Source organism: Trichosurus vulpecula, chromosome 1 (assembly GCF_011100635.1).
Source record: "Trichosurus vulpecula isolate mTriVul1 chromosome 1, mTriVul1.pri, whole genome shotgun sequence".
In the NCBI taxonomy this organism is placed as follows: domain Eukaryota; kingdom Metazoa; phylum Chordata; class Mammalia; order Diprotodontia; family Phalangeridae; genus Trichosurus; species Trichosurus vulpecula.
The window spans coordinates 27720005-27963057 of record NC_050573.1 but is presented as its reverse complement, the minus strand read 5'-3'; the positions used below and the strand labels follow the sequence as shown (position 1 = coordinate 27963057).

Sequence of the window (243053 nt, the reverse complement as noted above, 5' to 3'; positions counted from 1 at the left end):
TTGCCTTCATTTCTGAATATATCCCTTTTCTTCCACTACGCAATTCAGCAAAAACCAACTAATACATGAAGCGTATACACTATTTCAGACACACACACATGCACGCACACACACACACACTCACGCTCTCTCTCTCTCTCTCTCTCTCTCTCTCTTTCCCTTTTGCTCTCCCTCTCCCTCTCTCCTTTGCAAAGAGGGGAAGGAAATGCATTTTCTCCACTCTTCTCCAGGGTCAAGCTTGATCATTATAATTACACACCATTCCATTTCAGAGTTTTTTGTTTTGTTTTGGGTGATTTTTTTTTGGCTTTTCTCACATTTCCCTTTGCATAGCGACCACAAAAGCCCCAGGAATCCTCTGCCTATCTCTCTGGTCTCTTATATGCCAACCATCTTGCTCTCAGCCTGGGCCTTAGCACCATTCTCTGATGCCAGAGCTCAGGAAGTGTGTAGGTTTTCAGAGAAGGTGGGGGAGGGAGAGCAGCCTGTCTGGTTATTAAGCTGATTATCCCACAGTCGTCAGGAGTGAGGCCTTCTTGCTGTCACCAAGCCCCCAGATGGGATTATCCGAGCGCTTCCATCCTAACAGCCATGGGCCATTTCTTGGGCCATGGAGCGAGCTGGGACCTTCTCCATCACTCAACAATTTTGGCGTTTTCCCGACTCCCAGTGAGAGATCACCTTCCAGGGCAGCATGGCGTCTTTCATGCTCTGTTACTATGGAAATAGCTATGATGTTCAAATCCCACTTGCTCAGATAAACAGGAAGGAAGGAGGGCACCTGAGGGAGATGCTGCTATATGTATGTATCTTCTTCTCTTCTCTTTCTATTAGCCTTAAGGAAGAAAACCAAAGGCAAGCAACAGGAGGGCCCGCAACTGGTTTATCATGAAAATTTCCCTGCATGCAGACACAGTGGAGGCATGATAAATTAGAGCCTGAGAAGGCTTATTAGCAGAGGCCGTGTGTGATCTAGCAGAGAAAGTTGTTTTTGGAGGTATCAGGAGACCCCAAATTGGGTTTCTAACTCCTCTCACCCAATCCATGATCTTGTAGAAGCCCTGAGGCAGTCTCTGTGCTGGATAACTGAAGCATATGGAAGGGAAGAGCCCAGGAGAGGATGCAGCCCTTCCTATATGGTCAGAGGGTGAATCGACATAGCCAGGGTTTGGGGAGAAATCTCCCGTGCCTCCAGGATTGGCTCTCTGAATTTTTCCCAGTGATTAGCCCAGTTCTCTGAATCCAATTACTGGATCAGAATGCTACAGTCCAGAGCATCTGATTCCCCAAAACACAGCCAGTGGAGAGTTCCCAGAAGGGCACTATTGGTCTCTACCTGGGAAGAGCTGGAGGGGGACCTCAGAAGCCATTCAGTCCAACCCCTCCATTTTGCAGAAAAGGAAGCTGAAGCCCAGACCTTAGGATCATGGAGCTAGAGATGAAGGGACTTCAGTGGCTTAGTCCAATCATCCCTGTTTAGTAGAAAAGGAAACAAACCCAGGGAGTTTCTTCAGAAACTCCAGAGGTGGGATTTGAACCCAGATTCTCTGGGTTCAAATCTATTGCCCTTTCTACTATAGCATGCTGGCTCCTTAAGTTTAAAATGAAGATTTTACAGATCTCTAGATAGATTTTGAATGGGAAGGGACATCAGAAGCCACCCAGTCCAATCCCCTCATTTTTCCAAAAAGGAAACTGAGGCATGAGAAGGAAAAAGTGATTTGTCTATGGTCATGAAGCTAGTTAAGGAGCATAGTTGAGATTTGAACCCTGCTCCCCCAGCTACAAATCCAGCATTCTTTCCAGTAGATAACTCTGTTAACCCGGTAAGAACTCTCATGAGCACAGTACTTTTTTTTTCTAAATGTGTAAGTTTGCAAAATGCAATCCTTCCTGCCTCTTTTTGGAGTTCATTGGACAAGTCTAATTATCTTCATTTTATACATGAGACTTGGGGCCTATGGAGGTGATGTGACTTTTCCAAGGCCACACAGTGTAGTAGAGGGGAATTCTAGGCTCTTAGATCTAGAACTGCATAGAACTTCCAAAGCCATTAAGTCTTCCCCCTCCCCCATTTTATAGATGAAGAAAATGAGACACAAAGATTAAGTCACTTGCCCAGGATTCTACAACTAAGTAGTACATTAGTAAATATTAAAGGCAGGACTTGAACCCAGGTCTTCTGTCCAACACCATGCTGCCCCTTTGAGACCTAGGGAATCCAGGTAGGTGCCGCATGAGGAGGTGCTTGGAGGATGGTAGAGAGGAGAACTAGGCTTTGCAGAATGTGGTAACCATTTCTCAGGTGGCACAGCATTGCTGAACTTCCCATAGCCAAGACTTGTCCAGTGGCAGGTCTGTGATTTGGCATATCCCGGGCATTTTCTACAATGCCCTTTCAGTGGGGGCATCTCTTTGACTCCACCAGGCCCTCTCCAAACATCTGGCAACAGCTGTTACTGCAGAACAGTGAATAAAGCCCTGAGTTAAAATCCCAAGTCTGCCACTGACTAGCTGTGTGACCTTGGACCAAACACAACCTCTCTGATGGAAGGGGCAGCCAATTGGCAAAGATAACCAATGATGGGAATATTTGGTGCTGGAGGGGCTGTCCAAAGATGGGCATGTTAGTGCCCTATGAATGGAGCTATGAATTGTTCTCCCTAGAAAGCAGCTTGGATGTATGGGAAGTAAATATGGACTAGGATGTCCATACCCTTTGATCCAGAGATCCTGCTGCTAGAATGTGCCTCAAGGTGGTCAGAGACTAAAATAATGGTCATATAGACACCAGAATACTCATGACAGCACTTTTTGTAGTGGCAGAGAACTGGAAACAAATTATTACTGCCCATCAATCAGGGAATGGCTTAAGAAAATTGCGGCCTGTGAATGTAATAGAACGTTACTGTGCTACGAGAAACAGTGAATATGATGGAAAGAGAAAGCATGGGGAGTCCCATGTACGCTGATACAGAGTTGTTAGTGGAACTAGGAAAATGAGATATACAATGACTACAACTCAGATGTAAATAACAAGAAAGCAGAGTACACTGAATAGTGTGGAATTATAATGACCTAGCTGGCCTTGAGATAGGAGAAGCCTCCTTCCCTTTGCAGAGGTGGGTAACTGTTGGCGTGCAACATCCCACCATACAAATGTCAGACTTTTTCGATAGACTGGTTAGTTTCTCCCCCCTTCCCCCACCTCTCCCTCCTTTAATTTTATTATAAGGGATGGCTTTCTGGTAGGAGAGAAAAGAGGGAAACTTTGAAAGATGTAGGTACTATTAAAGTCAATTAAAATTTATTTTTTAAAAAAAGAAACGACATGAAGAATCCAGGGAAACGTGAGAAGACTTATATGAACTGATACAAAGCAGAACCAGGGAAACTTGATAAGTATCGACTACAACAATGTAAATAGAAACAGTAACAAATTGGAGCTGAATGCTATCAAATGATGTCAAGCATGCATGGCCCCAAAGAAGAGTTATGAGAAGCCATCTCCTTCCCTTTTTGGAAGAGGTGGGAGACTGAGTGTGGAAAACTGCACATAATGTCAACATTTTTCAATGTGCTGCTTAGTTTTGCTGACCTGTTTTTCCACTCTTTTAAAATTCTTTATTACAAGAAATGACCTTCAGGAAGGGAGAAGGAAGGACACATTGGTAAATGCAGGTGATAATAATTTATTTTTTTAAAAAATGAGGGAGGAAGGAAGAAAACAAGCATTTTTAAAATGCCAGTTTTGTTTCAAGTGCTGTATAATTATCTCATTTAATCCTTTAAACAACCCTGGGAAGTTTTGTTGTTTGTTGTTTTTCATTCGTGTCCAACTCTTCGTCACCCCAATTTGGGGTTTTCTTTGCAAAGGTACTGGAGTGATTTGCCATTTCCTTCCCCAGCTCATTTTACAGACGAGGAAATTGAGGCAAACAGGGTTAGGTGACTTGCCCAGGGTCACACAACTAGTAAATGTCTGAAGTTGGATTTGAACTTAGATCTTCCTGACTCCAGGTGCAACGCTCCATCCATTGTACCACCTAGCTGCCCTCTAGGGGTCTTCCCAGCTCTCTGTCAATGATCTACTAATCCTGAGCCCCAAAAGGGACCATGGATTAGCCTGGAATCAGTGAGGAAGAAGGGACTGGAGCACCTCTTTCCCATCAAGCTAGGCTAGGGCACTGTGGGGGTGAAAATAGGATAGCAATCTGCTCGTATTTGCATACTCATTAATATGTTGATTGAATGAATCGCCCATGTTAGCTGGTAAGATCTCTGTGCATTTGAATCAGACTGCTTCCAATGAGGATCTGAGAGCAGCAGGCAGAAGATTCTTTCTCCTCCATCTAACGATAGGAAGGTTTACTTTAGTCTTTCACTAAAAAAATGAGATAATCATAATTGTACTGACCGTTTTGATAACATTTTAAGGGTCACAAAAAACTTTCCTCCCGATACCCCCTGGAAGGTAGAGAGTACAAATATCATTTCTATTTTATAGATGAGGAAACTGAAGAAAGTCTGGCCCAAAGTCAGACTTTCAGTGATTGAATGAATCTTCACTGTGGAACAGGAAGAGATCTCAAAGGCCAGCTAGTCTAACTCCACTTTATTTATGAATGAAAACACTCAGGCCCAGGGAAATGAGGTGACTTGCCCAGGGTCACACAGCTTCAGAGGTAGGATTTGAACCTTGGTCTCCTGACTCATGGCTCAGGAGCACTGGGGGGTCTGCGTTGACTCTTCCCATCCAGTCTCTTGTGTGGATCTAGTCCTGGTGGTCCTCAGGCCTCAAAACAGGGGAGAGAATCCTGAGGGAGCAGCCCCTTCCCGCTCTTCAGACCCCACCCACCTCTGCAGCCCTCAGATGAGAAAAACAAAAAGATCAGCCAAGGCTTTGGGCTTCAGAGCACATTGAATTTTTTTAATAAAGTCATTATAAATATGTACAAAGTGTTTCCAAGGTATGAAATCCTTCTTACAAAAGATAGCACAGCAAACTTGTCATATCAGAAACCAGAAGGGTGTGTTCTTAAGCCTGTTGCATCCCCATGGAGGCCAGGCAACACATGGGGACCTGCCAAGCCACACTGTAAAACCTGTAAAACCCAGTACAGAAACATTCTGTGCCCAACTCCAGGACTCCCCCATAACAAGAGTTCTTCACTTTATTCGAGTCCTGGAACCCCTGGGCAGTCTGGTGAAGCCTAGAGGCCCCTTCACAGAAACATATTTTTACATTAATAAAATACATAGTATTACAAAGGAAATCAGTTATATTGAAATAAAAATGTCATTTCTGCCCCCTGCCTTTCATGGGCCCTCTGAAATCTATCCCTGGACCCCTTGGGCAGTCTGTGGATCCCAAGTTAAGAAACCTCTCCCTTAAAGTAAATGCATTCCTCAAAAGCAAGGCTTTTAGTGAAATGAAAAGGCAGGGGAGAGGGGGACAAACAGAAGGAACGGGTTTGGGAGGGACTTTGGATATGGGAGCAGATGGGAGCCCGAAATATTTTCCTAGTGCCCAATGCCCTGGAATGATGGAAAGCTGGTGACAAATGTGATACTGCTCCTTGGATCATCAAGGAACCCTGGGAATCAACTAGACCAACTTCCTCATTTTACATGGGAGGAAACTGAGTCGGGAGAGGGCACATGACTTGCCCAAGCTGGTACATACTGGTAGCCTGTATTAGAACTGGAATTCAAACTGGGTCCTCTTGTCACCAAAGTCAATGTCCTTTCCATGCTGCTTCTGAGGACTGGGACCCAGAACAGGTAATAAATAAAATGAAAAGTGAGAATATCCTAAAGGCATGGGATGGGTTAAAAAAACCAAAGGATACTATCCCCAGCTTTGTCCATTTGGAACAATACATCCTTTTAAATGGAACCATGGATGGTTCTCTTAGGCCCTGGTCTAGTCGCATGGCCATACATCAAGATGGAACTTTCAGTGACTTTGAACCATGAAGTCATGGGATGGCAAACCACCTTGTTCTACTGGGAAGTACCCACACCTCACTGTTCTGACTAATCCCTGGGCTAGAAGGGTCCTCTAACATCACCTAGTCAATCCTCAGCCAAGGCTGTCCCCCAACCATGAACGATATACAGATCTGTTGTATAATTAAAATTCAATATGGAAGAAACCCTCTGGCTACCCCCTAAATAGTCCCTACACAGTGTCTCAATAGATTTCTAATCAGGAACGACTTCCTTTCATATGTGTCTAACCTAAGGCTAGAGTCAAGTGAGGCCACTTGTGTGACCATAAAGACTCCAAGTCTCCAGTGGACTGACAGTAACACGGGGAACAGAAAGGAGGAGCATACAATTTCCAAACCCTGCCTTTAAAGAAGGCAAAGGCCTGGTCGGTTTTGTCATGGGATAATAGGATCTAGGACCAGAAGGGACCTCATTGAACCCCCTTACTTTTTTCTTTAATAGATGAGGAAATTGGGGTCCAGAAACATGACACTCAACCAAAATCACACAGGGAGTAAGTAGCTAGGACAGGATTTGAACACAGGTCCTCTATCTCTAAATACTCTATCCATTACACTCTCACCTAGAAATCTTTTGTTATTTTCCTTTTAAACGATTCTTTTGTGTCAGCTCACTCCCTCTGCTTATGGCTAAGCTAGAGACCACAAAACTGTGTGGGGATCCAGGTACGAGCCTGCCCTCAGCTCTCAGTTCAGGCAGATCTCAATAAAGAGGCAATTTCTTGACAATATTCTGCAGCTGATAAAAGCCACTGGGCTCCTCCTGCATGTTCAGTAAATATTCAAGGATGTGAAAAGTTGTTCCAGCTGGTTACCTCCAACTTCAAAAGGGGGGGGGTATTATTTGCTTAGGAGGGAGGGGTTGCTAATACGGAATCTTGAAGTCCCAGGAGTGCCCCTGACCCCAAGGCCCCTACCTCCTGGGGATGTAACCCATTTTCTAGAGCATTGTTTTTGGGTTTTGGTGAGGATTTTTGTTTTGTTTTGTTTTTAGAAATGAGCCCAGGCCGTTCTTCCCTGGAAACCAGCACCTAGACGATGATCTCAGAACCCGCCCCCCTCTGCTGTACCAAGTCAGTCTGCTGAAATCCAAGATGAGGTCTTTCTTTATTTTAAGCCCTGCCTGACTGCCTGCCTCCCTCCTCCCTCCCTGTCTCCCTCCCTTCCTCCCTTCCTCCCTCTCTCCATCTCCTTTGAGGCTCTGCAGTAGAGCTCATCAAAATCAATGACTTCTTAGCGTCTGGAGAACAGGGGGAGAGTGGGAGAGTGAAAGAGAGAGAGGGAAGAACCTGAGAGATGGAACTCACGGTCAAAACACAGACAATAACCAAAGAGCCCAGCTTGCCATACCATGCAATCCCCGTAATGCAACGGGAAGACAGCAGAGACATATACGGGCATATATCATGCGTCACTTTCCTAATACAAATGTCAATCAAGAGTCAAGTCTCATATCAAAATGAGCATAAAAACAGGCCCTTGTCAAAAGCAGGGGTCACAAAGAAGTGGCACTCATATTAATGATGTGCCTCCTCCCCCTTCCAAAAAAAACCACAAGGTTTAGATACACATTTGCTAATAATACATGGAAGCTATATACAGTGAGTCCTAGCCATAAAACTTTTGGGGTATACCTGGTTCTCTCAGCAAACTAGCTTTCCTGAAATCAGTCTCCCCCAGATTACAATCCCCACACCTTTTGCTGGGAGAAATTCTGTTCCCCCAGCAGGAGTGATTTAAAAGCTAGCTGAAGAGGAAAAGGGGAGATCCAAGTCTAAGAAGGCTATTACTGACTGGGAGCATTTCCCTCTGTGCCCCAAGACTGGAGGCCCCCAGAAACTCCTACAAATACTAGAGGGGTCTGGAAAAGACAACCCTTAAATAAACACCATCTTGTGGTACCACCAAATGCCAGTCAGCACACCCCAGACAGAGTCAAAGACAATGGAGCAGAAACTATGTTAAGCCAGGTAAGAGTTTTGATAGAATCTTAACATCCCCTCGAAGGTAAAGGACTCAGGTAACCTATGAGTGATGCTCTCCTTTTCTCAGCCTCCCTTCCAGATGCCTAACTCCAGCATCCATCAATAGAGCTCACAGCCCCAAAATAAGGGCCTGTGGGACCATACAAAAAGATAGGTCCAAGGACCTGGAATGTAGAGTTAAATGTCTGCCCCACAAAGTCAAATCCAACTGAAGGGAACTGACCGTGTATGAAAAAACAGAGGATGCTTCTACTGTCTTCATATGTTGTCTTTTTTTTTAATTTAATGGAAGTATTATTTAGAAAAGGCTGGGGGGGGGGGTGGCAGCAGGAATTGGGATCCTGCCATGAAGCTCTTTCTGCCTTCTAAGGGATCCGCCTCTTTCAAATGCCAGGGGATCAGTCCCATTTCAGCCAGATGAGCCCAATGAGTTCCTGCTACTTGCACTGTGTTCTCACAGCTGGGACTCCCAGCCACCAAAGTGAGCAAAGCTGCTGCCCACAAAATGTGTCGTGTATCATTTGGAATCTACAGTCTGAGCCTTCGCTCTCTTGCCCATTGAGACAACAGGAGAAGGAATGCCCAGCACAGATGTATAATACCAGTTGTTATTTTGTTTTGGTTTTTTTTAATAAAACAAAAATAATTGCTCCCGTGGGAGACTCTACAGCCAAGTTGCACTCAGAGGTGCATTCTGATAACTGATCTATAAACTTCAGAAAATTGTAGCTTATCTCAAAAACCTCCGACGCCTTGCCAGTCTGGTGCCTACAGCTTCAATGCCTATCAGCTTCTCCCCTCCAGCCTCTGCTTAGAAATCCTACTCAGCATCTTGGCTCTTAAATCCCCAAAATCCAAGAGCAGAGATCCCTTGGAATTGCTGGATTCCCAGGGCAACCCTTGAGGAGGGAGAGAAATCCCTGCTCACTTATGGGGCTAGGTTTCTTCTTGTTGAGCCTTGCCACACCCTTACCAGTGCCCAAGGTGTGCCCAAAAGGACCCAAGGACAGGAAAGAGAATATGGCAAACAGAACTTGGCAATCATCCCTTTTAAAACAAAAACTCTGAACAAGTGAAATGAATTTCTCTCCAGTCCCCAGCCCCATAAGCAACTTCAATAAAATGGTAGCACCAGAAAGGCAGGTTAGCACCTGGCAAATATGAAAACAGAGCACCAAAGATACCAAACAGATAGAAAAATGAATCTGCCCCTGGTTGGGCAGAGTTTCTATATACACAAACTAGGCCTCATCAGAATGTTCCAAGGTGGAAACACCCTGGACCTTGTGCCCACCCCTTGTCAAGACTAGCAGGCCTCCATTCCCTCATCTGTATCCCCCCGTCTCTATCACCAGAGGTTTGACTCTGGCCATGGGAAATGTGCTAGCCTTGTCCCAGCAGGCCTTTGCTTCCTACACCTCAAATTTGGAGGGGACAAATGTTCATACTACGAGTCGCATAAAAGGAACGGGAACGCCCGTTCTTAACAAGGCATGCAGAGATGATAAATATTCCTATTCTCTCTCTTATATATATATATATAAATATGGATTTGTATATATATGGATAGGTTTCTGTTTCTATTTCTGCTGCTGGATGTCTGAAGATCGCCTCCAGTCCAATTCGGCATTCCCGTTGCCCGAGGTGTTTTGATGTCCTCCACTTTCCGCTTATGGTGCCACTCTTCTGGGCCAGTGGCTACTCACGTTCCGGATTCCCCCCAGGAAAATGGGATCCAGCTTGCTCCAAGGACACAGGATTTTCTCCAGCCTGGGGAAATAAAAGATTTGCATTCGCTCAGTATGAGAATACCAGTGACTTCCGCTAATTAATTAGCTAGGATTTATTAAGCATCTACTCTGTGCTGGGCACTCAATGTAGCAACAACAAAGAAGCAAATCTTTGTGAAGGAGTGTGGTACCAAGGAAAGAGCAGCAACTCTCAAGGAAGCAAAGAGCCTTGGCTGAAATCCTCCCTCTCATACTCATGCTGGGTGACCTTGGATTAGTCACCCAACATCTTCAGTTTCTTCATTGGCAATATGAAGGAACTGGACTCAATGGCCTCTGAATTCTCTTGTAGGTCAATTCCTTTCTCTGGGCTTCAGTTTCCTCATCTGTAACCTGAAGGGGCTGGATAAGACGGACTCCGAGATCTCATCGATCTATAAGGTCCTCTTAGGCAGGCAGAACCACAACTAGGGTGAGGTAACTGGGCTTTGTCCCAGGGAAGGGACATTCTTCCACCCCTGCCTACACTACCCCTTTACTGTCAATTTCTTCTTCCTTCTACAATGGAGAAACCAGGATGGGCTCTCTCTTTCCACCTACTGCCAGCAGTCATACCTCAGGTATGTGCACCCCCAATCACCCACTGCCACTTGTCCCAGGTAAAGCAATCCTTAATTATGTTTATGAAGCTAAGAATCAAGTCTTCTGTTTCTCTCCTAATCCTAAGTGGTTCCAAAGATCAACATTTGCCCAGTACCCACTGTACCCACAGTCTGTATTAGTTCTTTGGGTAGGGGCTCCCAAAAATGGCTTGTGTCCTACATGTGGATTCCCAGTCCTGGAGTTTTGATAGTACCCACTGTGCCCACAGCTTGTGCTAATTCTTTGGATAAGGATCCCCAAAACATAGTTTGTGTCCTACATGGCCATTCCCAGTCCTTGAGTTTTGATAGAATATACACCATCGAGTAGCAGGGCGTAGTCCACCTTCCAACCACTGAACCAAGAATCAGCATAAAGTGTGAGATTTTTCAGCCATGAATTTGGAATTAAAAGGCAACTGTCAGAGTGGAGAGAGGCCAGATTAGGAGTCAAGAAGAGCTGAGTTCAAGTCCTCACTCATACACAAATTGTATGATCATAGGCAAGTCATGTAATCTCTCAATTCCCCCCTCTCCACCCTTCTACTCTCATCTTCCAGCATTTCTCTAAAATTGGAAGTTACAGCAGAGTTTCTGATCTGCCTCAGTGGAGGGACTTTCCACACCAGGAGCTTCCCAATTCAATTTTCCCGTTCAGTTCCTAGGATCATAAATGAAAGCGACCACAGAGGCCATCTCATCAATTTTGTCATTTTACAGATAAGAACACCGAGTCCCAGAGAGGGACAGTGACTTGCAGGATCAAAGATTTAGAGCAAAGCCTTCTACTCCCACCCCCTCATTTTACAGATGAGAAAATTGACACTCAGGTGACTAGCCTGTGGTCACAAAGCCAGTAAGTATTAGAAACAGGATTTGAACCCACATCTTCAGAGTTCTAAACCAATGAAATCATAGATCTAAATTAACAAAAAACACAAAGGCAATTAAAAGTCTATTACATATCAGTAAAATCAATATTGATTCTGCCATCTTTTTCCCCAACCACTTGGGTTTGAAGCTCTTCATGATCCTGTCTCTTTCTAGTGGACTATTTTAAAATGATAAGCACAGGGCTTGGACATAATCATGACAAGTCACAGCTTTTGAAAGATGGTAGAATGGCTACGGTTTCACTAAGATTTTATTCCTTGTTTTGCATGCATATTTATTTTGTTGATGATTATTAAATTGCTAATTTGGGGGACACTGGTACAATACTTGGGTTGATCATAGATCTTGCTCTGGGTTGGCCCCTTCTTATTCTAGCCCTCCATGTTCATGATGAGGAGGGAGGAGGGGAAGAAACATTTATTAAACACCTGCTATTCTCTAAGCACTGTGCTAAGCAACTAGTGCATTAAGGTTTCTAAAGGGTTTTACCCAAAACAATCATATATAGGCAGGCACCTATTATTTTCTCCATTTAACAGAGGAGGAAACTGAGGGTCAGTGAGGTGAAGGATTTGCCCAAGTTTTGCTTGGACACCTCCAATGGAGGGGAAAAGCGCTACCTCCTATGGCAACCCATCCCCACTTTGAGATGGCTCCTTTGATTAAGAAGCTTTTCCCAACATCAAGGCTAGACTCACCTACCTATTGCCTCTATCCCATGACCTCGGTTCTTGGTTCTTCCCACTCTGGCCAAGCAGAACAAGTAGAATCGCTCTTGACCATGAGAGACATTCAAATCCTTGAACGAAGCTCTTGTGCCCCCCGCCCCCGAAGTCTTCTTTTCTCCAGGTTGAACATACCCAGTTCCTTCAATTGACTCTCACATGATAAGTTCCCAAGATCCTTCCCATCCTAGCTGCCTTCCTCTAGATGTTCTCCTGCTTACTGGGGTCCATTCCTAAAACGTGATCTCCCCAGAACTGAGCACAATACTCCAGATGGAGCTAAATACGGATACATACCATGGAGCTTCCTGGTCCCTAGACACTATTAGCTTTCTACTGGAACATGTTTCTTTTTTTGTCTGTTTGTTTCATTCAGGAGTGCTTGCAGGGGGCAAGAAAGTAGCTCCATTAGAAGGTGCCCTGACACCTTTTAGCAATCAGAGGGAGCTAGTTCTTATCTTCTTTCTTTTTTTTTTTTTTTACAACAAAATGAGCTAGAGTAAGGCACAGAGCTGGTACCAGTGTTAACAGCTTATAAAGCTGTATAGAAAGACCCTCTCCAGGGGAATAATCATGGAAGGGGAGAAGGGTTCCTCTGGTCCTAATTATCACTTAAATAATGATACATTTCTCTGGTGCTGGCTTATTAGGAAGCACAGAGCTGAAAGGAGGCTGTAATGGAAGTCAGAATGATGAAGGTTAGAGTTTGGAGATATGTATCAGGAGAGGGAAGTTTGGAGTCCCAGTTTCTCAGGAAATCATCATAGCTAATATTTCTATGGCACTTATTATGTGCCAAGCATTTTATAAATGTTATTTCATTTGATCTTGACAACAACCCTATGAGGTAGGTGCTATTACATCCCCATTTTACAGATAAGGAAACCAAGGCAGACAGGTGAAGTGACTTGCCCAGGGTCACATAGCTAATAGTTATCCGAGGTCACATTTGAACTCGGGTCTTCCTGACTTCAGACACTGTGCCACCTTGAGGTCTGGAGAGACTCATCACCTCACTGGCTGCAGGGCAATGGATTTTTTTGGTCACAGGAACTCTGGAGGAGCATCTGATGAGTTGTAGAGGGGATGTAGTTTGGAAGGAGCAACCCCATGGATGAAATTGTAGTCTTAAGATAGTATTATTACATTATATATTATATTATATATTAAGATATTGTTATTACTGCTACTAATAATTAACAAGCATTTATTAAGTACCTGTTACTAACTATTGTTTCCTTCCTTCCTAGGGCTACCAATCCTGGTCTATCACAGCCCACATTTCATGCCATAAAGAGGCATCAGAGTGGGAGATTAGTGGTGGATAATAATAATAATATCACATTTTTTCTGGTTCTTTAAGGTTTACTATATGCTAGAGACTGGGGATCCAAAAAAGATGAAATAGTCCCTGTTTTCAAGTGCCTTAAATTCTATAATAAAATCAGAGACTGAAATCATAATAAAATCAGAGACTGAAATCATAATAAAATCAGAGACTGAAACCACAATAAAATCAAGAACTGAAATCATAATAAAATCAGAGACTGAAACATAGTAAAATCAGAGATTGAAATCATAATAAAATCAGAGACTGAAATCATAATAAAATCAGAGACTGAAACCACAATAAAATCAAGGACTGAAATCATAATAAAATCAGAGACTGAAACATAGTAAAATCAGAGATTGAAACATAGTAAAATCAGAGATTGAAATCGTAATAAAATCAGAGGCTAAAATCATAATAAAATCAGAGGCTGAAATCATAATAAAATCAGAGGCTGAAATCATATTATATTCTACAATAAAATCACACACATAGATTGGGTACAACCCTCTCATTTTACAGGTGAGGAAACTGATGCCCTGGGAGATTAAGTAATTTGTCTACAGTCACACAGGGAGTAAGTCCTAGAGGTGAGATTTGAACCCAGGTCCTCTGATACTAGAGTTAGTATTTTTTTCCATTCTACCACATATACATATAAAGATACAAGTAAAATTGGATAGGGAACACCTAGGTGGTGCCATAGAGCACAGGGTTCCAGGCCTGGAGTCATCAGACCCATCTTCCTGAGTTCAAATCTGGCCTCAGATGATCTTAGAAGGGTGCCTAGAACAACAGTTCTCAAAGTGTGATCTGTGGACCCCTGGGAATCCCAGAGGCCCTCGCAGAGGGCCAACAGATCAAAATTGTTTTCATAATAATACTAATATAGCAAATATCCATAAATATAACTCATAAACAAAAGCTCTTGGGAGGGAGTCTCCAACAGTTGTTAAGAGTGCAAAGGGGTCCTAAAACCAAAAAGTCTGAGATCTGTTGGCCTGCAGGTTCCCCACCCCGGCTAGAGAATAAGAGATTAAGTGACTTGTCCTGGATCATGGAGTCCATATGTTTCAGAGGTGGAATTTAAGCCTAGGTTTTCCTGGTTTCAAGGCCAGCTCTCTATCCACTACCCCATATGGCCTCTCCTACACAGCATAAATGCAAAGTAAATATAGACAAGGTAGTTAACTAGAAGTGCTTTGAAAGGGAGGGTCCTGGCATGTGGGGGCATCAGGAAAGCCTTTGTAGAGTGGCTCTCTAATCGGCAAGGAATTTAATCTCTAAATTACTACCTGGGTGACTGTGAGCAAATTATTGACTTAGAAAACCACATACTAATGCTGTCTACATTCTAGTCACTTCACCCTGTTTGTCTCAGTTTCCTCATCTGTAAAATGAGCTGGAGAAGAAAACAGCCAGTACCTCTGCCAAGAAAACCCCAAATGGCATCATGGTGTCACAGAGATTCGGACATGACTGAACCCACAGAACAACAATTGTATTTTTATTTATTTTGTTAAATATTCCCCAATTATATTTGAATCTGGTTCAGGCCTCACGCAGGCAGCAGATGGCACATTTGACACCTCTGATGTTGAAGTTAGCACTTGAGTTGGGTCTTAAAGGAAATGAGGGATTGAGGTGAGAAGGAGGGGCCTTCCAGGCTCCTGCCCCAGCACCACAGACAAGGACAGGGAAGGTTCTGCCCGGGAGGTGCGGCCACAGAGATAGCTCTGAGCTGAGGCAAGACTGGGTCATTTGCCATAATTTCTGGTCAGGAGGAACGGTGTGCGGCTCCTCTGTCTCCTTTTTTTAGGACTGATTAGGCTCCTAGGATCTCAGATTTAGAGCAGAAGGAGCCTCTCTTTAGCTTCTCATTTTACAAAGGAGAATACTGTGACTTGGGGGTGGTGACCAGGATTTAGAGCCGGGGGGAATTTCAGAGGCCCATCGGGTCTAACCTCCTGATTTTACAGATGAGAAAATGGAGGCCTGGGGGAGTCATTCGGATTCTCTCTCTACTCCTTCTACACAGAGAAGCTAGGTTCATTATCACATGGGAGCAGCCCGGGTGAGTGGGGTTGGTGTTCAGGGGCAAAACCACCATGATTTCTTGGAAGGCAGGGGTTATGTCTCCCATAAGTCTCTGGAGGATCTTGGCTGACAAATATTCATAGATAATGATTACAGCAAAGGGATTGAGTCAAGGTAGTAGAAAAGGCATCAGACTGAGAATGAGAGGACCAGACATTAAATCCCAGCTCTGAAACCTGTGTGATCTTAGACAAGTCATTCAACCTTGGGGGAGGGGGGAAGGGGGCTGGACTTAATGGCCTTGGAGGTTCATTCCAGTTCTTAATCTATTATTCTCTAATTCACTAAATCACTCTTTGGATCTCAGTTTCCTCAACTGTAAAATATACACAGAGCATTTGATGACCTTTAAAGTCCCTTCCAGCTGTAAATCTAAGGACCTATGAGGTGGCACAGTAAATAGAGCTCTGGGCCTGGAGTCAGGAAGACCTGAGTTAAAATCCAGCCTCAGACACTTACTAGCTGTGTGACCCTGGGCAAGTCACTTGACTTTGCCTCAGTTTCCTCATCTGTAAAATGGGGATAATACCACCTGTCTCCCAGGGCTATCGTGAGGGTCAGATTATATTATATCTGTAAAGCACTTAGCACACAGTGAGTGCTTAGCAAATTCTTGTATCCCTTTTTTACTAGGACTATCGATCCTGGTCCATCACCAGCCCACCACTTCACTTCACCATAAAGAGATGCCAGAATAGGACTTTAGTAGTGAATAATAATGATAACAGCAACAGCTCACATTTTTCCAGCCCTCAGTAGCTATCCCTGGGCTTTAGTTTCACCCTCTGGGTAATAAGGGATCCCACTGGAGCTCAGCTCTAACTTGATAGTATCTCCCAGCCTGCTGTTTAAGCAACTCTTGGGGGATGGGGGTTAACTCAAAGTGGAGGGGATGGACAGGAGAGATCTTCATTAGATATTTTGCCAGCAGTGGAGGCGGATTTGCAAGCAGTCAGACGCGCACACACACACACACACACACACAATTCCATCCCATCCCACCCTATCTCACCAGCAACCAGACCTGGGAGCTGAGTCTGCTAATGGGGAAAAACTATTTGCTCTATAGACTGAACTGCCCTACAGGGGATCATATCCATAGATTTGGCCTCTCAGTGCCCTATGCAGCCCAGACACAGAACAGCTGGAACACAGACATCTCGGGAGCCAAGTCAATAAATAAGGTAGATACAATGGCGAGGCTAATGTAATCGAAAACAACACTAAAAGGCAGCCGAGCTCAGACTAATTGCAATGGCCAATCTGGACCCTACAGAACAGATGACAAAGCACACACTTCCCTCCTCTCAGGTGTGTGGGCTGAGGTCTACAGGGGTGGAATGGTGCATCCTCCACCCTGCATCTCCCAGCATTGCATAGGCTCTCCTCTGTACCTGGAATCCACTCCCTACTGCCTGCCTTTCTTTGATTTATATATACCTTGTCAATACTTATATGTACATATGTGGTCTCTTCCAATAGAATGGAAGCTTCTTGAGGGGAGGCAGTTTCATTTTTGTCGTTGCATGGCTAATACCTAACACACAGGAGAGATGCTTCGTAAAGGCTTATCTACATTTTGTCAGTGCAATGTTTAGACTTGTGGGCCTGAAGATAGGAAGACCTGAGTTCAAATCCAGCAGTGCGACCCTGGGCAAATCACTTAACCTCTCTGTGCCTCAGTTGCCTGAATCGCAAAAGTAGGATAATAACTGCACCTACCTTCCAGAGTTGTTATGAAAAACAAATGAGATATTGATAAAGCACTTGCACAGTGCCTGGCACATAGTAGGCAGAGGCTTGCTATTATTATTATCATTATCAACTGGTCTTGGTAAACCATTTTCCTTTATTATAAGGGAACTTTCAGTGGTGGGGGTGGAGTATAGTTTGAAAATGGCCCCTATCAAAAACAAAAGACATAATTCAATTCAGAAGCAATTATTAAGTACCTATTGTATGTGAGATTACATACAAAGCACTAGAGATAAAAAGACATTTCTAAAAATAATAACCAACCAGGCCTTGGCCTTAAGAGACTCTAAATCCTATAAGCTGTGCTTGCAGCTTTCTGGACTTGCCATCATGACTGCTGTCTTTTCGCCCTGGCCTTTTCCTCCACCATGCTGGCTCCCTTCTCCCACTGGAGAATTCTTTCCACGATCTCCACTTTGGGGTCAGGCCTAGGTTGCCCATGCTTCATTCCCCTCCCAGATGCACATCTGACTCGATGGACTTTTACCAGCATGTCCCCAGCAGGAACCTTTTCCCCTTTTCCCCCCTCCCCCACAATTTTCAACTCCCTTTTATGTGCTATTTTCTACCATTAGAACATAAGTTCCTCGAGGTCAGGGAATATGCCCTTTTATTTATTAATTTTTTGCTGGTATTTGTTTCCCCAGTGCATAATGTCAGGCACACAGTAAGTGCTTAATAAATGCTTATTGCCTTACATTCTGCTAGGGAGAATGACATGTACCCTAGACACATATGTACAAAGTAAATACCAAGTAATTGGAGGAAGCATTAACAACTAGAGGGATTAGGCATGAGTCTGACTTTTTAAAATGTTTCTTAATAAAGGAAGGGAGAAAGGAGGGAGAGAGGGAAGGAGCAAGGAAGAGAAGAAGGAAATGAAAGAAGGAAGGAAAGGAGAGAGGGAAGAAGGAAGGGAGGAAGGAAGGAAGGATGGGATGAAGGAAGGATGGAAGGAAGGAAGGAAGGATAGAAGGAAGGATGGATGGAAGGAAAGAAGGAAGGAAGGAAGGGAAGAAGGAAGGAAAGGAAGAAAGAAGGATGGATAGATGGAAGGAAGGACAGATGGAAGGAAGGAAGGGAGGAAGGAAGGAAAGAAGGAAGAAAAATTAAGTTCAGACCAGGTAAAATATTTTTTAAAATTCTAAATTATTTCTTTATATAATCTGCTCTTACATCACTTTCATTGATGCATATAACCCTCCCTGCTCCCCTGTACATTGAACCATCCTTATGACAAAGATAAAAAAAGAACAGGATAAAAAACCAAGTCAGAAAAAGTGCCTACACATTAGGTCAAGTCAAAAGCCATTTACAAGTGCCAGGTACTGCTAATAGCACGAGATACTCATGGTCCCACACCTCTATTGATGGAAGAAGATTCATTTTCTTATCTATTCTTCTTGGATAAGCTGGAATCAGTCAGCTTCAAGGACAACTCTAGGAGTCTGATTCTATGAAGTAAATTTGTAAATTATCTACTTTCGTTATTAATTTCATTTAAATTTTTTAAACTATCCATCCTATCCCCAGTACAGTAAGACAGGTAAGAAGTGGGAATTGGCAACAGCAAGGTTTATCCAAAAATCCCCATCAGGCTTTGTACATATGACATGTTCCTATAATTACACAGCATGCTATTGAAAGTATATTATCATGGAACTTTCCACCCTCTAATGCAAATAATAATAGTTTGTGTTTACAAAGCAAAGACAAGTGGACAGTCCATTTGTTCCAGTGGCCTCCATACAATGCTATTAAATCTAGAGGAAGGCACTTTTGGGCAAACCCCTTTTGGAGAAAGTCTCATGGGATGAGAAGTCCTAGAAGAGCTGTGATGGGCCAAGCTGATGGGATTAACCATAAGAAGCTACGTGGCACAGTGGATAGAATTCAAGGGTGGGGAACCTGCAGCCCTGAGGCCACATGTGGCCCTCTAGGTCCTCGGGTGCTGCCCTTTGACTGAATCCTGGATAGATCGATACCTTGGAGTCAGGGAAATCTAAATTCAAATTTTTCCTCAGACACTTATTAGCTGTGTGATTTCTGGTAGGTCTAATATCAACAACAGCCCAAGCATGAGAGGATAAAGAGCTGTGTGAGGGGAGAGAAGGGGCCATATATGAGAGATTCTGTGAAGACAGACATGACAAGATTTGGCACTGGACTGACTAGGTATGGTAAGTGGGGAGGTGCGAATGACTGGGAGGATGGTGGACCCTCCACAATAATTGGAAAGTATAAAGGAAGAAAGATAATGAGTTGTTTTTTGCACCTGTTGCATTTGAGATGTCTACAGAACATCTGATTTGGGATGTCCAAAAGGCAGGTGGGGGTATGGGACTGGAGATCAGCAGAGAAAGTAGGACTGTACATACAGATACCGGAATCATCTGCGTACAAATGATAATTGAACCCAGGAGAGCTGATGAGATCACCAAGTGAAACTGTATAGAGGGAGAAGAGAAAAGGGCCCAGGACAGAGCTTTAGGGGACACCCATGGTCAATGGGAACAGAATAGATGATGAATCCAGCAAAGGAAGACTGAGAAAGAGTGATCAGATGGACAGGAGGAAAAACAGGAGAGAAGAGTCATGAAAGCCTAGACAAGGGCAAGCATTGTATAACCTGGACCTAGGATTTGGAGTGAAGTAGGAAAACCAGGGCTGGATTTGGAGTTGGGGCGGGGGACAGATGGAAGGAAGGAAGGGAGGAAGGGGGCCTGGATTTGGCTCCTGGCTCTGCTCCTTGCTACCTGCCCAACCTTGGCTGAGATTTCTCTTCTATGGCCTCAGTTTCTTCATCCATAAAATGAAAACTGGATGACCTATGCAGTCCCTTTTGCCTCCAGATCCTAGAAAGGACCTCAAGGGTTCATGCTGTTAGAGTGTAAGCTCCTTGAGGGCAGGGACTGTCTTTTGCTTCTTTTTGTATCCCACTGCTTAGCACAGTGCCTAGCACATAGTAGGTGCTTAGTACATGTTTACTGAACTGAACTGAAATTCATTCTATTTAGTGAGGCTTCATACTTCACATCCTTTCCGCCCATCCACCTGGACACATAGTGTCTGCCCTACAGCTATACCCAACCCACACACAACCACCACTTCCCCTCCCATCCTTCTTCCTCTCCACCTGGCCACATCAAATCAATTCTACCACTGGTTCTGGAAAGACTCATTCAGTCAGGCTGACAGGCATTTATTAAGCACTTACTATGTATCAGGCGTTGTCCTCAAACACTGGGGTTATAAACACAAGCAGAAAGATAATGCCTAAAAGGCAGCCAGATAGCACAGTGGATAGAGTGGAGTCAGGCAGACTCATCTTTGTGAGTTCAAATCTGGCCTCAGACACTTACTAGCTGTGTGACCCTGGGCAAATCACTCACCTTGTTTGCCTCAGTTTCCTCATTTGTAAAATGAGCTGGAGAAGGAAATGGCAAACCAGTGTTTTTGCCAAGATAACCCCAAATGAAGTCATGAAGAGTTGAACATAACTGAACAAGTTATCAAGGAGCTTACATTCTAATGGAGAAAGATAACATAGAAGGAAGCTGAAAGGTGGAGAGAACATCAGGGGATAGCAGAAAAAGTCCAAAGAGTCAGGTGTGCAGGTCCTGCCCATAGACTGCCCTTTGCTTTCAGTCACCATCCATGTGACTCTTAGACTAAAAATCCCTTCCCTGGCTACCACTCCTCCATGAGAGCTCTAATAGAATGCAAACTCACTGAGGAAAGGCACTGTGTCCCATGTTTGTGTCCTTGATGCTAGCATGTAGAAGGCACTTAATAAATGCACTAAAGAATTTTTCATTCATTCATCTTAAGATTTAGACCTGGAAGGGACCTGAGATCATCTCAACTGCCTCATTTTACAGCTGAAGCTTTATGGCTGGCAGGGACCTCAGAAATCACCAAATTCAGTAGTGTCAAACTCAGGCCAGGCATATTGACTTCGATTGACGTTATCTATGCTGTACTGTATTTGTATTATTTTCATAAATGTTCCCCAGTTACAGTTTACTCTGGTTCAGCAGCATGTGGGAGTTTTGCTGCCCACTTGCCACCCACCAGAGTGGGGGGTTAACACTTCTGAACACCCTCACTTCACGGGTGAGAAAACAGATTCAAAGAGGGAAGTGACTTGGACTAAGGTGGAATTCCGACAGGTGTCCTCCCCAATGTAAATCCCAAACTCTATTTGCAGAACCATGCCGATCCTAGGCTTGTTAACCTTGAAAGAAGCAAAGTTGGGGAACAGAGAAAGAGAGAGAAACAGAGATAGAGAGAGACAGAGAGACAGAGAAACAGAGAGAAAGCAAAAGACACACACACACAGAGGCAGAGAGAGAGAGAGGCAGACAGACAGAGGAAGAGAGAGAGACACACACACAAAGACAGAGAGACAGACAGAGAAACAGAGGAAGAGAGAGAAGGCGAAAGACACACACACAGAGGCAGAGAGAGAGAGAGAGAGAGGGAGACAGAGAGATAGAGGAAGAGAAAGAGACACACACAGACAGAAACAGAGACAAAGAGACAGACAAACAGAGGAAGAGAGAGAAAGCGAAAGACAGAGAAAGAGAGAGTGTGAGAGAGAGACAGAGAGAGAGAGAGACAGAGAGACAGAGAGATAGAGGAAAAGAGAGAGACAGACAGACAGACAGAGAAACAGAGGAAGAGAGAGAAAGTGAAAGACAGAGAGAGAGAGAGACAGAGACAGAGACAGAGAGACAGAGAGATAGAGGAAGAGAGAGAGACAGACAGACAGACAGACAGAGAAACAGAGGAAGAGAGAGAAAGCGAAAGACAGAGAGAGACAGACAGACAGAGAAACAGAGGAAGAGAGAGAAAGAGAAAGACAGAGAGAGACAGACAGACAGGAAGACAGACAACAAGGACGTAGGGACGTGATGAGGCACTTTTGCCCCAGTCAGATCCATAAGGTGAGCTGCTGGTGGTGTATTTAATTATCCCCACGTACAGTTGTATTTACATCCACAGCCCAGTCACTTGTGACTTGGAATCTCACCAGGAGAGTTGGACGGCTTCACACCCTGAACATGTGGCAGTCAGGAGGAGGGCTGCCATTAGCTTGCCTGTTCCCTCACATCTGGATGCTTCCCTGAGGTTCCTTCAGATCACTAACCAAATGTCTTCCTGATGAGCCCACTCTCCTCTTCCCCCAAGTTAAAGGAGCTCTCCAAGTCTTTGTCAGAGTGAAGCACAAGGTGAGGCGGGCAAGGAAGCTCACTTGGCATTTAAAGTCATCATTACCCGCCTCCACTCTACCTTGCCTGCCTTTCTCACCTCTTCCTTCATGTGCCTTTCCTGATTCCTCCCCCACCCCCAACAACCTCCCCTGCCCCCATTGCTAATGTTCCCCCCCAGACTGCCCTTGTATTTTGTTCCTATTTTGTATACCCTTTCATGGGCATTTGTCATTGCCCCCAGTGGAATGTAAGCTGGCACAGTGCCCACGCTGCCAAAGCACTTGGAATTACTATCTCATCTTATTCTACCAACAACCCTGGAGATGGGTGCTATTATTATGTCCACTTTACGGCGGAGGAAATGGAAGCAGATAGAGATTCAGTGACTTGCCCAGGGTCACACAGCTAGTACGTGTCAGAGGCAGGATTTGAACTCAGGTCTTTCTTCCTCCAGCCCAGTGCTCTATCCACTTCATCACTTAAGCTGCCAAAGTCGGATTCAAACCCAGATCCTCTAACTTCAGTACTGCTGTCCGCCTACTGTACCGTGCTGTCCCCTAGGATCTGAACCATTGGAGATATAGGAGGGAGTCAGTTCTGGTCACTCTGAAGGGTTTGGGGACCAATGAGGCAGGATGAGATCAGGCAGTATTGACCCAGTCACTCAATTTTGAAAGGGGGCCCAATTAATCATTACTGGCACTTAAATAGGTTTTATGGTTTGCTCAGTTGGAACTCGCAGGGTTCACGACAACCTTGTTAAGCAGATACTACAAGCTGTGTTATCAGCCCCAATCTGTGGGAAGGGCAAGTGGACCTGTGATAATATTGATACAGGGAAGCTCTGGAGGGATAGCTCCATCTCCCAAGGCCAATTAGCCCCGGCCTGGCAACTTAAAGAGTCAGACAGCTGCCTAGGAGGAGTCAGAAATCAAATGACTTACCCAAGATCATCCAGTCAGTGGGCATCAAGAGAACGGTTGTTACTATTATTAGTGGCAGTGGTAGTAGTAGGACAAAGAGACATCACCGCATGATACCTAAAGAGTTGAGCTCAGAGTCAAAAAACCTGGGTTCAAGTCCTGCTTTCGACTCATATTGGCTGTGTGACCCATGGTAAGTCACTTAACCTCTCGATGCTCTAGGCCATTCTCTGAGACTAAGATGCAGAGAAGATGCTGACCTTCTTTGGTAAAGGGAGTTTCATCATCTTGTTTACAATATCAATGAAATCACAGATCTAGCCCTACCCCTAGCCTATTCTTTTTATCACCAGGAAAGGCCTCATCAGCCTCCACCCTATGGCCCTGGCATGGGCTCTCAGGATCTCAGTCCAACCAATCAATAACCCTGGTCTTCACTTGTGCCTTCCACTTGAGGGATGAGGTTTCCCCACCATACTTGAAGCACCCATGATTTCACACTCTTTTCACCAATACTGATTGCAGCTGCTCTGTATTTTAGGAGACACATTGATCTCTGGTTCAAACTAGGACAGACACACAGCTCATCACTAGGCCCTTGCTCGAACCCTTTCTGGTTTGGTAGAACCTGTCAAAGCTTTTGCCACAACAGATTTGTTTTTCTTCCTGGAACAGCAGCCAGGTTCATCTCCAGGCCATGATGAGAAAACGAGAAAGGAACTTTGGTGGACTCCAACATAAAATTAAAGAAGTTGTTATTGCTGTTTTAAGAAGGGCGTTGAAATGGTGGCAACTTCCTAAGGATCTCCAAGGAGATCATAGCAGCTAGGTGCATTAGGGTACTGCATTTGGAGCCAGGAAGACCTGAGTTCAAATCCTGCCTCAGACACTTATTAGCTGTGTTACCCAGGGCTAGTCACTTAACCTCTATCTGCCTTAGTTTTTTCTTCTGCAAATTGGGCGTGATGATAATAGCACCAACTTCATAGGGTTGTTGTGAGCATCAAATAATCAGATAATATATGCAAAGTGCTTTGCAAACTTTAAAGTGCTATTTAAATGCTAGCTACTATTAACATTATCGTCATCTTAGGTTGAGAGCTTGAAGGGTACAGATGGGAAACTGAGGCTTGAGAGATTGGTTACTTGCCCAGAGTCATTTGGGTAGTGATAGAGATGGGACGAGAAATCTGGCTCCAAATGTAATTCTTCCACTGTAGCACCCTGCCTCCGCCCTGAGGTGCTAAGTCTGCCTGGCATGACACTGGGCCACCTATGTCCCGGGCTGATCTCCACAGGGGTGAAATGGTCTGGATCCCTCCCGGGATCCGGGCCACTTCCTCCCATGCACATTCACCAGGTCAGAGCACTGGCTCCTGGATAGGGCGCCCACCCAGGACTGGGAATTGGTAACCCCGGCAACTCCCAGGCGAACCCTGGGAGAGACCTCTCAGCCGGCTTCCCCCGTACGTCCCCTAAGCAGCCCCCATCCGACCGCTCCCGGCAGGCGCCTTGGACACCGGCCCCTTCCGAAGCTTCCTCCGAGGCTAGGGGGAGCCTGGCACACGGGGACCACGAGCATCCCCAGCCCCGCCTCCCCCTTGCGCTGGCCGCCCCGCCCGCCCGCCTCCGGCGCCTCCTGGACGCCAGTCCCCCCAGTCACCCCGCTGGCTCCTGCCTGCTCAGGCAACTCCCCGAGGTCCGCGGGAATGCTAGCCCCGGCAGAAACCCGAGGAGGGCGAGGGTCGGCGCGCCCCGAACCCCAAGCCAAGAGAGTGGGAATAAGCGGTCCCCTGACGTCTAGCTCCTGTTTTCTTGAAGTCAGGTTTTTTCTCATCGTTTTTCTTAGATTCACAATAAATTCTCCTGTCTTTCTGCGCGGCACAGGAGAGGGTTCAAGGCGTGTTTCTCACGCGTTACTAAGTCATTTAACTTCCTCCGTTTCCTCATCTACAAAGTGAAGGGCTTGGACTAAATGTGGATCACCTCAAATACCCCTTCCAGTCCCAGAGTCGGGATCTTCTGGGATCCTCCCATTTTATTTCTTCTCCTCTTTTAAAATAAGGGGATTGAACTCGATGCTTTCGGGTCTACCACACCCTACAACCCCAGGCCCAATAGTCTATATTCTGACTGTCCTCCCCTCTCTCAGATTCTCTAAGAGCCCTCCCAGCTCTGACAGGCTAACGTTCTAAGATCTCTCTCTGACATTTTCTGTTCTAAGAGCCCTCCCAGCTCTGACAGGCTAACGTTCTAAGATCTCTCTCTGACATTTTCTGTTCTAAGAGCCCTCCCAGCTCTGACAGGCTAACGTTCTAAGATCTCTCTCGGATGTTTTCTGTTCTAAGAGCCCTCCCAGCTCTAACATTCTATGTTCTCGGGTCTCTACCAGCTCTGGCATCCTATGCTCCGTTCTAATGGGACCCTTTAACTATAACTATCTAGGATTCTTTCTTCCTCTTCCTCTTCTGTCTCTGTCTCTCCTTGGTCTTCAACCTCTTCCCACCACTCCATTTTGCTTCTCTCTCTAATTTTTTCACTTCCCTTCTCTCCAGAAAGTTGTTCCCAGCTTCACAAAGAAAACAGACTAAGCCACAGGGAGGGGGACTTCCCTGCGCCTAAAAGGGAAAGAGAGGCGATAAAGTGGCCCGTCTTGCTCCAGCTTTGGGCAGGAGTGGGATCCGAGGCTTTCCCGTGGACCACAGGTTAGAAGCCTGGCAGGGAAACTTTCCTAGAAGTCGTAGGCAAGGAGAAACGCACAGGTTCTCTTTTGCAAGGGTTCGGCTTCCGCGGACCTACAAAGCACCTGCCTCTATATCTCCCCACCCTATAAACATCACACTACTACAACCCCCTGGACTGAGGGGATCTGAGCCGGTCTCCTTCCACGCCCTGCCCAGCTCAGAGAGCAGGTGCCCAGTCTGGATTCCGAGGGTGCAAACGCACGTAGGCAGCGGTGCTTCTGCCTTTCCCTCTCAGCCTGTCAAGGTCAGCCTCCCTCTCTTCCTTGGTCCCCAGGACCCGTTTCCCTCACGGACACCTCCACCACCTCCTACAGCTGGTGCACCTCCCATCTCTGCCCGCTCTTTCAGCGTCCAACCGGACAGACCGGCTTATCTTTACATACCTTGCACTTAGCCGAGAACCCAGCACACACAGCAGGGTTCAGTACCTGTTAGGTGAATGACCGTCTGGGACAGTCCCTCTTCTCCGGCCCCTCCAAGGGGACTACTCCGTTACAAGCCCAAACCTCAAGGGCCCCTTCCAGGTATGCTGTTGACCCGGACCAAGCTCCTGAAGGGCAGTCTTTGGAGGTCCCATGTGGGACACTAGGTACAAGATAGAAGGAGGAGGCGAAAGTTGGCTAAGTCAAAAGAAGTCCCACCGCCTAGGGAAAGAGAGATAGAGGGAGGCAGGGCGAAAATGAAGGACAGAAAACCAGAGGGATGGGCAGAAACTCCAAGAAACACAGGAAGGTACAGAAGAAAGATAGATTAGTATGGAGAGCGCAGAAACGAGGAGGAGAAGAGAGGAGAGGAGAGGAGAGAAGAGGAGAGGAGAGGAGAGGGGAGGGGAGGAGAGGAGAGGAGAGTAAGAATGGGTAGAAAGAAGGGGAGAGAGAGGAAAAATAGGAGAGTAGATGAGAAACAGACGTACCGACAAGGAGAAAGAAAGTAAAGGGAGAAAGAAACAGGGAGAGGGTAGAGGCAGGGGGAAAGCGAAGAGTGGAGCGGAGAGACGGAGGGAGAAACTTGGTCCTCTCCAGTCCTAGCCCAGCGCAGCCCGCGTTTGCCAGCACCGACCTCTAAGTCCTGCCCAGCCCCAAGTAGCGGGTCCCCAGCCCGGCCCCAGGACAGTACCTGTTGCTTGGGCTCCGGCTCGGTCTCCGCTTCGGCCCCCGCCAAGAAGCCCCCGCGCTCCTACAGGTTCCTCCTCCGGAGCAGCCAGGCCGCCAGCGCCGCCACCTGAGCGGCCGCGCACAGCCAAACCCAGTAGGCGGGGAACCCGCCGCCGCTGCCCGCCGCCTCGGCTGCGGCCCGCCGGCTCCGCGCCCGGCGCCGCCACATGGTCCGCTCCTGCAGCTCGTCCCCGAGCGCCTTGAGGCGGGCGGCCGTGAGCTGTGCCGCGGCTGCCGCGCGCTGCTCGAGGCGGCCGGAGCTGCAGGCGCACACCGCCGGGGGGCCGCGACCGCGGTGCAGGGGGCAAGGGCACATGACGGAAGCCTCCCGCGCTCCTCCTCCTCCCGCTCCGCTCGCTAGGTCCGGTCCAGCCGCCTTGCTGCGGCTCCGCACCGGGTGCCCTTCTCCGCCCGCGGGCACCTTCCTTTCCTCGCACCGCTGCGCTTCCAGCCGCGTGCGCTCCGGCTGCGCCTTGATGCGCTCCGGCTCCGTCCCCGGCTCCGCACACCAAGTTTCTGTGTTTGTGTACGTGTGTGAGTGTGTGTGGTGTGTCGGGCGGGCGCTGGTGGGGCGGACGACGGCGCTATTATTAATTAAAGTGTCACATGGTAGAGGGGGGGAGGGCTAGAAGGGGGGTTACATCATCCGGCCCCGGGGGGGCTGGAGGCAGAAGAAACCGAGAGGTAACTTTTAACCCTGCCTGTGCCGGGAGCTAGGCTGGGCTGGGGCTCGGCAGGGGGGGCGGACTCCGCCCAGCCGAAGCTCTCGGCCCGGCCAGGATCGGGCCGCCTGGTGCGTTGCTGGAGACACCTGCGGAGACCAAGAAACGGAGCTCTGGGTGTGATTTCCTCGTCTATTTTGCTTTGGATCTTTCTCTTTTTCAGCCCTGGCGAGAGGCCGTGTCGCTGGTGGAGACCAAATTCGTATTATTATTCATGAGTGTATTTATTTTGGGAGGAGGAGTGGGGAAAGGCGGGTGAAGGGGAAGAACCTTTCCTGGGCCCAACTCGACCTAACTTGGCTGGTTTCCGGCCAGAACTTGTCACCAGATTCCCCTCGTCCCGAGGTGCTGGTGCTTCCCCACCCTGGTTTTAGCTGGAGGGGGCTGTGGACAGTGAAACCAACTTGAGCTCTCCTAGCACCTGTTAACAGCCTCGGAGCTCAGCTGGTCATTCCTGGTACCCCCGCCCTGTCCCCGAGCGCCCCCGGGGAGAAGCCACTCGCAATATTTTGGAAAGAAACGTCACTTTCCTCCCATTCAGCCTTTAAGGACAACTTTTGTCTTTTATTAAAGAGTTCTCTGCCTCGCCTCGAACCCCTTGGATTTACAATATATGCTAGCAACCTCAGTGTAGCCCAGATAGGTTTGACGAGCAGGAATTGGGGAAGGAAAAAAGACCACCCCAATCTCTACCGTAGAATTGAATATACTGAGGCCCTTAGCTTGAGCAGGTGTTCTTCAGACAGGCGAGATCTACCCCCTCACGAATCAAGGGGTTAAATCCCCAAATTTTGTGCAGGATGTAAATTGGGGAATGGGAAGGGCAAAGGTAGGTAAATAGAGATAGAACATTGGGCTCCAAGCTGGAACCTCAAGCCTCATCCTTTCTTTTACTGGAAGCTTCCCTCAACCCCTCTAAATTTCCGAGCCTTCCCTCTTGTAATTATTTCCTGTTTATCGCGTATGTAGCTTGCTTTGTAGATATTGTTTGTGTGTTGTCTTCCCCCTTAGATTTTAAGCTCCTTGAGGGCAGGGATTGTCTTTTGTCTCTTTTTGTATCCCCAAGGCTTAGCACAGCGTCTGGCCCATAGTAGGCATTTAATAAATGTTTATCGATTGATTGACGGATGTGCAGCACAATTTCCTACCTTACATGGATGAGGAAAAAGGTCAAGAGAAGTCAGCCTGGCTCTGGGGAAAGAACTCTGGCTCTGGCATAAAAGGACCTGGATTCGAATTCTGCTTCTGATGTTCCCTACTTGTGTGATCTGGGATAGTAAATAAGCACTGGGTACATAAATACAGAGTTCTAAAGGAAGTCTTACTCCAAATAGCTTACATTCACTTTCCCCCTCTCAACTTCTGTTTCCTTAACCCTCGAATGGGGGGTTTGGATTAGATGGCCTTCCAGGGCCCTTCAAGCTGTCAATGTATAAAGCTATCCTAGATAAATAGGCTGGGTTGGGACCTAGGTCCTGTTAATGCCAGATTCAGTTCAAAAAAACCAAAACTGGGGCAGCTAGGTGGCTCAGTGATTAGAACATCGGCCCTGGAATCAGAGGACCTGAGTTCAAATTCAGACCTCAGTCACTTGACAGTAGCTGTATGACCTTGGGCAAGTCACTTAACCCCAATTGCCTCATCTTCCCCCTCCACAAACAAAAAAGAAAGAGAGAGAAAGGAAGGAAAGGAGAAAGAGAAAATTCCTATCTTTCAGAGCTGGAGGGGTCACACATAGATCTCATCCAGGGTGAGGAAGATGAGGGTAGACATTCCCAGGTTTAGCCAGAGTCTCACAGCAGTTTGGTGACAAAGCTAAGACTAGAACCCAGTTTTTCCGACTCCTATTCATTTCCTTCCCCATTTACATTCCTACCACACTGTGTTACTAAACAGACATCTGTCCCTATACTCAAAGGACATAGATGTATATACAGCACTCACAGACCACTTGAGGGACCTTCCAACTGCTCCCCTTCTGCCCCGCCCCAAAAGATTCCAAGCAGTTCCACCATTATCAGAGTGCTCAGATGTCTGGGCAGGGGAAAAACTGAATAAGACACTATAACACGAGCCCAGAAGTTGGTAGGGTCTTTGGGCTTCAAAAGATTCTACTGCCTTAATAAATAGGGACCTATCAGGGAAGATCTGGTTCTCGTTGGCTTTGGTCAAGTGGATGAGAGGGTGGGCAAGCTCAGGTCCTTAGAATAATGGATTTAGGGCTAAAAGAGATCTTTAAAGTCATTTAATCCAACCCTCTCATTTTACAGATAAGAAGCTGAAGTCCAGAGAGGTTAGGTCAGGGGTCTCAAGGCCACATGTGGCCCTCTAGGTCCTCAAGTGCAGCCCTTTGACTGAACCCAAACTTCACAGAACAAATCCCCTTCATAAAAGGAATTGTTCTGTAAAACTTGGACTCAGTAAAAAGGCTGTACCCAAGGACCTAAAAGGCCACTTGCAGCCACGAGGCCACAGGTCCCTCCCCCACTTCCCCCTCCCTTAGGTGATTGTTCAATGTTACAGAGATAATAGGTGGCTGAAGCAATATTCTAACCCAGGCCACTGCTGGTGAAAATATTCTGAGAGCACGAACTTGATTCTGGCTAAGGATTAGCTTCTCCAACAAGGATCTGCCTTCCTCCCACCTAGAGCGCAGTTTATAGTTCCCCAGTTCTTGCAAACGGGGACCTGATAAATTGCAGGGGTGTCTCATTCCAAGAATTAAGACCCAGTGTCTATTTAAAAAGCCCTTTCGGTTTAAATTGAACAATTTCCCCTTTAATCTGCAGGCTTTTAATGGCTCTCTTCACGGACATTAATTTTAATGGGACGATTATTACCCTGTTTGGAAGACTGCCCTTTAGATCTCAGGCTCCAGCCCCGGGAAGAGTCTGACTCAGTGGGTGGTGCTTGGGAGCGTCCCAGCAGCCAGCACTGAAAAGTCCAGCCTCCTCTTTAGAAATGGCCTTTTTAACCAGAGGCTGTGGGAGGAGAGACAATAATCCCAGATTATAGACCAAGATTTGGACAGGTCCTCAGGATCCATCTAGTCCAATCCCTGGTTTTACGAATGAGGAAACTGAGGCCTGAAGTCAAAGCCAGTACCCAGAGCATCTCCCCTGATTCCAGGTGCTTGCCACTGTACTACATTCTTTCAATATCTTTGTATATAGCATTTTATGGTCTGCAAGGCTCTTTGCTTGCAATATGCCAGTGAGGGAAGCAATTCAAGTAATATAGCAGGAATGCTTGCCCCTGTTTGGGTTGGATTAGACAAACTCAAAGGTCGCTTCCCAATTGGAAAGACGGTGGTTTTGTAATCTTTATTTTAGGACAATTAGGTGTCAAAGTGGATAGGGTACCAGGTCTGAATTCAAATCCAGCCTCAGATACTTACTAGCTGTGTGACCCTGGGCAAGTCGCTTCACCCTTTTTGCCTCAGTTTCATCATCTGTAAAATGAGCTGGAGAAGGAAATGGCAAACCACTCCAGTATCTTTGCTAAGAAAACCCCCAAATAGGGTCACAGAGGGTTGGACATGACTAAACAACATCTCAGTTTTACACATGAGAAAACAAAGACTGAGAGATTAAATAGGATCATCTATCAGAGGCCTACTTTAACTTGATATTTTATAGATGGGGAAATTGAGACTCTGAGAGATTAGATGGCTCATGTCCAATGACTAAATGACTAAATGGCCTATCTGACATGGGTACTTATAGTTACAAAATTCTGAGGAACAAACACCCACCCACACTGCCAAGTCACATTCCTAAGAAATCAGCTGCTGCTTGTCCTGTCACAGTCTAAGAGTCGCCCCGACAGGCTGGGGGTGGGAGTGTGGAGGTTTTTTTTTCTAATGCTATAACTTATAAGCCCCCACCAGTGTGCTTCCCCTATAATTATCAGTTGATATCAGCCAGACAAACTTAAAGGTATTTTTTTAGAAATAGGTATTTATTGTGGTATTATAACTGGTACAAAATAAGCCTTCCCAGCTTGGCAACCCATTCTTCCACAAATACATACAGAGGCTAGGGGAGAGTGAGCTCTAGCTTAGGGCACATATAGCAAAGGAGTATCTCATAGCTCCTGGAAGTCCTTTTGCTGGAGTCTGTAAAATGTTCCCCCCAGCTATGACATAACTTACTTTGGATTCCTTATAGAATCTTGGATCTGCTTTTCCTTATCAAATCCAGTCCATCTTCAGCTGCTAATGAAGACAGAGTCAGCTGTTGTTGTCTTGGGGACACTGCTAGGACATCAATGGAAAGGTCCAAGTCCTCTGGTCTTCTGAAATTCACAAGGTTCCCTTTTGGTGGGGTAGAGGAAAGAGGGTAAGAGAAGCTTAGGTGCCCTGTCCTTCTGAATCAATCCCTTCCCAGAGGCTTGGCTATAATATTTCTATCTTAAGTGACCAGACCCTGGGATCTCTCATTCCAAATTAGCTTTCCAGTTTTATACAAGATCCTCAGGTGGTGACTTCAAACAAGTTCTTCAACCAATCTGAACAGACTTCCTGTAGCATCCAGCTGAAGTGAAGATGTCAGACCTTGTTCACACCCGTTTCACACCTCTAATTGGTTGATCAACCAAGCTGTGTTCTCATCTAATAGGAATATTAGGGTTAAGTGGGTTGGGGAGGGTGGTTGTGATCCCACTCTTACACATAGGTCATAACAAAGGTCATTGAAACCACAGATAAGATATTATTAATTAATCATAAATATTCATAGATTTAGAGGTCCTAGCAGCTACTGACCAGCCATGTGGCTCTGGGCAAGTCATTCAACCTGGCTGGGTCTTGGTTTAACTCAGCTGCACAATGGACATAATATGACCAGTACTGCCTGCCTCAATAAAATGGAAAGGGTTGGAATAGATGAACTCTAAGGTGCCTTCCGGCATTGGCATTCCAGGTTGTAAGGTTCCTTCCATATTACAGTTCTATAGCCCTTCTTCTCATTATGACATTCAATGTTTATCTCCATTTTATATTCTAACATCTTTCCTGAGGCAGCTGTGTAGATGGAGTTCAGGACTACCCGAGTTCAAATTCTGCCTCAGATACTTACTGGCTGTGTGACCCTAAGTAAGTCACTTAACTTCTATGTGCTTTATTTTTCTTATCTATCAGATGGGGTATTAATGGCACCTTCCTTCCAAGGTCACTGGGAGAATTTAATAAAATAATATTTGCAAAGCACTTTGCAATCCTTATAAACGCTAGCTATTTCTATATTCTAAGACACCCCTCCCAGATCTGATATTCTGTGCTCCAATTTCCCTCTCCAAACTGACATTTTCTGTTCTAAAGTTCCTTCCAATTCTAACATTCTATGATTCTATGTTCTTATTTTGGTTGGATTTAGGAGACCACGCAAAGAAAAATAGAGAGAATTAGCTGGTAGATTTAGGGAGAGAAAAGTTTATCCAGCAGTTTTAGTAGGTTTAAAGGTTAATAGGTTTTAATTAATCTAATTTAAAGGTTAATAGGTTAAAAAATTGTATTAAATTAAATAATTAAAAAGTCTCTCTCTCTCTCTCTCTCTCTCTCTCTCTCTCTCTCTCTCTGTCTTTCTCTCTCCCTCTCTCTCTTTTCCCTCCCTCCCTATTCCTCTTGCTCTCTATTTTCCTCTCCCTCTCCTCCTTCTTCCCCTGCCCCTTCTTTCCTTTCCTCTTTCCTTCCTTTCCTCTCTCCTTCCCTCTTTCCTACCTTCCTTTCTGCCTTTGTTTCAATTGCAAATCCATGGCTCCGGGATTAGAAGGGAATATGGGAACCCACTTTATCCCTAGAAATAGCTAGGGTTCACCTAACCTTACTCATTTGATATTACTGGCTTAAGGATGCTTTAATTATCATTATGTGACAGGCTAATATCTCTGGCAGGTAAGACAATTAGAAAATTGATCTTTCTTGTTTTGTTGGTGTACCAATTACACAGATCCAAATCAAAATCATTTGCTAGGTTAAAATGAATCCCAAACTTTGATCTATAGGTTTTGATGTATGAAAGGTGAAATTCTGGATCCCTGCAGCCAAGATGGAAAATGTAGAATTGGATACTAGTGGAAATTCAAACATATTATAATTTACTGGCAGAGAATTCTCCTTTTAATAAAAGTATAAGACATCGCTTCAAACAAATGAATTCCTATTGATTACTAATAAAACCTAAGATCTTTGAGAGCAAGGATCGTTGCATTTTTGTCTGTATTCACAATGCCCAGCACAGCCTGGGGTACAAAGTAGACAGTTAATGAATGATTGTTGATTGGTCAATCTTTAGAGTACTACCAAACCCTCATGGAGGCCTCAGAACTCTCTTGGTCTCCCTCAGGTCCCCAGAACTAGGAATGTGATTAAACAGAAATCCAAGGGTTACTTTAAGCCAAAATTCCCTTGTCTCCCTTGTCTCCCTCTCTTTCTCCTGGGTCTAGCTCAATAATACAGGGCCCCAAGGTTATACCTTCAATCTTCCTATAAAAATTCTTGCTACCATTTTTATTCATATCTGCCTATTATGTCATAGAGATCATAACATTTTCATCTGGGAGGAAAGAACATCATATTCAGGAAAAATCTTAAAATATGGATTATCAGGGCTTGGGAGGGACCTTATAACATAGAATGTTACAGCAGGGAGGGACCTTAGAACGTGGAATGTCGGAACTGAAAGGATCTAGAAACTCAGAAATGGAAGGAACATTAGAACACAGAATTTCAAAGCTGAGAGAGACCAAAGAATGAACATTGTTAAAACTGATAGATTCTTTAGAATATAGAATGTCAGAGTGGATCTAAATCACTATTTATTAGAGAAATGCAAATCAAAACAACTCTGAGGTACCACATCACACCTGTCAGATTGGCTAACACAACATAACAGGAAAATGATAAAGGTTGGAGAAGATTTAGGAAAATTGGAACATTAATGCATTGTTGGTGGAGTTGTAAACTGATCCAACCATTCTGGAGAGCAATTTGGAACTATGCCCAAAGGCCTATAAAACTGTGCATACCCTTTGACCCAGCAATACCACTTCTAGGTCTGTATCCCAAAGATATTATAAAAAGGGGAAAAGGACTCACATGTACAAAAATATTCAAAACAGCTCTTTTTGTGGTGGCCAAGAATTGGAAATTGAGGATATCTCCATCAATTGGGGAATGGCTGAACAAGTTGTGGTATATGAATGTAATGGAATTCTATTGTGCTATTAGAAATGATGAGCAGGTGAACTTCAGAAAAACCTGGAAAGACTTGTATGAACTGAGGCTGAGTGAAATTAGCAGAACCGGGAGAACACTGTACACAGTATCGGCCACATTGTATGATAACTGACATTGATAGATGTCAGTTAGCTCTTCTCAGCAATGCAAGGATCTAAGACATCTCCAAAAGACTCACAATGGAAAATGCCATACACATCCAGAGAAAGAACTTAGGAGTCTGAATGCAGATGGAAGCATACTATTTGCTCTCCTTTTCTTTTGTTGTTTTGTTTTGTTTCTTCTTTCTCGTGGTTCCTTCCGTTAGTTCTAATTCTTCTTTACATCACGACTAATGTGAACATATGCTTAATGTGAATGTGTAAGTAGAGCCTATGTCAGATTGCATGCTTGGGGAGGGGGGGGAAGAGAGGCAGGGGGAGAAAATTTAAAACTCAAAATCTTATGGAAGTGAATATTGAAACCTAAAAATATATAAATTAATTATGAAAAAAGAATGTCAGAGTTGAGAGGATCCTTAGAACACAGAATGTCAAAACTGTGTCTTTAAAGCAAAGAATGTCAGATCAGAGATTGTTAGAAAGGAAGAAGACCATGGAATATAAAAGATCTGAGCTATGGAACGTTGAACTCTTGCCTTGGGTCAGGGCACATAGGATCCAAATGCTTTCAATCAATATGGCAGCTGTGGAGAAGGGAACAACGTAGCCAAGTTCTCAAGAGACAGCAACCTCTCAGCGGAAGAAATGACAACAGCCAGAGTAGTGGGTGAGTGTCCATAGAACCTCATCCTAGATATATGATAGCAGAGTAATTCATTCTCTCAACCATGTGGCAGTCCTGGAGAGGAGAACCACGTGGTGCAAGTGGTGAGTTCCTGAACGTTAAATTCTGGAGTTACTGAGAGCTCTTCTCTTGAGGAAATTCAAGCTCAGGAGTTCCAGAATTGGCCAACTCTCAGTGAGGGATTTCCTCCCAATCCTAGAATCCAGCCTTCTCTCAAGAGAAGTTGAGTTTTCCTGGACTGAACTAGCATCTTGGAGAGAGAAGAGAATTGTCACTTTGTCCTAGAGAGGAAGAAGTGATTAGGGGCTAAGGTTACCATTTGCAAGGGTAAGGGACTTGGACTGCATATTCTGCTCTCTTCCTATGAATTATTCAGAGAGGCAGGGATCTAGTAGGAGAAAGGTTGCCTGTCTTGAAGGACCAAATGTCTTTCTTCCAGGGGTACTCATGGCCTCAGGGGCTCATCATAATCTGGATGCCTGTATGGGTCTCTTGGGGATGAAAAGGCATCTCAATGGAACCTCAGAAGGTTGCCTACCTAGCAACCTCAAATTAATTTCTTTTACTGGAGGAGTGCAAGCCACAGAGAAGTGTGATGAATTTGGAGAAATGTATTTATGTTTTTTGGGAAGACATACTCACTGGAAAGTAAGAGAGCTGCCCTGATATCAACCCCAAGTTCATTTCCCTTCCCAAGAGAGTCTAAACCACAACATGGTTCAATGGTTCTGGAAGACCTTAGGACCCTGTGGAAATAGGACTAACAGAAGAGGGAGAATTTTATGATTATTAATGGGCTACTGTAAGTCTTTTCTGTGTTTTGCCATAGTGTTCATGGGATATTATGAGTCCTTTATATTTGGCTGGGTTTTTTTTTTGCATAATCTGTATCAGAAAATGCATTGTTTCCTTGTGTGCAGTCTGGAACACCCTTTCCCCCACATCTGTGTGAACCTACACAAGTACTATAGTCAGAGATTTTTCCTACGGTAAATTCTGGGCAGAGGCATAATGAGCCAAAAAGTTATTAATTTGGGTGGTAGGTAGGGCAGCTTCTGAAACAGAACCTGGTCTGTGGAAGCCCAAAGCTTAGAGCTGCTGTTACATATATATGTCTTATTTCATGCTACATTTCAAGGTCCTTTAGGGCAGGAACTAATTCATTTCAATTTAATTCAACAAAAATGCAATTAAGTGTCTATTCTGTATAAATATGTACTTTGCTTAGCATGGAGACACAAAAAATACTGAGAATACAAGTCCTAATTTCAAAGAACTTATTATCTAATGCAGGGAAGGATGAGTAAAAACCACCAATGATACATAGGAGAGGAAGATGAGTACAAAAAAGACCCCCCCCCCATGACCCCCGCAAAGTTCTATGAGAAATTTGAGAGCAGAGGAATCACTGTCACTTGAGAATAGAAAGAATGGCCAAAGAAAGCTTCATAGAGGAGGTGGTATCTAGGAAGAATTTCAACAAAAGTTTAAGGGAGAAGCATGAAGAGTGTTGCAGTTATGAAGATAGGAGAAGAGAAGAGGAGCAAAGGGATGGAGAATAACATTATGTTACTGAAATATGGAGGGTACAAAGGGATCTAGAAATAGAAAAGGCCCCATAGAAATCAGGAACCTTGAATACCAGAGCTTTGTAAAACCAGAAATTATGAAAGTGCCTTGCTACCTCTCTAAGGCTCTGTTTCCTTATCTGTGATCTGTGTTCTCATCAATGTGGGAATTCCCAATCATGCAGATCTCAACTTATCCTGTGTGACTTATCTGTGGATGTCCTTAATTTCACCACGGGGTCATCTGCCCCACCTGGTGGAGGTATAGTGATTAGAAGACTAGATTTCAAGTCACTGGGTTCAAATCCCACCTTGGACATTTACTACCCGTGTGAACCTGAGCAAATCATGTAACCTCTCAGCCTGAGTTTCCTCAACTGTAAAATGGCAGTAATATAACACCAAGCTCATGGTGTTGATTTGGGGATCAAATGAGATGATGTATTGGAAGCATTTTGTCACGCTCGGAAAGACCTTGGCTCAAAACGGCCAAGGTCTCCACTCTTTCTGGGGTCATTGCCAGTCGTCCTGACCTGTGTCTTGCCACTGGACTCTGATGACTCTGGAGGAGAGAGTGAGGCTGATGACTTTGCACAGCTCTGCCTCACTTAAATCTAATTCATTTGCAAGCCAAGACATCACCTTCCTGATATCACTGGTCCTCCTCGAGAATGAAGAACGAACGACAACCCTTAAAGCGTAAAATGTAAATGTGAAATAAAACAGTGAAGTACATGTCATTATTATTATTATTTCTGATATTTCAGGGACACAAGTGGAGCCAGTGGTGTATTCATTGGTCTTCCCTCCTTTCTGCTATGTCCATTTTTTTCTTTGCATATTTTCCCTTCATGTTCTTTCTCTTGTGCAATTCCTCATTTGCAATGAGTTGCAGCCTGCTGACACCCATCTCTCCACTAACCTCTGGGAGATCTTCAATATCAATTCTTTAAGGGCTGTTGAGTTCTATTACTGGAGGACACAAAGCACCAACAGAAGTATATTGCTGTGAAAAAGATAGGCCTCATCAATCAGGGAATAGCTAAACCAATTTGGATGTATTAATGTAATGGAATATTAATATGCACAGAAGCGCAGAAAGACTTATATGAACTGATGCAAAGTGAAGTAGGCAGAACCAAGAAAATAACAAGCACAAAGGCCATAAAAATGAAAATGGAAAGAACAACCACAAACCACTGAAAATGAATGCTGCAAGATTAGAAAGTGTAAGATTGATGTCAAAAAAGAAATTTGAGAAGACATTTCCCTCAGCCCCTTTCCAGAAGTGTGTAGGGCAAGACACATAGTCATGGAACATTGAATTTAGTGTCTAACTTTTTCTACCTTTTATTCAATTTTCCTAAATTTTTTTCTCTTCTTTCTCTTTAAAAAACAAACAAAACAAAACTCTTGGTTATAACAGATGATTCTTTAGGAGTATAAGGGACGGAAGGGAATTTAGGCAGTGTAAAAGCAAGATATATTAATAAAATCTATTTATTAAAAAAAAAAGAAAAAGATGGGTCTTTGGTTCAGACAAAAGCCTAGGCAGCGCCCCCCTGGAAATCTACTTTCTTTAACCCTTTAACAGTTTCTTTTGAATTTTGTGTCCTTCCAAAAATATCATTTTTTTAAAAGATACATCTTAAATTTAATAATTTATTGTAAATTTGTGGATTTTTTTCCTGCATTGAAAATTTGATGATGTAATATTACATCACGTAACCATATAACATAGTATTGTAAACACACACATATTCCTGCCAAAATATACTAGACTTTCCTACAATGCATAACAGATTTGCCTGCCAACACTTGCTTGTTAAGACCCGTTGGTGAACTTGAATGCTGATTGGTTATAACTTGCATTTTGTGTGTTTATTTGGAAAATAACGTAATCACTACGACTTTAACTCTGTTACACAACAGATGAAACATGTACAAACAGTTTTTCAAAATTTTCTTCTCTTCTTTCCTTATGCTTCCACTGCCCCCTTATTTTTATTCAATCGCCTCTCCCACAATTGGACCCTAGGCTCCTACCACTCCCCTGGATCATTCCAGCACCCTCCAGAGAATAGTATCTCCCACTTTGGGAATCTCTGGCTAGACAATAGGAACTTTTCACTTGGCTTTTTTGGTGTGGATGGTTAGGATAAAGTCTTGGTTATTTTCATTATTCAGTCACAAATGAGTTTTTGAGTAACAACACTCATGAAAAGCAATTGTGGCATAGGGATGGCATTGAAGGCAGGAAGACCTGTGTTCAAATCCTGCTTTCTTCCACATCGTGACTGTGACCTGGTCAAGTCACTTAAACTTTCAGTGCCCCGGCACTTCTACCTACAGTAGAATTCCCTCATTCAGGGAATTTTCTATACTGATGAAATTGACATATGCAGTTCCTATACCTTCTGAATCTCTTCCAGAAGGTTCCATAATGTGCTGGGACTTAATGCATTCAGGACAATGTCATTATAAACAGGGACATGTGGCTTCTCATGAAGATGGTGCTTGTGAACTTTAAAGTAATGAGGACATTTTGTTATTGGGTTGTTTCAGGCAAACAGGGTTAAATGACTTGCCCAGGGGCACACAGCTAGTAAGTATCTGAAGTCTGATTTGAACTCAGGTCCCCCTGACTTAATGGCCAGTGCTCTATACTTTGCATCATCTAGCTACCCCAGTAAGGGAACAGGAGCTATTAAATAATAGTCACTTAATAAGGGTTTGTTGATGATTCTGATATTTACAGGGATGTTATGGGGTTGGTGGGACAGGGAGAGACAATGGACCTGACACTCCTCATCTACCTCAAAGCGATCTTGTAAGAAAAAAAAGGAACCTGCAGGTCCTCAGGATAGATACATTCCTTCTCTCCTAAAAGCTTGATCATCTTACAGACGTTATCTAATTCCCCTTCACAATAGCCTTATGATGTTCATCCTTCGATTGCCTCAAGTCCTTTAAAGAAAATTTTGTGATGGCCAAGGCACTCTGGTGTTGTTAAGTGCTGTTGTAACAATTTGGCTAGCAGCTGCTGTGGGGGTGAAAGACCAACACAAGCCCAACAACAAGAACGCTGCCAGCACAGGTTCTTTGATCTGCTTTACTAAGGAAAGCAATGTTAAGGGGTTAACAATCTTATTTCAATCCAACATACAAATATCATTCATTTATTTCAGGGGAAAAAGCCAGCACTCTGAACTTCAGAGCAAATACCAACAAATTACAAACATACATTATTAACAGACCAAACACAATTCATAGTTACCAAGAAACCATCAACATCTGAGTTCAGGAACCAGGGAGCTCATAACAATGGCTGGCCCAGAGTCATGCGCCACTCCTCCTGTGGCTCAGAGCCCCAAGAAAATACCTCTGTTCTCTCTTTTTATACACTCTTTAGCTGATATCAAATGTCATCTGAGCCACCAGAACTTAGGCTCCTACTTTTGGCTCTGGTCTTAGCAACTCCCCTTAGGACCCTGAGGGCTTCATGCCCACATAGGCTTAGCACCTAGTAGATAGGGGTTTGGGCCCCGGGGCTTTGCACCTAGTAAGGCTCAATCAATGACAATTAATTTATCATTCTAAAACAGTAAAAAACACAACTTAATTGATATTACAAGTGCCCACATAAATCCTAACTTATTGGTTTAAGTGTCTGATTTTCTATTTATATTTGCATTTGTAAGGCTCCTATTGTTAGTACATCTAAATACTCAGCCTGGTTTTTGAGAGGCAGTATGGCAGAGTGGATAGGAATCTGGACTTGGTGTTAGGAAGACCTGGGTTCAAATCTTGCCTTGGATACTTACTAGTTTTGTGATGTTGGCTATGTTGCTTTCTCTGAAGGCCCCTAAAGTACTTGGATCGCAATGATGTAAGTAGTGGGAAACTAAGATTAGCCTGAATTGACATGGTGAGACCTGGTACTCAGCAAAAACCCATCCATCAGGACCTGAGGACCAAAGAGGGGTACCTAAGATTCTAAATCTGTGATCCTATGATTCTATGATCCTCTCTTTCTCTTCTCTTCCCTTCCCTTCCCTTCCCTTCCCTTCTCTTCTCTCTCTCTTTCTGTCTCTCTCTCTCTTTCTGTCTCTCTCTCTCTCTCTCTCTCTCTCTCTCTCTTTCTCTCTCTCTCCCTCCCTTTACAATCTGGCTCTAGCCTACCTTCACAGACATCTTGTTTACTCACTTCTCCTTTTCATAACTCTTATTCTCTGGTCAAACTGGCCTTATCACCATTCCTTCAGCCCAATATCTCATGTCCTGTATTAATGCCTTCACAAAGGTCAAATGGCGTCTAGCATAAACACTTGAGTAAGCACTCTTGCCCACCATGCTCATTTCAAACCCAGACCAGCCCATGACTCCTTCGATGCCCTCTCCACCTCCACTCTAGCAGCCTTCTCGCACTGGCAAAACATCTTTCCCCCTAAGGCCTCCTCCTCCCCTGTTTTAGATGCTAACTAACTGTATGACTATGACTAAGTCACTTAACCTGTTTGGGCCTCATTTTCCTTGAGAGCATAATGCAGTAGACTGATGAATAAGGTCCAGTCTTAGGAACATGTGCAGATATTCTCTGTCTGGGTCCAGTCTTAATGACTGTGTGAAAGCCTGGAGATGAATCTGTTTCAGATCATGGTGACGAGGGATGGGTATTGTGTGATGATAAAATGTGTTTTCATTGACTGAGGAGCAGGGAGAACGGACGTGTCAGGAACTGAGGAGGAGGAACTAAGTGTGTGTACACAGGAGGGGACCCTCCCATCTCTCATTCTCTTTTCTCAGTGTCTGGGAAAGAAGGCCACACTATTTTAAGCTAGTTCAGAGAGTTGAGGAGGGGAGAGGTGGTAGCCCTGTCTCTTAGCCAGCTAAGCTGGGTATCGAAGTAAATAGAGTGCTGGGTCTGGAGTCAGGAAGGTTAAATTTGGCCTCAGACACTCATTAGCTGTGTGACTCCAAGAAAGTCAACTTCTGTCTGCCTCAGTTTCCTCAATTAGAAAATGGAAATAATGATAGTACCTACCACCCAGGGCTGGTGTGAGGATCCAATGAGATAATACTTGTAAAGCACTTAGCACAGAGCCTGGCATATAGTAGGTGCTTAATAAATGCTTGTTATCTTCCCTATCCCTAACTCACTCCAGAAGGCCATGAGCACAGGAGTGTTTCTGTATCTTTGTGTTTATTCTCGAGTGAATAAGTATTCTAAGATTGAAGTGCTGGAGTACCTTACCGAGTTCTAGAGATTCAGATTTCCCATTAGAGGTTCTGTTTGTGGTAGCAGTGGCCACTGGCCAGTAGAAGCCAAGGACAGATGAAGTGTTTACAGATGGATATGGAAGGAAAATTCAAGGATGGGTACAGTTTTAGGCACTGAGACCTTTCTTTGGCAGAGAGAAGTGATGGTTGTGGACTTAACAGAGGCATTGACCCTCAGGGAACTACTCTTAAGGGGCTCTTCATGAGGACTCTATGAAGAGAGAAAAGGACTCCCAGGATCAGGAGCAGAAGGTACACTTTTGCCACATGTGTTTTCTGCAAGTGTGTCTCACCATCATTGTACTTTAAGTTTGATTCCACTTTCCCTAGAGTACCTTGTATATGGAAAGAGACAGTGTACCCCCAATTTAGAGGAAATATTTCCTACCAATTGTTCTTGCAATAACTTCTCAGTAAATACCTTTTCTAAAAGCTAATTTAGTCTACTGAGTATCTCTTACTGAGAAGTACACTGGTGGGGGCTCATGAACAATACTTGGGACTTTGAGAGTGGTGGTAGTCAGTCACCCTCTAGAGATTTAGCATACCAGTGAACATGGGGGTTGGGGAAGTGGAATTGGGAGGATGCTACAAAGGAATAGGATTCTGTAACTTCCAATGAACCTGTGATCCAATGACCTCTCTTCAAGTCTTACTTCTACTTACCAGTTGCATCACCACAGGCAAACCATTTAACCTCCCTCCACCTTAATTCCCTCATCAAATGAAGAGAGTGGCCTATCTAGCCTCTGAAAGCCCTTCTATTATGATCCTATGGTAAATGTCAGCTATCAGACACCATATGAGGTGTTTCAAAAGTCTTGGTGCAATTTAAGCTGTTAAAACTTTTTTTTAACCTGAATTTGTATTTTTATTGGTGTAGGAAACTCCAGGTAAGGAAAATCCCTTCACAAATGCTGGTCTGCACCCGTTCTTTAACTTACACTCATCGAGAATTTGGACACTAAACATTTAAATGTTTTACCTAGATCAAAATGTCAGAAGTGTCAGAGGGATTTCCTCTCCTCTCACTAACTCCTCAGCCTTTTGCAGTCTGGCTTTTCACCTCATCATTAGACTGAAATCACTCTCTACAAAGTTACCAACAATCTCCTAATTGACAGATCTGTTAGTCTTTTTCCCAGTCTTTGCCCTCTTTGCTTCTACTGCATTTGACCCAGTTGATCACCCTTTCTCCTCCTGGATCTCACTCTGACTGCCCCTTCTCAGTCTCATTGTATCTCAACATCCTTTGAGACAAGGAGGGGAAAGATGACTTGCAATTACTATGGTAATTTATTTAAAAAATCATTTATCAAACATTCAAACCTAAATATGGTATACACCAAGGTTCTGTCTTGTCTCTTCTCTATCTGCTCTCTCTCTCTCTCTCTCTCTCTCTCTCTCTCTCTCTCTCTCTCTCTCCTCTCTCTGTTTCTCTCTCTATGGTATCTGTCTCTCTCTGTATGTCTCTGTCTCTGTCTCTCTCCCTCTCTCTCTCCCCTCTCTCTGTTTCTTTCTCTATGGTGTCTTTCTGTCTCTTTCTCTTTGTCTCCTCCTGTGTCTCTGTCTGTGTCTTTCCGTCTCTCTGTCTCCTCTCTCTTTCTCTCTCTCTCCATTTCTTTCTCTCTGTGTCTCTCCTTCTCTGTCTCTCTCCTCTATCTGTCTTTCTGTTTCTGTCTCTCTCCTCTGTGTTTGTCTCTCTCCTTTCTCTTTCTCTCTCCCTCTTCTCTCTCCTCTCTTTCATCTCTCTTGTGTCTCTCTCTCCCTCCCTCCCTCCCTCCCTCTCTCTCCCCTCTGTCTGTTTCTCTCTCTATGGTGTCTCTCTGTCTCTTTCTCTTTGTCTCTTCCTGTGTCTCTGTCTTTCTGTCTCTGTCTCTCTGTCTGTGTCTCTGTCTCTCTCTCATCCCCCCTCCCCAATTTAATTATCATGCCTATGCCAATGACTCCCATATGCAGATCTATATGTCCAAGTCTGTCTCTCCTGAGTTTCAACCCGGCATCACTAACTGCCTATTGGACACTTAGAATTGGTTGCCTCAGAAACACCTAAAACTCAACATTTCCAAAATAGAATGTTGCAGCCCAGAACTCCTGTTCTTAATGTGATTTTAAAAAATCATTTATCCAACATTCAAACCTAACTGTAGGAGTACCCCGAGGCTTTATCCTGAATCCTGTTTTCTATCTACTCTCTTTCTGTCTTGGTGAGCTTATGAACTCCCCTGGACTTAATTATCATATCTATGCAGATGTCTCCCAGCTGTATATGTCTAGGTCTGGTCTCTTTTCTGAGCTTCAGTCCTTCAGCACCTACATCAATGCCTATTAGACACTTCAAACTGGTTGCCCTGGAGACATCTCTAACCAACATTTCCAAAATATCTCATTTGTGCATAGCTGTTTGAATGTTGTCTCTCCACCATTAGACGATGATTTCCTTGAATGCAGGGACTGGTTTTTGCCTTTCTTTGTATCCCCAGTGCTTAGCATACTTCCTGGCACATAGGAAATGCCTCATAAATGTTGATTGGCTTACTTTGGCTTTTCCCCTATTCTGGACTGGGCCTGACTCAGGCCAGTCCCCTGGTAGTTTGTTTTACATTAGAACAAAATGCTGAGACACCTGTAGGTCATTCAACATTTAACAAAAATAGATTTATTTAGCCATAGCAAAAGATGGATATTCAAAAAGAATAAGCAATTAGGACAAGTTGATTCCAATAAGTGAAGCTCTCTTCTCAATTTTGCCCATCATTTTCCTTTTTTTTAACCTTTTTTAAAATTAATTTATTTTCAGTTTTCAACATTCACTTCCATAACTTTTAAATTTTCTCCCCCTCCCTCCCTAAGACAGCATGTAATCTGATATGGGCTCTACACATACATTCCTATTAAACATATTTTCACATTAGTCATGCTGCATAGAAGAATTATAACGAATGGGAGGAACCATTGGGGGAGAACAAAAGAAAAAATAGTCTGCTTTGATCTGCATTCAGACTCCATAGTTCTTTCTCTGGATGTGGATGCATTTTCCATCATGAGTCCTTTGGAAAAATTTTAAGTCTTTGAATTGCTGAGAAGGGCTAAGTCTGTCAAAATCAGTCCTCACATACTGTGGCTGTTACTATGTACAATGTTTTCCTGGTTCTGCTCATTTCACTCAGCATCAGTTCATATAAGTCTTTCCAGGTTTTTCTGAAGTCTGCCTGTTCATTTCTTATAATAGCACAGTAGTATTCCATTACATTCATATACCACATCTTGTTCAGCCATTCCCCAATTGTGTTGCCTATTATTTTTCATCAAGCATTAGAGTGCCTTTGGAACTCCCTCGTGACTGCTTTGTACTAAGGTGACCAGGCAGTGATGACAAGAACCCAAGTCTTAGATATACAATATATGTACATAGTGGATCCCCTGATAAAATAGATCCTCCTCCAGAAAGATAGCTTGATTTTTTCTGTAACTTTTTTGTAACAGTACCTATACATCGTAGATGATTAATAAACATAAGTGTATTAATTGACCCCCATACAAGTCTTTTTCTGTAGCTGGCTTGCTATACATTGTTATTTTTTTCTTTTTTTGAATTTATTTAATATATCTAGTTTTAAGCATTGATTTTCACAAGAGTTTGAATTACAGATTTTCTCCCCATTTCTACCCTCCTGCCCACTTCCAAGATGGCATATATTCTGGTTGCCCCGCTCCCCAGTCAGCCCTCCCTTCTGTCACCCCACTCCCCTCCCATCCCCTTTTCCCTTACTTTCTTGTAGGGCAAGATAAATTTCTATGCCCCATTTCCTGTGTATCTTATTTCCTAGTTGCATGCAAAAACTTTTTTTTGAACATCTGTTTTTAAAACTTTGAGTTCCAAACTCTCTCCCCTCTTCCCTCCCCATCCACCCTTCCTAAGAAGGCAAGCAATTCAACATAGGCCACACGTGTATCATTATGTAAAACCCTTCCACAATACTCATGTTGTGAAAGATTAACTATATTTTGCTCTTTCCTAACCTATCCCCCTTTATTGAATTTTCTCCCTTGACCCTGTCCCTTTTCAAAAGTGTTTTTTTTATTACCTCCTACCCCTATTTGCCCTCCCTTCTATCATCCCCCCTTTTTTATCTTCTTCCTCTATCTTTCTTGTGGGGTAAGATACCCAATTGAGTGTGTATGTTATTCCCTCCTATATTAGGAAGGCAGAATTTATGATTTCAAAGAGAATCTCATATGTGCCTAAAAGGTCCGGAACCACAGGATATAAGGAATTCTCTAGGCAGAAGGCAGGAGAACTAAAGCATGTATTTACACTCCACAGTAACAATCCCACAAACCAGCGTCCCCATTTTGATATTTTCATCAAAAGCTTCCAGGCCCAATAAGTCCGCCTCACAAGAGTAACTAGGAGGCCACAGAGAAGCGAGATGGTATAAGGCAAAATCGTATACATGCTTCCCCTCTACAGTAAGAAGATTACCCACTAGCCTCTAGTCAGCTCCGCTACCGGCAGCTCAGCTTCGGCTGTAGGCGTCTCTGGCTCCAACCGGAAAAGGAAAGGAGGATCTTCAAGCTGTCCTCTCCCCTCTTATAGAGTTTTTGACATCATCAAGCGCCGCCTGAACGACCAGGGCCGATTGGTTCTTGACTTGGCCCCTCCCCCAGCGTAGACCACGTTAACACACCTCCCTTCAGCCAGCGCCACGACTCATCACACAGGAAGCTCTGGTCCTGCTCCGGAAGAGCAAGCCCCAGCGTCCAGGGAAGCTCAATGAGGCAAGCTGAGTCATTCAAAGAAAACAAAGTCCATTCTGGCTACACCTCCTCATGTCAAATCTGATGAGAGCAAGATTCACTCATTCCCCCTCACCTGCCCCCTCTTCCCTTCCTACAGAACTGCTTTTTCTTGCCACTTTTATGCGAGATAATTTACCCCATTCTATCTCTCTCTTTCTCCCTCTCTCAATATAGTCCTCTCTCATCCCTTAATTTTATTTTTTTAGATATCATCCCTTCATTGTCAACTCACCCTGTCCCCTCTGTCCATATATATAATACACACACACACACACACACACACACACACACACATATATATATATATATATATATTATATATATATATGTATATACACATATATTCCCTTCAGCTACCCTAATACTGAGGTCTCATGAATCATACACATCATCTTTCCATGTAGGAATGTAAACAAAACAGTTCAACTTTAGTAGGTCCCTTGTGATTTCTTTCTTGTTTACCTTTTCATGCTTTTCTTGATTCTTGTGTTTGAAAGTCAAATTTTCTTTTCAGCTCTGGTCTTTTCACTGAGAAAGCTTGAAAGTCCATATTTTGCCTTGGAGCATGATACTCAGTTTTGCTGGGTAGGTGATTCTTGGTTTTAATCCTAGCTCCATTGACCTCCAGAATATCGTATTCCAAGCCCTTCAATCCCTTAATGTAGAAGTTGCTAGATCTTGTGTTATTCTGATTGTGTTTCCACAATACTCAAATTGTTTCTTTCTGGCTGCTTGCAGTATTTTCTTCTTGATCTGGGAGCTCTGGAATTTGGTGACAATATTCCTACGAGTTTTCTTTTTGGGATCCTTTTGAGGAGGCGGTTGGTGGATTCTTTCAATTTCTATTTTGCCCTGTGGCTCTAGAATATCAGGGCAGTTCTCCTTGATAATTTCTTGAAAGATGATATTTAGGCTCTTTTTTTGATCATGGCTTTAAGGTAGTCCAATAATTTTTAAATTATCTCTCCTGGATCTATTTTCCAGGTCAGTGGTTTTTCCAATGAGATATTTCACATTGTCTTCCACTTTTTTATTCCTTTGGTTCTGTTTTATAATATCTTGATTTCTCATAAAGTCACTAGCTTCCACTTGCTCCACTCTAATTTTTAAGGTAATATTTTCTTCAGTGCTCTTTTGGATTTCCTTTTCCATTTGGCTAATTCTGCCTTTTAAGGCATTCTTCTCCTCATTGGCTTTTTGGAGCTCTTTTGCCATTTGGGTTAGTCTATTTTTCAGGTGTTGTTTTCTTCAGTATTCTTTTGGGTCTCTTTTAGCAAGTCATTGACTTGTTTTTCATGGTTTTCTTGCATCATTCTCATTTCTGTTCCCAATTTTTCCTCTACTTCTCTAACTTGCTTTTCCAACTCCTTTTTGAGCTCTTCCATGGCCTGAGACCAGTTCATGTTTTTCTTGGAGGCTTTTGATGTAGGCTCTTTGACTTTGTTGACTTTTTCTGGCTGTATGTTTTGGTCTTCTTTGTCACCAAAGAAAGATTCCAAAATCTGAGTCTGAATCTGAGTCTGTTTTTGCTGCCTGACCTCGTTCCCAGCCAACTACTTGACCCTTGAGTTTTTCGTTGGGGTATGACTGCTCATAGAGTAGAGAGTACTTTGTTCCAAGCTTGAGGGGATGCACTGTTGTTTTCAGAGCTATTTCTATACAGCCAGCTCTGTCACACCAGTGTTCCTCTTCCCCCAAGAACCTCCAACCGGGACCACGACTCAGATCTTAAGCAGGCTCTGCACTCCTGCTCTGATCTGCCACTTAATTCCTCCCACCAGGTGGGCCTGGGGCCAAAAGCAACTGCAGCTGTAGTTCTGTAGTTGCACCACCCCTGCTGCTCCTTTCACTCTGCCCCCCACAGCTTTTCCCATTAACCTTCTCTGTTGTCTTTGGTGTTTGTGGGTTGAGAAGTCTAGTATCTGCCACAGCTCACTGCTTCAGGGCGCTGGGGCCTATTCTGCCTGACTCCCGGTCTGGTTGGTCCTGCCACCTCCCACGCTGGGCTCTGCTCCACTCTGCTCCCAGTTCCGTGCAATAGACCTTACCCAGCGACCAGCCAGGCTGTCCTGCGCTGGAGCCCTTCTTCCCTCTGCTATTTTGTGGGTTCTGCTGTTCTAGAATTTGTTCAGAGCCATTTTTATAGGTTTTTGGAGGGACCGGGGAGCTCATGCAAGTCCCTGCTTTCCAGCTGCCATCTTGGCTCCGCCCACTATACATTGTTATTGTTGGTCATTCTTGTTGTGTTCCTCTTTGTGATGCCATTTGGGGTTTTGTTGGCAGAGATCCTGGAGTAGTTTGCCATTTCCTTCTCCAGCTCATTTTCCAGATAAGGAAACTGAGGCAAACAGGGTTAAGTGACTAGCCCAGGGTCACAGAGCTAGGAAGTATCTGAGGCTGGATTTGAACTGGGGAAGATCAATCTTCCTGACTCCAGGCCCAGTGCTCTGTGCACTATGGCTCCCCCTAGCAGCCTCTGCTATACATTGCTCTACCCTATATTGCCTATCATCTTTTTTTAAAATCTAGATTTGCTAGGGGCACTGATTCTCTAGTCAGAGGACCTGAGTTGGAATTTTATCTCTCACACTTACTGTCTCAGTGACCTCAGGCAAGCATGTCACTTAACCTTTTTGGGGCTCAGACTCCTCATCTATAAAATAAAGGGTTGGGGAGGAGGTGTTGGACTAGAATTCATACGTGTCAAACCCCTCCTGAAGGCTGCCTGAACCAGATTAAAATGTAATTTGGAAATGTTTAATGAAGTTAATAAAAATACAACATAGATAATGTTAATTTGTGGTTTTCTAAGTCAGCATACTTCCTGAAGGGATCTATTTCTATTTGAGTTAGATGCCACTGGGCCTGGTGATTTCTGGGTTCCCTTCTAGTTCTTAATCTATGATCCTATCCATTGTCTCTGTAACATGAGAGGGCTTGATAAGAAGGTCTCTTAGGTCTCTTCTAGCTCCCATTTTAGCACGATTCTAGAGAGTACTCTGGAGAGGCGAGAGGTTCAGTGATTAATCCAGGGTCGCACATCCAATATATAGCAGAGAGGAAAGTTTTTCTGACTCTGAGGCTAGCTCTGCATTTCACCAGGCTGTCTCTGTTTGGTAGTATTGCAGTAGAATATAAACCCCTTGAGGGCAGGAGGGTTCCCTCTCTCTCTCTCTCTCTCTCTCCCCCCTTCCTTCCAACCATCTTTTTTTCTTTCTATCCATCTTTCTTTCTATTTATCTTTCTATCCATCTATCTTTCTGTTTGTCCATCTTTCTTTCTAGCTATCCATCTATCTATCCTTCTATCTACCCATCAATCTTTCTTTCGGTCTTTCTGTCTGTCCATCTCTCTATCCATCCATCCACCCATCCACCCACCAATCTATCCATCCATCCATCCATCCATCCATTCATTTAGGTCTTTCTTTCCCGTTGCCTTGAACACCATAAAGATAGATTCATACACTGAGAGGTGTAAGGACTTTAAAGACCATTGAATACATCCGTCCCTGCCCCCATTTTACTAACGAGGATACTAAAACCCTGAGAATCAGCGTCACAGTTTCCTAGATAGAGAGCTGGAAGAGGACTTTAGAGCTCAAGGAATAAAACCCCCTCATTTTTCAGATAACGAAACTGAGGTATACAGAGGGGACTTAGGATCCCATTGCGCAAATGTCTGGGGAGAGGATTTGAACCCAGGTCTTTCCGATTCCAAGTTTACTGTCTTATCCACTGCCCCATGAATAGCATTTGCTGGACCGATCTAGGATAATTCCTGGTATCATTTGGGGAAACTGGGAAGCAGTGAGGGGGTATCTGTCCAGTGCCTCTGTGCCTAGCTCAGTTCCTACACACTGTAGGAACTTGATAAATGCAGGCTGATGGACTGACGAGGCGACCCCCTCGCTCCTTCCCCCGCCCCCCAGGTCCCTGGCAGTGCGCGCACAAAGCCCCGCCCATTGAACGCCTCTGACGGACTTGAAAGTTTCAGGCCCAGCTGGGACCGACCGCAAGCCACCAGAGGCGGGAGCTCCCTGGGAAGCGGGAGGGGCCAGGACCGCGCGTGCGCCCGGGGACCGCCCGGAACCCCAGGGCTTAGGCACCACCCGGGCGCCCAGAATCTGCCCGGAACCCAAGGACCGAGGCTTCGGTTTCCGGCTCTGGTAGAGGACCCTTGTCCTTGAGGGACAGTTCCGGAGGAGACTGAGGAAGACGCCGGCGTTGCGGCCGAGGGGGCGCCGTCCCTGGGCAGGGAGAGAGGCTGTACAGCCTCCGGGGGCAGCAGGGACTTGCGGGGCTCCCTGTGAGAGCGAGCGGAGTTGGGGGCGAAGGAGAAAAGTAGTACCGGCCGGGCTCTGGGGGCGCGTTCCCTCTGGGATTTTGGGGGAGGGCCCCTTTTGGGGGTGCAGAGCTTTTAAATTGGGGGTAAATGGGGGTCCCCTTTTATCTTGGGTAGGACCCCTTCTCGGGGTGAGGGTTCATTTCCCTTTGATCTTGGGGCAAAGGGGTTCCCTTCCTTGGTTTCAAGGTGAGGGGTCCCCCTTGATCGCCGTGACCGCTTCCCTCTTGATTTTGGGGAGAAGAGTCCTTGATTCCAGAGGGATGGTTCCCCTCGTTTTGGGGGTGAGGAGTCCTGATCTTGTGGTGAGGGTTCACTCCCCTTAATTTGGGGGTGAGTCCCCCTTGATCTCAGCGAGGGGTCCTCTTGATTGCAGTATTAGTTCGCCTTTTGATCTCGAGGTGAGGGGGTCCCTCTTGATCTCACGAAGAACACCCTTCTTGATTTGGGGGTGATGGAGTCCTTTTTAATATCACTGTGTGTTCCCTTGATCTCGGGGTGAGCGTCCTCCTTTATCTGGGGCTATGACCACCCTTTATCTCGGGGTGAGGGTCCCCCTGATTTTGGGGTAAGGTTCCCCTTTATCTCTGGATGAGGGTCCTCCTTTATCTTGAGGTGAGGGTCCCCTAATCTTAGGGTGAGAGTCCCCCTTTATCTCGGGGCGAAGGTCTCTATCTGGAGGTGAAGGCCCCTCTGGTCTCGGGGTGAGGGCCACCCTGTCGCGGTGAGAGGGGGCTCTGCAGCCGCGCCCCCATGGCAGAGGCCGGCCTGGAAGAGTTTCGCCGCCGCTGGCGGGAGGAGCTGGCCCTCCGAGAGGGGCCGGCCAAGAGGCGGCGGCGGGGCGGGGAGGGGGCGTCCCGGGAGCCCGAGCCGGTGTCTCAATGGAGCAGCTGCGGTGCGGTGCGGTCCGCCCCCGGGGGTGCCCTTGCCCAGCCTGCGGGGGCTGCGCCGGGCTACTTCGAACTGGCCAAGAGTCTCCTGGAGGGCGGGGAGTGCCCGCTGGCCCCGCCCCCGCCCCGACCCACTGGGGAGCCCTCCTGCCCCAGCCCGGCTCCCGAAGCCCCCCAGCCTGAGCACCCCGAGAGCACTGGCGGCGACCGGCTGCTGGAGCAGCTCATCCGAGACCTGGTAGGTGTCTCAGCGCGTCCGGGACGAGGCCAGGGCCTGGGCCTTGGTCGGCTTTTCAAACTCCCTCCCCGGCCCAATTGGGGTCTGGAAACTAGCTCCTCCTCCCTCCTGGGCCCCGCCCCCCACCCCCACCCCCGCCCCCGCCCCCGCCCCCGGCAGTTAGAGGACGCGCGTTTAAATACTATGGACTGTCCGGCTCGTTATGAAAGTTTTACCAAACTCACTTTAAAAGAAAGCTTTATCCAAGCGCTTTGATTTTACGTCCCACGCGCGTGGGAGTGTGCCATTCTCCCTCCACCCTCATGGAATGTGCTTTCCACGGGCACGGAACTTGCCCTTGTAACGAGCGTTTAAAAAACCTCCTCATAGTCAGTTCAGCCAAAGCGACGCCCACAGCTGTGTCACAGAAGGTGACGGGCCACCTGTAGCACCCCGCCCCCCCATGAGGAAGGCGCATCTCCCCTCCCCCACAGTCAGGTTTGGTCGGTCACATACGGTTTACTGGCCTTTGCACTGTTGGAGTCATTGTGTCTACTGGTTTTCTACTTATAAGTCTGAATGTCCTAAGTTCCTGGCACCTAGTCGGAGCTTAATAAACGTTTAGTGAATTAGTTGATTATTGATGTGTTTCTCATATCTCTTCCTGTTCATTTTTTTGGGCACAATAATAATCCATTACATTTATTACCTCTTCCCTAGTCATTGGGTACCCCCTTTGTTTCCAGTTCTTTGCTACTAATGAAAATCACACTATGGATATGTTGCTTTATATGGAGCTTTTCTTTATGTTTTTGACGTCCTTCGAGTATGTGTCTATGGGTGGGATCTCTAGATCAAAGGGCATGGAAGATTTTAGACGCTTGAAAGTTAATATTTCTGCAGCTACTGTGTGGAACCCTCCATTAAAGACGTGGATTTTAAGTCCGAAATACCTGGCTTTTAACACTAGCTGTGTGTCATTTAACCTCTCAACTTCCTTTTCTTCATCTATAAGGTGGACATAATAATAGCTAACTGTCCAGTGAACATTTGTGCAAGGTACAGTTTTGGGTGTGGGGGTTATAAAATCAAGAACAGGAAAGAACTTAAATACTTTTATTGTACTTGTAGTTACTTATCCTGCAGGATGAAATGACATATGTATATTAAGTGCTTTTCAGACCTTAAAGTGCCATTTATTTTATCTTTTTTTTTTTTTTTTTCAAGGGAAAAGAGAAAGTTTATTAGGGTTTCACCATAATGGGCTGTCTTAAGAAATCCCCCCACCTTGTGACGCCTGTTTCCACAAGCGGGCCAGATTCAACGAATCTGAGCACCTTCATCGAGGCAAGACGGAGATTATATACACAAAGATTGTAGGAGGGATTGAGGGGTGGTCTGGGGTGACTAGAGGAGGGGTTTAGGAAGGGTCTTGAGGGGAAGTCCAAGGAGGGCAAGGTGAGGTAATGGGATTAAGGGTGGGAAGTAGCTGCACAACAAAGGGCAACAAAGGGCGAGGCTAGGTAGAGATTTGGGCCTAATGATAATGTGAGGCTTGTGGCCTTAGGGGAAGGCCAGATCTAATTGGAAGATTCAAGGACGGTTCAAGCGGGCTCCCAGAGACTGTATTCCAGATTCAAGGGGGTTCCCAGAGACTGGGCCCTCATCATTCCCCCCTCAAACAAATAGGACCCAAATTCTTTTGGGGTCAGGGACAAAGATCTCAGCTTCTGAAACTGCTTCCTGCTGGCAAGGGGTGTAGATCTGTTCCCGGCTTGATGGGTCCAGTTCAAGGGGTCTCGATGAGTCCAGTTCAAGGGGTACACAGTCATCTGGAAGTTGATGGCTTGGAGTCTTCCAGTCTCGGCTGGAGAAAAACTTGAGATTAGCAGTCGTTCCCAGCCAATGCACCATAAAAATGAAGAGGTTTTAGGTTGAGGGGTGATCGACACCCCGAAATATTGACGCGCCGGGTCCTGCCGAAAGAATTCGACTCAAGCCTTCTCAGCCAAGGGAAAAGAGAAAGTTTATTAGGGATTCACCATAATGGGCTGTCTTAAGAAATCCCCCCACCTTGTGACGCCTGTTTCCACAAGCGGGCCAGATTCAACCTACTGAATTAGATTGAATCTGAGCCTTATTTTATCTTTTAATTTAAAAGTTCTTATTGATGTCTTTTGTCTTTTATATCATCATAGTTTGCCAGTATGAGCAATCTCAATAATAAATATTATTTTACAGACAAAAAAGGAAAAGATAAAGGAGAGGAAAGAATAAACATGATAGATCAGCACTTTTGGGAAAAGTCCACAAACAACCCTGTGGTGTGCAACACGTGGGGACCTCCCACCTCTGTGAATCTTCTCCTGTTGTCTTGTTGTCTTCTTTTGAGCCCTGCTTGTTCTTTATAGTTTTACAACATTTGCTTTTGACTTTCTGGGTATGTGGTTGTTGCTGATGGCTGTGTATATTGTTTTCTTGGCCTTGCTGACTTCACGCTGCACCAGTTTAAATCTTTTCCTGCTTCTCTGTATTCATCACATTTATCATTTCTTACAACACAGTAATATTCATTACGTTCATATACTACAATTTGTTTAGCCATTCCTCAATTGAGGGACATCTTGTGGTCTCCAATTCTTTGCTATCACAAAAAGTGATTTTCTAAATATTTGGTGTATGCATATAGGGACTTTCTTCTCAGCAATGCCCTGCTTGAAGTCTAAGACCAGTAATGGAATCTCTATGTCAAAGTATATAGACATTTTAGACACCGTATTTATATAATTCCAAGTGGCTTTTAAAATGACACTTAAATGTCAGTGATGATGGTAATATGATGAAGATAATGGTGATGATGATGATGATGATGACTCAGAGTTCCTGAATGCTTTGCTTTTGGTTTACAAATCATGGGAAGTCCAACTAGGCCAAACAGATTTTCTGTTTAGTGATCACTGCCTTTGTCTGAGATCAGATCCTTAACCAGAAGGTTCACCATGAGGTTGATGGGATTTTAACCCTGACATCACAGGAGGGAGGCAGTTGGAGCAGTGAGAAAGCATGGGATTTGGAGTCAAGAGGGCCTGGCTTTCAGTCATGACTCTGCTACTTATGACCTAACCGTGTGAGCTTGGGCAAGTCACTTAACTTTTATGGGCTTCATTTTCTTTGTCCTTCAAACAAGGTCAGACCAGACGAGCTCCAAACCTGTGGTATGGGGCACAGTGGAAGGACACTGGGCCTGGAGTAAGGAAGACTGGAGCACGAATCCTGCCTCAGAAACTTTCTGGCTGTGGGACCCTGGGCAAGTCTCTTACCTTTGTTTGTTCCAGTCAGTTAACAAGCATTTATTAAGTACCTGCTGCGTGCTAGCACTTTAGCTAGGAATACAAAGGTAAAAGACAGCCCCTGCCCTCAAGGAGCTCACAATCCAATGGGGGAGACAACCTGTAAACAACTATGTTTAAACAAGATAGATACAAAATAAATTTTAAATAATTAACAGAGGGAAGGCACTAGCATTAAAGGGAATTGGGAAAGGCTCCTTGTAGAAGATGAAATTTTAGCTGAGACTTGAAGGAAGCCAGAGGAGTTAGGAGGCCAAGATGAGGAGAGAAAGAATCCCAGGCATGAGAGACAACAAATGCTAATGCCTCAGTCTCTTCACCTGTCAAATGGGGTTAGCACCTACTGCCTGAATTATGAGGATCAAGTGAGATATTTGTAAAGCTCTTTGCAAACCTTAAAATACTATATGAGTGTTGCCTGTAACAGAGGAAGGGTTGCTGTTTGCTTTAGTAGTAGAATTACCCACCTTGTTGAATTCTTACAATGTAAGCTCTTTGAGGCTGAGGACTATTTTGTTTTTGTATCACATGCACCTAACCCTGTTCCCAGCATCTAGAAGGTGCTTACTAAAATTCTTGTTGAAGCCTGTCCCCAAATAAGAAATAGGAGAAAATACATCCCTTCCCTCTTTTTGTGGAAGTGGTGGACCACAGGTGCACATAAATTTAGACTCTCATGGATATTGGTTGGTTTGCTGAAGTATTTTTTTCCTCTTCTTTTTCTTGTTTTAGGCAGTGGCTCTTTGGGAAGAGATGAGGAGAGGGATACAGTGGGCAGTATACCCAGGTGATAGAAAAGCAAAGCTATCAGTACAAAGTTATTTAAACAAATAAAATGCTTGTTGAATGAATGAATTTTTCTGTGCATCTGAGGTAAGGGGGACATAGTGATGAAGTAGGGTATTCCTTGTTCTGAACCTAATTATAGGGAAATGACTTGTGGACACATATGACAGTGATTCTGAGTAGACAGTGATGAGTCAGAGAGAGATAACATCTAGAAAAAAGTCCTCTGAGATTTAGAACTGAAATTCCCCTGAACCTGGCACGTTATCCAAAGGAGCTGTCCTTCAGTGGAGGAATTGATTCTGGGGCATGCCTAACTGTGGTCTATGTAGTAAGCACTACAGTTGGTAATATCCAATATTTATGACTTATTACTTCTATTTACCCAAGATTTAGTAATCTTCAATACTGCCTCTCTAAGTGGAAATGTAACTCTTATGTTAGAGGAATGTTATGGTTTAGAGATGACCTCATACCTATTTGATTTCTTGAACTTGGATAATGATGTTAAGAGGTCTTGCTTCTTTCTCCATGTTTCCTCTACCAGAGAATCCTTATCTGAACCATTTATGAAGTGGAATTTGTTTTATTCTTAAAACTGAAAGTACTTATTCCCTTTTGGGTCTATGAAGAAATATCAGTAATGCTGATTCTGGTGAAAAAATGAAAGGGAATTGGTCCCTATTAAAACTTAATTGTGCAAGTGTAAAGTCTTTTCTTTAAAGTGCTTTGTTTTTTTTTTTTTTTTTTTAGCAGTTCTTGAGTCATTTCAGTCATGTAAAACCCTCTGTGACCTCATTTGGGGTTTTCTTGGCAAAGATACTGGAGTAGTTTGCCATTTTCTTCTCCAGCTCATTTTCCAGAGGAGGACACTGAGGCAAACAGGGTGAAGTGACTTGCCCAGGATCACAAAGCTAGTAAGTGTCTTAGGCCTCATTTTCACTCAGGACCTCCTGACTCCAGGTCTTCTGCTCCATCCTCTGCACCACCTTGCTGCCGTTCTTTTAGTAGTGGAAGCACACTAATTTTGGCTGTGAATATTCTATTATTTTAAAATGTGTTCTCTTCCAGTCTAAAGTTTTCACTAGAGATGAAATTGCTAACACAGAAAAAATGATGAAACTGTCTTTTGACCTTTTATTTTGCCACCCTTGGAGAGCATATGCAGGCCTTTGTAACTTATGAGCTTCGTCTTCACAGAGTGTAGTGTTGACTGGGAAGAGCTGTGCATTTAAAGAGTGGCAGGGCCTTGATAGACAGCTACAATTCAGTGGAAATGAACATGCAGTGGCGACTTCCTCTGAGTGTTGTATCTGCCCATGAAGCTTTTAATAAGAGCAGTTGGAAATCATCTCATGTGAGGTGGTGAGTTAGGAATATACTAAGTGAGCAATTGATACTCTTCTTCATATTCAGTTACTCAGAGGCAGAAAAGGCAGTCATGCTCCTGGGCAGAATGCCACTGGTAGCAGGCGCCTTCTCTCTATCCTTGCCTAGTTGTGTTGGGGTATCCTCAGCAGAGCTCCAGCCCTTCCGCCTGCTTCCTCCCTGCCGGGATGAACTCTGCCTAGGCCTCCCCTCCTACTTTTTAGGCTAGTCAGTGTGGAAAGCAATGAATGAATAAAATTGTTTATCATCATCATCAAAATACCTGTATTGGGAGGGATCTTAGAGATCATTCAGTCAAGTTCTCATCATAGAGGTGAGGAAACAGAAGCCCTGAGAGGTTCTGTGGTTAGCTCAGAGGTTACGCACGTAGTTGTTGTTGTGTTTGTCCTTCGTTCTCAGAGAGGACCGTGACATCAGGGAGATGATGACATAACTTGCAGTTGACTTTGATTTGAGTGAGGGAGGACTGTGCAAGGTCACCAGCCTCACTGGTCCTCCAGAACCACCTAGGTCTGGTGCCCTGATATTTGCCAGGACGACTGGAGGTGGCCCAGGATGCATTGCACCTAGTAAGCCACAACACTCATACTTGTACTCTAACTCATCCAAAGTTCTTGTCATTAATAGCATCTTGAAATTGTATTTGAATATAAATTGTTGCTACACGTGGAGGTGTGCTATCAAAGGTCCTAAAACCCACCCGTAGGTCTATTCATGTCCTTAAAATGTATGACATTCAATAAAAACCTGCTTATACATGGGTACTGGTCTTTCCCAACCATCAGTATCATACAGAGATTTAGGATTAACATTTTAGAGTATAGAGTATTCTAATTAATAAACACTTCTCATTATCAGCCATTGATGGTATTTGGAAATGCCTGTAGTAGCAGAGCGTGTCATCAGCACGTTTATGATTGCCGACCAGAAAGTTAATTTAATTGTCTTCTTTCTGCATTCCTGAGAAAGAAAGAAATTATTTCCTTAACTTGCACGTTTTAGACATTTAGGTATCAATTACAGGTCTGGGCAGTGTGAAAGACAAAAGGAAACCAATATCAATGCTGAAATAAGAAATTAATGCTCCTGTGATAATTCCTGTCCTACCTGCAGATTTTGCCTAACTCAGATGTCACCCTCTCCAGAAAGCTTTTCCTTACATCTCTGGTCCACAAGGATTTTTCTTTCCTCTGCACTCAAAGTGTGTAATGTTTATACTGCTCATTTGACAGTCATGTACAGGTATCCCTGTACTTAGGACTTGACGCTTTGGTCCTTCCCAATACCATCCAGTTTTCCTCCAAAGCCCTAGCTACAGCTGCCTCTGCTACTAGTGCAAGGCATTGTCTTGGAAGCCATTGCCCTTTCTCTGTAGAACTCCTGCTTCTCCAGAAGTCATAGCTCACTCGAGTCCTCCTTATCTAACTCCTAGTGAGACCTTGTCCCACTCTCATCCATTTCAGTGGAAGCAGTTGTGAAACAAACCCCTGAATTTTCTCCCCCGCCCCCCCCCAGGACCCTTACTGGACTACAACTCCACCCTTTTCAGGTGCCACCCATTTACTATTTCCTCCCTTCGAAGCTCTCCTCTCACCCTAGTAGCATCTTGCTAGAGGAAGGTTGGTTGTTTGGGATGATAAAGTGTGTACGTCTTTATAGGCATGTGAGAGTTTTTGTGTCTTGGAAGGGATATTGTTGTGGTAAGGAAAGATATGTTTCTGGCACCTCCAGGTGGAAATGGGAAAACATTTTCTTCTAGAAAGGATGGAATAGTGGTGATCAGGTTCTGTAGTGCCACCAGTTGTCTTCATTGTGAGTTAAATAGGCTTCGGTGGGCTAGCCTTGAAACCTAACTCCGCCTTTTTATAACATTATTCCAATGGGATAGTGAGTTTCCATTTGCGAAGTTTGGTAAGGGAAATATATTCCTAATTGGGGATTGCCTGTGTCGCCCTAAATTCCTATTTAGCTTTTGATGTGTGTACATCTTGTTTACCGAAATTGTAAATTTTGGGAAATTAGGAACCAATCAATCAGTCAAGAAGTATTTGTTAGGAATCACGTCTTATTCTTTTTCTGTGTTGTTCATAGCATCTAGCTTGGTGCTGAGCACATAGTAAGTACTCTGTATGTACTTGTTGAATGAATGAATTCAATTTCAGTTAGGTGGTGCAGTGGATAGAGCCTTGGACTTGGAGGAATACCTGAATTTTAATCCCACCTCAGATACTTACTGGCTTTGTGACTCTGGGCAAGTCACTTTGCTTTCGCAGCCTCAGTTTCCTCATTTGTAAAGTATTTGTTAAGTGCCTACTATGTGTCAGGCACTATGCTGAATACTGGATACTGATAGTGCCCACCTTGAGGTGCTGTTGGGAGGATCTAGTGAGATATCATGTGGTGCCCTATAAGTGCTAGTTAGCTATTTCTGTATAGTAAATCTGTAGGTGGTGTGCTGGAAATATGTAGAAATTTAATTTTGACTGTTTTGGACTTTTGCACACCTATTGTTTTCCATCAGCACTCAGGAGCAGGGCTTTGGGGAGGCTGGCTTCATCCGTTACATCTGATTGTAATATCTTGGTGCTCACTTAGCTTTTGCCGCTAGTTAAAAGTAATCAAGATAAACTGCCTTGGAAAGGAAAGGCTTTTAGTCACACAGTATTTTATTGTAATTGCATGAACATTTTTTGATCATACATATAGTTACTTTTCTCTCTCTTAAAAAAAACACTTAGGGAAATTTTCTCTTTGTCCTTGTTTTCCCTGAAGGTTTACATTGGAGAAGAAATTAAGAAGAAAGTCAATTTCCTCACTTCTAACTGATTTGGCTCTTACTAATTATCCCTTTTTTAAAAAAAAAATGAGGGGGCAGATTAAATTTCTGACAGTAAGGCACAAAACTAATCCATTTACAGAATTAGTATTACATTAGCACATAGGAGTGCAACTCTCTCTCCCTGGGGATGGATCTATTTGCAATTTCTACCAAGCCTTTTGGAATAAGGCCAATAGACTTTGGGAAAATCAAGTACTGAGTGACTTTGAAGTAACAAAGTAACATTACCCTTTTGTGTTTTTGGCTTGACCTATCTACATAGTAGAGACTGAAGAGGCTTCTCAACCTTTAAATACAAATGTAAATGGATTTGATTTAGGAAAAGAATAAATATGTGAGCCACTGGACAAAAAAAATTCCTCTTTCCCGGTTAACAGTTAACATTTGGTGTCTGTGCCACTGAAAAAAGTATTTTCCTTAAATCTGATCTGTATGGTTTGATGTAACTTTGGTAATTCTTAATGTAATCGTATGATAATGATAGCTGATATTTCTATAAGTCTGCTCAGTGCTTTACATACTTTATCACAATTGGTCCTCACCATAGCCATGGGAAGGAGAGCCTATAGGTATTATTATCATCTCCATTTTCCAGATAAGGGAGCTGAGTCCCAGAGTGGTTAAGTGACTTTTGGAGGGAGGATTCACATCTAAGTCTCTCCTGACTCCAAGTCAAATGCTCTTTTTCATCATACCATATTTCCACATAGTCCTTAGAGAGATTAATTAGTATTACTCCTCAAAAAGATTGTGGTCACTAATATTTTATAGGGTGACCAAGTTTCACTAAATGGCTGTATCTGATAGCTATATGGTCCTCCCTTTTTGGAGTTTTTTGGCTTTAAAAAAGAAAATTGTTGACTTTTGTTTTTTAAGGCAATAATTATTGGTGTTATCATTGGATTGATGGTGTCTGTGCTGGACAGCAGTGCAGTTCTCTTGCTGGAGTGGAAATGTGATAGATAAACAAAGGAAATATTTTTTCTGAGCCAGTGTAGCAAGGAGACACCTATATTCCTGTTTGTTTAAATGTAGCTCTCAGAAGCCACTGAGATGTACAAGACTGCCACCGTTATAGCTTACTTCATAGTCTGGATCACAGCCTTGTTACAAGAGGGAGTTCTCATTATCTTTCTTCAGATTGCTCCGTCTGTAGTTGATAGAGGGCTCTGGCAGGGCAGAGAACCAGAAGACTTCAAAAAATGAGCTCATGCAGCACCTCTCTTCCCCGCCACCACAAGGCTTTATACACTGTAGGAACTATAATATTTTTAGATTATTATTATATCATCTTCTCCTTGTTTTCAATGGAATTCAGATAGAAACAGTCTTGGCACAAGTCACTAGCCCACTCTTACCCTTTTATACTTAATTTTCTATGGACTGTTTCACAAGTGGATAAAATAGTTGCTTTTGTAGTTGGATATTAGTATGAAGAAGTAAGCTCTTCTGGAGGCTCACTGAAAGCATCCTGAGGACAATTCCAGCAGCACACATTCGCCTTCTCACATGATTTTCTATTTCTGTATTTTGCAATCTATATATATCTGCCTCTCTTTATTTTGCAAGTTTTTCATTCTATGTACTTTTGAGATGGAGTACTTGGTGCAGTGAAATCCATGAACACATTCTTGAGTTGTTGTTCTTAAGATTAATATAACATTTGTGTAATGCTTTCAAGTTTGCACAGGGCTATATGCACATTATCTCATTTGAATTGAATTTTGAATTATTCAGAATCAATGACAGGAGCCCTCCTGTTTCCACTTCTAGTATCAGAACTCTGTATTGTTTCTGTTAGAATTAGAAGAGAGGAAAGAGAGGAGGATGAGGGAGACACTCGACTTTCGATAGAAGGGTTATCTGTTGTAATAATGGGCCTGGTTCTTTACACCTTGGCTCTGTCCCAGGCTCTGGTACCAGTCCATATCCTAAGCAGGGGGAATATAAGGACCCATGGATTTATAACGCAGTGGCTTGATGTCAAATAAGCCTGTTGCTGGTCTCATTTTGACCTTGTGTTCTAGCTCCAGTGCTGAGGTTCTTTTCTTATTTCTTCTGACCAAGTGTTTCTACCCCAGTTTTCAAAGTCCCTGTCTTACTGTTTCGCCCTTTCCCACAAGATTGAGGCTTTTTTGCATGGTACCCCAGTTTTTCATAACTGAGGTCCTACCTCATTCTCCTCAGTCTTTACAGGGTTTGGAGTTTTATCCTCGAACCCCATTACTGTAGCTCAGTCTGTGTTCACTGTTTGCTTCTATCTTCCACCTGATGCTTGCTACCATCCTCATCCAATGTTGTATACACTCCCACTTTCTGAGGAACCTACCTGCTACTTACCTCCAGCCTCCCTGAGGCAAGCAACTGCCATTCTGTACCTTTTTCTGCTGTGGAGTGCTCCTGATACTCCCCCTGCTTGTCCAGAATTCTCCCTTTTGCCCACTACTAGGATTTTCCTGGAATACCTCCACAATCCCCAAGAGGATAGCCTCTGAATCTGAGGCCTATTCACATCATCAATTACTGAATTTGATCTTTGGAAGGGGCCTCAGTAACAGCCTAATCTGACCCATACCCATATAAGATTCCTTACTAGAGCATATTCAACAAATGATTATTCAGCCTCCACTTGCAGACCACCAGTGAAGAATAACCCATCCCCTCTTGAGGCAGCCCACCCCACCTTGTGACAGCTGTCATCGTTGGGAAGATTTACTAACAACCCTCAATTTCCTTCATTGTCTGCTCTATCCCACTGCCAGCTAAGCTCCTGGGGCTGCCATTGGTTTATGGATATCATAGATCAGGGTTGGGGAATCTATGGCCTTAAGGCCACAATTTGTTCTGTAAAATTTGGATTCAGTCAAAAGGCTGCACTTAAGGACCTAGGAGGCCACATGTGGCCTTAAGGCCACAGGTTCCCCACCTCTGTATAGATCATAGACCTGAGCTAAGGAACTCAGTTAAGGAATCCTCTTGTTTAATCCATCATTTTATGTACTATGAGCCAGACACTGTAAGCATTGAAGAGAGAAAGAAAAAGCTGCGACAGTCTGTGTCCTCAAGGATTATTTTAATGAAGACAACGTGTACATTTATAGATACATAAAACATGTATAAAGTAAATACTGATATCTAATATTTATACAAGGCTTTAAGGTTTGTAAAGTACTTTACATATAAATCTATTGTTTCATTCAGTAATTCTTAGAGCAGGAAGTATTAGCATCTGGCAGACTGGGAAAGGTCATTGGTAGAAGGTGGTGCTTGAGCTGAGCCTTGAAGGAAGCCAGGAGTTCTAGGAGGTAGATGTCAGGAACAAGAGCATTTTCGGAGGAGCAGGTGGGCCAGCTGGCTGGATCATAGCATGAGGAGAAGGTAGGAAGATGAAGGTGAGAAGACTGGAAAGACTGGAAGGGGCCAAATAGAGCTGTTTATCCTAGAGGTGATAGGGAACCACTGTAGTTCATGGAGCAAAGGAGAGGGAGGTGAAGGGGGAGACGTGGTCAGACCAAGGCTGCAGGAAAATCACTTTGTCCACTGTGTGGAGGAGGGGTTGGAATGAGGAGAGCTTTGTGGCAGGGAGATCAGGTGGAAGGCCACTGCAATTGTCTAGGCAAGTAGAAGGGCCTGAACGGGAGTACTGGCCTGTAAGTGGAGAGATGACAGAACTGAGAGATGTTGTACAGTGGGCCACAGTAAAACTTGGTAACAGGATACATGGGATGAGGGAGAATGAGGATCTGAACCAGTGAGGATCTAAACAGGTTGCAGGGCTTTCCAAACAGAAAGTTCCAAAGGGTAATGGGTCAGGGAAAGGGGGAGAAGATGATTTCTGTCTTGAACATGTTAGGTCCAAAAACTGTGGGGTAGGCCACTTTGGAATAGGCAATAAACATTTGTTAAGGGCCTACTGTTTCAGGCACTGTGCTAAGCACCGGGGATACAAATGTGAAAAAAAGAAAGTCCCTGCTCTCAAGGAGCTTACAGTCCAATGAGGGGTAGACACAGGTATAGAGAGGGGAAGAAGAGGAGGAGAATGGAGCCAAAGTAGAGCAGCTAGGTGAGGCCTGAGATGGGCTGAGCTGAGCTCCCTCCTTCAGGGGAGGCTTTGGAGTTCATGGCCCCTCCCATTGATGCCAATCTGCCAATCAGCAGAAGGTGCTGATGAGATCTTACTGGATGATGTGGTTATCCCAATAATGAGCTTCCTGGGGCATGCTGGGAAGTCAGAGCAATCCCAGAGTAGTACATCCAGGTGAGGGATGAGGACTTTGGAAGTGCATTCTCTGGACACTGTGATGAAAGAAAGCACATGCAGGACCTGACATTCCTGAGAGGGAAGAGCAAGACCAGGCTAATTTAGGAAGAGGGTGATGGACTTCCTTCAGCACGTGCCCTGCTTGTGTAATGAGAAGAAATATTTTCCCACTCTTTAGTACTTCCTCAACCCTGAGTTAGAGTGGAGAACCTTGGTGGTGTGCTAGCCAAGCCCAACACTTAAGGAAAAACAGAAACGGGATTCCCTCCAGGTCCTTTGGTAGGAATAAACCACTGCTGTGTGCTTGCTGGTTTTTCCCAGAGGCCCATTTTAGTCTTAGAAGTAACTCACAGCATTTCTATTTATTTCCTTCAACATTTTCCTCTCTCACACATAGATTCCTTTGGAATTGTTTTCTGACTCCCCCAGAGGCTAATAAAACATAGTTGGAGAAACACTGCTTTTCATGAAGGACTTTCTATTATTTTTGGTCAAGGCCCTCATTTTGGTATGTGAACGTTTGCAGGTGCATTCTTATCTCTTCTTGTACACCTTTCTTATGTGGGCAAACCTTCTGGCCTTAATACTTGACCCCCGGTGCTTCACTGTAGCTGAATCTTATTCTTTCTAGCCTCCCTGGATATCATTTGCCCTCCTGCACTTGGTGATCCAGCCAAACTGGCCTGCTCTCACTTCCATGCACTCAGCTCTCCTCGTCTTGTCTCCATGTCTATGGTGGTCCCATGTGCTGTAGATTCCTACATGAACTGGGACGTTTCCAGAGATTCTCCAGACTTAAGTTTGAGGAAGTTTGAACCATATTTTCTTTTTTTTTAAGTTCAGTTTTTAAAAAATACGTATTTTTAATTATTTTGTTAAATATTTTCCAATTACGTGTAAGAAATTTTAACAGTCATTTTTTAAAATTTTGAGTTCCCAATTCTCTCCTTCCCTTCTGTTTCTACAAATTGCTCAAGAAGGCAAGCAATTTGATATCGATTATACATGTGAAGTAATGCAAAACATTTCCATATTAACCATGTTGCAAAGGAAAATGCAAATAAAACAATAAAATCTTATAAAGAGAGTAAAAAAGTTCTCTGTTTGGAGGTGATAGCATTTTTCATCACGAGTTCTTTGGAATTGTCTTGGATCATTGTCTTGATCAGAGTGGCCAAGTCTTTCACAGTTGACCGTCTTTACAATATCGCTGTGTACGGTGTTCTTCTGGTAGAACCATATTTTCTTTAAAAGCTGAGACTGTGAGTCTGTTTGAAGCCTAGGGCCACTCAGTGAATAAGGATGTTTTCTTTGGAATGGTGAATTAGCGATTGCCTGTCATGATGATAAACCACCGAAGTCAGCCAAAGCTGATTAAAATTGCATTTTATTAAGCATATACCTGCTGGCGGAATGAGGAGTGTGATTTTTGCCCAGTATAAAATGATATGAGGCAGGCGCATGTGGAGGAGAGTACAGGATCTATTTTTCTTTTTGTTTTGACACTTTCGTTTCTCTTTGTAGGCAGGCACTTCATGACAGCCTTTTCTCTCAAATAAAGCCTGTTAGCTCATCCCTAATTGCTTAACTAAAGACAAGCAGGCTCTAATTTCTCAGCATTAATAAATGACACAGTAGAAGAAATGCTTTGTTTGCATTGGCACACTCAGGTTAACCAGTGTAATCCCCTGAGTGCATTAGGAAACTCTCCTCTTCTAGCAGCAAAGGGAAGATGGTATTTACCTCAATTAAGAGTAGCATTTTATTTATTTACTTTTTATTCCTTTTCACAACCCTGCTCTTTTTTTCCTAATGAAAACACTTAGTGAATTAGATCAGCCTTTCTCAGTGTGTGGATCTCACCCTCCAAGTTGGGGGTAGCAGCAGTTGTCTTGGAAGCCAGAGCTGTTTCTCGCTAGTGGGTGCCTGGATTCTCAGGCCTCTTTTTTTTTTTTTTGCCACTGGCTGCTCCAGCCTCTTTAGAAACAGGAGGCACACCCCCTTGAAGTGGGTGAACCTTTGCAGATTCCTGCCGTGTTCCTTAGCTTGTAATGTGGGAACCTGTTCTTGCTTTTTTGAAACATTGTGGGAACTGGCCTCTAGGATTCTAGAAGTGCACAGTGGGGTTGGCCAGGGGCTGCCTGAGGGGTCAGGGATTTGAAAAAGATTGCTAAGCCCTGAATTAGTTGTATGCTTCTGATCTGTGGAATAGCAAGAATTTCTCTCTTCACTTAGAAAACAGTATGATCTCTATTATTTCTACCTAAGAATGGATGCCTAGTAATTACCTGGACACTAATTATGAGCTGTTTTCATACTGTGGAATATGAAGCTTATGTTTTAATGATTTTTCTTTTGTTCTTTTCAGAATGAAATCAACGAGATCCCGTTCTTTGACATCCAGCTGCCTTATGAACTGGCATTAAAGATATTTCAATATCTGGGCAGGACTGAACTGGGAAGGTGTGCTCAGGTAAGCCCTGCCTATCCGATGTCATTTTTTTCCAGTCACAGGGATTAGTAACGGGTACCTGAATAAATTCAGCTTTATGTCAGAGAACTCTTTTAATTATAAATAAGGTAGGCTTCATTCAATAACATTTATTCTGAACAGAATTAAAAATTTACGGAATTAATGAATCTTTGTGAATGCATTTGAAGAAATAACACCCTCCATACTTTGAAGAATTTGGGTGTTCTACACTACCCCTTTGTCAGTTTAATTCAATAAACACTTATTAAGTGTCTGCTGGGGCAGCTAGGTGGCAAAGTAGATAGAGTGCTGGGCTTGGAATCAGGAAAACCATCTTCCTGAATTCAAATCCAGCCGCAGACACGTGCTAGCTGTGTGACCTTGGCCAAGTCACTTCACCCTGCTTGCCTCGGTTTTCTCATCTGTAAAAATGGTAAACCACTCTAGCATCTTTGTCAAGAAAACCCTAAATGGGGTAACAAAGAGTCCGGCATGACCGAACAACAACAACCACCACAGTAACAACAAAGTGTGTACTCAGTTTTGCTATAATGAGCTGTTGCTCATTACCGTACTCCCTGTGTTACATACAGAAAATACATGACAATGATCACTATTCTGCAAGGTTCAGCCACTTGTGGAGAGATGCCAGCCAATAGTTAAATAAATGATGATATTGGGAGCAAAAATAGCACAGGGACAGGATTATTTCTTTTAAATCATGGTCAGGCAGTCTGTTGACTAACTACCCACAGACTCTAGAGAGAATCTCCATTGCCAAGCAGGGATTAGACATTTCTATAGTATGTGTTATTTTCCTTTCCTATTTCATGATACTGTAACTGTTCATGTGTTCCCAGAAAAAGATGTTCAAAAGCATGTAGTTTAAATAATAGGGAATTATGTGAAAAACCCAAAGGAATATGAAGTTAGAACTATGAAAAGGAGTTTGCGACTTTAGTGAAATTCCCGGAGCCTTAGTGATCGCTGCTCCTGCTCTGGTTGTACATTGGAAATAGTCTTGCAGTCTCAGGGATGGAAAAGTACTTCAGAGATCATACAGACTCAAACATGAATTCCTTCTGTAGCACCCCAGAAGTGCTTGAAGAGCTCTAGGGAAGGGGTACCCCAATCTCTCAGAAGAACAACCCATTCCTTTTTTGGATGGCTCAGGGAGAGTTTAGGGGCCAGGCTTTCTCCCCGTTGTGTGATCTTATCTTACCAGAGGCAGTGTGACATAGAGAACTGACCTTGGAGCCAGGAAGACTCTGGTTAAGACCCGTTCCTCTGACACACCCCAGCTGTGTGACCTTAAAGTTACATGTGTCAAACACACACCAGCTAGTGAAATGTTTAGCAAAATAACTAAAAATAAAATAGAACATTTTTTGTTTCGTCGTGTCTGACTCTTCGTGACCTCATTTGGGGTTTTCTTGGCTCTTTCTCCAACTCATTTTACAAATGAGGAGACTGAGGCAAACAGAGTCAAGTGACTTGTCCAGGGTCACAGAGCTAAGAAAGTATCCAAGGCCAGAACTGAACCCTGTTCTTCTTGACTCCAGGCCTGGTACTCTATCCACTGTGCCATCCAGCTACCTCGCAATAGAACATAATGTTACTATGTAGTGTTCTAAGCCCATATGCCACCGGCAGAGATCTTTACATATGGTTTAATGGCCCTGTTTCTATTTGAGTTTGACACTTTCGAAGAATATAAGATGCAGAGAAGCTGCTGACCTGCACTGGTAGATGGAATTTCCCATCCCAGTGAAATCACGGGTCCAGTTCCCATACCTATCCTGTTCCTTTATTTTAACACAGCATTATTTTTAACATTTTAATGGGAAGTTAGGATTTTTAAAATATGAATTTGAAAAGGCTTATTGTGTTCCAAAAGGTCTTTTATTTTTAACATCAGTTGGGTTTTTGAATTTGTATTGAGTCAATACAGATTTCCTCACAGCAAAAATAGATGGCCTCTGAAGACCCTTCTAGCTGTAGATCTGAGATCCCGTGAAGAAGACATCTTCAGTACATAATGAAGATGGATTAGAAAAGAAGATTCATTCAATAGAAATTTACTTTATGGAAATTCTGTTGAAACACCTCTTTTCCATTAATTCTGTTGAAACACCTCTTTTCCATTAATCAAAGGAAACCTGTATTGACTTTTATCCTTGTTGGGCATTTATTTGTTAGAGTCTAACTTTACATATTGGCTCTATTCCCCAAAGCTGAAAATAAGAGTGTAGCTAGATGGGTCCCATTGCTGGATTTCAGCCGGGTCCTGTTAGTTGTAATCTTGGGATAGGGTTTAATAGCTGCTTTATAAAAAGTCAGCTTTAGAAGATAAAATCTTTCTCTTGATAGGGAACTGCTGTTTAAGAAATCATTTCTTTGAACATTGCTTTCTGCTCTCCTGCTTTGTAGAGAGAGGGCCATGTGGCTTTCACATCTGCTGCTGCTTCTCCCGTCCAAAGAGTTTATCAGTTACAGATATCGTCTTGTAGAAAAAGGCATCCCCCTTTCTAGACAACAGGGCTGCATTTCAGGGTAGATTGGTTATGCTGGTGAGATTATTCTGCAGGTGTGAACAAGCTAATTTACAACACAGTAGTCCAATTGTCTACCAGAAATCTTCCCCCTTTGGCCAGTTGGATTTACTTTTTTTTTTCCAGTCTGGTTTGGAGAGAGTATGTATAAGAATTGGAAAATATTCTTGAATACAGCTCTTGGATAATGTGCAGTGCCCCAGGTGGCCAGGATTTTGTGAGGCTTTCAGAGTAAATGCTTACTGAAGGCTTGTAGTTGATAGAATTGGCTTACTTATTGAATGTTAAAATGAAAGGTGAAGTAATAAAAATAAATAGCATTTTCTTTTTTTTCTCATGGTGTTTTTGTTTTTGAAACAAGAAAAAATCCTTCTGTCAAATGGAATGTCCTGCTGCTTTATATTTTTATTGTAGAAGTCCTTTTTTTCTTTTTTTTAATCAAGGTCCCTTGGGATTTGAATGAAATTGAGCCAGTTTTGTCAAATTGGCATCGTAAACTATATGAGTGCCCTTGGAGAAAACCTGTTTGCTTAGCTCTTTACGCCAAATTGGTAACTGACTAACAGTAAAGCAGCCTGATTGTGTAGGCCTTTGGAAATCCAAGTGTGCCGAAAATTAAGTAGTTGGAAAAATCCTTTTCCTTTGACTTTTGTCTCCCCTGCTTCTACTTTATTGGGTTTTCTAGGCTCAGGTCTTACCATTTTGTACTAGTTCATGCTCTATGGGAGGCCTAGGTGCTTCACTCCCGAGGCCTTGGCTTTCTCTAATCGAGGGCTTAGTGGTCTCAAAGGGAGTTGTGCACTGTTGAAGGGAGGATTTGGTGCTGAAAAATCCACTCACGCAATCTCCCTGTTTGTAGGAGAATCTATGACTTTGCCAATCCTTTCAATCTCTTTGTTAGATTTGTTATCATTCATGGTACTCATTTCTTTAGTGCTTGCAGGATGTGATGCTTTGTTGACTATTTTAAAATAACAGAATAATAAAGTTTATTTATCAGACCTTTATGAAACACCTACTATGTGTCGATGTACTTTGTTAAGCTCTATGGGAGATACAAAAAGATAAATAAATAAAATAAAATAAAGACATCATGGCAACTACCTTTAGGGAGCTCAGGGTCTGGTGAGGGAAGAAAAGGCATGTCTGTTTAGTCGATCAGCAAGCATTTATTAAATGCCCACTTACATGCCAGGCATTGTGCTAGGAGGCTCATAGAAAAATGAACTATGATGTGATCTTGGAATTGTCATTTCTATTGTTTTCACTATGTATGAAAAATTCGAATGTTAGGTTAGCAGTTAGAATGTCAGGCAGTGCTGTGGATGGTGATTTTCAGGTGTGTGTTGCCATTATCCACTTACATAAATTGCAGGTGTCAGGAATTCTGCTGGTAACCACACCTGCATTAGCACCTTCGAGGCACTCTGCAACTCGAAGTCTGAAAATGATATGTTAAATGTCTGGGTTCACCTTTGTGTACGAGAGAATTTCATTCCTTTGGGCTTAGCAGAAAGGAACCAATCAAGAAAATTGATGGATGTTACCGAAATTACAAGATTCAGCAGTTGCTGATAGAATTGAAGAGCCGGAGATAAATGATACCAAGATAAATAAGCTGTTAGGTTTGCATTGTTGAGAGGTTGCTGTTTGTCTAGATGGAGCCTCTTTGGAGCAAGAAAAAGCATCAGAATCAGATTGAGGCTCTGTTGTGCACCTTGCCATAGGCAGGCAGGACATAGAGGGGATTAGGCACCTATCAGCACTTAACAGAAACCATGCATCTCCCTAGAGAATGGGGCAGGGGGAGGTGCAGGGACCTCTGGAACCAACCTTTAACTCCCCGAGCTCTGACTGCATCCATCTTTCTGGAGAAGCAAGTGGACCTACCTGAGAGCCTGGCATATGGTGGTGAGACACTAAGAACACCCTCCTCTTCTGGGGACAACCCAGGTGGGCAGGAGGGGATCGTATGTGACCTTTGCTGCCCTCGGTGGGTTTGAGCCAGAGTCCAACGGCTTTGCGGGCTTGTCCTCAGTGAGCCAACTTTGTATGTGAGCATGTGTAAACATGGACCTAGAACAATGGTTTTCTGCTTGCCGGGCCTCATCACCCCAACTCAGGCAGAGCTAATCAAGCTGATCTGGAGCCAAGGGCTGTTTTTTAACACAGCAGCTCACAGTGGGGTTGTAAAGTGAAATGCTGGAGACATTTTTATTAGAGACTTCTTGCAGCTGAGGCTCGCTCAGTGGGGCTTTTACAGGGGAGTGTCCTGCCAGTTCTGGTGCATTAAAGAAAGGTCAGGTTAGGCCCTTTGGAAAATTTAGGCTTGTAAACTGGCTGGATTTAATACAATTTGATTTTTAGAAATCACAAAATAAGATAGATTTCTTTTGGGGGGAAGTCTTTTAAGCATTTGTGAAGGCTTTAGAGTAATCTGCATTGTTTTTTTTTTCTTTTCCTTTTCCTTAATTGCTTTAAAAAAAACAACCTTAAAGATATATTTATTTTTTTAAAGGTTCTGCCCCCCCCAACTCCTGTCCAATTTATTAAAGAAGTGGGAAGCATTTTAATATTTACAAGATCAATCTTATCATTTTTCTGGTTGTTTAATACTCCTAAAATGCTGGAGATTCTCGGGGTCTCGCCTAACAAAAACAAGCCTTTCACCCAGCTTTTTCCAAACACAGTCATAAAGTCTGCTCCCTACTGAGCACACAAGCCTTCTGTCTTTCTCAGTACCTAACACAGTGGTAGGCACTCAATAAATGCTTCCTGGATGGCACTGCACTGGTATTGAATCCTAGGTGACATGCATCGATCTGGGCAAGAGAAGAACAAGGAGAGGAGGGAGGAGGGAGCTGATAATCCATTGTACTTTTCCCTGGGCAGGCCACAGCGGAAATGTTATGTTCACATTTGAAGTGATACCACATTTGAGAAGGACATTCGGGACGGTCGAGAGGACCAGAGACTATGCCAGATAAGCATCAGTTGGAGAAATTAGGAATGTGGGTGGGTGGGGTGGGGAGACTTTAAGTATTTGAAAATTATGTGGAAAAGGTCGTACCAAACCAATGGGTACAAGTCACTGGGGAGCAGATTTCAACTCAACACAAGGAAAAACTTCCCAATTAGACTCGTCTAAAAATGGAATGGCTTGCCTTGGGGGATAATGAGATCCCTATCGCTGGAGCTGGAAGTTCACTTATTGGAGACATTGTGGACAGAATTCATAATTAGAACATGGGTTAAATTAGACTGAACCTTGTTCTGACTCTAAGATTCTGTTTTCTCTGAGGGCCCTTCTAATTCCACGAGTTTCTTTAAAACAATTATTTGATTTTGGAGGCAGCTAAGTCTTAAATCTGTCTGCCAGGTTTGACAGTTTAGGTCAAGAAAGTGCTGTAAGTAGCCTGAGACCTCAGCCTGTACTACCTTATCCTCGTCTAACCTCTTGCATCTTTTGTGTTTGTGTATCTTCATGCAGCACACATATATGTGTGTGTGTCTATGGTCAGTCTGTCTTTAAAGCACAAAGCCTTCTTTTGCAGGCCCCGTGCAAAAACCTGTCTCATTGCTTTAGTTCTACTTTTTAGTTGTATCCATATTCAAACAGAAGACATTTTGGGGATCTTTCTTCATATGTCCTTTATTTTTATTTGTGAATTTATAATAGTCAGAATGAGTGAGTTTGCTCAAAGTCATTCTTAAAATGATATCGCTGTTACTGTATACAGTGTTCTCTTGCTTCTGCTCACTTCACCCTTCATCGTTTCATGCAAGTCTTCCCATGCCTTTCTGAGATCAATGAGCTCATCATTTCTTATAGCACAGCAGTATTGCATCACAACTATACACCACAACTTGTTCAGCTGTTCCCCAGTTGATGGGCATCCCTATAATTTCCAGTCCTTTGCCGCCACAAAGAGAGCTGCTATAAACACCCCATTCCTGTTCAAAATTATAATTACTATTTGTGGATTTCCCTCCATCTTATTTTTACTCTCTATTTTCTTTCTTAGTATCTTCTGTCACCCACCCACCCATCCAAGAGTCCCCTATCCCCTCCCCCCATGCCCTAATCTCAGTCCACACACCCCTCCAAAAGTCCCCCCTGCCTCACACACCCACAAAAATAGGAATTTGACAGACTGAAAGACTTTCAGGTATTTGTAACAAAAAGCCTAGAACTCATAAAGCATTTTTAAAAAAGTGACTCAAGCATCCTGGTCATTACAGAAGCCAGGGCATGGAATCTGAATCAGTTTGTGCTTGATTGACATTGCTTTGACATACCTTTGGATGCCTCAGACATTGTAATTCCTTTCATTCATTAGTTTAGCGAGTAGATCATCAGTCAAAATATTTGGAACTGAGAGAGAAATAGGAGTTTTTGCATTTCGACCTTCCAGTGCCTTGTTGGATTTCACCCTGTATCTGTTGTCACACTGTAGGCCATGGCTACAAGCAAAATATTTCCAAGTCCCAGTTAATGGTCTGCTTTTTTCGAATACTATTTGATGCAATAAAACTTGGGGATGACAAGGGAATTTTTAGGAGTTACTTGGGGTTCATCAGAACCAGGTCTGACTTCTGTGCCAAGTGGTATGGATTCTATCTCGCATCATCAGTTATTAATAATAACTAACATTTACACGGCACGTTAAGGTTTGAAAAGCTCTTTAGGAATCATCTCGTTTAATCCTCAACCGTCTCATAAGATAGGTACCATGAATATTTTATCCCATCCTACAGGTGGGGAAACAGGCTTCTCTTTGAGCCTAAATATGACAGAGCTGGTGAGGGACAAATTCAGATCTTTGTGAGGCCAAGTCCAGCCTTCTTCCTTCTAGACCACATTGGGGGCTGGACAGCGGGGAAAGCCCCATAGGCCACCAGGGGGCACCACAGTGCACAGTGTTGGGGAGGAGAGGGCGGTGCTGGAGATGGGGAAAGCTCAGTTTGAATACTGCTTCAGATACCAGCTGTGTGACCCTGGGCAAGTCCCGTCACCTGTGCCTCAGTCCCCTCACCTGTAAAATGGGGGTGATAGTAACGATAGCAACCTCTCGGGATTGCTGTGAGGATCAAATGAGACAATATTTGGGAAGTGCTTAGCTCAGTGCCTGGCACATAGTAGGCACTTAACAAAATCTTGTTTCCTCTTCCCACTCCCCTCCCTTTTTTTGGAGTCAGGAGACCTTGGTTCACATCCCACCTCAGGCACATTCTGGCCAGGTAACCCTGGGAAAGGCACAGAGCCTCTCAGTTTCCTCTTCTGTAAAATGGGCCTAATAATGGTGTGTCACTTCCCCCATGCAGCTGTTGGGAGGAAAGTGCTTTGTGGAACTTTCAGTGTTATAGAACATTCTTTCCCTATCAAATCTTGTGAGACTCGTGGTATGATTATTCTTGCCTTCTAGGTGAGGAAATTTAGACACAGAAATGCTAGAATATTGGAATTTTTAAGCTACAAAGGACATTAGAGATGATCTAATCCAAATCTCTTGTTTCTAGAGATACAGAAACAGAGGCCCACCTAGAAGGATTAAGGGATTTGCCCAATTTAGTTAAAGAAAGAGCTGGGACTAAAGACTTTGCCTTATCTAGTCATTTTCTCACTCTGCTGCCTTGTTTCCTGATAATGCAGTTGACTGTTGTATAGTAGTCAGTCAGCTAGCATTTATCAACCGCCTACTATGTGCCTGGCACTCCTGCTCTCAAGGAGCTCAGTCTGACGGAAGAGAGCACACAGACAGCTGTGTACAAACAAGATAGACACCAAACCAACTGGAGGTGATCTCTCAGGGAAAGAGCCCTGGGAAAGGCTTCTTGCAGAAGGTGGCATGGAGCAGAGACTTGAAGGCAGCCTGGAGGCAGAAGGAGAAGGATGTTCCAGGCCTGGGGGCAGCCGGTGAAAATGCCGGGAGGCGAAAGGCGGATGTACAGGGATCCCTCATTTCACTATACCAGCTTTATTGAACTTCACAGGTACTGCGTTTTTTATAAATTGAAGGTTTGTGGCAACCCTGCATGGAGCAAGCCTGCCAGTGCCATTTTCTAACAACTTGTGCTCACATCATCTGTCTGCATCACATCTCGACAATTCTTGAAATATTTCCAACTTTTTTATTATTATTATATCTGTTAGGATGGTCTGTGATCAGTGATCTTTGATGTTACTATATTATTTTGGGGTGCTATGAACTGTGCCCGTAAAAGATGCCAAACTTCATTGATAAAGTGTGCGTGTGTCTGTGTCTGTGTCTCTGTCTGTGTCTGTGTCTATTTCTGTGTCTGTGTGTGAGTGCTGCTCCTCAGGCCTCCCTATTCCCTGAGACACAACAGGATTGAAATTAGGCCAATTAATAACCCTACAATAGCCCCTAAATGTTCGAGAAGAATCCTTCGATGTGGCAAACATCGTTGTTGCCTTGTTTTAAGAAATTACCACCGCTGTCCCAACCATCAGCAATCACCACCCTGATCAGTCAGCAGCCGTCAAGATGGAGGCAAGACCCAAGATTATGACTCACTGAAGGCTCAGATGATGGTTAGCACTTTAATTAAGGCATATATAATTAAGCCATAATACTGCTGCACACTTGATAGATTACAGTATAGTGTAAACATAACTTTTATGTGCACTGGGAAGTAAAAAAATTCATGTGACTTGCTTTATTGCGGTGGTCTGGAACCAAACTCACAGTGTCTCTGAAGTGTGCCTGTACTAAACGCCTCCCCACCTCCCTCAATCTACTCTCCTCTCATTGGGAGGCTGCAGTGCAGAACGTTCACCTCCACCCAAAGCTTTCCTTTATAGAGGGCTAAAAGTGGTCTCTGCCCCTCCCTGCATTCCTATTGGCGGCTCTGCTAGGTCTAAACGCCGTGGAACAAGATGCTCCCCACTCTGGGTACCCCTGTTATTTCTCTCCCCATCTTTCCAGCTTCCTTTTCCGTGTTGTCTTCCCTCATTAGACTGTAAGCTCCTGGAGGGCAGGGACTGTCTTTTTCTTATTTATATCCCCAGCACTTAGCACAGTACCTGGCACATAGTAGGCATTTAATAAGTGTTTATTGAATTGGAGGAATAGTACATGGAGGTGAGTAAAAGCCCCTCAGGAGCCAGGTTAGGAAGGGCTTTGAATGGCAACCCCAAGATTTCAGATCTGACCCTGGGAGTGATAGAGAGCCTCCAGCATTTATTAAATGGGGAGGGAGGGGTGATGTGTCTCTGAAAAATCTGGCTATTAAATTGTATTTTTTTGTAAGGTAAGTAATATTTTATACACACCAAAGAAATTTTGCAGTGAACCCTTTTGGAAAATATGGAATCCTTAATGTGAATTTTCATTGCTTGACTTTTGGTTTGACAGTTTTGGAAACATACACATTAGCACTTCCATGTACACATTTAAACGGGGTGTGCTTTTGCTGAGATTCTTCTGACATTCGCAAGAACTCTGTCAGCCTCTGTTATGTTTTTCCTCAGCTCCCCCGCCACAACCTCTCCTGGCCTGGTATATTCGATGTTTAGAAATGTCCCTCAGGTAGTGTTACAGATCACAGGTTACTACTGTCCACTGTGGCTCACTGGACTCATTTTATTAGATGTGGGTTGCAACCTTCAACTTAAGAGCAAGCATTAACCTCTTGATCCTTTGTTACCATAGTACACCATAGACCCCTGATCACATTTATCTGTCTGGACCAGTCTCAGATTCTTACCGACAAAGTCCATCCTTTGCAGTGCAGCCAACTTCGTATGTCATTCTGTCCCATAGTAAATCTTCTTCCTCTAAGTAAAGGTTGAAAGAAAGCACCAGCCTCTAAAATGGCTCGTTTACCCTGGATGCCAGTGGGTTTTCAAAAGGACCATTTTAGACATCATCTTAATCTCTCTATATCAGTTCTGCTTAGCAGCGCTAATTTCCAAAAAAAAAAAAAAAAAAAGCCAACCCAAAACACGTGGGTTAACAACACTTTAGTCTCATTCTTGGTACAGCCCTACTTTCCTACTTGGAAAGTATTTTTAGACTATGAACATAATAGAATCCAAGTTTTCACAGTAGAGAGTATACATCCACATTAAAGAAGTGTAGTTTTCTAATAGATGAGAGTCACTAGTCATGTTTATTTTTCTTTACCATATCCCTGCATTTCTGGGCATTACTTTCCTTCTTTTTCACTCAATCTTCTAATTTCAAAATGAAGAGATACAATGCTTGTTGGCACTGAGAGTCTCTTATGAAAGATGTTATATAACTACAAAATATAGATCTTAACACATTTGAAACTACATAGATTTTGCATTTTTATTTGGAGTCTTAAAACCTCTCACATTTATATATGAAAATCTGATTAAATGTTCTAAGATAAGATTGTAGGTAGTAGTTCAACAGTTTTGAAGTCTTGGGAGCAAAAGCTGGATACATTTTGCTTATATTTTTTTCAGCACAAAGCATTTTGTTAACGAGGCATTTTACACTTCCATAAATCTAGGGTGGTAATAAAGGTGTTGATTGATTTTTGGATGGCAATGGGGCTTCTGTAATTGCATAATTTGACATTTTTGTCACTTGGGCTGTTTTAGGTGAGCAGGACGTGGAAGGTTCTTGCAGAAGATGAAGTGTTGTGGTACAGATTGTGCCAACAGGAAGGGTACCTTCCAGATACCAGCATCTCTGACTGCTCCTGCTGGAAACTTGTCTTCCAAGAATCCCGGGCCAAGGAACACACGTTAAGAACCAACTGGAAGGTAAACAGTGCCCAGTAGTGTTACCTGTAGGAGACTAACTCAGTAGAGGATTAGGAACCTTAAAGCCAGAACCATTGAATGGCAGCATGAGGTTAAATGCCAGAAGTGAAGGCAGCAGGGAGATTGATGAGCTTTTCCCTCAGCTGTTGGTGAATTGATGCCCATTTGGTTTGTGTTTAGAAAACCACCCCCCATTTTCCACAACAGCATTTAGGAATATCTTCTCTCTTCTAAATTGGGGATATTCAGTAATCTTTATTTATTAGTCCTTAATGCAAGGAGTTCCTATTCACCTTCACCGATTCTTAAATTACATGGAAAAAAATAAGCATCACCAGTTTGGAGGTGAGGGGTTGAAAATAATAATCTTAGTAAATGCAGGGAAGAGATTATTAAGGTCCTATTTTCTCTTCATCACTGGCTTGAGTCCATGTCATTTATCACTGTAGAGTCTGTTTGGAAGTATTAGATCATAGCTAGAAGTTTTCCTAAGAGCATTTTTTTTTCTTTTTGTAGGCAACAGCTGTAACGTACGCTGTTTTGGAATGATGTTCTCAGTGTAGTAAGACAACCTCTGAATGTCTGCAGAGACTAGAGTGTAAAGATCCTCCCCCGCCCTCCCCACCCCCCAAAAAGGTTAAGCCCATTTGGAACATAGGGCCTAGTAGACTTTTGGATTAACAAAGTTTGCCCATTACTAATGATGATGTGTGCCTGTTTTTATGGCTAGTGGAGGCTTCTACTTTCATGTTGCTCTTCAGTAAAGTCATAACTATTGAGTGGATACTGTTGGTTTGGACAACTGAAAACTAGCCCATATTTATGAAATGAGAAGTACTTGTCCCAGGGGAGGTAGCATATATTGTTGTTGTCTCTTAGGCACTCTAGCCTTGAACATTTACACATAGCTATACTGATTCCATAGGATCTGTGTGCATCCAGATTATAGACATCTATAATCTTTACCTGTAGAGTACATGCAGTGGCCTAAAGGACTTAGGCTGAATAATTTCTGGGGCAAGGGGTGCTTAGGAACTAGGAGATTCTTGGAACTACTAGTAGTGAGAAACTTCCTCTCCAGAGGTAAAGTATAGATTTTTTTTAATCTCTTGTTTTGCTGTAGGTAAGAAAACATTTTTCAGGTATAAAATGGACTTGAGAAATATTTATTTCAGGACTGACAGAAAAGTAGGCAGTGATGCCGTAGACATGGGTCTATGTCCCCAGCACTAAGCATAATGCCAGCAGATAGTAGGCACTTAACAAATGTTTATGGATTGGTATAATATCTTACAAAGGGAGGCAGCGATGTCAACTGAGTCAAGAGGCAGGGATGAGGAGTAAAAGGAGATTGATGAGAAAAACTGGAGCTCAGAAAGCAAGATGACTTAATTTTAGTTGTAGGATTTATAGTGTGGATATGACCTCAGAGTGAAGAGTAACTCAGGGTGGCTGATCAAGATCTTCGTGCCCAAGAACTGTTCGTGAATGAAACCAGAGGAAGGATTATTATCCATGTAGTTTTGCCTCAATTTCTGGGTAGAACCGATAGAAACCAAACAGCATGGACCTTGTTTTCTCAATGTCCAGGAAAGTGCAGCCTTTCACCTTCCCATCAGCATACCTCTAGCCACTGCACTCCCATTTATTTGGTGCTTAATCACCTGGTGATAGCTCCTGTATAGCTCCCATAGTTCTTTAAATTGGCTCATGTATATGCCTTATCTCCCCTTTTTGATAGGGATGCAATAGTCACTTAATAGCTATTTGGTTTTTTAAAGGTTCGATGGATGCCTTTTGGTTTTTTAATCTCGTCGTCACTTCCCAATTCTTACATGCTGCACTGCCCTCTAGAACCCCCCTTATAACAAAAAACTACAGATAAGTAAAAAAAACTCACACTTTGTCTGTCTTTGACAAGATAACCCTCATTCTGTACCCATAGTTTGCCATCTTTTTACTTAGGGAAGGCAGAATGTGTTCCATTATCTGCCCTCTGGAATCAAGGTTATTCTTACTAAATATTTCTCGAAAGACCAAATGAATTCAAACTAGAGATGGAAGCTTACCAGTGTTAGAACACTGGGGAAACTTTGGTGTTGAGTTTGCCTTGGATTCATTTCTCATCAGAAAGAAGGATTAAATAATAACATTGCAATTAGCATGAGGAATCATTTAAGTTTAGTGTTGCCCTATAGAATCTTATCTAAATTCTAGCATGATAAGTTTTTAAATGATGATATTTAGTTGTTATACTTGGTTTAGATTGGAGAAGACTCAGTTCAGTTGAACTCAGCAGACTTAGCAAACACTTAACTAGTGGTTATGTCCTGGGCTAACCCCTGTTCTGCTTTAAAGATCTCATAGAGCTGGCCTTGTGCTAGCAGGCCAATTCCATTTTATTCCTGTCACCTCTAAAGTTTGGCCTGGTATTTTCTGGATGCAATCTATGAGGTGCCCTAAGAGGATCTCAGAGTTTCTGGACTTTCCCATTTGGGATGAAACTGAAACTAGAGTTAAGTCTCTGGACATGCAATAGTACACGTAGTACATATTGTACAGCTATTCCAAGACCTGATGGGGCCCACACTGCAGTGCCACTGTGGAAAATTGTTGGACTTGGACTTCAGGGTCCTTGGACAAATTATTCTTTCCTGTTTAAGGTTCCTCATCTTTAAAATAAAGGGGTTGGTCTAGGTCAGTGGTGTTGAAAGGGATCCCTGCAAGTCCAAATTGACTTAGAAAACCACAAATTAACATTATCTATGTTGTATTGTATTTTCGGGGTGGCTTGGTGGCACAGTGGATAGAATGCTGGGCCTGAAGTCAGGAAGACTCATCTTCCTGAGTTCAAATCCAGCCTCAGACACTTCCTAGCTGTGTGACCTTAGGCAAATCACTTAACCCTTTTCGTCTCAGTTCCTTATCTGTAAAAATGAACTGGAGAAGGAAATGGCAAAGCACTTCAGTATCTTTGCCAAGAAAATCCTAAATGGGGTCATGAAGAGTCAGACACAGCTGAAACAGCTGAACAGCAAAAATTGTGTTTTTATTTATTTTGACAAATGTTTCCTGATTACATTTTAATTTGGTTCCTAAGGCACTGGGGAATTCTGCATCTGGTCTAGAAACATCTGAGGTTCTTTCCAGCTCTGCCTCCATGATCCTTTGTCCTTATGATTACCTAAGTCATGTTAAATGGGCTAGTTTTAAGAACTTACCTGTATAGATCTGGGTTCCAAGGGAGAGAATATGGAGATGTATCTCTCTGTATAGAGAGAGAACTCTCTCTGTGAATATACATATATGCTTACATATACGTATTTACGTGTATGCACACACACACACACACACACACACACACACACACACACATACACACATGTATATATAAACCCCTCTCTTTATTTTCCTGATGGTTAGAAAGATTTTAAAAATGGCAATATGATTTAGAAAATTTTAAAAATTGCTGTGAAACTTACCTAGATATTTTGTTATTAGATGATCTCAACAATAGCATAAAAATATTCGCAATTTCTTCAATACAGAATCGCAATGGTGCTGTGAGCCAGCTGCAATATGAGCTTGGTAAAGTTCTATGTGATGTCCATTCTTGTGACGGTGTTGTTATTGCGGGGTAAGCAAAAATATTTTTACTTTTTCCTCTTGATCTTGACGTCTCTTATGCTCCCTTGTCCTTTAGGATGGTGTCAGATGTAAATCTTCAACTGATAGCATCGTTTGCCGTTGGATCAAAATTCTTAGGATGGAAGGTTGCTTGTGATTCAATTCTCTGCTATTTCCAAAATGCCTTTCACTGCCAGTGTTCTGCAGCTAATAATGAGACTCAAACTATAGGATCAGCCTTCTCTTGAGTGGGATCCTTAAGCCATTTGTCTTAATAAGACTTCCTCAGCTTTTAAATTACTCTTGTGGCATGTTGTGTTGGGTTTTCATTAGGGTAAATAGTTCGTATTTTATGAAGACATAAAAAAGTCAGATGAGAAAAAGAAGAGTTGGTGCAAACCAGTGTCTACACTAATTCTTTATTTTTGAAGCCTTTATTATGATGAAGGGTTGTGACCACACATTATCTTCCTTCCCCACCACATAGGATATATTTACTGTTTAGGCTGCCTTGAAATAGGCTCTTTATGTGTCTTGATGCACTAGAAGTCTAATTTCACTCTCACATCTGTAAACTTCTCTGCATTCTGCACAGAAAACCACTTATGAATTCTTCATAAATTGCTAGAGATACCACGTTTTTCTGGAACACTGTACTAGGAAGACCATTTTTCTCTATGGATCATGAATGTTTCTATAGCATCGTGCCATGTATACATTGTTGTAAAGGGCAGATTAGAACACTTCAGAGTTTTATTTCAAATTTGAGGGAGTCACCTAAAAGAATAGCTTACCCAAGGGAGAAGCATCCTAGGCATATTCATATAATAGCAAATAGGTCTGTTTCTTTAGCGAATATAGGAAAAGCTTTCCTTAAGTAGCATTTTTAAATGGCACTCAGGTTTGGACTGAAATTCCAAATGGTAGGCAGGAGGATTTGAATGGGCAATTAATGTTTTGGAAAAAGCAGTATCAAGTAACTCTTATTGGCGGTATTTGGTGCTTTTAACACATAACATATGCCCAGGAGGAAAGCTGTCCTCCCACTTTGTCCTCTTACTTATGTTTACTCAGAATTCAAGATTAATGCTGATCTTACGAATCACAGAACTATTTTGAGTAAACACTTGTAAAATGTCCTGCAAGTCTGAGATGAGTGCCATAGAAATACGTTACACCTACTCATACTAAGTACCAAAAAGTGAGCAGGAAAACACCTTTGTTAAAACTGGCTGGGTGAACGTGGGCAGCTCAGTTAACTTCTTTGGGCCCCGTTTTTCTAATCATGAGAAGATCAAACAAGGTGATTTCTGATATCTTTTCCATTTGTGGCATTCTATGATCCTGGGACATATCTAGAAGGTATATTGCTTCAGTTAGAGGCATTTCTAAAACTCAAGGCTGAGATGTCATTTGGATTCTCCTACTCTAAGAAAGCCAAACCCAGACTTTTCATTCTAGAAATGGTCTCTATGAAGTGAAGACCGCCAGCTGCATGTCAGTCTTTCCTTCATTACCCCTTGTGCTGTCCAAGATTTGTTCTTCAGCTTAGGCCAGCATGAAAGGCAGGAGATGCCAGAGTTTCATGGATCAATAGAATGAAACTTGATCTGTGGGTCAGAGCAGGCTCCTAACATCTCTTCTTTCTAAAAGAGCCTTACGTTGATGGCCTAACATCAGATAATTCAATCTTGCCTGTATGTACAGCATCTTGTGTTTATCATTAAAATTTTATCCAGTGGTTACGATGCTTGTTTTCTGGGTCAGATTTTGAATCCCTTTTCATTTGAGACAGTGGTGTTTGTGGTTACCTCACTCCCAATCAATGTTGTATTCACCAGACTTTCTACAGTTATGTTTCTCTGAGGATTTTCTTAAAGAGCCAGTAACCATTTCACTCTTTCTTTGCTATGTATTTTTCTTTCATTCCTTCTTTTTAGTTTCGTTTTACACAAAGGGAACCTGATAAGAATGTTCAGGTTTAGTTTTTTAGACCTATAGTATATGTATCAAAAAGTTTCTCTTTTATGTACTAAAATATATTTTACTCTCTGGTCTATAGAGACCACCTTTGTAGTATCTCTTCCTTCTTTGTCATTCTCTCCACTAAAAGAACTTACAGATATGATTGGAACCACTGTCCATTATCCTCATGAAGGTATGGTGCATAGGAGAGGTGTCAGAAGACAAGAAAGGGCAAAATGGGAATGGGGAGGGAGGAGGCAAATGAAAAGCATTTAGTTAAGATGGATTCCCAAAACCGCAGGAATGTTAATTCCTTACAAAATTCTGGAAGAAGTTATTGAATACCTTGTGGACACTTGAAAAAAGAGGTTGTTGTTGATAAGCACAAATCGTATCAAACTACCATCATTTCCTTTTTTGATGGGCTTAGAAGAATGGGAAGTCAGGAGGACACCGTAACATTCTTGTACCTGGATTTCCAGAAGACACTTAACTGAGTCTTTCACAATTTCTTACTAGACAAAATGGGAGCAGAGCGAGCTGGATGAGAGTATAGTTAAGTGGTTCGAGTATAATGTAGCATTCTATGTTTAAGGCTGCTGGGGTTCAACATGAACCAGCAGTGTTCTCTCATTCCTAAAACATTAATGAAATTTCAATCTACACTAATAAGCATAGAGTGGACTTGATGTTTTCTGTCCTGACAAGATCACACTCTCATTGTCGCAAGGTCATCTTTTTACAGCTCTTTAATTAGCTCACTATCACAGTGGCTCTTCAAAACCTTCTCATCCCTCTTCGGATCTCCTGTGGCTCTCCTTGCCTCATTTTTCCCTGAAAATATTGAGGCCATTCACTTAGAGTTCTCTTTTTTCCTCTCACCTCACCCAGATGCCTCCTACAACTATCCCCTCCCTCCTCCCTGTCTCATGTTGCCAAGGCCAACTCCTCTATGCACACAAGCCATCTCATTCCATTCTGTCATCTCCAGCAAGTTGCTCCCTCTATCATTCCCCACTCCCACTTACCTTCGATCTCTTCTGTCTACTCAGTGCTTCTTTTTTTTTTTTTGCCTAGAAACATACCATGCCAACCCTATCCTGTCCTCCAAAAGCCCTCAGTCAATCTGTCCATCTTCGCTAGGTTTTGTCCCATATTTTCTCTTCCCTTTTGCGGCTAAACTCCTCAAGAGCGTCTTCTATGATCAGTGTCTTCTCTTCCTCTCCCTTCCCTCTTATTCTTGTCTTAACTCTCCACACTCTGGCTTCCAGTCTCATCATGCTACTGAAATTTTCTGTCCAAAGTTAAGAGCATCACTTAATTGCTTAACCTAGTCGCCTTTTCTCATTCCTTTTGACATCTTTGTAGCCATCGGCACTGTCAGTTGGCCTCTTCTCCTGGATCCTTTCTTTTCTCTCGGTTTCTGTCATGCTGCTTTATCGTGGTGCTCCTCCTACCTGCCTGAATGCTCCTTTTCAGTTTCTTTTCCTGGATCTTCATCCAGGTCACATCCACTAAAAGTGGGCATTCTGGAGGGCTCTGTCCTGGGCCTTCTTCTGCTTCTGTACTATTTCACTTGGTGATCTTATTAGCTTCCATGGATTCAGTTATCTCTGTACTTAGGATTTGCAGACCTGCTTATCTAGCCCTAACCTCTCAATTATTTGTGGCTTTAAACAAACACCCACATCCGGTAGGTCATGTATAGATGCACTGTATATAAAGCTGAATTTAAAAGGACTTCCCTACTGGGATTAGCTACTTCATTCTGGAGTGTCATGCCTATCCTGCTCATGAGATCACTGGTTCACTTGTCCCATATTCAAGTTGCTTACTGTACACTTCTTAATAAACTGTGAAGCTACACTTTAGCAGGGATGACTGCATTAGACAAGTCTTGTGAATAGTACATATTGTCATGGAAATGCTGTTGCTCAGAAGTCTTGAATGGCAGGTTCTCTGATCAGGCTCTCTCTTTTGATGTGTTTCTTAGTATACGAAGTTGCTGTGACTGAGGCAGTAAAGTATATTTGACTTTTAAATAAAAGTGTTTTACTTTCGATTTCTACCAAGACAGATGGATTTAAAAGATGATTTTAAAAATAAAATATTTTCCACTGTTGTTAAAAAAAAGTCCAGGCTAGACATGAGTCCAGACCCACATCACCAATTGCCTATTGGACATCTAGAACTAGATGTCCCATAAAACTCAACTCAGAATGTCCCAAATCGAACTCATTGCCTTTCCCCAGTACCCTCTCCACTTCCAAATGTCCCTAGTACTATTGAGGGAACCACAATCCTCCCAGTCCTGGAGGCTCACAAACTAGACATCTTCCTTGATTCTTCACTCTTTCTCATCCTTATTTTCATTTCAATTCAATAAACATTTATTAAGTGTCTACTATGTGCCAGGCACTCTGCTAAACCCTAGAGATACAGAAAGAGGCAAAAGAAAGTTCCTGCCTTCATGGAGCTTACAGTCCAATGGGGGAGACAACATGCAAACAAATATATACACACAAGGTATATACAGTGTAACTAGGAAATAATTAACAGAGGCAGGCACTGGAATTAGGAGGGGCTGGGAAAGGCTTCCTGTGGAAGGTGAGATTTTAGTTGGGACTTAAAGGAAACCAAGAAGGTCAGTAGTATGAGCAGAGGAAGGAGAGCATTCCTGGCATGGGAGATAGCCAGAGAGAATGCCCAGAGCTGAGAGATGGAGTGTCTTGTTTGTGGGACAGCCAGAAGGCCAGTGTCACTGGATCAGAGGGCAGGCTGGGGAATAAGGTGTAAAAAGACCAGAAAGGTGGGAGAGCGCAGATTATAAGGGGCTTTGAATACCAAACGGAGGATTTTGTATTTGCTCCTGGAGCCACTGGAGTTCCCCCCTGCCCTACTTCATTTATTTATTTATTTATTTTTAGCTTTCAGCATTCACTTTCATAAGATTTTGAGTTCTAAATTTTTCCCCCTCCCCAAGATGGCATCCAGTCTGATATAGGTTATATATGTACAATCATATTAAACATATTTGCACATTTGTCATGTTGTGAAAGAAGAGTCAGAACAAAAGGGAAACCAGAAGAAAGAAAAAAAGAAAGAGAAAATAGTAAGCTTCTATCTGCATTCAGACTCCATAGTTCTTTCTCTGGATGTGGATCGCATTTTCCATCATGAGTCTTTTGGAATTGTCTTGGATCGTTGTATGACTGAGAAGAGCCAAGTCTATCAAAGTTGATCATCTCACAGTGTTGCTGTTACTGTGTACAATGTTTTCCTGGTTCTGTTCATTTTATATCAGTTCACATGAGTCTTTTCAGGTTATTCTGAAATCTGCCTGCTCGTCATTTCTTATGGAACAATAGTATTCCATTACATTCATATGCCACAACTTGTTCAGCCATCTCCCTATTGATGGATATCCCTTCAATTTCCAATTCTTTGCCACCACAAAAAGAGCTACTATAAATACGTTTGTATACTTGGGTTCTTTTCCCTTTTTTATGGTGTCTTTGGGATACAAACCTAGAAGTGATATTGCTGGGTCAAAGAGTATGCACAGTTTTATAACCTTTTGGGTATAGTTCCAAATTGCTCTCCAGAGTGGTTGGATCAATTCACAACTCCACCAACAATGGCCCCATATCTCCAACATTTATCATTTTCCTATTTTGTCATATTAGCCAATCTGGTAGGTGTGAGGTGGCACCTCAGAGTTGTTTTAATTTGCATTTCTGCAATCAGTGCCACTGTGTCTCTGTGGGTCGGGGGTGGGGTGGGAGGGAGAAAGGGGTTACATGATCTGACTTGCACTTTAGGAAAATCACTTTAGTGGCTGAATGGAGAATGGGCTGGGGGGAGACACTAGAGGCAGGCCGACCTGCCAGCAGCTATTGCAGTAGTCTGGGGGTGAGGGATGAGGGCCTGCACGTGGGGATGGGGAGGGGGTTGGTGGCAGTGTCAGAGGAGAGAAGGGGGAGTATTAGAGAGACATTGCAGATGTGGAATCAGGCAAAGTGGGACTTTTTGTTGTCTTTTGTTTTGGAGTGCTTCTCAGCACTGAGGCAATCAAGAGCCTTTGAGTCTAGCCTTTGTTTGAATCAAGAGTCATTGATTGGAAACAATATATATGATGTGGTGCTAGTCATGATTAGAAGTCTTTCCCTTTTGCTAAGTAGATGCTAAGCCTCAGGCCTACACCCTTTTGCTAAACAAACGTTAAGCCCCAGGGCCCTAAGCAGGATATATATACTCTGAGGTTAGCATTTTGCTTTGGGGGCTTACTCACTGGAAGAGTGTTGTGTGATTTGACTAAAGGAGATTCTGGGTAGCTGCTAAGGAGCCCTCCAGCTTTGAAAATGCAGATGTTGGTGCTTTTCCCTCTGGTAACTATGTATGTATATATTGCTATGGACAGAGTGTTAGAACCCCTGTCTGCTGATTTGTGTTATTTGCTCTGTTTTTACAGGGTGTTCCTAAAGCTGGACACATAGGTAAAAATGCGTATTTTCAAGAAATGAAATTTTCAACAACATTTTATTTAATCGGAATATTAACATATAACATCTTCAAAATGATTTCCATCATTTGTGATGCAAAGGTTGATGCTCTTTGCAAGATTCATGTGAACTCGATGCAATAACTCCACATTGCTGTCAATTTTAGCACATTCACTCTTTATGCATTCAATCAAGTGTGTTGTATCTGTGATTTTCATTGAGTACACCTTCTCCTTTAGAATACCCCTGAAAAAGAAGTCGAGGGGGCTAAGGTCTGTTAATGTTCCAAATATTTCAAAATATACATTTTTGCCTATGTGTCCAGATTTTAGGGATGCCCTGTATAATTTCTGCTTGTAATTTCTGTTTGCGTTTTCTCTGAAGTTCAGGGTGCTGACTTTTCCCCCTGAACGAAGTGAATGATATATGTATGTTTAATTAAACTGAGATTGTGAACCCCTTAAAGTTGCTTTTATTAGGAAAGTAGATCAAAGATCCTATGCTAGCAGCCCTCCAGTGTGCTGGTGTTATTGGCCTTACACAACCACAGTAGCTGCAAGCAGCATTGTCGTTATAAGATCTGACCATATCACCTCTTGTTCAACAAGCTCCAGTCTCCACCCTAGCTCCCTTCTTCCTTCCCATTCTTCTTCTACCTTGCTCCCCTCCATGTACCATAAGACCCAGTAATACCAGCCTCTGTGCTATTCCTTAAATATGACGCTCCCGTCTTCTGTCCTTGGCCATTTTCACTGGCCATCCCCCATGCCTGGAATGATTTCCTTCCTGATCTCTGCCTCTTGGCTTCCAGCCGAGTCTCAGCTAAAACCTCACCTTCCTTGAGGAGCTTTTCCTAGCCCCCTTAATGCTAGTGCCTTTTCTCTTGATTATAGCCAGTTCATCCTGTGTGTATCCTATTCTACATAGTAGTTTGCATGTTGTTTCACCCATTAGATTGTGAGCTCCTTGAGGACAGGGACTGGCTTTTGCCCCTTTTTGTATCTCCTGTGCTTAGCATAGCGCCTGACACTTGGAAAATGCTTATTGATTGACTGACATCATATGAGAACAGTAGAGGGAATGTTGAAGGCTGTTTAGTCTGAGAAGAGGTAACATCTTTGAAAGGCTCCTCTCTGGAAGAGAGAACAGGCTGACTTTGGTGCTTCAGGATGCCATTCAGAAGTAGGACTGATGTCAGGAAGGTACAGGGTAGAGAGTTCAGCTCTGTATAAGGCAGAACTTTGTAACAACCAAAGCTGCTTGTCATGGGCCATGCTTCCTCAGAGACACCTGTCACTTGCAGCATTCTAGAAGAGTTTGGACGATTGTTTGTCCAGAATGCTTTAGGGGGGATGGCCCGCATTGACTGGAAGTTTAAATTAGATGACCAAAGTCCCTTCAAATGCCAGCGAGGCACAGCATTACTTTTAGTCATTTTATGCAGAGATTGTTAAGATTACAAGAATAGCATCCTTCTTTTAGTTAAGATAAGACAATCTTTTGTTCTACACTCTAGTAACATTTGGAGAGAAAGGTAATTGTCTTATTCCATAAGATTCTTTTTAAAAAATTCATGCTTTGCTCAGACATCAAAAATGAACTTTTTCATGAGCACAGCAGATCACAAAAAGAGGGTTCTTTACAAAGCTGTGAATCTCCATTTCATACTGTTTGGGTTTTTTTAACCTGAATTTTTTCTACACGTATTCTGCATGTTACTTTCAAAACTGTTCTTGTGCTGCTACTTATTAAAAAGAGCCAGCAAGTCTCAGTTCTCAATGTACCTTTGTTACTAACTAGCAGTATATATTTGGACAACTTCCTAACTAACTTCTTTGGGCCTCATTTTCCTAATCTGTAAAATGAGAAGATGAGAGGATTTCTAAAGGCTTTACCATTTCTAGCATTCTGTCTTGCTTCTCTCTTGCCTTCTGTGAATTTAAAAATGTCATCATGGCCTTGTTACTATAAGGTTTTGTAACTGTATCTGACAACCCCCTTCTATGAGAAAAAGAACTTTAACAGAAAATTCAAAGTCCTAGCTGCATTTTGAACTGTCCTTCTGGGAACAAAGATTTAGCACAGTTGGGGAAATTTCTGTTTACTTAATCAGTGGATTTTAGGTGCATCAGTGAGAAAACTGGCCTTGACCCTGCCTACAGAAATATCTGACTTGCTGTCTAGTTAGCACTTTGGTTGGTTAGAGGCCAGGCCTCATCTGTGAGCTTCTGAGCACCCAAATTGGGTAATGTTAAGGAGAGTTGGAGCAGATCTCCTTTGATTTGAGAAGAGTAGGTGCTTTCTGAGAGGTCATTATGGAGAGAGTGGAGGAGCAGGAAGATTTTTGGAGGTAGTTGCTCCTAGAATCAGGCAGGACTCTTTTCTATGTTCATAACCAGAGACAAGAAATAGAGTGAGACACACCGGGCCTGTCTCGCTTTGTGAGTCTCAAAAAGCAACCCCTCCCCCCATTTGCTGCCTCATAGTTTAAAGTGTGTTGAAAACAGATGACATCATGAGTTCAGAAAGGTCAAATTATAAAACCTGATCTGTAGGTCTAGTTACAAGTTGACATAAAGTGTATTCACTTGACTGCCACCTAGTGAAGGAAAGCATCTCAGGTGAAACCTGGAGCAGAAACTTGAGCCTTGTGCTCATCGGAGACCCCGTGCCAGCTCGGCCTCACCATTAAGCTATTAGCTTACCAAAAAGCTTTTATCAGATGCCCAAGAGTACGGTGGTATTTGGCAATAAATTCCCTCCTCACTGGTGCTTAAGATTCATAAGTCTGAAGCATTTCAGCTCCAGTAACAAAGCACTATTTTCTGTTTATATTTGAGGGCCTCCTTTTCTTTTGGTTTAAAAAAAAATTAGCAAAATAATTTTTTTTTAACAAAATGTTTTCTATGCATTACTCATAATTGTACTCTCTTCTCTATTTTCATCTCTATTTTCTTTTTAAAAATTTAAAAATTTAGATCTAACTTTTAGCCAACAATTTCCGCTCTTCCTGGAAAGCACACTTAATATATCCTTGCTTCCTTGCAGTACCTCTAGGTGGGAAAATTCCTTGCCTTCCCCCTTTCTTCTAATCATCTCATGCTTCAAAAGAATGATTATTTTTCTCTTTAAAATTTGTACTGCATTTTGTCTTACTGTTTATTTTTTTATACTGTACCTTTAATTTACATTCTTAAATCTCCCCAGTGAAGCTGTGATCCTCTAGCTACCACCAGGTAAACCCTTATGGGCCCAGCAGCCATAGTTGTATGAGTTCAGGTTGACTTCTTCATTGAATGGGCTGCGTGTGTCTCTCCAAATGCTGTGGACGCCAAAGTAGAGAGCATTTCTAGTGTTCTGTTCAGCATCAGACATCTAGCTTACGTGTACTTGAATTTAAATGTCTGCTTCTCTAATTGATTCTGTTTGCCCAGAACAAGGACTTTATCACTGTCTATAATTAGGGTTTGTTAGATGGAAGTTCTTTACTCAAACATAGACATGAGTCAAAGATAACTTCCTATGTTACCTCATTTCTAGCTATTTCATTCCCCATATTTCCTCTAGTAGATGGGGAAGTAGACTTATTTTATGATTGAACAATCTTTTATATTGACCGAATTCTTTGACATATTTTTTGCTTTATGTTTCAACATGAAGCATTTCTCCTTGGATTTCAAAATTTTCTACATATGAGAAATGAATTTTTGGTTGGTTTGGTTGGTATTTCCTTTTTTCTGGCTAAGTTAGATGTTATTTCTGAAATCTTCCACTAAGCTGTCCTCTGGTGTCTCAGCATGGCATAGAATTGGCCTGAGAATGTTGAAGGTTACGCCAACAGAGCCCAGCCTTTAGCAGGTGCTACCAAGATGCAAAATGATACCTGTTGTCTTAGGACTGGTCTAGCTAAGCTCAAAGAGGCTCTTACCAAGCTGGCCTCAGCCTGGCAAATGTGTTGGTCATAGCAGCTCTCAAAGACAATCAGATAAGTTGTAAAAGGGTTGCTAGAGTATGAGGACTGTTTGCCAAAGGAGGCAATTCACTGCCAAAATCACAGCTCCTTAGAGTATTGAACTGTTTAGGGCATACTTGGAGTCCCTAGAGAGTAAATCCAGATTAGTGATGATATGTTTCCTTATGCACATGCAGTGTTGTTCATGTTAATGCTGTGGACATCCTCTCAATTTTTTAGATTCCGTTTTCTTGAAAATCCGGCTTTATCCTTTGCTTTTGTGTGACTGTAGATCATATTAAAATTGCCCTTTTGTGACATGGAGGTAAACCTGTCTTCGAAGAAGCTGTGACAGTAGTGTAGGAGATCTGGCAGGAGGTACCAAGCCAGACATGCTTTGAGAATGGGCCTGGGAGGATCAGCCTGACTACATTGTGAGAGATTCATCACCAGTTGGGTGGCAAAGTGATGACTTTTTCAGTCAGAGCAACGTGCAGAAAGATCATCTAAGGTAGAGTGACAGCCGTCTCGGTCAGTCTTTGTGGGAGAGTCACAGTGGTAAGATCACAAATTGTTGGTCATGGAAGTGAGTCGTAGTTATTCCAATGACTTTAGCCACTGTCCTATGATGAATTTAAAATTATTCAATTCAGTTAGTCATTCAATTCAGTTTGGAAGGAAAGCTATGGAAGATCTGAACAGCGTGCTAAAAAGCAGAGATACAGCCTTGTTGACAAAGGTCCGTATAGTCAAAGCTGTAGTTTTTCCAGTAGCAATGTGTGGCTGTAAAGAGTTGGACTAGAAGGAAAGCCGAGTGCTGCAGAATCAACACTTTTGAATTGTGGTTCTGGAGAAGACTTTGAAGAGTCCCTTGGACAGCAAGGAGATCAAATCAGAACTTAATAGAATAGAATCAAATAGAACTTCCAGGCTGTTCACTGGAAGGTCAGATACTGAAGCTGAAGCTTAAATACTTTGGCCACATTAGAAAACAGGACTCATTGGAAACGACACTGATGTTGGGATAGATTGAAGACAAAATGAAAAAGGTTACAGCAGAGGATGAGGTGGTTAGGTGGTATCCTGGAAACAATGAATGTAAACTTGGACAGACTTTGAGAGATAGTGAAGGATGGAAGGGCCTGGTGTGCTATGGTCCACGGGTCACAGAGTTACACATGACTGGATCACTGAACACTGTGCTAGGTACTGTGGGAGATAGAAAAATTAATGACATGTCTTGCTTTCATGAAGCTTATGATCTAGTCAAGAGATAGGACACACAAATCACTGTAATTTAAATATAACATAAGTGTCTAAGAAAGGAGTAATCAATTACCACTATCCTCCTTTTAGCCTCTTTAAAATATTTCTGAATTTATTAATTTACCTCTGTTGTGAATTATCTTTCAACTTAGAAATATGACTGAGGTAAGATATTGATAATGTCATAGAAAGAGCATTAAGTTTATTATATCCATAATAAAAGATAGCCCAGCTATCTTTAATAAATACTTGTGAACTCATGCCTGCCTTTATCCATCTCCTGTTCTCCCAGGAGCAATGGAAGGAGCCACAGATTCAATAACTGTGTGTGTAATCATCACTGACTTGGACCGTATTGATCGTGATTAACCAAGATGTATAGAAAATAGTTTGAAGTGTTCTGTGCATGCAGTCTCTTTGAGGGGCCATTAAAAAGTTCATTATTTTCCAATTGATGCCTTGTGAGCTCTGCTTAATGGTGGTAGCAGTATTGTACTACAAAATCTTTATTTTGGAATGAAGTTAATTTTTGTTTATTGTATAATATCATTTTATTAAAACAATATTCCAATTTGTGTTGATTTGCTGTCTTCAATGTTGTACAAAGAAAGTACCTATTGAAGAGTGACAGTTCCTTTAAATTTCTACATGCTAGAGATAGGAAACTTCAAAACAAGAGGCCTGGTCTGCCTAGTGTCTGCATAACCCTTACTCTTTATACAACTCCTTGTATTGAGGCAGATAAACACCCTTCCTCTGTCTCTGCTCCCAACAAATACCACTGGTCTTATCTTTGCTGCTCTCATAGCCTGGAAATTCAGTGATTCCTAAAAGTATTTGGCTTCAGACTCACAACTCCCGATAATTTCTTGTTGCCCATTTTAAAGCATGGATGTAACAGTGCTGGCATGCCACAGTACACCCACTTGGGTGGATGCCATCCAGTAGGGACAAGCTTGCAGGGTTGGCTTCATTACCCCCCCCCTCAACCTCATGTACATTTCCTTGGTGACACCATTTATTTTCATTCTGTTTCAGAGTTCCTTGTTCCAGAGTTATTTGTAACGGGTTGTTGCCTGCTCGTGTACATACATCAGTTCCTTGAAGAGTAGTTTTCCATGACTCAAAAGTCATACAACAACACTGGTAGAATATCTGTATTAAGAAGAAGGGCCTTGGATTCTGGGAGAATTTCAGGATCACAAAGGCAGCATTGAAATTTCCTGAGGGCAATACAACCTGTACACACACACACACACACACGCGTGCACGCACGCACGCACACACACATGCACGCTCTCTCTCGCTCTCTCTCTTGCTCTCTCTTGCTCTCTCTGTCTCTCTCACTCTCACTCACTCACGCTGTTCTCCAAGCCTGGAATGCTCTCCTTCCTCCTGCCACCCGGCCTCTCTGGCTTCCTTTAAGTCCCAACTAAAATCCTGCCTTCTACAGGAAGCCTTTCTAGATTCCACTTAGTTTTGATGCCCACCTTTTGTTGTCTCCACTTTATCTTACCTGTATCTTGATTGTGTGTAGATATTTGCACCGTCATCTCCCTGTTAGACTGAGCTCCCCAAGGGCCTTTCTTTGTTACCCCAGAGCTTAGCATAGTGCCTGGCACACAGTAGGTGCTTGATAAATGTTTATTGACTGAATTTAGTTATTTTGCATATGTTTTATATTTCTTCATCTGTGTGTATATTGTTTGGCCTTAGAAGAATGTGAGCTCCTTTAGGCATAGACTTTTCATTTTTGTCTTTGTGTCCCTGGTGCCTCACACAGTGCCTGGCATACAGACATTTATAATAGTAGGTAATATTCACACAGCACTTTAAAGGTTACAGAGCACTTTGCATGTGTTGTCTTATTTGATCCTTGGAATAGTCTGTGAGGTAGGTGCCATTTTTATCCCCATTTTACAGATGAAAAAACTGAAACATTGAGAGTTTAAGGGATTTGCCCAGGGTCACACGGCTAGTTGAGTGGACAGGGGAGTTGAGGCAGGTCTTCCTTACTGTCCACTGTGCCTCCTCAATGCCCCAGTAGTAGAAATGCTTCTTGAATTGACTTAAGTTGTTTCATATCCTTGCACATTTTGCCGTCTTCTGTGGTAGAGATAGGTCTTACCCTCCATCGTGTCCTCTCTTTGTCACCAGAGAGGATGATGCTGATAGTGAAGGAACATGATTGACATTGGTGACCTGGAGTCAGATGTCCTTCCCCCCTGTCACCCCTCAGCCAGACCCTGACAGCTGGTTTTTGTACTTTCTTCCCTTTTAGTCCTTGCTTGATGCTTCAATCTCTGAGGGTGTTCACAGGCCATCTGAATGAGAATGCTTTCTGGAGGCATTGTTTATTGGAAGGCACAGCCTTTGGCCAAACCTCAGGCCTGGCCACTGACGTGTCCCCTTTGCCTTGGCGGAGGCAGTGACTATCATGCTTACTGTGTCTATTGGGCTTCAAGGTTAACCACAACATCTCCTCCAAACCTCTCACTGTGAGTGAGCTAAGTATTCTAGTTCATATTGTCCCTGTTTTCCAAGCAAATAAACCCCCAGAGGGGTCACAACTATGCCCGTGGGCACATAGCTAGGAAGCATCCACTGTGAGCCCAGGCCCTTTTGGGTCTGGGGCCTGAACTTCCCATTGCCCTCTACTTTTCTGATGCTTAGCAAGGAAAATATGCTTTTACCTAGAAATAGGCCAGGCACTATGTGGGCAGTGCTGCCCATGAGAAGGAAGATTAGCTTTTGCCTTACAACTCCATCTTTCTTTTTTGGTTTTTCTTCTGTTCTCATGTGAGATAAGTATCTCATTGTTTATTTGGAGACTCACTACTTAGTCATAGCTCCCAAAGGTTTGGGGTTGGCTCAGAGGTGATGTGCTGTAAGAGGTCCATACCTGCCCTCTCCCTGCCCTTTTAACTGAAAATCAGGCATACTCTTCCAAAACCTGCCTCTGTAGAGTTAAACAGCCTCAATGCACACTAAGAAAATTGTGAAGAGCAGTAAGATCCCTGATTTGTGCCATAGAATGGGACACTTAGCTATTGGTTTGGAAAAAGGCTTGCTCCCTAGTTTTGTCTTCCATGAATTCATGTCAGCTTATGTATTAGTTGCAGTTGTACTTTGCACCAACACCAATTAGCCAGCCATCAACACTGAGGTCCAAAGGCTTTCTGACAATGCCACTTCATAGTAGTGTCTTAATTGGTTGAGTGGAATTGTCATTAGGCAATGATAAAGACATCTGGAGCTCTGCAGAGAGCAGCCTTTGCTCCTCCCTCCATTCACCATTTAGACTGTCTTCTCCTGGCCAATATAGCTCAGTCTTTTTAGATTCCACTTAGGTTTTTGTTCTGCCCTCCTCCCCACCTCCCCGCCATGTTTTACATCTGTGAAACTGTCTGCTTTTTTTTTTTTTAACCACCAGTTCATTAGAGCTAAGCCAGTCTCCCACATGTGTCAGGTTGCTGTGCCAACTGAAATGGGGCATTTATTGCCCCACCCTGTTCCCATCAACATAAGAGACCTGGAGACTTTAGTACTCACCTCCTGAGTTATTCTGCAGCAAAACTGTTCTATCATTAGCTTCCACTTCAGCCACAGCAAGTGGAGATCATTTAAGCAGATGTTTACCAAAAAGGCTCATGCTTATCCCAACAAAATCATTGAACTTATTTGTTCCCAACTGATAGTATCCTTTATATAATGAAACATTCAAGTAACAAACGTTTTTCTAGATGGTTAGCTCTTGATTTCTTTTGGGGGCTGATCAATCAGCTTATGGGTTATTGTCTTCCATTGTCTTTCTCTGTTCTTTGCCTTTGGGATGTTGCACTGATCGTTAGCGTAGCTGCTATGGAGCTAAAAGATAATGAGCTCGGTTGTGGACATTTGAGTTTGAGATGTCTATGGGACACCTAGTTTCAGTTGGTGATTGTGGGACTGAACTTGAAGGGAGAAACTGGGGTTGGGTATATTGATTTGGGAGTTGTTGTCAACATAGACATGATAGGGTCACCAAGGGTCTGAGAGAAGAAAAGAGGATCCAGGGCAGAGACTTGTGGAACACCTGCAGTTAAGGATCTAATATGGATGGTGAGGCAGCAAAGGACGATGGGGACTGGTCAGATAGCAGGGAGGAGAACCAGGAGAGAAGAGAGTCTTGAAAATCCAGAGAGGAAAAGGTATTATTTAGGAGTTGGAGCATGCTCAGCACAGAGGTCAAGAAGGGTGAGGGCGGACAAAAAACCAAATTGGACAATTTAAACACTGCCACAGAAACACATACATGCAAATGTATAGGCCTGCCTGCATACATACATGCGCATGTGTGTATATGTATTATATATGCACATATGAAGTATGGTCACACCCTAAATTCAGTGTACCACTTCATGTCTGGTATTAGATGTATCAATCTGGCAGCGATTAGCACAGCTCCATGCATTATTATTTTTAATGACTATTAAGGGAGTTATAATAAAACAAAAAATATAATATAATAAAAGTTAGGGAGGATGATGTTGAGCTGCAACCTGGAAAGAATGGCGAGCCAAGGCTTGTGGTTTGGCTCCTTGATCCCTAGTTCTGCTTGTACCACCACATGCACATGAATGTTTCTGTGTCCTGTAGAATGAATGAACAACAGAAGTACATTAATCCTGTTTTAGAAGAAATCTGCCTCGCTCTCCTCTCGACTGTACACATTATCAATGCACGCCTGAAGTCACTCCTGCAGGTACGAGTGAGGAATTCTCTGATTGCTGTGAGCCTATGATAGTACATTCTCTGGCCCTCTTGGGGGACTTAGACTGTGTGTTTAGGATAATGAGATTCTAGAGTTGGAAGAAATCTTCTAGTTTAGCTTCCTGGTCTTACAGATGAGGAAACTGAAGCACAAGGTCTAAGGTCACTTCCTCTCAGCTGACTTCATTTTATAACATAAGAGGTTGCAAGTGTAAACCAGTCACATATTCAGCAACTATTTCCTTGGAAGCTGCTATGCAGCTTAGGCTTCTGGGGTCAGTGCTACCATAGAGTCTGGGGAAGTTAATGGACTTTCACATATAGTGGAGGATAGAGAGTCCCACAGTCTCACTTTTACTGACTCATGTTTAGGCCTGGGCTAATAGTTGGCACTTGTCCCATATCCAACATTTGCAGGTAGTTTTACTGGTTGGGCAGTTCTGTGGCACTAGTCTTCCTCCTAGTTCCCCTGAACCATTCTAAGGAGTTATAAAAGCTCAACATTTTAAACCAAACAGTAGCGGAACTGTGGAACCATAGAGCTTCCTTAAGAAAGATTTCCTTCTGAAAGTGCCATAATAATGCTACCTCCAACCAGTTCCAGTCTAGGCTGGTCAATAAACTTCTGGCTGAAAAACCTTGTAAGCAGATGACCCTGGAGGAGCTGGTGATATGCATGTAAGTGGTTGTGAGAGAAGTTTGAAACCACCAGTGTGACTTGAATGAAAGTCTTGCTCCTTGAGGTAATTGTAGCAGGATTATTCCCATCATTTGTGTTTGTTCTGTTCACAATTAACAGTACAACTTAAATTTTAAAAGAATTAAGGTAGTGGAAAACAATACAAATAAAATTGGAACAAACATTTAATGTTTTAAGGATTAAACACTTAATATTCAAGGATTATTACATTGCTACCTGTTACATATGCTTCAAGATAAACTCAAAATGTGAAATTCTGACGTTGTGTTTTCATCATTTTCTGTTTCAGTGCTTTTAGTGCATATTGTACTTTTACCACGTATTATTACTGCCTTTAGAATGTGCAACCAACCACATTCTAGATTCTTTCCAGAAAGAAAAATCAGTCAATAAAATTTATTACACACTTTCTATGTGCTAGGCATTGTGCTACACATTGGTACCTTCCCTCAACAAGTCCACAGGCTAATGGGGAGACAACGTTCAAACAACAGTATAAACAACAAGTTGTATATAGGATAAATTAGAAATAATCAATGAAGAGAAGGCTCTAGAGTCCAGAGGGATCAGAAAAAGCTTTCTGTAGAAGGTAGAACTTGGAAAGTTGGGAAAGCCGGGGGGGCAGAAAGATCAGTCACTGGTGGACAGCTAGAGAAAATGCCCAGAGTTAGGATGTGGTAAAGAAGCCAGTGTCACTGAATCTCAGAGTATGGGGCAGAGTGGAGCGGGGCGGGGTTCAGGCTGCTCTAAGTTTTGGATTCCTACAGGTAGGAACTACAGGTAGTACAGTAGCAACTTAGGCCTAGATGACAATCAGAAGCCCTGAGCTGTGCTGAAAAGTCCCCACCCCCATTCATCCCACTCAACTTACAGAAAGGCTGAGATCCAGATTCCATGAGAGGGCTTCACCATCCCACTCATAACCAACAAAAGTTTAGTATTTCATCATGGAGATGACAGGGGGTCACTGGAGTTTATTGAGTTGGAGGAGGGGGCAATAGTTAGACCCGCACTTTAGGAAAATTAATTTGATAGCTGAGTGAAGGATGGACCGGAGTGAGAAAAGACTTGTGGTGAGGAGACCAACCAGCAGCTATTCCAGGGGTCTAGGCATGAAGTGATGAGGGCCTGAACCAGATTGGTGGCATTGTCTGAGGAAAGAAGGAGGCATATTCAAGAGTAATAATGAAAAGTTGGCTGTGGGAGAGAGAGCTAAAAGGTGAGGTAATGATAATGTTTGTGTTCATGTTCAAGTATGCTTTAGGTAAAATGGAAAGGGAGAGTTTAAAACTGGAAAACAAGAAATAAGAGTGAGGGAAAGGAAAGGAAGAATAAATTTATGATGAGTAAGGACTTTGAGTAGGGACACTACAGGTTATTCTAATTTCTACCATTCTTTCATTTCATATCCCTGAGGGTCTTCCCCTCCCAGCTTGATTTTTTTTCTTGTTCTAATTAAAGGGCCATCCCTTGACTCACTTCTCAAAGAGGCCTATTCACCAAATGGGCATCACCTCACTCAGAGTGAGAACCTGAAAAGGCCTTAGCTTGAAAGGGCCAGGGATTGCATCCTGAGTTACCTCCAGTCATCCCTGATGAATATCTGGTCACTGGATCCAGATTGCTCTGGAGGAGAAAGTGAGGCTGGTGACCTTGCACAGCCCTCCCTCCCTCAAATCAAAGTCAACTGCAAGTCATGTCGTCATTTCCCTGATGCCATGGACCCCTTTGAGAATGAAGGACAAACAGAAGGATTTCTTTTAGGCTCCAGATATATGGAGATAAACTTATTTCCAAATTTCATGTAATATATAATCAAAATGCATATGTGTTGCTTTAAAAGTTAATAAAAGATTAATTACCAGGGTAATCACCAGATAATAATACTTACCACATAATAATAATTATCTTATTTGATAATACAATAAAAAATAATAAAATCCCCCTTTCTTCATTTGAGTTTGGTTTACTTAAAAACATCTCAACAACTCTTAAACATTTTATTGACATTTTTTGCTTTTATCTCCATCTCTCGCTACCCCCGTTGAAGCCTCCCTTCTAACAAAGAACTGTGAAAGTCAACAGACCTGGTGACCATGACTGACAGCAGATATGACTTCTTGCATCTGCTCTCCAACTCTCCATCACAAGAAGGGAGATGTAGCTCATCTTCTGTTTTACAGGACCAAGTTTGGGCCAGAGCAGTTGTTCAGAGTTCAACTTGCTTAAAGTGTTTGCCTTGTTGTAGTCCTGGCATTTAGTGGTGTCGTGGGCCTGTGTCACTCCACATTAGTTCATATAAGCCCTCCCATGTTGATTTGAGTTTCTTAAGTTGACACGTTTCCTCTGGGCTTTTTCCCTGTCTGTCCCCCAAGTCTGGAGCTCTCTCTCCTCCTCTCCAGCTACAGACATCTGTGGTGTCCTTTAGGTCCATCTAAAATCCCATCGTTTTTTGGAAGCCTTCTCTAACCTCTTTTAATTCTAGTGCCTTCCCTCTTTTAATTATTTCTTATTTATTCTGTTTGTAGCTTGCTTTGCATATATATTTTTTTGTACATTATCTCCCTCATTAGATTACAAGGTCCTTGAGGGCAGGCACAATCTTTTGCCTCCATTTGTATCCTCAGCGTTTAGCACAGAACCTAGCAAATATTAAGTACTTAATAGATGTTTATTGATTATGCAATATTTATTCCATTACATTCATATGGTGCAATTATTTTTAGCCATTCTCCAATCAGTGGGCATTTCCTTTATTTCTAGTCTTTGCTATCAAGAAAAGTGCTGCTGTGAATATTTTGTTATATACATAGGGACTCTGTCTTTGACCTCTTTGGGCCCTGTGGTGAGTAGTAGGACTGCTAGGTCAAGAGTATAAACAGTTTAGTGACTTTTCTTGTATAGTTTTAAATTATTTTCCAGAATAGTTGCACCAGTGACCAACAGTATGTTGATAGCCCTGTCTTCCCACAGCTTCTCCAACTTTGACAGTTTCTATCTTATCATCTTTGTCAATTTGATGGTATGGGATAACACCTAAGATTGTTTTAATTTGCGTATTTATCCTATCAGTGATTTAGAACACTTTTTCATATTGTGGTTGATAGTTTGTATTTCTTCTTTTGAAAACTGCTTATATATCTGTTGGGGAATGGCTCTTGTTTATATGTTTATGTCAGTTCCCCATATATTTTGGATATCAGATTTTTACCAGTTACTTGATGTAAATTTTTTTACCCACTGGACACTTTCCTCTATTCTGGCTTTATTGAATTTGTTCACAAAAAAAGCTTATTCATTTGGGGCAATTGAAATTGGCTAGTTTATCTTTTATGATTACCTCTATACTGTATTTTGTTAATTTTTACCCAAGTCATAGTTGTGAAAATTACTATTTTCTAATTTAAAAAAATTATCACTTTCTGGATGTAGGCTCATAAGTTAGAGTTGGAAGGCATCTTAGAGGTCATCTAGTCCAACCCCATTATTTTACAGATGAGTAAGTGGAATCCCAGCGAGGCCCAAGATACATAGTGGCAGATCCAGAATTTGCTGGTCATCTAGTCCAACACATCCCTGATGCAGGACTCTGCTGCCATTTCCTCAGCAAGAGGTCATACCACTTCTGCTTGGAGAAGAACCCCTCAAGTATGCAAGTTCTAGACCTCCTGACCTTGAGAACAGGCAGTGAACAAAATAGCATATTCTTTAGTTAGCTGGTCTTCCTTAGACACATACCAAGAATGAAGGGGAAGAACCTGGTGGGTTGAAATAAAACTAGCTGAGAAGCAAACATAACCATATGGAAGTTGGGTCAACAAATCAATTTCCTAAGCATTTAATGTACCCAGAACCAAGCTAATGATTGAGAATGCAAAGACAGGCAAAAAACCAGCTCCTGTCCTCAAGGAACTTACATTCTAATGGGGGAAACAACGTGTAAAAAACTGTGTGGATCCAAGGCGCATAGAGAATAGATGGAAGGCTGTCTGGTTAGAGAAGTCCTTGGCAGCTGGAGTGGGAGGAGGGGAGGAAAAGGCCTCGTGGGATGGGTGGGATTAGATCTGAGTCTTAGAAGAAGGCGAAACTGGACTGTGATGGCGGTGAGGACAAGTGCTGTGGTTTGTGTCGCTAAAGCCTCTTTGACTCCAAAACAAGCCATGTTCACCAGGGTAGTACACTTAAAGGAATAATTTGTACTATCTATAGACTAACTTGCCATTAAAACTTTGGATGAGCCTCTACTCTTAGGTCAGTTCAGTAATACGTATCTATACAAGAGGAGCCATAAAGACTTTTGACTATAAAAGATCACATTTATAGGTAGCGTAGTAGATAGAGCGCCAGGCCTAGAGTCAGGAAACCCAGAGTTCAAATCCAGCCTCAGACACTTAAAAGTTGTGTGACCCTGGGCAAGGCACTTAAGCTTTGTGTGCCTCAGTTTTTCATTTGTAAAAGGGGGTAATAATAGCACCTGTCTGCCTTGATTGTTGTGAGGACCAAATGAGATGATAATTTAAAACCTTAGCACAGTGCCTGGCACATAGTGAGCGCTATAGAAATGTTAGCTGTTATCATTTCATCATCTTCATTATTATTGATGATGAGGACGATTGTGCTGAGTCTGTACCCGAGTTCTGGCCTACCCAGCATTTAACACCATGCCTGGCACATAGTAGGTATGATAAGTGCTTGTTGAGACTTGACTTAAGACAGTCATGTGTTGAAATGGCAGCAGTAACATGAGTCCGAGAGTTCTCCTGCAGAAACTAAGTGAACAAAACTGGAGAGTGCCACACATTTCAGCAAGAGAGCTTTTCATGAGAAGGCAGCATCGTCTGGCTCCTAGAGGCAAGATTTAATTGTATCAGCAAATCAATTAGTCTTTAGGGACTTTAAGCAGTCAAATCTGATGCATGGATGAAGTATTAGAAAGCCTGTGCCTACAAAACCATTAGTTCTTAGTGTCTACACAGCATTTCTGTGTGTATGCATGTAAATACTGATGCTAAGAAAGATTTTCATTAATGTTTCTTTACTGTGAAGATATATAAAATATAGTTTGGTTATTTCAAACATTATAAAAGAAGAGGCCCTCCCCTTTGTTTGGATGACCATTTTTTGTGGATAATCTTGTCAGTTCTAGATGGTTCCTATTCTACTGTAGAATCATAGACTTAGTTTGTTCATTTGACGTTTTCTGCTTTGGGAATCACTCATTGAATTATCTTATTTGTGGGGAAGCAGTGAATTTGCCTTGACTATCTTATTCCTGTCGTGTTGTTTTAAGGTTCTTCTCTTTCCATTTTCTCTGCCATGGTGCCCTGTGAAACATTTTTGGAACAAAGAGTGCCCTTCTCTTCCAGATATACATCAGGGGATGTGCGGTTGTGGGACACCCGCACCTGGGACTACACAGCCCCCATCCTGGAACCAACGCATGGCGCTGCTGAGCCTGGATCTCAGCCACATGTCTCCTTTGTGAGGATAAACAACTCTCTGGCTGTAGCAGCTTATGAGGATGGTAAGTAACCACAACCCTCCTCCCTATTAAGAAAAAAAAAAGCTTTGCAAAAATTAAGCAGCTGTGGCTAGCTCCCCCCCCTTCCTGTAATCCTCTATATATACACACTTGCACACACACATGTTCACACACATACACATATATTTGCCTTTATGTGGAAAAGTTGGCCAATAACCCTAAATGCATTAGCAGGCATTGGAACATAGCACCCATTCAAACTGGTGTTTAATTCCTACTGGAACTGTTGCATTGGATTTGAGTGCCAGGCAAAAGTCTAGCCAATCCATCTTAAACGGAGAACTTGTTTGCTGTGAAATATTAAATATACTTTCGCCTACTTTACCCTAGGGAATCAGTTGGTCCAAAGGAAATGGTGTCTGGGTGATAGACACAAACTTTTTGAGATTATGGACACAGAAGGCTTTCCTCTGCTTAGCCTTTGCAGTGATGTGAAATCTTGTTTTCAGCCTTTCCAGGTTCTGATCTCCATTATATTCAGTGATTCTGCACAAGTCTGACTTCATTCACCTCATGGGGGACCATATACTATTTCACAATGTTGGTATTCAAGCTAGAACTCTGCCATGCTGCTGATTTCCAGGCAGTGCAGAGAACAATACTGTTAGCTGGCTCAGGGGATAAGACTGAAGACAGGCAACTAATGGGGAGCCTTGAACACACATGTTAGTTAAAAATAAAAATGAAAACCAGAGCTGAAATGATGAAAATATTTCCATTTCAAGGTTTTATCAGCATGAACTTTGTTCTTGTGGTTTGATGTTGGTACAAACCAATGATGGTCTGGCTTTTTTTTAAGCCTCATATAAGTAGCCCAGCTAAAGGGCTTCTGCTACTATCATTATTATTAATATTTCATAAATTCTTATTGAGACACTGCATAGAAGCTGTAGCTTTCAGTGGCAGCTTGTGTTCATATGCTATTTTCCAAATGATTCTTTTTCACATAATTTTATGCAAATGTTGTAGTGTTCAAAGTTTACTTTGGTGGTTCTAAAGCAGTTTGGGATGGCTCTTGTGTTCAGTAGTGTCCTCAGTGACACGTGACTGATTTATTTCAACTTTTCTCTCTGGTGATGCACAAGCCAGTGAAGTCTTCATTTTATATCTCTGGTTGAAATTGGCTTCATCAGCGTTTTGATTGCCCTTGCCACTGAAAGCATGGATACATTGCAGAATTATGAAGAGAATGTTTCCAAAGCTTGTGAAAAACTTTCCAGATTTATTTCTTTTTATCAAAATCGATTGAGTTTTCTCTTCTTTCTCTCTGCCTTTGCTCTTCACCTCTGAACTAGACTTAGAAGTTTGCTGAGCTAAACATCAGCTGCTCCATGCTCTTCCCCAGTGCTAATATGGAGTCATCCAGCTCAGATCATATTAACAAATTAACACGATGTTAATGTGACTAATGTATCAACAGGACAGCTAGACTTGGACAAAGGAAGTTTGAAGTAAGCACTTAAAATCAGATGTACATTTTATCTTGACTTTGTCTAAGACAGCTGAACGAAAATTCTTAAAAGAGGTAAAATGTGGCAGATAGGGAGATGACCTTGTAGGGGCTGCTCTTGAGATTTTGTCTCTGTGCCCTACAGGAAAGAAGAGTATCATGATAAAATGGATTATTGAACCTCAGCTAGATGCTTGTGCCAAAGGGAACCTTGCAATCATTGAGACCCAATTGAATATCTACATGCATTAACCACAGAGGAATCAGATTCAAAAGAGGAAGGGAGATGGAAATTGTACTGGGGAGAAAGTAAGTCACCCCCACCTCCTTTCCACTCTTGTTGCCCAGTAGGAACACTGTACACACACCTGGGGCGTTGAGATTTGGCAAGTCGATCCACAGTTGTGATTTTTGAATTCCAACCCACTGGCCTCATCTTTCTTCTGCCTTGTTTCCGATTGTCAGCACTGGCCATTCTCCAGTTTGATTTTACCACTAATTGTGTTGCACGTTACCGTACTGAAATGAATCAAATCAAAATGCTTTTCCTGGAGCATTAGATAAAGCAGGCGAAGGTTCTGAGTAATGAGCAGATGCTGCTAATGCAGGGACAGCAGAGACCTTGCCAGGACTCCATCTGCTCCACGCTCGCCTGACTTTGGCCTGGAGCCACCACTTTGGGGAATTGTAGTTTACTTGAAACCCCCTCCCTGTGCAAAGAGTTTGTCTTGAAAACTCATTCTTTGGTGGTGAGAGTGTGCATGTCTTAGGTGAAGAAAGGTCTCATTTTTTTATGGAGATGGAGGAGGGAACAATCCATCCCTTTTCATATTTACATGTTGATAGGGCAGACAATAGATCCTTTACCTGCTGCTATGGAGCAAATCCAAGTGACTTAGCACTTTCACAACTCTGCGGGTATTGTCTACTCTCTCTCAATCTCTCATTCTCTCTCAACTTTTCTCTATCTCTCTGTCTCTCTCTCACACACGCACACAAGCACAAACACATGCACGCATGAGCAGTTGTCAATAATGGTGCCTATTTGTGGCCTGAAATGTCAATTATTTCTGATTATCTGACGTTTTAACAATGGGTAGTGTCTTTGAGCTTCTCTTTGGTTGTGTCCAGCAGTACCATAAACATTTGGGATAAAATCTTAGCTTGAATGTTGTAGAGAATAGGTCCTCCAGAGACTTATTTTATAATCCTGTAGAAATGTCACAGTTTTGAAGAACGCTTTGGTCTTGCTAAAATGAGATCGTCATATAGGCTAACATTATAAGATATATGACTGGTAAAGTGAATATGTATTTTCAGAGTTCCTTGCAAAGGTACCTTTTCACTAAAGGGGGTTAGTCAGATTACATTTAATAGTGGAAATGGTTTTCCATAGAAACAAAGAACTTTAAAACTAAAAGAGACTTTACCGATCAATCATCTAATTTGTAATCCTCTCCTTTTATAGATATGTATATAGAGGCCCATAGAGGGGAATGACATGTCTCCAGTTGGACAGGGTCCATTTTTGCTCAACTTGCCAGTTTCATAGTTTGTAAGACCTAAAAAAATCCTTCAAAAGGCCAGCAATGGGCATGTTTAAAATGTCAGCCTTTTCTACAGAATGGAATCACTGGTGCTTTAGAAGAACATTTTAAGTATGCTGGGGCCTACCAATGTTGCCTTTGTCTCAGTATTTTAGAGGGGGCTATTGAGATTTAAATTTGTCTACTACCTAAACATCACAGGCTCAGACTCTAAGAGCTACAAGAGACCTTAGGAATCACTTAGGCCAAGATCTTTGTTTTTCAGATGAAGATGCTGAGGCACAGATTGTTTAAATGACCTCCCCAACCCAGGGCCTACCCAAGGTTGTGCAGCAAGTCAGTCATGGCTATGTGCCATATTATCTAGTCTGCTGGAACAGAACCTGCATTGGAGGTGACAGAGGCAGCTGCTGGCATAAACTATCTCCCATGTTTCTTAAGGAGAGAATGTTCAAATTAGAGTTACTTGTTACTTATGCTCCCATGTACCGTTTCCTACATGTAAATCTTTTGGTTAGCAGAAGAGTATAAATTTTTTTCCCCTAAGTTTTACTGCTAAATTTGTGAAGTAATCTTGTAGAAACAGAGGATATTGATCCATTCAAAATGACTTGGTGATGACTCCTTGGCTCATTGCAATGGTTTTGCTAAAACTGTTCTTTGGTAATGTTTGAAAGTAGAGTATTCTGTCATTTTAAGGAAGGAATAGCACAGATTGGCTTTCTGGAAGTAATCTAGAGGAATAAATTATCAGTCTTTATATTTATTTGTTTTTTTAAATTTTGTATTTTGTTTTTCTCCAATTACATGTAAAAACATTTTCAACATTCGTTTCTAAAATTAAGTTCCAAATTCTCTCCCCTTCCCCTACCCCCCGCCATTGAGGATGCAGGCAGTTTGATATAGGTTATACACGTGTAGTCATGCAAAACATATTTCCACATTAGTCATGTTGTAAAAGAAAACATAGGCCAAAATTCAAAAACCCAAGAAATGTAAAGTGAAAAAAAGTGTGCTTCGATCTGTATTCAGACTCCTTCAGTTCTATCACTGGAGATGGATAGCATTTTTCATAAGTCTTTCAGAGTTGTCTTGGTACGTTGTATTGCTGAAAACAGCTAAGTCATTCATAGTTGATCATCTTAAGATACTACTGTTACTGTGTACAACATTCTCCTGGTTCTATTCACTCATTTCACTTTGCATCAGTTCATGTAAGTCTTTCCAGGTTTTTCTGAAAGCATCTAGCTCATCCTTTCTTATAGCACAACAGTATTCCATCACAATCATATACCACAACTTGTTCAGTCGTTCCTCAGTTGATGGGCAATCCCTCAGTTTCCAATTCTTTGCCACTAAATCTTTGCTGCTAAATCTTGTGTTATCCTGACTGTGACTCCACAGTACTTGAATTGACTCTTACAGGCTGCTTGCAATATTTTCGTCTTGATCTGGGAGCTCTGGAATTTGGCTATAATATTTCTGGGAGTTTTCATATGGGACCTCTTTCAGTAGGTGATCAGTGGATTCTTTCAATTTCTATTTTACCCTCTGGTTCTAGAATATCAGGGCCGTTTTCCTTGATAATTTCTTTTATTTAATATTTTTAGTTTTCAACATTGATTTCCACAAGATTTCGAGTTACAAATTTTCTCCCCATTTCTACCCTCCCACCCACCCTAAAATGGCATAAATTCTGATTGTCCCTTTCCCCAGCCTGCCTTTCCTTCTATCACCCCAGCCTTCCGCTCCCCCCACCATCCCCTTTCCCCTTATTTTCTTGTAGGGCAAGATAGATTTCTATACCCCATTGCCTATATATCTTATTTCCCAGTTGTATGTAAAAACAACTTTTTTTTTTTAACATTTACTTTTAGAACTTTGAGTTCCAAATTCTCTCCCTTTTTCCCTCTCCACCCACCCTCTTGAGAAGGTAAGCAATTCAACACAGGCAATCATTATGCAAAACACTTCCATACCTCCCTCCATCCTATCCTGTCCCCATTTATTCACTTTTCTCCCTTGACCCTGTCCCTTGTCAAAAGCGTTTGCTTTTGACTACCTCCTTCCTCAATCTGCCCTCCTTGTATCATCCCCTCCCCCTTATCCCCTTCCCCCCTACTTTCCTGTAGAGTAAGATACCCAATTGAGTGTGTTTGTTATTCCCTCCTTAAGTCAAATCCGATGAGAGCAAGATTCACTCATTCCCTTTCACCTGCCCCCTCTTCCCTTCCATCCTTGATAATTTCTTGAAAGATGATGTCTAGATGCTTTTTTTGATTATGGCTTTCACTAAATCTAATAACTTGTAAATTTTCCCTCCTGGATCTATTTTCCAGGTCAGTTGTTTCTCCAATGAGGTATTTTACATTGTTTTCTATTTTTTCATTCTTTTGGTTTTGTTTTATTGTTTCTTGCTGTTTCATAGAGTCAGTAGCTTCCACTTGCTCAATTCTAATTTTTAAGGAATTATTTTCTTCAGTGAGGTTTTGTACCTCCTTTTCTATTTGGCCAATTCTATTTTTTAATGAGTTCTCTTCAGTGAATCTTTGTGTATCTTTTTCCATTTGGCCAATTCTGCTTTTTAAGGCATTCTTCTCCTCACTGGATTTTTGTACCTCTTTTACTGTTTGGCTTGTTCTGCTTTTTAAGGTATTATTTTCCTCAGTATTTTTTGTGCCTCCTTTACCAAGCTATTGACTCTTTTTTCATGATTTTCTTCCATCATTCTCATATCTCTTCCCAGTTTTTCTCTACCTCTCTTGATTTTCAGAATCCTTTTTGAGCTCTTCTCTGACCTGAGACCAATTCATATTTTTCTTGGAGGCTTTGGATGTAGAAGCTTTGACTTTGTTATCTTCTTCTGAATGTGTGTTTTGATCTTCCTTGTCATCCTAGTAACTTTCTATGGTCAGAATTTTTTTTCATTTGCTCATTTTTCCTGCCTATTTCTTGACTTTTAACTCTTTGTTAAAGTAGAGCTCTACACTGTCCCAAACCTCAGGAATTTTCTGCAGCTGTTTTCAGAGATACTTCTAGGGACCTGTAAGTTTTCAGTTCTTCCAAGATGGTATGATCTAAGGAGAGATGCATTTGCTACTCTCCTGTCATGTGCTGTGCTCTGTGAGGGACCACAAACACTCTATTCTGCCCTGGAACTGTGAGAAGGGTCCCCTCTCCACTGCTGCCGCAAGCTCTGCTCTGCTAGTGCTCCTCCTTGCCCCTGGACTGCTCCCCAGGACTGCAACCCAGATCCAAGTATGGGCAAAGCAACAGAGTTCAACACCATGTGGGCTGAGGGCTCTGGAAGCAGCCGCTGTTGCTGCTGATTCAGTCATAAGCAAGACCTGTTCCTGGTTTGTTGGGGCTGAGGCTGTGCCGGCCGTGGCCTGTGCTGGATTGTGCTTGTATGGGACGGAAAAATGAAATAATTGGAGAGACATCTTTAGGCAGAAGCAAAGTGAATTTATTTTACAAAACTCCTGAGATTTGGGCGTTGCCTCCACTAGGAAACTAGTGGAGGGAGGCAAAGTACAAAGGAAACTCTTAATGCAAAGATTCCCGCCCACCTCTATCCCTTCTCACCATTGGCAGGGAGGTGGGCTTACAATCTAGGCCAGAAAATACAGAGCCAATCCATACGTACTTTCCTTATTTGGCTACTAATGTGGCGATGATATGGCTAAGGTAAAAGAGAAAGAATGAGGAAGGAGAGGGGGCCCTTCCTGGAGCAGAGAACAAACAGCTTACAGGTAGTCCCTTATTTCCCTATTTGGTAAAATTCTTGTGCTAGCACTGAGAGAGGGGGGAAGGGAGGGCCACCTACAGCTTCAGGCCCTGACTTTGCAGAAGTTAGCTAAGTCACTACAAGGTTAAATTCCAAACGTCTCCTACTCCCTCAGACATTCCCTATTCCAGAAATATGAGAAGAAAGTAGCCCCTATATTTTTACCCTGTGAAGTCTTCACAAATTATATCCTTCTCACTCATACTCTACTCTCACCCAAGTGTGACATAGCTTTCCTGCTGACCTCCTAAGTTACCTTGGGCTGGAAAATTATTTCCCCCTGTCCTACCACTCCAGAATTTGTTAGGGCATTGTGTAAAGGTCTTTGGAGGGGTTTTGGGGAGAGCTCAAGTGAGTCTTTGCCCACCTTCCCCCTAGTCTTTATATTTAGCTGTGCATAGCTGTATAAATGGAATTTTAAGTGAGCAAATACGATTTCATTTTCCCAACAGTAACTCAGGTTTTGGTAATATAACCCTTCTCAGTCTAATCTCTTGAGCCTTAAATAAAGCAGAGATTTGTACATTTGGAGAATTGATGTGTTTTACTGTAAAAATATGTCTGTGTGAGTTGATTTTGTAGAATTGATGTTTCAGTTGGAAAATGATTCCTTTGCGGTCCAGAGGGCAAAGCAGGCTGATGCTAGCTAAGAGTCACATAGGGAAGAAAAACCGTTCCCTCTGCTTCCATTCTCTTTAATTTTTTGCATGAATTGATGACTTGTTTTCTGAGAAGAGTTAGGTGGTCATCCAGGTAGCCCCTTTGTAGCCCCGAGGTAATGAAGGGGAATTAAGCATCCAGGTTATTCATTGTACTTAAAGCTATTCTCCTTCCTTGGGAGGCAGGGTTCTATAATGAAAAGAGCCTTGGATTTGAAGAGAGAGGACTTGGCTTTGGATCCTAGATGTAGAGGAAGGGAGTTCTGAACTTATCTAGTCCAACAGCACCAGAAACACAGGATAGCCCAGATCAGGCTCAGTTGCTTAGGTGACTGGTTCTGGGGCTAGAGATTCCTGCCTAGAATCAGTTTCGAGTCCAGGGAGTGACTTATTCAAGAGGAGACAGCTAATAAAGGTCAGAAGTAGGATCTGAACCCAGGTGCTGTGGTGTTCCGTACACTATCCTAGCCTGTCTCCACTTGGACCAAGTGACCATGGACATGTACCCTTTTGGGGCTTTACTTTCATTATATGCAAAATAAGTGCTCTCTAAAGCCCTTTCTTCTTTACTTTTGTCTTTGTGACTCAGTGTTGTCTTATTTTTATTGCTCTAATTCAGATCCAGCCTCCTTTCTACTAATGGACCCACAGAATCTTAAATTAATTTGTCTGCTTGCCTCCAGCTTTTCTGTCCATCTTAGAAGCAATTTTCAGAATCTACTTTCTTTACTGTGTCACCCCCTTGGATCCCATCTTATATAAGAGTGAAGGAACAAAAGGCTCTTCTGAGCTTTGTTTCCAGCCTTTGTTCCTTCAAAGAAGCCTCGGTACACACCCCTCACCCAAACAAACCCTTCTCCAGAGTGACAGTCACTGATAACAATGGGGTGAGCATTGAGGAAGCCTCATGGCCCAGAGGATGGAGCAAGCACTAAGCTTGGAGTCAGGATGGTCTGGGCTTCAGTTTGGCCTCAGATGCTTCCCAGCTGTGTGACCATGGGCAGTGTCCTAGCCTCTCTGAGCTTCGGTTTTCTCATCCAGTAAAACATGGCGGTTTCCTCCCAGCATTGTTGTGAGCATCAGATTAGATAAATGTGAGCAGCCTCCATTGTGCTTACTACAAGATGACCAGAGAGTGACCTGGGTCACAATTTTATTTCTGAGGCATTTTCCCTCTTGCACTGGTGGGCCTGGGCTGATTTCCTGCTTTTGTCAACTCTCTGTAAAGAGCCAGCTAATTTTAGTCATTCTGACCACTAATTACTGACTTTAGGCACTTAATCAGGATAACCCAGATTAGGCTCAGTTGCTTATGTGGCTGGTTCTGGGGCTAGGGATTCCTGCCTAGAATCAGTTACTAGGCAAGCAAACTCCCTAACCCACAGCTGGAAAAATCTACAGTTGGAGAAGCTGCCAAGGCCGAACAGCCTAAATTGATAACTTGTTTTAAATGTATTTGTGGTTCATCGAAAAGATCAAAGGGGAGGGGTAGTGCCAATTGTATTTTTTAAAACCAGTTCAGCAGTTATTTACCTTTCAAGCAATTAACATAATTACCATTATGCTAAGAAGTAATTTTGGAAAGTTCTGCCCTGAATTCTTATGACTCCATCGGGACAGTTTTAGTGGGGACTTATCTTTTTGATGGAAGCCTAATTGCAATTTTGGCTTTGTGCACAAAAACAGAGGCAGCTAATTGTTTAGGCAAATAGCAGATTAATTTAAATATGCATCCCTAATAAAACAAAAATGGTATCCATTATGGTCCTTGTTCCCATGACGAGGAATATAAATATTCCATGGAAGTGCCATTAGGCAGAGGTCTTAAGGATTGTCTACATTATTTCACAGTGGTAGCACTTTCCAGATATCAAGTAATCTTTACAAAAGCTAACATAAATCAGTTTAAACTCATTTATATCCCATTTCCACTATGTGCAGTTTCATTACCACACTCTGGCTCGCCTCCTTTGGGAGATGGGAGGAGCATGTTGCAAGCTGGCATGGGTGCCCATCCACAGCTGCTTAACAGGGCTTTATGTCTCTTCAAAAACACTAGCCATCGTTACTCATTTCATCCTTAATGAGCATTCATAGCCTTCATTGGACTAAACACTCCTTTGGTGCTATAGGAGGGGCCTGTCAGGATGGAGGGTCACAGTTCCACTGGGTGCTGTCCTGGGTACTGTCCTCAGTCCCTGACAGAGCCCTCTCCTCCTTACTTTCATGTGTTTGCACCCCCACTCATTTTGGTTCTACTCATCTGAAAAGACCCAGCTTTTACTTTTGTGTGTCATTCTTTTTATGTCTTTCACTAAAGATTCTGATCATTAACAAATGAGATATTGTTAATTACCTCTTTGTTCTCATATCATCTCAGAGAATTAAACTTCTTTTACTCGGGCTAAGGAGGTGTTGTCAGGGAAAAGTCCAACTCTTGTTTTTACTTTATCGATTAACAACCCACATTCTCCGTTTGTGTTTAAACCATGCCAAGAAGTCTAGACAAAGGGCCTTCACCTACCTATTTGCCGGACCTCTGTGGAGGCTTTAGGGGAGGATGTCACTTAGGATGGTTAGGTGTGAAAGGGTTGTAGGAGCTACCCCTTTGGAGGTAGTGCCCATGAAAGTCCATTGAAACTTTAAAGATGTGAGACAATGGAGGGCTCTGAGTTTGCTCGCTGTGTATCATACCTAACCTAGAGTACTTTGTGACAGATATTTTAGTTGTATTCATTGCAGGCAGTGGCCTAATGCTATTGGTGAGCTACATTTGTGTTAGACAGAAAGGTCTCTTGTGAACTTTGGAGTTGACTTATATGTCAGGGTGTCTGATTTTGTCTGATTTTGGGAGTGACGGATGCTCTTTATCCATTTGTATTACTTGTTTTCCATTTGCTCCTGGGGGAGAAAAAAAAATAGTTAAGGGATTATTGTAGTGAAAGCATTAGGGATCCAAAGCCTTCCATGCCATCAAGAATTTCTGATTGGCTGGGAATGAGCATGGGATTGCATTCAGAAATGGATTGATCCTTATTCGGAGAGCCCAGGTGGGCAAGTACCACATTTGACATGGCCATATTTTCAGATGGGAATAGAAGCACCGCAGTTCCCATGGTAGAGATTACAAACCAACCTAGACTTAGAAAACTTTAGTTAAGGTTTAGGTTGGAAAACATAGTTAATACGTAATCTGAGACTAAGTTGATTGCGTATGTATGTGTGTATGCATGTATATGCATATACTTCTAATTATTTTATTATACTGTAGTATTTCTAAAATTGGCATATTCTCTTTCACCTTATTAAAAAAATCCCTAGAACATGTATTTCTGTGGTCTGAATCTGAAAATGAATTTCTGAAAATTTTTAAATTTTCACTGAAATAACTGAGACCGTTCACCGAGAGTGCCCTTTTCTCCCCTCCTCCTCATCTCACATCACTGATGTTTTCTCCTACCACCTCCTCCTTCACTTGTCTCACATGAACCTTTGGCTCTTTTCCTGTCCAAGCCAAACCCGTCTCATCACGTCTTTATTAGATTGCCTCCTCTATCATCCCCACTCTCTCACTAATGTTCAATCTCTCCTTCCCTACTGGCTGCTTTCCTGCTGCCTACAAACATGACCTTTTCCCCATTTTTCCCCCAATCTCCCCCACTAGCTATGGCCCTATAGCCTTCATTCCTTTTGTGGCTAAACTCCTTCAGAAAGCTGCCCGTGATTGGTGTGTCCACTTTTTCTCCTCATCCTCTTCTAAACCCCCTGCAGTCTGGTTTCCAAACTCATTTATTCCACTGAACCTGCTCTCTCCAAAGTTACCAAGGATCTCTTAATTGCCATCTACTGGCCTTTTTTCAGTCTTCATCCTTCATCTCCTTGTAGCCTTTTACATTGTAAATCACTCTGTTCTCCCTGACAGACTCCCCTGTCTAGGTTTTTGTGACACAATTCTTTCCCAATTCACCTACCCGTCTGACCACTCCTTCTCAGTCTCCTTTTCTGGATCTTCTTCCAGGGCACACAACTGACCGTAAGGGTCCTCCAAGGCTCTGCCCCAGGCCCTCTTCTCTCTCTCTGGTTTCACTTGGTGATCTCAGCAGCTCCCATGGGGTCAGTTACTATCTGTCTCTAAGCTGATGATTCTTAGATCTATTTAACCTCTCTCCTCACTTCCAGCTGCCTTTTTGACATCTCACACTCAACATGTCTAAAAGAGAACTCACTCTCTCTCCCCCTCTCCCCCAAACTCCCTATGTCCAGTTTTCCTCTCACCATCCTCCAGGCTCCAGGGCTGGTAACTTCAATGTCATTCTCAGCTCCTCATTCCCACTCTCCCCACAGATTCAGGCTGTTGTTTTGTTGTTTCTACCTTCACAACCTGTGTTTTATATGCTCCCTTCTCTCAATTCACACCACTCCCTCCTCAATCCTGTGCACCTCTGGACTGGCCCAGTGGCCCCATTGCTCAGTCTCCCTGCTTAGAGCCTCTCCCCATTCTAATACATCCTCCACTCAGCTGGCAAAGGGGTCTTCCTGAAGCATAGGCCTGACAATGGCACCCACTGCCCAACTCAGTAAACTCCACTGGTTCCCCATTACCTCCAGGATCCTCTCTGGTTTTTGAAGCCCTTTACTCACCTTCCTGTCCTTATGCTTTACTTCCCTCCACAAGCTATGATCCAGTAACACTGAGCTTCTTGGTGTTCTTCTCACAGGATACCTTCATCTCCAGACTCTGGGCCTTTTCACTGGCCATCCCCAGTACCTGAAATGCTCTCCCTCCTCACTTCTACCTCCTGACTTCTTTTAAAAGTCAGCTCCGGTCCCACCTTCTCAAGAGGCCTTTCATTGTCTACTCCCATTTCCACTTATAGAGATTACCTCCTCTCAGCTTGACAGCTTCATTAAGGTTTAGCCTGGGATTTTTTTTAAGTGAGTGGATGATGTTACAGCATCAGCTAGGTGGAGCAGTGGAGAGAATGCTGGCCTGGTGTCAGGGAGATTCATTTTCCCAAGTTGAAATCTAGCCTCAAATTTGCCTGGGCAAGTTCTCTTAATCCTACTTGCCTCAGTTTCCTCATCTATAAAATGAGCTGGAGAAGGAAACAGCAAACCATTCCATGTCTTTGCTAAAAAAGGCCCAGATAGGGTCACCAAAGTTGAAAATGACTGAAAAATGGCTTATGTTATTAGATTCCTTGATAGATATTACAGAAAACATTTGTCGTGGGATTTTTGAAGCTAGAAGAGACCTCAGAAGTCATCTAGTCCAAATCCATCATTGGAAGCCTAGGCCCGCAGGGATGAAGTCATTTGCCTACAGTTACACAGCTGATCCCTCGCAGAACTTGGCTTCCAACCCAGCTCCTCTAACTTCAGATCCATCAGTCCCTGAACTGCATGTTTTGCCAGTGTGCATATGAAATCAATTCAATTTAACAAGCATTTATTAGGCTCCTACTATGGTCTTGGTACTGTGCTGGATGCTGGGGTTAGTGGAAAAAAAAACACACCAAAATAATCTTTAAGTAGCTGACATTCTACTGGGGTAGAAATAATAAATAGTAAATAATCTGCAGTTTAAAAATTGAATAATTTTGGTAATGGGCATCAATCAAATATTTATGGAATTATAATTGTTTGCTAGGATATACTTCCAGCTTTATGTAAGTAGTAGACACTGGACTGGAAGTCATTTTGATTTCTGCCTGTTTAATTGGTTGTTGTAGCCAAAATATGATAAAAGGGGCAGTGGGAGGCATGAGATATATTCTCAGCAGTAGCATCTAGGTGAGAGAGACCGGTCAACAAACATTTATCAAGTATCCAGTGTAAGTTGACTTAGGTTGGGGCAGGGAACCTGCAGCCTTGAGGCCACATGTGACCTTCTAGGTCCTTGGGGGTAGCCTTTAGACTGAGTCCAGGTTTTATAGAAGAAATCTTTTTATTAAGGGGATTTGTTCTGTGAAGTTTGGATTCAGTTAGAGGGCCACACTTGAGGATCTAGAGGACCACATGTGTCCTCAAGGCCCCAGGTTCCCCACCCCTGACCTAGATATGGTCCTCAAGTAGCTTAGTCTTTAGTAGGATAGACAAGCCTGAGTTCTGCATTGATACTTCGGAAGAGTAAAAAATCCACGAAGAAGGTCTCCAGCATCTTGGGTGGAAACTACTATGGAGGACTGAATTGGACAGTTGGAAAAGCGTGGCAGGCATGTCCCCGTTATTTGAAGGGGTACCCAGACGGATGAAGTCATGGTCCAGGAAAGTCCCTTCTACTGCCTGCTGGGCTGCCTCAAAATAAAGACAGGAAGAAGCATTTGGAAACAAAGCATTAACCAGATATGGGTAAGTCCCACCCTCAAGCTCAGGTAGAGCTGGATTGTACATAGTTCCTGTGAAGGTCCCATTTGGAGCCAGTGGCATCTTGGACTCAGGCAGCTCATTTTGCAGCAGGATTTCAAAAGGTCTGTGATGCTTATTCTTCACCTCACTTTGTTCTTTTATATGAAAAAAAGGAAAATAAAAGATGCATAGAACAGAATCAAAGAAGTGTGATTTGTTGGCAAATGTAGGTAGTGTCCTATGTTCAACATGGTATGAAGACAACACACTGCACTGGAGAGTTGGGCAACTCCTGCCTCCAAGGAGAGGGATTGATTTGATTCTGATTACATCCTGATTCTGCTGACAGATGGAAATGCTCGTGAACCAGCCTGAGAATTTATTCTTCTATTGTTTCTGGACTATATGTTATTTCATGGTAAAAGCCCCTGTCCAGAGTACTTGTAGTTGAGAAAAACAGAGTATATCAAACAGAGAACTGAAGACTGAGAACGGACTGCCAAGGGAAGAAAGATGTAAAGCCACATGTCTGTTCTAGGGATAAGAAGTAGCAGGAAAATTGACATAAATTTATGAATGAAGAAAGAGGCAGGAAAAATTAGAAATATTGACTGATTTATTGAGTATTCATATTATAGAACTTACAGAAAACAAATCCTACTCAGATTCACAAAATTCAGGGCCATGTAATTTTCTCTTAATGGAATTTGGGGGACAAATTGAACTGGAACTAGAAGTGAGGGTGTCTGTACAGGGTCCAGTTTTTTATACTAGCCATGTCTGTTGAATCAGGATATATTTTTGGCAGTAGAATTTTAAATGAATAGAAAGACATGACTTGGTATATAGGAACTAAACAAATTGAGCATGTTTACTGATTGTCTGCCATTTACAAGCGCTGTGCTGGTTCTGGAGAGACAGAGATGGAAAACTGTGGAGGTCTTTCCCAGCAGAAGTTTCCAATCAGTAGAATGTAAGGCCTTTACTATGCCCAAAGGCCTATAAAACTGTGCGTACCGTTTGATCTAGCAATACCACTTCTAGGGCTGTATCCTAAAGAGATCATAAAAATGGGGAAAGGACCCACATGTACAAAAATATTTATAGCAGCTCTTTTTGTGGTGGCCAAGTACTGAATATTGAGGGGATGCCCATCAGTTGGGGAATGACTGAACAAGTTGTAGTATATGAATGTAATGGAATACTGTTGTGCTATAAGAAATGATGAGCAGGTGGATTTCAGGAAAACCTGGAAAGACTTACATGAATTGACACTGAGTGAAGTGAGCAGAACCAGGAGAACATTGTACACAGTAAAAGCCACATTGTGTGATGACCACCTTTGATAGACTTAGCTCTTCTCAGCAATGCAATGATCTAAGATAATTCCAAAAGACTCATGATGGAAAATGCCATCCACATCAGAGAAAGAACTATGGAGTCTGAATGCAGAGTGAAGCAGACTGTTTCCTTTTTGGTTGTTGTTTTTTCTTTTTCATGTTTTTCCCCTTTAGTTCTGATTCTTCTTTCCCAATGTAACTAATGTAGAAATATGTTTAATATGATTGTAAATATATAGCCTGTATCAGATTGCTTGCTGTCTCAGAGAGGGGAGGGAGGGAGGGAGAAAAAAATTTAGAACTCAAAATGTTGAACACTATCTTTACATGTAATTGGAAAAAAATAAAATACTGGTAAGTGGGGGAGGCAGGGGGAAGAATATGAAGGTCCTTGAGAGCAGGACCTGTTTCTTTCTCCCTACCCCCACGCCCCCAACCTCTAGCAAGGACCTGGCCCATAGCAGGTAATTAATAACAGTCAGTAGGCTTTTATTTAATGCTTACTCAGTACTTGGCACTTTGGTAGGTATCAGAGGTACCAAGACAAAATGGAAAAGTTCTTTCAGAGAGCTTACATTGAAGGAGGTGATCTGTACAGGGGAGGCGACCCATACATACAGAAATATCTACAAAGTAAATACAGAGTGGGGGGGGGGCACTAGCAACTGGTTATCAGGGAAGGCCTTCTGGGAATAGCTTTTGAAAGCTTGTTGAACTGAATTTCAGTCTTATGGGAGTGGAGTGTATAAAATATACTTGTGTAATATGAACTAGTGGGGTTGAGATCAAAGAGGAGATCACTTTCAGCTGAGGGAATCAGGGCAGGCTTCAGGGAGAAGGTGGTACCAGGTTAGGCTTAAGAAAGAGGGTTCTTCATTCTTCATTTCCTTAAATGCTTCTAGAACAGAGGTTCTTAACTTGGGGTTCATGAATTTGTTTTAAAAAATATCTTTAAAACTATATTTCACTAGAATTTCTTTCCTTTTTAATCCTATCCATTTTATTTTCTGCATTTACACATGCATATTATGCATGATTCATCAGTTTGCCAAAGTAGATCTGAGAGGTGGAAGAGGAATAAAGTCTGAAACTTCAGAGATGTCTGAACTTCAGATTAAAAAGCATGAGAGCTAGTGCAAAATTTGAAAGAGCCGGTACCCTGGTAAGAGTTTATAAAGGATATGCTCCTGGGCAGCAGCAGCTCTCAGGAGAAAAGAAAGAGGAACCTGCACTAAGAAGGGATGCCCACAAGATGAATGGCCACATTGAAGGCCTAGAGCACTGTACCCAATAGTACTCATTCATCACTTTTGTTGTCCTCCGGGTCCACACTCCATTCTCTGTGCTGAGCTCCAGGGCAGTAAGGCCTCTCTGGGACTGCAGGTTACCTCAGCATTAGGGCCTCTAGAAGTCAGTCTTCAGCAGTGATTTAGTCACACATCCCAGCCTCTCATACACCTTGTCCCAGGGCTCTGCAGAGAGCTGTCGCCAAGGAGGGTAAGGGGCTGTGCGCTGCAGAGCCTAGAAGAGAGGCCAAAGACAAGGGAAAAATAGTGCATGCACCCTGCTCTCACTTTGTACAGATAAAAAGCTATGGAATAAACTGTGGAAAGGGTAGCAAGTATAAGAGGTGAAAGAAAGATAACATGGATTGAAGGGTGATGGCCAAGCCTAAGCAACGGGATCAATAAAGGAATAATTCATTTATACACTAATTTTAAAAAAATGTTTAAGTGCTTGTGAGGTACAAGGCCCTGTCGTGGATTCTTGAGAAAGAAAAATAAAACAAGTGGCATAAATAACAAACAATGAAGAGGGGAAATCCAGGAGCTTTTTATAAAGAGGACATTACAATTGTTACAGCAGAGACACCGAAAAAGAAAAGAAGGTCAGCAGATTAGAAGAGGAACCAGACGGGGAGGAAGTTCTTTACAGACAAGGATTCCTCAAAGGAAAAGCAAAGTGCACCCGAGGAAAGGAAAACAGAAAAATTTCAAGAACCGCCAGGGTGGGCGAGGAGTACAATAAAGAGTCAAAAGGAAAGATAACAGAAAAAGGGAGGAATTTGGGACAGAAATTAGTGTTCTTGTAAAAGAAATCAGGAAGACAAACAAGACTATGAAATTTAGAACATGATGGAGAAAACTCCCTAAAACAGTAGATTCTTTGAAAAAGAGAATGTGTTATAGTATGCTTTTGGAGCACAAAAATACAGAGACAGAAGAAAAAGTTGGAAAAGTTTGTTTTAAAAAAAGGAGAGAGGGGATGGAGCCAAGATGGTGGCAGGAAAATGGGGACTCACTTAAGCTCTCCCCCAAATCCCTCTAAACACCTGTAAAAAATGGCTCTGAACAAATTCTAGAGCTACAGAACCAACGAAATAACAGAGGGAATCAGGTCTCCAGCCCAAGATGGCCTGGATGGTCACTGGGAAGGATCTGTCACACTGTGCTGGGAGTGGAGCGCAGCCCAGTGTGGGCTGCACCAGGACAGATCAGGTGCTGAAGAGATGGGGTGGAGCAAGCCATAGGGCCATTAATCACTGAGCTGTGGCAGCTACCAGACTTCTCAACCCACAAATACTAAAGACAACTTAAGTCAGTGGGAAAACTGCTGGATCCGGGTGAGAGGAGTGCGTGGTTGGCCCCAGCCCTGGGGGCAGTGGAGGCGGTGCAGGGTGGCACCAGCAGCAGCAGGAAGCACCTGTGGCTGCTTGCAGAGCTCCAGCTGTGGTTGCTTCCAGCCCTAGGCTCACATGGTGGGAGGAGTCAAGCAGCAGATCAGAGTGGGAATGCAGGGAGCCCTTTGCTGGCGCAGAGGCAGGGTTCTCTTGCTTTGCCCTGCTTGGATCTGGGTCATGGTCCTGGTTGGAGGTTCTTGGGAGAGGAGGAGGACTGGTGTGGCACAGCTTGCTGTGTAGAAATAACTCTGAAAACAACAATGCAATCCCCCTGAAGCTTGGGACAAAGCACTCATCATTCTGAAAGCAGTCATACCCTGTCAAAAACCTCAAGGGTCAAGTAGTTGGCTGGGAGCATGAGAAAGCAGCGAAAGACTCAGACTATTGCATCTTTTTTTGGTGACAAAGAAGATCAAAACATACAGCCAGAAGAAGTCAACAAAGTAAAAGAACCCACATCAAAAGCCTCCAAGAAAAATATGAACTGGTCTCAGGCCATGGAAGAGCTCAAAAAGGATTTGGAAAGGCAAGTAAGAGAAGCAAAGGAAAAATTGGGAAGAGAAATGAGAGTGATGCAAGAAAATCATGAAAAACAAGTCAATGACTGGCTAAAGGAGACCCCCCAAAAATACTGAAGAAAATAACACTTTAAAAAATAGACTAACCCAAATGGCAAAAGAGCTCCAAAAAAGCCAATGAGGAGAAGAATGCCTTAAAAGGCAGAATTAGCCAAATGGAAAAGGAGGTCCAAAAGACCACTGAAGAAAACACCACCTTAAAAATTAGATTAGAGCAAGTGGAAGCAAGTGGCTTTATGAGAAGTCAAGATATTATAAAACAGAACCAAAGGAATGAAAAATGGAAGACAATGTGAAATATCTCATTGGAAAAACCACTGACCTGGAGAATACATCCAGGAGAGATAATTTAAAAATTATTGGACTACCTGAAAGCCATGATCCAAAAAAGAGCCTAGACATCATCTTTTAAGAAATTATCAAGGAAAACTGTCCTGATATTCTAGAACCAGAAGGTAAAATAGAAATGGAAAGAATCCACTGATTGCCTCCTGAAAAAGATCCCCAAAAAATCTCCTAGGAATATTGTTGCCAAATTCCGGAGTTCCCAGGTCAAGGAGAAAATATTGCCAGCAGCAAGAAACAATTTGAGTATTGTGGAAACACAATCAGAATAACACAAGATCTATCAGCTTCTATATTAAGGGATCGAAGTGCTGGGAATATGATATTCCAGAGGTCAAAGGAGCTAGGATTAAAACCAAGAATCATCTACCCAGCAAAACTGAGTATCACGCTCCAAGGCAAAATATGGATTTTCAATAAAATAGAGAACTTTCAAGCTTTGTCAGTGAAAAGACCAGAGGAGCTGAATAGAAAATTTGACTTTCAAGCACAAGAATCAAGAGAAGCATGAAAAGGTAAACAAGAAAGAGAAATCACAAGGGACTTAATAAAGTGAAGTTGTTATGTTTAAATTCCTACATGGAAAGATGATGTGTGTAATTCATGAGACCTTTCTCAGTATTAGTCGAAGGGAATATATATATATATATATATATATATATATATATGTGTGTGTGTGTGTGTGTGTGTGTATATATATATATATATATATATATATATATATATATATATATATATAGACAGAGGGCACAGGGTGAGTTTAATATGAAGGGATGATATCTAAAAAAATAAAATCAAATTAAGGGATGAGAGGGAATATATTGAGAGAGGGAGAAAAGGAGAGATAGAATGGGGTAAATTATCTCACATAAAAGTGGCAAGAAAAAGCAGTTTGTTGGAAGAGAAGAGGGGGCAGGTGAGGGGGAATAGGTGTATCTTGCTCTCATCGGATTTGACTTGAGGGAATAACATACACACTCAATTGGGTATCTTACCCCACAGGAAAGTAGGGGGAAGGGAATAAAAGGGGGAGGATAGAAGGGAGGGCAGTTGGGGGAAAGTTGTTTTTTTACACGCAACTGGGAAATAAGATATACAAGCAATGGGGTATAGAAATCTATCTTTCCCTACAAGAAAGTAAGGGGAAAGGGGGTAGGGGTGGGGAGACAGAAGGGAGGGCAGACTGGGGAAAGGCACAATCAGGGAGGGTAGAAATGGGGAGAAAATTTGTAACTCAAAATCTTATGGAAATCAGTGTTGAAAACTAAAAATATTAAATAACTAGAAGTAAGAAAAATTAAAAAAAATGTAAATTCCAACAAAAAAACCGATAGGAATAGTCATTATTGACTATTGACTAAGAATAGCAAAGCTCTCTAGAAAACACAGTGGTTTGAACATGGGTATCGTGCACCAGTAACTAAAGGATCATTTCAATTTTCTGTAGATTCTTTGGGAAGCTTTAGAATTCCCTATATTTCAGTTACACAGAAATCAACCCAATTTGTAGGTTTCTATTTTTCATGTCTCTGCCACTCTTAATTTTTTTTATTGGTATCCTTTGTTTCGGTTATTTCCAAATATATCCCCTTCTCCTACTCAGAGAACCATATCTTGCAGCCAAGAAGAGGAGAAAAACAGTTCAGCAAAATCAATCAAGTCTGGTGGCATATTCATTGTTCCATGCCTTTACCCCTGTAACCTCTGCAAGGAAAAGTTAGGTATATTTTGTCATCTGTACTTTCTCATTATAATTACACAGAATCATTTTTCATTTGTTTGATATTCATGTTGTTCTTTCCATTTACATTGTGGGAGTCATGTGTATTGTTTTCTTGGTGTAATTTGTTTCACTTTGTATCAGTTCACATAGGTCTTCTCATGAATCTCTGAATTGTTTATAATCATTTTTTACAGTATAGAAATATCCCCTTTCATTCATGCACTTATGTAATAGTAATTAAGGTGAGACTTTTTGCTGTTCTTCTCATAAGTGCCTTTAAGGATTCTGGCCTTTGTTTGAATGGGACAGATAAAGTGGGATTTTGCCTTGGAGTGTTTCTCAGCATTAAGAAGATCTGAGAGTCATTGAATTGTATATGATGTGATACTAGGGATGGGGAACTTTCACACACCCAGCCTGGGTGAAGTCAGAGCCCTCAGGGCTCTGAACAGGATGTAATTGAGGGGAGGTTGACATTTGACTTTTGGGGCACACTCACAGAAGAAGTATTGAGACCCTGGGCAAGCCATGACTGCCCCCCAGCTTTGTAACCCAGATAGATGTCGGTGATTCTCTGGTAACTATGAATTGTGGTTTGAATCAGACAAGGTCTGTCTGTTGATGTTTGTAATTTCAGTTTGTATTTGCCTTGAAGTTCAGGGGGCTGATCTTTTCCCCCTGAACTAAGAGATTGATATATGTATGTTTAATTAAACTGAGATTGTTAACCCCTTAAAGTTGCTTTCTTTAGTAAAGCAGATCAAAGAACCTATACTGGCAGCTCTTGGGTCTTGTTGGGGCTTATACCCCAACAGCTGCTGCTAGCCGAATTGTTGTTACAACTTGGGATAGTGCCTGACACATAGTAGGTGCTTAATACATGTTTATTGATCAGTTGATTGATACACCACAGCTTGTTTAGCTATTTCCCTGTCAATGGGAATCTACTTTATTTTTCAGTTCTTTGTTACTACAAAAAGCTTGATGTTTTGAATAATTTAATGCTCTTAATTGCATTGCTTGTATTGTTTCTTTCTGCTCAGGGACTGTTAATGTTTGGAGTCTGATGATTGGTCGTGATCCTGTCCATTGCTATCAGCACAACCTAAGAATACAGGCATTGGCACTCAGCCTAGAGGGTGCCACAATTGCTACAGCATCTGGCTTTGAGGTCAGAGTGGAATGCCCCAATGAGAAGGGATATTGGGAAACAGCAGCTCATTTTGAAGTTCAGAAGTTGGTGAGTTTCTAGTTCATTTACTTTCTCTCCCCCCTATATAATTGGTAGGTAGAATTGGCCCTAGAAGAGACTTTCTAGACAGGAGGAAAATGTTGAGCAGACTGGGAGTAATCATAACCATTGAAGGCCTTGATGCTATCTGTGCTTTGACGGACTAGTCCCTCACCCCTAGAAATCTGAGATCAGTTTCTGGCCCCAAACTCAAGTGAAAATGAGTGTTATAGTGTCATTCAAGTCCATATGGTGAGGGAGATTTCCCTCCCAGTCTTTAATTAAAATTTTTTGGTCAAAATTAGACTGAAAATTGGCTTTCTTCATCCCAAGATTTTCTCACGTGGAATTAGGAGTAACTCTTGAGTGAACACAGATTTAAGTCAGTGTTAATTGGTTAATTGGTTGCTACAGGATGCCACATCTGAAGCTATATTTTCTTTAGATCATGGCTTATTTCAGACTGGTTCAGAATCTAGTTTTTCTTCTTCTTTTTAAAATAACCTTTACATTATTATAGCTGAAGAGTATTTGGAGGCATGGAGAAAGAGTTGGACATGGTTTGAAACCCTTTATGATGAATGTGGATCTAATAGAAACAATCTAATTTTGGCATTAGAGTGAGCAGAAAAAAATCAACATTGAGTTCACAATTCATTGGCCAGGATCGTAATAAGCCCTGATTCCCATCTCCTTCCCTCCTGGCAGAGATCTTGCTAGGGCTGTGTATCCTTTAAGTCCCTCATGAGTGGATCAAACCTGGAGCGCATAATGACTGCTGTTGTTCTCAAAAGTTTTAGAGATCTACCGTGGTTGGTTTCAGGATGAAAATGGAGGTCTGGTTGTTTGTAGCTACCGAAAGGTGTATGCTTGGTCTTTTGTGAAAAAACACTGAGACTCATCATGGAAATATGTGGGCACTACAGGCTACTAAGCCATGAAACTCTTTAATGCATATATATTCTTGTGCTATCTGAAAGAGTTGTGAATGCAGAAAATAAAATGGATAGGACTACAAAGGAAACATTCTAGTGAAATACAGTTATCAAAAATTTTCTTTTAAATAATCTACCCATAAATGTCACAACCAGCTCACTGGTGATTTGGACATACTTTAAGATTTCAACAAAATTTAAATTACCAACAGAGAGCCAAGCAGTTACCTGTCTTGATTCTGTCATGGAAGCTGGAGTTTAGCAGAAGGAAGAAGGAAAGATTCTAAGTAGGAAAAAAAAAACAAGCAACTGTATTATAAGATAGCTTTTAAAATATATTTTATTTCTAATCCAGCATGAGAAGGAGGGGGAAGTTGTCAAAATACTGTACTTCCTGCATGCCTCCACCATCATGATGTGCCATTTTGTTTTTTCCAGATAGGTTTGGCAACATTTCATTGTAATGCTAGCCCAGAAAGCACATCCTTTGTGCTAACACCATAACTTGGGGTGTTAGGGTTCCATTCCCACTGTGGGGATTGAGGATCAACAAGGTCACCAGTGTTTGCTATCTTACAAGCTCTCTTGGATGGCCTTCAGAATTCAGGCTTTTGACCTCTTGGCCTATTGTCAGGGTAAGGCCATTTATACTGTTTATTCTTGTTAGAATGATTTATATCCAGAATTTTTTTTTTTACTACAGCCATTCTGTATAGTGATAACTTCACATTAGGAAAAAAATGTAGAAGTAATTATTTGCTAGTTATGCAGGATCGAAATTAGAAGCATGCAAGTAACTCCTACCTATAAAAGAAGAAAACAGCCTCTTCACCTTTACTACTCGTGTATTCATATCATTTTAGGGTTTGGGATTGTGAAAGTCTCCATCCATTGCCTTATCTGTCAGTGAAGTGCTGCTTTGGGATGCTGGGCATGTCACTCAATTTAGACTTCTAATTATTCATCTATGAATGTGACATGAACACAGTGGTGATGTGAAGATGTAGGTTATTTATTTTCTGTCATCTGAAGATAAAATCTTTGAAGAATCAAACATATGTAAGAACCACATATGAAGAGCCAAAGAGATGGTTTGGAAGCTTTTTACTACTAAGTTTAGGGTTTGCTTTATGTTAAAATCCTGTTTTTGTAAATGTGGACCTGGCTGAACTTTTAAATTCTGATATTAAGAGCCATTGCAGCTAAGCCATTAAAGATTTTCAAAACTTTTCTTTTAATAGGTCAGCTTCCTTCATCTGATTCCAGATGCTGGAAGACATTCTGTCGCAGTTGCAGCTGCTGAAGATGTGGTATACCTTCTGAAAGCAGAGCACCCAAGCCGAGTTCTTCATTCTGTGTATGGCCAGCCTGTCACGTGTCTAGATGTCTCTTCTAAGGAGGCAGCCTTTGGCGTAAAAAGATTAGGATGGATGAATGAAGGAAACAAGGTACAGAGAATAGTCAGCCATCAGTTCAGAAGGACAGAACTTGACATTCTTGGAAAAGCTAATGAAAAAATGGAATTATTCTGATAGCACTTAGACCAAGGGGGAAATTCAGAGAATCTTAGACTCAAAAGACAACTCAGAAACTTTTACTTCAACTTTCTGCGCCATATGACAATTCCCTATATAGTATTGGTCAGCCAAGCTGCCACTGGGATAAATAGCTTGGGATGTTAATCAAGTCTTTTCCCTCCTCAATATTTTGCTATCCTTGCCATAGAAAGAAAATACTGAATAGTAGGAGTGGGGTGCAGTGGGACATGTGCCAGATTTTGAATGAAACACCCAGTGTTTGAATTCCAGTTCTTTTACTTATTCCTCTGTAATGTTGAGTGAGTCATTTGCCCTTTCTGATCCTCAGTTTCTTCCTCTGTAAAATGAGGGGGTTGCACCAGATCAGGGCTTCCCTACCTTTTCCAGTCCTTGTATTCCGTGGCTTTTAGGAGATGAAGCTGACAGGGAAAGTCAAAGGTAACCAGAAGGTTTTCTTTCTCTGAGTTATACTTGGGAAAAGAGAGGGATCAGAGAAATGCTGGAACTGCCACTCAGGGTATGTGGGGCAATGAATGGAATTTCTTGATTTTTCTTTTGCCTTAAAGAATGGTGTTTGGACTGGACAGGAGAGAATCAACGTGGCTACTAGGGAATTGTAAGAAATGTAAAGAGACAGTTAAGAGAGCAGCTTGCTTCCTTTGGTGTATTCAGATCACCAGGCCCAAGTGGATTGTCTCCCAGGGTGCAGAGAGACCTGACTTAAATGAAGACCAAGATGGTGCCCCTGATATTGGAACAATCATAGAGAGGGGGGACGATGCTTCAGGACTAGAAAAGGTCAAATATCCCTAATTTCAAAAAAGGAAAAAGAATAGATCCTGCCAACTAGAGGCCTGACAGAATTCAAGGGGATGTTGAGAAAAGGTCTTGTTAGAGTAACCACATTCCCTTTTTTGAAAGAATTACTGTTGTAATAGATTAGGGGAATGCTATAGTTATAGCTTACCTAGATTTTAGTGAAGGATTTGATGTCTCTTCTGTTATTTTTATGGAGAAGATGTAGAGCTGTGGGCCAAATAGTAGTAGAATGGAGTAAATGGTTAAATGGTCAGACTCAGATTAAATGTCCCTGAGTCACTGTCACCTTAGCAGAGCAACCCAGGAGATTGCGCTGTTTAACCTTTTCTTGTCGTTGGCTTGGCTGTTGGTGTGAATGTCACACTTATTTGGTAGTCTGCAGATACCACAAAGCTGGGAGAGACAGCCAGTATGTCAGATGACTGGGGCGGGGGCAGGGTCAGCAGCGGGGCAGTGGGGCACTAAAAAGATCTCAACCAGCTATAGCATTAGTCCAAATCGAATTCATTAGAATTTAGTGGTGGTAAATCTCAAGTCTTACAGTCACAGATTAAATGTTTTTGAGGCCACATATAGGTTTGGAGAGATGCCAGCCTCTTCCAGTAGAAAGGACAGTGAATTGGGAATCAGAGCACCTGTTCCATCACTTAATGCCTGTGTGACCTTGGGCACATCACTTCTCTCTGGGCGCCACTCTCCTTCTCCGTTTAATGACAGCGTCGAACAACAAGTCTGTGAGGTCCCTTCCAGCACTGTATCTCTGATCATATGACCTATGGAATTCTTCTTCCTGAAATATTTTTTTGTATAACTTCTTTCCCTTAGTGGGGAGGAGGCACACACACACACACACACACAGAGTAATCCCTGCGCTCTAGGTCTTGTTGATAGTAAGTAGAAGAGCCAGGAAAGATGTGGTATGATTCTTGGGAAGGTAATGATCTCTGCTTATTCTAAAACAAGTCTCTCAACTGTAGAATTCAGAATGCCAAGGGTTCCCTTTCCTGCATCTTCCTGTGGAAGGAAGTATTTTTCCAACTATTCACAAGCTCCTCTCATTGCTAGGCCACCATAATTACTAAAAAGAGCTGCTCTTATCACCAACTTCAGTACAACTTGTATTTTCTCCTGAAAAGAATTATCTTTCCCTGTTCCTTCGCTCTGGCCAGTGGATTTTTGCGAGTTAATGAAATGAAATGGCAATGCTGATGATACTGATTTTTTTTTTCAACCTTTTGTAGAGCAACGAAATAGATTGGTTTTTTCTTAGTGTGCAGTATATTTTTAAAAATCTTAGTTTTGATTTTTGCATCAAAAAACAGAATTACCTCAAATGGAAGAGTGCAACCAAATAATGGAAAGCTACTTTGAAGTAGCTTTTTTATGTCTCCAGTCTCTTGTAGATTACATTAGTATCTAACCTTGAAGAACAACAGATCTTCTTGGTCTCTGATTATTATGATTTCTCTTTTTAAAATTTTTTTCTCAATTACATGGAAAATTTTTTTAACATCTGTTTTTTAAAATTTTGAGTTCCATATTCTCTCCTTCCCCCACACCTTGAAAAGGCAAGCAATTTGACATAGATTATACATGTGAAGTCATGCAAAACATTCTCATGTTGCAAAAGAAAACACATCAAAAAAAACCCACAACAAGAAAAATAAAATAAAAAAAGTATTCTTCAGTCTTCATTCATACTCCATCAGTTCTTTCTCTGGAGATGGATAGCATTTTTCATAAGTCTTTTGGAATTGTCTTGGATCACTGTATTGCTGAGAATAACTAAGTCATTCACGGTTGATCATTATACAACATTACTGCTACTGCGTACAATGTTCTGGTTCTGTTCACTTCACTCTATATCTGTTTCCACAATCTGGCTAGCAGCTTCTGTGAGGGTGTAAGATCCACCCACAGCCAGCACCCAGAAAGCTGCCGGCAGGCTGGGAAAGCACAGGTTCTTTTGATCTGCCTTAATAAGGAAAGCAAGGTTGAAGGGGTTGACAAGCTTACTTTAATTCAGCATACAGACAGCATTCACTTAGTTCAGGGGAGAAATCCAGCACCCTGAACTTCAGAACAAAATACAAACAAATTACAAACATCAACAGACAGACCCAATATAATTCATAGTTACCAACATCTAGGTTCAGCCTGGGAGCTCAGAACAAGGGCTGGCCCAGAGTCACCTGCCACCACTGCTGCACCAAAGAGCTCCAAGGAACAGACAGCCAACCCCTGGTTTTTATATCTTTTTCAGCTTCAGGGGTGAGTCACACATGCGACTCACCCACGTGACCTAGAATCGTCACAAAGAGGTGACTTAAACCCACGTGGTCTAAAAGCCTCTGCTCTCCCAGACATGTAAACTAGGCCCTCCCTGGAGTTAGCCCCACCTTGGGCCCCACCTTAGTTGCCAATTCACACCCACTAAGGTTTTACACCTAATAGGGGTTTGGGCCTGGGGCTTAGCACCTAGTAAGACTCAATCAAAGACACTGAATTAATCAAAGGAAACAAAGGCCAAACTCTTCAAGGGCACTTGTTGAACTAAGTGCTAAGGAGCCCATTTTGATTACCAACACAGTATCTGTTCATGTAAGTCTTCCCATGTTTTCCTGAAACAATCCTCATTGTCATTTCTTATAGCACAATAGTATTCCATTACAGTCGTGTATCACAACTTGTTCAACCATTTCCCAACGAGTGGCATCTTTGCAATTCTTTGCCATCACAAAAAGAGCTGCTATAAATACTTTTGTATGGTAGGTTTTTTTTTTTCCTTTTTTAAAAAAAAATCTCTCTGGGATGCAAACGTAGGAGTGTTAATGCTGGTTAAAAGGATATGAGCAGTTTGATAGCCCATTGGGCATAGTTCCAAATTGCTCTCCAGAATGGTTGGATCAGTTCATAACTCTACCAGCAGTGCATTAGTGTCCCAGTTTTTCCACATCTTCTCCATTTTCCTTTTCTGTCGTATTAGCCGATCTAATGGTTGTGAGCTGGTAACTCAGAGTTGGTTTTATTTGTATTTCTCTTGATTATTATGATTCTTGACACGTGATCAGTAGACCATTGAACTTGAAGCCCAGCTCTGACACTTTCTAGCTGTGTGACCTGGGACAAACCATTTAATCTTTCAGAGATTCAGTTTCCTCAAATGCAAATGAGGATGTTGTGGTAAGAAGCCTGGACTTGAGTTTGAATACAGATTAGTATGCCTCCCAGTGCCTCAGTTTGTTATCTTTAAAATGAGGGAGGGGGGCTAGATGATCTCCCATGTCCTTTCTCCTAAAATGAGGTGTGCTGGCTTCCACTGCCAGGTTTCCTTTGGAGAGCTGACACGATTTGGTACAGAGGGATGGACTTAGAGACCAGATGCCTGTGCCGTGGCTACTGGCCCTTAGACCCTGCGCAAAATTGAGGAGCGTCTCTGGCCTTTGACCTCCAGGGGCTAGAGTATTTAAGTGACCTGGAAAACACGGTTCCTATTTCCTGGCCAATTTTCCACTCTCTGTGAGGATGTGGTCTTTGGAACATGGTTGTTCTTTTTTCTTGAATCAGGGCTTGACTGAGAAGTCCCCAAGGGCCTAAGTTTTGTCTTGTGCACTTGCTAATACAGGAGGTAGCTTCTCATCCCCTGGAAGGTGCAGTAGGCTTGTCTTTGGTCTGCTAGCCTAGGGAGAGGTGGGTGGGATATTTCCCTTTGCATTCTTTCATCCTTTGTACTTTCAGATTTTTTTTCATCAGTTTAAAATTTTCATTTATCCACTTGGGGCTCTATTTCCCTTTGACTTATTTAAATGGATTTATTCTTCTAGTAATGTAACTGTGGAAGACAAATGGTGTGTTTAAATGAGAAAGCAGTTAGAGAAGAGAATTCCCTACAAAGCTACTGTGAGAGAGTGTTTCTTAAATATGGCGGTGGCTGTAGATTCACCAGCTAGCTCTTGAAAATGTCTACCCCAATGAAGAGTCTTATTTCACCTCTAAGTGTCCCCTTTCAAGCCCAGCAAAAGATTAGTACATTAACTTTATGAATCTTTCTTTTCTAAGGTTGTTTTCTATCAGAATCTCTGTTTCCTTCCCCAGCTGCTGATTTTTTTTTTAATTAAGAATTGTAGCATAGTGGAAGTACCTATACTGCAAGAATGTGTTGGACAGTCTGATGAAAATGGACAAATGTATTCATTTATCTGAATGCTTTTTGTATTCAGCACCAAACAGCTGACTTCTGAAAACATGTTAATGACTCTTAAAAAAATAAAAAGCAAAACACAAAACATTTTATTGGGATGTTTGCCCTACATCAGGAGTTCTTACCCTGGGTTCCACAAACCCAAAGGGTCCATGATAGATTTCAGAGCATCTGTGATAACTTTCTTTTCACCAACTGCAATGTAACTTTTCCTTCAGTTGTGAATGTGGGCAGCTTGCACAATTCTGAGAAGGATCTGTAGACTTCATCAGACTCTGCCAAAGCTGGGGTGGGACTTGCAAAAAGCTGAAGAATTCTTCTTCCAATTGGAGTGGCAGTCTTAGGGAATTTTGAATGTTGGGCAGAATTACCCTTATTCTGGTGAATGTTTTGGCTATTTTGGTTTCTGTAACTGAGTGTACATGCAAAACCCCTTTTTTTTAAAATTAGAGTTTGGTTGTATTTATTACATTTTGTATGAAACCAAATATTAGATCTTAGCTTCTGTGCCTTTGGCTTCCTTTTTAAGGATTCAGCCAGCAGAAGGCTCAGGAGAGAGAACCTGGAGTCCAAAGCCTGACTATCTACAGTTCACTCCTGATTATTCGTGACAAAAGTACCAAAATACAGACGTGAAAACCTAATTTTGGCCTGTCTTTTACACTTCCAAATCCTTAATGGTTTTTTTTTTTCATAAAATGTTAACAAGCCTCACATAGTAGGGGTGTCTTTTGCTACACCTAGAAGCGTATTGTAGTTGGTAACCTAATACAACTATCCAGCCAGGTAATACCAGTGCTGCTGAAATGGTAGGGAAGAGTCACTTAAAGATCTGAAGTATTCATGTAAGTAGATACTTGCCAGCTAGCCCATGCCTGTTATCACTTGAGTTTTCCAAGGTAAAGGAATAAGTAAAAGGGATTTTCCCTTATGTACTACTTTGAAAATAACTTCTTTTATGTTGAAATCAGTCACGCGCACAAATCAGAGATCATTTACTTCTCTAGCTCAGGTGGTAAGGATAAGAAAGAAAGCTGGCACAGTTCTCTGCCCATCCCTTTCGTCTTTTGCAAGGAATCCGGGAGCAAAGGTATAGAAGGGATGAGGGGGACATGGGATGGCAGGGCTTGCCTTTGGCCGTCCCTTTGCTTTCCATTTAGTTCACCAAACACTAGGCAGCTGCCATGATCAGGGCTCTTCCCTTTGTCCTCCTCCTGCTGATGCTCCTATCTTCTAAACCAGGGCATTTGGGATAGCAGCTGAACACAGCTGCCCCCAAAGGCTCAGTCTGGAGGAAGTCCCCTTTATTCAGCTGGAGAGCAGTGGATGATATGGAGAGCCAGCCTTGCATTCAGGTAAGCTTGGGGCTTATGTCCTGTCCCTGATAGCACTCGAATGGCTTTCCAGGACCCCCAGGTGACTCTCAGAGGGCATTGGTGGAAGCAGTCTGGGATAATAGGTCGAAGTCTGGACTTGGTGGAAGCCAGTACTCAGGTTCCAGTCCTTCCTCTGGCATTTTAAATTGATGTGACTCAGCAAGTCATTTCACTCTTCTGAGGCTGTCTCCGTAAATATAGAATAAGGATAAAGACACCTACCGTAAAGGGATGTGGTGAGGATGTGGGTACAACCACCTTGCAAATCCTGGAGTACTGTATCAAGGTCAGTTGTGGATAGTGTTTCCAAGCCAGAAGTCCTGACACCAGCAAAATCATAGATGTGCCCAAAGGTCTGATTAGGGTTAGCCACAAACCTGGCCACCCACAGACCTGGGAAGGTTCTGTGAAGAGATCATATAATAAATAAAGGTAGAGGGCATGTCAAGAATTGGTCTGGTTTAGTCCTCTGCCCTTGGGTAGATAGATGATTGAAGCAGTCGATTCATATAGCTTCACCTAGAGATGAATGAAAAAGCCTGAATTAGGTACCCATTCTGTGCCTGGGGCTAAAATACTAGGGGTCCACATACAAAAAGCAAGCTAGTCTCTGCCTTCAAGGAGCTTACCTTCTATGGTGTTGGTCTGGGAAGTCATAGGGATGGTGAATGAGCCCTAGTGCAGTTCATTGATGTGCCTGCCCTTTCCAGGAGTGGCCATCTTTATTTGATTACTGTGGCCACAGCCAAAAGTGGCAGGAGAGATGGGTGTGCATGAGAGCAATGTGTCAGGGAGACAGCGGGTCTAGGCCTGGAATGCATGTGAGGGACTCTCACCAGCCAGGAGTTTAGGACTTAAGGGTAAGAGTGAGATTTCCAGGCCAGAAGTGGAGAGTGAAGCACAGCAGCCCTGACAAGTGAGAGACATCAATAACAGAGGAGACCATAGAAATGGCAGCCAAGGCAAATTGTTGCTGCCTTCATGTATTTATTCAGAAAGCATTTATTAAGCACCACCTGTGGGCAAGGCACTGCCTCAGGCCTTGGGATACAAATGTTTTAAAAAAAAAAGCTAGGCCTTGTTCTCCTTGAGCTCACCTTCTGCTGGAGGTGATACAGCATTTCACAGCTAAGTATGATACCAGGTGGGGTATGATTGGGGCAAAGCAGAGATCCAGACAAAGGAATCTAGGAAAATTTGAGATGTGTGTGGGGGGTGGGGATCAGAGAAGGCCTCATGGAGGAGGTGGTACCTAAGGTGAGCCTAGAAGGAAGAGAAGGAGGGAAGGAAGAGAAGAATCCAAGAGGTAGAGGGGGATATGGGTGTGCATTTCAGGTGTCAGGGACAAGCTGCACAGATGCACATCTGGAATAATAACCATACAGATTGCTGCCTAGTCCCACAGGCAATACCTATTTACATGGTTAGTTACTGTTTTTAAGGAAGCCTTCTTTTCACTTAAATAGTTTTTCTATTATTTGCTGAGATTGTGTTGGCTGGCCCAGTGGGGAATTTTGTATAGCAAAGGACTTCCATAATAAGTGAGTAATTCTTTCTTCTAAAGCTTCCCCTCCAATTAGATCTCTCTGCAATTAAAGCTTTTGTTTTTGTTTTTTGTTTTCTCCGAAAGAAATCTTCTAATATTTTCCATCAGGCCTCAAGTCCTTCTGGGAGACATGCTGTGTTGGGAGAAGTCCTGTTAAAATGGCTTTTTATCTAGATGGAACCTGATTCATGTTCTTTGGGGTTGCCCTCTTGGGTTTTCAGGCCCCAGCGACCCAGAGGTCTGCTCTTAAAGAAATAGCTCTTAACCTGTCACTGGATTTCAGAGCACACATATAGGCAAGAACAGTTGCTTTTAATCTGAAAACTTCATTGCAATGTGGATTTAAAACAAGTGGAAAATCCATTCATTTGCCCCAAATGTCTCCTTCAAATTTATTTTTACACCTTAGAGACCCCAAATCCCCCATAAATACTTCCAGTAGTGAGCTGTACTTGTGATGCCATATTGTCTTTATTAATTCTTTTGTTACTCTAATCTAATTTTGTCCTCAGAGGTGGGAGGCTAGAAGATAGAATTGCCTCAGTCAAGAGCTTTATCTTGGTGATGGTTCTCCTGCTCATAAAGGAAGAGAGAAATCTACTTAGAGCTCTTAGCATCATTTCTTTGGATTCGGACATATTTCCTCATTTAGTTCTGAAGGATTGGGCATTTGCTGGCAGATTGTATTAGGCAGCACATCCACGCGCATCCTAATCAGGAAGATGTGAGTGAAGTAATCCAGACGGCTGGAATGTGTTTGACAAGGACGCTCGCTTGGCACTGCTACCCTAGCTGACATCACACTGGAAATTAATTACTAATGTCTATTATGATAATTATTCCCCACACATGTACGTGAAGAGACTTTGGATTGGTTGCTTACCCTGGTCACGAGTCGAAATATCTGTCCGGGAGTACCTTTGAAATCAGAAATTTATTACTCTTGAATTTGATTGTGTTTTTTGTATACATACCAGAATCTACAGGCAGCCCTCTCTTTTTTCATCATTCTGTCCTCGGGGAGAGTCAGAATGGGTAGTTTACAGTCTGGCTAAGTTGTAAGACATTGGCAGTTTAGTAATTCTGCTAATTCTTCTCCCTTCCATGTTGGTTGAAATTAAAAAGAAAATTATTTTCTCCATGGTGAAATATCTGGCATATATACCAGTATTTTCTGGCATTGTGGTGCTCTCCATAGGAACTAATATGGCACAGGAGGGCCGCTAGAACTCTTGGGATTGTGCTGTGATGTTATAGAAAGTGCATATAGGGAAAGGTTGTTTTTCAAAAACTCATTTCTCTAGTGATGGAAGAGAGAGACTGACATCAGGTTGATGTTGGGCTTTCTTTGGGCAGGGGCCTTGGGCCTTGCTGTGACATTTTCCAAGACGAATTCTCTGTTACCATCTTAGCAGACAGATTATTTGTAAGTTAGTCTTTGATTTTGGCCTTATATGCTTAAAATATCTCTGGGTTTTTTCTCTCATTTTCTAAGCATACTTGGGCAGTTGGAAAGACAATACGAAAGAAAAAAGCAGTTAGATTACTGGATTTTGGTGTATCTGATATTGGTGTTCTATGTTTGGTGGTAGCTTACTTCAGGACTTCCAGAAATCTTCTTTAGAATATGTTCAGGGCAATAAAGATAGATCTACTGAGAATTAAGAGGGGAACTAATACATTGTTGGATTTCCGTACAGACCCTTAGAAAGGCAGTGCCTTGCCCGTAGCAGATTTTCAATAAATATTTGTTGAATTAGACATTCAGCAGTACAAAGCCAGATGAAGATGTGGGGACTTCCATCCTTAAATTTTGCTGCCAGCCCTCTCTCTCTTATGGCTTTCCAGAGTTAGGAATGACCTCATCACCTAGCCCCATGCTCGACATTGATCTCCCTCAAGATTGGCTTTTGACTGGCATGTACTAATAACAATGGCCATTTTTATCTTTTATGTCATTGACACTGATATTTGTCAGGCCCTAACCAGGTTTATAAGGCCATTACATTGATTTATAAAACGCATCAGCCTTCTTAATCCATTTTGGCTCTTGGGTTGAGCCTTAGAACTTTATTTAGGATCTAATTTCTCTAATGGTTTCCCTAATCATTTATGTGAAATTTGCATCTCCTTCATTTTGCTTGTCCATGACAAGCAGGTGCTCATGGGAGAGTCCGTCAGAACTTGTAAGAATTCTCATTTGTGTCATGGGGTTCTTCATCTTGCTTGAAGCTGCTTTTGCAGCAAAATGATGGTTGATCATGTGAATGAATACTGCCCAGGCAGCCCCTCTTTCATCTGTGGGGGGTTAAGAAAGGGAATTGGCTCCTTCAAATCTGTTTGTTTTGTTATTAATAAAAAGCAAAGGCAGTTGGATCTTTCTTGAAAAACATCGGTTAAAAACACCAGCTTTGAAGTCAGAAGGCTCTTGTCTTTATGGAATAGCTCTGTGACAGTAGACAAGGCAGCTAACCCTCTGGACCTCAGTTTCCTAATCTCAAAAATGGGGATATGGGACAACATGGCATAGTGGAACCAGGAAGACCTAAGTGTAAATCCTTCCTCAGAAACATATTGGCTTTGTGACTCTGAGCAAGTCACTCCTTCACTTTTAAATGCTCTAGGCCAGAGATGTCCAACATGGTGGCAGGAATGCTTGGGTTTGGTTTAGAGGCTCCCATCTTGTACCACTTCTCTAGGCCAGTGGATAAGGTGGGGGCAGGGAGAGGGGCTGCTGACTTAGAAAACCAAAAATTCACATTTTCTATGTTGTATTTTATTTTGTTAAACATTTCCCAATATGTTTTAATCTGGTTGGGGTCAGCACTTGTGCCTTCTGGTGGGGGTGGAGTTGGACACTTCTGCTTTAGACGCTCCAAGAAACTCAAATTTCAGAGAAGGTGTCAACCCGCATTCACAGCAGAAGTTTCCCTTATCTGAGAGCTCCCTACATCGATAAAGTCATAGGGCCCATCCCCATTGCTCAAATATGGCTAATAGAGGATTGTGGTGAGGCCCAAACAATCTAATATTTGTGAAAAGGACGATTTAAATCATAATTGTCCCATTAATTTAATTGTTGGTATCTTAAATGTGAGATAATTGTCCAGTTGCCATTAATATGAAAGAATTGAACCACATTGATACTGATATTATCTCTATGGATGAGACCAAAAGACATGAACAAAATGCAGCTACAGGGCAGGATTTCCTATAAGCCTCTGGAAGAGGAGAGACAAAGGAGTTGGAGAGATCAGTGTGGTCCTGAGCACGAGGAAGCCTTTCACCTTGATTGCTCGTGATGGCATCCACAAGAAGAGCACCATGAAAGTAACTGAAGCTCCTGGACAGACTCTTCTTGCCCCTCAGTCAACAAGCATTTATGTAGTGCCTGCTGTGTGCCAGACGCGGTGCTAAATGCTGAGGATACGAGGAAAGGCGAACACGGCCCCTTCTGTCAGGGAGCTCACTTTCTAACAACAACAGCATTTATGTAGCACTGGGAACGCACGGGGCGCTGTGCTGAGGCTTTGCAAACGTTAGCTCATTGGATCCTCACAACGGTCTTAGGAAGCAGTTGCTATTAAGGTCCACATTTTACAGATGAAGAAACAGAGGCAGGCAGCAGTGAAGTGCCTGAAGTGTCTGAGGCCAGATTTGAACTCAGATCTTCCCGACAACAGGCCCATGCTGTCTTGCAGTGACACCTACGTAAATAGATGAAAGGTAAACTCACAGGGAAGGAATTAGCCGGGCAGAGCAATGAAGTAGAGAATTCCTCTTTCTCTGAGGAACCTCACAAGATCCTCTCAGTCAACATGTATCTCATGCCTTAATGTCTTTAATGTGAGAGCATTACAGGGGAAAGGGGGGAGATAGGCTGGATAATAGGGTTTAGAAATCAGCAATGAACGAATGTCGAAGATGCGTAAGTTACTGAGGAGTCCCAACTGAGGCCAGCTCGCTTTTTGGTGAGCACCGAGCAAAGTCACAGAAAACGTAATGAGCTTAACAAGAAACAAGTGGTTACTGCTGTGGGGAGTCACTGTTCATTAATGGAGGTCAAAGTCCTCTCACTCTTGATGGGGTCTGTATTTTCCCATAAATTTTTTATAGAGTGTTTACCCATGGCACTGAAAGGCTTTCCTTTGTTCTTACTCTTTGAGCCGTCCATCTGGTGTCTCTCCTTTTTGTCTTGTGGGGTCATAGACGTTCTCAGTAATGTCTTTGCACCACCTATGAACTTCATCCAGATATCGTTGGATTTGTTAATAGTGCTTGTTGTTTATTTTGTATTTTTAATTTCTTACCGTTTGTGTTCTAGCTGTACAATGAGGGTCTTTCCCTCCCAGTTTGATTTTTTTTCTTCTGATTAAAGGGGCATCCCTTGCCTGGCTTCTTAAAGAGGCCTATTTACTGAATGGGCCTTACCTCACTCATACTGAGAACCTGAAAAGACCTTAGCCTGAAAGGGCCAGGGTCTCCCAGTGCATCCTGGGCCGTCTCCAGTCATCCTGGTGAATATCAGGCCACTGGACCCAGATGACTCTGGAGGAGGAAGTGAGGCTGGTGACCTTGCACAGCCCTCCGTCACTCAAATCAAAGTCAACTGTAAGTCATGTTATCATTTTTCCTGATGTCATGGTCCTCTTCGAAAATGAAGGACAAACGCAACAATATACTACAAAGTCATTTAAATAACTTAGTAAATAATTCCTATGTCATGTTTTTTTGCACAAAAGAAAATCTTGTTTTCATAAATACATATATATATGCACATATATACATATACACACATAATATAAATAACATACAAAATCGGTATGTATATGCATGTATTCACAGATACACACATTTTTTTTTCACCTATGGAGCTTTCTCAGGTCAGAGGTTTTAGAATAGTTATGATCTGTGCCTCAGTTTCCTTACTTATAAATTGAGTATAATGGAATGGAAAACTGTTTATTAAATTCTTACTGTGCATCAAGCACTGTGCTAAGGATTTAGGATACAGAGACAAATTAAAAATTGAGACAGACCCTGCCGTCCAGGAACTCACTTTCTGATTGGATGAAACAATAAAGAAGTGTTTGTGTTCAGTTCATGGCTGATGAAAAGACCAGAAAGTACCTGCACAGTAGGGGGTGCCATAGTGCACAGAGCACCAGGCTGGAGTCAGGAAGACCTGAGTTCAAAGCCAGCCTCAGGCACTTACTAGCGGTGTAAACCTGGGCAAGTCACTTCACCTGTCTGTGCCTCAGTTTCCTCATCTGTAAAATGAGGATAATAACACCACCTTCCTCCCAGGGTTGTTGTGAGGATTAAATGAGGTGATCATTGTAAAGCGCTTACCACAGGGCCATCCTGTTACTATTATTGCTTAGGTTCTGGCACAGAAGGTAGCAGGGCAGATGGCCTGGCCCAGAGGACTCTGGGAGTCAGGCCCGGGCTGATGCTCTCTGACCAAGAGGAGGATGATGTGTTTAGGGTCAGATGAAGGGAGGCGAGGGAGGTGCTGCAAAGGGGAGGTTTGGTGGGGAAGAGGTGGGTCTGTGGCTCCCCCTGGTGGTGGCAGGTGGCTCTGGTCTGGTGCTGGCCAGCTCAGGCAGCCAGCCCAGGCTCCCTGCCTTGGGACAGGTGGGAACAGCCCATCCCAGGTGTGTTATTTATTACTGTGATCCCATACTAGAGAGTGCAGAATGAAGACCCAGAGGAGGTTATGCATGTGTGTGTGTGTGTGTGTGTGTGTGTGTGTGTGTGAGATATACTAGTCTTTTCATTTGTCCAAGTCCATATTGACATTGGATATTCTCTACTCACTTCTCCACAACCATTTTGTGACAATGTCAGAATCACTTAACCTCCCGGAGCCTCAGTTTCCCCATCGAGAAGTTGAGGATGATCCTGGGAACACAGTCTGAGAGCTGGAAGGGCCCAAGGGTTCATGTAGGGCAGCCCTTCCTTCTGTTCTCTCCACTGTTGGCTGCCTTCTCCTGGGAGCACTTAGCTCACAGTGCTGTTGTGATGAGTGAGATAAGAGAGGGACCACTTGACAGCCCCTACAGCACTGTGTGAGTGTCAGATCCTCCTCCTCCTCCTCCTCTTCTTCCTCCGCTGCTGCCATCATCTTTCACCCCTTTTTCAGTACTGGTAAGTTACCACTATCATCGTAATCATCATGACCATTTGCCACCTCGCGTTTAGTAATAGCAGTGACAATAAGGTGGTGTTTCTGTAGTACCGCATAATGGTTTACACTTTTCCTGACAACAACCCTATGAGGGAGATAGTTTAGATATTATTCCTGTTTGTTTAGATGGGGAAACTGAGTCTCTGAGAGTCTGTGACTTGTCCAAGGTCACACAGGTAGTAGGTATTAAAGCTCAGATTCACTGATCTCTCAGGAATCTTTAGTCTTTCTCTCTTCATTGACTCCTTCCCATCAGCCTACAAACAGGCCTCACCTCTTTTCTTTTTCAATTTAAATTTTTTGTTATTCTGAACCTTATTAAAAAACAACAAATTTGAACATTTCCAAGTACGGTGAACAGAAAGGAGGATTGTATATGAAATTACAAATCTTGACTACTTAAATCTTGGGTTTTTTTTTTAAGTATAGAATAAAATCAATATATTAGTTTCTTGTCTATCTCCTTCTGAACTTTTCTCCTTTTGGGGCATTATTTATTCTACCCCTCCTCCACAGACCTCCCTCCACCACACATATATGCCATTAAAAAAAAAACCCTCCCTTGTAACAAAAAAGCATAGTCAAGCAAAACAGAGCCACTGCCCAACTGTGTCTCCTTCTGCACCTTCATCCATCGCCGCTTTCACGGGGCAGGCAGCCTGCTTCATCGTGGGGCCATGTGGTTGGCTGTTGTGTGGGTCAGAATTCTTAAGGCTTTTGAAGCTATTTTTATTTACAGTGTTGTAATCACTGTACAATATAAGTTGTTCTCCTGGTTCTGCTCACTTCACTCAGTTCACATGAGTATTCCCAGATTTCACCATACCTATCCCTTTTGTTAGTAGGACACAATAATATTCCGTTATATTTGTATACTACCCTCAAATTGGAGGGGAGCCATTTTATTATCCCATATACCCCAACCAGCTACTATTATATTCCTCTTCTCTGCTGCCAGTAGTCTGGGGGCATGGAGAGGAAGGGGGCTCCATTAAATATCTACTTCTCCACTACCCACTTTATCCCTAGCCACAACTTCTGCCCTCCTCCTAAGACATGCCTTCTCAGAGATCACTAATGATTTTCTGATTGCTGAATCCAATAGTCTTTTTCCTTCGCTCGTAGTCCTTAACTTCTCTGTAGCATATGACCCTGTTGACAATGGCCTCATTCGGAGCTCCCCTCCCCCCTTAGCTTCAGAGAAACCATCATGCCTGGTTCTTCTTGTCATGACCATGCCTGCCTCCACTGGTACGGAGCATGGAAGTTTTCAGAAAAGGGCAGTGACCAGAGGCAGCCTGTTCCTAGGGAGTCCTAGGGGTCCCTCTTTCTTGGCTGTAAGTATATTTGGTTGTTGCTGCTGCTGCTGTTTGTACCATCATAGCAATACCCATTCATCAGCAAAATTGTTGAATTCAATCAAATCCATATCATCTTACTCTTAAGCCAAGTACTCTTCTCTTTACATTCCACTTAAGATGCCCACTTGATGCATATACATCCCACTTAAGATGCCCGCTTGATGCATAGGAGCTTTAATGGAGGTTAAACCCTTAAATTTCAGTTTTTAAAAAATCACTTCACATGATTGTGTGGAGAAGAAAAACTAGAAGTTGGAATCGGTTTTCCCCCAGCTTACCTCTTGTTCCTTAGAGTTAGATCAAGTTAGCTCCCAAGTCGTCGCTTTGGTCTCAGTCTAGCCCTTTGTAGACATCTGTCCATATCACAAAGCCCCCAAGCCTGGCACAGTCCTAAGAGGTTGGCAGCGCCCACCCAGGAAGGGGCCAGGACGGGAACAGCAGGGGTTGCAGGTGCATTGGCAAGTGATGGGGGAAGCTTACCCAGTTCTTGCCTACACCATGCCTGGCTACGTTGAAGGATACTGTACCATCGCTGAAATAGCTCAGCTTCATGGGGACTTTCATTCTGATCAGAGCTTGACATCAGAAACCTAGGAAAGGTCCAGGGCTCCTGTTCTGTGGGTCATTCAGGTGACATGTGGTGAATGTAAGTTACCTGAGCAGCATCACCTAGGAATTGTTAGGAGGCTCCTATTTAAGGGAGCTGAGCGGATGTGGCCATTGCCTTACTAAGGAAGAACTTCAAACCTTGCTAGTTAGCGCTGCTATGTGCACCTGAGGTGGAAGCTTTGGTTTGCCAATAGAAAGTCACCTTCGAGATGGCCCGAAAGTCAATTTTCCACATGTTCACAGACATAGCTGTGTTACTAGCCCTTATACTATGACTTATCTCTGGCAAGGACTTGCAAAATAGTTTCTCTGGCTGACTGTCAAAAATTACATCATATCGGAGTAAACTGCTTTTAAATCAAACATCCATTATTCATGTATATTAACTGCTTTTTTATTTTTTTATTGGCTGTTTTGTGTATGATTTACTCTTTTCTCTCTGTCTCCTCCTCCCTCCCCAATTGTCTGGCTCTCTCATCTACTCCTTTTAAATCTTAGCTCATCTGTGAATTTATAGAGCCCGTATACTTAGCTTTGTGTATGAACACCGATATGCTGACCCTGCATTTGTTCATAGTTAAATTTCTTATTTTCGTATGCCATATTTATGGTGGGTCCGAATAGTAACTAGGGACATTTACACTAGCAAATTGCACCCTAAAGACCTGTAACCCTTATTCTTTTGTGTCCTTCATTGAAAGAAAGGGAGTTAGAAAGAAAGAATGATACATGTGGCCATAGTAATTCTGTGCATCATGATGCCTGCTAAAAAATATTAGGGCAACTGTGCTTATGAATTGGCTAAATGTGGTAGTTAGTGGAAAACAGATTGGCTGAATTCATTGATTTGTATACATGAAAATACACTTACGGTAAAGCTCCCATATCACTGACTAAGACAGAATCAGTGAATGTGGCCAAAGCAGATTTCTGCAGAAGCATCTGTCCACTTAGAAAAGGAAAGCTGGAATGCACCCCATGCAGCTCCATCTAGCACTTCTGACACAGTGCACTTTTCAGCTATGTAGTCTAGTCTCCTAGATACAGATTCAGAGACTAGATAGATGAGCGCGTCACACCCACACATGCATGCATGCACACAGACTCACAGAGGCATGCATATAGATATAGATATAGATATAGATATGCACAGAAGCATGTGTGTATGGAAATATACAGATGATACGTTGTCTCTACATGTACATACATATGTGTATGTGTACACACACACACACACACACACACACACACACACTCAGACTCTGAATCGTCTAGAGAGACGTCTGGGGTCTCTTTCCTTCCTTGGGAGGAAATGAAAAGATGAGAGGTGGTGACATTTTATTATTTATTTTTTTAAAATTTGTTTATTTTATGATTTTATATTTATTTTTATATTTGTTTATTTTTATAATGTTATATTTTTATTTTTTAATTTTTATATGTATATTTGTTTATATTTATTATTTTATTTATTTATTTATTACGTTGACTCATTGGGGATTCTTCAGCGTGTCTACTTAAAGGCCTCCCTCAGATGCTATCTTCTTGGTGTATCTTTCCCTTGCCACTTCACCTTCTTCCACTGAAATCATCTGTCCTCCATTTTCCCATAAGTTTAGAACAAAAAAGGGACTACAGAGGTCATCTAGTCTATCCCCTTTATTTTTCAGATGAGAAATTGAGTCTAGAGAGGAGAACGGACTTGCCCAGGGTCACACAAGTAGATAGTATTAGAGCTGGGACTTAAACCCAGGACCCCTGACTCCAAGTCCAGTCTCCTTTCCATCATGCTGTGCTAGTTCTAGTCTATGCACTTTAGGATGGTTTTTTATTAATAATTATTTGCACCTTTCTATTGTAACCCATACTAAATTAATCCACTAGAGAAGGAAATGGCAAACTCCTCCAGTATCTTTGCCAAGAAAACCCCAAATAGGGTCACAGAGAGTCAAACGTGACTAATCGACTGAATGATACCAACGATATGTATTAGGTTGTAAGTTCCCTGAGGGTCTAGGTTGTGTTCTACTCGTCTTCGTATCCTTTGCACCTAGCACGGCACCGTATACATAGAGTAAGGTCTAAATAAATGTTGGTTAAATTAAGTGGAACCTCTACATTCCCAAAGTGTTGTGGGTAGTGATGAGAATTTCTTGTGTAAACTGACTTGAGAAGCCAAGTAGTCCAGGGGAGTCAGAGGTCTGGGAAGGTCTAGACCAAATAACTGAGGCTGCACTGTATTGTCAGTCAGCAAACATTTGTTGAATGTTGCACACGCATGCATGTGTGTGTGTGTGCGTGCGCACGCACGCGCACGTGTGTGTGTAAGGCACTTTGCTGGGGTCTGAGGACTGAAGCAGCATGAGACATAAAGGAGTTTATAATCTAATTTAGGAGCTAGACTATGTTCATCAGAAGATGATATGGCAGAGACAATAAAGGCTGCAGGAATTCAGATGGGGGAGAGATTATTCCAGAACGTGGGTGCTGAAGGAGGCTTTGGGGAAGCTAGTTAAGCTGGACTTGAAAAGAAGAATTTAATTTTGAGCAGTGAAGGGGCACAGACAACATTTCAGGGAGAGGCAGTGGCATGAGTAAAAAGCCCAGAGGCTAGATAGTGTATGTTATATTTGTGGGATAATGATTAGACTGGGGAGAGGGGAGGGGAGAGGAAAGGGGAGGGAGGAGAAAGGAAAAGAGGAGAGGAGAGGAGAGCTTGCGAAGGAGAAAAGGTTGAATGATAGAAAGCTCTGAATGCCTAGCTGAAGGATCTGGACTTTAGTCTCTTAGAAGTTGGGAATCACAGAAGGATTTGAGTAGGGCAATGGCAGTGAAAGGCATAGAATGCACCCCAGGCAGAGAGTGGATTGGTGCAGGGTGCAAACTGTGTCTAAGAAAAGTGTTAGGTGCCTGCTGTTCAGGTGTTCTGTGAGAGGGGGCTGAACTAGGAGAGATCAGGCAAAGATGTCGGGGTGGGGGAAAGGAAAGAGATGGGTTAAAGGCTGAAAAAGTACATGACTGTCTGGAGGAGACCTGCGCTGAAAGGGAATGATTTGAATGTGCCATCTAGGTTGCTTAAGATCTTCAAAAACTAAAATGAGTAGGTTCGAATCTGGAAATCAGTGTCCCTATTGTAATCAGGGCTATGTGTCCCTTGTAAAAAGATAACCCTACACACACACACACACACACACACACACACACACACACACACACTCTGCGTATTTATACAGCCAGCTTTTCATCTATGAAAAGTTAGTTGTTAAATGAATTCTGCACATTGAACCCTCTTATCGCATTGATTCATTTTGACAAAATCAAAAATTGTTCTAGAACAAAAACAGAGGTAGCCCAGTGATTTTTTTTTTAAATAGGGGTAATGATAGTCACTGGTTTAGGGAACTTCTGATGTGGCAACTTCCCTCCCAGTGCAGTTTGGCATTTCCTTTGTAACTTTCAGTCTTAGAAAGTTGCCTGGGCCCAGACTTTGCCTCAGAGTTAGGATTTGAATCCAGGTCTTTCTTGTCTCTGAAGCCAGTTCTCTATCTCCTACTCCACAGTAGGCCTCTCTGGTAAAATAATAATATTAGGCAGTCCACAAGTATTTCTTCAGTGCCTTCTGTTGCCAGACACCGGGCTAGAAGTTGGGGATACAGAACCAAAAGTGTTCTGCCCTCAGGGAGCTTCCATTTGATCAGGGGATACATGTGCACAAATGAGTATATACAAAAAGGCAAAGTAGTTGGGGGGACGGGAAGGGGAGCATCTGGAGAAAGGGGCAGGCAGCATCTTTGTGCCGGTTTTTAGCCCTTTCCAAGTTTTTCACACCCTTTTACCTAGATATGCTACTTTAGTACAAAGCATCTTTTTAAATAGAAAGAAAAAAGAATGTTTCACTCTTCACCATACATTAGTACCTGTATTGTGTTTATGTTCTGTTTTTGCCTTTTTTGCCTTCTGGGCTGAATCCCCAGATTTGGGTAAACCTGACCCATTATTCCTGCCTGCTTAGAGGGAGCTTCTGAACATTTGTCCATTCCTGTTGAAGGTGATTTCTCCAGTGCACCCTCTGAGTGACTAAAAGAAGTCATCCATTTGTCTGATGCTGGATACTTGGGGTTTAGTTGGAATGAGATCTCGCCTTCTTCGAGAAGCCTCTCCTGGTCTCCCTCTCTGCTAGCCCCCTCTGAGGCCGCCTCCTTTTTATACTGTGTATATCTTATAGAATGTAAGCACCTTAAAGGCAGGAGCTGTTCCCTTTTGGTGCTTGTTGCCCCTTGTCCTAACAAAGTCCTTGGAACATAGGAGACTTAACAAATGGTTGCCGATTGACTTCGGTGGAATCTTTTGCAACAGCTTCTCCTGTGTAATCACTTGCTTGGAGCGCGCTGCACCCGGCTCGCCCCCACTGTCTCACTTCCCATTTCTCTTTGGTAATTTGTAGTTATCCTGTTCACTAGAGATTGTAACGTTCAAGACTCTCAGCCATACGATATCCCTGGGAAAATACTGGTATTAAAAAGATGGGCATTTGTTTCAGGGAGGAGTTTGGAATAGTGAAAGAACTTGGCAGTTTCCCAGAGGCACCCCGGGCCCCTCTCCTCCTCCTGTTCAATTCTTCAACCAATTCATTGTCCACCTGAGTCGTCCACATACTGAAGGACAGGCTTGTGGATGTTCGTTCCGGCGGCCCATCATGTTCTGGGCAAGAGCATTCTGAGCCCACTTGGGCTTTCCTGTGTGATTGTTTAATCAGGCTCAGTCTTTTTGAGTGATCAGGGGTCTCATTTAGGAGATTACACACAGTCACAGGGCTCGATGCAGTCACTCAGTATCATGCCCAAACAGAAGCGCATGGTGAAATTGGCCATTCTAGAGTAAGGAGTCCTTCAATTCCAGGCTTGAGCTCTGCTGTGACCATGGTGAATGTTATTGATAAGCATATATATGTCTGTGTCCCTGTCGTATGCTGTCCTTGTGGTTAATGATCATGAGTTGGCTGAACAAAGTCACCTCTTCCTTTTATCTTTAAAGGACTCATATAATCCTGGCAATATGCCTAGAAGGCACATTTTTGGAGGAGAGCCTTTAAGATGGCATTTTGCTTTACCAAATTAAAATTTTAAATATATTAAACTAATAGTAAGCACAGTAGGATTGTCCATTCCCTACACCTTTCAGTTAATTACATAATGGGAAAAAGATGGTCTGTTTTGGAATATCACCTGCAAAGCCTTACCTGTTACATTTTAATACCTTCATCAAGGATGGCATTGGTACACGTAGATACTGTTTTCATGCGTACTTTATATAGATGGGAAAGTAGATATGTGGATTGGTAGTTGTCCATGGTTTTTTGGCTGCCTTTTTTTTTTTTTTTTTTTAAGAAAGTGTGTGCTAGAAGTGACGTGATTTTTAAGGCACTAAGCAGCTGGTTCTCTGCCTGGAGAACCAGTCTCTTAGTACCTTAAAAATTATGTCATTTCCAACACACACTTTCTCTGTGTATACTTGGTCTAGTCTAACTGCTTTTCCCATCCTTATTTTCTCCATATTTCCTCTGGAATCACACCTGGGACTGTGATGTTCATGTCCTTGAGAGTGAAAATGTGTCGTTCTATAAGTCTTCACAGATCTCTTCCATTTTTCACTGGTGGTATATTATAGGGCCCAAACCCTCATCATTTCAAGGAAGTCCCACTTACAGATTTGTCAAGTTTACGTTGTAGACTGCAGTTCTGAAGGGACGGAGGAAGCAGTTCACTGACCTAGATCTCACGTTGTATCTACAGCTACTCTATGTAGTGTTGTACCAGAAGTGAGCAAGACACACCACAGAGTATAAGGTTTAAGTGGAGAATTTATTAGCCGGCGGCCATCGGGGTACGGCACCACAAATCAATGGCAAATGTGTTAGGGTGATGGCTTGGCTTATATAGGATATGGGGGTACAGAGTGGGGGGGAAACAGCAACAAAGGTCCTGGCTGATCAAAAGATTCAGTCAGGTTACTAGTGGGATAATCTCATTTACATTCCTTGGTGGAGTCACGGAGCCCCAGGGATATCTGCTAGAAAGGGTCTGCCAGGTTATCCTTCAGTGGGATGGTCCTATCTATTGAGATTCCTTGGTGGAGTCATGGAGTCCCAGGGGGTTTGCTAAATGCCAAAGATATCTGAGTCCATTCTTTCTGGGGGTGCTTGTCAGTAGCTAGGGGTTACTCAGGGGTTCCTAATTTTCCTTGTATTACAGTAGAGCCGTCACTGTTTCCTCCTCGGTGGCCATGGAGAGAAACCAGTGCTGGGGCACACTGGGTAGTTCAGACTATTCTCAGAAGGTCTTGGGCTTGCCTCTGCCGAGGAACTTTAGTTTTTTCCCTCCCTCTGATTGGGGCTTTGGCAATGCTGTCTCCTCCCAGGTTCTGAATCCCTTCTTCTTGCAGCTTAATGTACCAGCAGCTGTGGCACGGCCATTGGAGTGAGACTCCCAGGAGAAGCAGGTCATATGTGTAGGCAGTAACCCAGAAGAGTGACGGCAGGTGGCATTGGCCAAGTCTACAAGGAGAGAGGTGGCTTTTAGTTGTTGGCAGCTGCTGAAGCTGTGCCCACCACCTCTGGGGCCTCCAGGGGCATGTGCAGGCAGAGAGGTGATGAGAACCACAAGAGGAGTGGCAGCAGTGAGAAGAGACCATAGTCAATTCTTTTCTATCTGTGTAAAAACCCCAATCCAATTTCTGAATTAGGGGGCCGTGCTGGCATTGTCTCATTAAAATATGTAGCAATTGAAATATGGTTGTATTGTACATTGGGATCATTCCACTTCCAAAATTGTGTCTGTAGCAGGGATGTGAAAAACTAGAGGAAGGATGGAGGAGGATCTACAACTGCCCCAGCTGTAAGTTAAGAGACTAAGACAGGAATGTTACTAACTAATACTTGGAAATGTTGGAAACCTTTTTGTAAGGTCTCCTTCAACAACACTGCCCTCCATTTCTGTCTCAATGTAGAATTTTAAGACTCTGAAAGGGAAAAGAAATATTGTCTGTTTTCTACAGTTTGCTTTCCTATACTCGGCAACAGTTTAAAGACTATGAGTCTTAGTGAAACTTCATAATTTCTGAAGAAATGTGCCTTGTGTCCACTTTTTTCATATTCCTTATAAGACACAATTTGTACTTTTAAAAAATTCTCTGACATCTATTGATTTGGTGGTCACATTAGTGCAGAACATTTTCCCCAAGACTTTAGCTCTGGGTGGGTTTTTCCTCCTTTCTGACATATCTACCCACCTCTTTCTCAGTACATCTGTCTAAGGAGAGTGGCCACAAGTTTTCGACTCACCCAACTAGTGCAATAAAGAGAAAAATTAGTCTAATGCATGGTCTTAACAAAAGGGAGAGTGTGAGCATGAATAATTAATTTCACTAGTCTGTGGCAATCAGATAAAATGAAGTCCCATTTGCTCAGCCTTATTAAAAGAGAGAGAGAGAGAAAGGGAGGGAGGGAGGGAGGGAGAAATAGTAAAGGTCGTTAAGGGACTTGTAACATGGAACGAATCGCCTCTGAGATGGATAATGTGTTTTCTAATCTCTGTGGTCTTTAACTAAACGTAATGGTAAAGGTACTCTGGATATTTCTAATTCATTGAATTATTAAACATTCTAGAGAACACTTGACTCCTAACTACTAACTTAGAAGTCTTGACAATGAAAATAGAGAAAGTCTTTTTGGGAAAGAGTTTAGGTCACACTTTCTCAGTTAAGAATACAGTCTCCCTCTTAAAAGAATGGGGAGAAAAGAGGAGAGGGCTTGTCTAATCAACATATCGGATATCAATTCAAGATCCACCACGGCCTTTTTATGCCTTGGGCACTCACTCATTCAATGTGCTTAGTTCTCTTTTATAAATGAATACTTTATTCGTTGTAAAAATACTTTGAAGGTGTATACAATAAATTTAGGTGACTCAAAGTTGAAATAAGTACAGAATTACTTCTTATGGGCATAGTAACCAAAACCAGTACTATTTTTCCCTCCAGAGCCTTTGAATGAATTCCCTAATTATATCCTCTTGGGTTATTAATTGTCAATGATAGTTGTTTCATTATTAGATTATCTGCTTATCGATCTGAGAGAAAAATTCCTGGAATTAGAAGTCCATCTCACTGAGGCACATAAATGTTTCATTTTCAGCTCTTTCCTAGATCTTTTTCTTTAATCTTGAATCATAATAAACTTGCCTGTTACTTTCGGAAATTCCCAGCAGTAGTAGCTCTAGTATTATGTCAAGATTTGAGGTATTAATTGTTTCTGTAGATATTTGTGAGAAAAATAGGCTTGACATGTAACAGCTGGTCCTCAAAGCAGGACAGGCTTTCTCAGTGTGCTTGTTTCTGTAACAGGCTGTCTAAGGTATGCAGTACCCCCAAAGCCTGTGGTAAATAAATCCAGGAATTGAAATCCAGTACTTTGATTCAAAGTCCTACTCCAAGTCAGGCCCTCTAACTTGATTTTCTAGCTCTTTTAAGAGAGAAAGGTAAATTATTCCGTTCTGTTCAGATCTGTTGTCCATTGATATAAGAGAAGTGCCGGTCCACTGGAAATCAGAATTCACAAGCTAATTAATGTTCAGAACTGTTTAGCATCATTTCTTGTTTCTGGCTTTAGGATGATTATGGGTCATAAAACTAGAGCTGGAAGGGCTTAAGAGACCATCTTGTGCACCCCTTGTTTTGCAAATGAGGAAACAAAGGCTTAGGGAGGAACAGCTAGGTTCACAGTGGGTAGAGTGCCAGCCTTGAAGTCAGGAAGACCTGAGTTCAAATGTGGCCCCAGGCACTTACTAGCTGTGTGACCCTGGCCAAGTCACTTCACCTTGTTTGCCTGTTTCTTCATCTGTAAAGTGAGCTGGAGAAGGAGAAGGTGAACCATTCCAGTATCTTTGCCAAGAAAACCCCAAATGGGGTCATGAAGATTCAGACACAACACAATGGAACAATATATGAAAGGAAGCTGAAGGGGAGGGGGGGTGCGCTGCCAGAGGTTACCTGGAGGCATGATGGTGCCATAGTCCTCCTTAAGAACAAAGGACAAACACAACAGCAATAAATGTCTAGGCCTCAGTTTCCTCACATGTAAAATTAGAGCAGTGGACCTGGTCATAGGCTCACAGATTTTAGAGCAGAGACCATCAAGGCCTGCCCCTTCATTTTGTGGATAAGGAGATTGAAGCCCAGAGAGTTTAACTCTGAATTACAGATTTTGTAACCCCAGGAGGGCTCTGATCTCATTCTTCTTGTCCTAAGGGTATCTACAGTACTGCTGCTTCACCCGCTTTTATTCTGAGCATCCTTCTTTTTGGTGTTTCTGGGTGACACCCATCTCCCACCACCCATAATCCTTTGTGCATTTCTCCTCTTGGGTCCGTCTCAGGGAAAGCTGGTGACTTTTGCAGTTACAAGTTTCTGCACAACCTTTCCTAGACTCAGGGAGCAAGCACAGTGACTAATTTCTCCTCCTTTTGAAGTGTCCCTTAGCCAGCAGGGGTATGTGTCCTCCGACTTGCAGAATCCCCATAACATCATTATCCCGGGAAAGATTGGGAAATTGACCCGTAAACCATCTTTAATCCAATCCGAGAGTGTATGATATTGCCCTGGTGAAGCAAAAGGCACTCGGTACAGGCCCGGTCCCTGGTATCTTGGGTCCGTGTATGCAGGTGCTGTTCTTTTTCCTGACAGATACTGCTGTACAGCCTGCAGACGAGTCAGTGCCTGGCCACACTGGGCAGCTCCCTGGGTGACTTCACATGTGTCAGCCTCCGGAACAGTCCCCCACACCTGCTGGTCACAGGCAACAAGGACAGGAGGTATGTGGACCAACAGCAGCGCTCTCTGGAAACAGATGGCTCCCACCTCCAGGATTCTTCTTCATCTCCTCCTCCCCCTCCTCCTCCTCTTTCCCTTCTCCTCCTCCTTCCCCTCCTCCCCCTCCCCCTACCTCCTCCTTCCCTTCCTCCTCCTCCTTCTTCCCCTCCTCCTCCTCCTTCCCCTCCTCCTCCTTTTCCTTCTCTCCCCTTTTTCCTCCTCCTCTTTCCCCTTTTCCTCCTCTTCCTCCTCCTCCCCTTCTTCTTCCTCCTCCTCCTCTTTCCCTCCTCCTCCTCCTTCCCCTCCTCCTCCTCCTTCCCTTCTCCTCCTCCTTCCCCTCCTCCTCCTTTTCCTTCTCCCCCCTTTTTCCTCCTCCTCCTCCTTTTCCTTCTCCCCCCTTTTTCCTCCTCCTCTTTCCCCTTTTCCTCCTCTTCCTCCTCCTCCCCTTCTTCTTCCTCCTCCTCCTCCTTCCCTTCTCCTCCCCTTTCTCCTCCTCCCCCTTTCCTCCTCCTTCCCCTCCTCCTCCTCCTTCCCTTCTCCTCCTCCCCTTCTTTCTCCTCCCCCTTTTCCTCCTCCTCCTCCCCTTCCTCCTCCTTTTCCTTCTCCCCCCTTTTTCCTCCTCCTCTTTCCCCTTTTCCTCCTCTTCCTCTTCCTCCCCTTCTTCTTCCTCCTCCTCCTCCTTCCCTTCTCCTCCCCTTTCTCCTCCCTTCCTTCTCCTCCCTTTCCTCTCCTCCTCCTCCTCCCCCTTCTTCCCCCTTCTCCCCCCCTTTTCCTCCTTTTCCTTCTCCTTCCTCCTCCTCTTCTTTTTCCTCCTCCTCCTCCTCCTCCCCATCTTTCTCCTCCCCCCCCTCCTGTAAAAACACTGCCTCCATGAGCTTGGAGAGCCTGGTATTAGGTAATTATTGGATATCTCTGCCTCTCTGCTTTCTTTCTGAGAGCATCATGGGAAGATTTTCTTTTAAGCCATTTGGTGGACGCAGTTGGTGAAGGGTCCAGAGAGACCACTTGGAATATTTTTTCCCCCTGCTGCAAAATTTGTCTGGCATTTAAAAGCTCACTTTCTGATATTAAAAACAATAACCTAAGGGATGAATCATGTTCAGTGAAATGAGTTTGTTTGCCAAATGATGTCAGGAGTGTATTTCAGAACACTATGGTGTCCCTCCAGTGACCAAAAAAGAGAGAGAGAGAGAGAAAGATGGACTTTATATGATCAAGTTCCAGGCTCTATTTAGCTGATTAGCGGCCTTCCCTTTAACTCGTTGGCTTAGGGAGTCGGGTTTTCCCTGTACAATGTCCGTTGCCAGCGATGGGCGCACCGGGAACTGTCAGCATGGAAGGATTAAAGGGTTTGAAAAGACCCTGTGAATCCAATTTTTAGGTTTTCTTTTTTTCCCCCTTTTTGTTTTTTTGGCTAGTTATCTGCAGTGTCTGATCCAGTGCCCCAAAGAGATGTGGAATGGCGAGGGGCCAGTGTCTAATGGCCCCCCTCCTTCTCCCAGTGCTCGGCACCAGGCTGCAGGTGGTGGTCTGGTTCGGCGGTGGGTATCAGATTGTGAGGCGGATACTTTCTCTTGCCAAATCCCAGACCTCTGGCCCACCAGTGCAGCAGCTTGCAAAAATAATTATTTTATCAAACAGTGTTTTCAGCACCCCCCTCCCCATTTTTCAGGGCAAAGATAATGCAAGCACCCCCGCATACTTTGTTGATAAAGAAAATGCTTGATCAGTTTTCTTCTCCGTCTGAAGACAGCCGATGTTTGGAGAGGCGTAACGTGATCATGTAGCAAACAGGCTGGGCTATTTTTCTGTTACAAAGCCGGGTTTGATGAGTGGCCTCCCCATGTGGCCGAGCAAAACCAAACAAATCAATTTATAGTTTTAATCTCGTGTATTAGTGTTACCAAAGCGAGCTATGTGTTGATTTGTGCAGGGGCTACAAAGAACACAAGCTTATCTGATACCTTCTTCCCACTGGGACTTGGCAGCTCCTTGTTTTCTGGGAGAGCGAATGCAGAAGGCTACTTGCGATGTCCAAATGAAAAGCTTTGGGATTATAGATTTATTCGTGCAGAGTTTGTTTACAACATGAGCATTTGGGTGTTCAGTCACAGCTAGATTCACAGGGAACCAAAACAGTGGAGCAGAGAAGAGACCCCTGCTCTCTGCATACACAGGCCCAATTAGGGACCAGAGGAAGAGTTCTGAGCCAAGTTGTAATACCATTAGCAGCTGCACATTGGATTGTCAGCTGGGAGGCCTATAGATACTCATAGGGCACACTTCTTCCCCTAGAGCAGGGATCCCTAATTAGGGGCTCCTTCCCCTAAGCAGGAGCCAAATGTAGTGTGTAAAAGGGCACTCTTGTCACTCCCGAGTCCAAAATCTGACCTAATTATCTGTCACGTTAAGCACATTTTAATAGGAGATGATACGCCTGACATACACGTTTTTAAATCTCTCTCCATGGGTGACAATAGCAAAGTTGTGATTGTGTTTGTGGGGCCCAAAAGAAAGCAGCATCTGATCCCAAAGGGGGTTCCCAGAGCAGTGATGGTGGGGTGTCACTGATGACATGCGGACCAGGAACAGACTTGCTGGGATCAAAGTAGCGACTTTTATTAAAGTTTATTGGAAACATTGGCCTGGGATGGGAGTGGGGAGGGAACAGCTTTTCAACAGTCACAGTAATATGTGTAGGAAAGGGAGGGAATTGGTAAGGACTGAGTCATCTTGACGTCTGAGGGCCAGGAAAGAAATTGTGAATGTATTCTGGACAAAAGCAGCTCGGTAAAGGGAATGGAGCAGTAGTGAGCATCATGACAGTAATGACGTTGATATGATATTTACTATGGGCTGGACGCCGTGTTAAGCGCTTTACCAGTACCATCTCATTTGAGCCTCACAACAACCCTGGGAGGTAGGTGCAGCTGTGATCCCCATTTTGAAGTTGAGGAAACTGAGGCAAGCAGGTTGAAGTGACTTGCCTAGGGTCTCATAGCTAGGAAGTGTCTGAGGCTGGATTTGAACTCGGGTCTTCCTGATTCCAAGCCCAGAGCTCTATCCACTGCACCACCCAGCTGTCTCATTATGGCTAACATATACATATATCCCCACCCACCCACACATAGGCATGTAGGTCTATGCACACACATTTGTAGCACTTGAAGGTTTGCAAAGTGCTCTCTCAATATTATCCCCTGATCCCAGTGCAGTTCACTTCCACCCCTACCTGTCAGGCTTCTTTGTTCCAGATGCTGGGGATATGCAGATGACACAAAAAAATCCAGCCCTGCTCTCATCGAGTTTGATGTTTCATTTTAAAAAGAGGGGAACGTTCAGGGCCCTGATAGGAATAGGAAGGACTTCCGGGGTGTCATTTTAAAAATCTGAAATTACCTTTCTAATGTGAAAAGACAAGCCCCATGGGGCCATAATTGTGCTTCAGCAATAGCAAAAATCCAGAAAACTATCCAGATATTTTAACATCCAGATTAAGGCCAAGTGTAGAAAAAATTTTTTCTTTTAAAAAATAATTTGGGTAATCCGCACCATTAATTAAAATAAAAGAGGACCATTTGGGGGAATGTTAAGCTTGATAATTGAACTAAAACAAAACAAAAACCCTCCAGGTTTCCGAAGCACTTTCCCTCCCAACCACGTGGTGAGAATCTTCCTCTCCCTTTCTCAGACGAGGAGACTGAGGTTCACTTGCTCATCACGTGCCAGTGAGGGTCTGAGGTGTGGGATCCAGACTCTGTCCCGGCCACCTCTTACATCTTAGGTTTCGTCAAGAGCTCACGTTTCCCATGATGATCTACAGTTTGTCTGTTCTGTGAGGTGGCAGTGTGAGGAGTCTTCTCCCCATTTTATAGATAAGGAAGCTGAGGCTCTGCGGTTAAATGACTTGCCAGTTAGCAGCAAAGCCCAGTTTAGCTCCCCAAGTCCTAATCCAGTATCCTTTTCTCACCACATCATGTTGCTTTTTGAAACTCCTGATTAATGATTAAATTAATTTTAGAAAAGCAGGGGGCAGCCCCATGTGTAGATGAGGTCAGATGGCAGAGGAGTCAGCAGGGACAACCTCGGGTGGAGCTGGGCCGAGCGACCCGACGGGGATTCTGCGTGGCTCTGTTAAATCAGATGCAACCTGGGCTCTTTTGTGCCTTTCCCCACCGAGATTAGGATGTCAGCTGTGACAAAAGTGAGTTGAGTAAGGCTTTAGATTAGGAAGGACCTCTGAATTGCACCATTTCTGGGGCACTGAGAAGGTGAAGGAAGCAAGCCCCTTTTACGTGTGACTGGAGAACAGAGATGGGCCTCATGAGGCTCCCCGGCCCTTTCTTTATTTCTACAACCGTCTCCATGTTGGTAACCTCTCAGATGAAGTCAGCGCTCCAGTGAGGGCCCACAGCAAAAGCAGCAGGCAGTGACTGGGGCCCACCTCGGATGGCAGCAGGTTGCTGGGCAACATTCTCTCCGTGACAATCATTTCTCCTTTAAGTTATCTTCTTGTTTCCCAGTAAACTGAGGGTCAGGTACATTGAATTGAACGGCATTTCGTAGGAAATTGATGTTGCCGCGTTGGGTCCTTTAGAGTCATAGGTCTCTGTGTTGGTGGGACCTGTAAAAATTACAGCATATATAGCATTGATAAGCATTAATTTATTAATTAGTAATTAGTAAGAGCTCAATGAAAATTAACTCAAGTGAAAACATGCCTTGTTGAATTTCAGCTTATGAACTATGTTTTCGGCAGTTCCTTTTTAGGTCATCTATTACTAGTCAGACACTATTAGATACGAAATTATTATCCATCACCTCGCACTGAGTCTTCAGCGTATTAGGTGCTTAATAACTTTATTGCATTGCTATCACTAGTAATGGTAAGCTTTTGCTGAAGGTTTATTTGATGTGGGAGTTTTAAAAGATTAAAAAATATTCTACTCTTAACCTACTTGAATTAAATGGGCCAGTGTTTCTTTAAAATGTTCTGTCTTTTTTAGTTATCTTATTTAAATGAAATCATTTATGAGGGATCAAAAATGCTGCTTGAAAGAGGGTTTTAGACATCTCTCTATGCACCAAAATAAATAGCTGTAACCACTTACCATCACTGAAACCAAACTGAATCATACTTTCATTCCTGGTGGGGATTTGGGGTGGGGAGAAGCTTTTGTTTTGAAAGGCTACATTTGAATGCCTCACTCCTTCATCCCTCCCTCTCTCCTGGATGCTTTTTTTGGATAGAAACATAGCTGAAGGTCAGATCCTTAATAAACCAACCAAGCCAGAGTCTGAATGGGCTTCAGGTTTGCCGCCAGCTCTTCTATCAAATACAATGAACCTTTATTGTCAGATGGGACTTTCCTAGCCAAACCAATGGGAAGAAAGCCCCAAGTTGTCATCTCCAATTAAAGAGTCTCTGAGCTTCCATCTTGCCCTGTTAATGTTCCATTGCGGTGTGCTCGTGGCGTGGCCTGCTGTCACAGGGAGCAGGAGCAGGCAAGCTAAATGCTCTGCTGACTCCATCTGTAAGGGTCAGAATAAGTTATTCAAAGCTCGGACGATAGACCCACTCCGAGCGTGCCTCCATCTCGGTTCCAGCACGTTTTCCTGCCCATCAGATGTATGCGACTCGGTTGGAGTCTTTGGATGGTGCTGGTGTCTTTTGTTTTAATTGGCGAAATAGAGCAGGCTCCTATGGAGTGATTTTCATTAGAGAGGGGCTGGGAGGGGGAGCTTTGGAACAGTGCTTCAGCTAGACCATGAATATTAAACATAACACAATTATAGCTTTTGGACCAATTATTTTCCTTTTCAGCAGACTACATTGATGAAATACAAGCTAGATATGTGTTTATGATATCTACCCCAGCTTCTTTTTTGCCTCTGGACGCTGTGCTTTTTGGCATATTTGTGTGCCCATTGGCTATGTTACCTGGGTCTCAGTCTGTGGAGGGGATTGATTTAGTGCTGAAGTATAAGCTTTACCTAGTTGTCCCAGGTTTGAAGCTGATGATTGTGTTCATCTGAGATTAATATCTAGTTGACTGAGTTAACACAAGCCAGCCCATGCCCTCAGTACTGCCCATAGGAAGGAAGCTGCAACTTTGCCTTGTAGGGTGCCCTCCAGAAATGTTTTCCTTTCCAAACAACTTATTTCCCTGGGAACTTGGGGGGCCTTCCCTTGTTCTTATTCATTTACAACCCAATAATGGTATCTTTTGGTTTATTTGTTTATTTTGTTTGGAGTTATCCATACTGCTTTCCAAATGAAAAACAGATGGCACACTCTGAACTTGTGGGCAGATTCACGTTTGCCTTTGTCTTCCTAACAGCCAGAGCTAAATTAGGGAACCTCGCTATCCAGCAGAGTAGCCCTTTGTGGGAGGCACTAAGGCAGCTAGACCTTTGTTCACCCACAACACACTCCAGAGGACTCTGTGCTGCACATTTCTTCCTTTTCTGTTATGAGATTTTAGAGCAACTCTTGGGTCAGACCAGCTATCCCTGTGGATGGCACAGAGGAAATTTTGTTCTTCCCCAAACAATCCTGGTCAAGAGCTGACCCTTTAGCTTGCTACCCCCTTGCCCCTCCCTAGAAAGCGTATCGTTTGGTAGCATCATGTGGCGGTGCTGAATTGCTGCTTTGGAGTTTGCAGACAGCTCTTGCTCCTCACAATAAATCTGTCTAACCCATAGATGCTGTGATTCTGAGAAGGTGATATAGGTTTTATTGTCCCCATCTTAGTGACTAAGAAGCCACAGCACAGAGGAATGAGTTGGTTTATCTAAACAGGGTCACACAGCTGATGAGCAGCAGAGTCAGACTTGAGCCGGGGTCTTCTGACTTCAAATGCCCCCGCTCTCTCCTTTCCACCATAGCAGCCTCTAGTCTAGAGCTTTCTGTTTTCTTAAAGTGCAACTACAGGTAAATTGTGGCTTAGTCATTTAGGAGCTTCTCTAAAGAGGGGGCAAAGTCCGCCCCCCAGGTTTGTCCTCTTAGGTCGTGTGAGAGCTGTGATGGTGGGGTGGATGGAGCAGTGAACAAGCCCTTAGGAGGCCTGGAGGGCCACTGCTCATGTGTCAGCCTCAGTTTCCTCATGCCTTCTTCTTATGAAGGTAGTTGTCAACAAACACGCAGAGGACATGGTACAGGAAACGAGAAACTAAGGCATGCCATTTTTAAAGAAAAAGCGATAAACACTTTAACAAAATAACTTTGCTTGTGGTCCTTTTGGAACTTCTTTTTGTTTTCTTCTGTGTACTTTTTTGTGTGTGCTTGAGATGATGACGCCTTCCCACTTCTCATGGCGTCTGGGGCCCCACTCTGTTTCTCTTTATTAGTGGAAAGCTTCATTTGCATTAACTTCAGTCAGTTGGCCATGCACTTCTGCAGCAGGAACTCTTTGAGATTAGAAATGGAATTATGAAAAGTACTTCATTTTCTACTCATGACACACTAAATAGTAGAGTCGAACTGTTTGACAAAATATTGTCCTACCAACAGCGTTATTGCCTTCGTGCAGTTTTCGTGGATAATTAGCTTGTAAACTGGCTTTTTGAACTTAGGTTAGTTATTCATGTGTCACCATCTAAACCAAGCCCACAGTGGGGACAGGTGCTGCTAATCCCCAATTAGCTGGTAAAGAAACTGGGTCCTGGGAAGGAGCTGGTCCATGTCACAAATGATGGGAAGGAAGGAAGGAAGCTTCTCCAGCTCTTGCTCCAAGTGCTTTTTATACCTTAGACTACACTGTTGAGATTGGGTTTTGAGTCATTTGATTAATTAAACATTTTTGGGTGGAGGCAGAGGGGGAGATACATGAACACAACCACATGCCAACATCGTAAGCCACACTGCTCATGTTTATGCAGAATTCTTTTATCTTCTTTCTCTAAGTGTCTATAAATGATGTAATTCTATATTTTTTAAAATCTAAAGCAGCAAAATGTGTTTATCCTGCATTTATCATCCTGTATTTCCTGTGTTTATCATCTCTCGTTACTCAGGGTGAGGGTGTATGATCTACGCAGCAGTACAGCCTTGTGTTCACTCTATGCTCACCAATTAGGAGTCTCTGCTGTTCAGATGGATGACTGGAAAATTGTCAGTGGAGGCGAGGAAGGCCTGGTTTGCGTCTGGGACCAGCGGATGGGCAACAAGCTATGGGAAATGCACGCCAGGTAATTTCATTTCTTTAGGTGATTTTATAACCCCAGGTCATTACAGGCAAATGAGCTAAGAATGTTTCTCTGTGGCTCCTCTGTATAACACACATAAAATTTTGATCCCTTTTCCTCAAATACCACCAGTTCCAAGTTAGTAAAAATGTCCTCATTCTTTTAGGATTCATCTTAAATGAGGTAGAAAACAGAAGCCTTTATCTCCGATGTCCTCAGCTTGTTCTGAGAACAAGGCCTCTTACTGAGGGCATTTGGGATTGCTGACCAGCCTTCATGTGTCACCGTGCAGTGGGCAGGAGAGCATGGATGGTCATCTCCAGCTGTGATCTCTGTCCGTGATTTCAGTGACCAAGGACCAGGATACATGAGTCTTAAGGTCTTAGAGACAGAAAACAGAGAGGGTTCTTCAGTGCCCAGTGTCACTCAGAAAGTGGGCATCAGAGGCGGGATTTAAATTCGGGTCTTCCTGGTTTGGAGGCCAACTTTACCCACTATGCCACACTGCCTCTTGATGCCAGTGGAAGTCCTGCTAGATCGGTATGGACCCATAGTGTCTTCAGATAGAGTTTATAATTGCCTGAGTATGTGGGATCTTCTATTGATTCTGGAGAATTTTGTTCAGAAACCAATGACTAAAAGATTGTTTGGAGAATTCTCACTGAAAGTGTTTGTCAGACCTAAAAATCATTTCCTTTGCCAGCAAACTAGGAGAAAGTTGGGATTTGAAGCTTCCACTATAAACTTGAGTCCAAGTGCTTACTCATATCCTGAGTAGTCATCCACACTGGGAGGCGAAATCATTTCAAGGATTTAAGCACATTCACAGTGGTGGATGTGTAGTAAATTATTAAGGGAGTAGTAAGAGCAGAAAAAAAATTCCTACTCGTAAAAAATGCCCGTGCCTTCCCAGAGTGTTCTGTTGGGCCTGCCTGGGCAGGGTGCTTCTAAGGTTTTCAGCAGTCTTTTGGAGCATTGGTGAAATTAATAGTTTGAAGTTGAAAGACCCATCACTTTTATTGCTACACAGGCAAAATGCAATCACTGTGGAATTCCACTTTGGCTTAGGTGTTAATGTGCCTCGCAGGGCGCTTCAAAAAGGTGAAATACAAGCCAGTGTTTTCTATTGTCACTGAAAGCCAAAAGATGGCCTCGGCACCCACCTGCACAGCGGTTCGAACCTCACACGGATACAGCAGTGAGAGGAGGCAGTGGCTGCAGCCCTGGGTAGAATAGGCCAGGGCTATGCTCCAGTGTTTCCTAGCTCTGGCATTCTCCCTACCTTTCAAAAGAAACTCACCTTCGGGCTTTACTGTTTGGGGGTGTTTCTTATGCAGTGCACAGATCTTCCACCAGATGGTGCTAGACGCTGCCTAAATTGTCAGCCTTGACAAACCAGGACCATAGATTTAGATCAAAGAGGAGCTTTATAGATCTGCTTAGTCCAATTCCACATTTATTTTATAGATGAGGAGTCTGAGACCTGAGAAAGGGAAGGGACATATCCCAGCTTGCAGAGAATCCTAGGAGTGCGATGGAAATCTAGTGACCGTATTTCCTTAATTCTACTGTTTACTTTCCAGAGTGATCGACCGCTATTTGAAGTAGCTGGTTACCCCAGCTTTGACCAATAAACTAGTGCCATTAAGAGAGCTCCTGAGCCATACTGGGCCAACGGTGTCATACACCACACACACACTCACACACGCACACACACATCACGTGCATGCGCACACACACACACATTGTATGAATTTAGGTCAGTTGCTTAGCCTTCATCAGCTTCAATTTTCTCTCATTTGTAAAATGGGTGTTGAATGAGGCAAGCTCTCTGGTTGTGTGATGCTATGATAGTGCTGGATAAATGATAAGGTGTGAGATTGTCTCGATTTTAGTGGAATGTGTCTGTCTAAGAGTTGTCTTCCCACCTTGCTATTCCAGACACCCTGTGCGTCACATCTGGTTTAATACTCATAGCCTCATTACAGCCAACATCCCTGATGAGAAGAGCCCCCGGGGAGCCAGCATTCTGGACGATGACTTGACTGCTCACCGAAGGTCAGTTGGCCAGCCTGGCCTGGGTAGTAGGGCTTGCTGGCGAGCTTGAATTTGGGTGGGGGGGGGCGGTAGTAAAAAAAGTTTGGGAGCCATTGTGGTCTAGTGGAAAGATCACTGGTTTTAGACTCAAGACATCGGAGTTCATATCTAGACTTTGCCACTTACTAGCTGTTTCACGCCAAGGCTTAGCTTTTGTACCCAAAGAATTTTTACTTGTTAGGGAACATCCATGTGGAAGTGACCTCAAGGAAGTCACTGGGGGACTGGAGCCTGCCTGTAAATCCAGGTACCAGAATGGAACAATAGAAATGGAAGACAAATGGAATTTGACAGTGAGATCCTCAAATTACAAATAGAGAGAAAATACTCTGTTTTAAAGTTTTTATCCAATTAATTAATCTCTTGGCCTGTGTTCTCTGCCTTCACTCATCAGTTCATAATGACATAGACACAAATACTCATCATGTTACAGGTGCCTAAAGGGGATGTACTAAAGCAGCGTAGACTGGAGGCAAAGGAAGCCTTGTATTTCCATCCACCTTTAATACTCGGAGACCTGGATGTCAGATGAATAACACTGGGTGCAATCCTATCTCTAATTATTTACTTTTGTTACTAATAATGTCCCTTTTTAATCTTATGGTTGTAATCACTTTTATCTTTCTTGGTAGTAATGCATTTTTCCCTCCCGTCTTTTTTATGCTTTCTCCAGGCATCGAGGAATCATCTATGCTTATGAGTTTTCCATGGACCAGCTGGCCCTTGAAAGTGTTCTTCCAATTTGCCGCTCGTCCTATGATGAAGTGGCTGGTTACAACTATAACATTGGCCTAGCTGTCCCTTATGACAACATTTAAGGAATGATCTCTTCGTTGGGAACAGAGAGGGCAGGAACCCCTTAGAGCCGCTGCCCCATGCCAACCAACCCCACTGGCACCTTGGCAGTGAATGGTTATCAGAGGACAGGAGTGGGGGGCAAGAGAAGAGCTTTTCAGCCCTGGCCTCACTTGGGCCAGGTTAGGCCCCAGCAGGGGCATTAGGACTCCAGAATAAAAGGTCACTGAGGTGCTGGGAGAACTCAAGCTAGAGGCGTCTGTGGGCCCTACGAGAAAGAACACTGGACCCTGGAAAAGAATAATTGATACACTGAGCTCTGGATCTGTTCCAGAGCATCCATTACTTTAGCCCTCTGTATTATGTCCTCCAGCATAAGCCAGCAGCTCTGGAGACATTGGCTCCTGAGGATTGGCTCAGTTTTATTCAGAATAAAGAATATATCAATGTGAGGACCTTTTAAAAACACTAAATCTGCAACTAAACTGTTTCATGCTTTAGATTAATTTTTCTTCATAAGATAAACGATTATACAATAGAATAGGATAACTTTTCTGTTTTGGCCAAGTAAGGTCCTGGGTTTCCTGTCTTGTGAGAGGTTCTATACATTCAGGATAGTTTTCATCCTGAAAACAATCAGTTCTGTCCCATGAAGACCTTTTAGTTTTTCAGATAGAGACAGACAGACAGACAGACAGACAGAATGGGAGAAGGAGAGACAGATAGACAGGGAGGGAGAGAGGCCTCAGCTGAGTGCTGGAGCCCCCTTCCCCTCCAGGAAGCAACTTTGTTTTTTTTCTGGAACAGCACTTTGAAGATCACTCTGAGTTTACTGTGTACCCAAAGATTCCCCCAGTGTAACATCAGCCACCTGAAATGTTGGGGTGTTGGAGAAGTATTAACTGTGTTGGTCATGGGTTGGTTTGACCCCCATCTGACCTTCCTTTAATAACATTTGACTTCTGCCATGCATTGTCATTATGAGAACTGCCAATGGACCTTTGGGCCAAAGAGAGTGTCTGTTTTCAAAAAGCCAGCTCCCTGTGGCATTCTGCATTTCATCAGGCTTCTTAGCTACACAGATGAGTAAGGCAGTCACTGGCTCGAATGAAATTAGGCAGAATTTGTATTAAATCAGGGGTTAGAGAAGAGTTTCACTAAAAATTAAAAATGAACCCTAGAGATCCAAGACAGCATTACCCCTCTACCAGTGATAGTACTCTTAATAACCAAATACGGCTTGAAAGGATACAATTTTCTACCAGTGACACAGCTTCCACTTAATAAAAATCTATGGCAGTTAGGCACCACTGGCTTTGAGATGAAGTCCTAGATGAATAGCCTAGTCAGGCCCAAATTGTGTTTCCAACACCTGACCTCTGCCAGGGTTTTCAGTCATCAACTTTACCAGCAGGGAGGAAGCCACTCTGTTCTTTGCTGATGATCCTTGGATCCCCTCCTCTACACATAATTCAGCATTTGCCCAGCTGCTTTGGAAATCCTGGCTTCCCTTTCCTCCCTCATCTTCAGGCCTTCCTCCCCTCATACCTTTTATTCACCTTCGGTAAACTTCGGAAACCTAAGGGTTGGCAGCCATTGCCCCTGGTTTCTCGTGTTTAGCCTTAGTCTATAAATCTTCATCCTGATGAGCTCAGTTCTTTCAGATTCTGGCTACTAAAAACCTCAAGCAGTTTTGCTCATTAAAACTTAATTTTTCATGGTTAGCCTTCAGCTCGTAATGGAAGGATTATGCCACATGCAGTATTTAGTTATAGAAGGCTATAAACATAGGCACCCTCCAAGGGAAGATTTATCAGGGCTAATGGGACATAGGTTATAGAAGGGGTTTTTTGTTTGTTTTTTAATAGAGTGGAAAGGCCCCTGACCTTGGGGTCAGAACAGCTGGGTTTGGGTCCTGCACCTGCCATTTACTACCTTTGTGACCTTGGGTAAATCACTCGACTCCTCTGAGCTTCAGTTTGTTTCTCTGTAAAATGAAGCATTTGGAGTGACCTCTAAGGTCCTTTGTAGCTCTGTGATCCTACTGTCTCCATGGTTCCTTTCACAAATAAGTCCTGTGAACCTAAACTACTTTCAGAAGATCACCTGACTGACAGGAGAATCAGGTATTACTTGGGATGGAAAATCTTTCCGTTTCTGGAAGGTAAAACCTAAGACGCTTCCAAGGCTGTCCCTTTGGCACATGTTTTGGAGGCTATAGGTCAAGGAAGCCATTTCTTGTGTTAACAGATTAAAAACCATGCCTCAGTTGTTGGGGCTGGAGGCTTTTCAGCTGGTCCGATGAGCCATCTTCTCAGCTGACCCCACAGTCATCTGGGTTACTTCATTGTCATAGCCGTCAGGGCCCAGGCATGCGTCTGGAGCTTCACCATAGCCAGAGAGGGGCAGATGAAGGGCCTCAGCCTGGAAAAGCCAGCCCCATGGCAGGCTGCCTTGTGGACCACACTATGCTAGAGGCCAGAGGGTGACCCTGCTTCTGCTCTAGGACTGCTGGCGCTCTCTACACAGGGCCCTGTTTGGAGCTCGAGGTGGCCAAGTCTCTCTCATGACACTTGGGACAGTGGCTGTTTGGCGGTCTTGCCTTCTCTTATTTACTCTTTCCAAGAGCAACTGTTCAGATAGTCTCAATGACCCCTGCTCTCATTTGTCGCCAACAGGGAACTTTTTTGCTTTAGAAGCAAAGACTCACCGTGACAGGATCAGTCCTGCACATCCTTGGTACCCTTGCCCTGTGCCAGAAAGGCATTCTGTAGGAGCTGGAAGCCCAGACCCCATGCCGTCTGCTGCAGCTCCCCTCGGTTCACATGCTCTCAGGAGGCACCACTGATTTTACAGATGAAGAAACTGAGGCTCAGAAACAAATTGACTTGCCCCAGGTCCAACAGCTTATCAAATGACAGCCAGGGTTTAGACTTGGGTCCCCTGACTCAAATGTACTAGAAGTACTTATTTCCACTACATCCATCCATCTTTACTAGTGAACCTGAGGCCAGGGGAATTGCCCAAGGTCACCCGGCCAGTAAGGCTGAGAGCTGCTACTCCAGCCCACATCACCCACACTCCCCAACAGCGTGTGTTTCCTTCTGCCCAGCTCTCTCTGTCACCCTGATAGACGTCTTGTCAAGAGTCCATTTCATCCCTGCTGCTGCCTTGCTTAAGCTAACACGCACAGCTCGGGCCCCACCTTCCAGCAGCGAGCCTCCCGCAGCTCATCTGGTCTGACTCCGCACCTGGGCCAGCATCTCTCGATCAGGTTCTTAAACCAGCTTGTTTGGAACCAAGGAGAGAAAGGTGGGATTGATGCTTGGGAAAGCTACCAGAGAGATGCTAATTCCCTCCCACTTGACTGTTCTCTCCTTACCAAGGTCACTGAGTGGGAGGACAGCCTGGGAGGCAAGTGTTTTGCAAAACCCTTGCCAAAGCAACTTGTATTTTTAACTCCCCGAAAGCCTAGTTAAGTCACATTGTGCTGTTCCCAGCACTGCAGGGGGGACTGGGGGGTTCACATTCACCCTTATTAACTGTAGAGCAGGTAAGGATTGATTCAGCTGCTGAAAGAAGGGTCAAGTCAGAAGCAGACCTGTCTTCCCATTATGAAGGAATAAAAGCATCTTCTGAATCCCAACTGGGCCAGAGAAAAAGAAGTGTTTTGTTCAAGGCTAGCAGTCATTCTTAAAGGGCAGCAAATAGCCCAGACTGGAAGTCACTGTCATTATAACATCAGTCCCTTTATTTATAATTTATGTTCTAAAGCTCCTGTAGACTGTTACCCCTGAGTTCCTCCTATCAGGTTTCCCTCTCCAGTCTCCCCTTATATGTCCTCCTTTGGTAAACACAGCAAATTAATTTATTTGTTTCAAATTGTTGGACTCCTTTGCTGGTTGCCTCCAGTAAATGTGGCAAACATACTACTACTACTACCACCACTATTACCGCCACTGCTACTACTACTCCTACCACCACTACTTCTACCAACAATAATAATAATGATTTATACAATGCTTTAAGGTTTATAATTTTTTACCTACATTATCTCATTTGAGCCTCACAGCCCTGTGAAGTAGATACTATAGGTATTATTACAGAAGAGGAAACTGATTTGAGAGATTAAGTGACTTGCCCAGGGTCACACAGCTAGCAAATATCAGTGGTAGGATTTGTTTGTTTTTTAAATTTTCATTTTCAGTTCCAAATTCCCTCTCTCCCTCCAGCTCCTACCCCACCCATTGCATTGAGAAGGCAAACAATATGTTATTAGTTATGCATGTGAAGTCATGCAAAATGTTTCCATATTAGCCATGTTGCCAAGAAAAAGTGAAAAAGAATGTGCTTCAGTCTGTACTCAGCTCATCAGTTCTCCCTCTGGATAACATTGTGTCATCTTGAGTTCTTAGGAATTGTCGTGGATCATTGTCTCGATCAGAGCAGTTAAGTCTCTCACCGTTGATTATTGTCCCAATGCTGTTGTTACTGTATACAGTGTTCTGATTCTGCTGACTTCGCTTTGGATCAGTTTATATAAAGTCTTCTTAGGTTTTTCTGAAATCTGCCTGCTCGTCATTTCTTATAGCATATAGATTCCATCACAATCATACACCACAGCTTGTTCAGCCACTCCCTAATTCCCTTCAGTTTCCAATTCTTTGCCACCACAAAAAGAACTGCCATAAACATTTTTGTATATATGGGTTCTTTTTCTTTTTCTGTGATCTCTTTGGGGTGCAGACCCGGTAGTAGTGATATTGCTGGGTCAAAGGATATGCACAGTTTCATAGGCCTTTGGGTATAGTTCAAATTGTTCTCCAGAATGGTTGGACCAGTTCTCAACTCCACCAACAATGTGTTAGTGTCCCTATTTTTCCACATCCCCTCCAGCATTTGTCATTTTTCCTGTCTTGTCATGTTAGCCAATCTGATAGGTGTGAGGTGGTACCTTCAGAGTTGTTTTAATTTGCATTTCTCTAATCAATAGTGATTTAGAGCATTTTTTACATGACTAGATACCTTTGATTTCTTCTGAAAACTGCCGGTTCATATCTTTTGACCATTTATTAGTCGGGGAATGGCTTCTGTTCTTTATAAATTTGGCTCAGTTCCCTAGACATTGGAGAAATAAGACCTTTATTAGAAAAACTTGGTGTAAAATTTTTTCCTAGTTTCCTGTGTCTCCTTTTGTTTATGCAAAACTCATTTAATTTAATGTAATCAAAATTATTCCTCTTACCTCTCCTGATCCTCTCTATCTCATTTAGTCATAAACTCTTGCCTTATCCAGAGGTAATTTTTTTCCCATGCTCCCCTAATTTGCTTATTATATGACCCATTATGTCTACATCAAGAATCCATTTTGACTTCATCTTGGTATGTAGTGGGAGGTGTTAGTCCATGCCTTATTTCTGCCAGACTGCTTTGTAGTTTTTGTCAAATAGGGAGTCCTTGCCCCAAATCGTTTGGAACTTTGTGTTGCTCCAACTCTAGGTTACTGTGGCGATTTACTGCTGTATATTTTGTACCTAATCTATTGTATAGATTGATCACTTAACAGCACCATGTTGTTTTGATGGTAACTGCTTTATAATAGAGTTGGAAACCTGGTACTGCTGGGCTGCCTTCCTTCACTCTTTCAGCGGTAGGATTTGAACCCGACTCTTTCAGACTCAAAAATCCAATGCTTACTACATCGTGCTTCCTCCTCTAGAGGTATAGAAATGCACTTATTGTTTTCAACAACCTCTAAGCAGATAAGGGGAAAAAGAGTGGAGGGGGCCAGAGGGTAGAGGTGTGACCTCAACCAGGCAGCCACCATATGGGGAACCTAACCCATGTCTACACCTAATTATTTGCCCACTGCCTTCTTCACTGGTGAGCTCTGAAAGGATTGCTCAGGTTCCTTCTGACATTTAATCTAATGCTTTCTTTTGTCTATTTCCTTTTAGTGACGGTGACTCGGTGCCCTGTGTATATTAGATAGGAAATGAGTAAAAAGCAAATGTCAGGTCTGTCTTTTGGCTTGATGTGTGTTTCAGAACGAGCATAACATCTGCCATCTTTCAGTTCTGTTCCCTGGGCAGGGGCTGGATTTGATCATCCCGCTAGCCTCAGTTTCTGTGCTATAAATCCAACATTCCCCCATGCTCATCAGGACCTTTCAGCTAATGAAGCACAAAGAGGGACAGAGTAGTTAACGAAATCCATTTCAGAAGCGTCTTTTTAGCCCAGACTGCACAGACTGGCCAACAGATGGTCGAAGCCTTTCTGAAAGCAGTACCTGGAGTGATGACCTATAGCTTATTTATTAATCAAAACACAGCACACAACTAGACCATGGGGAACCCCCACCAAAATTAACCTTCCCTTTTTTGGTAGCCAATTTGCCACGAACTAATAGGCAACTCTAATGATTTCCCAAGTCATCCAAATGATCAGAAACAGAATTCCATACAAATAACTCACCAGGAGGAAAGGAAAAAAAAAAAAGCACAAGAAAATTTCACAGCACATGTTCCAGTGGCAATGAACACTTACTCTGGCCAATTTGAAGACACCCCCTGGGCTGTGATCATTTGGTGATTCTGAAAATCCTATCTTGTTTTGGACAAAACTCTGGATGAATCAATCTTACCTTAATTAGCCATGCAAATGAACACTGGCCCACTGAAGAGAAGTAATGTCTTTAGGATGCACTGACTTAAGACACATGAAGCATGGGAAGGGAACAATGAGTGGGAAGCAAAGAGAACCTCAAGTCAGGAAAGAGTAACTCCGTCAAAAGGGTGGACCGGGGAGGATACAGGCCGTAGTCTTACTATACAGCATCAGTGTGGAGCTGTGGGGTGCTCCAGTGAATTCTTCCAGCAGTGATGAAGAAGCCAGGGTAGTTTGCGGAAAGGATTCAGAGACAGACCAAGGGGCGATGGGAGTTTCTTAGCAGCTGATGCCATCCGGGAAAACGTCCTACCCCAGCTAATCCTACTGGTTCTGTTTATATGGCTTCTCCTTATGAATTACGGACAGGAATGAAGCTGATGGGCAGTAACAGAGATGAGCTAGGTCCCCGGTGGCCACTCAGCAAGAGCGTCTTGTCTGGATGGACAAGGACAAATGTGAAAAAGAGGTTCACACATTTTGTAAATTGGTTAGTGTTTGCTGAGTGTGTGAATTACCGACTCAGAAAGTTGTTGGCTGCAAGACCATGGACAAGTCAATTAATACCTCAAAGCCTCAGTTTCCTTAATCTGCAAAATGGAAAGAAAAACATGTGAATATCTACTGGGTGGTTGTGATGAAAGTGCTTTGCAAACCCCAAGGTGCTGAGTGCGAATTTCAGCACACTACTAGGCTTTATAAAGACAAGAATGGGGCAGTCACAGAGTTTCCTGGCAGCTTTGGGTCCCCTGAGACAAGGCCAAGTCAGTCAAGGTTATTCCAGGCGCTGCTCAACACTCAAAGGTGTTCCTACCTGCATTCAGTCTCCTGGTTGCACGTGAGAACTCGGCCTCCCAGTCCCATTTCCAGGGCCTGGAACATCGTTTATTTCTGAATTTTGTTAACGATGCTACAATAGAAAAAAGTTTCTGAGAGTAAGCCCTAGAATAAATCACCAAAGCAGTTTCTTTAGAATGAGAAGCTTCTTTGAGATGTAGCAAAGCCCGGGACTAGGGAGCAGTGGAAAGCATCCAGAGGGGGTAGGCGCTAGAGTGCTGGCTTGAGTTCAGATCCTCCCCTGTGACCCTGGGTCACTTAACCTCTGCCTCCGTTTCCTCATCTGCAAAACAGGGATGATAATAATAGCACTTCCCTCCCAGGGAAATCTCATGTGTAAAGTGCTTTGGAGCCCTTGCTATGTCAATACTCGGTCCAATGGATAAAGAAGGGCCCTGGCCTAGAGTCAGGAGGACCTGAGTTCAAATCCAGTCTCGGATACTAGCCGCATGACCTTGGGCAAGTCACTTACCCTCTGTTTGCCTCAGTTTCCTCATCTGTAAAATGTGGATAATAACTACACAGTTGTTAGGACCGAGTGTGATAATATTTGCAAAGCGCTCACTGCGGTTCCTGGAACAATTTTGTTCGTCCTTTTTCAGTTGTGTCCAACTCTTAGTGACCCCATTTGGGGTTTTCTTGGCTGGAGTGGTTTGTTCCTTCTCCAGCTCATTTTACAGAGGAGGAAACTGAGGCAAACAGAGTAGTGACCTGCCCAGGGTCACACAGCTAGGAAGGGTCTGAGGCCAGATTTGAACTGGGGAAGATGAGTCTTCCTGACTCCAAGTCTGGCACTCTATCCACTGGGCCACCTAGCTGTCCTCTCACCTGGCACATAGTAGGTACTTAATAAATTCTTATTCTCTCCCCTTTTCCCCCAACTGAAGAAAAACTGCTCTCCTCCAAAGGGACTCTATCGCACTGAGAGGAGAGGTGTTTATGGTTGAGTTCTAGTGATAAGAAACATCCCATCAAGGAAACAGGCACCTGACAGCAGTGGTGGGAACACTAAGGAACACCAATGCTAATAAAAGAGACAATTAATATTTGTTGCGGGTCTCCTGATGCCTGTGCCAAAAGCTCACCCCTTGCACTGAGCGGGCCATCTTCTTCCCTACAGCTGCACATGGTCAGGGGCCAGTGTGGCTTCCTGACGCCCTCTCCAGAGGTAATTTGGCAATCTCCATGTGCAGAAACACATCCCTGGGCCAGCTTCTACAGTGATGCCTGTGGCAGTGATCTATCACCTTGAACCAGGACCGGGTGGGCCTGGATCGCCAGAGATCGAATGCCCAGAACGGTGACAGCTTGGCATCTGCCCAGCCCACAAGGATAGATGGGGAGACAAGCTGCGTGTGGGAAAGACATGGAAACGAGAGAGGAAGTAAAGGAAAACGTCAGAGGTACCGTCCACCCGTCCACCAATGGTCAAAGCGGAAAGACCACTTAGAGATCATTTAATCCAACTCTCATTTCATAGAGACAGAAACAAGACCTGGGGAGCAGGAAGGGACAAGTTCAAGGTGATCCAGAGACAGGACGGGAGTTGTAGGCCCATGTTGCATCTACGCCATCGATTCTCTAGCTGTGACCTCAGCAAAGACACTTAAGGCTGAAACAGCCGAGGAAATGCCCATTCACTTACTGGCCCACTCACAGGGAACCCCGTACCTGGAGTTGTTTTTAGTTGTGTCTCACTCTCCATGACCCCATTTGAGGTTTTCTTGGCAAAGATACAGGAGCGATTTGCCATTTCCTTCTCCAGTTCATTTTATAGATGAGGAAACTGAGGCAAACAGGGTCGAGTGACTTGCCCAGGGTCACGTAGGTAGTAAGTGTCTGAGGCCGGATTTGACTGAAGTCTTCCTGACTCCAGGCCCAGCACCCTGCCCACAAGGCATAGTCAGTGCCAGAGGAATGGAAAATGAGCTACATTTTTCATTAGATTATAAGCTCATTGAGGGCAGGGACTGTCTTTTGCCTCTTAGTGTATCCCCAGTGCATAGCACAGGGCCTGGCACATATCAGACACTTAATAAACAAACAAATAAATACAAATAATAAATTGAATATATCACCTGGGCACCACAGTGGGGAAAGGAGGTTTAGTAAATACCCACCTGAAGTCCACATGGAAAGGGACAGCCACCTCCCCTAGAACGAGGTACCCCAGACTAAACCTTTTTGTATTATTAAGCTACCATTGGTTCCCATGAGGAGCGTCTGGGCAAGAGGAACAGAGGTCAGACAGGCATTCAGCCAGATCCTCAGAATGCAGGGGTGCTCATGGACTTGAAGAGAGGCCTCTGTGACCAAGTGGCCTTTAGAGGAAGCCAGGGGCCGGCGCCAGATGGAGGGTCATTGACAGCGTAACACTCAGCCTTCCTCAGAGCTAGAGAGAGACCTGCGGGCCTCCTGATTTGTACAGTCCCAAAGGGAAAGAGGGTTGGAGTATTAAGGAGCCCTTAGGAACACCATGGATCAATTGAATAAGGTAAATTTTATGAGGGATACATAAAAGAAAACCTCATATTTGGGTTCACATGTGTCCTGGGGAGCAACCTAGACCTAGCCTCTCATTCATGTCCAACTCTTCCCAACCCCATATGGGGTTTTCTTGGTAAAGATACTGGAGTGGTTTGCCATTTACCTCTCCAGGCAAATAGGATTAAGTGACTTGCCCAGGGTCACATAGCTAATGAGTGTCTGAGGTTGGATCTGAACTCAGGTCTTCCTGACTCCAGGTCCAGTACTCTATCCACTGAGCCACCTAGCTGCCTCCCTTCATTGCTACCTAGCTAAGATGATTGTATAAGCCCCAAGGGATTGTGGGATCCACCACGGGGAGAGGGTTGCTTGTAGCTTTCTGGAAGGAGATGCAAAGTTTTCTTAATGGTCAAGGAGCTTGACCCCCATTTTTTTTTTGTCAGATTCAAGAAAACCAGTCCTTTATCCAACACCTTGTTAACATTAATGCCTACATGGGAGCTGACGGCCTTTTTGGAGAAAGATGCGTGCCAAACTGGGTTGGACTAAGTAGCCTCTGAGCACCCTTCCAAACCTTAGATCCTATTATTCTGTGAACAGACACGAAGGCCGCATTCATTAACAAAACCTAATTTATTAGAGATAAAAAGTCAGTCAAGTCTCACACCATCCATTCTGTATAGGAAAACAATAGAAGCGCATTAGCAAGTTGATCATAGGTCAGTAGCAAAAAAAAACCCCACATTCCTTTGAGACCAACAGCCTTGATGAACTGCCCAAGGGTGCTGTTGGCATCTTCGCCCCTTGCAGAGGAGGCAGAGGTCAATGGCAAAGGGCGATGGTCTCCATATTGAGGAAGCGGACGTGCATCTTGGTCTCTATGTCTATGCCCTGCCAGATCTGGAATGAGATGAGAGATCACTGTTTAGAAGGATGTTGCCAAGACTCCTTCGGGGAAACCTCGCTGGTTTCCTACCTACTGGTCCACATTTTGATCTCTTTCCCTGCAGCATTGACCTTCATCTCGGTCTGAAAGTCTCTGAGCAGGTAAAAAGTGACTAATGAAAATTACTTATGTCTATACCATAGATATGAATTGGAGAGTGGGGGTTACAAAATCTGTTGTAATTTCATAGAGGTTAGTTTGGCTGTGGCATTCATGTGCTTTTCTGGCCTAGAGGTGTCTTAGGTGGTACAGGGGAGACAGCGCTGGGCCTGGAGTTAGGAAGACCTGAGTTCAAATCTGGCCCCAGACACTTACTAGCTGTGTGAGTCTGGGCAAGTCACTTCACTTTTACCTATCTCAGTTTTCTGACCTGTAAAATGGGATGATAATGATAGTACCCACCTCCCAGGGTTATTGTAAGGATCAAATGAGATCACGTTTGTAAAGACTTGGAATGTAATAGGTGCTTAATCAACCCTTGTCTCCCACCTCCCTTTTCAAGATTATCAGTGCAAAGCTAAACGCAAGTTATTAAGTGTTGAGTTGAGGCTCTAGGCTTAGGACTCTGTGATTAATAATTTATGACCTGCAGCTCCTCTTTCCTTGAGATTGAGCAAACACTTTCATAATGAGTGCCTTCCTTGTCTTTATAATACATCTGGGAAGGGGGAAAGACTATTCTGTTTTCACAGAGTAAGACAGTGAAGACCCGGAAAGGTGAATGGAAGCCAAATATCTGACAGGGGCTAGAACCTCAGTTGAGTTGAATTCTAAGTATTCTGTCCTTTAGACTCTCCCTCCCTCCTTGTCTTTCCACCTCTCTCTCTCTCTCTCTCTCTCTCTCTCTCTCTCTCTCTCTCTCGCTCTCTCGCTCTTGCGCTCCCTCTTGCTCTTGCTCTCCCTCTCTTTCTCTCTCGCTCTCCTTCTCCCCCTCCTTGTCTCTCCTCCTGTCTGTCTCTCTCTATCTCTCCCTTGCCCCCTTCCTCCCTCCTTGTCTCTCTCCTTCTCTCTGTCTCTATCCTTCCTCCCCTCCTCCCCTTCACATCTTTTCTGGCTTCCTTTTCTCCCATTGGATCCCAACTATGAGGACAGAGGATGCCCATGTAAAGCACAGACTGGGCATTTCTGAGTTGAGAACTTTCAGCCTCTCAAGTGACCGCTTCTCTGACCATGTCGGACATGGCACCAGAGGCCAGAAATGGGGAGAAGTTCCAGCTTCACGGGCCCCAGGGCTTTGGCATCTCCCACCCACAGCCACAGTCACCCCAGAAGGCAGAGAGAACAATCACAGACCAGAATAACAGCCACAGGTTCTAATTCCAAACCCCCTTCCTTGGAGCCCCAGCGTTTCCTGAACGTGGGCCTCCTCTCCTCCCATAGCACCCACCTTTAGGAAGTCATCAAAGGTGATTCCCTCGTACACTTGGTCCGGTTGCTAGGGATGAAGCAAACAAAAGTGAGCAGACCCTGGGGAGAGCCCTTGGAGAGAGGCAGGGATAACAATACCGGCCTGTCCATAGCCAGCCCAGTCTGCCCTTCCTGTCCTTCACATTGGGAGTCTCTGAGGACAGAAGGGGTGGTACAGCCAAAAGGACACAGAGTTCAATCCCCACCACCAGATTCCAAGGAAACTAGGCTGGGCCTCTGGCCGGGGACGAGCTGATGAGGAGAAGGGGGAGGAAAATGTTTCAATTGGAAATATGGTCCTGCTGACGGTGAGCCAGCAGAGACTTCACCAACCTGAGGAACCCTTTGTGAGTGTGTGTGTGTGTGTGTGTGTGTGTGTATGTGTGTGTGTGTGTGTGTGGATGTATGTTTGTAAATTGTAAATGCATGTCATATACATACATATAGTCACTTCACCCTTCTTGCCTCAGTTTCCTCATCTATAAAATGAACTGGAGAAGGAAATGGCAAACCTCTCTAATCTCTTTGCCAAGAAAACTCCAAATGGGTTCGCAAGGAGTAGGACGTGACTAAAACAACAAATATGCATATGTTTGTGTGTATGTGCATGAGCATGTAACAATGTTTATATGCACATGTGTTTGTATATATGTGCATGCATGTGTTTGTGTCTGTGTGTATTTGTGCACACATAGGCACATTGTGTGTGCACATGAGCATGTGTATATGTTCTGTATATAGGTGCATGTAAATGCATTTGCATGTATGTTGCTTGTCACACATATGTTGCTATTGTGTGTAAGTAGGTACACATGTTTATATGTATGCATTGTATACACGTGTTTGTGTATATGTGTATAGTTGTGTGTATATACATGTATGTGTGTGCATGCACAGACAGGATTGGGGAGGAGAGGTTCTGGATCTGTAATTTCATTTGCTGGGTGGGGGAGGGAGGCAGAGATTGCTCCTGGCAAGGACTTCCACTGAGGCAGACCATCAGTTTAGCTTTAGAAAGTCACCCAGGGCACTGAGAGTTGCACTGACTTTCTCATGTATCCCACAACTGAGTAGGCATCAGAGGTGGAATCTGAACCCAGATCTTCTTGACTCCAAGGCCAGCCTGTCCATTAATTTTCAGAACATGCTATTCTAGAAGAAGTCTGTCAGAGAGGCCCAGATGGTAAAAAGCTATGTCTCATTCCGTAGTCTCACAAATCCTACTGTGTTTGTATTTACATAAAATATTTAAATGCACATACACACATGTATATACACATGTGGTAACATGTATGTCTCATGGAAACCTTTTCTGTAGCATCTGCCTTCTGTGTTTTGTAGGTTTGTGCTTACTGAGCTCTTTGGAGCATGACACAGATGTGGATGCATGTAGATACTTCATGGATCCATGACTGGTTGGCACATCAGCTTCCTTTTATGTGTTGGTTTTCCCCACTGGAATGTAAGCCCCTTGAGGGCAGGAATGGCTTTCTTTTTGCTTGTATTTGTGTTCCCAGCACTTAGCACAGTGCCTGGCATATAGTAAATGCTTGTTGCCAACCTGTCAGTCAGGATGGATAATCCCTCTACCAAGACAGATTACAACTATGTTCGTGGACCATCCCTGTGAGCTGCTGTGGCCAACTTGTGTTGAATCTCCCTGAAATCAACTATAGTAGTTCTTAGACAAAAGATTCATAGGGACCTCAGAGAGCATCCATTGCCTCCTACACCCGAGCAGGAATTTTCACAACATATCCCATGTATCATCCAGCCTTTGCTTGAAGACCTTCGATGAGGGAGAACCCACTGCCTCCCGAGGCAGCCCATTGCACTCTGGGGCAGCTTTCATCATTAGGAATTTTCCCTTTGTATCATACCTAAATCTACCTCTGTCATTTCCACCTGTTATCCCAGGCTCCAATCTCAGGGGTCTCTTCCCTAGAATAGCCCTCCAGACACTGGAGGAAGGCTTCCATTTCCTCCCCCCCATGTCTTCTCTTCTCCACGTTCTCTTCCTTTAGCAGGACCTCAGATCACATGATCTTGGCAGGACATCACTGTCCTGGTTGATCTCTTCTGGATATGTTGCAGGTTCTCAAGGTGCCTTAAAATGTGGCGCTCCCAAAATGAACACAATCCTCCACATGTGATCTGAGTCATCCCTGAATGGGGCTATCACCCCTCTAGTCCTGGATGTGATCCCTCTCTTAAATCAACCCAAGATACCAAGGCTGCCATCTTACACTGCTGGCGTCTACTAGGTTTGCAGTTATCAAAATGTCCCCAATCTTTTTTCAAAGGAGCTTTACAGCTGTGTTTGCCTCCATCTTGTAATTTTTAAGTTGATTTTTTTTTTTGCCCTGAATGTAAGACCTTACAAATATTTCTCCCTTAGGTTTCATCATCTTAATTATGGACCATATTTCCAGCCCATTAAGATGTCTTTGGATACTGTCATAGAAGGCATTAGTGGAGCCTTCCTGCTTTGTGTCGTCTGCAGTTTTGATAAACATGTTATCTCTCGATGTCTTTATCCCGGGCACTGAGAAGATGGCTGAAGAATGTAAGATTAAGGACAGATGTTTGAGGCATTCTGCCCTTCCATATCATAGCTAACCATTAAATAACCACCACCATAACAACAGCTACCATGTTATGTAGGGCTTTAAAGTTTACATAGCACGCTACAAATATTACCTCATTTGATCCTTACAACACCCTGGGAGGAAAGTGCTATTATTATCCACATTTTACAGATAAAGAAACTGAGGCAGGCAGAAGTCAAGCCACTTCCCTAGGGTCACACAGCCAGTAACTGTCCAGCACTCTGTCCACTGGCTTACTTAGCTGCCTGCTCTGCTTTGGCTCTGGCCATTCCGTAAGTTTTGAATTCGCCTAATGGTTCTATGACCCGTCCTATCTCCAGATGTACAGTCCATCACTGGCCCCACACTTGAAGCTTTTCCAAGCTTGGCTACGAGCTGCCAAAGCTTGTGTTCCCTGGCATAGCTTTCGAGTACCCAGGGTCACCACGCCATGATGATGAGGCATTGGAAGGGACGACCTTAGCGAAGATGGAGCAATATTGGGAAAACACACAGGCAACATCAACACACACACACACACACACACACACACACACACACACACACACACACACACACACACACACACACACATGAATCAGTTCAGCAGCTACTAAAATGTGTCTGTGAATTTTATGTTGCTCAGAAGCTGCCAACAATTTTACTATGGGAAATTAAGAATGCTGTCACCAATTGAAACTGAAGTAGGATTGGGAGTAATTTAAGGAGGGGAAGTATAATTAAATCAAATGGGAGTTTGGCCCAGTATGGAAGCGAGCCGGGCATCCCGGGCCCTCGTGACCAGCGCTGTGGGCCTCTGTGCTGCCTGGTTTAATTTGCTGAATGTACCAGATTTCCACCTAGCCAGAAGCCTCCCTTAGGACCGAAAGACCAGCCTGAAAAAGACAAGTAAATAAAATGACCCCGAGCCTCCATCTCCAGGGACAGTCCTGGTGCCTGAGATCATGCTGCTGCAGCTGGCAATCTGTCTGCCAGTCTCAGTAATTAATTAGGAGACACACTCGGGCTTTTCATCAGCTGAAAGACCGGCCCTCTCCACTCAGGATGCCACAATGAGGACAAACATTTCGTGACTCAAGCTACCAATGTGAAGATCTCATCTTTTACGGTGCTTAAGGATAACAGTTGGTCTTCATTGGCTGGTTTTTCAGGACTCAGGTGGTTAGGGTGGATACTTGAACCCAGGACAAAATCACCATAGATCAGAGTGAGCCCCATGGCTGACAGTGAGCCTTCCATCTCTCCCCTTTTAAAGGAGAATGGATATAGGGGGAATACAGCTAAAGGCCATTAGGTGGCCCAGTGGAGAGAACAATGGGGCCTGAAGTCAGGAAGACCTGAGTTCAAATCCAGCCTCAGATACATAACTAGCTGTGTGACCCTAGGTAAGTCACTTAACTTCTGACTGCCTCATTTCCCTCTTCTGTAAAAAGGGGGTAATAAAAGCACCTGCCTTCCAGGGTTGTTGTGAGGATCAAATGAGGTATTTGTAAAGCGTTTTTCAAACCCTAAATGCATATTATAAATGGTGGTTATTTGTTATCATTACCATTATTACAGCTGCCTTTGTTCAGTTGTGTCTGACTCTTCGTGACCCCATTTGGGGTTTTCTTTGCAAAGCTCCTGGAGTGGTTTGCCATTTCCTTCTCCAGCTTATTTGTCAGATGAGGAAACTGAGGCAAACAGGTTGAAGTGACTAGCCCAGGGTCACACAGCTAGTAAGTGTCTGAGGCTGGATTTGAACTCAGGGAGATGAGTCTTCCTAATTCCAAGCCCAGTTCTATGCACTATGGCCCCACCTGTCACAGCTGTGGCCCCTCCCAAACTCAGGCATCTTAAAATCACTTACTAAGTCATTACCCAGGAAGAAAGAAGCCTGGCAGAGCTAATGTCTTTTTGTAGCTAGAGCTTTAAAAGGTAAGCTTGCTCCACTTTGCCATATGCCGTGAGCTTTGGAAAGCCTGACTCACTGGAGTCTGGGGCCTCTCTCTTTGTATTTTTCACAGCGTCCCAGCTTTTTCTTCATCATTTCCATTGCTGTCCTGCCCTCTGAGCACCCCACAGTGTTTGCTCAAGTGTGGGAAGAAAACCAACCACACAGTTGGGCGGGACATCGAAAGCCACCCAGTCCCACCCTTACCTGAACAAGAATCCCTTCTCAATCATCCTTGATCATTGTCTACCAGGAGTCACAGAGCCTGCTTAAAGACCTCCACTGATGAAACCTCCTGTTTTATCTCCCCTATTAGAAGAGGAGCGCCTTCCTTATTTCCTTCCTTCCTTCCTTCCTTCCTTCCTTCCTTCCTTCCTTCCTTCCTTCCTTCCTTCCTTCCTTCTTTCCTTCCTTCCTTCTTTCCCACTTTTTTTCCTTTCCTTCCCTCCTTCTTTGCTTTCTTCCTTCCTTTCTTCCCTCCTTTTCTGAACCCCAAATGGAAGCCATGCCTAATGCCAAACCCTGCCACATGCTGATACTCTGAGCTGACCACCCATCTTCTCGCCCCAAGAAAGCTCACCATTTGTCCCACACAGACACTGGCAGCCTCCATCATGGCTCCATCAGCGATGGATCTGGCTGACTCCTTTTCAATGTGGGGGTTTCCAGAAAGCAGTTCCTCTACCACCTACCAAGGCAGAGACAGATTCGAGTGACATCTGAGTCAGTGTGCAGAGGCCTCCTGAAAGGCAAGGGGAGGGCCAAGGTAGGGAGCATACTTTACATTTCGATATTCTTCCAAGGTGATCCGTCCATCACTGTCAGAGTCGTACATGTGAAAGAGAACTAGGGAAGGGGAGGGGGGGAGAGAGAGAGAGAGAGAGAGAGAGAGAGAGAGAGAGAGAGAGAGAGAGAGAGAGAGAGAGAGAGAGATTTAGTCATGTCCAGACATCCTTCCTGGGTGTGAAAATAGAAATACCCCTGGTTACTGGGCTAGCTCCCGGAGCATCAGGTCCTCCATCACACACAGAAGAAGCCAGAAAAGAGCTATATCTCCAATCTCTCCCCACTTGACCCTTGGACGAGCAGCCTTCCTTCCTCTCCTGAAACCAACCCAACTAAGAGAGAGACCAAAAAGCCAAATCAGAAAGCTAAAACTCACTATAGAAATGGATTGTGATACATTTTGCTGTGGCCATCTCAGAATTATTTGCATTATACTTGTCAAAGAGGATGGTCCTGGAGATTTTGGCTGGTGTTGTCCTTAATTCCTTTGCCTACATCTGCCTAATTCCTCTGTGGCTATGAAGGACACAGGGCAGGCCCCTCCATCATTGGACATTCTGATTATTAGGTCACTCTTCTGTAGGTTGAGGCAAAGTCAGTCTTCCTGTTATATCCACTTACTCTGTTGTCTGGAATAATATTTGTTGCTGTTTACTCATTTCAGTTGTGTCTGACTCTTTGTGACCCCCTTTGGGGATTTCTCAGCAGAGTTACTGGAGTGGTTGGTCATTCCCTTCTCCAGAACATTTGACATTTGAGAAAACTGAGGCAAGCAGGGTTAAGTGACTTGTCCAGAGTCACACAGCTATCTGAGGCTGGATTTGAACTCAGGTCCTGACTCCAGGACTTATGTTCTATCCACTGAGCCACTCCAGCTACCCCTGGATTTATATAAAATACATCTAATCCAGTCTATTTAGAATCATAACATTTTTGGGATGGAAAGTGACCTAATCCTACCTTCACTTGATGCATTATTCCTGTCTACAATATCCCCAATAAGAGATTGTCCCACTTCTGCTTATGCACACCCACTGATGGGGAAATCTTTATCTCATGAGGCAACATATTCCATTTTTGAACAGCTAATCTTTAAGGAGGTCACCCCATTTGACCAAAATTTGCTTCCCTATAACTCCCATCCTTTGGTCCTAATTCTGCCCTCTGGGACAGAATAAATCTAATTTCACAGTTTTTACATATTTGAAGACAGCAAAGACAGCAATGTGGTTTAGAGAAAAGAGCACCAACTCTGGAGTCAGAAAACTTGGGTTCAAATCCCATCACTCACAATTACCACCTGTGATCTTAGGTCATAATCTCCCTGGCCTTCATGTCCTCATCTGTAAAATGGGGAGATTGGGCTAGCTGGCCAGTGAGGTCTGTTCCAGTTCTAGAGCTATGATTCTTCTTTGTTTCACCATCTGCCGTGCTTTCATGACCCCTTCACCATCTCCTAGTGACCCTTTAGGACATATCCCCATTTGTCAACATCCTTCTTAAAATGTGGCATCCAGAACAGAACACAGTGCTCGCCATGTGGTCTGATAGCCCAACACACGGTAGGACTATTACCTTCCTTTATTCTGGGCACGTGGTTCTGTTCATGCAGCCTGAGACTGTAACAGCTTTTTGGCAGTTATATATTGGTGACTCTTACTGAGGCATTCGCTCTCGCCCATGCCTGCAATGTTCTCCTTCCACAGCTTTGGCTATTGAGCCCCTTGGCTTCCTTTGTCTCAACTATGACCCCATGATTAGTGTCTTCTCTATATATATCCTGTGTATATAACTTGTTGGTACATATATGTTTGTTGTTCTCTTCTCCATTAGATGATAAGCTCCTTGAAAGTAGGGCTTGTCTTTTGCCTCTTTTTGTATCCCCAGAGCTTAGCGCAATGCCTGTGTTAATAAATGCCTATTGACTGATTAAAGCAGGAACAAAATAAATTTAATAACTCTAGGGGCTGGAAGTATACAATTCAGAAAAATGTAAATTGAGATAATGTAAATAAGAGATTTGTTATATATTTATATAGAGACAGGCATCACGGAGTAGTAGAAATAGCAATGGCCGGGGCAGTGTTTGGGGTAGGGTGGGGGTGTGGAGTCAGGATGGATGGGAGGTGCTTAGGAATGAAGTTGCACTGAGTCAGATCTCAGCATCTTGGGGAGGCTGAGGGTGATGGATCTGCTGAGCTTGGGAGTTCTGAGCTGCAGTAGGCGTACAAGCCAATCTGGCGTCCTCACTAAGTCTGGCACCAAGATGGTGAGCCCCCAAGAACAGGGAATCGATAGACCGCCTAAGGAGAGCCCAGGTTGGAAATGAAGCAGGTCAAAGATGTCATGCTGATCAGCAATTTGATCAGGCCCACAAGTGGCTGCCACATTTCCAGCCTGGGTGAGACTGAGGCACCAAATCTTAAAAAAGTAAATAAAAAATCAATCGAATTGTGAAAATGAAAAGAAAAACGATTCCGATAAGGAGGAAAAAATGCAATTTGTCTGACGAGACCAATGTGGATGCACAGGGAGCTCACCAACCAACTTAGATTTTAAAAAGAAATGTACATAAGATGGAGGCAAGGACAGGTAATAGAAGATGAATAGAAGAATGTATCATCATCCTGTGAAAATAACATGTGGGAAGTGCAGGAAATCAAAGTGAGCTCAGGCTAATGAGGGAAGTTAAGGACAACAAAAAAGACTTTTCCGCTATATCAAAAGAAAACTGATGAGAGAAAGGACAAGACCTTTCCTTGGAGTGGATAGGACAATCATGAGATGGAAGAGGAGGTAGAGCTGCTTAATTATTGTTTCCCTCCTGTTTTCTCTCCCAGAGAGAATGACCTTGATGTTAGAATGACAGAACAAAAATAGCTAACACCAGGTGGATACTTAAGACAAATAAGAAAATATCTTTTTGACTTGCCCTTCATAATTGAAAGATCATGGAAGATGAGAAAGGTATCACAAGACTGGAGATGGGTGAACGTCCTAATTTTCAGAAAAGGAAAGAGAGCAGAGTCTGCCACACTATAGGCCAGTATATTGACTTCTATTCCTGGGAAAAATCCTAGAACATATTATTAAAGAGATGGTTGGTGACATCTAGAAAAGAAAACAGTGATTACAATGAACCAACCTAGCTTCTTCAAGCACAGACTATGCCTCTCACAAATGTCATTTCTTTTTTTTTTTTGGACAGGTTTATTAGACTAGAAGATGAGGGGAATGTTGTGACCCAGTTTACCCAGATTTTAATGAAGCTTTTGATAAAATATGTCATAATCTTTTTATGGAGAAGATAGAGAGATATGGATTGATGTACATCAATTACATTTGTAATTATTATATCAATTTATTAATTAACATACATTAATTACATTACATTAATTACATTAATGTAATCAGATGGATTCATAACTAGTTGGATGACTGGACTCAAAACAGTAGTTGTTAGTGGTTCAATGTTCATGGTCACATGGTTGATATGTACTGAAGGCAAGATTTGAACCCAGGTTTTTTTGACTCCAGTTCTGACTCTCAATCCACTATGCCTTGTACCTCTCTTTATTAATAATCGTAACTTGCTTGGGTATTATTTACCTCATGGGATCATCTTGCTACTGCACCCCCATCATTGTAGACAGACAAGAACTGGGTCTTGTTAGGAGATTGTAAATGCTGCTGCTCCCTAAGGACTTTCCATCTGCCTTGCACCCAGTCCCTCCTCTCGGTATTGTATCCAGTGGTGGGATTCAAATAAATTAACAACTGGTTCTCCAGAGCCGAAGCACCACCGCCGCTGCTGAAGTGGCAGGCGCAGGCTCTGCCCCCGCTAACAACCAGTTCACTGAACTCAACCTAAAATTAGGTATGGTTCTACTGAATCGGTGCAACCAGCTGAATCTCACCATTGATTGGGTCCCCTCATTAGAATGTAAACTTCTTAAAAATAAAGGACTATCTTGCTTTTCTATTTGCATACCCAGTACCTACCATGGTCCCATAATAATAACTCATAACAAGTGCTTCATGAAAATGCTTTCCCCTTTTGTACCATACAAAAGGTGTCCCAAAAGTCTTCGTGCTATTTTAAGCTTTAGTAGTTTGGAACTGCACTAAGACTTTTGGGACACCCTGTAAAAGGACCCTTGATAATACAGTATAGTAGAAAACATGCTAGATCTGGGTTCAAATTCTGGCTCTGACCATTGGTTGTAGAATGAAGGAGGTCAGAGCCAAGTTGGGGGTGCACCATCTGGGGCTTCCCTCTGGCAATTGGACAAGCAGGGAACCTTCCCATCAGACTTACATCTTAGCTTCTCCTTTCTGCAGTGCTCCACCTGTTCCTCATCCATATTGGTCTCGATTGGTCTAAAGTAAGACATTATGGTCAGGAAATCCTCAAAGTTAATCTCATCAGCCAAGCCACTGGGTGCTTTTCGGAGGTTCCTCCAGAAGAAATTAGGGAGAGAGGGAAAAAAATTAACATCACCTCTGTTCAAGGAAAGATATTTATAAGTTGCCTTTCCTAGTCACTTTTCTTCACAGAAAATATTCATCTTTCTCACTGCATGCTTTTAGACATTTGGATTTTACAGATAGGACCACTGAGGCACAGGATGGTTATATCACTTACCCAGAGCCACACAGCTCTTTTGTGGTGATGCTAGGCCAAGAACTTGAATCTCTTGATTTTTCTACCTCATTCTCTGTCTATGAGATTATGATGTATAGACAAGGGCTCTTAAAGAAATTCTTGGAGGAGCATTTTCTAACGTCTAAACTGGTTTTTGTTGTGGTTGTTCAGGCATTTCAGTTGTGCCCAATTCTTCATGACCCTATTCGGGGTTTTCTTGGCAGATACTGGAGTGGTTTGCCATTTCCTTCTCCAGCTCATTTTACAGATGAGGAAACTGAAGCAAACAGGATTAAGTGACTTGCCCAAAGTCACACAGCTAGTAAGTGTCTGAGGCCAGATTTGAGCTCAGAAAGATGAGTCTTCCTGACTCCAGGCTCCAGCACGCTATGCACTATGGCGCCACTTGGCCGACTTTTGAAGTGGGTCAAATCAGGTTTGATAAAAGCCGCTCACCCACTTGCCTGGGACAAGAAGCAATTCATGTGAAGTGAGCATCAAGACTCCTGGTTCTGTTTATTTCTCTGCTTGAGAGATAGAACCTCAACACTGAATAGACTGTTAATCATGTGAAGGGAAGGTTGGCAAGGGGTAATCTTCCAATACCACTCCCTCGGTGGCCCACCATCTTCATTCCTTGTAGGATTGACCCATCTGGCTTTCTAACTATTAAAAATAGCTGACATTTCTCTGGCACATCAAAGTTCACAAGGTACTCGTTCGATCACCCCAACAGTCCTTCAAGGTAGGTGCTAGATATAATATTATCTCTATTTTACAGATGAGCAAACTAAGGCCCAGAGAAATTTCTCAAGTTCCCACAGCTAGTAAGTGTCAAAATTGACTCAAGGTTAAATGCCTTGCCCCAAGTCACCAAGCTAATAAGAGTTGAATTGTTCTCGAGCAGGTCACTTCATGGGGCCTCAGTTTCCTTACCTGTAAAATAAGAGATTGGGGCTTACATGAACTGTGACATGTCAACCAACTCTAACTCTCCTCATCCCAAGGGGACTTTCCCTAAGAAGAACTAAGACCCAGAGCTGGAAAAAAGAAGTGGAATTCCTTGCAGGGTAAACTCCCAGGAGGGAGAGAGAAAGAGAAATCTCCTCTGCACATTTCAGGAAACACCTTCCCTTTGGTGCTTCTTCCGAATGTTGCCCCACGTCTGAAATCATCTGCCTCATAAAGCTTCTCCCACTCCTGACATGGTATTTAGAATAATCTCCCTGTTCTTACGGCTGAGATGTAAACTAAATATACCCTGGGTAAAAATAGCCCCCTGCATTTACCCAGTATGTGCCTTAGCTCCCAGACACTCCTAAAGTGGCTTAAGGGGCAACCTGGAGGCTGGACCCGAGACAGAACCAGAAGGTGGGTCCGAAACGGGACAAGGCACTAAAGGAAGCCACGGTATGTAGAAAGCGATGGTAGGTTGTCAACTTGTCTATGTGGCTCTTTCCTGAAGGTGGCATGGATGAGGAATTTAGAGGAAGGGAGAATAGTGGCTAGAGTGCTGGGCCTGGAGTCAGGAAGAACTGAGTTCAAATCCGACCTTAGATGCTTACCAGCTGGGTGGCCATGGGCAAGTCACTTTGCCTTGTTTGCCTCAGTTTCCTCATCTGTAAAATGAGCTGGAGAAGGAAATAGTGAACCACTCCAATACCTTTGCCAAGAAAACCCAAAAGGGAATCACAAAGCATTGGCCAAGACTGAAACAGGTGAAATATTTTGCCGAAGATCACAAAATGATGATCGGTTTTGAGCTTCGGTCCTCTGACTCTGAGCTCCATTTACTTTTTCCTAGATGGTGCTGCCTCCTCAAACATGGTAAATGAGCATCCTTCTGTCTCTCCCTCCCACGCAGAAATTAAATTCTGGAGGGAGACACAGAGGAGAAAAAGACCCGCTCTCCCATCCATTAACAACTGCAACTGACAGTCAGCTGCTTGGAACCATCCCCTTGCCCCCACCTTCCCAGAAATCCTTGCCCACAGTTTGAAAAATGGGCCTTCCAAGGGTTTCTCAACCACTGGTAAAAGTTATGTAGCTTGGCCAACGAGTGGCACTCTTTATGCAGGTGTGCTGGTCAGAAATAAGAAACGTGACTCAAATTCTCTTGGCATGGGACAGTTCTGCCCAGAGGTCAGGGGGTCAGAACCTCCTTAGAAAGCTGCTTTAATAACGTCCACGCTTGGGGTTCTCTCTCACCCCTCCTGGATAAGTCTTCTCTCCTCCCTCTTTGGGAGTTGCCATGTTTCAAATGTTGACATAATACTATCCGAATCCCACTGGGCTGGCTCTCGGTCATACCCAGGGTGTTGTCCTTTTGTAATTTCCTCTCCCTGGGCAACCACTCGATCTACAGAAATAGAAAGTCCAGTAACCGAGATTGCCAGGCACCTTCCATCCTTGTCTGTCTCTGAATACTCACTGGAGTTGGGGGCTGGCTTCTAAACCCACTGTCCCTGCATGCATCAGACTGCCCAATTTGGGTGTCCATCAAAGAAAGGCATGGATTTCAAGATTCCTAGCATTAAAACCCAGCCTCAGGCATTTACTAGCTTGTGACCCTGGGCAAGTCACTGAATCTGTTTGCCTCAGTTTCCTCAACTGTAAAACGGACGTAATAATACAGTGCGGAGTATAATCTACTACTGCTACTGCTACTACTAGTAGGTGACAACATAGTGGAGGTAATAGGGTTGTCATGATTGTCAACAGGTAATCACAACTTCACGAAACTTCCATGAAAAAACAGGATCAAACGAGACAATATTTGTAAAAGCTCTAAGCACAGGGCCTGGCACACAGTAGGTGCTTAATAAATGCTTGTTTCCTCCTTCCTAAAATCCTAGGCAGTTGCCTGAGGCACATCAAGGTGAAGTGATTCATCCAGCTTCCAAGGTTAAAGAAGAGAATTGAACCAGTTTTCTTGGCTCCAAGCTCAGCATCCTCAACCCTCACCCTCACCATGTGGTGCCTTCTCTATACTAGAATCTAATTAAATCCCCCGGTGTCACCAGTATAGCTCCTTTCTTCCTGTTCTATGATTTCTTCAAACTTTAAAGTGCTACATAATTGTCAATTATTATTGCTAATAGTTGTTAAATCATTTAAGTCATAGATATGAGTCTTCGTGACCCCATTTGGGATTTTCTTGGCAAACACACTGGAAGGTTTTTGCCATTTCCTTCTCCAGCTCATTTGACAGATGAGGAAATGGAGACAAACAGGGTGAAGTGACTTGCCCAGGGTCACCCAGCTAGTGTCTAAGGTTAGATTTGAACTCACGACTCCAGGCCCAGTGCTCTATGCCCTATGGCACCACCTAGCTGCCCCATTATCAATGACGTTCCAAGGAATTAGTCTAATGATGATACACAAGAAAGGCTACCATCAGAGCTAAGAAAGTAATGAAGAGAGGTTTTATCAATGGAACACCCAAGGACTACCAGGCAAAAAATCCCAAGGATGCTCTTTCCTTCCTTGGATTGGGTGGTATGTAATTTCTTAATATTTAAATGCTTATTGACCGATCGATATCTTGGTTGTCCCTCAAACTCTATCACAGCTGACATTTCAACATTAAAGTTTACAAAATGTCAACTCGACCAATACTTATTAAATGCTAGGTGGCGCACTGGATAGTGTGCCAGTCAGGAAGACTCCTCAACCTGAGCTCAAATCCACCTCCATACTCAAATCCTCCATAAGTCAGCCATGACTGAAAAATGACTGAAATTAAGTGTTTGTGATATACAAGGTTCTGTGATGAGTGCAGAGCATGCCAAGGCAGAAATAGAAAGAGTCCTGTCTTTAAGGAGCTAACATTTTATTAGGACACCCAGATGAGGACACCCACATTCAAGGTAACTGGAGGAGAGAGACACATAACCCTATGGGGCAGGTTGTGAAAGTGGCATATTATCCAAGCAAGCGCAGCTGGTCTCCAGGTTTCTGGCACTAATTAAGTATTTGCATCTCTTCCTCTCCCATTCCTCCCAATCTCCTGATTTGTTATTTTCCATTTGCTCCTCTCCCCTCATGTGAAACCACCTCCTGACTCTCATTTCCATTCGGCAAACCTTGATTACACACCTACTGGGGAAAGGTAGGTGGCAGCCAGATTGTGGAGGGCTTTCAACACTGGGGTGAGCGTTTGTGATGTGGAAATAAACAAACTGAAATAGGAAGCAGTATGGAGGGTGGATCTATTTCATCCTAGAGGCGATAGCTGGCCACCGAAAGGTTCTGATCTCCCCCACCTCCAGCTTCCAAATCCGGTGTTGTCTCCTGGATGAAATCATCTCCCAACTTCTCACAATGTGTACCCTCTAAGCCCTTACTGTCCCCCAGATCTCCCTTTCACCATACTTTTGGCATGTCCATGAGGTTCAACCACCAAATGCTAAGCCCAAGACTCCACAGCCACAGTTCCTCTCCCAATATAGTGATGAAGCCTGGGAGGAGGTATGACATGGTTATGGATCTGGAGCTGGATGGGACCTTCAACGTCATCTGGTCCACTTCCCTGAGGTGGAAACTGAGGCCCATTGAGGTGAAGGTACTGGCCCAAGGTCACTCATGCAATGACATCATGCCTTGAGTATAGGCACCTGATAATTACACTCTTAGATTTTAACCACTCTCAGCCTTAGTTTCATTATCTATAAAATGGGGTAATGGCACCCACATCACAAAGCAGAATCATAGCTCTACCTCTGGAAGGGACCTCAGAGTTTATCTAGCCCAAACCCTCTCATTTTGTGAGAAAATATATAAAATATATAAAGATGATGATGGTGATGGTGATGGGGGTGGTGGTGATGATGATGACGGTGATGAAGAAACGGAGGTCAAGAGAGGTGGCTTGTCCATGTTTATGAAGCTAATCAGTGTCAGATCCAGGTTTCCTGATTTCTAGTCTGGCTCTTTATTTAAATAGCCTAAGATCAGACTAAGATAAGCTACCATTTTCTCACGTTAACAAGAGACTGAGAGGGAAGCCTGGAAAAATTCAATAATAAATGCTTCCCTCTAGACTTCTCCGAGTTGAAGGAAGAGCAGCTAACAAGGCACCAACTGGACCATCCCTCTGCCTTGCCCTTTCCCAGTGAGGTATGAAGTGTCTAGAAGGGAAAAGGGTGGGGAGAAGGACGGGATGTGGAAGGCAGAGCCCAGAAGGAGCCACAGCCAGGGCCTGGGGCATCAAGGACTGTGGGGTCCATCATGCAGAGCTCCAGACACTGAGACCCAGATGAGGACCCTCAGTCTTCCGGCCAGCCCCAAAGACCAGAAATGGGAGTCACAGGTGGAAGTTACATCTTTGTGACTTGGCTAACTTGGATCTGACGGCAAAGATTCCTAGCCATGAGAGCCGTCTTGTAGCGGAGCGGGCAGCCTTAAGAAAAAGTGGGTTCTGTCTCAACTGGGGGTCTTTAAGCAAAGACTGGATGTCTGCTTTTGGGGGGGATGTTGTTGTGGGAAATTCCTTTCTAGGTATGAGTTGGACAAGAGCACTGGCACTGAAGCCAGAGGATCAAATCCTTCGTCAGATGCTTACTACCTATGGTTTTAAAGGTAGTACAGCTTAGTGGATAGGGAGGCAAAAAGATTTGGGCTCAAGTCTTGCCTTATAGCTATGTGAATGGCCTGGGTCTCATTTGCTTGGACTCAACGGCTTCTAAGGTCCTTATATCTATGATTCTAGTATCCTATGACTAAGTGGCTTCCAAGGTCCCTCCCAGTCCTAAATCTATAGTCCTATGAGCTATAACTCAAACCCAGCCTTGGACAAATCACTTAATTTGTGTGGCCCTGGGCAGGTCATTTGACTTTCCTTAGCTTTAGTTTCCTCACCTATAAAGTGGGGATAATAACAGCACCTGCCTCCCAGGGTTGGCACGAGCATCAGATGAGACGTACGATGCTTTGCCGACCTTTAAGCGCTATATAAAACCCAGTGACTCCGATGATTGCTCGGACCTCAGTTCCCTCATCTGTGAAATGGAGACAATTATAGCACTTACTCCCCAGGGTTGTTGTGAGGCTCAAATGGGATAATCGATGTAAAAGCTCCCTGTTTATCTTAAACCGGAAGACACAAGGGAGCGATTATTATTGTGCAGAGGACTCTAGGTCTGCCTGTCTTTCTGTCTCTGTCCCAACCCTCTTCTCCTTCTTGTCTCTGTGCGTCTGTCTCTTTCTCACTCTCTGCCTCAGTGTCTCTGTCTCCATCTCTCTGTATCTCTGTCTGTCTCTCCCACTCTCCCTCCCTCTCCCTTTCCCTTTTCTTTCTGTCTCTGTACCCCCCTCTCCCTCTCCTTCTTCCCTTTGTCTCTGTCTTTCTGTATCAATGTCTCTCTCTCTCTGTCTCCATCTCTCTCTGTCAGTCTGTCTCTCCTCCTCTATCCCTTTCCCTTCCCCCTTTCTCTCTGTCTGTCTTTCTGTCTCCATCTCTCTGTCTCTGTCAGTCTGTCCCTCCCTCTTTCTCCCCTTCTCATTTCTCTCTGTCTGTCTCTCTTTGTCTCTCTCTACCTCAGTGTCTCTGTGTCTCTGTCTCTCCCTTTCTCTCCCCCTTCCCCTCTCGCCTTTTTCTCTGTCTCTCTCTGCCTCTGTCTTTGTCTCTTCCCCTTAACCCACAGGGGTTCTTAGCCTGGAGTCTGTAAACAGTTTCCCAGTAATTGGTTTCCTTTGTAACCCCGCAACAGTGAGTATTTCATTTTATGCAGCTGAGGACATTTTCCTGAGAAGAGGTCCCTGACTGCCAGAGGGGCTCACCACCCACTTAAAGGTGCAAAACCCCCTGGGCTAAGGCATGACCTAAAAGTGGTTATCTCTGCCAGGACCTTTTCCCCACCTACTGGGTTATTTACCACCAGTCTTATCACTATTAAATATGCCCCTCCCAGGTCTTTGGGGCCATGGGAACACAGTCCTTCTCCTTCTTCCTTCCTAGTTTTTCTCCATCTTAAAGAAATCTCCCCAGACAGGGCTTCCTTTGCCTTAAGGTGGAGTAGAGACTTTATGGATTATAAATCAATCCACAAGCATTTATCAAATGCCTACTATGTGTCAGAAATCATTCGACAAGCATATATCATGTGCCTACTAAGTGTGAGGCACTGAGCAAAATGCTGGGGATGTAAAGACACAATAGAACAGCTCCTGCCCTCAAAAAGCTTATATTCTAGTGGGGGAAGATGTGGACATAGTTAAGCACATACAGGATAAATATAGTAGATGGCTTTATATCTCCAGGGTAAGCTGGATCTTTCCTCCTTTTTACTCATGTTCTCAGACATCACGTGGACGTCAGAGAGGAAATTATTGTCTTCTATGCCCTTTTTTTCCAGAAGGCTCTAACTGAGCAGGCTAGGAGTTGGGAAAAATCATTTCTAGACCTGTCACCATCACAGCAGCTACTACAGGAGAAAACTAGGCAGCAAGCAGACAGAGTGATAGACCTGGAATCAGGAAGACCTGAGATAGAATCCTGCCTCTGGCACTATTAGCTGTGTAACCCTGGCTGCATAATTCAACCACTGCCTGCCTCAGTTTCCCCATTGTGAAATTTTATCCCATCTCATTTGAGCCTCAGAACAACTTTGTGAAGTACTATAAGAATTACTCTCATTTTACAAATGAGGAAACTGAGGCTCACAGAGGTTGTGTCAGGTAAGTAGGAAGTAGCGCCTCCCTCCCAATAACATATTTGTAATTACTTTGTACACCTTAAAATGCTACATAAATGGGGCAACGAGGTGACCCAGCGGATAGAGCACCGGACCCTGGAGTCAGGAGGAACTGAGTTCAAGTTTGGCTTCAGGCACTTATTAGCTGTGTGATCACTTAACCCCAATGGCCTCTCCCCAAAATGGCATTTACATAGGGCTCTAAAGCTGGCAAAGCACCTTATGTACGTGATCTCCCTTGAGTCTGTGCGTTGCTTATTAGCTACGTAATCCTGGAGGAGGCAGGAAGTGTACAGCGTAGAGGGCTGACTGCTTACCTTAGATTCAGGAAGAGCTGGGTGCAAGTCCTACCTCTGACTCTACTAGCTGGGTGACCTTGGGTACCATGGACAGATACACAGACTCTCAGAGTTGGAAAGGCTCTCAGCAGCTCATCTAGCCTGGGGCTTTCAAATGTTTCTGCGTGTCCTGGACCCCTTTGGCAGTGTCTGGTGAAGCCCGAGAACCCTTCTCAGAATCGTGTTTTTAAGTAATTGAAGGAAATCTAAATCTCAGAGATCATGAAAAGGAAGATGGATTTCACCCTCATCCAAGTTCATGGAGGCCCTGGAATTTATTCATGGATTGGGGTGGGGATTCCAGGTCTCCCCAACCTAGTACAACCCATACCTGAAAAAGAACCTCTCTGACAACTTACCTGACAACCTCCCTGAGCCTCAGTTTCCACATTTGTAAAATGAGAGTATTCCTTGTAATACCTACTTCATAGGGTTGTTGTAGGGCTCAAATGAGATTGCTATGGTTGTTCGGTAGTGTCCAATTCTTTGTAACCCCATTTGGGGTTTTCTTGGCAAAGACACTAAAGTAGTTTGCCATTTCCTTCTCCGGCTCGTTTTCCAGGAGAGGAAACTGAGGCAAACAGGGTGAAGTGACTTGCCCAGGGTCACACAGCTACTAAGTGTCTGAGGCTGGATATGAACTCAGGTCTTCCTGACTGCAGGCTGGACGCTCTATCCACTGTGGCACCTAGCTGCCCAAGTAAGATGACAGCTAGCATTCATACAGTGTCCCAAAAGTCTTAGCTTAAGACTGTACTGGTTTGGGACACCCTGCGTAAGGTATTAAGGTTTCCAGAACTTTGACTTTCATTAGCTCGTTCGGGAGGTAGGTGCTGTTATTATCCCAATTTTACAGATGAAGAAACTGAAGCTGAGAGAGGTTAATTTGCCCCGGGTCACACAACTAGCTGGTTGCCAGTTAATCCTGAGGCAGGATTTGAACTCAGCTCTTCCCAACTCCCAGGCCTCCGTGTTCCCCACTGTGCTTGTCTTGCTGTCTCAGAAGAAACAGGCCAGGCAACCTGCAAATCTGCAAGAGCTACATAATCATTAGCTATTACCATGATGCTGAGCAAATCCCGATATAATAACATTGCATCTCTGAGGAACCTGCTGAGATCACCTCATAAATAAAATCAGAATAATGCCTCTTGTGTTCTCCTTTGTTGACTAGGGGAAGATGAATTAATGGGGCTGGAAAATGGTTTAAAAAATGAAAAGGTTGTACAATTGCAAGGTAATAATGACAGAAAGAATTAAAATCCATTAGCCTGATAAACAGCCAAGAGCCCTTACCTGTTGTCAAAGAAGGCACGGATGATTTTGGATCTGATCGGGTTGAGCTCCAGGTCAGGGATATTGTTAAAGTTTTCTTTGCTGGTTTCAAAAGAAAAGACCAAGAAGAGAAATGTATCCGATCATATCTTCGGTTTCATTTAATTGCTGTTTTTAGCCATTAATGTAGGGCCCAGGACAGCAGTTTAAAGTCAAATGGAAGTACTCAGTCAACTAACATTTATTAATTGCCTGCTGTGTACCAGGCAGAGTCACCAAATCTGAGAGCTGGAAGGAACCTCAGAGACCACACAATCCAACTTTTCCTTGGACTGGAATCTCATCTACAGCATGAATAAATGAATGGGTAAGTGAATGAATAAATGAATAAATAAGCATTTATTGGGCATTTATTTTGCTCAGCCATTTTCAGTCATGTCTGACTCTTCATGACTCTGTTTGGGGTTTTCTTGGCAAAGATCCTGGAGTGGTTTGCCATTTCCTTCTCCACCTCATTTTACAGAAGAGGAAACTGAAGCAAACAGGGTTAAGTGACTTGCCCAGGGTCACATTGCTAGTAAGTGTCTGAGGCTGGATTTGAACTCAGGCCTTCCTGACTCAAGGCCTGGTGTTTTATTATCCACCTCACCATCCTGCTAAACACTGAAGATACAAATGTAAAATCAGACAGTCCCCACCCTCAAAGAGCTTTCTTTCTAAAGGAAGAGGCAGGTGGCCGGGAAGGAGTCCTTTGGTCTACAAAGTTAACTGGAATAATGAATGGAGCCGGAAGGGAGTAAGGCATGGCAGGGTTGAGTTAATCAAGATTCATGGTTCTAGAAGTGGAGATAGCCTTTGGTTGAAGATCTCTGGGGAGAAGTCAAGTCAAGTAAGTAAGCATTTATTAAGGGCCTACTGTGTGCCACACACTGTGCCAAGCACTAAGGATGCAAAGAAAAGCAAAAATGGTCCCTTCCCTCAGCTAACTTACAGTCTAATGGAGGAGTCCACCATCTGCTTTTGCTTAATGATGACCGTCAGGATAGTTTCCTTTCTTACAGCCAAATTTTGTCTCTCTGCCAACTTCTCCCTCCTCCCTCCCCTATCCCTTAATTGCTCCTAGTTTTGCCCTCAGGGCCAAGCATAACAAGTCCAGTCCCTCCTTGATAGGAGAGACCTTCAGGTAGCTGAGGACACTTGTCACATCTCGTTAAGTCTTCTCTTTTCCAGGTTGTTTCCTTAGTTCCTTCAGACCCTCCTTAGATGACGTGAACTAGAGAGCCTTCCCCATCTGGTTGCTCCCCAGATCATCAACACTCTTTCTAAAATGGTGCTCCAGATGCTGTGGTCCAGGCGAGTCAGAGGAGAGATAGCGGCTCAGTGCACCCGAATTCAGTTCACTTCAACACACTCTTGAGACATTCAGACACTGGACCCTCTTGACTGGGTACCATAGGAACACAGACACCTAGAAGGGCCCTTAGAGGCTGCCCAACCCAGGCTCTACCTTGGACTAGAATTAATTCCCTCGACCACCACTGCCAGCAGTGCTCATTCAGCCCCTGCTTTCAGATCTCTAGTTAGAGTATGATGGCCCTGCCCTCCCTTTCTATTGGCTTTCAAGGTTTTCAGGGCACTTTCTTCACAAGAAACCTATGAGGAAGGGAGAGGGTAGGTCTCACTGTCTCCTTCTTATCCAGTAGATAGATCCCTAGACTTGGATTCAGGAAGCCGTGAATTTAAATCCAGCCTCAAGCACTTACTACTAGCTGTGTGACCCTGGGCAAGTCACTTAACCTCTCTGTCTCAGTTTCCACATCTGACTCCCAGGGTCATTGTGAGGATCAAATGAGATTTGTAAAGCACTGCACATAGTGCCTAGCACATAGTAGGCACTTAGTAAATACTTATTTCCTTCCTTAAAGGCTTGTTATACTTCAATGGGGGGGGAGCAGCTAGGTGGCCCAGTGGATAGATCACCAGGCCTGGAGTCAGGAAGGATATAGACCCGTGATTTCATCAGTGTAGAGAACTCCAGGTGAGGAGACTCCCTCTACCAATGCAGAGCAGCACCTACTCTGTACCTCATAATCTTACAGAGCTCCCAGGGGCACTAGAAGGTTAAGTGACTTGCCCAGGGTCACATGGCTAGTATAGGTCAGAGGCAGAATTTGGACCCAGGTCTTTTAAACTCAGAGGCCAGGTCTCTGTGCACTGCTATTCATTGTTTGTCACAGGAGAGGTGCTGTAGATTAAAAAAAGAAGAAATTTTGTGGATAATTCACAAGAAGGGTTTAAATAAATTCATGGGTGATGGATCTGTGATAACTGATTAAGGAAAACAGGGGTGATTGGAACCCTGAAATACTGCAAGATTTGAAGCCACGTGTCTTTGGTTCAAATCCTGGTTCTGCTACTTACTTCCTGTGTGACCTTGGACAAATTAAGAGACTCAGTTTCCTCGTCTGGGGGTGGATAGATGTGGTCTTTTTCAGCACTGAACTGGGTTCTTGGTTCCTAACCTTGGGAGGTACATATCAAAGAGGACAATCAGCCATTTGCCAGAGACTCAACTGAGGTGTCCTGATATAGTGGGGAGAGGATTAGACTTGAAGTCTAGAAGATGTGGGTTCAAATCCTGCCTCCTCTACTTCCTAGTTCACTTCCCTGCCTTGGTTCCTCCTGTCTAGAATGAGGGGGTTGGCCTCTTAGGTCCTCCTTCTAGCTGTAAATCTATGATCTTTTGTCTTCAGGCCCAGATGGACCACAGACCATGGGGCTGACCTAGAGGGGCTGTCCCGTGTTCCCAGATTGAGGGAAGGGGAAGGAGAACCAGAAAGAACCCACATCTCGGCCCTGGAAGTTTTATGGGGAAAACGAGCCCTGTTAACGTGTCTGTCTGGAGGGAGCTGTGATTGAGAGCCCAGCTGCTTTGTCTGGTGGCCATCCATGTGAGCTGGGTTCTTCTTGTTCTGCGACAAAAAATGCCTGAGTTATTGACTTTTAGAGCCTCCCCCGCCATCTCCAGCAGATGCTATTTTGCATATACTTGGCACATTTTTTCTTAGAATGCCAGAATGCACTGAGCTTCCCAGCCCCTGCTTCCTTTCTTCCACATCCCTTTTCCCTCCAGCTCAGCTCCTGCTTGCTTCTACCCAGTGCCTGCCATTCCAAGGCAGGATAACTTGGTTCAGTGGGTCTGGGTTCTTATGGATTCCAATGCTCCACAGTGGTATAGGCGATAACCCCATCCCTCCTCTGTGCCTGAAACGCATGTCCTTTCCATCAATTCACCCCTGGAGGTGACCATGACGGGGGCGCCTTCTTTGTTTTTTCTCCACACTTTGAGGACATCAGTGGAGCATATGGGATATTTATCAGTTTTCCCTCATTTTCATCATGTAACGCCTCTCAAACCCCAGCTAGTAAGCATCCGATGGGGGATTCGAACCCTGGTCCTCTGCCTTCAGTGTTAGTGCTCTGGTCTAACAGATACCCAGCAAGGAATTTGCTACTACAACAAACTCCCCAAAGCAGCCGTCCAGTCTTTGTTTGAAGACCTCCCATGAGAGGGAACCCACTCCTCCCCAAGGCTGCCCACTCTACTTTGGAACTGCTCCCATTGGGAGGAGACTTTCCTGACACCAAGGCCAAGGTCCTCTTTGTACCTTCTACCTGTTGCTCCCTGTTCTGGGCTCTGGGGCACATGACCAGCCCATCTTATTCTAGAGGAAATCAGATTGAGAATTAGAAGGATCTTCAGAGGTCATCTAGTCTAATCCCTCACTTTACAGATGAGGAAACTGAGGCCCAGAGAGGTTAAATGACCTGCCCAAGCTCTCACAAGTAAGTAGCAGAGGTAGGTTTTGAACTCAGGTCTTTTGACTACAAATCTAGCCCTCTTTCCACTTTTATGCTTCTTTGAAGTGACATAGTAGGCACTTAATAAATACTTATTTCCTTCCTTCCATCCTTAAAGGCTTGCTGTATTTCGGTGGGGGGCAGCTAGGTGGCCCAGTGGATAGATCACCAGGCCTGGAGTCAGGAAGACTAACCTTTGTGAGTTCAGATCTGGCCTCAGACACTTACTAGCTGTGTGACCCTGGGCAAGTCACTTTACCCTATTTGCCTCAGTTTCCTCATCTGTCAAATGAACTGGAGAAGGAAATGGCAAACCACTCCAGTATTTTTGCCAAGAAAATCCCAAGTGGGGTCAGAAAGAGTACTGAACAACACCGAATACTTTGGGGGGCTGACCATGGCCAAAACTTGAATAGGCTTTATCAGATGCTCTGTCCAGGCATCACTACAGATTTGTGCTCTGCTTCCTGCGGAAGTGGGGCAGGGGTTGCTGAGGAGAGAAGAACAGGCAGAAACCTGAGCTGTTTGTCTGGTCTAACCAGTCTGTGCCTCTATATGGCCTCGAGATTAATGACATCTATCACACTGAGATCAGATCAACAGGGAACGCCTGTTCTTTCTCCTTTCCAGACCCTAGTGGCTTCCCACTGCTCCTGGTACCCCAGGGGATCAGAGTTTGGAATATGAGGAGGGGGAGAAGGGGATGCTTTAAATACTTAACACTATCTGGGGCCCAAACTTGTTATAGATGGATGAGAAAGGGAGGCGGAGAAAGGCCAAAACCCAAAGGCCCCATCGTCCAGGAATGATAGTCAGGAGCACAGAGGTCACTGCTTCTTTCCTTACACAGTTATAATCTCTCTTCTTCAGGGCTCTGGAATGGTTCTCCTCCCGCCCACTTCCCACCACCCCATAACAAGGGGTGAACACCAAAGAAAAACTGCTTCCCTATTTGGACAATTGGATCCCTGGGCCTGACCTTCTAGTGGGGGCAGTGCTGCCGGACTATCTGTCTCTGCCTTAGTCCTGGCAAGGGCCAGCATAAATCTTGCCTTCTCCGGGAAGACTTCCTGGGCTACTTACTGCAGCCTCAGTGAAGATCTTCCCCTTTTTGGAATCTCTGGAGGACTTTCCAGACTTAGGCTAAGAGAGGGCTGGGTTTAAAGTCCATCTCTGGCATAGCTGTGTGAGCATGTACTTGTTCCTTAGCCTCTGTGCTTGGGTTCCCTAACCTGTAAAATTAGCCTAAGAATACTTTTAATGCCTATCTGATGTAGTTGTTGTAAGGGAAGTGCTCTGTGAAGCTTAAAGATTGGGAGACAGTATTGGGACAAGATTGGGAGTTAGTATTATTATAAAACATTAAAGCTGGGAGGGGCCTTAGAACAGGGGATGTCAGAGATGCAAGGGGCTTTAGAACAGGGGATGTCAGAGCTGGGAGGGGCCTTAGAACAGAGAATGTCAGGGCTGGGAGGGACCTTGAAGGTTGGCCAATCCCATGCCCTCTTTTTCTAGATGAAGATAAAGAGAAGGGAAGGCACTTGACCAAGCTCCCGTAGCTTCCTGGCAGCAGAGCTGGGATGGGAGTGAGTGAGAACCCAGGCCTCCTGACCTAGAGCTCTTCCCACTGTTCGAGGCTGTCCATTCTGCCTACTCCCTGACTTCTCATTCTGGTCTAGTCATTTAACAGGAAACAGAACAGTTACACATTAAGGATGAAGGAGGCTAGTCCAGGGCCCCGCAGCCGGCTCTGCTGGCATCCCTGTGAGACCACAAGGATCGAGGAAGAAAGGCGTCCAGCCCATGGCTGTATGGACAGAGTTGTTGGCCTGTTGTCTTGTCCATCAGACTGTGAGCATCTTGAGGGCAGGGACTGTCTCTTGCCTTTCTATGTACAGTGCCCGGCACATAGTAGGCACTTAATCGATGACTCATTGACCTAGGTCCTCTGTGGGAGAGCCACAGAAAACATGAACAAGAATCACACTGGATGCCTATGGTGAGTCAGTGCCCACACCAGCGAAATCATGGAACCAAAAGTCATTTTGCAAAAACTTGTATATGACAAAAATTATTCAGTGCTTAAATAACTTTTATTTCCTGTGTCAACACTCTTTCAAACTAGATTGTTAGCCCCTCAAGGGCAGCTGCCACGTAATTTAATTTGTATCCACCTTCTCTCCTCCTCCTTTCCCTCTTCTACCCTTTCCCCCAACATACTTCCATTCTATCCTTTATCTACTGTTTTTAGAAGGCTGGGCTTGTTTTCTCAGGGGGAAAGAGCCTGATTCCTGGAGGATGCTCAGTTTAACTCAATTCAACAAGCATTTACATGCCAGGCCTGGCACACGTACAAAGACTCAATTGAAACGTCCCTAAAATCAAGGAACTTCTCTCAATTCATTCTCCTGGCATCAAGGTGATAGAGTGCTGGACCTGGTGTCGGTAAGATCTGAGTTCAAATCAGGACTCAGATGCTTAATAGCTGAATGACCCCAAGCAAGTCACTTCATCTGTCTGCCCCTGTTTCCTCATCCGTAAAGTAAGGGATAGTAATAGCCCCTCCCCCCAGGGGTGCGGTGAGGATCAAATGAGATATTTGTAAGGTGCTTAGCAAACCTTAAAGCGTTATAACATTGCTAGCTCTTATTTTGTAAAAATTCCATATATTTATGTACTGGTCCTTTCCCTGAGTAGAGACCATTTCTTGAGGGCAGATATTGCCCCTCTTTGGTCTCTGTATCCCTATGACCCGTCACAGTGCATCAAAGGTCAGTCGACATGGATTTATTAAGTATTTACCATGTGCCAAGAACCAGGCTAAGCACTAAAGATAGAAAGATGCCCACCGTAGGTGCTTAATAAATGCTTGCTGATGGGGTGAATGGGGTGGGATGAGGGACAGAGAAGACCTATGGGTATAGAAATAAAACTCATGCCTCCTGATGAAGGTTTCTGTTTTGGAGGCATCCCAAGAAGGGAAAGAAGGAGGGAGAGAGGGAGAGAGGGAGGGAGGGAGGGGGTTAAGTCCCAGAAGGAATCTGCTTTTTTTTTTCTTTCTGTTGCCTGTAGTTTTTCCTGTCATTCCCAGGGTGACAGCTCAGTAGATGATTGTTCTCTAACGCCTTGAAGAACAGGGAGAGAGACAGATTATGCAAAGCAGGGTGCTGTGGGCTCCCTAGCTAGCCACCAGGCGCTCTTCCTGCCGGGTTGTTTAGATAATGAGCCAAGCACGCAGGTCCTGCCGGGCTGGGCCCCCTGGGAGACCAGACGGCTGACGGAAGGTCAAATTCTTGATGTCGGAACTCCCTGGTGGGGAGAGGAAAAGGGCAGGGAAATAGGAGCCTCAGCTCCCTTTCTTTTGTCTTCTGGTGGGTTAGGAGGTTCAGGAGCTAGGATTCCCTTAGGCTGGGCTGAGCCACTGAGGCTGAGTATGAGGTGGGAATATATTAGGGCATTAATAGAACACCAGGTATATAAAGGCAAAATCTGTGCCGCCATTCTGGAGTTAGGCGAGAGATTCAAGTCTTTCCTGGAATGCCATCATCTCAGAGGGGCCAGAGGTCTGAAGGCATGGAATCTAACCTGTAACTGAACCAGAACACTATTGGTGAAATCTCCCAAAGTGATCAGCCTCAAAAGCCTCTAGGGAGAGAGGGCTTCCCCTGCCTTCCAAGGTCACCCAGCCCATTTCATAGTCAAGAAGTTTCCTCTGATATCACTCCAAAATTGTCCTCACTGACACTTCCTTCCATTGCTTCTGGGGTCTGCCCTCTGGGGCTCTCATTCCTGTTTGCATTTGCTGCTCTCCCTGGTACCAATTCCATGGAAAAGATGCCTCTCTCAGGTTAAGTTCATCGCATCCAATCTCACCACCATACTGCTAACTCTAGCCTCAATTAATACCACCTCCCTCAGCCTCCTCTCTCCTCTGATTGGAGGGCTCAGGACCAAACTCCTCCTGATGCCTTCCTTTATAGAGGGCAAAAACTGGACTCTTATCTCACTCCATTATGCATCTGCTGTCCTGACTGCTTTTGACTCCACAGAAGAAGATACCCCCATGATGGGCATCCCCTGGTGTCTTGTTCTCTGCCCCCTGTTCCATGCCTCTTTTGGTGTATTGTCTTCCCCCTCCCCCCACTAGATTATAAACTTCTTGAGGGTAGGGACTGTTCCTTTTTAATCAAAGCCCATTTCCTCAGGCTCCTTTTGGTTTACTCTCTCTACATCACAAACTGGTCCACCTGCTGAACTCAACCCTGTATCTCCTGATGCATCACAGTCTTCCCCCTCCCATCTCTTAGAATCCCTGGCTTCTTTTAAGGCTCAGTTCATGGGTCACTTCCTACATGAAGCCTTTCCTGAACCCAGGAATCATTAATACTCCCTTCTTCCTCCTTGGTGGATGCTGTAAAGTCCCATCTGTATCAGTCAGTCAACCAGCATTTATTAAGCACCTACCAGGCACTGGGGTACAAAGAAAGACAGTCCCTGTTCTCAAGGAGCTCATAGTTTAATAGGAGGCATAACATGCAAACAACTATGTACAAATGAGATATAGAAAGAGAAATTTGGGGTAGAGAAAGAATTCCTTTCTCATAGGGAACCCATAGAACTCTAGAGAACTAGGAAGGGTCTCTTGTTGAATTTTAGGTGAGACCTGAAGGAAACCAGGGGAGCCAGGAGGTAGAGATGAAAAGGGGAGAGAATTTCAGGTACCTAGGGGCAGCCAGTGAAAATGCCTGGAGTCCGGAGAGGCAGCGTTGTTTGTGATTAACAGCACAGAGGCTGAATCTCAGAGTCAATGAAAGGGAAGAAGGGGAGAGAAGACTGGAAAGGTAGGAAGGGGACAAGATACGTTGTTATTCAGTCATTTTTCAGTCATGTCTGACTCTCTGTGAACCCATTTGGGGTTTTCTTGGCAAAGATACTGGAGTGGTTTGCCAATTCCTTCTCCAGCTCATTTTACATACAGATGAGTAAACTGAGGCAAACAGGATTAAGTGACTTGCCCAGGGTCACACAGCTAGTAAGTGACTGAAACCAGATTTGAACTCATGAGGATGAGTCTTCTTGATTCCAAGCCCATTGGCTTTAAAAAGACAAGGGGTTTTCTATTTGATCCTGGAGTTAAAAGAGAGCCAATCAATGTGTACCAATCAATGATACAGGCTGTTCTCCCCCTCACTCCCTGCTCCCCAGTAGAATATAAATTTCTTGAGGGCTGGGACTGTTCTAATTTTTGTCTTTGTATTCCAATGCCGTGCACATGGTTGATGCTCAATAAATACTGTTGAGTCAGATTTGAGTTCTTCAGTGATGGGAGCTTACTCTCTCTCAAAGTCACCTTTCTTTATTGAAAAGCTCTAACACCTGGCATGTTTCCCCCTCTACCGAGTTGGACTCTGTCTTCCTTTAATGTTCTACCAGCAACTTGGTCCTTTCTTCCCCAGGTGAAAAAGCTCCCAGTCTTGCTTCTAAGGAGATTCCTTGCTAAGGAATAACTTCATTTTCCCAGAGCACCGACTCTATCCCAGGAAAGCCTGGATCTTACAGACCCAGGGAGGCAGCATGGGACAGGGGAGCAGATGCTGAATCTGGAGTCAGAGGGTCTCACCTTAAATCCTGGCTCTGCCCCTGACTACCCATGTGTCCATGGGTAAATCACTTGAGTTACTTCCCCTATAAAATCAGAGGCCTGGGCTGGATGACCTCTGGGTTTCAAATCTTGATCCCCTCTGGGTTTCAGTATCCTTACCTGTAAAACAAGGGGGTTGGAATGGATGGCTCCTAGAGTTCCCTCCAGCTTGAAAGCTATGATCCTAGCTCCCTCATTTGGTCCAAAGTGACCAGCAAGTGACCTCCCCCTTCCTCTTTCCCCTTTACTTATACTTACAATACCTACAGGCTCCTTCCCTCCCCTGATGGTGTTCTTAGGCTTTTAAGTTGCCTTGGGGTCCTTAAGTTGACCTGGGGTTCTTAACCTAGAGTTATGAAATCCTTTTTTTTAATTGTGATAATTCTTCCAATATAATTGGTTTCCTCTGTAATCCTATGTACTTTCTTTTGTGCATGATGCTTAGAAGGGGTCCATTTGGCTTTGCCAGACACACTGCCCACGGTGGACCAGGACACAAAACTATGTATTGGATTCTAAAGGTCATCATTCAGGAAGAAAGGGGGGCCTTTCCTGTCCCCGCACCCCAACCTAAGCAGGCACTTCTTAACAGGTCTGTGGAAATGACTGTCTAAGCATCCTACCGGATGGTCAGCTGGTTCCCACTCAGCTGCTTGAACCTCCGGTGAAGCTGTTCGATTTGCTCTGAAGAGACTGAGGGAAGAAAAAAGAGGGAGAGGTCATTAGTAAAGAAGAGAGTTCTCTCCTTGAACTGCAGGAAAAATACATCCCCCATCTCCAACCTCCCTCACCCAAGACCCTTACCCACCACCCCAAGAGCTCCCAAGGCACCAATCAATAGATCGGTATTTACTAAGCACCACAGTGCCAGGCACTGTGGATACAAAAAGCAAAACAACATCCCCACCAAAAAAAACCCCAAAACAACAGAACAGCAGATGCTCTCAAGGTGCTGACATTCCATTGCCCCAACAAAGCTTTTAGGCTGGGGAAGGAGGGAAGAAAAGGTTCGAGCTGAGACTGGAAATTCAACCAGGCTCTGGATGGCTCAGGTCCCAACCCACTCTTGGTTTAGCTACACACACACATACACACACACCACAACACACACACACACACACACACACACACATATATATATATATATGTGTGTGTGTACATATGAATTTGTATGTATGTATGTGTGTGGAGGGGGTATACACACACATACAAGTATACAGAGAGATGGAGAGCCCAGGACAGAGAGAGAGAAGGAGGAAACAGGCTCAGGGAGGTGGTGACTTGTCTAAGGTCACTAACATCATAACTCTAGACCTGGAAGAGGCCTCAAAAACCATCAAGTTCCCCCTCTACACACACCCTTCATTTTAGAGCGAGTCCATTAACTTACTGTCCCCAGGCAATTTTCCAAGACTTAAAGTAACTAAAGAGATGCCGACCTGTACTGGCGGAGGGGTTTTCTCCCTAAGACTTCCACGTGACAGTGAAATCAGACATCTGTCCCCTCCACTCCCGCACCCCCTACCCCCTGCCCTCCCCTTACCCCTCCTCCTGTCCCCTCCCCCACCAAGAGCCGATCTTTCTATAGGCTTTAGGGTTTGCAAAGTGCAATATTGTATTTATCCACTTTATGTTAAAGTTATATATACGTATACAGGCTGTCCCAAAAGTCTTAGTGCAGTTTGAAGCTTTTAACCCTTCCCTCCCCCCTTCCGCAGCTGATTTCCTTCCTCAGCCGGCGCTCTCCTTTGCCTCCATCGTTTCAATCTTTGCAGACTCTGTGCTCACCTCCATTCCTCCTCACCGCCTGCCCCCCCCCCCCCACAGGTGGAATGTAAGCTTCTTGAGGGCTGGGACCATTCGTTTTCCCCCAAACGTTGAACCCAACAGAATTTCCTTAAATGAGGAGTTAGAGGCTCCAGCTGGCTGCCTCGGCTCCTCGTACCTTCTGCGTCCTCAGGCGAAGGCTGCCTCCCTCTGTCCCCCGAGTCCCAAGACCGTTTTTCTGCAAATAAGTCAAGACAGCTCCCCCCTCCCAATTTCCTGCCCCCTCCCCCCTTCCTCATCCATAGGGTGTGGTGCACAGGGCGTTATTCCCCCTTCCTTTTGGACTTGGAAAACCCAGCTAAACCCGCCCCCCCCCCCAAAACATAGACGTTCCTGCGTTTTCCCACCAAGAGGCATCCCTACTAAGCACGTACTCGGGCTCAGATTGGAGAAACTGAAGGGTCTCTCAGAGCTTTGGGTTCGAATATGTAACCTGGTCTCGTACTGTATAATCTCGGCTCAGCGGTGTGGCCACCCCATGCCTCAGTTTCCCTAGCAGTAAAATGAAGATAAAAAAAAAAAACAACCCAAACACTGGCTTCGGGAAGAAACATGAATATACATGCACGGAAATTAATTTGAAACACACGTTAAAAAGTGTGATGCTAATTGAGGTGTGGGGTCCTAATGCCAGGACGCGGGGGACTCCCAAGCCATTTCCTAAAGTAGCAAGTAATAAGTGCCATCCGCTCTACTGATTAGGAGAGGAAGAAATGACTCTAGGGCTTAACAAGCCTAGAATTTGGAGAATGCCTGGGGCCATGCCCAGGGGCACAGCTGGCTTAGCTCTGAGCCCCCGGGGCGGCATATTCAGGAGTTACCATTAGCTCTCCCTTCCCGGCGGTCATAGCCGCCCCAACCCCACCTTCACCCCATCTCCTGGAGGGCCGGAGGCAGAAGCCGCAGCTACTTCCCAGGACCCCCAGGGGCTGGCACAGAAGGCTGGAAGGGGAACGGAATGCGATCTCAGAGTTGGGAAAGAGCCCAGGAAGTCAGACCGTCTGATCCACACCAGAACAGGGATCCTCTCTATTTCTCATGCTCAAGGAGGGAGGCGTGAAGGGGTAGATTTGGAGTCTAAAGACCAGGGTTCCAACCCCAGCTTGGCTGCAATCCTCTCGACCTTCTCCCTCCCCTCACCCCTCGAACCTCAGTGATGTAGGCAGGAAGACTGATTTGGCAGATAAAATGTTCACTTCCGGGTCTGGAAGACCTGAGTCAAATCCCACCTGAGACACCAATTTATTTCATCTTTATCTCAGTTTCTTCATTTGTACCAAGAGAGGGTTGGAATGACCTCTGAGGTCCTTCCCAGCTCTAAACCTACCATTCTATGTCTTGGGTTCAGATCCCAAAGCTGTGTGTCCCTGGGCAAATCACTTCCCTCCAAATGAGCCTCCAGTTCCCCATCTGTAAATTAGGGTTTAGCAACACCACCTACCTTTACAAGGCTAATGGAGATAATATACACAAAGTGCTTTGCAAACTTTCCATCTGTAAAATGGGGATAAGACTAGCACCTACCTTTCAGAGTTGTTATGAGGATGAAATGAGATATTCAATCACTTCGCAAACTTTAATTTATTTATTTATTTATTAAATTATTACTAACTTGTTTTTCCCTCTCTGGGTCTCAGTTTCCTTATCTGTAAAATAAGCCTCTTGGACTATGTATGCCCTCTTGCAACTCCAGCTTTCTGACCATTAGGATTGCCTTTACTTTTTACACTTCCCAGAGACTCCTGGGAGAAACGTCACTAATATTGACACATGAAAGTATCAATAGGGGTGTGCTACCTTTCTGGAACTGTAAAGAGTAAACAATTCAGGCTGACTCACAAGGTGGGGGTTATTATTTACTTGGAAAAGGTTTCAGCATGGAGTTTCTTTAGAGCAGAGGCTTTTAACCTGGTTCCTATGAATTTGTTTCTAAATAATTGACTTTTCTTTCTTTTTTACTTTATTTTTTTAGTTTTCAACATTCACTTTTATAAGATTTTAAGTTCCAAATTTTTTCTCCCTCCCCCTCCCCCTTCCCCCAGCTAAATAACTGAGTTTTCTAGTTAACTAATTAACAGTTTCTAATGAACAAAATTCCAATAGAATTGATATCCTTTGTAATCCTGTGTGTTTTATTTTATGATGTAAAAACATGATTCTGGGAAGGGGTCCATAGGCTTCCCCAGACTGCCAGAGGGGCCCAGGATACATAAAGGCAAGGTACCCTAATACGTTAAGAATAAGATTCAGAACTCCAGAATCCCAGAGTTGAACAGGACCTCCAGGGTTATCTGGCCCAATAGGTACCTTTTCAAGAACACCCCCTCCCCCCAGCATAAGATTATAATAGAAAGAGTGTTGGGTTTAGGATTACATGGTCCCTTTCCCTTTGAAACAGCTCTCATCCTTGGGAAGTTTTCTCCCATAGTAATCTGAAACCTGCCTCTCTGAAACATTTATCCACCTCATTCCTTGTTAATCATAATAATTAATCTTTGTTACAGGTGCACTTTGGGCAGAGAAGTAGATAAAAGACTCCCCCTGGTCAGGGAGACAGGTTCAAAAACTGCCTATGGCAGCTACCGGCTGTGGGACCAGGCAACTCTCAAAAACCATAATCCACACAGGTCCAGTAGATACTGGCCATGGAGTCAGAGGACTACCTTTAAATCTTGGCGCTGCATGTCCCGAATATGGGTGACCTTGGGCAAAATGCTTCCCCCTCCCTGGGCCAATTTCCTCATCTGTGAAATGATAGGCTTGGACCAGATGGCCCATGGGTTACATCTGCATTGGGAGAAGGAGTCTCCGTACCAGGAATTCTGTACACAGATGAAAGCATGGATGTTTGGATCAAGAAAAAAAAAATTGCTAATCTCAACCACCTCAGGTTCCTATTAACCCTCTCAGGTTCACAAAGCCCTCCCCTCTGATTTCCTTTGGCATCCAGAAGACTGTGTTTATTCAGATTGTTCATGCAAACTTTACTTTTTTTCCGTGCTCGCTTCCAAGTCCTGTAACCCAACCCTTGACCCTGGCTGATGAAGTCATCGATGCAGCGGGAACCATGGGAACATGGCAGTCTCATGTTTCTGGAATCCTGTCCTAGCATTCTTGTTTTCTTAAATCCACACTGGGGACCTTGGGGGAAGGGAAAGGATAACCTCTTCTGGGTCCTTATCCATCATCCTTCCAGCCACCCCGCCCCCCATTCATTCAAGTCTATACCCATTAAACTCCTGCTCTCTGTGTCTGTACTGGGGGGAAGAAGACAGAAATTTTAGCATTATCCCAGGATCATAGGCTTGTAGATAATAATAATAAAAAATATCCGCCAACATTTATACAGCACCTACTATGTGGCCAGGCACTGTGCTAAGTGTTTTACAATTCTTATCTCATTTGGTCTTCATGACAACCCTGGGAAGTAGAAGCGATTATTAGCCCCATTTTAAAGTTGAGGAAACTGAGGCAAACATAGATTAAATGACTTACCCAGGGTCACCCAGATAGTAATTGTCTGAAGCTGGATTTGAACTCAGGTCCTCGTGACTCCAGCCAGGCCCCACCAGAGCCTTCATTTTACAGGTAATGAAACTGAGGCCATGGAGATGATTTGACTTGCCTCACATTACACAGCTAGTCATTCATTCATTTATTCATTCACTCATTCACCCATTCATTCATTCACTTATTCATTCATTCATTCTTCAATATGCATTGAAAAATCACCTAGTTTGTGGCAGGCACAATGATAGATTTGAGGGATTGTGATGCTTAATAAATATTTGTTGAATTAAATACTCTGTAACCTGGGGTAAGTCAGTTAGCCTTTAGTCTAACCAGTTTCTTCTTCTGTAAAACAAGACAGGTGGGCTGCATGCCTTTAAAGCCCCTTCCAGCTTTAAATCCAGGGTCCTACAGAGCTTTGTTCGCTGCTAGCCTACAAAAGGTCTCTGTTTCAAGAGCCTGGCTGACAGCTCCGGACTCGGTTTCCTCATTTCTCCAATGGGAAGGCTCTAGAGAATCTTCTAGCTTGGGATCTATGATCCTTTGACTTTGAGGAAGGGAAAACCCACTGAGTCCTGTGGCAGCCTATTACACACAGACACAGACACACAGATACACAGACACAGACACAGACATAGACACAGACACAGACACAGACACAGACACACACACACACACAAAACAACTCCAGAAAACCAAAGCAATGATAGTGACTGACTGTCCTCAAGGAAATCACATTCCTTTGGGGGAAACCACGTACAGATAAGTAGATAATCAATTAATAAACACTTATTAAGCACCTACTATGTACAAGGTGCTCTACCAAGTGCTGGAGATACAAAAAAAGACAAAAGATGGTCGCTGCTCTTAAGGAGCTCACACTCTCACAAGTAGATAGTATATGTAAAATATATTTATAACTCTATAATATAAATAATATTATATATATATATATAAAATTTACAATTATTATCTTATTTAATCCTTACAACAACTCTAGGAGGTAGACGACATCATTACCCCTATTTTACAGAAGAAGAAACTGAGTCAAACAGAGATTAAATGACTTGTCCAGGATCACACAGCTAGTAAGGCTAGGAAGTGTCTGAAGCTGGAATATATAGACATACACACACATACACATATACATACATATGAGTACATGTGTGTGTATATGGGCATGGAATCTACTGTACATTGTGTCTATATAGTATATATACTAGAGAGAATCTATTATACATTGTGTCTATATATACTGTATATCTATGATCTATTATACAATAGATTGTACGATAAATTTTCTCTCTCTCCTCTCTCTCTCTCTCATTCTCTCTCTTTCTCATTCTCTCTCTGTCTCTCTCATTCTCTCTCTCTCATTCTTTCTCTCTCTTTCTCTCTCTCTTTCATTCTCTCTATCCCTCCTCTCTTTCTCTCCATACAACGTCACTTTGAAGATTATGAAATTAGTGAGTGGCGGAGGTTGGGGAGATCAGGAAAAGCCTCATCTAGAAGGTGGCATTTGAGCTGCACCTGAAGGAAGTTAGGGTTTTACACAACAGGGATGATGCATTACTGGCATGGGGAACACACGGAATAGAATATCATGTTCAGGGCACAGCAAGAAGACCGGCCTGCCTGGAGAGGGGAGCGTGTGAAGGGAGTGGTGTGTGATCTGTCTGGAACAGCATCACCACAGTTCACAGGTCAGGAGGGAAGCCGGAAGGACCGATGATAGGCTGGTGGACTTGCCTATGACTCACTCAAGCTGCCCTCCCGTTGGTGAGGACCTCAGAAACAAAGCCACCCTCCCTGGGAGGCTGCTTTGGCTGCTGCCGTCCTTTCTCTAGGGTGCACAGCCAGACTTAGGGCTGTGCTAGCTTATCTTCTATCAGCTCTTGGCCACCATCCCACTGGAGTGCATTGTGCAGGGGACCGGCACCTGAATTTTCTTTTTCATTCTTCTGACTCCTGGGAGTACAAGCACGGAGGCCCCCAAAGGGCCACAGATCTAGAAGTGCAACAGCCTTGGAGGCCATCTGGTTCTCCCCTTTCAATTTCCAGAGGAAACTGGGGCCCAGAGAGGTTATGCAATTTGCCCAAGGTAGTAGGTGGCAGGGCCAGGATCAAGCCCTCTGACTCTGTGTCCAGCGTTCTTTCTCCTTTTAACCATGATATGAGTCTCTCACCCTCCTTCGTTTCCCAGCCCACAGAGACATATCTCTGAGAGGCAGTTTTGCTGGATTTAGAGTCATCAAGTCTGGGTTCTAGGCTAAGGTCTGTCACTTACCAGGATAAGCCCATCCCCCACACTCCAGACTTCAGTTTCCTCTTCTGTAAATTTTTTTGGTGTGGGGGTGGCAGGGAGGCAATTGGGGTTAAGTGACTTGCCCAGGGTCACATAGCTAGTAAGTGTCTGAGGTCAAATTTGAATTCAGGTCCTCCTGATTTCAGAGCTGATGCTCTATCCACAGCACCACCTAGTTACCCCTCCTCTTCTGTAAACCTAGGGGCTTATATGTGATTCCCAATGTTCCTTAGACCTCCTGACATTCTATGACTAAGCTCCTAAGTCATACCTGTTCCAAAGCTTCATTAGATTGTAAGCTTCTGGAGTCTTTTGAGTCTCTAGCACTTAGCACAGCAGTGGCACTTAATACGTGCTTACTGACCAATTGACCAAAGCAGACCAAGATCAGATATCTTGCCCCATTTCCTTTTCTACCCGTCACAGTCCCCAAAGCTATTGCTAGTCAGCAGCTGTCCACCACATCCTATGAGAACAGGAAACCAAAGCCTGTCCAGAGAGCAGTGAAGAGTCCAAAGGCAGCCCACAGACACATTAAGCATCTTTAAAGACATGTGACCTTACAAAGGAGACACCAAACCACTGGGAGTTTGTTTTCTACATCTGGGAAGATGCCACAATGGAATGTAAGCCCCTAGAGGACAGGAGCCCTCACTCATGTAGCAGAGTGTCTGACACATAGTAGGTGCTTAAAATAAATGCTGATTGACTGACAGCTTGATTGACCCTTGTCAAAAGAAATTTCACTAGCTCCTTCGGGGATTTTCACTCTTTGAGAATGGGAAGAGACCTCAGAGGTCATTCAGTTCTAGACTAACCTGTATTTGAACAAGAATTTCTTCTATGACATACAGAAAAAGTGACCATTCAGAATGTAGTTGCAGGCCTAGAGTGGTGGGGAGCTCATACTTCCTGAAGGGGCCTGCCCACTCTCCTTTGGAACAATTCTAACTGTTAAGGGCAAGGGGTCACAGGTCTGGAGCTGAAAGGGAGCTCGGAGTTTCCTTACGGTCCAATCCTTTCCTTTTACAGATGGGGTAACTGAGGCCCAGGAAGTGAAGAGACTTGCCCAAGGTCACAAGGTGGTAAGCATCAGAGGTGGGTCTTTTAACTCACAGGTTATTTCTACTGCACCGTATTTGTCCCTTATAATACACCATATCAGAACATAGAACATCAGAGCTGGAAAGGACTGTGGAAGCCACCAAATCCTGCCAACACCCAGCACTCATTTCCCTATACCTTGACTACAGCTGTTTCCTTCCCGTACAAGGCAACATGTTAATATTATTGGAGATACAAGAACAAATTGGACATAACTCCTACCCCCAAGAAATGGACAGTCTGGTAGCAAAGAGATGATGAGCCCAGGTAAATATGATGCTGGTTAGAATAGGAAAAGGGCACAAGAGGAGTGGCTAAGTGCTAGGAGATCAGATGAGAGAGGAACTGGGAGACTTCATGGAGAGGGTGGCCCATGGACTGACTCATCATCATCACCACCACCATCACTATCACCACCATCATCACCATCATCATCATCATCACCACCACCATCATCACCATCATCAGTCATTACCACCATCATCATCATCACCACCACCATCATCATCATCGCCACCACCACCATCATCATCATCACCACCATCATTGCCATCACCACCACCATCACCATCATCACCACCACCACCACCATCATCATCACCATCACCATCATCATCGCCACCATCATCACCATCACTACCATCATCATCACCGCCACCATCACCATCACCACCATCATCATCACCACCACCATCACCATCATCACCACCATCATCATCACCACCACCACCATTACCACCACCATCAGCACCATCACCACCACCATTATCATCACCACCACCACTATCATAATCACTAACATCTATATAGTGCTTTAAGGTTTACAAAATGCTTGACATAATAATATCTCCATTTTACAGTCACACAGTCATAAGGGGATAACAACAACAACTAACACTTACATAGCACCTACTATGTGCCAGGCACTATGCTAGGCACTTTACAAATATTATCTCAATTCATCCTCACAACAGCCCCAGCAGGTTGGTGCTGATACTATTATCCCCATTTTGTAGGTGAGGAAACTGAGGCAAAAAGAATGCCCTGCCCAGCGTAACAGCTAATATGTATTTGAGGCTGGATTTGAACTCAGGTCTTCATGACTGCAGGTTCAACGTTCTAGCCACTGTGTGCCACCTAGCTGCCAAGGTGACTAATAATAAGGGATCAACATATAGATAGGTGGAGATTGGGAAAAGGGAGGTGAGATTTTTGTCAACAGGAACAAAAGCATGGAGGTGGGAAAGGGAGTCTTGTGTTCCAGAAACTGAGGGCTAGACCTAGAGTCAGGAAGACTTGAGTTCAAATCTGGCCTCAGACACTTACTAGCTGTGTGACCCTGGGCAAGTCACTTCACCCTGTTTGCCTCAGTTTCCTCATCTGTAAAATGAGCTATAGAAGGAAATAGCCAATCACTCCTTTATCTTCGCCAAGAAATATCCAAATAGGGTCAGGAAGAGGTGGATACGATTCAACCACAACAACAAGCACTATGTGCCAGCCTGCACTACCCTGGATGACGGGGATATAAGGACAAATGTAATTGGGGGAAGGGTATGTGAGTCCACTTTGGCTGGAGGAGTGGGATGGATGAGGGATCCCCTGGAGGGCCCTGGATTAGTGAGAATCTTGGCCCCAAGACCAAATAATTCAGGTTCCTTTTGGCAGCCAGCGGCTCTCAGGCTGAACCTCCCAGTGCTTTTAGCATTTGGCCCCTTTCCATCATCTGCAATGCCTGTCTTCTGGAATCGTCTTCAGCCTCTGCCTTTTTAGGGCTGATGAGAAGAGAAGATGTAGTCAGGGCCTGGAACAATCCCTTCAAGACAGAAGGAGATGTTTGAAAGCAAAGATGAAGCTTCAGGGACCCAGCCCCCTCCACCACAAGTAGTTTTAGAATTCTCTTCTTTCTTAATGGCCCTTGTGACAAGGTGGGTGTGATGCTCCCCCTTCCCAGATCAGAGACACTTCTCAGCCTTCTTTTGAAGAAATGTTGTTATCTGTCCTTTTTACATCACTTTCATACCCAAATGTCTCACTCCCCTTCCCCTACCTAGAAAATCATACCTTCCATCAAACATTGTTAGAAAGGGGCAAGAAACAGGTCAGAACAGCTAACCAACCCACCAGTCAGCTCTGACAGAACGTACAGAGATCCTCATCCATAATTCCCATCTCTGTCAAGAGAGGAGGCAGATGCCTTGGCCTTCCTCCCAATGGGGATCATCACAGAGGAGAGAACTGGGAAGCAGGAATTAGACTCTTGAATATTTCCTGAAGATCCTCACAACTAGACCCATTACTCCTGAGTGTGCTGACGTTACCTTGTTCATGAAGCTTCCCCCGATCCATTTCCCCATCACACCCCCAATTATTAGCAATGGCTGTAGAGTCAGAGGGCCTGAGTTCAAATCTCACCTTTGGTTCTTACTACCTGTGTGATCTTGGACAAATCATCTAACCTCTCTCTGTACTTCATTTCCTTCGTCTGTAAAATGAGAGTTAGATGAGATGGCCCGTTCCAGCCCTTGAACTAGGGTCCTCATTGTATTGACTTATTTGTGAAAATGTGATAGCCCCTAAGTAGGTTAGCTTCAGTAAGTAAGCTTCCTGAGGCCAAGGACTGTTTTTGATTGCATATTGGTGTCCTTAAATCAGCTAGGGGGCGCAGTGGAGATAGTTCCATTCCTGGAAGACTCAACTTCATGAGTTCAAATCTGGCCTCAGACACTAGCTGTGTGACCCTGGGCAAGTCACCTAGCCCTGTCTGCCTCGGTTTCCTATCTGTCAAATGAGCTGGAGAAGGAAATGGCAAACCACTCCAGTATCTTTGCCAAAACCCCAAATGCTGCGTAACCTTGAGCAAGTCACTTAATCCCAATTGCCCTGCCTTCCCCCCTCCAAAAAAAAAAGAAAAGAAAAAGAAAACCCCAAATGGCGTCAGGGAGAGTCGGACTGAAATGATTAAGGAATGACAATGGGCAGCAACAACTGGTATCATGAGAAGTACAAGGGAATTCAGAGGCCATTTAGACCAATGCTCCCATTTCACAGAGGAGGAAACATACAAGGGAAGGATCGTAGATTTAGAGCCAGAAGGAATTTCTGAGGTCATCTATTCTAACCCCTTTATTTTATGGTGAAGGAGACTGAGGCCCAGTGGGTGATCTGCCCAAGGTAGGATGCCTCGGAGGCTCAAGGTCCCTAGTTCAGACACAAACATCCCTGGATCCTTCCGGGATGTGGCAGAGGGGAGCACAAATGATCCATCAGGGATGACGTCTGTGCTGAGCTCAGCCCGTGGGTCCAGCTGACGCTGCAGGTTTGCTGGGGCTTTTTGTCCTTTGCCAAGCTCCTAATGCTGCTCTGGAGGCAGTGTGCCCTCCCCTGCCTGGAGGGATCCACATATACCCACAGGGGAATGTGGTTCTTGTCCCAGTAAGCTCCTGTCCGCTCTTCGTGGTCTCCCCTGGATCCCCAATTTGGGTCTGAGTCACTGGGTTCAGTGATGGGCAGCAACCAGTGTGGAGCAATGGGAAGAGCTCTTGGTCTAGAGTCAGTGGACCTGGGTTGGGTTCGAATCCTGTCTCCACTAATTATTTCTCATGTTCCTTGGGCAAGTTACTTAGACTACCCAGGTTGCCTCCTTGGTACAATGAGGACAGACTAGGTGGCTTCTGAGATCCCTTCTAGCTCTAAATCCATGAACCTACTTCTCTGGGTCTCAGTTGCCTCACTTGTAAAATGAGACGATTAAATGATTTATACATTATACAGCTTTATACAGATGATCTCCATTTCTTAAGTGCTTGGTATTTGCCTGGCACTGTACTTGGCTCTGGGGACACACACACACACACACACACACACACACACACACAGACACACACAGACACACAGACACACACACATACACAGACATAGACACAGACACAGACATAGACACAGACACACACAGAGACATAGACACAGACACACACACAGAGCCCCTACCCCCATGGAGCTTCCCATTCTATCACTGGAGGCAGCCCATACATATACAAGCATATAGAATACAAACACAAGCTAGTAAGGAAGGAGGGTGGCAGAATTACCTGCGGGGCATCGGGAAAGACCATCCATCGAAGGGAGTGTTTGAGCTGAGTCTTGACAGGGATTAGGAATTTGGGGTATTCATCTGACAGGGGCCGGAAATGGGCCCAGTGAAACTAAGTTGTTCAATCAACCAATGAGCATTTATTAAGCAGCTACTGTATGCTAGGCAGGGCAGCTAGGTGGCACCATAGTGCCTAGTGCTCTATTCCTGGAGTCAGGAAGACTCAACTTCATGAGTTCAAATCTGGCCTCAGACACTTCCTAGCTGTGTGACTTTGGGCAAGTCATTTCACCCTGTGTGCCTCAGTTTCCTCATCTGTAAAATGAGCTGGAGAAGGAAATGGCAAAACCACCTGTTGTAACAATCCGGCTAGCAGCTGCTGTGGGGGTGAAAAACCAACATGAGCCCAACAACAAGAACGCTGCCAGCCCAGGTTCTTTTGATCTGCTTTACTAAGGAAAGCAACGTTAAGGGGTTAACAGTCTTACTTTAATCCAACATATACAAATATCATTCACTCAGCTCAGGGGGAAAAGCCAGCACCCTGAGCTTCAGAGCAAACACAAACAAATTACAAACATCAACAGACAGACTTTGTCTGATTCAAATCTGAGCTCATAGTTACCGGGGTTTAACAAAGTCCCAACATCTGGGTTTACAAGCTGGAGGGCTCTTAACTACAGCTGCCCAGAGGCTCCACATCAGCACTCCTCCAAGAGTGAGAGCCCTCTGCAAATAGCTCTGTTCTCTCTTTTTATACACTCTTTAGCCATCATCAAACGTCATCTGAACAACCAGAACTTAGGCTCCTACAGTTGGCTCTGGAGTTAGCAACTCCCCTTAGGACCCTGGGGGTTTCATGCCCACATAGGCTTAGCACCTAATAGACAGGGGTTTGGGCCTGGGGCTTAGCGCCAAGAAGACTCAATCAAAGACACCCAACTTAATTGACATTACACCACCCCAGTATCTCTACCAAGAAAACTCCAAATTGTGTAGCAAAGAGTCAGACACAGACTGAACAACAACTACTGTGTGCCAGGCACTGTGTTAAGTGCTGGGGATATCAGGAAAGGCAAAAACAGTCCTTGCCCTCAAGGAGCTCACATTTTGACAGAGGAGACGTCATGAAAATAACTCGGAACATAGGAGATATATAGAATGTAAATACGGGAGACTCTTACTTCTTAAAACTATCTTGCATTTAACATATCCAGTAGAATGTGAGCTTCCTGAGGGACGGGACTTGTCTCTCTATCCCCAGAGCCTGGCGCATAGTAGGGCGCTTCATACACAGTGGTGAAGCGGATAAGAGCACTGGGCTTGGAGTCAGGAAGACCCGAGTTCAAATCCAGCTTCGGAAACTTAGTAGCTGTGTGACTCTGGGCAAGTCACTTAACCTCCGCCCGCCTCAGTTTCCTCATCTTTAAAATGGGGATAACAAAAATAGCGCCCATCTCCCAGAGCTGCTGGATCAAGTGACACGATAATCGTAAAGCACTGAGCGCAGTGCCTGGCGCACAGTAGGCCTGATACACATGCCAGCTCTCATTATTATTATTGTTGCTGTCATTGTAATTATCCCATTGAGCTGAGCTGAATTAGGCCTTGAACGGCTAGCTGTCCTTAGACTCGAGCCTCCTCCGCCGGCAGGAACGGTGCCCACGGTCCGGTCCCAGCAGGAGCAGGCGCAGGCCTCCGAGCGAGGGTCTTTGTCGTCTTTCATCCAGAGAAGGAAGGAAGAGGATGAAGCGAACCCTCGATTACTCATCTCCGAGCCTCCCGCTGCCCTTCTCTAGGCTGAGCTGGCACAGTCGGATTGATTGGACCTTGGAATGTGCGGTTCTTCTCCCCACTATCCGGCTGGGAGTTTGGGGAGGTGGCTTTCGGGAAGATCTGTGTGTGTGTGTACGTGTGTGTGTGTACGCACGCATGTGTGTGTGTCTATGTATGTGTGCGTGTGCATGTGTGTGCACGTGCGCGTGTGTGTCTGTGTGTGTACACATGCACGTGTGCAGCTTGACTCTGAAATCAGAGTGCATTCTGCCGGCATCTCATCTCTCTGTCCAGTTTTCTCTCCTTTGCTCGACTGTGCCAACTTTTAATTTAGTTAAAATGCCTCACAAAAAAAAAAAGGACGAGGAAAGGAAACAGGTGTTGAAAAGTCCCAGGGAGGCCCATCTGGTCCAACCTAAACCCAGAGAAGAACCCAGAGGGGCTTAGTAACTTGCCAGAGGTCACCCACGTAGGGAGCATTAGAGGGGCATCTCCTCAGTTTCTCCAATCAGGGTTTGTACCTGGATCAGTACCACTACAATCTCTTCTAGAGCATTCCTAACACCGGTGCCCATCTAGCCTCTTCTTGATGACCTCCAGGTCATCAAGGGAAGGGGAACTCAACCCATTCTGAGGATTTCCATGCCACTGTGGGAGCCGTGTCTGACTCTCTGTGGGATCTGGGGTTTTCTTGGAAGAGATACTGGAGCAGTTTGACATTTTATTCTCCAGCTCATTTTACAGTTGAGGAAACTGAGGCTGACAAAAGTTAAGTGACTTGTCCAGGGTCACACAGCTAGTAAGGGTTTGTGGCTGGATTTGAACTCAGGAAGATGAGTCTTGCTGACTCCAGTCCCAGCGCTCTATCTACTGCACCACCCAGCAGCCCCCATCTGTTTGGCCTTTCTGCAACCTCCCCACTGCCTCTGGATCTTCCCTCTGGGGCCAAGCAGAACGATGGTAGCCATGCTATAGCCCTTCAGATACTTGGAGATGGCTATTGTGGCTCTGCCCTTTCTCTCCCCCTTCTCCCCTACCTTCACCCAGGGGAACCTCTCTCCTTGCTTCAACCCATCCTAATATGACTTGAACTGGATACCGATCATTATCCTGGTTACCCTCCTCTGGATGCTTTCCAGCTTATTAATGCCTTTGCTAAAATGTACTGCCTGGAAGCGAATACAGTTCTTGGAACGTGGCCCTCTGAGACGGTTTCTTCATCTATAAGGATCGGATGGCTTCTGAGGTTCCTTGTAGCTCTACATCTAAAATCTCATGACCTCTCTGGGCCTCAGTTTCCCCATCTGTAAAATGAAAGGATTGGACTAAAGAGCTTCTGGGGTTCCTTCTAGCTCTAGCTGTATGATCCCCAAACCTCAAGTGTTAAGGATTTTGTTGTTTTCAGTCACATCTGACCCCATTTGGGGTTTTCTTGGCAGAGATACCAAAGTGGTTTGCCATTTCCTCCTCCAGCTCATTTTACAGATGAGGAAACTGAGACAAACAGGGTGAAGTGACTTGCCCAGGGTCACACAGATAGTAAGTGTCTGAGGCTCGATTTGAACTCAAAAAAATGAGTTTTTCTGATTCCAAGCCCAGGGCTCTGTGCACTATGCCCCCCTTCTCCCCCGCCCCAGTGCCCTTCAAGTGTTAAGAGGTCCCTGGCATCTTTAAAGCCCTGGTCCTCTGATCTCTCAGGATCTGGCCATAGCATAGTACTACTTCCTTATTCCCAGAAGCTGTGTCTCTCTCCCTGCCCCTCCCATCACATTAGCTTTCCCAGGCTTCTAATGAATAACTTCCTGTCTGGTCTGAAGCTTTCTCTGATTGTCAGCTCTGCCCTGAGGTCAGACCAGGGGGAAACATCCTTGGGCTGCCGCATGAGTGGGGAGGATTAGACAGGAGGCTAAGTCTGGGAGGGCTGTCAAACACAGTCTGGCTTAGTAATGGGACCTCTGGGCATCCATCAGAAGGGAGAACAAACCCCTGGGGCATGGCTGCATGAGGAAGGGCCAGCCTAGACTCTAGACTCTTCTCCCAGTGAAATGGAGACCGCTCATGGGGAGGCAGCCGGACCAGGCAGTACTGGTCATTTAAATATTCATGGTATTGAATCAACAAGTTTGCAGGTGGAAGATCATTATTAAGCTCCTACTATGTTCCAGATACTGTGCTAAGCACCAGGCATACAAAAAGAGGCAAAGGCCAGTCCCTGCCCTCAGGGAGCTCACAATCTAATGAGGGAGCCAGACATGCAAACAACTATGTACAGACAAACAAGATCTATACAGGATAAATTGGATACAACTAATAGAAGAAATATATTAGCATCAAGATGGTTTCCTGTGGAAAGTAGGATTTTAGCTGGGATTTGAAGGAAGCCAAAGAAGCCTGACAATAATTATCATGGAATTGGTGTCAGAGGAACTGGGTCCAATCTGACTTTATTGGTTTCCTACCTGTGAGACTTAGAGCAAGTGACATCACCGATCTGGGCCTCAGCCTCCCCTCTGTAAAACAAGGAGGGGGGGGGTTGCAAAGATGCCCCCCCCAGTCCCTTTGGGCTTTAGATCCAGGGTTCTATGAGATGGGTCTGTGTGAGGTAAATAAAATATGAAGACTTCACAGAGAAGATATGTATAAAGATATGTATATACATATACATATCTTTATACATATCTTCTATATGTATATATATATAGATATATATATACATATATATATATATATATATATATATATATATATATATATATATACTAAGAAATGTTTAAAAATCAAGAAATAGGGAAATAGGAAAGTGAAAAAATTCTGAGGCTGTGAGAGTCTGATGGCTCAGCCTCTGGGAAAGTTTACCCTGAAACTTTTTATTCTTTCTTCTGGTTTTGGTTTAAAGATTTGCTCAGTAAGAATAGGGTTGCTGTGACCTGCTTTCCTTTACTGTAAAAGTACTGTAGAAGAATGGAGAGGGTCTCCCCCTCCCCTTATCCTATTCTCCTTCTTTAGATTCATAGATGTCACCTCAGTTGTAATCATCAGCTAAGGGAATGAGAATTGGAGTTTCTGTGCCTCAATTTCCCGGTTCTTTGTCTAGCTTTTGTGCTCAAATTGTAAGCCCATCTCCCAGCCAATGGTGAGAAGGGTCAGAGGCGGGAATTCTCTTGTGTTAGGTATGATTATTGGTGCTTTGCTCCTTGTAAAGTGCCTCCATTGCTAGATCCGTTCTAGCAGAGGATGCCCTATTCTCGAAAATTGAATAAAATTTATTTCTGTTCCCACCCTGAGATGGCTCCTTATTATAAATTTAATTAGGGAGAGTCTTTCAACCCACACAGTTTCAACTGTTGATGCTTCCAGGGAGACTCTGAGCCAGGGCAGAATGAGCCCGATTCTATGGTTCCCAGGGGAACCTCTGGCTGGGAGCCAGAGCCAAAGTCCTCAGTATCAAATCTGAATCCCATGAGCCCAGAGCTTGGAGTGCTATGTCACAGGTAACCCACATATGTATCACTTCCTGGAGAAGGGCAAGAAATCCCCCTTCAGAAACATCTCTACATCATGTCCTATCTAGACCAATTATCCAGTTTCACAGATGGGGAAGCTAAAGTCCATAGAGATGAAGGGACTTACCCTTGGTTAATACAGATGGTAAGTGGGCAAGGTGTGACTCCAGAGCCATCAGAGTTCAAATCCAACAGACCCTCCCCCTTTCCAGGCTCATGACTAGTAGACTGTTGAGGATGCAGAGTTCACCTGACTCCACCGTTTACCACTTCCTTCCCTATACCCCAACTTTCCCCACCTCCAGCTTTCAGCAGCCAAAAAAACACAAGGCTCTGTTCCAGGTGTGATCATTGCCCCTCCCAGGACACAGGCATCTCCGGTGATTTCATGGGAGACCTTTGGGAGAACAGATAAAGCCCTTTCAATATTGTTCCCTCCAGTAAAGGTCATCTGCCTTCAAACAAAGGATCTGTTTGTCATCGTGGCTTTTTTAATGGCTGGCTCACTGGAGGCAGTCACCTGTCTTTTGACTTTGGGAACATGATTTGGAAAGGCTGCAAACTGCTGGCTGAGCCAATGGCTTTTCTCCAGGCATCCTTTTCCAGAATCTTTCTCTCTGGTCATCCTAAGGGCAGGGGAAAGAGCACTTGCTGAATCTGGAGTTTGAGCATCTCTATTCAAGCATCTGATACTTCCCACCTGGGTGACTTTGGACAAGTCATTTACATCCCTTCACCTGGTTTCCTCCTGTCTAAATAATAATGACTCACCCTCATGTGGTATTCAAAGTTGTTTTCACAAGGCATCCATCCAAGAGCAAGCATTTATTGAGTACCTACTGTGTTCTAGAGCAGCTAGGTTGTACAGAGGATAGAGCACTGGGCTTAGAAGCAGGCTCATCTTCCTGAGTTCAAATCTGGCTTCAGATACTTAACTAGCTGTGTGACCCTGTTTGCCTCGGTTTCCCCATCTGTAAAATGAGCTGCAGAAGGAAATGACAAACTACTCCAGTATCTCTGCCAAGAAAGGGAGTCACAGAGAGTTGAACACAACTGAAAAATAATTCAACAACAACTGTCCTGTGATTCTGCCTTTTTTTGTATCCTCGGTCTTTAGCATAATGCCTAACACACAGTAGGTGTTTAATAAATATAAATGATTTACTGACTAGGTGCACGAAGACAAAAATGGAATAGTTTCTGCCCTCAAGTAGCTTGTCCCATTTTACATGTGAGGAAACTGAGGCTCTGAGGGTTGTCAGAGGTAGGATTCAAATCTGGCCTCGGACCCTCACTAATTATGTAACGCTGGCATACCTACTTCCCAGCATTGTTGTGAAGCTCAAATGAAATAAAATTTGCAAGTCAATGTGCAGACTTTAAAGGGCTATGTAAATGTTTGTTGTCACCATCATCATTGTCATCATTACCACCATTCTCACCATCACCATCTCCATCCCCATCATCATCATCACTACTACCACCAACCCCATCATCATCATCATCACCATTATCACTACCATCATCATCACTATTATCACCACCCTCAATACCACCACCGTCATCATCATCATCACCATCATTATCACTATTATCACCATCATCATCACCACCATTGCCATCATCACCACCATCATCACCATCACCATCAACATTATCACTAGCATCATCATCACCATCATCACCACTATCAACATCATCACCATCCCCATCATCATCATCATCGCCACTACCACCACCATTATTACTACCATCATCATCACTATTATCACCATCCTCAATACCACCACCGTCATCATCACCACCATCATCATTATCACTGCCATCATCATCATCACCATCATTATCACTATTATCACCATCATCATCACCACCATTGCCATCATCACCACCATCATCACCATCAACATTATCACTAGCATCATCATCACCATCATCGCCACTACCACCACCATTATTACTACCATCATCATCATCCCCATCACCACCACCATCACCATCCTCATTACTACCACCATCATCATCATTGTTATCACCATCCTCATCACCACCACCATCACCATCCTCATCCTCATCACCATCATCATCATCCAAACCTCATAGGATCCTAGATCCAGGGCTGGAAGGGCTGTCAGCAGCCACCTGGCTCAGACCCTTCATTTTTACCAAGGAGGAAACCAAGGCTCAGAAAGTTGAAATAACTGGCCTGGCATCACACAGTCCATAAACACCAGAGTCTGGTTTTGAAATCCTAGACTCTAAGAAGAATCTTCTTTGCTTCATGGTGAATTTATTCATCGTCTGTCCTTCCTTCAAGAGTTCCACCTTCTGCTCCAGACCTTCCCATTCCACCCCCAGTGGTTAGAACTCTCTCCTCACTTTGTATGATTTTGTAGGAGACAATGTGTTGCCAGTAGGAAACATGTCGGGATTTAGAGGCAGAAAACCCAAATTCCAGACCTGGCCCTACCACTTACTGTGCGACACTGGGCAAATCACTTCACCACCCTGGGCCTCAGTTTCCCCATTTGTAAAAGAAGGGGGTTGGGCCACGCAACCAAGTCAAGGCCTATGATTCTATATATATACTTTTTATTTATTTACTTGTGTACATGTTGTGTGCCCCACCTAATAATAATAATAATAATAGCTACCATTTACATAATACTCACTATGTGGTGGGTGAGACCACTAAGTGGCTCAGTGGATAGGATGCTGGGCCTGCAGTGAGGAAGATCTCGGACACTTACTAGATGTATGACCCTAGGCAAGTCACTTAACCTCTGTCTGCCTTAATCTATTGGAAAAGGAAATGGCAAACTACCCCAGTATCTTTGCCGAGAAAACCTCATGGGCAATATGGCCCATGGGGTCACAAAGAGTTGGACATAACTGAACCACAACAAATGTGCCAGGTGCTTCATGATTACCTCATCTGATCCTCACAACAACCCTGGGGGTAGGTGATATTATCATTCCCATTTTACAGATGGGGAAACCGAGGCAGAGTGATTTGTCCAGGGTCACACAGCTAATAAGTATCTGAGGCTGGATTTGAACTAAGGAAGACAAATCTTCCTGACACTAGGCCTGGTGCTCTGTACACTATGGCGCCACCTAGCTGCTCTTAGAATGGAAACTCACTGAGGGCAGGATTGTACCATTTTTGTCTTTGTATCCCTAGCATCTTGGCTAGTGGGTACTAGCAAATGCTTGTTAGATTGATTTAGAAGAGCAGTCAGCGCCCTCATCACTCTAAATCCCCTCATTCTACCCTCTGGTTCTGGGCCCTTTCTCTCTCTCTCTCTCTGCAAAGTCGGTTCCCTGGAGAAGTCTCCTTCTGTCTTTCCAGGGTAGTAAGCAGAGCTGACTCCAAAAATATCTGATCTCTGTGAATTTGAGGAACCTGGGCCAAGCCCTCAAAACATGAGTGGGTGAGTGAGTGGGTGGGTGGGTTGTTGAGTGGATGGGTGGTGGGTGAAAGGACGGGAAGGTTCAGAAGTCCCCTGAAAAGGCACCATGATTGGGGTTTAGTCCTCAGCTTTGGCAGCTCGCTCTTGTGGTTCAGTTAAATTCCATACAACATTTTGGGGATCGTTGCCCTATGAAAGGTGCCCAGGGACTCTAAAGCAGCTCAGGGGGATCTAATTACTTCTGATCAGCAGAGCTAGGACAGTGTTGGCACAGATGGGCAATTGCTTTGTTGGCACCATGGGAGTGACAGAGACAGTATGGCTTATGAGCCGGGTGAATGGGATGAACCCTGCATCCTGAGCATCATCATCTATAAAATGGAGGTAGAAGGAGGGGCTTAGATGAGCTGATGCCTAAGGTTCCTTCCAGCCTTCAGAGTCGCCAAGCTACGTGCTGGGACCTAAGCCTCACCAGTGGGTGATCCTGAGGAAAACCCAACTCAATGACCACTGTCCTTGGCAGTCCTGCTGTGTGTCCTCAGAGGAGCTGCCCCTCTCTTATACTGACCCATTCCTTCCCATGAGTGTGAGGCCATTTAGCATAGTCCTGGGCTGTCTTTGCAGATATGTCACATGTGCTGACCCCTTCCAGACCATCCCTCCCCTGAATGGAAAGACCCAGACTGAGAGTCAGGAAGCTTGCGCTCCCTTCTCAGGTCCTGTTTTCCCCTCTGTAAAATGAAGACATTAGGAGCTTCTTGGGCATCAAGGTGAGACATGCTCCTGGGATCCAAGTCTAGTTTTCAAGGGGAGAATAAAAAAAAACAAAACAAAAACAGCCCATGTTTCCCAGAAATCTTCACTTCTCATCCCCCTTACATTTCTCTAAAGAACCAATGACAGGAATGCTAGAAGTGAAACAACCTTAACATCAATCCAAGGGAGTCAAGATGGCCTTGGCTCCTCTTTATCAATCCAGGCACAAGGCCCAGGCTAGGTGGTCCATGGGCTTTATGGACATCTGAGGGTGGGAGAGTTCATCAGGCCTGTGGTCTACGGTGGCTGGCACTGCTCCTGGTCCAAAAGATGTGCTTAAACAGAGAAAATTTGGAAAGCTACAATAAAACTGGCACACTCACTCTTCCACTCACTCACTCACCCACCCACCTACCCACTCACCCACCCACTCATTCACCCACTCACTGACCTACTTACTGACCCACTCACTCACCAACTCATTCACTTACCCACTCTCCCACCCACTCATCTACTTACCCACTCACTCACCCACTGACTGACCTACTCACTGACCCACTTATCCACCCACTCACCCACTTACCCACTCATTCACCCACTCACTCACTCACTCACTTACCTACTCACTCTCATTCCCTCTCACTTAGTCAGTCACATAGGTTTCTGAAGCTCTCAGGCAAATGGGGTTTTATAGAATGTCTATTTTCTGAGGGCTTAGCCCAGGTTCCTTAAATGCACAGAGGCTTAATAAATTATTCGCATACTGCTTGATTAAAATAAAAACTGGATTTTAATGGAGTGACCATTCCAGCCACCTTCTGGGTCTGGAGCTGGGTGATCCCACTGCTCGGCCCATGGACAGGGGAATTCCATCATCACTGAATGAAAAGAGCTATCTTTGCTGGAAAGAGTCGACGTACAATTCAATTCCATTTAATTGTCAGGGTCTGCGCTAGTTGCTGAGAATAAAGACCAAAGTGAAACCGTACCTGCCCACAAAGAGCTTATATTCTACGTTGGTGGCGGTAGTTGGGGGGAACAAAGCAGAAATAGAGAAATAAAGACAAGAAGAAGACAGAATCTGAGAGTTGTAGGGGACCTCAGCAGCCACCTCAGCCAACCTCATCCATGAAAGGAATCCCTGCTCTCTTATACTCTAGGAGCAGCAAGTAGGTCCGTTTGATTGGAACACAGAGCATGGTGAGTAATGTGTACTCAGTCTGGAAAAAGAAGGTGAAGCCAGATTGTAAAGGGCTTTAAATGACAGAGTTTTTTTTCTTTCTTTCTTCCTTTCTCTCCCTCCCTCCCTTTCTTTTCCTTCTTTCCTTTCTCTCCCTTCCTTCCTCACTCCCACCCTTCATTCCCTTCCCTTCTCCTTCTTTCCTTTTTTTCTTTCCTTTTTTCCCTTCCGTTCTTTGCCTCCCTTCCTTCCTTGTTTTCTTCCTTCTTTCCTTTCCCTTCTCCTTTCTCTTTCTTTCATCTTTCTTTCTTTCTTTCTTTCTTTCTTTCTTTCTTTCTTTCTTTCTTTCTTTCTTTCTTTCCTTCCTTCCTTCCTTCCTTCCTTCCTTCCTTCCTTCCTTCCTTCCTTCCTTTCCTTTCCTCCCCCTTCTTTCCTATTCATTGGCCTCATTCTACTTTGATCAGCTCCAGCTCTGTGACCTGCTCATTTCTGACCTGGGCCAGGTTTGCTCCTCCAGAGGCAACCTGAAGCAATCTCCTTCCCGGGGGCTCACTGTGTTAATGTCGAATTAGTGTGGACACCCTGTGGGCTTAGTCCACTGAAGCTCAGAACTCCTGAACTAAAGAGATCCACTAGCTTCAGCCTTCGCAGTAGCAGGGACTGTACTTTATCTCCAGTCAGTTGGGAGGCACAGAAGCTTCCTGAGTATGGGGAGTGCCCTAATCACTCTTCTGCCTTAAGAATATTCTTCTGGCAGCTGTGGGGAGGATGGCTTGACTTGAGGGTGGGAGCTGGGAGTGGAGACTGGAGATGGGAAGACTGAGTAGGAGCTGTTGCAAAATTAGAGGGGAGAGGTGCTGAGAGCCCAGGCATGAAGTGGGTGATGAATGGTGGGGCTTGTGCATGCATAGAAAAGGAAAGTAAGGAGAGAGATTGTTCAAGCAGAACCAGTATGTCAACACTCAAGAGCATTTAATGGGAGGGTTAAGCGCATATTTTGCTGGGAAATAAAATGCTTTGTGCTGTCATGCTTATACTATTCCATAAGAAAGACCAGGACAGAGTTTGTCTTTGTAACCCTAGTCCCTAGCACAATGCCTAGTATACAGTAGGAACTTAATAAATGCCCCTCCCCACCATGAATTGAATGAAAGGAAACAGGCTCTTAGATTTAGAGTTGGAAGAAGCCTTATAGATGATTAAACCCAACCCTCTCATTTTAGAGGAGAAACTGAAGGCCAACAGACAGAGGGATTGGCCAAGATCACACGACTAGGAGCCAGCAGATCTGAGAGTTGAACCCAAGTCTTCCCGGATCTAAAGCCAGTGTTCTTTCTGCTCTCACCCAGGTTATTGATCAATTCACAAGCACTGATTAAGCTTCTGCTATTTGCTGGGTACCTTGGTGGGATACGGATATAGTCCCCGATGGTGCCTGCTCTCTTTAGGGGAACACAACACACGTACATGCTGGGCAAGGCTGGAGCCAGCCAAATAAAGCTGATAGTTAAATTTTCAATGTGAGCATGTATTTGTATTTTGGAAATAAAAAACACGCTACAAACCAGGGTCTGATTTAAGAAATGTTAGAAAATGTTCGTCATGCATGTGTCATGGGCACAGTTTTTTTCAGTGACCTGGTTGTTAAACATTTACCAGAATATCCCCGCATATAAGTAATAATAACAGCTAACATTTACAAAGCACCTACTATGTGCTTAATTAAATAATTTCTATTGCAATTATTTTTTCACTTGATCCTCACACAACCCTGGGAAGTTGGTGAGTAGGTGGTATTATTGTCCCCCATTTTACTGATGAGGAGGAAACCAAGGCAAACAGGTTAAGTGACTGCCCAGGGTCATGCCGCTAGGAAGTATCTGAGGCCAGATTCGAACTCAGGTCCTCCTGAGTCCAGGACCCACCTAGCTGCCCCAACACTCAGCTTGAGAAAGATGACTTTATTCTCTGAAGTTTTTAACTCAGAATTTCCCCCTTCAGCAAGTCCCGATTGACTTTGTGGGGCTTTTCATGGGTTCTGTGGGTGGGCAGGCCCTCCGGGATTCTGCCACCTGCCTTGTAAACCACTCTGATAAGGGTTCTGAGTTCTCGTGGGATTCAGCAGGTGGCGCCGCAGGACCCAGAGCTGGAAGGGCCATCAGAGGACAAAGAGTCCAACGTTCACTGTGCAGGGAGGAGACTGAGGCCCTGAGTGCAGAAGGGACTCGGCCAAGGCCACCTAAGCAGTAAGGAGCAGAGATGGGATTCGAACCCTCGGCCTCCAAATCCAGTCTGAATCATGGGTGTCTATATAGTGAGCATGGGCACGGTGGCCAGAGTGACGTCACCTGGCAGCTCCTCCCCCAACCCCGTGTCAATATGCTCAGAGACCTAAGTGATCCTCATCCATCCTGATCTTCAGGGCCTTCACTGTACAGGCTGCTCTGTTCTCAATGTTGTCCAGTTTATCATCAGCTTTCCTGAATGGTAGTGCCCAGAGTGGAGCAGATGGAGTCTGGGGAAAACAGAATCCCTCTGTCCCCTGAGCACTATGGGAGGGAAGACAGAGAGAGAGAGAGAGAGAGAGAGAGAGAGAGAGAGAGAGCAGAGAGAGAGAGAGAGAGAGAGAGAGAAAGAGAGAGAGAGAGAAAGGAGGAGGAGGAGGAGGGAAAAAGAAGAGAGAGAAGGAAGGAAAGAAGGAGGGAGGGAAAGGGGAGAGAGAAGGGTGGGGCACAGTAAAACAGTCCCTGCTTTCAAGAATTTAACATCATAGTGGGAAATTTTTGGACTTGGGGCAAATATCACAATCTGGCCCTTTCGGCCTTCCCCTGCCGGAGCTTCCCTCTTTAAACTCAACTTCCTTCTACTCTGTATGAGTCTTATATTTACTTATTTATTTGCATTTTCTCTCCCCATTTGAATATAATCTCTTGAGGGCAGGGTCTTTTTTGCTCTTTCTTTGTATCCCCAAACACTCAGTATAATGCCTGGCACATAGTAGGTGATTAATAAATGTTCCATGTTCGAAGGGCACCCTCGGCTGAAGTGGGGGTCATCAGCCTGTGTGTGGGGGTGTGTGGTTCTGTATAGGAGATAGAGACTGAAGGACACCATGAGGCTGCTGCCACCAAGTATATCTATCCCATAGCTTGGGTCACACTGGCTTCAATTTTGCCCGGGGAAGCCGAATACACAATCTAGCTGCTCCCCTACTCTTCCCCAGATCTCACCCCTACCTTCTTTCTCCTCCAAGGAAAACAAGCATTGGCCAGTGGCTCTTTAAAATTTTCCATCCCAAGGCATATTCTAGGATTCTGGGAAATTCCTTGTCCTGGACCAAACTCCTGGTCACCCCATCCTTGTTTTTTTTTTTTTATGGGTCTAGCTGGAAGGAAGCTAAAAGGAATCTCTCTTCCTTTGCTAATCCAAACCATTCTTCTCAGAGAAATCCACTGACATTTCAGTGAAGCTACAGAAGATCTGTTATCAGCACTCCTAGAAGCCCAGCTTGCAGCTGCCATCTGTCCATGTTCCAAGCCTCCACACAGCCCCATTTAAACAGATCTAATTCTCCCTAATTACATTAGGTGTTCTGTTCCAATAAGGACCCTTTACAGGGTCTGGGAGAGCTCAAAGCCCTCCTGCTGTGGGCATCAGGGACAGCAGTGTGAGCATCATTAGACGCCCAGGCAAGGGAAGGCGATTGTCTAAGATGACAAGACTAGAGCTAAAAGGGATCTCAGAAGCCCATTGTGTCCAAAGCTTCCATTTCACAGATGAGGAAATAAATCCCTGACTGAGCTGTTTACTATGTACCAGGCATATTGCTAAGCACTACAGCCATGTAGATGGAAGGTAACCTTAGAGAGAAGATACTAGTGACTTATCCCAGGTCACATGGTAAGTGGAAGATGCAGAATTCAAATTCACATCATAGGATCATTGATTTAGAACCAGAAAGAGGCTTAGAGGCTAGCCGGTTCAATTCTCCCATTTTACAGATAAGGAACTGTGGCTCAGAGAGATTCAAGAGCCCGTTTTTATTGAGCCCAAATCCTCTCTCCATCCACCTTTCTTTCCCACTGCCACACTGCCCCCGGGGCTTTTATTTCATGTAAAGCAGCAGAAACTCTGGAGCCAAGGATACAGGATCCTCTTTCCCTCTCCCCTCGGACTTTGGCCACATCCAAGACAGCAAAATTATCTGGACACCTGAAGGACAGACAGCCTGAACCCTGAACCCTGGGGGAAAGGTTTGTATTCACCTTACCTCTCAAGAATACAATCTCTGGAGGTTTTAATTGGGCCATCCTTCCTCTTGAGCCAGTGTCTGGTTAGAGGAACTGATTTGGGTGAATGTGTAAACCTGAATGCCCCGCTCTCTCTCCTTTGGAGCTTCTGATTGGTGCTAGCCCAAACATGGAAGGGTGACCCTGAAGTTGTCAGGCTTTTGATCCGTGGCCAGTCGGGTCTTTGGCAATTTTCTGGGGAGATGGAGCAGCAGGATCTGCCTGGTGGCTTCTCATTGTTATAGCAGCATGGAACATGGGAAAAAGCCCAAGACTAGGAGTCAGGAGCCTGGGTTCAAATCCTGGTTTTTTCCACTAACTAGCTGTGTGACCATTTTGCACTCACTTAACATCCCTGGAGTAGTTCCTTATCTCTAAAAAATGAGGGAGATAGATGAGTTTTTTTTTAAAGGTCTCTTTCAGCTCTAATAGTCTATGGAAATTGCCCATGGTGTCTGGGGAAGATCATCATACCCTGAGTCTAAACAAATCTCATACTCCTTATCTTACAGAGAGGAAAATGGATGGGTTTGACTCATAAATTAAAGAGCATTTATTAAGCTCCTACTGTGTGCCAGGCCCTGGAGCTGCGAAGACCAAAGTTAAAACAGTCCTGTTCCTCAGTTTGACATTCTATTGGTAGAGTCAGCATGGGCACAGAGAAGTATATAAGGAGCTACAAAATGCATATAAGTAAAATCAATGCAAGTGATTTTTTTGGGGGGGGGGACACTAGAAGAGGGGGGAGGGCAGGGCTCAAGAAAGATGTCAGGTAGGAGGTAACTGCTGCAAACTGGGCTTTGAAGGAAACATCTGGTCCTTTCTACCTCTTCATCTAGGATCTATAAGCAGGATGTGGTGAAGAAGACCTGGTTTTTAGTTTTGCCTGACCATAATGACTGGGTGACCCTGCGAAGTTACCTTCTCAGTGCCCCAGGCAATTCTCTAAGGCTTACATTCTACAAGAGTTGCTGAGAGGGACTTCCATACCAGAAATGCCCAACATGAATGACATCATCACAGGTTTATAAAGACTGTTGCATTATCCTTTGTTCTCGAAGAGATCATGGCATCAGGGAAATGATGACAGGACTTGAATTGACTTTGATTTGAGTGAGGGAGGGCTCTGCGAGGTCATCAGCCTCACTTTCTCCTCCAGAGCCATCTGGGTCCAGTGGCCAGATATCACCAGGTCGACTGGAGATGGCCCAGGATGCATTGGGAGACCCTGGCCCTTTCAAGCTAAGGATTTATAGGTTCTCACTTAGAGTGAGGTAATGCCCATTGAGTGAATAGGTGTCTTTAAGAAGTGAGTCAGGTGGGGCAGCTAGGTTGCACAGTGAGTAGAACATCAACCCTGGAGTCAGAAGACCTGAGTTCAAATGCAGCCTCAGACACTTTGACACACTTACTAGCTGTGTGACCTTGAGCAAGTCACTTATTAACCCCCAATTGTCTTGCTTTCCTCCTCTAAAAAAAGAGTCAAGAGAAAGAAGAAAAATAAATCAAACTAGGAGGGGAAGACCCTCAGCGTTGAAAGGGATCAGTAAAGCTCAGAACTCCTTGGCTCAATGCTCCCCAGATTTTTACCTGCTTTGGGTTGGTCATTATCCTTCTGAAGTGAGCTCATCCCCTCTGAAGTAGCCGAAAGCTCTTGGTTTTTACAAAGATTGGTCATTTTCAGAGCTCTGGCCAGTGGGCATCCCAGGAGGGCCTTGGGAAACCTCCAGGGGGTGGAGTTACTGGCCTGGCAGGATGAGGCCCTTCCAAAAATAGCTCAGTGGCTCTGGGAGGAAGCAGGAGTTCCAAAGGGACCTAGCAGAGTCACAGTGAGGGACCACTCTGCTGATGACAGATGTGCTGATAAGACTGGCCTTGCCCGTTCAGCGGCTTTGAAAGGAGCTGGGTCACCTCTGTGGGCTGTTTGGTTCCTCCCCTGGGACTGAATCGTGAGCCAACTCCAGCTTGGTGAACAAGGGAATCTAGCAGCTTCCCACAGGCGCTCCTCCCCCATCCTTGGCCTATTAGAATCCTCCATCTGTCACTTTCTACCTGGGACACCTCAGGTGAATCATGCAATCTCTCCGGCCTTCAGTTTCCTCCTCTGTACCTGGCACACAGTAGGCACTTAACGAATGCTTGTTGATTAACTGAGCCATAAATTGAGAGGGTTGCTCGCTCTAGTAACAATCACTTTTGAAGTTTTTGAAGAACTTTACAAATATCTCATTTGAGACTCACAAAAACCCTGGGACGGTGATACCATTTTAATCCCCATTTTGCAGAGGAGGAAACTGAGTAGACAGAGGTTAAACTTGCCCAGAGTCACACAGCCAATAAATGTCTGAGGTTGGATTTGAACTCATGTCTTCTTGACTCCAGATTTATTGCTTTATCTGCTGGGTAACTAGGGTCTCTTCCAGTTCTAATTCATCCCACCTAAATCTTGTGTGCACACAGTTGTTTTCATGTTCTCTCCCATTAGACTATAAGCTCCCTGAAGGCAGGCATGGTGTTTTTTTTAATCTTCTCTCTATTCCCAGGGTTTAGTACATAGTCAACTTGACATAAATGCCTACAATCCTTCAAATCACTCTTCAGCTGCCACCTCCCAAACAAGGCCTTGCCCGATTCCCCTTGGTTACTAGAGCTCTCTCCTTCAAATGACTTCAGAGAACTTTGTATAAGTACATACATGACTTTCTCAGAGAACTCCAGAAAAGGGAACTCAGCTTTTGATTGGAGAACTAGACCTGAAGCAATGACCAAACCCAAACCACTTTGTTCATTCTTAGTATTTACCTGTGTACCTAGTGCAGGGTGGGGAACCTGCGGCCTTGGGGTCACATGTGGCCACACTTGAGGACCTAGAGGGCCACATGTGACCCCGAGGCCGCAGGTTCCCCACCCTGCTAGTGAGTCTCCCCTCCCCCTTCTAGAACTAGCACTCCTGTGTCTGTTACCATGACTGATCAGCTGATGGCTGATGTATCCCCTCATACAATGGAGCTTCCTGGGTGCAGGGGCTGTTTTGTTTTCATCTTTTGAGCATGGTAATAGCTAATAGCTAGCATTTTAAAATTTTCAGAGCACTTTACATATGTTGCGGTTCAGTTGTTTCAGTCCGGTCCAACTCTCTGTGACCCCATTTGGGGTTTTCTTGGCAAAGATACCAGAGCAGTTTGCCATTTCCTTCATTTTATAGATGAGGAAACTGAGGCAAACAGGGTTAAGTGACTTGCCCAGGGTCACGCAGCTAGTGAGTGTCTGAGGCTGGATTTGAACTCTCTACTTCGCCACCTAGCTGCCCTTATATGTCATCTCACTTTATTCCCCGTGCCTAGACCAGTTCCAATAGGTGCTTAATAAGTGCTGGGTTGATTGGTGATAGATGATAGAATCGATACTGCTATCCTAGAAGTGCCCCTTCTAGGAAGCCAAGTTGTATGTCTCCCTCCCCTTCTGTCTCCAGTTTGGGTCTTTTTATCCCAGAGCTGCAAGCACATGATAAGAAAACAGAAACCCTTGTACCAAGAAGCCCTACCTCGCCTCCCTCACCATCCAGGGATGGTGAAATAAGGAAGGAAGCTTGTCTTCAGCTGCCTTTGGTGTCATCAGTATGTCTGAAAATGAGGACCCTCTTTTACAGTGAGGTTCCACCTCCTTGACAGTGCCTGCCAATGCTCTGGCTTCATTCTCAATGCCAGTCACTCAGAATGGAGCTGTGTATACATACCCTCAGCTTGTCAGTCATGCCCACCTCTTTGAATGGCAAAGAGAAACCCAGGATCCTACATCGGAGCAACTTCAGCAAAGGCTTGCCTAGTTCAATCCCTTCATTTTATACAGGAGGAAGCAAAGGGCCATACAGGGGGGCCAAGTCTGAATTTGAACCCAGAATCCAGAGCCAGTATCTGTTCCACTATTGTGTAATGCAGGAAGGAAGCTGGAGTATCTTCTGGACAGCTATTCATTTTGACAAATCAGGAAGATGAGTCTCAGAGAAGGATCACCAGCTGCTGGTCTCATGGCCATTAAGCTGTCCAGGGGAGCTTAGAATTTCTAGGTTTTGGCTCAAGGGCAGTCAGGGGGGAGCTGGGTTCGGACCGCCTCCAACATTTATTAGCTATAGGACCAGAAGCAATGCCCCTTGACCGATTTCTGAGCTTCGGTTTGCTCATCAGTAAAATGGAGACCATAAATGCCTGTAGCACCGGCCTCACAGGCTGGTAGTTAAGATCAAAAGAGATAATGTATGCAGAACACTTTGCACCTAGTGTTCTGAACCTGGCATTTTATGGGAGGGGGAGGGAACTTCCTCGTGTGGAAACCCCCTCCAGTGATACAGATCGCAAACCCAAAAGCAATGTGTCTGTACTTCTATTGTGTGGGGGAGAGGGGGGTCTGGTCTTGTTATATTTCATCAGTGAACTAGCACTCGTGCAGAAAAACAAATCATCTCAACAGTTTCAGAGTTGCCAGGAAGCAGGGAGAGGTTCAATGATCCGCCCGTAGTCAAAACAGGGTTGTTGTCGAGGCTGCTCTTGGATCCGGGCTTTCCGGACTTTCCGATCGAGCCCATCCCAACACTCCAAACTGAACCCATTCCCCTAAAGGTGCTAGATAAATGACAATTATTTGATTTGTTTCATCCTTGGTCCAGTCCTGAGACTTCCTCATTGCAGGAAACCTGGCTCTAGCGGCCCTGCCCGGTGCCTGAAACTTCTAGTCTCCGGGAGTTGTTGGGGGCACTGAGGGATTTAAGAGACTCGCCCAGGGTCACACGGCTAGTCCTTGGGTCAGGGCCGGACTTGAAGCCGGGACTTCCTCCCTCTGAGCCCAGTTCTCATCTCACCACAACACACACCCTCTGTCCTAGGAATCGTCATTGTTTTTGGCATTCCACGTCCATTTTTCCCGCACCGCTGAGGTCTCCCCGAATACCTTCCTAACCTCACCTCCAGACTGGCCCCTCTGTGCCCTTCTCCTCCCTCCTCCCCGGCCAAGAGGAATGACAAGAAAGTAGATCGACCCCAAGCAGTGAGAGCCCACCCAGGGCAGTCGTCCGAAACCCCCGGCTCTTGCGGAGCAGAAGGGAGAGCCCCCTGCTCTCGGAAACCCCAATAGCGGCCGATCCAACCCAGGCGGTACTCAAACAGTCTTGCCCACGAGTTCCCGGACCTCCTCCGACATGGACTGGGAAGAGCCCATCCTTCCAGAAGGGAGCTGGACGAGGAGAGACGAGGGACAGAGCTGGGGAGCAGCGCGCGTGGACACCCTCTACTCCACTGACTGGGGTGCCCCCGAGATGGGCAGGGGAGCGCAGGTGCAGGCAGGGAGGCGCTCGGTGCAGAGCGCCCAGCAGCAGCAGCAGGACCCCGCTGGTCCTCCTGGCCAGCCGGAGCCAGCCCGGTTCAGCACTGCAGCCCGGACTGCGCCCAGCAGCCAGCCCGGTGGCCAGCGGGGAGGAAGCCAAGAGTCTGTACGTGGAGAGAGGGAGCTTGGTTAATTTAGAGATAGAGAGAGGCGGGCGGGTGCGTCCGCCGGGTCCAAGAGCTGCCGTGTTCCCGAGACTGCAGGAGACCAGGAGGCGCAGACCTGGAGGTCAGAAAAGCCTCCTAACCTTCCTTCGGCGCTGCATGGAGTCCGGCACCGCAGCCCTGCGGCTCTCTGGAGCTTCTGGGCCGGGGATGGAGGTTGGAGGTGGGGGGGGGGGGGAGTATCCTTTAACCCTCTCTATCTTCCTAACCCCCTTCCCCCACCACATTTAACAGCATTTAGGCTTTTAAAGTCTGGGCCCCTCGTTGAGCGATAGGAATGAGAGCTGGAAGATAACCAAGGGAACATCGAATCTCACCTCCTTCTTCTACAGATGGGGAAACAGAGGCAGAGAAGTGGAGAGGAAAGCGCTCTGACTTTGGAGATCCAGGACCTGAGTTTGAATACTGAGTCTATCACTAGTAACGGTGTGACCTTGGTCGAATCTCTTTACTTCTCTGGACCTCAGTTTCCCCCTCAGTAAAATGAGAAGGGGTTGGGTAAGATGCACTCCGTCATTTGGATTACAGATCTAGATTTAGGAATCTCTGTTATCTGCGGTCCTCAATCTGGAAACAAAGAACCTGGGCTTGAATCTGGGGACAGGCGCCTTTCTACCTGCGAAGCTTGGTTGGGCAAGTCACTTTCAAGAGAGGCAGAGAGGCAGCGTGCTACAGGGGGACAGTCGAACCTTGGGTCTGTCACTTATTGCCAGCATGACCTTGGGCAAGTCACTTCACCTGAGCTTCCGTTTCCTTGTCTGTAAAGTGAGGGAGTTGAAGTAGGTGGTGTCTAAAGTCCTTTCTAGTTGTAAATGTAGAATCCCACGAAGCCAGAGAGTGTCAAACTGGGGTCCTCTTCTCTACTCCTCCCCCTCCACCCAGTTACCCGTTCTGTGGAGACGGCAATGTGGTGTGATGGGAAAAGCAGCACCGGTGTGGGTCAGAACTCAGCTCTAGACCCAACTTTGCCACTGAGCAGCTGTTTCTTAATTAAAAAAAAAAATTGTACACCCACATATGTCTATGTATATATTATATGAACACTGTTAGAGTGTATTAACATCAATTATTATATTATTAATATTGTAATGTATATAGTGTATCATCTCATATATTGGGGGAGCTAGGTGAAGCACATGGAGTGCTGTGCCTGGAGTCAGGAAGACTTCCCAAATTCAAATCTGGCCTCAGACTCTTACTAGCTGCGTGACCCTGGGCAAGTCACTTAATCCTATTTGCCTCAGTTTCTTCATTTGTCAAATGGAGCTGGAGAAGGAATGGCAAAACCACTCCAATATCTCTGCCAAGTAAACCCCAAATGGGGTCACAGAGTCAGAAACAACAAAAATACCATATATGCACACATATAATAACATATATGTAAATATATGCGCACATCTATATTGTATATGTGTGTGTGTGTGTGTGTGTGTGTGTGTAACACACAGAGGTTAGGAGTGGCAAGTGGAGCCACATTGGACAGAGCACTGAATTGAGAGTCAAAGGTCCTGGGTTCAAATCCTGACTCTGCCACTTCCTACCTGAGTGACTTTGCCTAAGTCTTTCACCCTCTCTAAGCTTTGTTTCCTCATTCTTGCTGAGTGCTTGACAATCAGCTGCCGGGTTTTGTTCCTTCCAATCTCTGATCTTTCTG

General features: G+C 43.9%; 3 protein-coding genes across 5 annotated transcripts; 1 reads left to right on the top strand and 2 right to left on the bottom strand.

Moving 5' to 3' along the window:
- Positions 1-27230: 27230 nt before the first annotated feature.
- On the bottom strand, positions 27231-27524 carry HRK (harakiri, BCL2 interacting protein). The gene has a single exon (XM_036751976.1). The coding sequence runs from the start codon at positions 27522-27524 to the stop codon at positions 27231-27233; it is 294 nt and encodes a 97-aa protein (XP_036607871.1).
- A 24488-nt stretch (positions 27525-52012) lies between these two features.
- On the top strand, positions 52013-171544 carry FBXW8 (F-box and WD repeat domain containing 8). The gene is made up of 11 exons (XM_036767638.1): positions 52013-53076; positions 68049-68153; positions 79302-79466; positions 83015-83103; positions 105597-105754; positions 127273-127469; positions 129637-129843; positions 155774-155901; positions 163916-164089; positions 166028-166144; positions 166857-171544. The coding sequence occupies exons 1-11, from the start codon at positions 52702-52704 to the stop codon at positions 166999-167001; spliced, it is 1860 nt and encodes a 619-aa protein (XP_036623533.1). The 5' UTR covers positions 52013-52701; the 3' UTR covers positions 167002-171544.
- Positions 171545-177582: 6038 nt separating this feature from the next.
- On the bottom strand, positions 177583-241075 carry TESC (tescalcin). Of its 3 annotated transcripts, XM_036740947.1 has the most exons (9): positions 241017-241075; positions 233338-233341; positions 208727-208796; positions 198623-198703; positions 188968-189107; positions 184648-184709; positions 184444-184551; positions 179302-179349; positions 177583-177868 (listed from the first exon to the last, which is right to left on the bottom strand). In XM_036740947.1, exons 1-9 carry the CDS (start codon positions 241068-241070, stop codon positions 177791-177793), a joined length of 645 nt encoding a protein of 214 aa, XP_036596842.1. In that variant the 5' UTR covers positions 241071-241075; the 3' UTR covers positions 177583-177790. The 3 variants fall into 3 exon arrangements, with proteins under 3 accessions (XP_036596842.1, XP_036596843.1, XP_036596844.1); XM_036740948.1 differs by lacking the exon at positions 179302-179349; XM_036740949.1 differs by lacking the exons at positions 177583-177868; positions 179302-179349 and adding an exon at positions 182644-182805.
- Between the last annotated feature and the right edge of the window lie 1978 nt (positions 241076-243053).

Bases quoted from the DNA above. Each gene is read 5' to 3' on its own strand.
- HRK (XM_036751976.1), bottom strand. From the start codon at position 27,524: ATGTGCCCTTGCCCCCTGCACCGCGGTCGCGGCCCCCCGGCGGTGTGC.
- FBXW8 (XM_036767638.1), top strand. From the start codon at position 52,702: ATGGCAGAGGCCGGCCTGGAAGAGTTTCGCCGCCGCTGGCGGGAGGAG. The intron at 129,844-155,773 runs GTACAGAGAATA...TTTTCCTGACAG, and splicing joins GGATGAATGAAGGAAACAAG to ATACTGCTGTACAGCCTGCA. The intron at 155,902-163,915 runs GTATGTGGACCA...CTCGTTACTCAG, and splicing joins ACAGGCAACAAGGACAGGAG to GGTGAGGGTGTATGATCTAC.
- TESC (XM_036740947.1), bottom strand. From the start codon at position 241,070: ATGGGCTCTTCCCAGTCCATGTCGGAGGAGGTCCGGGAACTCGTGGGC. The intron at 184,710-188,967 runs GTAAGTCTGATG...CCCCTTCCCTAG, and splicing joins CAGAAAGGAGAAGCTAAGAT to TTCTCTTTCACATGTACGAC. The intron at 177,869-179,301 runs GTGGGTGCTATG...ATCTCATTCCAG, and splicing joins CCTTTGATGACTTCCTAAAG to ATCTGGCAGGGCATAGACAT.